Raw genomic sequence first — 246,468 nt, 5'->3', positions numbered from 1 at the left:
AATTTTTTATTTAATATTTTTTATTATTATTTTTTTTTTAATATTTTTTTAAATATTTTTTTTTAATATTAAAAAAGTTAATATTTAAGATTAAATAAAATTAAAAAAATTCATATCTTTTAGAGTTTAATTTTATATTTATTTATTTTTTTGTAAAAATATTTTTTTTTAAATAATAAAATATGTAATATTTAAAATTTAATAAAATTAAAAATTTTATATTTTTTGGACTTTAATTTTTTACTTTAGTTTTTTTAATTTTTTTTTAATTTTTTATTTAATTTTTTTAAATATTGTTTTTTAAACAATGTAATATTTAAAATTAAATTTTTTATATTTTTGATTTTTAATTTTTAAAATCATGTTTGTTCTAGAAATTTTGCTTTGGCGTTCTTGAGCAGTTTTTCTCATGTACAAACAATTCAAACATTCGTTAAAAAAAAAAAATTCATAACACCGTCAGCAAGAAAATTAAAAAAAAATAAATCAATATGTAATTATTGCTAGTTACTGTAGGCTTCATTTTATTTTCAAATTCAATATTTTTTTAAACTTTACAATACGAGGCAATTAAAATCGTCGCGACGTGAGATTATTCGGCCATCAAATTTTTCGCGCAAAAGAGCCATTGTTTCGTTAGCTGTGTGACAACATATCGTCCACATCCATATCTTCTACATCCACCATTGACAGAAAATTAAATTTTAGGAAGCCACCTGGAAGCTCAAGTTTAGCTATAATAGAAATATCCAAAATCACAACCAAAGTCGAAGAAGCTAGTCTGGCCAGACCCGGGTGTCTAACGGAGGGTCAACGACGCATCATCTGCTTTTTCATCCTACTTCCCATTGCCTTCCTTTCCTTGAAGGTGTCGACAATAGGCTTGTATGTAGTTATAAAAACTTAAAGAATACTTATTTAAAACAAATTTCAGCTACATTACAAACGCGAATTTTGACACCTTCACTTTAATGTATCAAAATTTCATGAGCTATAAAACTGTACACTCAACATTTTTCTGCAAATCTGATAGTTCGATATTTTATGAAATTTTTTGTTTTATTTTTTTTTTTTAATTTGTACAAAATTTGAAATTTGGGTTATACGAGTATGTTTTTTATTCAAAAATATTTTTATAAAAGAAAAACAAAAATTTTATTAAAAATTAATAAATAGTCAAAACGTTGCCATATGTCGCGCTGCTATTTTCGTGGAGACAGGTGTTTGTGCATACCTATATACAACCACATACATACACATTAGGCCGGGTCGATTTGTGGGCAGGCAAAAAAATCGCCCATTGCTCTGTGAAAATCATATTCTAGGGATCAAAATAAGAAACTTTGCCGAAGGAACCATACCTCTAAAACGAATTCTGATATCCCCCAATTTGGGTCGAACTTTTTAGTTTCTTTTCTCATGTAAAGGCCAAAAATGGTGATATTTTGAAATGATTGTATGGGGAACCCCCGAGGGGAGTTCCAGGGAGTGTGCCACTGGCATGGGTGGATCGGCCGTCCAAAGTTATTGGGGGTCGGTCATACATTTGGACTCGATTGGAGCACTCTAAATGGGTCAAAGTGGGATTTTTCGTTTGACCCCAATTGGGGGACATCAGAATTCGTTTTAGAGGTATGGTTCCTTCGGCAAAGTTTCTTATTTTGATCCCTAGAATACGATTTTCACAGAGCAATAAGCGATTTTTAAATCGACCCGCCCTAATACACATACATACTTACACATGCTCAGAAGCCCATACTTGCAGTTTAGCGCGTCAAAAACAAACTAACCTCTACCATTTTTGGCTTAAATGTTTTTCGCCAAAAAAACAAACCGTAAACGCTCAAATACGTACATGGCATTATTGGTGTTGTTGTTATACACGTAGCTGAAATCATATGAATCTGGTTGTTGTTATTGTTGTGGACGATGTTGAGAAAAAATTGCAATCGCAATTGCAATTAACACGCGCCGCCCGACGCGCATGCGCCGTTGCCAGCCGCCGCTGGTCGTTTGCCACCTGACAAATCAAAATACAGGAGAAAAAATGTACAAACTAATGAAAATAAAAACTACGAGTAATACCTAAAACTTGTTTCGCACGCTTGGAAGTCGACATCGAAGCTTATGTGGTGGCGTGCGTTGCAAGGTGCTGAACAAAGGCAACAACAGCAACAAAGGTATGAGGCGAAAAATTAGAAAAACACCAAAACAAAAACAAAAATACTTCGGAAAACGTTTAAATGCTTTTTATACGGTAATTATTTTCACATATGGTTGTTGTTTTTCACATGCATCTATATGTATGTATGTATGTGTGTGCATGTATGTAGGAATGCCAAACAACCGTTTTACACTGCAAGTTGCTTTTCCATTTTCGTTTTCGTTCTTTTCTTTTTATATTTTTATTTCCCTTGCACTTGTTGCTTCGCATTCAACAATTGTTGTTGTAATAGCCAACAGCGTATACTCTGCTATAACATTAGTTGTATATTTGTTGCTATTAGTGTAACTGTATTTGCCCCGACATTTATTTTACGCTCGTGCTTGTATTATTTAAAGTTTTTTGTGTATTTTTTTTTTTTTTTTGATTTATTTAATAACTTCCCACTGTGCGCTCAACACAATTATTTTATGAACATAAATGCATACAGGCTGTCAAATAAGTGTTTTTACAAGCGGGATATGTCGTTGTTCACGCTTATTTTTGTAAATAAATTATTGGTTTATTAAAATTTGAATCTAATCTTAGTTTAGTAAAAGAATTCTAAAATGACTAGTAGAGTAGGAGTTAGAATATCCTGTCCAGAGTTAGACATAAGTCGTGATTCAATTATTAAAAGTTTGCTCACTAGTGACATTCGATTTTTGACACTCCCTCACAAAAGGTTGCATTTAAGAAGGTGAACAAAGTGGAACAAATTAAATCCTTTTTGGTAAAAGTGGTAGCAAAAAAGTAGAAACAAACTGCGAACGGCTTCAAAAATAAATTTTAATTAATATTTGAAAGTAAATAATGGTACAAATAGAAGTTATTTGCGGAAATTGCCAAGAAATTATTTCAATTAATCTCAGATTTTATTTTGTGAACTAATTATTAAATTTAAAACCAATCGCGAAATTACGAAGTTTCGCCAATATGAAACTTTTTTGTCAAAAATAAATAGATAATTGGCACGTACAATTCTGTTAGTTGTTTGGCCGAGATCCTCCCCCTATTTGTAGCGCGTGTCTTGATGTTGTTCCACAAATGGAAGACCTTCAGTTTTAAGCCGATTTTTGCAGATGGTTTTTTATGAGGAGCTTTTCCATGCTGGTACTGTGCTTTGCTCAGCCTCCTCTGGACACTTCACCCAAGCATGGTAAAGCGGGCTCATTAGAAACAAGTTCCGTCAATCCCAACTTTTTTATAATGAGGTATGCAATGTTATCGGACAGCTGGTTGTGCGCCACTGGTTGTACCCGCCACTTAAAAATCCCCCCCAATGAAAATACTTAAACAAGATGCCGAAAGACGTGAGTGCGAGGAGCTTGAGATGCTGACCAATAGTAAAAACGCCCGAAAATTCTACCAGAAAGTGCGACGGCTTACAGAAGGTTTCTAGACCGGGGCGTTTCCCTGTACGAACAAAGACGGCGATCTGGTGACTTACGTACAGAGCAATCTTAAATTATGGAGGGAACACTTCTCGAACATGTTAAACAGTGACGGCTGCGCATGTCACAGAGAATGTGAAGATCTCGATACCCCATTCGTCGATGACGGAATTGACGTTCTGCTACCCCACCATGACGAGGTGAGAATAGCGATAACGCGGCTAAAGAACAATAAAGCCGCGGGCGCCGACGGACTGCCGGCTGAGCTATTCAAACATGGCGGCGAGGAGCTGGTAAGGTGCATGCATCAGCTTCTATGCAAAATATGGTCGGATGAAATCTTTTCTGCCTGCCGATTGGAATTTAAGTGTGCTCTGCCCAATCCATAAGAAGGGCGATCCTGCAATCTGTGCCAATTACCGCGGGATTAGTCTTCTAAATATCACCTATAAGGTTCTAGCGAGCGTACTGTGTGACAGGCTGAAGCCCACCGTCAACCAGCTGATTGGACCTTATCAGTGTGGCTTTAGACCTGAAAAGTCTACCATCGACCAAATATTTACAATACGCCAAATCTTGGAAAAGACCCACGAAGGGCACACACACCATCTTATTGTCGATTTCAAAGCTGCATTCGACAGTACGAAAAGGAGTTGCCGATATGCCGCGATGTCTGAATTCGGTATCCCCACAAAACTAATACGGCTATGCAAGATGACGTTGCTCAACACCAGCAGTGTCGTCAGAATTGGGAAGGACCTCTCCGAGCCGTTTGCTACCAAACGAGATTTCAGACAGGGTGACTCGTGTAACCTGATGTTGGAGAGGATCGTACGAGCCGCAGAACTTAATCGCTCAGGCACAATATTTTATAAGAGCGTACAATTGTTGGCGTATGCCGATGATATTGACATCATCGGTCTTAACAACCGCGCTGTTAGTTCTGCCTTCTCCAAACTTGATGAAGAGGCAAAGCGAACGGGTCTGGTGGTGAACGAGGGCAAAACGAAGTACCTCCTGTCAGCAAACAAACAGTCGGCGCACTCGTGTATCGGCACCCACGTCACTGTTTACAGTTATAATTTTGAGGTTGTAAAAGACTTCGTGTATTTAGGAACCAGCATTAACAACGATAACAATGTCAGCCTTGAAATCCAACGTAGAATCTCTCTTGCCAACAAGTGCTACTTTGGACTAAGTAGGCAACTGAGTAGTAAAGTCCTCTCTCGACGAACAAAACTAACACTCTACAAGACTCTCATCATGCCCGTCCTAACGTATGGCGCAGAAGCTTGGACGATGACAACATCCGATCAAGCGATGCTTGGAGTGTTTGAGAGAACGGCGAATATTGCAGGCGATGGAACGATGAGCTGTATGTGCTTTACAACGACATAGACATAGACATAGCGCAGCGAATAAAGATCCAGCGGCTATGTTGGCTGGGTCATGCCGCACAGTGCGGCCGATTCCCAAAAAGCTGGCCAAAAGTCGAAAAAAAAGTTTCTAGATAGAGTTTTTTTGTCTTTGGGTTGGCTACAGTATTGCCTTGAGTAGTGAAAACCGTTCATAGCAACGTCCTGTACCCTAAGTATTCTCTGTATTTTCAGTCGCAACGTGGCCTTCGTTTGAGCATCGTATTACTGTCGATGAATAGTGAAAGTTGTACACATTTGAAAGATTTTGTAATGGAGTAAATTGAACAAACCCAAATGGAATCATCTTCGGAAGGTTAGTAAAATACGAGAAATCTTCAGTACATATCAATACCTCGACACCAAATTTTTAGCTGCAGCAATACGTAGTGTTTGTTTTTCAAACTGTATAATAATACAACGCCGTCATATGCTGCTTTGAAACCTATTAAAGGTTACTCAAAAAAGTAATGGTTACTGAATAAAACAAGATTCAGCTGCTACCACTTGCTACCTTGCGACCCCGAAAACATATAAATTTACATGCATCTTGATTATGTTCTTGAATATACGCTATTTCACGTGAGGGGGTGGCCAATAGGGTTGGAAGGGGGTGGATTTTCAAAATTTTAAGATCAAATTCGTAATCAGCGACCCCGACAACCCCCGAGTAAGAAATTTTGAATCAATTACTTAATTTTTTGAATTTTGGCCAGCTTTTCGGGAATCGGCCGCACTGTGTGCCGTCCGAATGGATACAAACGCTCCGGCTTTGATAGTATTTGATGCGGTACCAGCTGATTGTAGCAGAGGAAGAGGAAGGCCTCCTCTGCGTTGGAAAGATCAGGTGGAGAAGGACTTGGCTTCACTTGGTGTGTCCAATTGGCGCCGGTTAGCACGAGAAAGAAACGACTGGCGCGCTTTGTTAAACTCGGCCAAAATCGCGTAAGCGGTTATCGCGCCAATTAAGAAGAAGAAGAATGTTGTCAGTCGCGTTATTATTATTATTCTCACTGTCGTAACTCTTGGAGAAATGCTAGCTCTTTGCAAAACATGAATTCCGTCTACGGACATAGCGCATCTAACGAAGCTTTGCTCGTTTATTAAAGCTACCGGATGGTTTGAAAATGAACCCATAGGGTAAGGAAAGTTCCAGTGGTATCATAATGGATCTACGAAAGGTCTAAATGTGTCATTGCTACAGCCACCCTAATGAGAAGCAAATAAGAAGTCAAAGCTTGTCAATAAGTACTTCATGTATATAATTGTATGTATGTATGTATGTATGTATGTGTGAATCTATGTATGTATGTGTATGTATGTATTGATGTGCCATACTTATAGTTATTTAACGCACCATACGTGCAACTTTCACAATGACGGGGAAGTAATGCATTTGCACTAACACACTCGCATCTTTTCAATTGAAAGCAAATGCAATTTTTTAAATTGATTTCTGGCAATAACAGTGGACGCGCGAATATTTCACAATGTATGCATATGCGATATCAACCAAATGCCGGTAATCAATATCAACTAGCCGCATTTCCTTTTCGCATGAAAACAAAAGCAAATTCCATGAAAAGCATAAACCAAGCAAATAGATAAACTAAATAATAAATGTAACTCATATCCGCCTAACAAACATTAGCACCAATGCAACTCATTAATTTCCAAGCTGATGCAGCTGGAGGGGTGAAAAATTGGCCACCATGCGGCAAGTGCCTCAATCTCAAGAGAAATGCGTTGCTTTTATGATCGCTCGCACTGGCCGCGCAGAGGATTGAAACCGAAACTTATATGTATGTTGGTGCAGACTATTTTGTATATGGCTGGTTCGTCGGGGTGACCTGATAGGAGCCAAGAAACGAGCGAACGTCGCGCTGACTGACGGACCGATCCAACAATTGAGCCAGCTGCCTGACTGACCGACTAGCTGGTTGGTTGGCAATGAAATGAGTAGCAGGCATGAAACAATACAACAACTACTCGCAATGCATATGTGATGCTGCACAGTGCTTGCTGATTTGCCATGCAACATGTAATAAAATTGTGGTACAATGCAGCAGCGAATAAACAAAATGAACATTTTTACCGCGTACAACAACAAAGATAGTTAAATACACCATGTATGTATCTACATATATTTAAATTGTTTATATGCTTTGATGTACGAGCCTCAATGGCAAGAAGATCCATTGCCATAACGTGGCTAACAGGAGCAACAGCAACAACAGTAACCACACACCAGCCACAGCCACAGCCACAGCCACGGCCACAGTATCAAGAAGCATCAGCAACAGGAAGATCACTTAAGTGGCTGCGTAAGTGTATGCCATATTTAGACACACGCACACACACACATATGCATACATGTATGTGTATGTGTATCCACTTGAAAATAAGTATTAGCCATTAGACCCAGAGCAATTGTAGCGGTTGCGGCTGCGGCAGCTGTTTTGGCACACTGCTTCCTGGTGCCATAACTGTAGCCAATTGGCCGCTGCCGCACAGTGCATCAACGGCCCCCAAAAATCACAAAACCGAAAAATTTTTTGACAAAAAAATATATATGCCAGATTCAAGCAGCAAGCCGTTCCTTCGATGCACAGCGTAGTGGTTCTGCCAATTTTAACGTACGGCACGCCTGGTTTGGTGGGATGCTCTTTGGAAGGGCTGTAGTATCACTAAACTGAATTGTTTTTTGTGGGAATCGCTAAAACTGTTTATGCAATGAATACTCCTCTTATTCTTCTTCCTCAGGCTTTGATTTTTCTTACTCTAAGCTTATAAGGCCCTCACCATGCCCGTCCTAGCGTATGGTGCATGAGCTTGGATGATGGCTACATCTGTTGAGGTGTGCCTTGGAGTGTTTGAGAGAAAGATTCTGTGGAACATTTTTGGACTTTTGCATGTTAGTGACGCCGAGTACCGTAGGCGATGAAGCAATAAGCTGTATGAGCTTTTCGACGACATAGACATAGCGCAGCGAATAAAGATTCAGCGGCTTCGTTGGCTGGGTCTTGTCGTCCGAACGGAAACAAATACTCCGGCTCTGAAAGTATTCGATGCGGTACCTGCTGGTGGGAGCAGATGAAGAGGAAGGCGTTCTCTGCTTTGGAAAGTCAAGAAAAAAACGACTAGCTCGCTTTGTTAAGATTTCTTCTTTGAGGAGCATAGAGCCTCTGCAAATCTTCTTCAACATACGCAACCAAATGCTATTCTCTCTTGTTTTTATGGAAGATTTGCGCCATGCAGTATATATCTTTTCCAGATGTTCTTTGATCAGCCACGGCTTTTGCTTCCCTGAGAATTCCAATCCAAGGTCATTCAGAGTGATGTTGTGGGGCGGTTATCTAAGTGCGTAGCGTAAGATGGGCTCCTCGTTCGTTCGTCCCCAGAGCTCTCCGTCACTTATTACTTTTCACTAGTTGGGCCACAGTATTCTGCATATTATCCTCAAGCATTTGTTGGTAAAGCATTGAAGTTTCTGCGTAATCGTTTTTGAAACAAACCACGTTTCACTTCTGAGCGTTGAATATCCTGAGCTTAGTGTTTTTGGTAATTTGCGAGTTTCCCCAAATGCTCCATAAGCGTCCGAATGCAGCCCTTGCCTTGCTTAATCTGTTGTTGACGTTTTCCTCTGGTCCGACATGCACTGCTGTAGTGCCAGGTAGCAGAAGCATCAACAAACTCCACCTCTTTGTCATCGATCATTACGACGCTTACTTCCAGCCGGATTGTGCGTGCCAGCCTTAGTATGATAGTTTACAATAGTCAACAAATATAAAAGCAAAGTCCAAATCCTCCAGTTCTTCTCCTTCATCTTGATTGGCGCAATAACCGCTTACGCGACTTTGGCCTAGTTTAACAAAGCGCGCCAGTCGTTTCTCGCTCATGCCAACCGGCGCCAGTTGGAAAAATCAAGTGGAGCCAAGTCATTCTCCACCTAGTCTTTGCAAACGTAAATATTTAGGTAAAAATAATGTTTTACCAGTTCACTTTTAATGATTTCATACTTACATTTGCAGTGGATTGTTTTCTGTGTAGAAGTCAAAACAAGTGACGAAAGTCTCTGATTCCCATTCACTTGGGAGTGGCCAGGACGATTCTTCTGCAGATGGTCTAAACTGCTCACAACTTCCGGGCTTCACCCAAGTATCCTCTGCCTAGTTCTAGAAGTGCAAGCTAAAGTGAGAAGGGGAAGCAACCCATACTATCCCATGTTGTGCCCTGGGATTCGGACACGTCCCGTTAAAATCCTCTCCCAATGAAAAAGAAAACAAATCCACCAGTTGCCTGGTGAGAAACCATGCAATGCCTCTGGGGCACGTGGTGAGTTGACACATGACCTCGTCCAGAAGGATAAAAAAGAGCGGTCACCTAATTCCATCGCTAATTCTTTTCTTCTATTTTTTGACCGCAGTTAGATTTGGGACTATAAATTTAAAAGTATAATTGAATAAATGAATTTTTTCGTTGTTTTCGTTCATTTTGACAGGAAAAAAACTTAATTTAACTAAGAAAAAACGTTTGTTAGCATCTCTTCTCTTCTTAATTGGCGCTATAACCGCTTACGCGATTTTGGCCGAGATTACTTTCAAAGCCGGAGCGTTTGTATCCATTCGGACGACATGACCCAGCCAACGAAGCCGCTGGATCTTTATTCGCTGCGCTATGCCTATGTCGTCGTAAAGCTCATACAGCTCATCGTTCCATCGTCTGCGATATTCGCCGTTGCCAACGTGCAAAGGTCCAAAAATCTTACGCAGAATCTTTCTCTCGAACACTCCAAGCGTCGTTTCATCGGATGTTGTCATCGTCCAAGCTTCTGCGCCATACGTTAGGACGGGCATGATGAGAGTCTTGTAGAGTGTTAGTTTTGTTCGTCGAGAGAGGACTTTACTGCTCAATTGCCTACTTAGTCCAAAGAAGCACTTGTTGGCAAGAGAGATTCTACGTTGGATTTCAAGGCTGACATTGTTATCGGTGTTAATGCTGGTTCCTAAATACACGAAGTCTTTTACAACCTCAAAATTATAACTGTCAACAGTGACGTGGGTGCCGATACGCGAGTGCGCCGACTGTTTGTTTGAAGACAGGAGGTACTTCGTTTTGTCCTCGTTCACCACCAAACCCATTCGCTTTGCCTCTTTATCCAGTTTGGAGAAGGCAGAACTAACAGCGCGGTTGTTAGCATCTAACTCATGATATTTTGGGTTCCAGGTAGAGAGTCACCATTGAACGGTATGAATTTCAAGCCGCATAAAGATGTCAAGGGTGGTTAAATTTTAAGAGCCGATGTTGAATGTGAACCACACCTAAACCTCAAGTTTTTTCATTTGATTTGATATTTTTCAATTTCAGACTAACTCAATTTGAAATATAGAAAGATATACAATCAAGCAATGCGTTAAAGGCATTTCAGAATGGTGGCAGAAAATGGCAACAGTGAATGGCCAATTTTCGAAGAAAATCATCTTCAGTGATGAGACTCATTTTCACCTCAGTGGATTCGTCAATAAGCAGAATTGCCGCATTTGGGCGAATGATAATCCAAGAGTGATTGCCAAAAAACCAATGCACCCACAAAGGGTGACTGTTTGGTGCGGCTTATAGGCCGGCGGCATCATTGGGCCCTATTTTTTCCAAAATGAGGCCGGTCAGGCAGTTACTGTGAATAGTGTTCGCTATTGTGAGATGACAACGAACTTTTTATGGCCCGAATTGGAAGACATGGATATGGACGATATGTAGTTTCAACAGGACGGTGCGACTTATCACACAGCTAACGAAACAATGGCTCTTTTGCGTGAAAAATTTGATGGCCGAATAATCTCACGTCGCGGTGATGTCAATTGGCCGCCAAGATCATGTGATTTGACACCGTTGGACTTCTTTCTTTGGAGATTTGAAAGAAAAGGTGTACGTCGATAAGCCAGCAACAATTCAAGATGGATAAAGGATGGATGGCTAAAGGATGAGATAATTCGGCACATTAACGGCATAGAACCTCAACTATTCCTCAGCGTCATCGAAAATTTGGACCATTGGATGGAGGTGTGCCGCCGAGGCCGAGGTAACTGTCATTAAGCAGGGTGTACTATAGGAGGCTGGTTGGACTGATGACGGGCCACTTTCTATGGGCAAAGCACATGGAAAACAAGGGCATCTCAGACAATGCACTCTGCCCATCGTGTGGACAGGAGGGTGAGACGGTGGACCACTTTCTGTGCGTCTGGCCCGCCTTCGCTCGAATCAGGCTTGAGGTCTTTTGCACTGATGTGCTAAGAAGCGACCATCTTGGCTCCTTGGCACCACAAGATCTACTCAGATTTTTTCGGAGGTTGAATAGATTTAAAGAAAATTAAAAAAGGAATCCGATTGCAGTACATTGGATTAAATTGTGTCTGAGTGCTGCACTTGCTAGTCTATCCCGAAAAAAAAAATTAAAAATCTAAGCTCTTCTAATATTTCCGTCACTAGCGTAGGGCGCGTTGCAGTTGTCCAATTGTCACCATATTTCACATTTATTTTTTCTGCATTAAATGTACTGCCCATAAAGAATTATGGGGAAATCGCAATACGTTAACTTTTTTTGACTACAACTCATATAAGTGCGCCCCACTGTACGCCGGCTTGTTCGGTGAGCAGTGTAGGAGTCCTCGGCAATCACTGCCCAGAGGATGCTCCTCAACGACTTCCATGATAAGTAAGCTACTTACCAACTTGCACACACACACACACACACATGCAAAACATGTTTACAAAGCCTACAAAATAAACCGATTACTTTTGTGAAAACAAATTTCCAAACTGATGGAAAGCGAACCGATTACGTACGCGCTACACCAACAACAACCCGGCAGGCAGATTAATGTGGTGTTGGTTGAGAACTTGTTGCCGTTGTTAGCATTGGCAATGATAGTGACTCTGAAAGTGCTGGCAACAACAACATCGGCAAGAGCTGTATCAGCAGCAGCGAAAGCCTTTTAGCGTTTTCAAGTTGATTAATTGTGTTAACGTCATAAACGTGATGATATCGTAATGGCAGCATATTACTCAGCTGTCGCACGCTCATTTCGGCGGTCGGTGCACGTTGGAGAGCAAGTGCTGTTGCTGCATGTAATATTTTATTCTATCCTTCTTGTTTGCTTAATTCATTCTTGGTAACTGTTGTTGTTGGTCGTGGTGTTCGCGTTTTGCATCAGTGAAAAAGCATCGTTGATAAATTAGTTCCATACACAGGGTGGTTCATTAAGCATTTGGAATTTTATTTAACTGCGATTTAAAGAAACTACGCACGAATATTTTTCAATAAGTTTTGACTCGTTCACCAAAAGCTATGCTTGCAGGAACCAATAAATCCTTAAACATTTGCTATTGGCGTGGGGATGAATGAATGAATGAAAATGGAATTTGCACTTCGACCTCAATGTCTTTTGTGTCCTCTACTTATGACAGTAGATCATCCAAACCCGATTCCCTTAGTAAACCTAAGATAGAGCTGGGTTAGGCTGAGCGTATAGGCTTTTCTTCCGGCCGAGATGCTTCAACCTTCTTCCCACTATAGCGTCACATTCGACAATAAGATGAGCTGGAGTTTCTGGAGGCTGGTCGCGTGAACAACAGCATTTAATGGACCATATCCCAATCCTGTGCAGATGACTACGCAGTCTGCAGTGATCTATGATAATGCCCGGGAGCATTCTCAGTTTATCATTAGTTATATGAACCTGCTGTAATTATACACCCCAGTAGAAACTTCACTGAGCATTGCCCCATAACTTGATACCAGCTCACGTCTTTTAGCCTTAGCTCTTCACTTCTTAGCGTTGTGTTGTCCCACAGCAAGGAAGAGCTTGATTTCTATTAATAACGAGGTTATTGACTCTCTAACCAATGTATCCGCTACTTCATTCCTGATTATACCCCTATGTCCTGGAACCATATGAGCCGGATTCGTTTGTACATTTCCAGCGAGTTTAATTTCTCGGTGCGCTTAAGGACGAATAAGGACTAAAACTCAAACAATAACAATGCCTTGAATGCCGCCTGTCTGTCGCTCAGAAAGGCAATTCGCTCGTTTCGGAAGTATTTGACTAAGTTTGTCCCAGCACGTAGACAGAGAGCATATAACCCCGCCTGGAAAATGCTTGGAAAACTACCCATCGGTACAGACCGCTTTGTTTTGGGACCATATATTCCAGCGCCTATGCCTTCTGATGTCTTCGAGCAATCTGTATACTAGTGCAGGGTAAACTCTTCAAGTAAATCCCTCTCTCGACGATTAAAACTAACACTCTACAACCCTCTCGATGCGGTTTCAGCTGGTGGGAGCAGAGGAAAAGAAGGTCTCCTCTACGTTGGAAAGATCAGGTGGAGAAGAACTTGGCTTCACTTGGTGTGTTCAACTGGCGCCGGTTAGCACGAGAAGGAAGCCAACCATGTTCTTGAATGAGATCACTTTTCCTTTACCAAACTCTTTCCCAGTCATATTCAGCAGGGTTCCTGGCGGATTTCTGGATAACTATATACAGCAGTGTGAGCTTGAGTATCATTCCATCGCAGAGGGCAGGTGCGCCACGCAACCGTGATGCACACACATGCTAAGCGCTGAAGGTTAGTCAGTGCTGCCCGCACTGTCAAAAGAGCGGTATTCAATACTCACGTGACCGCTCCATATGTTATCATTGGCCTAATTATTATGATGTACATCCATCTCAGGGTTCTTGGGCTACAACCCCAGGATTTTTCTGCTAAACGTTTGCAAACCATGATAGCCTTCATTGCTTTAGACATGGCTGCATCAGCATGCCTTTTCGAGTTAAGCTTGGCATCCAGAAAAAAAACAAAGTACTTAGCTTTGCAATAATAATGGGGTTGGTCCATGTTGATTTCTCCTAATTCCTGGTAGGGTTCTTTTTCTGGTGAAGGGAATGATGACTGTCTAGAACGGGTTTATATCCAGACCCCAGCACACTATGTCTCCGATAGGTTTAAAGCTCTTTGTATCCTTGGCAGTGGATGCCGTTGCTTGTCAGCAAGTAAAGCAAGTCATCAACTACAAGGTTTTTTAATAAGCGGTGTTATTTTGATATTCAAAGAAAAGTGCAATTTTTTATATAAATGATCGGATGTTTATTTCATTATAAAGAGGAAGGTATGCCGTTAATAGTGGAAAATAACATCAGGCAAATGACCAACACGACCACGCTTACATGACAATATCCTTTTCATGAAATTTTCCATAACCGAATTGCAAAGTGGCTGCCCTATGTCCTCGCTAGCCTCACGAATTCCATCTTTGAGGTCTAGAATCGACTCTGGGCTGTTGGCGTAGACCTTCTCTTTCACATGGCCCCAAAGAAAAAAGTCACAAGGTGTTAAATCACAAGATCTCGGTGGCAAATTATGATCACCTCTTCGAGAGATAACACGGTCCGGAAACTTTTCCCGTAAAAGATATATGGTTTCGTTGCTTGTGTGGCACGTAGCGCCGTCTTGTTGAAAATAAACGTTGTCCAGATCAATACCATCCAATTTCGGTTATAAAAAATCGTTAATCATCTCTCTATAGCGCAATCCATTCACCTGTAACACCTGTTATTGGAAAATCCTTTACTAGGCTACACAGGAGGAATGATAGTACTAATTTGTAGCTCAATAGTGCTGCCCACTCTTGCGATTTCATCTACCCTTGCCTGTAGTAGGGACTCTATCCATTTCCAGATATATCTCTGCACGTTTCTCTTCTCTAGTACGCGACATACTCCCGAGTGAGAAGTGCTGTCGAAAGCTCCCTCGATATCAAAGAAGCCACTGAGTACTGATTCCCTGATTACTCACAGTCAAAAGCTCTTTGGATCTCCAAAGACATTGGCGTGGGTCACAAAAAGGTCGCTCACCATGGATGATAATGTTGAATTCTTTTAGTGCTGCCTGTTTATTTTAAATAAACTGTAAATTTCCCACAAAAAATTGGATTTTCGACCAAAGAACTGTAACCTACAAAAGGAAAAGATTTTTTTGAAAATTGCCGGTGTTTAATTTGAATAAATATAAGTGACAAAATTCAATTAATTTAATTAAAAAAAGCAGTCATTATGAACTGGAATATTTAAATACCTTTTTTTGTTGTCTATCCCTCAAATTTCGTATGATCTGAAACCTTTTTTTAATAAACCTTAAAATCTCGAAGAGTCCTGGAATTTCTAATTTATTTATCTTCGTTTTTGGTTTATTCGAATTGATCGCAATTAAATATATATTAGTAGCAACCATTTGACCATCGGCCATTTTTTTCTTCAAAATTTACTCGAAAAATATCAGGTCAGTCCATAAGTTCGTGTGTATTTTACACATAATTTTACTTTTGTACGATTTTTGCACACAAAAAATTATTCGCGGAGTATAACGGAGCTATTTATATTTTCTTTGATAAATTGTGCATTCAACAAATGATTTTAAACACGGATAGAAGCACGTGTTGTTAAAAAATAAAATGGAATCTTCGAACGCGTATAAGAGGCATATTTTGTATTTTTTTTTTTATAAAAGTGGTAAAAATGCAACAACGCTGCTGCAGAAATAAACACCGTTCACGAAGAGGATACCGTGAGTGTAAGGACTGCGCAAAAGTGGTTTTCAAAATTCGGAAGTGGTAACTGCGACGTGGACGATGCCCCGCGTGCTGGTCGTCCTGAAGTCTTTAACTCCGACGCCTCGCTCGAACTCGTGGAAGCTGAGCCAAATTTGACAGTCGATGTGATAGCTCCGAGGTTAAATTCATGACATGGAACAGTTCACAGGCACCTGGTTCAGTTGGGAAAGGATTCAAAGCTGGGAAAATGGGTTCCGCGTAGATTTTCCGTCGCCAACCTTCAGCAGAGAGTGAATGTGTGTTCTCAGCTGCTGCAACGGCTTGAAAATTAAAGTTTTTTGAACCGTAGCGTTACTGGTGATGAAAAATGGGTTTGTTTCACCACGACCTCATACCGCAATACCTCATATTGCAAGGCAAACAGTAGGCAAGCTGAACAAGCTCGGATGGGAGCTAATGCCGCATCCACCATACTCTCCGGATTTTGCACCTTGTGATTATTACCTTTTCCGTGGACTTCAATCCCATATGAGTAACAAGAACTACTTCTCAAAAGAAGCGTATTTTGGCTCCAAGGACAAACAATTTTTTGAGCAGGGAATTAAAAATTTGCCTAAACGTTGGTAAGACATTGTAAATAATGAAGAAAAATGTATTATTGATTAATAAATACTTTAAACATGTTTTTCATTTATTTTAAAACCACCTTTAAAAAACGCACGAACTTATGGACTGACCTGATATCTCGATATCAGTGTCATAAGTGAATTCTGTACTAATAAAATGTATGTGACATAATCCGCGCCATGGCGGCCGCCGTAGCCGAATGGGTTGGTGCGTGACTACCATTCGGAATTCACAGAGAGAACATAGGTTCGAATCTCGGTGAAACAGCAAAATGAAGAAAACGTTTTTTGTTATAGCGGTCGCCCCTCGGCAGGCAAATGCAAACCACCGAGTGTAATTCTGTCATGAAAAAGCACCCAAAAAGGGTGTATCGACAATTATATAATATATATATAATTCGCGCCATTCATTATCAACTGCCTGCGATTTTTTCATTGCTGACTATGAACGAGAGATATTTTAATTTATGTATTCAAATCTGAAATTTCGAACAAATTATAATTTATTTTATTAGGTAATTTAAGCCAAAAAATTGTAAGCTTGCCTAAAAAACTGTAACTCACTGCTAAAATTATGTATTTGGCAACACTGGCTCCTACTTAGCTTGTGAATTAATATGCAACCCTTGAAATATTTCGTAATTGGGCATCCAATAGTCCTAAGAACCTTTACGTCAACCCACAGTGAGCTAAATTATACTGTCCCACAATTCTCCTATGAGAATTCCAAAAATATTTGTATGAGATAACGTTAAAGACCTTGGACCGTGGTCTGTAGCTATCTCTGCTGAAGGCACAAAATCCACTTTATTCATTTGAAAACAGTCTAAATGTTGCTGAGAAAGTCGCTTTCGATTGTGTTTTTATTCCATTGTTAGCGAATGCGGCATTGATTGTGCGCACAACTTTCTGCAACCCAGTACTTCAGTCAGAATATTGATTACACTGCCCAATGAGATGCTCAGGACATCTACTAAATCTCTTTCAGTCACTTGACGATTTTCAGTTTTTTTACTACGATTTCTTGTGTTTTTGCTGTTTTTGAACTTCCTTGACATGGATCATCATCAATACTTGTACAACTAGGTTTAAATTCAGCAACCCACCTTTCTACTGTACTAATTGATGGTGAAAGGTTCTTTGGTACTTTCAACATTCCTTCATAAATTTCCTTTGCTTTTAAGGCTTCCAAAAAGTAGACGTCAATCACTGCAGAATACATAATTTTTTTTATTGTAGAAAATACTTTGACACGCCGATACTAAATGGCTTGTAAACAATGAATGAATTGACAGATCGAAATGAAACTTCACATACCCTATGATCAAAAAGTGCCGCGAAGGTGATGTTGACTGTTTTCTCTGATTGACAAGACGTAGTGCACCATGAGTACCTTCCATCGGGCCAGACAGTCAATAAAGAATATTATTTATCCATTCTGAAGCGCTTGGGAGATGCTGTCCGTCGAAAACGGCCGGAAATGTCGGCAAACAATTCTTGGATTTTGCATGATGATAACACGCCATCGCACCGATCCCAAATTGTGCTGGATTATTTAACCAAACACCAAGTAAATACCATCGTGCAAGCACCGTATTCACCTGATATGGCCCCGTGCGACTTCTTTTTGTTTCCCAAGTTGCAGTTACCACTTTGTGGAAGGAGATTTCAGACGATAGAGGAGATCAAAGAGAATGCGACGAAGGAGCTGAAGGCCATCCCTTCATCGGCCTACCAGGGTTGCATGGAGGACTGGGTTAAACGTTGGCACATGTGTGTTGTTGCAAACGAGTCATATTTTTAAGGAGATAAAAAAAATTGCCTGAAATTTAGCTCTGTTTTGTTTTATTTAAACACTAGCAAACCCGGCCCCCTTCGCTGGGCACACTAAAATAGAATAGATATGGTTTAGAACAGAAAATATATGATTTTCATATTATTTATTTCTTTATTCTTTATTCAAGCGCTTTGGCATAAGCAATATTTTTTGTTTTTCTATTTGTTTTTGAGTAAATATAAAATATAAATTGAAAATCAGGCAAAAAGAAGATTGTTTTTAAATTTCAAATCAACGCATATGAATAAACAATCGTCTTTTTTCCTGATCATCCATGAATTTTTCGTTTCAATTTATATATTTTACTAAGCATTGGAGCTTTTTTAACTATTATCCATTTATATCTTTCAAAAAAAAAAAACGAAAAAAAATTTTTTTTCCACGAACACATAATTTCATTCGGATTTCACATTAAATTCTCAAATTTCGTAAGAAATTATTCACTGTTCCAAAATCCACTCCAAAAAAATTCACAAACCATTTTTACATGTTGCACTTACGTTTTTTCCTTATGGCATCCAAATCAGAAAGAAATATTGACACATTGTAACTCACACTGTCAATTTGACAGTTCAGTTCCGCCCGCGTTAAAAAAGTAAGCGACATTATGACTGGTTCAAAAGAACGCTGTACCCGTTGCCAGTGCTCCGAATTACAACCAAACTTTACGAAACCCATTTTCAATACTTACTTAACAATGTGTGTAAGTTTGGTTTAATTCGGTGCAAAGACACGGCGGGTCCACGTTTTGGCATATATTTCGATAGGTATGAAAATTACCCCGTATTAAAGCACTTATTAACAGCTTTCATTTGATACCCATATTGTACATACACAACCAAAGGTTACCCGGGTCCACGTTTTGACCTATATCTCGAGACCCCAGTCACGGAGCGGCATGAAAAATAATCTGTACTAAAGCATTCACCAACAGCTTCAATTTGATATCCATATTGTACAAACACATTCTAGGGTCCACGTTTTGGTCTCTATCTCGAGACCCTAGTCACGGAGCGGCATGAAAAATACTCTGGACTAAAGCATTCACCAACAGCTTCAATTTGATACCCATATTGTACATACACATCCAAAGGTTACCCGGGTCCACGTTTTGACCTATATCTCGAGCCCTATTTCCAAAATAAAATATAATCCATGTTACTCGTGGATGATGTAGCTTTCGAATGGTGAAAGAATTTTTAAAATCGGTCCAGTAGTTTTTGAGCCTATTCATTACAACCAAACAAACAAAGTTTTCCTCTTTATAATATTAGTATAGATTCACGCTACTTTCTGATCATAGGGTACGTCCGTGTGAAGAGTGTACCAACATAAAGAAAATTAGGCTAGTAGCAACGCCCTTTCTTATTGAACCGCAAAACTTATTGAACCACCTAGTACATGCATGTATGTAAAATCTATACGCTTACATTGCGCTACTAAAAAGTTTTATATTTTTCACTTTTTTTCAACTTTTTCAATAAAGCTTTATGAAAATCGAATGATAATTCAAAACATGAATTACTTTTTCGTGAGACTTTTCTAAGACCAAATTAGCAAACAACGACTAGTAAGTATAGTAGTATACACACACACACACTCACACATGCATGCACCCACCTTCATGCATATGAACAATCGAAATATTCTGCGAAACATACTTACAAAGTTAAATGCAAACAAGGCAATTCCATGAATTTCATGATTACGAAAGTCAAGTACTGTGTTCTACGCTTGTCAACAATTCTAATCTAACAATAACTACCACAACAACAACAACAACAACAGCAATAACAACAACAATAGTAATACGAACAGTAATAAAAATCAAATAGGAATGGAAATAGAACACATACAGCCACACAATGTCGGTGCAAATATCCAAATTTGTTAGAATGCAATTTTCGTAATTCCCGAAACTCATTTCAATTAAAGTTCTTGGCGAAACAGGAGCTAAGAAAGCCCAACGTATGGCTGTTGGCAAATAAGGCAGAGGTAAAGGCCGCGGTCATCGTGTATGCAATTTGATGTGCCTTGACAATGGCAACAACAACAACAGCAGCAATAACAGCAATCGAAATATGCAATGCCATAACAATGACAACACAACAGCAGCAACAGCAACAGCAACAGCTGCTGCAAGACAGTTACAACTCAGCAATAGGCAAAAACAAATTTAAATAAGACAAACGTCAACCAATTACCGTCAATCGCAGTTCTGTAACGCCACAGCGCTCGATCGTCGACATTTTTTGCACGGCCACAGCAACAGCAACAGCAGCAGCAGCAGCAGAAGCCAACAGCCATCAGCCAGTTGTTTTGCTGCGTCGATGCGTTGCTGCTTTCGCGTTTCAGTTGCAATTGACTTAGGAAGTGACGGTTGCGGGTGCGCATAGGCAGTTACCGGTAGATACTCGTACACGCTGCCATTTGGAATTTGCAATTTGCTAGCCAACTTAAGCAACAAACTCCCTAAGGTCATGAAACTGTTCTTGATAGATATTTCTTCCGCGGTTGCTCGTTTTTCGGTTTTGATTAACTTGGTTTTCATTTTTTTATATTTTTTTCATCTTTTGATGCCACGTTTCACTGTACAGCTTTGAAGTGTAGTGAATAGCGCAGTGTAGAAATACCGAACTACGGGGGTCAGTGTTGCTGTTGTCAAACTAATAATACAAAATGGATTAAACACATATAAGGTTGTCAAAAAAGTCTTGCGGTATTTCCGCAAGCATGTCTTTGCAAGCGCGTCGTTCTAGTTGTATTCGTCGCATCGGTTCACGCTAGAGCTTTTTGGAAAGCTCTTTTCACGTGCTAACACGTGTTTGATTAATTGTTGTTTGCTTTTAGTCGTTCGTGAGTTATAGCGTCGTAAACATGGAGCAAAATAAAGAGAAAATACGGCATATTTTACAGTACTACTACGATAAAGGCAAAAATGCATCTCATGCTGCCAATAAAATTTGTGCAGTTTATGGACCCGATACAGTTTCCATTTCCACCGCACAACGATGGTTTCAACGTTTTCGTTCTGGTGCAGAGGTGATCGAAGATGCGCCACGGTCCGGAAGGCCTGTCGTCGAAAATCACTGAATTGATCGAAAGAGACCGGCATAGTAGCAGCCGTAGCATCGGGCAAGAGCTGGGATTCAAAAAGAAGCTCGATGTATGGGTGCCACACGACTTGACGCAAAAAACATTTTTGCCCGTATGGATGCATGCGAATCGCTTCTGAATCGCAACAAAATCGACCCGTTTTTGAAGCGCAAACGGTCGTGGTCGAAAAGCGGTGAAGCTGCCCAGACGGTGGCCAAGTCTGGATTGACGGCCAGGAAGGTTCTTCTGTGTGTTTGGTGAGATTGGCAGGGAATCATCCACTATGAGCTGCTCCCCTATGGCCAAACGCTCAATTCGGACCTGTACTGCCAACAACTGGACCGCTTGAATGCAGCACTCATGCAGAAGAGGCCATCTTTGATCAACAGAGGCCGAATTGTCTTCCATCAGGACAACGCCAGGCCACACACATCTTTGGTGACGCGCCAGAAGCTCCGGGAGCTCGGATGGGAGGTTCTTTTGCATCCACCGATTAGTCCGGATCTCGCACCAAGTAATTACCACCTATTTCTGTCCATGGCGAACGAGCTTGGTAGTCGGAAGTTGTCCACAAGAGAGTCCTGTGAAAATTGGCTCTCCGAGTTTTTTGACAATAGGGAAGCGAGCTTCTATAAGAGGGGCATTATGAAGTTGGCATCTCGTTGGGAGCTCGTCATCGAACAAAACGGCGCATATTTGACTTAAATCGCATTATTATAACCAATTTTATGAAGAATTGAAAATTCAATAAAAATACCGCAAGACTTTTTTGACAACCTTATAAAATGTGCATAGAGTCATGAGTCGTTATCTGTGGACAGTTATGATTTCGATGTTGTAAAAGACTTCGTTTATTTAGGAACCAGAATTAGCACCGATAACAATGTCAGCCTTGAAATTCAACGTAGAATCTCTCTTGCCAACTAGTGCTACTTTGGACTAAGTAGGCAACTGAGCAGTAAAGTCCTCTCTCGACGAACAAAACTAACATTCTACAAGGCTCTCATCACACACGTCCTAACATATGGCGCAGAAGCTTGGACGATGACAACATCCGATGAAGCGACGCTTGGAGTATTTGAGAGAAATATTCTGCGAAAGATTTTTGGACCTTTGCACGTTGGCGACGGCGAATATCACAGGCGATGGGCTGTATCAGCTTTACGACGGCATAGAAATAGCGCAGCGAATAAAGATTCAGATATTGTATTGGGTGGGTCATGTCATCCGAGTGGATACAAACGCTTCGGTTCTGAAAGTATTCGATGCAGTACCAGCTGGTGGTAGCAGAGGAAGAGGAAGGTCTCCTCTGCGTTGGAAAGATTAGGGGGAGAAGGACTTGGCTTCACTTGGTGTGTCCAACTGGCGCCGGTTGACACGAGAAAGATACGACTGGCGCGCTTTGACTGGCGCTCAACTCGGCCAAAATCGCGTAAGCGGTTATAGCGCCAATTAAGAAGAAGAAGATGGCACATTGCGCGGCTTTTTAGTTCACATTTTATTGAATAATTGACTGATGATCATTTAAGTAAAGGGTGGTTAAATTTCAAGGGCCGATGTTGAATGTAAACTACACCTAAATGTCAACGATACCGTTGGACTTCTTTCTTTGGGGTTATTTGAAAGAAAACGAGTACGTTCATAAGCCAGCAACAATTCAAGAGCTAAAGAATGAGATAATTCGGCACATTAACGGCATAGAACCTCAATTATGCCTCAGCGACATCGAAAATTTGGACCATCGGATGGAGGTGAGCCGCCGAGGCCGCGACGGCTATTTGGCCAATATTTTGTGCTGTACGTAATTGAGCTATACCAATATTATCACAATAAAGAGAAATGACAGTAATTTCCTCAAAAAATTGTATTTATTAAAAATCAATACCGGCCCTTCATACTTAACCACCCTTTACGAGGGGTGCCTTTTATATTTCGGGATTTGGCTACCCTGGTGTTGCAATCTGGCAACTGACAGCTGTATCGCAAAGTTTGACATTTTTTGGTTTTTACGTACTCAGAACGTTTTGAAATACCAGCGCTATTTGTGTTGTTTACAGTAACTTAAAAGATCCATCTCGGTCCAAAAATGGAATTAAATCGTGAACATTTTCGTGCGATTATTTTTTACAACTTTCGACGGGGATTAACTCAGCAACATTGCATGGATGAACTTAATTCATTTTTTGGCGATGAAACTCCATCAAGGACCAGTGTTTATCGATGATATGGTGAATTCAATCGTGGTCGTAGTTCACTCCAAGACGAATTTCGTGAAGGTCGTCCAAAATCAGTTGTTGTTCCGAAAACCATTGATGCTGTGCGCGAACTGATATTGCAAGATCGTCATGTGACCTATCGTGAGATTGAGACAATCTTAGGCATTAGTGGGACCAGCATACATTCAATATTGCATAAACATTTGACTGTCAAAAAAATTTGTTCGCGTTGGATCCCACACAATTTGTCAATCGCTCAAAAAAAGGCTCGTGTCGAATGGACGAAGGAAAGCTCAAAAAATACGATCGCGGGGCTTCGAAACACGTCTATGACATCGCGACAGGTGATGAATCATGGATTTACGCGTATGAGCCCGAAAGTAAACAGCAGTCGACTGGATGGGTGTTTCAAGATGAGCCAAATCCAACAAAAGTTGTTCGCGCACGAAGCACTTCCAAGCAAGTGATCGCCTGTTTTTTCGGAAAAACTGGACATGTCGCAACCGTACCACTAGAACAACGCAGAACAGTAAATTCTGAGTGGTACACAACCATTAGTTTGCCAGTTGTCTTCCAAGAAATTAGGAAAACCAATCGCCAAAGACGGATCACTCTTCACCAGGACAACGCGAGCTCTCACACATCGGCTCAAACAACTGCATTTTTGAGCACCCAAAACATCGAATTAATGGGTCATCCGCCGGATAGTCTTGACTTGGCACCCTATGACAGAATGCATGTTTTGGAGGTACCTCATTCAGAGTGGCAAAAGAGCTTCGACAATTGGTTCAAACGCATGCAAAAGCGTATAGATTTTCATGAAGAATATCTTGAAAAACAATAAAGTGATTTTCGATGATTAAAATTTGTTTTTGTTCTCTAATCCCGACATATAAAAGGCACGTCTCGCATTATTTGAAAATTACGTTCACCGTAATCTGAATGATGATATACGAGTATTTAAAATGTTGCAAATCGTTCGACCTGGTAAAAGAGATCTAGATAGGAAAAGCAGGCAAGCACAGCTTCCAAGAACAAACATTTGCTTACCCTAATGACCATATCTACTTGAAAGCTTATCTGTGCATAGCATATCTGATGCTATCTAAAAGCTGCAAAACTTCTAATTTCGTTTACGCATTTGACGACGGGCATTGGGAAGTTTATACCTTAACTAAATTGACCATGACGAGCTGGGTGTCCACTCACTGCATAGATAGTGGTACATTCATAAGCATACATATGTCCGTATGTATGTTAGTATTGTGTTACAAATACCCTACAGGGAGTGCCGTTGGCTCTGTACTAGTGCCATTTCCCAAAATCAATTATCTACCGATGCATTTCTTGTTTAGTAGTTGTTGAATAAATTCTACAAAATTTGCAGCGCATTTTTCTTAAAATTTTCAAAATCCTCACAAAATCACTCGATTTCACTTTCATCGCCGAAGGTGACCATAATTGATTTTCGATTTCATTATTTTGGGTATCAATACAATTTTACTGAAATCGGTTTTTTTAGAAACCAAGAGTTTTGTAACACTTGGAAAAAAAAATTAGTAATACTTTCTTTAAAATTATATATTGGCCCTGGTTCCACAAATTTTTGTATAGGTATGAAAAATTCACTTTGTTTTGGATTTTAACATTTTTTCATAACAAAAAAATTTGTTAAAGCAAATGGAAAGAAATGTTTTGTTTGCCCTCAAAAAAAAAACTAAACCAATCTATGAATTATAATTTTTGCCTGTATGAGGTGAGTTCAAAATATAAGTTGAATTTTCATTTTTCTTAAAAAAATATTTATTTATTCATCAATTTCTATTTTATCTCCTTCAAAGTAGTCCCCCTCAGATATAATACGCTTGTGCCAGCGTTTTTTCTAATCCTCGGATCAGTTCTTATATGCACTTTCTGGTATTTCCTTGAGCTCTCTCAGCAATTCGGTTTTTATCTTCGCAATCGTCGCAAACCGCCGTCCTTTCATGGGTCTCTTCAATCTTGGGAGCAGGAAAAAGTAGCAAGCGGCCAAATCTGGTGAATACGGTAGATAAGGCATGATAACGATATTGTTTTTGGCTAAATAATCTCTCACTAACAAAGATGCGTGAGCTGGTACATTATCATGATGCAAAAGCCATGCATTTTTTTCCACAACTCTGGGCGTTTTTTTCGTCGTATTGCTTCACGCCAACGGCGCATAACTTCAAGGTAATACTTTTTGTTTACCGTACGACCTTGTGGTAAGAACTCCTGATGCACTACGCTATGGTTATCGAAGAAAATAGTGAGGAAAACCTTGACATTTGATCGAAGTTGGCGTGCTTTCTTTGATCTTGGCTCTCCTGGACTCTTCCATTGGGACGATTGGGCTTTTGTTTCGATGCCATAACCATATACCCAGGATTCGTCAACAGTTATGACCCTTTTTCTCAAAACTATGTTTTTTGATCTGGTGATCACTGTAACTTAAAAACCGCTTCGTAGATTTCAATAAAATTTATACTGCTATTGAAAAACATAAAAAAATCGTGCCTGATCGAAGGATTTTTTTTTCAAAATTTTCGATTTTTTTAAACAATTAATTGTCGGTTTTTTTCTCGAAAATCTGAAATATATTTCCTGGGCCCGCCATATTGTTAATTTTGAAAAAAAGCTTTGATCAGCCACAAAATTATCTAATCATAAAACTAATTTCTCTTGTTCGATTGATTTTAGATGAATTTCCAAGGACTTGTAATGATTACCGCAAGGGACTTCTGGAAAAACAGCGATAACTTTTACAATTATTATTTTTTTTCAATTTTGCTAAAGTCAAGTCGAAAAATGATGTATTAATGCTATGTTTTTAATTTTGTAAAATGAAGCAATTGACTAGCAAAAAAAATTGTTGAAAGTCATCAATTTTTCGGGCCTCTAACTACCCCTAACCCCTTAAGCAAATCTGGCTCATCGTTGACGTCAATCAACAATTCCTGAGTGATGCTCATGCGACGTTGGTTTTGGTCAAAATTCAGCGATTTTGGAGCGAACTTCGCTGCCAAAATTTGCGAAAAGATTGCATGGCATGCGCCAACCGATGTGCCGACATCCGCAGCAACTTCTCTAATTGTGATTTGACGGTTCTGTGCTTTAGTTATTTTTATAATTATATTACAGTTGCAAGTATTTCTATATCTGTCTTCTAACGCAGGATATGTTAATATGTACATCCACATGCATACACATGCATGACTTACAAGCTTACAAAAACATGTGCGAATTTACACAGGCGACTGCTGGGCAAAGTCAGCTGCAGTGTCAATAGCAGTGAGTTGTAAGCCCAACCGTAAAATGTGAAGTAAATAAATAGAGTCCGCGTATAAATAAACAAAGGAAACAAAAACGAAAAATTATCGGTTGTCAATGATTGTTTGGCTTCGAAAAGGTCAGTGCGCGAGAACAACCAAAAACTGTAGTCGTAGCTGCCTGCATTCATATCGCCTGGATGTGCATATGTATGTGCGCTTAATCACCGCTACTACAGCCAAACCAACAAGAAGTTCATGTGAGCATTCGACGCACATGCACAATATTTTCCATTCCACATTTTGAAGCGATTAGCGTAGCAACTGTTGCTGCCAACTTGTTGCAAAGTGCTCGACTCAGAAAACATACGCAAGTATGTACATATACACTTATATGTATGTGTATGCGCATATATATATTTTGTATAGAGCTGGTAGCCGTTCGTCAACATCGCTGACATTGCCTCAACGTCCATTTGTGGAGTGTGTCTCGAATTGGTATCAGTGACGTTGTCATCCTATTATTGTTGTTACTACGAGTACGAGTACAAGTAGTGGCGCGGAAGAAATCGTTGCTGTTAGTGAAGCTGCTGTTGTCATCACACACACAAAATGATATGTGCACTGAGCACCAATCTACTCGTCGTCATTGTTTCGAATTGACTTTGTCAACTCTTCGTTAGACAAACGAACGCACCAACACACATAGCACGCACAGTTGACATTTCCTACATTTGCTGCATTCGTTGCACATGTCTCGCACATTGCCCTTCAATGCGTTGGCAGCTCTCAGAATACGCGATGGCTAACGACCAACAAAAAACTTACAATACTAATTGGAGCAAGAGTTGCCATCGGCAGTTAGGAGACTACTAAATGGAGTCGTAACTTTGTGAATTCGTGCAACGAAGGCTTTCAGATGCGCTTTATATGAAAGAAAATTCTCAACATTGTATGCAAAAAAAATTGTCATAAATCAACGCGATTTTTAAGCGGTTTCAAACTTAAACTTTGTTGTACTAAAATTTAATGGGCTATAAAACTGCATACCCAAATTAGAATTTCCGATTAAAAAATGTAACATATATACGATACATTTTATGTTTGGAACTTGAATTTAAAAGGTTTTTAGAATACAATCAACAATGATTTTATAAAAAATTAACGAAAAAAAACATGAAAAATATTGTAAATATCGTGAAAAGATGAAATGCCTTAGTTATGTAAGCATAAGGGGTTGGGGGTAGCAGAGGCCCGAAAAAGTAATGATTTTCAATAATTTTTGTTTTTGCTAGTCAATTGCTTTATTTTACTAAAAAATAAAAACATAACATTAATACATCGTGTTTCGACTTGTCTTTAGCAAAATTTCAAAAAAAATTAGCATTTGTAAAAGTAATCGCTGTTTGTGTGGAACCTCTCAAAAGTCCCTTGCAGAGATCATCACAAGTACTTGGAGATTCATCTAAAATCAACCGGGCAAGAGAAATTAGTTTTATTAACATAATATTGGCTTGGGGAAAAAGTAATGTCGTATTTTGTCAATTAAGCGCGACATTTAAACATATCTTGCGTTGTACTTATTATGTCGAGTCACACTAAACGGCAATTTGAAGACGACAATCTGTACTACAAGTGTCTCTTTGACAGTGTTGTGATCGTACGTTTCAGTCTTAAGTTATAGCGCGTCAAAGATGGAGTCCACCAAGCAAGAAATTCGTCATATTTTACGTTTTTACTACCTTAGAGGTAAAAATGCAACGAAGGCGGCGGAAAAAATCTGTGAAGTTTATGGACCTGATACTGTAACGATTCGCACAGCACACCGTTGGTTCGATCGATTTCATTCTGATGTAGTAGATGTCGAAGATGCACCCCGTACTGGTAGGCCAATCGTCGTAGAGACTGATAAAATCGTTGAAATTATCCAAAGAGATCGGGATGTGAGCATTCGCTCGATTAGTCAGGAACTAGGTGTGGACCACAAAACCGTTTGGAACCATTTGCAGAAGATTGGATTCCAAAAAAAACTGGATGTTTGGGTGCCACACGTGTTGACGCAAAAAAGTCTCTTCGACCGAATCAACGCTTGCGATTCTATGCTAAAACGGAACGAACTTGACCTATTTTTGAAGCGGATACTGACTGGCAATGAAAAGTGGATCACGTACGACAACGCCAAGCGAAGAAGATCGTGGCCGAGAAGCGACGAGCCGGCCCAAACCATCGCCAAGCCCGGATTGACCGCCAGGAAGGTTTTGCTGTGTGTTAGGTGGGATTGGAAGGGAATTATCCAGTATGAGCTGCTCAACTATGGCCAGGCCCTTAATTCGGCCCTCTACTGTGAACAACTTGACCGTTTGAAGCAGGCGATTGACCAGAAGCGGCCAGAATTGGGCAATAGGAATACTGTTGTGTTCCACCAGGACAACGCTCGTCCTCACACATCTTTGATGACCCGCCAGAAGCTACGGGAGCTTGGATGGGATGTCCTATCGCACCCACCATATAGTCCGGACCTGGCATCAAGTGACTATCATCTCTTCTGGTCCATACAAAACGCCCTTGGTGATACCAAGTTTGCCTCAAAAGAGGCTTGCGAAAACTGGTTGTCTGAGTTTTTTGCAAATAAGGAGGGGGGGTTTTATAAAGGGGGGATAATGAAGTTGCCTTCTTTATGACAACAAGTTTGCGAACAAAACGGGGCATATTTGACTTGAATCGGATAATTCTAAGTACGTTAAATAAAGCGTCAAATTTCGATCACAAATACGACATTTCTTTTCCCCAACCCAATAGATAATCTTGTGCCTGATCGAAGCTTTTGTTTTTCAAAATTAATATAATGGTGGCCTCAGGAAATATTTTTCAGAAAAACAGACAATTAATTGTTTAAAAAAATCGAAATTTTGAAAAAAAATCTTTCGATCAGCACCAATTTTTTATGTTTTTCAAAAGCAGTATACATTTTATTGAAATCTTCCAAGCGGTTTTTAAGTTTGAGTGAACACCAGTTGTTTTGAGAAAAACGCATTTAAAGTTTTGCTATCAATTCCGGAGCGCCCAGCCGGCCTTTGCTAAATGTTGAATAACTTGAAAAGTATTTCTCGGATTCACTTCAAATTTTCACAGAATATTTTTAAAATATTATACTTTGAGAAAATGCAAAACAAATCCAATTTTTTTTTAATTCTGACTACCTCTAACCCCATAAATGCAGTCTCCACACGGCCATCCGCTCGATGGCACTAGGATCCAGTTATTTAGAAAAATCGTTTTATGATTCGACCCAATTGCACGAAATAGGTGACGCCGCTAGAATAGATTAAATTCGAAAACCCAAGGTTCTATTAAATTTTGATTTTGTAAAGGGTGGCTAAGTTTCAAGGGCCGGTGGGGATTTTGAATAAAATACAATTTTTTTAGAAAACTATATCATTTCTCTTTATTATGATAATATTGGTATGGCTTAATTACGTATGGAATAAAATATCAGTCAAATGGCTGCCGCGGCCTCGGCGGGACACCTCCATCCGATGGTCCAAATTCTCGATGACGATGTGCTGAATTATCTCATCCCTTAGCTTTTGAATTGTTGTTGGCTTATCGAAGTACACCTTTTCTTTCAAATAACCCCAAAGAAGTCCAACGGTGTCGTTGACGTTTAGGTATGGTTCACATTCAACATAGGCCCTTGAAATTTATCCGCCCTATATATCAATAATTGAACAGTTTTGCTAATTCGAATAAAAACGAGCCTCACTTCACTTATGAAGTCGAACAGTTTCGGATAGTTGTACGTGGAAGGGAATACCATAGAGTGTATACTAAATACTTATATAAATAAATGGCATGGCCATCCTACCACGCTTTTGAATTTGCGTCCAGTAAACAACTATGACATTTGCGCAGCTGTCACTTTGAGTAAGCGCTTTTTTCGAAAATTCCAAAAACTATCGATATATCCCCATGATTCGCACGGTGTAGTAACCTTATATGTCGCTTGATGCGCTCAAATCCCAATTTCGTAACTTCTTATCAGTGTTCTACCTTCACGAAACATGAAAAACCTACAATACTGTGTTTTGAGTCATTTATCATAACTACTAAACAGTACCAAAGAATTCGTTGCTTTATCTAAATAGTCAAATCTATTAGATTGACCAGAATCACGGTGGCAAAGATGAGCTTACAGAAATTTCGCGCAGACCCAGGAGAATTTATGCAAAAAATAATGCATTATTTTCTTGGTAGATGGCTGTAGTGCTCGATATCTCGTAAAGTATCGAACAAACTCACTGTCAAAGTGACATTTCACATTAAATAAATCGCTTGCTGTTTTTTTATTTGTTCCATTCAATTCTGAGTTACAACATGGAAGTCAACAAAGAGAAAATGCGGTACAGTTTACCATTTTTCTTAGGTAAAGCCGAAAATGCTGGCAAGGCCCCTAAAATTCTAATGGTGTTTATGGTACCGATTCCGTTGAGGCATTTTTGATGTTAAAAAAAATGTCGGTAAAATCACAGAAGTAATCGAAGTTGCAGTTGTACTATAGCATCGACTAGGAGCTAAAGATCGACCATAAAATAGTTTTAAGCCATTTGCACAAAAATGTTAAGCAATGATAATGGATTTCTTTTTCCCCAAACTAATATTTTGTATTCAACAAGAAAATTGGAAAAGCGCAATTTGCGCGAAAGCTTGTAAAAGAAGCTCTTGAAATTAACATTCGAGCGAATCAATGTCAAAATATCCATGTATGATATTTTGGGCAGGTCTTCAATTGTTTTGGAAATCTAAAAATTGCTTCATTTGTAGGCTTAAGTAATATAAAGTGAATAAATTTTGAAAAATATTTAATAATTTTAAGATTAATTCAATGTGGAAAATTTTGGTACAGAGATTTAAAATGAAATATCTAGAGATTATTTTTATTTTTATTTTTTATAATAAAGTACATTTAAAAAAAAAACAAATTTTACCCAAAACTTAAAAAAAATGTTACCCAAAATTTGGATAAAATATTAAAAAAATTTTTCGAAATAAAAATTTTTTTTTTAATAATTAAAATTAAAACTAAAAAAAATACTACCAAAAATTATAATAAAAAATTTAATTTTTGTTTTTTTTTTTTGTTTTAAATTAAAATTTGTTTTTACTTAAAATTAAAATTTAAAAAATGTTATCCAAAATTTTGATAAAAAATTAAATGTTTGTTATTTTGTTAATTAAATTTTTTTTTTAAATACAGTTTTTATTAATTTGTAAAAATAAAATTATTTTTGCATTGATTTTTTTGTTCTAAATTTTTGTAAAATTTTTTTTATCATTTTTGAAATATACCTTCTAAGATTTTTTTCGTATTTTTTCATTAATAAGTCGCCCGTGATTATAATAGGCAATAGTGTGTTTTCTTCTTACGGTAACATTTATGCAAATCGCTAATAATCATTTGTAGATCGTCTAAAGAGCGACGCCACTAAAGGACCACAATTAACTGCACGCAAATGAGTTACGAGCAATTTTTTATTAGTGTACCCATCGCCGACAGCATAAACATGATTGCCATGGTCGCCATGGTCGTCATTATCACAGGCGCCAACAAAACAATAAACAAACCGCCATTTATGTGCATATGCAGATGGGGTGTGGCGGGGAGAAAATTACCTGAAAATTATATAGCAAGAAAAATCCGTTCGAAGAAAAGTTCAGCATCAGAGTGGTTAGGTTTGATGGAATAGGGTGGGCGGGTTCCTTGCACATGAGCGAAAGTTCAACAACAATGCTAAAGATTGTTCCTGTTGAGGAAGAAGATGAAAATATATGTATGTATATCTATAATACAGTCCGGTTCACTTCATTAGAGGCAATAATTTTTATGGGAGAAAATCGATATTAACGCAACCAATCCGGTTTGATTTGATTCTCATAATTCAAGTGAAGACTGTACTTTGCTCGAAAATAAACACCCATCAAAATATTATTCTATCTATATTATTCCATCTATTAGGCAGCAGTAAAACTCAAGCAGCTGTAATACTGGGCTTGATTTATGGGTTCACTTTAATAAAGGCACTAACCAAATAAGAAAAAATATTAATAAATCTAGGAAATTTAGATTTTTTATAAAGAGTTTTCCAATAACAGGTGTTATTTTGAATAGCCCGCTATTTCGGTAGATGTCACTTTTGAAGCTATCATTTTTTCATATTTGACAAGTAGAAACTACACCATTAATAAAAATGGAGCGATACACACGTTTGAACAACTCATTGAAACTATTAAAATTCACTCTAAAAATGGTGGAAATTTGGCAGATTCGGTTCGTAAAACACGAAAATTTTTGGGTCATCGTGAAGCACCTTGTCGGGCCGCAATACAGAAATTGGTAAAAAAATGTCGGATCAAGGGCTCAGAAAATCCAAGAGTTATTGTTGAAAAGCCTCTCTATCCTCAACGTGTGACTGTTTGGAGCGGCAGAGTCATTATACCTTACTTTTTCGAAAATGAAGCTGGAACAGTTACGGTCAATAGATTGCGCTATCGAGAGATGATTAACGATTTTTTATAGCCGGAATTGGATGGTATTGATCTGGACAACGTTTACTTTCAACAAAACGGCGCTACGTGCCACACAAGCAATGAAACCATTGATATTTTACGGGAAAAGACCTCCAATAACACCTCTTATTGGAAAACCCTTTATTAGGACTTTTGACTTCAATGTGAAGCTATTAAAGGCTTTAAAAGCCGATTGACTGTCCAAAAGTATTTAAATTCTTACCTTCTCGTACCCTCTTCTGGATAGAATTTCCACTGCTTCCATTGTAGCGAAGAGCTCCACATCGAAAACTGTGGTATCTGAACCTAGTGTTAGGGATTTGTGAGCTCTAAGCCCCATTATTCCTGCTCCTACTCCTTGGAGTGGTTTACTGCTGATAATCAACAAATTGAACGAACTATTAAGCATCCAGTTAAGGTTCATATTTGGGGCTGCTTCTCCGAAAAAGTATTATGACCGTTAGCTGCGCAGATGTTTGGAATAACTAACCAACCTTGAATTTTACAAGAGGGCAATGCGAAGGTGTGAAGGATGTAAACAGCAAAATGGGATTAATATGTTGGTTTGGCCTTCACAGTTGCCTGATGCCCTATTGGAATTTTCTGGGCAGTAGTTTGGCAAAAATTCAGAGGAAAACAAATATGCATTTGGCAGTGGAGTTATGCAGGCTCATTCGGCAGAGTAATCGACTGATTTGGAGATGATGACCTCCGCAACTTGCATAGAAACTAACGTAAAGTATGATTCGAAGAGGTGAAGCCATTATAGCTAATGGTATTGATCATATGGTGTTGCTTTACCATCCCACTGGTCGGTGTTTACAGCGGAAGCAGCTGCTTTGCTTGAAGCTGTACTTTATGCTACCGACAAAGATGGCAAATTCATCATTTGCAACGATAGTAAATCTGTAATTGGCGCTCTATTGAACTATTCTAACGAAACCACATTAATCGTAGAATTCAAAAGAGTATTATTTTAAATAAGAATGCTATAAGGATCATGTGAGTTCTGGGTCATGCCGGAATATAAGGGAACAAGTGCGCTGTTACCATAGCCAAAGAAGCCGCTCAAGGACCCCCACACTGCAGTGCACATTTTACCATCAAAGATATTCGTTCAATTCAATGGTTTAATTACCAACAGGACTACAAAAAGCACAATCCTACTGACATCAAACCCTTTTATCCGACACACATGTCTTCTCAGAGCCTCAAAACATTTACACGTCTTCAAATCCGTCACACTACAGCCACTCATGTTCACATTTTAAACGGCAAAGCCAAACCAGACTGCCCTTTCTGCAACTCAGACGACTACACAACAACACACATCCTCGATAGCTGCCCAGGATTCGAATACACTAGAACTGCAATTTATACTAACCTTGAACTTTCAAATCGGCAGTCATACCAGCTCGAGAAACTGAGGACGCTAGAAGGAAGCTGAACCAAGTCATGATAAGGACGCAAATATGGCTTGAGGACCACGGCCTGGAACTCGCCAAACATAAAACCGAAGTCATACATATGCCACGAGGTCACATTCCACTCGAGGTGAGCATGCAAATAGGCGACACGTCCTTAGTGACGCAAAAAGTAGTGAAATACTTAGGTATTCAACTTGACTACAGGCTTACTTTCTGGGCCAAGATACGGCATGCGGCTACCAAAGCAGCAAAAGTCACAGGTATGCTAAATACATTAATGGCAAACATCGGTGGGCAGAGCACAGCGCAACAGAAAGCTAATTATGGCGTCCACAAGCTCAATTCTCCTGTACGGCGAAGTATGGGGAATTGAGCTAAACTGCAAAGCCAAAGTTGTCTCCGCCTACCGCACTGTCTCAGGCGCAGCAATTTTCGTGATCAGCGGGCAGATACCCGTCGAACTCATGGTCCGGGATGCGTGGGACTCCAAGAAGAAACACGTCATTACTAGCTTCTCAGAACGGAGATGACAAACCATGCTGCGGTGGCAAATCCGATGGGACACTGAACCGAGTGGCAGATGGACGGCGAAACTTATTCCATCAATTGACAAATGGGTCCAAAGGAACTTCGAAGAAGTCAAATACTTCTTAACTCAGTTCCTCTCGAGCCACGGAGCCACTTCCGGAGATACCTATACCGCATGGGCAAGGTAACCGACTCCAAATGCACTGCGAAGCGCTGAGCGATGACACTGAGCACACGTTTTTTAGTTTTAACAGATGGTCCGCGGAAATAAATGCTTTGAGGGAGCAAATTGGCGACATCGCGCCGAGCAACGTACTCAGCAAAGTACTCGAACGCGAGGACAGCTGGAACGCGGTAAAGAAATACATCGACGACGTACTACGGAAAAAAAGATTGACCTCGTCACAGTGCAACAAAGCGAAGCCGAAAGCTGGCTATAAATATGGTGGACCCAGACGTGGCTGAATACAATTGGTCCTTTATGGATGCCGTTCTGGGCCCTCCCGGAGTAATATCGAAAGCAGTCCTGGGAAGGGTGTCTCCTCAGTAGGAGAGGAGGGTTTGTTTAAGTGGCCACACCACACGACGCAGTAGACGACGGTCGCTGTAAGTGCGAAGGCATTTTGAACCCTACCTCACTTAAGCTACTTATCTATATTATTCTCTATATTAAGATACCATAAGCCGAATGCCCAGGCAGCCAGTGCCTATTTCGTAAGTGTAATAGTTATTAATAATTGTTACTCTTTTAAATAAATAGATAAAAATATAAAAATAAGCTTATGCAATGCAGTTTGTTAGAACCGAATTGGACAACTAGTTTCCAAATTATTGCGGTCACGCTTCTATCAGACAGACTGTATGTCCTAAGTGTGCAAGTGCACTTGTTTACACCAGAATTGTATGCAAATACAAACAACAACTGGAGGCAAACAACAACTCCGGAGACTACTATGAAAATACAACTTGCGCTAAACATTTCCGTTCAAATAACACATTTCTTCTATAAAAACAACAATATTTGCGAAATTGCAGCCATCAGGCAATTGCCATTCAGCCATCGACTATCACTTGTGTCTACGAATTTGTGTTCGAGAATTTCTTGCGTGTATGTTTGAACAGATACTTAGATATAATATATACAGGGTCCGGCACTCGAAGTGTAACCAATTGCAACTGGTTTCAATTCTAGCACCAATTTAAACTTGTAAAGCTTAAGGAGCAAATCCTTAAGGAAAACTATTCAATGTGATAGAGTCCATGTGAGAGAGTCAATTGCTGAAGACTGTGGACTTTCTTCTTATCATCTGTCACAAACAAAATGTCCTCTTCACAAACAAGTAAGACGCAATCTCTTTTTCTATCATGGAGCAGTATATGGATGAGAAGAAGAGGTCCGATGCTCAATTGTTTAAAATGCTGAAAAAAACAGGAAAAAAGAAGAAAGAGCAGAACGGAAAGCTCAGATATAAAGGGAAAAAGTCGCTCTTTTGAAGTCGCTGGTCGATCTCTCAAAAAGTAAATATACTGGGTCCAGCATTCGAAGTGTAACCAACTTCAAACCGCTCGCGCAGTTACAATAGTTGTCTAAATGACAGTCCAGAGTATTGTTTACAAGCGCGCGGAAGCATTTTGCTGAGAGTAAACGCGAAAAAAGAAAATCAGTAATGGATCTCAAGCGCAATAGTGTGATTGCATTATATTTGGCTGGAAAATCACAACCAGCGATTGTTTGTGAGCTCGAGCATCTGAAAGTAAATAGAGTTTTGGTTACTGCACCATTACTCATTACAATGGAACTGGTAGCATCGCGAAACGTCATAGAGAAAGAGAAAGAGAAAGAACTGAAAATATCCGACCGCAGCATCCGCCGCTTACTGAAAAATGATCTCAAAGCCAAGCCTTACAAGACCCAAAACACAAAAGGCGCATGATCTCACACCAAAGCAGCAACAAGTCAGACGTGAGAGTGTGAAGGAATTGCTTCGCTTGTCCGAAAGCGGTCAACTCCAAACATTGTGTTTTCTGACGACAAAATTTTTCAAATTGAGCAATTCGTAAACTCCCAATACGATAGGGCTGATTTGACCGACCGTTCATACAAGAATTTGAGTCATCGATTGGGCACCAGGGGCAGCACCCGCCACAGGTAATGGTTTGGGCCGCTGCAACCGCAGATAGGCGCTCTTCAATCGTTTTCATCGAGCCTGGCGTCAAGGTAAATGCGAAATATTATCGGCAAAGTATTCTGGAGGTTGCTTTGAAGCCGTGGGTAGACTAAGATTTCGTTGGTAGACCACGAACATTTAAACAGATCTCGGCACCGCCTCACAAAGCTCGAGTGAACCAAAAATGGCTAAAAAACAACGTTCCGAACTTCATAACTCCACACCATGGCTCTCAAATTCCCCAGACGCGTATCTGATGAATTATTCTCTTACAGCCATTTTGGAGAACAAGGTCCGAACTAAAAGATTCGCCAGCCTCGAGGCGCTGAAAAAACCATTGTCCTCGAGTGGGCCAAAATACCTGCAAGTCACATTCGGGCTGCTTTCGATTCGTTTCTGGACCGTCTCAAGGCCATAGTCAAGGCAAAAAGTGGTCATATCGAGCAAAAGTAAATTGATTCTTGATTTTGTGTTATTTTCACTTAGCGATTTTTAACTGTCAGGGCTGAAGCAAGCCCTGTTTTTTTATTAATTGGCATATCCTTTAATAAAAAACAAACAAAAGAATCGGACTCTTGAACTAATATTTAAAACGTGCAGCGTAACAAAACAGTGGGTCTTGGGATTTTTTTTTAATAATATTTAAAATCTAATACAGCGCACGCTCGTTAACGTGAACGCTCTAAAGCGTGAACACCCCAAAACGTGAACAGACATTTTTGTGCATTGACTACTCTAAAACGTGAACAAACCCAAAAAGCTCTATAACATGAACAGTAAACGTTACAATTATTTGAATGTAGCTTACATTGATCTCAAGTAATTCTGAAATTGGGAATCCCCTAATTATAAAATAGGCATTTTATTCGTAATTGCATGTAAGGAGTAAAATATTTCAGTCGCGGTTATGGTTTTGCAAAGAGTGTTTCGTCTTACCAGAAAACGGTGAAAATTAGTTCTAAAAACCCCGTGTGCTTGGCATTAAAACAAAAGGCCAAAATTCTCGGCTTTTTAAAAAAAGGCTCATCTTTGACGATTTTAGCAAAAAAAATATAATGTTGATAAATCAACAAATTGTAACATTAAAGCGAAAAACCAAGTGATTTTAAAATGCGTAAGCAACACGTATTGTGGACCTGGAAATAGAAAAACACTGCGTTCTTCAGAGTTGCCCAAAGTGGATAGAACTTTTAGCGTTGGTTTATCCGAATGCGTGATAAAAACTGACCAGTAAGTGTTCTAATCTATGACAAAAATGGACCAGTATCTATCTGCTCCATATAAAAACTCGGATCAATATGACAAATACATAAAGACGCTTAACAATAAATTTATTGCAGCTGGAGATCTCAATGCAAAACACATTGATTGGGGCTCAAGACTCACCAACAAAAAGGGGCGTATTCTTATTAACGCAATTAACAAAAACAATTGCAGATTTATAAGTACCGGAGAACCTACCTATTGGCCAACTGACGTAAAGAAAATTCCAGACTTGATCGATTTCTGCATAACCAAAAACATAAGCCATAACCAATTGACAATTCAGTCGTGCTATGAACTTTCTTCTGACCACTCGCCGATATTACTTGAATATGTAAGTCATATAAAATCTATAGATACATCTTTTCGCATACTTAATGACAGAACCAACTGGGAAAAATTCCGCCACCATATTGACGATCAACTTATACCAAATGTAATATTAAAAACGCCACTTGACATTGAACATGCCATTATCCATTTTAATGACGTAGTACTAGAAGGAGAGATCAGATCAGCACCAAAGCAAGCAAATAGAACAAATACACCAACAACTGACATTACTATTAAAAAGCAAATTATAGAAAAAAGAAAGTTAAGAAAAAGATGGCAAAAAACTAGATCACCTGACGACAAGAGAAAACTAAACTTAGCTACAAAAATTCTTAAGGATACCTTAAATAAGAGAAATAAGAAAGAAATCGAAAACTATTTGAAGAATCTGACTCCCTATCAAGATACAAACTACTCTTTATGGAAATGTACTAAAAAATTAAAAACTCCAATAAAACATCAACCACCACTAAAAAATGATGACAATTCATGGGCTGTTACAAAAGCGGAAAAAGCGAAAACATTGGCAAATTACTTCGAAAAAGTTCTATCAAATGACGAAGAAAAGAAAATCAACAGCCAAAACAACTTCCACTATGATTTTACAAAAATAGAAAGGACGAATACACACGAAATAATAGCTTGCATCAAAAAAGGAATAAAACATAAAAAAGCTCCCGGATATGACATGATAACAGGAAAAGCATTAGCGGAGCTACCAACCAAGGCATTTATGTAAAGGGTGTTTTTTTAGAGGTTAGGTTTTCAAGTTGGCACTACTTTTTTCGTAGATGGTCTTTTTGACAGCTGTCACTTGATTTATGCTCAGTTTGGTTTGCCATTTCATAATGAATATACTTACACCTGATCAAAGTTTGCAAATCGGGCAAATTTATTACGAAAATAATGGTTCGGTTCGAAAAAAAAAAACAAGAAAATTTTTGTTCAGCGATGAAGCTCACTTTTGGTTGAATGGGTATGTCAATAAGAAAAATTGTCGCATTTGGAGTGAACATAATCCACAAGCCATTGCTGAGACGCCGTTACATCCTCAAAAAGTCACTGTTTGGTGTGCTCTATGGGCAGAGGGAATCATTGGTCCATATTTCTTTAAAAATGAAGCCGGCCATAATGTTACAGTCAATGGAGAGCGCTGTAGAGCCATGATTAATGACTTTTTCGTGCCTGTATTGGACGATGTTGATGTGGACGACCTTTGGTTCCAACAAGACGACGCTACATGCCATACAGCCAACGCAAAAATCGATTTATTGAAGGAAACTTTTGGTGAGCGCATTATCTCGCGCCGTGGACCTGTGGCGTGGCCTCCAAGATCGTGCGATATAACACCGCTGGACTATTTCTTGTGTGGCTATGTGAAGTCGCTTGTCTACGCAGATAAGCCCGAGACGATTGACGTCTTGGAAGAGAATATTCGGCGCGTTATTGCTGACATACGGCCCCAATTGCTGCAAAAAGTGGTCGAAAATTGGGCCTCTCGGCTGGAATTTATTCGAGCCAACCGCGGCGGCCACTTGCGCGAAATCATTTTTAAAACATAATGGCAAACCCTTATCTTTATAATAAAGCTAAATTCTTGGCCATAACATTAAATTATATACGTTTTATTTCATCTTGAAAACCTAACCTCTAAAAAAAACACCCTATACTTGCGAAACGTTTTTAATGCAATGTTTCGCTTACAATACTTTCCGAAGCTCTGGAAAGTGGCAAAGATTATTGCATTGCCAAAACCGGGTAAAGATCCAACTACCGTGCCATCATATACAGCAATAAGCTTATTACCGACAATATCTAAAATTGCTGAAAAATTACTGCATGATCGGATAAACCAACTTCTAGACCAAAAACGTATAATACCGGATCATCAATTTGGATTTAGAAAAAAACATTCGACTATTCAACAGATCCATAGAATTACAAATAAAATCCATTTAGACTTTGAAGACAATGGATACTGTGCCGCAGTATTTTTGGACGTAGCTAAAGCGTTTGACAAAGTGTGGCATGAAGGCTTACTCCACAAAATAAAAAGAATGCTACCTTTTGACTACTATCTCATCATAAAAAGCTATCTAATCGACCAAAGCTTCTATATTAAATATGACAATCAATGTTCAGGTATTCATCAAATAACTGCTGGAGTTCCGCAAGGAAGCGTTCTTGGCCCTCTACTATATGTTTTATTCACCGCAGATATACCACCTCTTGACGAAACTAATTCTTCAATTGCTACGTTCGCAGACGATACAATACTATTAGCATCAGACAAAAGCTTAATTATCGCTACTGAAAAACTGCAGCGATACACAAACGCAGTGAAGGAATGGTTTGATAACTGGTGCCTAAAAATAAATGAATACAAAACTGTACAGGTTATATTTAGTAACAAAACAAAATTTACCGCAGCTCCAATTAAAATAAATGATAAAGCAATTAAAATAAAATCAACTACTAAATATCTGAGAATTCACTTGGACTCCAAACTAAATTGGAATCACCACATAAAGCGAAAGGTCAAACAAATAAAAGAAAAATGTGTTATAATGTTGAAAGAAAAGGCAAAAACACTGCATGCAAAATTTAAAGAAAATGAAGCAAACTTCTCCGCTAGTGATGGATGGCTCCAAGGATTCAAGAAGAGGTACGGTATTCGTCTTCTTAAAATTCAGGCGAAAAACTTTCTTCGCAACCTCAGCTAGTAGATCCGTTCAAAGAAAAACTTAAAGCTAAAATGGCTGAATTCGAGTTGAGCAGCGATCAGTTATATAATGCTGATGAATTGGGGTTATTCTAGAGACTTTTGCCAGAGAAAGCGTACGCGTGAAGTTTGGAGAAAAGAGACCCAGGGGTTAAGTCCGAGAAGCAGCGAATGACGTTTTTATGCTGTTCAAACGCCACTGGATGCCACAAGCTTAAGTTTTTGGTAATTGAAAAGGCGAAGAATCAACGCTACTTTAAAGTGTCCCACCGACTATAAGAGCTCGAAATCCGCCTGGATGACGTCGGATATTTTCAACCAATGAAGAGTCATTTGTTCCACAGGTGAATATGCCTTTTAAGTTTTGTCCGATTTTTAAGGTTAACTGGTTTTTTTTAAGGTTACATCGTTTTTAAAGGAGAAAACCTTACCAATTAAAGCTCTCCTCCTAATCGACAACACTCCTTCTCCCCCAAATGAAGCTGAACTGACAACGGAGAATGGGCAAATTTCGGCAATGTTTGTGACACCAAACTTTACTCCCCTCATTCAACCCATGGATCAGAATGCAATAAAAATCACTAAGTTGCATTACAGAAACAGCCTTCTAGCCTCAATAGCAGCTACAAAGTCTGATTTGCTCGAGTCGTTGAAAAAAATTAACTTAAAAGCAGCTACTATAAATCTTTTAGATGCGGCTTGGTTTCCTATTAGAGAAGCAACATTAGCTAAGTGCTGGAACAGTATTTTAAATTTTGCGGTAAACACTGATGATCCCGAAGATAATCGAAGATAATGTTCCGTTGGCGGTTTTAAAAGAAAAATGGGAAGCTGAACTTCGCACCTTGATGAGCAACACCGTCGATCTCCTTAGTAGTTTAAATCCTGAGGCTCGTTCGTGTTCGCAGATATGCTCAAAGATATGTACCTATTTGGGTTATTGAAAAAACTTTTTTTATTAAAAATTTCAGATTGAATTCACGTTACCAGTCATTCATGAATGGAACGAAGATATCGAGGAGGCCAATGCAGATGACGATCATCAACAAGAGAACGAATCCGATGATGACAGCGTATCAGAGCAACTGGAGAAAATTAAGCCGACTGAAGTAGTTGAAATTTTCAAGAAGGCGTTAATATGGGCTGGTCATGAAGACGTCGATCAAAATGATATGAGTGTGCTAAGACGGTTAAGGGAGAAAGCTGTGCTTCAAGTTTGAGAAAAACAGAAGATATTGTACAAAAAAAGATGACTGATTTTTTTTAAATAAAACCATCGTATGACTTAATTTTCAATTAATATGTAACGAAAACTAGAATAAAATATGAATTTAAATGTGAAAAAATATATTTACTTAGTCTTTTTGGGCATTCCAAAACGTGAACACTTTTGTTAACGTGAACTGCCTTGGCTTGAATTAGTTCACGTTATCAAGCGTGCGCTGTATCTCTAAAACGATTAAGTTTTGCGCACTAACTCTGGACCAATTGACTGGACCGCAAATTGCGGCCTATCTATAAATCCTCTGAAGACGGAGGTCGTCTTATTTACGAGGAAATACAAAATACCAAGAGTGTTTCTCCCCTCAATATCGGGCGCTCCGTTGGTGCTCTCTGACAAGGTGAAGTACCTGGGACTCATCCTTGACAGAGGTCTTACATGGAAGCCAAACATTGAGGAGAGAATCAGAAAGACAACAGTCGCCTTGTATGGTTGCAGGGGCGCTATCGGCAAAAGATGGGGCCTCTCGCCTAAAGTCACTTTTTGGCTTTATAACACGATTATAAAACCAATCTTGCTATACGGAGTCCTTGTCTGGTGGAACTCGCTAGAAAGGATGGTATCAGTGAAGAAGCTGGAGAGGGTACAAAGGTCTGCCCTCATTGGAATCAGTGGGGCTCTCCGTACCACTCCTACTCTAGCGCTTAACGCTATGCTGAGATGTGGCGCCCGTGGACATTGTAGGGAAAACAACCGCTGCACGCGCCGCAATCAGATTAAGGTGTTCGGGCCATAGGCTAGACTTAAGTTACGGACACTCTAGCATTCTTAAAAACTTTGAGTTCATCCCTACGGTGCTGGACCACTGTACACCCACGCTAGGTCCGAGCGGACCTTTTTCTACTCACATTCCCTCAAGGGATGAGTGGGCGGGGTGCAACATTCGGCGGCAAGGCATGGCAAACATGTTCACGGATGGCTCGAAGTTGGACGGAAGGGTTGGTTGGGGAGTATTCTATAAGGAGCCTCCCATCAAACTTAAATTTAGGCTCCCGGACCACTGTAGTGTTTTCCAAGCGGAGGTATCCGCAATTAAGGAAGCGGTGGACTGGTTGCTTAATTCGGTAATTACCGTTAAGGAAGTAAATATTTACTCCGATAGCCAATCGGCAATTAGGGCCTTGGGCTCGCTGCTTGTGCGTTCGAGATTAGTCAAGGAATGTCTGGCTTCTCTCTCGATTGCATCCGAATACTTCATCATCAGGCTCATTTGGGTTCCCGGTCACAGCGGCATAGAGGGAAACTGCTGGGCCGATGAGCTGGCTAGACAGGGAAACTTCGGAGACGGTTTCGTCGCGTAATGAGAGAATTGGGGTTCCCCTGAGAACCTGTGGTCTGCTCCTGGAAAGATGGGCCTCGAGTCAACTCAGCGAGCGCTGGGCTAGTGCGCAAACGTGCAAGTTCGCGAGATCCTTCTGGCCACTGGTAGATCGGGGACGCTCAAGGGAACTCCTAAGGCTAACAAAGCCCCAGCTCTCAAAATTGTTGGGCATCCTTACCGGACATTGTCCGTTAGGTGTTCACGCCGTAAGACTTGGGATTACCTCAAGTCCGTTCTGCAGAATTTGTCTGGAGGACGAGGTGGAATCATCTCAACACCTTCTTCTCAGCTGCCCTGCTCTCGACTTAGAAATCTAGGCTCCCACTTTTTCGCTACGCCTGCGGATATAGCCGGCGTAAGTATCATTAATTTGGTGAAGTTCATTAGTAGCTTGTTACGGCTAACTACGAACGCAAATCAACCCCCGTTGGCGCCGTCGTAAAATTTATGGTCATCATCGTATCTAATCCCAAGGCTCCTTCTTCCTTCCCATCTCCTTTCTCCTCCCGCATGTATGGCACCACAACGGACGAATTTCTTAACATTTGTCCAAGTGAGCTCTTTAGCTAGAGCAGCCATTTAACCTAACCTAACCTACGCACTAACTCATATAAGCAAATTAGTCAGAAATTGTCACATTAAGGACATTCCTTAAGTAATTAGGATGACCTTCCCGCTAACCCTATATAAATTCTTGTAATAAGCGAACTCTAACCACATCGCAAACGTGTAAAATGCGTTAGTCCCTAACTATCTTAGAATTTAATGAAGTTTTTTTTTACTTAGAAATACTATGAATTTTCTTTACGTTCACAAAATTTATTTCTTGTGTTAATTTATTTGAATTAAATTGCACCAATTCTTCTTCTTCAGAATTCAGAATAAATTACATCTTCATCGACTTGCCGAACGCCGAATGCAACTGCTGACATTGTAATTTGCTGTGCATAAAGTTTTTTCTATGAAGCTTTTTTGTGCTAGCGCTGCTGTGACCAGAAACCAATTTGACAACTCACTTAACGACCAACCAAAAAGTGTCGGTCAGCAGGAACGCCAGTTCAGGAAGAGTTGGCGAACGCCTAAATATATTTTCCCAACCTCATTCTGAGCGCAATAAATTATCGTAACTTCTTTATTAGCTGCACATCGCCTAGTGAAATATCACAAATTCAGACATTTCACCGCAACAACCCGCAGCTGCTAAGCCAAAAAAAACCAAAAAAAATGCATACAAAAAAAGCCTAAACCAAAATGTGAAATTTTATTATGAGAACAACAAAATCCGAAGAAAAATCGAAAACCCAAAAAAAAAACTTACGGTGAAGATGAAAAAAGTTAAAAATCGCAAATTTCTAGCGGAACAACGATTTGCACTTTGATGGGGGCGACTGTAAGGGAGGGAGGAATGTGTGTAGAAATGCATGAGAGCCCTTGAGCCAAAATATGTGATCTGGTCTGCTATATAAGGAAATATCATTGTGATATATCACAGCCGACACGAGGCACCGCAAATGGAATTTACTGTGGAAAATATTTAAACTTTTTAGACCAATAAAGATTTGTTGTTAGCGGCGATGGTGGTGGTGGTGGTGGTGGTGGTGACTACAGTGACGACTGTGATGTTGATGAAGGCGGTAGAACAAGAAGAAGCACAGAAGATGGCAGCGGATGATGGGTTGTTTGCACGAGCAGAGGCAGAGGAAATTATGGTGGCAGGCACGAGAAGAATTCGCAGCCGCCAGCAAAAGGAATGCAATTTCGGACAAGACACCAACGACAAAGCGACGAATAGCAACGGGAATCAGAAGCAACAATAAGAGAACTAGCAGCAGCAGCAGCAGCAGCAGCACAAAATTAGCGACGGCATTGCAGTAGGAGGAAGAGGTGGAAAATGCATATAACTGCGTAAATGTGTGTGTGTTTATGGGTATGTGTGAGTGTGGCATGCTTTGTTGCGGCTGCTTAAAATTCCGAAACAAATTGCTATGGTCATGGTGCAAGCGCAACGACAACAACAACAACAACAACAACAACAACGAGCACACATACATATAACAATAGCCAATGTAATAAAAATAATGCTGGTAAGAACAACAATCACAACAACAAACGCCAGCAATGGCAAATGGCAACTGTTGCACTTTTGCTCCCTCAGTTGTTGTTATTACTTTTGGCATTGCCCCCACTGCCCCCTTAGCTGTAAAAATTGGTTTTGCTGCTGTTGTTGCTATACGAACTGTTGGCTAGTGTTGTTATGTTCTTGTTCTTGTCCTTGTTGCCGTTTATTTCTAGCCAAGTCATCACAAACATCAATTGACCCTTCGCTATTTGAGAGATCAAGCGTAATAATCGCTGGCATAAAGATTTTTACACTTCGCCTCAGCCGATTCCCAGCATATGTTGCATCTTGGCACATACACACACACATACATACATGCATGCATGCATACATGTACTTATACACACATTTGCACATAAAGCACAGGGATAAGTGCGTTTGTTCTTGTTGATGGAAGCCAAGTGCTACTCTTCGCATACCTAACGGCATTAAGGTTGTCCATCCATTTCGATATTAGAAAATGATTAGCAACAAATTAACAAATTTCAGCAAAATTAAAATATTTTTAAAACGAGTTCTGGGTTTTCTACTGGATTTTGAGCTCTGTTAGCCCAGACTTAGATTTTAATTAGTTTTCATAAAAACTTAAAGGTTGTTTTTTTTGTTGTTAACGTGGTTGAGTATTTCTGTTGCAACAATCCTATTATTATTATTACCTTCTACTCAAATATGAACAAGACGGTATCAATAAAACGGTCCGCGGATGACATATGGCAAAAATAAATTTTTTGTTTTTTGGTAGGACTGTTATAAGCTTACATGGCAAATTTCTGCGTGATATGTCACATAGTTTGTTTTCTGTGCTACTGTAAACAAGTCAAGCTCGAGTGTTTTCTTCGAATTCTCTTTTATGACTTCAAATGTTTTCCACGGAGCGGCAACTTGAGCTTGGGAAACAGAAAAAAGTCACATGGACCCATATCAGGCGAATACGGTGCTTGCGGAACGATATTAACATTATTTTTGTTCAAATAATCGCGAACAAGACGTGATGTATGAGCTGGTGCATTATCGTGATGCAAGAACCATGACTTGTTGTCCCACAATTCCTTCCTTTTAAGACGAATGTTCTCGCGCAAACGCTTTAAAACGTCTAAATAATATTCAGCGTTAACCGATCGGCCTTGCGGAAGGAACTCCGAGTGCACCACACCTTCGTAATCGAAAAAAACAGTCAGCATAACCTTAATTTTTGAGCGACTTTGGCGTGGTTTTTTGGGTTGATGTACGGCCCTCTTTGAACGATTTGTACCACTGGAAAACACGTGCACGCGATAGAGCAGAGTCCCCATAGGTTGTCTGCAACATTTTTAAAGCGTCTGAAGCCGAAATTTTGTTGGAATAACAAAATTTCAAACAAATTCTTTGTTCAACTTGATTTTCCATCGTTAAATTCGAAGAACACACTCGAGCTTGACTTGTTTACAGTAGCACAGAAAACAAACTATGTGACATATCACGCTGAAATTTGCCATGTAAGCTTATAACAGTCCTACCAAAAAACAAAAAAATTTATTTTTGCCATATTTCATCCGCGGACCGTTTTATTGATACCGTCTTGTGCATATTTGAGTAGAAGGTATTAGAATGCCATTACGCACTGCGACCAGAGCGATCTATTGTGAAAGGCCTATTTTTGTAACCCTAGAGCTTTAGGCTTTTTAAAAATTTTAGCACAATTTTGGGTTTGTTGTTCCAAAGATTGCATGGAGATACTACGATACCACCAAGGTGATGAAGTCTCTGTCTGCCCAACGCAGGACATTCACAAAGCACATGTTCTGAGCTTTCAATGTCCGTTTCGCAAAAGCGGCAGACATTGGTCTCGAATAGACCAATATTATTTAGATGATACCTCAGGCTGCAGTAACCTGTAAGATATCCTGATAAAAGACGCAGATCTACTCTGCTCAGTGAGAGTAGCTTGTCAGATATTCCTTTGTTGGGACTTAGAAATAGTTTGGCTTGACGCTGACCGACACAGTTTAGCCAGTGTGCAGCAAATTTCCTTTCTTCCCATTTCCTAAGGAATTTATTAATGTGGCTTTTTGTGAGTCCACAGAAAGGCTCAGGACCAGTAAGTTGCATATTTGCTCCTAGTTTTGCAAGGGCATCAGCCATTTCATTTCCCTCATGTCCTTCTTCATGTCCCGGAATCCAGCCTAGGGTTACTATGTTGAGGTTTCCTAACGTGTTGAGAAGGTTTAGGCAATCAATTACCAATTTAGGCTTTTAGAGCCGCTTGGCTATCTGAAAGTATGTAGATCTCTCCTACGTGAAAGTATATAGGTCTCTCCTCTACCTCTCATTTTCCTGCTAAGGCATTCTCTCACACATATTTCAATGGCATGTATTTCTGCCTGGAATATTGTTGGGTAGAGTCCCATCGGAATCGATTTTTTGAATTTAGGCCCATTGATTCCTGCCCCTGTTCTACCATTGTCCAATTTGGACCCATCAGTAAACCATAGCTGAGAGCCAGGTTTGAAAGTGATAGAATTAGTTCTCCAGTCTGTGCGTTCATGGATTATAACTTGGAAGCTCCTGAAGAGTATTGGTTTGGATGATAGTATATCATCCCTATGACGAATGGGACTATGTAGGAAGTTTTCTAAGATCTTCAAATGCCCTTTCATATCCCCACAATTGTGTTCAGATATACCTTTTAATCTTAAGGCACTCGAGCGATTTCAATCAAGATTGGATTGCAACAATCCTAATTAGCAACTAGCGTCGTTTTACTACCACTGTTCCCGTATGATATCTTCTTTTTTGTCATTGTTTGAGTCAAATCCATTTCGTGAGATCCAAGTATAGCAATCAGTGTAGATTTCAATGTCGAATCTACCAATTAGCTTTCCTTTCTCTACAGGTTTCTACTCACACGTCATCACGATTGCTATCAGAAAGGAGAAAACTTGTTTGCGTAGCATAGACGTCCGTAACACCGTATCTCTCTGAACTTCGGACAGATGCCTCTATACGCAAACTGGGGGTCGAGGGCCGTGCCCGGGCAATCTTTCCAGTAGGCAGGAAGGGAACAACGGGAAAATATGTACCGAAGCTGGCAGCTCTGTCTTCACTGACGGTGAATCAAAATGGAGGCGGTAGTCGGAGGAGGGGTTTTCTCTAAACCAGCCAATTCTATTATCTCATACCTGCCAATTATCTATTTCCTTAAAATTGCTAGTATGTTTGCGATCCTGCACGCATGCAAAATGCTTAGGAAATATGGGGGTGAGGGAGATATTAACATTTTTTGTGATAGCTAAGCCGCGATCAAGGCTCTGACCTTGCCATGCAACAGATCCAAATTATGCAACTCCTGTAAGAAGGAGCTCAAATCTCTTGAATGTGCAAGTAACATTTCCCTGATCTGGATTCTAGGACATAGGAACATAGAGGAAAATGAAATCGCTGTTGAGTTTGCCAGGATGGGGTTGACTGAATTGTTCTCAGAGACCTCCTACCCGGTCATCGGGATCCGCCTGATTGTTGTTAAAATGGAATCGCACAACTTATTTCTCAGTAAACGGCAAAAAAGACGGAGCTACATTTCTTCATGTGCTATTTCGCTCGGCTCAGAAAATCCTGGTGACTCCACGCCATTCAATTTCCAAACTCTTATCTGTGGTCATTGGACCATCGGCTCACACGCGGAGGTTTACCATTTAACCCCCATTGCAGAAGCTGTGGGGTCCTTTCAGAGAAGGAGACTGTTGATCATTTTCTGTGTAAATGTTCGGGTTTGGTAGCTAAACGGTAAAGGTCACTGGATGCTCCTTTCTTCTATAGCTTGGGGCAGTGCTCCAACCAAAATCCGATAAACCTTTTCCGTTGCATCAACACCTCTGATTGGCTATAGATATCTGCCTGTTGGAGGTTTCATAATGGCATCAAAAAGGCGATTTAGTGCTACTTGTGGAGTGCAAGAGTGGTACTTCAACCATTTCACCTACTTACAATAATAGTGCCGATTCTCAAGTAAAGAAATCTTCTTTTCAAATTTATCACTGTCCACAGTAAGGTGGATGCCGAAACGCGTGCGTGATGAGTGCTTGTTTGAGAACAGAAGATACTTCGGCTTGCCAAGGCTTAACTTCAGACAAATTCGTTTCTCTTCTTTTGGTAGCCGGCCTCAACAATATCAATCGTATCATCATCGTCTTTTAAAAAATAATGGCTGAGTAACGCCCGTGCTGCTGATATTCCCCAATATAATATCAGTATTAAAAAAGCTACACAATGAGAAGTCATCCTGTCTGAAACCATGGCTCGAACCCACTTCTACTTGACTTGATAGTAGTACGCAACGTATTTTTACACAGCAGGTTTTGTAGGGATACGAAATTCAAATATCTCGGCATAGGTAGGTAGGTAGGTGAAATGGTTGAAGTAGCAGACTGGCACTCCCCAAATATCACTAAAGCGCCATTTTGATACCATTTTGAGACCTCCACCCAACAGATATCTACAGCCAACCATAGCTGCTGATGTAACAGAGAAGATTGATGGGATTTAGGATGGAGCACTGCCCCAGGCCGTCCAAGAAAGGATGCACCCAGGGATCTTAATCGTCTGGCTGATAAACCCGGACATTTACAGGGAAAATGCTCAATAGGCTCCTTCTCTGAAAAGTTCCCATAGCTTCTGCAATGGGGATTAAAGGGTAAACCCAGCTTTTCTGCGTGAGTGCCGATCCTCCAATAACCAGTAAGCACAGCTACGAGTTTGGAAATTGAATAGCCTGGAGTCCCCACGACTATCTGCTTCCTACGGCTTTGTACAGGAGCCAAAGGATTTTCGAAATGGAGCTCCATCTGTTCTGCGCTTTTCTGAGAAATAAGTTATGCACTTCCCCTTTAACAGCAGTTAAGACGCCGATGACCGGGTGGGAGACCTCTGAGACCAATTCAGCCGACACCTTCCTCACAAGCTTATCACCAATTGCATTTCCCTCTATGTTCCTATATCCTGGAACCGCGATCAGAGAAATATTACTTGCACACCTAACAGATTTAATATCCACCGGACAGCGTCAAACCGGCTTTCCAAATAAGCAAAGTAATGATCTAAGTGTTTCTTCCTTCTTCAGGCTTTTGTGCTTTGGTTTGTAGTAGATTTTCAGGCCTAAAGCCACACTGATAAGTTCCAACCCAATTCATAGATTATGGGGTTTAGGTTTTTGTATCAGTTTTTTTTTTTTGTTTTTTGTTTTTATATAAGTTTTCGCTTAGTTTAGCTAAATATCATCGATTAAATGCTGTTGTATTTTCTCCAATTGAGGACTGTGGACAACATTTTCAGCTAAGAGGGGGACAGATGACACAAAAAGTTCAATAAAGCCATAAATGCAATATCCAGGCAGGTGATTCAACATTCATCAGTGAACAGTTTTTATACAAAAAATTTCAAAAAAATTATTTTCGAAAAATTATATCCTTCAAAACCCGTTTTGCATAATTTCCGAACTTCTGACTCATAAGGGAACTTTTTTAAAAACCTAAAAAAGTAAAAGAAAATAATTTCTCATTCTATAGAGTCGATGGCCTAAGCTGCTTGTACTCTATTTCTTTAGATATTAGGCACTGTATTTAATACTATGTTTAATAATAATAATAATAATAATAAAATTTCTCATTCAAAGTTGGCGCACCCTAATGTGCACGAATATGCATGAATATTTCTTTCGGTCTTAGGTCAGTTCTTCTGCGATTGATTTTCTTTTTTATTTTATTTTTATTCTTTCTTCTTCTTCTTTTTAATTTAACATGCTCGCCTTAGGTCAATATCTTAACATTTACTCGTACAAGTAATGTTTTTTACATTCATAAACTAATGCATGAGTGGATTTGGCATGACGGTATGACGCTCAAACCGTTGTTTTAGTATTTAAGTCACATGGATATTGTCGTCTCGCTGACCTGGACGTTGCTTCAATTTTTGCTGTATTTTTTAATGATTCCAAGCGTTTCATTGGCACTTATTTTAGGTCTATTAGCCATGTGATTCTGATCATTGAGTGGAGTAAAAGTGAGTTATCGAAGGTTGGAACACATTTTACGCTGGATATTTGGAAAATGTTCTTTTTAAAATTGGCTCACGTCTGTATTCCCTGTAACAGTATTTTTCAAAAGTACAAAATATGTAATATTCTACATTTTGTTGTATGAGGGATACCCAAATTTATTTATTTTTTTTTAATGCTAACACATTTTTTAGGAAAATAGTACAAGGTGAAGTCCAAAATAAACCAGACTGGCTTCATAAAAATGTTTTTGATGGCGCCATTTTTTTAATGAGTTAGTGGGTTAGAAGTTACATCCCCAGCTGATTTCTAGTGAAAGCTTGGTGACAATGCCCTGGAGAAGGGCGTGAACATTAAAAAAGTTGACAGGGTCCAAAGACTTGCATCTGTTCTTATAACCGGTGCAATGTCAACCACACCATTGAATGCATTATATGCGACATTAAACTTCCTTCCGGTAGATCTGTAGGCAATATATAACGCACGCAGTGCGGCAATAAGGCTGAACACTCTAAATAAGTGGTCAAACACGGATTATAGGTAGGTAGGTAAGATGGCAAGTAGCACTTACGTGCCGCTTTGATACCATAGAGTGGACCACTACCTGTGAAAGGATTAAGGGAGGAGATAAGACCGTCTACAGCCATCCAGTGCTGTTGATGTAGCGGAGGAGAGAAAAGGGATCTAGGCTGGAGAATTTCGTCAAGTCATCCCCAAAGGGAACGCTCAGGAATCTCAAGCGCCTAGCCGCCAAAGCCGGACATCTGCAGAGAAAGTGTACCACACGGATTATAGTCACGGTAAAATCTTGGCTGGCACTTTGACGCTTCCCGGATTGGTAGACGATGGCATTACATCGTTTAGGACCCTCCTACCCTCAAGGGAAGTGTGGGAACGGGATGATGTGAGACAGAGAGAGTCTACCCATGTATACACAGATGGCTCAAAGCTCGAGGACAGGTTGGGCGGAGGTGTATATTCCGAATATCTGGGGATCTCCTTCAGTTTTTGGCTCCCCGACTACTGTAGTGTCTTTCAGGCTGAACGGATGGTAATAATAAAAGCCGCGACACTGATACAGTGTGATGCGATATCCGGAAATGATATCTACATTTTCACTGATAGCCAGGCGGCGATAAAATCCCTCACAAAACCGTCGACAACCTCCAAGGTAGTCATGAAATGCCGCACATCTCTTAACGAGATGGCTGAGTCATTTCACCTAATGATAGCATGGGTTCGTGGCCATTGCGACATTGAGGGGAACTGCAGAGCCGATGAACTAGCGAAAATCGGTACCAAATTGACTGATGAGTACATAAACAACCATATAGGTATACCCTTGCAAATATGTAGACTACGTATCCGCGAGGAAATTGTAAGAGTAGCGAATGAAAGATGGCGTAAGGACGCCACTTGCAAAATACCAGGTGTATAAGCTTAAATCCGCTGATTGCTCGCAGATGGCGTTAGTGAGCATATCAAGTTACCATAGAAATGCCATATTTTTTTTGCATGTGTTCGACACCTGTTTACATCAATCACTGCACATCATCAGTGATTTCATACAGCAACACACTTTTTTCCTTGCGTAATCATGTCTAATTTTGTGCCAAAAAAAGAGCATATGCGGGAAGCTCTACCTTTTTGCTTTAATTTGAAGAAATCGGCTGCCGAATCGCATCGAATGCTTGTGGAGGCCTATGGTGACAGTGCATTATCGGAAACAACTTGCAGAGACTGGTTTCGTCGGTTCAAAGACGGCCATTTTGACTTGAGTGACAAGAAGCGTGAAAATCGGCCCAGAAAAGTTGAGGACCATGAATTGCAGGCTCTTTTGGATGAGGACGATACCCAATCGCAAAAAATGCTTGCCGAGCAGTTAGGTGTCACTCAACCAGCCATTTCCATGCGTTTACGTGCCATGGGAAAGGTCCTAAAAGTCGGAAAATGGGTACCCCATGAATTGAACGATAGACAGATGGAGCGACGCCAAAACACATGCGAAATCTTGCTGGCTAGGCATAAAAGAAAGTCATTCCTACATCTTGTGGTGACTAGCGATGAAAAGTGGATATACTTTGAGAATCCTAAACGAAAAAAATCATGGGTCGATCCCGGCCAACCATCAACTTCTTCATCAAGACCTAATCGCTTTGGACGTAAGACGATGCTGTGCGTTTGGTGGGATCAGCAGGGTGTCGTTTACTATGAGCTGTTGAAACCTGGTGAAACTGTTAATTCTCATCGCTACCACCAACAACTCATCAAATTGCGCCGTGCTTTGCGTGAAAAAAGGCCTCGTTATGAACAAAGACATGAGAAGCTGATTTTCCTCCACGACAACGCCCCATCGCACACGTCAAGAATGGTCCAAAACTACTTGAAGACAATCAATTGGGAGGTGCTACCTCATCCCGCTTATTCACCAGACCTGGCCCCTTCGGACTATCATCTGTTTCCATCGATGGGTCACGCGCTCGCCGAACAGCACTTCGATTCGTACGAAGACGTCCGGAAATGGCTTGACGAGTGGTTCGCCTCGAAAGATGAAGAATTCTTTTGGCGTGGTATACACAAATTGCCCGAGAGATGGGAAAAATGTATAGCTAGCGAGGGCAAATACTTTGAATAAATTATTTTTTTGCTTTCTATAAAAAGAATGGGTTTTTTTTACTAAAAAACAGCGGATTTAAGCGTATACACCTGGTAGCCCGACAGATGTGGCCGACTCTCAATGCTAAACGCACAGAACTTCTACTAAGAAGAGATAAGCATAGTCTTAACACACTGATTTCAGTTATTACGGGGCACTGCCTAATCGGTAGGCACGCCCAGAGAATGGGTGCGCAAACACCCAACACACTGCAGAAGTGGTCTTGACGAGGAAGAGGAAGAGAAGATCCCGAACCTTCTGGGTCACTGTCCTGCTCTATCCAGACGTAGAATTAGAAGACCTCGGCTCTGTCGAAATTAAGGATCTTGCGAAATTTTTGAATAGCACACATTGGTTTCAGGAGGGATAGGGGCTAGTTCCCCACGCGGCATCACAATGGGCCTAACCTAACCTTGGTGACAATTCGGTTCAGTAGAAGCGAAGTTATTGCGTCGAAGGTGTCAGTATGTTTGTTTCATCGCTACAAAATGAGTTTCGAACAAAGAGCCAATTTTTTTTATATCGGTAAAACGTTTACCGAAACATTTGAATTGATGAAAAAAGTTTATGGCGATGATTGTTTATCTCGTGCCTGAGTTCATGAGTGGTTTACACGTTTCAGAGATGATTGTGAGGACATAAATGACAATGAAGATACATACGGGCCCAAAATCAGTTATCACCGAAAACTCCATCGAAATTGTTCGTAAATTTATGAAAAATAAACCGAAATCTTCGTTGATATTCATGGAATCGGAGTTGAATATTTCCAAAACATCGATTTGTCGCATTTTAACTGATCATTAGGGCTTAGAAAAGGTCTGTGCACGTTTCAAGGTTTTCCGCACAAGTTAACTGAGGACCAAAAATTGTCCGAAATTTAACATTCGAAGGACCTCAATAAAGAAGCGAGAAAAGACGAGAACTTAGTTTACAACCTTGTAACTGGTGATGAAACGTCCTACAGTCCCCTCTGCTTCGTAAACTGCGATCTTGGGTCGGACATGACAGATAGCATCAGTTTTTTCCATCTGCAGCCTCTCTCAGCCTACAAAGCTCGCTTGTGGGTTAGAGTAACCCGTTTGCTAACCGTGGCTTTGGTGGCCAAGAAAGCTGATACAGAAAGCGGTACAGGCAAGTACAGTTCCATGGCGAAATAAACTTTTATGCCGGACCATATAAACTCAAGTAGTGATCTCACAGACGGGGGAATACCCTGGCGTTTTGTGGATTTTCATCCCTCCATTTAAATAATAATATAGTTAAAAAAAATAGAGTACCGTTTTTATGCCATAATGAAGGACACTACCTGCGATTGCAAAACTCAAAGTAAGAAAACCCATCTACAGCCATCCAGTGCTGCCTCGGGCTATCCTCAAAAGGCACACTAAGGAAACTGAAGGGCTAAGCCTCCAAATACGGACACCAGCAAAGAAAGAGTTCAACAGGACTCCCACAGCTTCTGCAATGGGGGTTGTGCGGAAGTCCAATCTGCTCCGCATGATTTCCTATCACCCAGTGACGGGTGAACACCGCTATGAGTTTGGAAATTGAATGGCGGGCGAAGCCTAGCACTTAAGTGCCCTGCTTCTGTGGTACTGACGTCAAAATGTTTTTGAGATAGCAAACGATAAAAAGAACTCCGTCTGTCTTGCGCATTTTAAAGAAAGGAATGGTGCAGTTTCCCTTTAACAACGGTTAAGGGGACACTGATGTCTGAAATGCGGACAACTGCTGGATGGTGTCCTTTCACTCTTGCTGTTCAACTTCTATCTATCGAAGCTCCCCTTACCACTAAAGGGAGCCTCCTTAGTCTCATACGCTGGAGACTGCGCGATAATGGCGTTGGGCAATGATATTGATGGCCTGTAAGCCAAAGTAAACATCTACCTCACCGACCTTTCTCGCTTTTTCACTGCGGGGATCTCCAACTTTCCCCCACAAAGTCCACGGCGACCCTCTTTAGCACCCGGACAAAGGAGGTCAAACTGCAACTCAAGGTAAAAGTCGATGACACACCAATTCCGACTGTTAACAATGCTAGAATTTAGGATGTAACCTTCGACAGTTTGCTCTCCTTCTCTGCGCACACAACCGCTATTGCCACTAAAGTCCAAAGTCGCAACAAGGTCCTCAAATCGCTGGCCGGCAGCAATTGGGGCAAAGATAAAGAAGTATTGCTATCGACATTTGAGGCAATTGTCCGGCCGGTTCTAATCCATATAGCGCCTGTCTGGTCGCTTGGTCGCTAGTGACACGCAGTGGATAAAGCTACAGACATGCCAAAATACTGCCATTCGGACAGCGACCGGTTGCCTCCTGATGTTCCCTATTCAACACCTTCACAATGAGGCACAGATGCTCCCTGTAATGGAGAACAATATGCTGCTCAGCAAGCACCCTTGCAGAGACCTGCATTCTCATGGTAGCCGGTTTTACGTTACCGGAATGACTCGGGTGTTTCCCGACCAAGGGCTGCCGCCCCAGTAAACTAGCCCTGTCTAGTGAACAGTATATCACCCTACCCCTTACGTCACAGGAGCAACTCCTCGTAGCAACCTTGCTCCAAATACTTCTCCTCAGGGCTGGTATTGAATACAACCCTGGGCCAGAGGTATTCTATTGCTGCGTATGCCATAAAAGTCTCCACCCGAACTCCACCTCGGTTGGGTGCAATAAGTGCAACGGGTGGAGCCCTCTTAAGACCTCTTCAGACCTTAAGACTCATAGGGAGGGGTCCACACGGTATGTGGTCTCGTGTTGCTCCCGCTAGCAGGCGTCTGATGCCTAACGGCTACTACTCCCCCTGATAGGCCGACACCACCAACCGCCACCACAACCCATACCTTCACGGTAAGGAGCCTTTCGGGGCAACAAAACTCCCCCGACATAGCCCATCCCCTTCCCTCCTGTTCCAACCCCAGTGCGTGGACAAACCAGCAGCTCTTGGTCCCCCGTACAGTCTGTTCCGTGTGTCAGACCGGAATACCTCGGAACCTGACATCGGTCAAGTACAATTCATGCAATGGCTGGTGCCATTTTCAGAGATGTGCCAGCCTGCGCACCACCCGTGATGGAACAACTGACTACGTTGCCCCCTGCTGAAGAGCTCTGCACCCGCAACCGTCCCCAGTGGTGCGGCCGCCCACCACCATCAGGCCACAACAACTACAGCGGAATGCGCAGCAGACCCAACGTAGGCAACCCTACGCGTCCTTCACCCCCCGAGCTACTACTGCCTTACCAAGAAGCTTTAAGCTGCAATGGACTCACGAGCAAGGGCAGCATGATTCGTAGGCCTACCTTTAGATGAGCCAGACGAAGACGACCGGTGATATATCCTACACTGGCGGGGCTTCTATTACTGTTAAAACAACAACAACAACACCTGCGACATACCAAACATATGCCCGGCATGTGAAGGCACCCCGCATGAGACACTAGCCACCTTCTCACATGCCGCTTAAAACCCACTATCTAACACCCCTCTCCCTCTGGACCCAACTCGTCGAAACAGCAAGTTTCCTAGGCCTACCGTTAGATGAGCCAGACGAAGACGATCGGTGATATACCCTAAACTGACAGGGCTTGTATTACTGGTACAACAACAACAGCAACACCTGCTTGAGCCAGAGCCGCCTCCCAGGCACGTCAGGAGACACCTCCTAAATTACGGCGACGAGATCCAGGACAAAGCGAACAGACATTTACTGGGCCACCCAACAAACGACATTCATTGGGAAACCGTCACCACCTCCCTAAGCTCCCGACTACCAAATGCCGTAATCGGAGTGCAACCACCCCATACAGCAGATGAAGAGCTTCGCTTCCCCGTGAGATCCGCGTAACACTGGCACAATAACTTTTTTAATATTGTAGCAGGTTAAACTCCTGCCTATCCAGAACCGACCCCAACATACCAAACACATGCCCGGCATGTGAAGGCACCCCGCACGACACTAGCCACCTGTCGTTCCCACGGCAGTCGGTTCTACGTAACCGGACCGACGCGGATTTATATCCGGCCAAGGACTGTCACTTCAACAGCATTCCTCGCATATGCACGGGGAATGTTTAAGCTGCTACAACAACAACAACACTAGCCACCTTTTCACATGCCCCTTAAAACCCACTCATCTAACACCCCTCTCCCTCTGGACCCAACCCGTCGAAACAGCGTTTCCTGGGCCTACCTTTAGGTGAGCCTGACGAAGACGATCGATGATATACACTAAACTGACAGGGCTTGTATTACTGCTACCATAACAACAACATGGGGACAACTGAAACCGGTTCTGTCATCTCCTTCCGGGCACATTCATAAATATACAGAAATAACTGTCCATAATTGCGCATACACAATCCTGAAAGTATCACACGGGAGAAATCCGACGACATGAATTAGATTTATTTAAGGTTGCACTTCGCCCTCGTGGTCTTTTGTGTCCTTACTCACACAGACTCAGTTCCCTTATCACACTTAAGATAGAGCTGGGTTGGACATAGCGAAGAAAGGCACCTACTGGCTGCAAATAGCCGAGATGTCTTTACCTTCAAGGAGAGGTGCATCGGAGTGCCCTGGGATTGGTAGCAGAAACGACAAGAATCAGTGGGAAATCAAAGACGTGAATCATGAAACAGCGAATCCGCCTTTATTTGATTCTATCCCGCTTACATTTCACCAGAAACTGGCTTCGTCTGTTATTAGACCATTTTTTTGCCAGCAGCTCTTTAAAAAGGATGATGAAACTTTTTGCGCGAAATACGTTAAGCTTACAAAAAAGTTAACGAGATTTCATCATGCAGGTTGTTGTTGTTGTAGCAGCAAAAACATTCCCCACACATGCACGGGGGGTCCTGCTGAAGTGACAGTCCTTGGCCGGATATATAGTAAATCAGGGTCGTTCCGTTAACGTAGAGCCGACTGTCGGGGGAACTGGTAAAGTCCATTGATGCTGCTAATGACCACTCATAATACAGGGTTTGATTGAAAAGTAATGAGCCTTATTTTTTTAAGCAGTTTTATTAAACCTTTTGGCTTATACAACTAATATTCTTCAAAATAGCACCCTTGAGCCTCAATACATCGCTGGTAGCGGTCCTTCCACTGCAGAAAACATTTTTTAAACTCATCCGCCGGAATCGCGTTCAATTCGGCTGTCACAGTTTTTTAGATCGCCTCGATGGAGTCGAAACACCTCCCCTTCAGCTTTCTTTTCAGGCGCGGGAACAAGAAGAAGTCCGGAGGAGACAGGTCTGGGCTGTAGGGAGGGTGGGGAAGCACCGGAACCCCCATCTTGGCCAATGCAGAGGTGCAGAGGAAGGCGGTGTGCGCCGCCGCATTGTCGTGATGAAGGATCCAATTGTTGACGAAGTCGGGCCGACCCCGAGCGACGCGGTTTTTCAGCCAAAGGAGCACTTCTTTGTAAAATGCCGCGTTTACAGTGCTTCCTGGAGGTACAAACTCCTTGTGGACGATGCCTCGAAATCCCAAAATCCTAACACACTTTTAAAACAGCTTTCACACGCGGAGCGATGTTGACTGCAGCGCCGTTGCCAGCGAACTGGGACCGGTTTCTAGTGGAAGGTCCAACGATCATTTTCCCCCACCAGCCGATTCGGTTGATCGCTTGGCAGACGCTCCGCGCGGGAAGGCTCAATCAAACCCTGTACGACCGCCCCCGCCACTCAGCTTAGTGGAACGTAGCTTAATCATACGAGGTATCCACAATTTCGTTATTAAATAATTTAGGTTTTACGTTGAAATTAATTTATTTAAAATTTCATATGCTTATAGTACATATTTTTGAATAATCCAGTAAAATACAATATAATATGTAATTAAAATCAATTGTACACTTAATTTGTTTTCTTATTTGCAACAAGCTCTCGCTCATTTGTGGTCAAATTTCAAGTTTACGCATAATGCAAGTAATTGCAAGAAGACTGGTTGTTGTTGCAACAGCACGAAGATTCTCCATAAAAGTTTGGGGAGTGCTGCTGGAGTGACAGTTTTTGGACTTTGCTTAGTTATACATGCATATTGCATATGATTTAAGTAAGTTGAAAAGCTGGTGAACGAAGTAAAGCACCCACACCAAAAGATACTATGGCATTTGAGAGCGACACTCTTGGCAGGGCAGCTATTGAAGTGGTTGTACAGATTTCTCAGCAATAGAAAAGTTTCGAAACAGTTTTACTACGACATGACTCATTTTATCTTTGAGACTTAAATTACCTTAAATATATTATTAACCGATAAATACAAATAATAAAGATAAGTATTTGAAATAAAATATATTAGTTTAGGACTGTGTAAAGCGTTAGATCTGCTACTACTAGTCGTTTAGTAAATTATAATATTTGGGTCGATTTATAACTATGTAGACAAATTTTTTAAAACAAAATTTTATGGATGATCTTTCCACGATCTCTCCTCCACGTTGTCAACTCAAAATGCATTGATATTGCGGTAAATATACTATAATGTTGATGAGTGATAAACAAAACCGGGGTTGTTAAATTTGAAACGTGCTATTTCGAATTTCAGCTTTTCAGCCTTGATATCCGCCAGACGTTTGAGCTGGCGCGCAATCTCACGCGCATCGTGTGTTGGAAAACTGTTTAAGCCTACCAGATGGGCTGCAGCATTATGGCTGCTATTGTTACTTGATACCGAGTGGCTTTCCGCCTGCGGCACTGCCGCATTATGTATTGTTATGGTGCGTGGTTGCGATATTGGTGCTTTTTTAACTGAAAAAAAAAATAAAAAGAAGTTAAATTTTAAGAAACACATCAGAGCATAGTCGTTCGTTATGGAACACACCTTCGTAGATAACTTGTTCGGTGGGTGGCTGCGTACGCAATCGTTTTAACGGCATCTCACCGTTGATCAGTTTGGTAACAGTGGTTTGAGGTGGCGGAGCCGCTGTCACCATCGTTTGTACGCCTGTTGCCACAACATTACTGGATGTCGATGACGGTCCCAATGTATGCCGCCGTTGTGTGATGAACTCCAAATGGTCTTGGTTCTGTTCATCGTCTGTGAACTGCGCATTTTCCACCACAATCGTGCGATAAGTTGTGGTTGTGCTGCCAACATTTGCTGAACCCGTATTGGTTGCGACAGATGTTTGCACATTGTTCGATATTGCATGTGCAATAATATCTTCGTTTTCATCATTTTCATCTTGCAGAGCGTCGTCGTCGTCGTCGTCACCACAAATAGCTTCTTCAACGGCAGCTTGCAATTCTTTTTGCAGAGATTCGGATGTACGCTGATGTTCTACTTCATCGTCTGGATCTTCCTTCTCGGATTTAAGTGTTATGCTTACTGGGTCGCATCCAGCGTTTGGTACTTTGCCGAAGAGATCAAGTGCCTTTATTTCTAAAGAGGTTAACGATACATCTTTTTCACCAGAAACGCTTCGTCTGTATTTACAACGGGTTGTATTTTTCCAATCGTTTAGTCGCTACATGAAAACAAAAGAATTTTTAGTAAAATCTCACACGAATTCACCTATGCGTTACCTTGCGCCATTCTTCTGCTGTTAATGTTGGTCCACTGTTACATGTATTCAACTTGTCGGAAAGTTCTTTCCATTTTTTATGCAAATAATTACTTTCAACATCGCGTGGAATGCGTCCAGTTGCAAAAATGGAGTCCTTCTCCATCATGTCCAAGTACATCATATATTGATTTGTGGATGTGCGCTTCTTTCGCCGATCCATCTTTTGGTGTTGCTCAGAACTTTCGGACGCAATTTTTGCTGATTATTTTGCAACTAAACTCTCAAAAATTATAAATATTTTAGTAAATTGCCGCGGAGCGCCAGTATTTCTGTAAACAGTGTTTTCCAAGCATCTGTCAATGGGTTTTCAGTCTTTCGTTAAGTTTGTGTTTAACGACAACGCTTGGTAATGTTACCAGACCACTTGAACAAAACTATTTAGAAGCAAGTGCAGAATTAGCTCCATTTCGCCAAAAATATATTATATCAAAAATCACGTCCAGTAAATATTTTGGGAAATATTTAGTATAATGTATATCGCTTTGAAAAAAAAGGTTAAAAGGGTGGGATAGAGGGGTGTTTCCCCATCTTAAAACTGAAAACCGAACCTGCCGGAGGCTTATAGTTTTTAACGAATTTAATGTTAAAATTCTCTATTTAAGTGAAAAGCTAGTGTTGCCATACACCTGAAATAAAAACGAAGTTCGTATGCAGGGATGTTCAGTGGAAGGTTCATTGTAAAACTGCAGTATTTTTTGCTGTAATTTAAAATTGAAAATATTTTTGAAAATAAAAACATACAACTCATCGAAACTTAAAAACAATGATATTAAGCTTATCACAATAAATAATAAAGTAATTAAAAGCTAAAAATTACGGTTTATAAGTGTATTATATTGCTTCGATCAGTTTCACAAACGGGTCCTCATACATACAACTTTTTTTCGCATGGGCGCCCTACAGTCGCGTTTAAAACAAATAACCCTCATCAATCCAACTCCGGCTACGCAATCCACAGTACTTTTGCGTAGAACTTCTTTTCACGTGGGCTGCCTTCGGCCGCGCTTAAAAAAAATAACCCTCATCAGTACAAATCCGGCTACACAATCCACAGTATTTTTTCGTAGAACTCCTTTCTGTGTTAAAACCATTGAACCCAAAATTAAAACGTCATATGCGTGCATGTAGTAAGGAGGCACAATAGCCCCCATCCCCATCATTCACACTTAACTCAAATACTTAGTATTTGTTTTCATTTGCAGGCATCCGGCAACACCATACTGTTGTCATTCCAATCTCCCTCTTATTCGCGTTTAAAATTGGAAAGTGACTGTATGGACAAATGCTTTTACATTTAATTTTAATAAAAATATTTCGAATATAAGGATAAAAATAAGAGAAAAAAAACGCATGTGAGTGTATATTTGGTGAATTTTAGTGAAGTGTTAAAAAATATATAGTGTAATGTGGCAAATTATAGTGAAGCGGAGAGCCTTTTGAAGGCAAATAATTACGAAATTATTATTTCCCGAATAATTTGGAGTTTCATTAATATAGACATAATAGTTTGCCAAAAATTGCCCAATAGACATTATTCTAAATTCCAACCGATATTTTATGTTGATTATAACGGTACTTAAAACATTGAGCAGATATCAAAGTTTAAACTCAGTTGTACGCATTTAAAAAACTTGTATATTTAAAAACTAATTAATCATTTAAAAAATGAAATCGGAATGGTGTCCATTTGTAATGCATAATCGCGTTCTGTAACACTATCGATTTCGATTTATCGGAAACTACTATATGTTCGAATCCGATAGTTGAGCGTTATTGTAGTGTTGTAATTCGAATTATTGGATATTTTCGTTTGCATAAGTCCGGCGGGGTTTTAGCATTGTACAAAACCACAGGTAAAAACACTCTTATTCTTCCTATTTTTTGACAGGCACCCTGGTGTGAGTTTGATAGGCAGTTAAATGTGTGATGGTGTGAGTGCTCAGTCTGACGGGGCTACCATGTCAAATTACAGTTTTTATGGCAACAAACAAAAGAATACTACAACAACAAAAAATAAACAAAATAATATCTTTGACTTGGAAAATTTACAATAACAAATATTTTTCATACAATTCTTAGCTATAATAATGCTTTTTATTGAGAAATATCTGTATTTTAACGTCATTTTTTAGACTTTTTGGCACGATTTTATGTGAAATCAGATCATTTTTTATGCCCCATTCTCACTCACCAAACGTTTTGAAATCGGTTGATCTCAGTTGTGGGCATTTTTTGACAATCATCTGTAGTGTTTTTACTTATGGATCTGTACAATGGGTATTAGTTAGCGAAATGAGAACGTTCTTTTTTAAATTAAACATTAATTAACAGGAATGAAAAAATACAACATTGCGCCTTCCAAATTTCCTTGACGTCGTATTTTCAAATAAACATACAAAAGGAAGGATAATTACTTGTTTTTTGAAGAGGAAGGGTAGACGAAAGTAATGAAAACTACCAAGCACAAAAAATTGTACCTACCCATAGGCACGGCCTTGCACGGCATTATCGGCAAAAATTCTCGAAAAAATGCATTTAGAGGGGTTTTTGCAATTCGTGCTTTCACAATTCAACAAACGGTCTTCATTAGTTTGTTTAATTTAAAAATCCCAAACATTAAAATTTCAATATTACCAGGCCATTAACTGACTATTCCAAACCTAGCAACTTCTCCTTGTTTTGTTTATTCACAGCACTGATGTCATCGGTTATCGAAATCACGAAAAATACAGTAGCGGTTTTCAGAAGACATCACTTTCTCACAATTCTTTTTTACAAATTATGCAATTTTTTGTGTGAAAGGGATAATCCAAGAATGCATATCAAACCGCAACGTAGTCGGAAACTCTTGGAGCGTAATCCAGACATAGCCAGGGACTATATCAAAGGTTACCACGTAAAAGTAATAGCAAGTGTTGGTTCAGGGAACGTACACAGACGTAAAAGGTTGGAAAAACGTGAAATGTTGCTAAATATAAAAGCTAATATTTGTACAATTCCATTGGACGGGATTGCTTTCTGATTCACTTAAGGGGGGAGCCTGCTTTAGAGGCTTCAAAAAATCGATTTTTTCGTGGATTTTTTTTGGAAGGAAAGAAATATTCGCTTAAGCTCCTAATTTTGCTTTCGACCCCACTTTGACATTGAACCAATTTCTTCCCATGTTGACAGCCTTCGAATGCATTTGAAAAAAAAATAGTCCTTATCACTAAAATTCTGGCTACACTCTCACAGTAATTTTGGGCAGAACTTTTTCTGACAACATCCAAAAGTGTTCTTCGCTAAAATACTGTGAATAGCATAGCTGGAGCTCATCGCCATCTCCCATCGTATTCTATTTATTCAAACTGAAAGGGAGTGGTATCATTGTAAATTAAATATCAAAATGAGCGAATAGTTGTGTGTTTCAGTGTTTATCCAATTATATCTGTACAAAGTAAGTAAAATAAAAAAATCTTTATTTTAAATCAACATTGATCTAATACTTTTAATTAATTACATTAAATTAATATTTACTTAATATCAAAAAAACCGCTCCACAGCCGAGCAACTCAATCAAAAATTTCTTTTGCTGCCTCCCGCACCATTTGGGTCATAGGAAGTATCACCTTTGCTCAAAATATGGGGCGGTTGATTGCATTCGCTACACTATGCAGGCTTCGGCTAATGGATGATTGACTCATAGATATTCCCTATTGCTCAAATACGGGTCATTGATAACATGAAGTTACAAAAAAACGCAGTGCAGCTGGAACCTTGTAATATAAAGGCAGAGCTTAGAATTAAATTAGCTTGAAGATGATAAGATTTATGTACAGTCGAAATCCGTGTTATTCTGGAACCTCTAAAATGACTGTCAATCTGAGAAAATAGGTCCTCAGTCAAGTCAGCAGTTAACTGGATTAATTTCTGAAACTCCTCTCCAGCCAAATAGCCGTTTTATTGTCCATATCCCGTAGCAAACCTCGATCCACCGTTTGAACGCTCATTATCGCCTCTCCACGCGATAAGTCATAAGCTAAATACTAAAAGGAAGTACTCCCGTCTTCCCGTTTTTGTTAACGGAGTTTACAAAATTTAATTTAAACTACTAATTCTTGTTTTCTCGTTTAATTTAACCACAAATAAATTGTTATCGTTTAGTTTGCGATAATCGGCGTGTTAACCAAAATATTTCGATTTTCGTTATGAAATGAGTTCCTGAATAGCAAAATCGTTAAATGCGAACATCGTTAAAATGTGTTAGTGAATCGCACTACTGATTCCAAAACGTACTAACATGGTTGCATAAGAAATCATTAAATTTCATAGAAAATCGTAACAAAAGTCACAAAGTTTACCTAAAAATTCTGATATATCTCAATAAAAAGCATTATTATAGTTAAGAAATATGTTAAAAAAATTTTCCAAGTCAAAAATATTATTTTTTATTTTTTTGTGTTTGTATTTTTGTATTTTTTTGTCAATAGACTTTTTATTTTATCATTAAAAGCAATTGAATGATACAATAACAAATCTAATTTGGCACAGCAACCCCGCCAATGCGCTCAAGTAAAAAAGGCAAGCACTCGCCCCATCACATATTTAACTGACTGTCAAACTGGCATCAAGAAATAATAAACAATAAAGAAAATAATAATTCTGCTTGTATTTTTATACAATGACTTTGTTTATGTGAACGTCTTCACCATAAGTGTCTATATTTATGGTCAGCTGTCGAAGCGACGCCAATGCCAACGCATTGCCAAAGTTGTATGTAGACGGGCTTTATTATTAGGCCTCGTATTTTCGGCAAGCGTTAGCAAGTGGCGAATAGATGAAGCAACTGGTAGAATTGAACATATATGCAAATGCTAGAATAGAGCTGCCTTAAATTACATAGGTATGCTTGTAGGGCAGTGAGTTATACCACTTTATTGAAATATAGCCATATTCGCTAGCGGCGAATCTTATGCGATAGCTTTGTTGTTGCTTTCGCATCTGAACTTTTCTACAAGTAAATCGAGCACAGAGATAGCGAGCGGGGAAGTGGCAAATAGAAGAGGTCTATTACTTTATAAAGCTGAGCTTCTTTTTTCCAAATACTTTTGCGATTCGCGGTTTCATAGAAAAATTATAATTTCAGTTAAGGTTGAAATATAAATTATACCGTTACAAAAAAATTAATCGTCGTGTCGCGTCGCGTATTCCAGTTGATTAACTGTCAAGGTGGATTTAATAAGGTGACAGCATTCACCCAGCTGAATTTTTCGCCGTAGGGATGGCTTACGTCAAAATGATATGCTTTGTTTGTATGTATTGGTATGTTTACATTCGTATGTTTACATTTGCTTGCTGATTTTGACATGATGCTTGCACCAAACGCAACAACAAATACATGTAGGGTTTTACTTATATGTGTTTGCTGTCACCTGTAATAAATTCGCCTTGTTAACTGTCTAGTTTTCTAACTATCAATTGAGCCGTCGTATTGGTTTTGTTTGCAGGGTCGTATTTCGTCAGTGATTCAAATAATTTGCGCTACACAAGTCTGCATGTGCATATCCCGCTTTAGATATGTTTGTATTGCATCAAGCAAACATCAGCTGGTTTTTCACGGCTTGAAAACCACATTCACCCTATTATTGGTTCTCGCCGCAAAGCGAACAAAGCTACACCAGCCACTCGCCTTTTCCAAAGAAACGGATCGACTAAAGTTACAGAATTTTGGAGAGCAGTGGAAAACATTTAAAACATTTAATTGTATATTGATTTCCACCTTTTTAAAAAGTGAAAATGTAAAATTTGTGACTTGAAGATATTTGTGATAAAAGAAAATCGCGCATTTGGCCCACGAACGTTTGGAATATGGTCTTTAGAAAACGTGAAAATTTGCAGCGGATATCAAGATTATACATTTGGTGCAAATGGACGGAGAGTGAGAGAAAAACGCGAAGAAAATACGAATTCAAGCAATAACAAGAAAAGTCAAAGGTATGAGATAAAAATATATTTGAACCCTACAAAACTTTTCGATAACTAATCAAAGATACATGAAAATAATTATTTGAAATTGAATAGATATATCGTATAATTTGGTACGGACATTTTATATAAAATAATAAAAAAATACGGTATACTCAAAATCAGTCATCATAATTGTTATTGTAGCCGATCGTCCAGCGCGACTCTTTCAAGTTCATATACGAGCAAAACTTTTGCATTAAATATTAAAGTAATAAATTTTGTGTAACTTCCGGTAACTATACGGTAAAAATAAGTGTTTTTCAACTAAACTACCAAAGCCTCGATTATCAAGATGTCAACCCCAGCTGTTGCTGAGGGTAGGGCAGTTGGGAGCGATGCAGGAGATAATTATATAAATTTGTCCAACAATGTGCGATTGGTACCAGCTGGTGGTACCATTGCACGCAGTTCAGCTATGTCTACCAGTACTTCCCGCCGCGGCCGCACAAATGCGTCACGAGAACAACAAGGAACAGATGAAACAGACGACAACTTTACTGTTAACCCACAAAATGCGGTCAGCTCAACATCGGGCGCAAATGAAAACATCCCAGACGGTGGTAATGCTGCTTTAGCACCCGTCGAAGACTTCAATTTACAACGAACATTAACTCCCTTGATGCGTATAAAATTATCCGAACTATCGACCAGCAGTAGCGACAGTGAAGGTGATGAAATGCAACAACAGGACCTAGGCGAGGATGGAGCAGCTGGTAATAATGACGCACGGCGTGCAGTATCACCACCACCAAATTGCGCAATTTGTTTGGGTCGGTGTAAAAACAAATGCTTCACAGATTCTTGCATGCATCAGTTCTGTTTCAAGTGCCTCTGTGAATGGAGCAAAGTAAGAAAAGCTTAGATTTATGCCCATCATGTAACTAATCGTGCGCTAATAATATAAATCTTGACCTATAGGTAAAACCAGAGTGCCCGCTTTGTAAGCAGATATTCAAATCTATAATACATAATGTCAAATCGATTGACCAATTTGAGGAGTATCATGTGCAGCCGCCCACCGTGCAAATTCCACATCGTCCCATGGAGGTCACCATACGGAGTTTGCCATACATTTTCGATGCTGTCGTCGTGGAAGGGTATTTTTTACTAATTTTATCACATTTAAATTCAAATTAAGCGCTTAATGCCCGTAAACAAAAATTTCGCAAAATTTCTTCTTAATTGCAAAAAATGATATATTTTTTACATTTAAATTTAATTAGCTGACACATATTTGACCTTACTTCGACGTTTTGTAGTTTCGAATGCAAAACTATTATTTAAATGTGAGGCGTGGGTTTTTTTTATCTTTTCGCCATGTCTTTATATACAAATCAGGATCAATTTGCAGCGGTATTTTAGCCCGTTATTTTCTAAAAAATACAATATGAAACATATATCTCTTTAAAATACAAGAATACATGTTGTGTTGTTGTTGTTGTAGCAGCATAAACATTCCCCGTGCATATGCGAGGAATGCTGCTGAAGTGAGAGTTCTTGGCCGGATATAAATCCGTGTCGTCCGGTTACGTAGAACCGACTATTGTAGTTGTGTTTGCTATAAGTATTTCGGCTGGCCAGATGCAACTTTCTGCATAAAATAGTAGGCGTGGAATAGTCGTACTAAATTTTCAAATCTCACCCCCACTTGAACTGCTAACAGTTCTATTTTTGAAGCTTAAACTTTTGCGAGTCAGTAGGTTATTGGAGCGTAGAATTTACGTAGCATAAAACCGTTGAAATCAATAACAAATCTCATTTGTAAATATGTACTAATCTACAATAGGCATGACTGGGAGTTGCCGCGTCGTCGAAATTCGGTTCATCGTCTCCGTCCCCCTAGCAATGGCATTTTTTATCCTTCTGACGTTTCAAACAATGGGGAACACGGTCTTGGTTCGAACGGCGCCAGGATGTATAATCACCTTGTTTACCAGAATGAACTACTCGACATGTACCGGCAGGAAGCACCAGACGCTATAGCAAGCAGTGGCACGCTGAGTCAACTATGGCGCCGTTTTGTTTACGATCGCCGTCTCTTTGCACTACCAGTTTGTGATATAACCGGACGATTTCGCGAAAGTACAGCCCGGTTCTACAGGTTAGACTTTCAATTCAAGTTTGCTTACTTCATCATTTTATATTAAATACTTTTAAAAATCGTAGGGATAATCCAGCACAAGTACATCGCCTTATGCCATGGATTAATCGCGACATTGTCTGCTTGTTACGCAACACCGAACACGATGTTTCAACGCTATTGGAACGCATTAATGAAAGCCTTCTACAGACAAACATTTTATCGCCTGCATTCCGTCGTCGTCTCCAACCATTTCTTGGAGCGAAGACTTCACATTTCATTCATGAGCTTAACAATTTTGCACGTTCACCCTACGATATGATTGGTTATGATCGAGCTGTTCACTATTTACCCCAAGCACCCGAGGAGATTGTCATAGAGTTCTCATCGTCCGCGTCGTCGGATGAAGAAAACACATCAAACGACAATGAACGGAGAACAAGAAGTCGTAATTCTCGCGCCCGTAGCGATGGAGAATTTCGCGTGTTGTCACGTTCCGGCAATTCGTCCGCAACTGGGTCAGTTGGGGCGTTGCTATCGTTTACTGTTAGCACTACCTCAGAAGGTACCGAAGCACCTGGCGTTACAGTGTCGATTAACGGACGTAGCGGACAATCGGCAGCAATTAATCTCAGTACACATAATCGTGTGAGTGGCGATATTATAGATCTAGACGATTCTGAACTAGCATATGAGGCGGGAACTTCACGAGCAGCAAACGACACTGGGTCGGCAACATCCGTCGCAACGTCCACATCAGTAACCGATGAAACGGCTACTACCAGTGCCACAGCCAGCAGACCAATACCCACCGTTACAGACAATATTGAACTTACATCAAGTAGCAGTGATGAATGCGAGTTTGTATTGGAGCGTAAACCACCGCATCTACGTACACCCGAATTAGTGAGTCTGAATTCGGAAAGTGATTCGGATGTGGTCTTCGTTGAAGAGTCAAAACCACTGCGAAAATCCACATTTATAAGTAGCGCTGACGAAGAAGAAACGGTGCGTGAAAATGCCAATAAGAAATCAACAGCTCAAAATGTTACAACAGCGACAGAAGCAGCTGCGCATACGTCGGTCGATCATGAGGAACTATACAATATTGGTGCTAGTACTTCAACGGGCCTACGTTCGTCCGGTGGTGGGCGCGGCGTAAAAGAAATGTACGAGAGTTCACGTCGCAGCACATCCTCGCGCCGTAAACGCACTTTACGCAGCAGCAGAGCTAGCAATGAGAATCAAGCAAAAACATCAACCACTGTGCACAGGGGCAAACGGATATATGAAAGTAGCTGCACATCCTCAAATTCCGACTCTACGTCCTGCACAAGTGATAGTGACGATGAGGATTTCAGGGCTAAGAGAAAGCGCTCGAAATCAAGGCGTAGCTCCAAAAAGCGGAAACCCAACCGATCTAGGAGGAAAGTGGCGGCACAACAAAACAACAGCAGTGCCAATAGTTGCGGTATTAACAGTACCAGTACCAAGAATTACCGCAAACGAGGAAACAGTTCGCACGCAAAGAAGCAGCAAAGTGAAGATACGAAACGGTTTAAAATGGAAGCCAAGAGTACAGGCTCTGAATATTCGAGCGATGAATGCGAAAATTTGATACAACTGCAGCGTCGCCTGCAAGCGCGCAAAGAACGGGAGGCGGAAAAGCATGATCAAACAATTGACTACCTAATTGATTACGTGCGGGACAATGAGTCGTCCGTTTCGAATACAAACGCCAACAATAGCAGACACCAAATGTTGGCTGGTTCACAGCAATTGACTGCTATGCAAACAGGCAATAATTTGCACGGCATAGAGGCTATACTGAAAAATGAAAATTTCGATAGCGAGTCACAAAATGAGAATAGTGTACACTCGGATTGTGGATTACAGCGTTTAGCTGAGGCAGCGGAAAGTTTAGAGGCCGCCCAAAATGTATGCATCACATCGACCAATGCACGCGAATCAGTCGCTGCTAATATTGCCATCGAGGAGGAGGATAATACGTTTTCGTCTACGGTAACGCAAACAACGACTGCCACCACCGTTACCACAACCCCGGCCAATAATCGCTCAATTTCACGTGCCTCGGCAACAACCAACAATACAAATGACAACGACCAGGAAAACGAAAACGATCACCAACATGACAATGAAAATGAGCATGAAAACTGCAACGATGATAACGACAATTATAACAGTACTGACACTTCGTCAACGTCCTCATATTGTTCGGACACATCGATGTCGTCGCCATCATTGTATTCAGCTTCGAGTGGTGGCGGTGGTGAGGAAGTAGAGCGCGGCGGAAATAATGACACTGAGGGCGATGTGAACTCCTTGGGACTGCAACAGTTGTTGGATGCTGCATCATTGACCGATGGGTGGCTGGTACAACAGATTAGTAATGCCGGGGCGGATAATGAAATAGAAGTGTCCACGGCACAGCATCACGCAAATGACGAGGAGGCGAACGAGAGCAACGATAGGCCAGAGTTGACGCTGCAACGTGTCGACGAGGAAGCAGTCTCATTGCCGGATATTGAAAATGATGTGAATGGCATATTTTTGAATCAGCACGATTCGAGTCTCGTCCTGCCATTCAACTATGAATCCGAGGGCAGCGAAAGCGACACGGAGTGACAAATGCATGAACTGTAATGTTTGCTAAATTTAGATTGATTGCAAGAGAAATAATTAAAATACTTTGTTGTTAACCTGATTAAGTCCAATTGCATGAATTCGATTTGGTTATTTTTCTACAAGTACTTACTATGCTAAAAGAAAAATATAATAGTTTTACCACTAACTGCTGAAAAAAACAAAAACAAAAAAAAAGAATTCCACAATTAATACTTATGCCACACACAAATTGCGATTGTAAATCATAGAATTATAATTTTAATGCTCCATTCTAGTTAAAAATAGTTAAGTAAATGTCTTATGTTTTTAAGCGAGGGAATTTTGCATAGCACCGTTTTTTGTTTTTTTTTTTGTTACGAACTTCTTCAACACTAGAACTTAACGTCGTGCAGGAAGTTACCTCCCACAGTTGGGGGGACGCACCAATGCAGTGCGTTCGTTAGACATCTTTTATATAGACCAGTGCTCCGAAATCATTATTTTTATAAACATTTAATAGTCACATGTTAATAATTAAACAAGAAGTATACTTTGATCCTTGAGATTGTTTGTCAGCTAATCAGCAAAAAGTCAAAAAAAAAAAAAAAAAATTGTAACTCTGAATAAAAATTAAGTGCGTTGTAACTGCTGATATGCATACATACGTACGTATATAGTAAGCAACTACAGCGCTGAATCCTTTAATTTGATAAGAATTTGATTAACGTCTAGGGAATAGGGTCCTAAATCTAATTAATTTTAATTTACTACTTTGGCCCAAGAATATTAAGAATAGGCTTTTGGGTATTTAAAGAGAGTACTGCTATAGGTTCTACTATGCTTTCCTTGAGCAACATTGACATACGTGAAAAGGGAGAATTATTGAAAGTCATTCCAGATACTTATTTATTATTTAAAAAAAAAATTTTTGTTTTTATTTTGTTAATTTTTTTTAAATTGTTTTTTTTGGTTCAATTTTTTTTTTTTTAATTTTTTTTTTTTTATTTTTTTTTTTTTTAATTAACTAATTTAAACAAATTGTTTACCACTTAAAATCTCTGCGAATTATGTGTGAAAATCTTAGCACATTGGTTGGAGCAATTTAAACACAACCGCCATCATGCTCTACCTACATACATACACACACTTACATAAAAACGCATATGAACGCTGTAGTCATACGTATTTAGGGGGGTCTATCTATCGATACACACCCACGCACGCACGCACGCAAGGACAAGTGTAAGGAATCTGTACAAAAGCAATCACACACAAGATATTCTGCATTCATAGGTACACACACACTCACACACACATTCATATATTTAGTTGTAAGACACTTAAGAAGGCAAAGAGAACATTACAATTAGACTCAAGAAATTAAGCTTAGCATATAATTTGACTTCAGTGAAATAATTATTAGATTTTTTTTATTAAGAGTTGCTTATATGTATTATACGTATGTTAATGACCGTAATACTACTACATAAACATACAATACTATGAAAGAATATAGCGTAAACTAGACATACACAAACAAGTATTTCCATCAGCAAGAAACTAGAAAAAAAACAACAAATATTAATTCTCTAAAAAGAACTTTCATCTGTATATTCGATTCGTATGCGTTAATAAATGTAAGAAAATATCAAAAATTATACATTTTTTAATTGATTGCATTAGCAGGTAGCGAAATAATTCGCGGATTTATATGTCAAGCAACGTTTGGAGGTTCAAAGACATGCACCACTTTTGCGAATGCCGACTGGCAGTAGATAAACGCATATTGAGCGATTACCGATTAGCGATGCTATTGTGTGTGCCGATCGCTCGTTCGGTAAACCAGCGGCTGTGAACAGTTTTCAGTCGCAATTTATTAGGCGTTGCAAGTGAATGCACATAGGAAGTAGTAAAGAAATGGAAAAAAGTAAGTAAAAGTAAAATTGTAAAACAATGAAATTAAATGGATTTGTGCATTACAGAACTCAAGTGGTAAGCAATAAAATCAAACAACTTACATGCCTGGTACAGCTACTGCAGGTTCATAAAGACTTGGGGGACAAAGATTTGTGCAAAGACAAAACCAAAAACAAGATGGGACTCCATAGTAACAGAGAGGGGAACAGCTTGGGACCACCAGTGAGATCTCGGGAGCATCGTACACGGCTCTGTGCTGTTGTTTTTGCACCGTCCCATGAGATGTCGGCATCTGCGTTTCCAGGACAGTCGGTTCTATGTTACCGAAACGACCCGGATTTATATCCGGCCAAGGACTGTCACTCCAGCAGCATTCCCCAAATGTAAGTATGGGGAATGTTTATGCTACTACAACAACAACATGTCGGCATCTGCTAGTTCTCCAAGTGTTTTTTAGCCGACCACGACCTCTGCTCCCTTGCGGGTTCCAGTCCAGTGCCATTATCGTGATGCTATCTGGTCTGGTGGTTTTCTCAATGTGTGCCCTATATATCGCCACTTTCTAAGGAGCGGTTCCTCGTTCCTTAATATCCACAGTGCTTCGTTACTGATATTGTTTGGCCAGAATATTCTGCAGATGATGCTTAGGCATTTGTTGATGAAGGACTGTAGCCTCTGTGTGATGGTGTTAGAGACCAGCCATATTTCGCTTTCGTACAACAATACGGACTTCACGCAGGAACGGAATATTCGTAGTTTAGTGAACCTGGAGATTTGTGAACTCTCCCATACTGTATGCATTCGCCCGAATGCCGCCCTTGCTTTGTTTAGTCTACAGTTGACATCTTCATCTGCCCCACCATCTGCCGTGATGATGCAGCTGAGGTAACAGAAGCTTCCGACGAATTTCTCCGGGCATTCGTTAATCAAATCTCATAGCCTTGGTCTTGGCGATGTTGACCTCCAGTCCGACAGTGCGTGCCAGCGCGACTAGTTTGTCCTTGTCGCTTGAACGTCAGAGAGTTTGTGAGAGAGGAGGCAGATGTCATCGGCGAAGTCCCGGTCCTCAAGATGTCTGGTGAAACTCCATACGATGCCTTTTTCGTACACGGTCAGTTGGCTCATGACGTCTTCAAGGACGATGGCGAAGAGAAGGGGCGACAGGGACAACTTTGCCTTATGCCTGCGGTGAAATGGTTAAAGTACGAGGCTGGCATTCCACAAGTAGCACTAAAGCTCTGTTTTGATAGCATTATGAACCTCCAACGGGTAGATTATGTAGATTCTTTATGAGGTCTCCACCGGGCAGATATCACCACCTATTGTAGACGAAGAGCTTCAGCTTCCTCACGAGAGCCAATCAGAGCTGTTGATGTAGAGGGAACGGTGCACTAAATAGGGCCAGATTACAACCTTCCTAAACTCGCAACCCCCGACTGCCGTTATTGGAGTCCAATCACCACGTATTGTAGACGAATAGACTCAGCTTCCTCGCGAGACCTGCGTAACTTTTTACCCAATTCTATTCTGGATATTGTAGCTGGTCAAATTCTTACCTATCCGCAACACACCCCATATACGTCCAGCATGCGACGAAACACCGCACGATACTAACCATCTCTTCACATGCCCTATTAAACCTACTCACCAAACATCCCTGTTCTGCGGGCCCAATCTCCCGAAACAGCACGCTTTCAGGGTCTACCGTAGGTGAGCTAGACGAAGATGACCGGTGAACTTCATCGCACAGACAGGATCAGTAAGCTGCTACAACAGCAACAACATGTAAAGGGAAAAGTTGGGGAAAAGTGGTTAAAGGTGAAATATTCTAATTGAGATTTAAGAGGTTGTGTACAGTTAGAATTTTCAAAAAATCTATTTTTTATTTTTTTTTCTTAATGAACATATATTTAAGAATACACACAGAAAACTTAATATCGTTCTGGTAAATATTTTCGAAGTTACACGCAAATTTGAAAAGGCGTTTCAGAGTGCTTAAAAGTGCTTTTCAAACTTCCAACCCGTTTTTCTCAAAATGGTTTTTTCAAAGTCGGTGACCAACATTACTCGAGAACGGCCAAACCAATTAGTCGCAAATTGTAACACGAACTTCTTAAATATAATTTTTAGTAATTAATCGAAGATTTTTTCTCACCGATAAATATATAATATATTTTTTTTTATAAACAATTTAAGGTCGAAATTTTGGTCAAAAATCGATTTCTTTTTTGAGAAACTGCCATTTTGTCAAAAAAATTTATTTTGCTTGTTCCTTTGATTAATTACTAAATTTAATATTACTTTAACGGAATCTGTTTGGTTTTTTAATTTTAGAGGATCCAGTTCAGAGATATAGTGGTCACCGCAAAACGTCTTTTTTGAGAAAAGCTCCCTGAGATCAGCTGTAGTTCCTTTCTAAATTAATATTTTTACTAATACTAAGTCTTAAAGTACAGTTAAAAGATAGCATAATAAGTGTAGACATTTTTAGACCAATAAATTTAAAAGTTTTCTCAGAAAGAAATCTGGAAAATTCGCTATTTTCGGCCTCCTAACTGCATACAACCCCTTAATAAGTGAAATTATATGGAATTTTTTATACAGGTTTGGAGAGAAAGCCAGACGCAAAAGAAGTTGTCTCAAAACCGCGCCGAACTTCGTGCAACTGGTGGCGGTTTTGCTGTTGTAACATCTCTCGACAAAGCCGTAGGAAGCTTCTTTAAATATGTTTGTGTCGTTTCACCAGGCACCTCGTAACTAACTTCGAAATTTCATCAACTCCGTCAAATTACCAATTTCATCTTCACTCTCATCACTAAAAATATATATATAATATTTTTTTGAAATTAATGAGTGTTTGGCGGGATTTTACATCCACAAAACTTCCGGTATGTAAACACTAAAAGTGCTCTGATCTATCTAAGTTTGCAAAATGAAATTATTTAAAAGGAAAAGTTGCTAACATTACTGGACCTTGTAATTTCAGGATGCGGTTTGTGGCCAATGCATACTTTAATACATTAAATTCGTAACATAAAGCCGATATTGTGAAGAGATTTTCATAGTCCCTTCGTTAAGTTAACATCCATTAAGCCTAAGCCAGATAATGTGATTTCATTCGGTGGAGTCGTCTAGTTAGGCCTGAGGTGTTGAGGAATTGCCTTTCAAACCTGAGTGAGTCGACTTCCGTTTTTTTTTAATTTCTTCAGCTTCCGTAGAGATCTTGAGGTCACGCTGAAGATCTTTATTGCTAAGGTGAGTTAAGAATATTTCGAGCGATTTTATTCTGGAGTCGTTGAAGTATATTTATATTACTTTGACAGGCGCAAACCCATAATTATAGTCCAAGAAGGAAATAGATTGTGAAAATATTTTATGATATATATAAGTTGCAAATTTTAAATGTATAGAGACTAATTTTTTTACCGACGCGTTGTAAGCGAAAAAATGTTTATTTTTTATTGTTTTTAAATACAAACAGTTATGAAAAAGAATTTTACAATTTAAAAAAAGTTGGATATTACACTAAAAGCATGGTAGAATGAATTTTTTCCAAGTTCAGGTGCTTTTTCAAATTCAAAAGTTGGCAACACTGCAAAGAACTGCTGTCAAGGCGAATTCATGTAAATTGACAGCACACCTTGTGACAGCAGGAGTATAAAAACAAAACACATGGAGCTTTGCGCTATTTGAAGCTTTGGAACGCTTAAAGCTCGTACAGCAAAGTTGCCACTTCTTTGGTCCAACCTTCATATATTTTAGTACATTTCGTTTAATTTTCGATAGCTGTCAAGGGTCGTATATGTGTGTATATCGATAATGACCTTATAAAACTCGTCCAAACTTAATTCTCATATTAGCCCCCTCCTCATTTGAGTTCGACTTAAAGGTGTATGTCAAGACTAAATTGTCGCCCGTCCGCCTGATGTTACAAGCTATAACGCTCCTTGTCTATGAGTTTGTTTGATTCCAAAAATTAACAGTCAGCTCTAATTAAATTTTAGTAAAATGTGCGCGGGTATATAAAGTTCCACGCCGTCTGAATTTAGCCTTCCTTACTTGTTGTTGGTGTAGCACTTGTTATGACGTGTATGTTGACCACGCAAACTTTTCTGTCAATACTGACATCACCTGCTTTTTATAAACAAAGAATTAATGAGCCATATTTGGTCAGGAATGGAGCAGGGGCTTGGCAAACCAGTTGTTTCCTTTCTATAATCAAATTGAACACATTTGAAAAGGTACCACAGATAAATATATATGAACGATTACATTTTTCTAAAAATTTGTTTGCTTGCAGGCTTGGGAATAATAAGAAATAAACTGCAAAATTTTTAAAGAAAATTTACTAATTTTGGGATTTATTTAATTTTGAAAATTTTGGTATTGAGTTGTTTAAAATGAATTGTCTTTGGCTCTTTTTAATATTTTATAATTTTTCAATATAAAATATACTTTTTAAACAAATTTTTGTAGAATTGTTTTTGATTTTTTTTGAAAATTGTTTTTTTTTTTCCTTTTTTTTGTTAAAAATTTCTAGAAAAATAATTTTCCAAATGACATAAAAAATTTTCTAGCCCAAAATTTCTTCAACTCAATTTTTTCAAAAGTGACGCTTAGATGACAATAGCGAATAATTCCTAGACGGTATCTTTTTTATGTCATTTTTATTTTTTTTAGATAATGCTATTTATTTTACGCAAAATCATCTTTAAGGTGCTGGCCCAATGCAGGCGTACTGTTCGAGCTCTGCTTGGCTTTGAAAACTTGGGTGACCAGCCAAATGGGCGCTTTGAGGGTTGTCATCACAATCAGACGACTCGTAAAAGTAAAACGGAAACGGAGATTTTTGAATCATGATGTTAACCAGAAGCTGAAAAACACATTGGGAATTTTTCTTTTAGTAGTAAAAATGTACAAGATAAGACTCCAACCACGCCAACGACTAAAGTTCTGGGTGCGCAAATTAAAGGGTCCAGCATACGAAAAGTAGCCAATTAGTTTGGAAAATAACTTTTATTCAATTCAAAGTAAAAAATGTGTGAAAATAATACAAAATTAAGAATCAATTTACTTTTGCTCGATATGACCACCTTTTGCCTTGACTATGGCATTGACACGGTCCAAAAACGAATCAATAGCTGCCCGAATGTGACTTGCAGGTATTCTGACCCACTCGCGCACAATGGGTTTTTTCAGCACCTCGACACTGGTGAATCTTTTAGTTCGGACCTTCTCCTCTACAAAATGGCCCAAAGAGAATAATCCATCGGATTCGCGTCTGGTGAATTTGAGAGCCGCTGTGTGGACGTTATGAAGTTCGAAACGTTGTTTTTTTAGCCATTCTTGGTTCACTCGAGCTTCGGGAGACGAAGCCGAGTCCTGTTGAAACGTCCATGGACTGCCACCAAAATGTTTGTCTGCCCACGGCTTCAAAGCAACCTCCAGAATACTTTCCCGATAATATTTCGCATTTACCTTGACGCCAGGTAATGCTTTTCAATGGCATTTACTAAATTTTCTTCATAGATTTTTTAAATCAAATGTAAATAAACAGCCACTCTAATCTGCCTAAAATTAACAAATGAAGCTAAATCATAGACAAAGTTGTTCAATTCTAAATGTCAAAAGCGCTGCAAATAGAACATTGTGCTATTTGAAACTTCGCCGTACTTCATGCGCTTCAAGCAAAAATGCCATTTGATCTCATTTAATATATTTTAATACTGTTCTATTCATTTTTGACAGTTATCGAGGCTAAGCAAGCAAAGCCAGCCCGCATTGGGCCAGTACCTTTAGTGATGAAGCTCATTTCACACTGGACGGATTTGTCAACAAACAAAATTGTCGCATGTGGAGAGAAGGCAACCCTCGAGTAATTTCAAAAAAATCATTACATCCACTAAAATGTACTGTTTGATGTGGTTTTCTGGCTGATAGAGTTGCTATAGTCTATGGGCATTGCATGAGACAACTGATTGTAGATTTTTGTGGCCTGAGCTTGAAAGAGTAAACATATACAATCTTTGTTTTTAAGGATTTTTGTTTTTAGAATGGAGCCATAAGTCAAACAACTCGGGGAAAACATTTCATTATTTCGATCTAAGTTTCCCGGTCTATTAATTTCACGTAATGGTTGTATAAACTGGTCACCTAGATCATGCGATCTAACTTCAACAGATTACTTTTTGTGGGGGTTTTTTGAAAAGTAAAGCCTATGTGAATAAGCCAACAACGATTCTGGAGCCAAAACACAGCATACGGATCGAGATTGCTGAACTCAATGCGATAGGGTGTGAGCGAGTTCTTCAACATTTCAATTGATGCAATTTTTCACATATAATTATTAAGAATAGAAATAGTGAAACATGGAAATTTGCATATATTTTATTTCAAAACAACAACTAGGTGCGCCTTTTGAAAGACCCTTTATATGCATATATAAATGTTAGAAACAGCCGAAGATATTTCACTTTAAAAGGTTTAGTTAGGTTAGGTTGACCTGGCTGGCACAATAAAAAGCTCTACGAGGTGTGTTCAAAAAGTATCGCGAATTTCGATTTTTTTGTGGCGATATGTTGGTACTCATGTCTCTCACTCATGCCGACGAGTTCTGCCACTTTGAATGTTCCGGCTCGTCTTCGATTTTTACCTATTCAAAAAGATGGATCAAAGAACCTGTATCAAGTTTTGTATGAAAAACGATATTAAGTGCGCGGATGCATTTCGAATATTGACTGTGTCATACGGAGAAGCTACTTTGGACCAAAGCAACGTTTATCGGTACAAAATGTTCTCAGAAGGCCGAGAAGATGTGAACGACGAAAAGCGTGCCGGACGCCTAACCACTTCAACAACAGACGAAAAAATTGATGAAGTGAAGAAAATGGTATTGGCCAATCGTCGAATCACCGTTAGAGAAGTTTCTGAGTATCTAAACATATCGACATATTCGATTTTTTTCAATGATTGGGCATGAGACGGGTCGCCGCAAAATTCGTACCAAAACTGCTCAATTTCGACCAAAAGCAGCATCGCATGAACATTGCTAATGAAATGTTGGACTCTGTCCGCGACGACCCAAATTTGTTCCAGAGGGTCATAACTGATGACGAATCGTGGGTTTATTGTTAGGACGGGGAAACCAAAGCTCAATCATCTCAATGGAAGCTGCCGCACGAGCCAAGACCGAAAAAAGCGCGCGAAGTTCAGTCGAAAGTTTTGCTTACCGTTTTCTTCGATTGCAGGGGCGTTGTGCATCATGAGTTCTTGCCACAGGATAAAACGGTCAATAAGGAATATTACCTGCAAGTTATGCGCGATGGCGCGAAGCAATCCACCAGAAACGCTCGGACTTGTGGAAGAACAAAAAATGGCTCTTGCATCACGATAACGCCCCTGCTCACACATCGTTGCTTGTGCGCGACTTTTTGGCCGAAAACAACACACTAATGATGCCACAGCCACCGTATTCCCCAGATCTGGCCCCCTGTGACTTTTTCTTGTTCACGAAACTGAAGAGGCCCATGAAAGGACGATTGACGATTGATTTTTTTAAGTGCTTCGAAGATTGGAAAAAACGTTGGCACAAGTGCATAATCTCACATGGAGATTACTTTGAAGGGGACAAAATAGATATTAATATATAAATGAATAATTTTTGAAAAAAAAACACAAAATTCGCGATACTTATTGAACACACCTCGTATATCAAAATTTTTAACAGTGAATAAACCTCAATATTATCGAATTTCTTTCAAACTTTTTTCAGTTTATTTCTTATTATAGTAGACTCAGGTCTACAAATAAACTAATTTTCAAAAAAATTTAAGATCACCATGCCCAAAATTCTTGAATCGCTTCACATGCGCTTAAGGGACCCGGTGGTCTAGAAATTTAAAAAAATCGATGTTTTGTTTTTCCGATATTTCGAGAGTTAAGTACCTTAAGAAACTTTCATGCGGAAATTCGCAATATTATAGCTTCTACCTCAACTAGGTAAAGAGCAGTTCGCACGCTCCTGTACCTCAAACTTTAAACTCATTTAGCTCGAAACGACTTTTTTTGTCCTCGTGTTGTCAAAAAAAAAAAAACCTATTCAACCGAATCATCTGAAATATGTCTAATATGTTTTTTACACCATCAATGGCTATCGCCCGTACTAGAATCATAAATCAAAACGGCGCTTTAGTGCTACTTGAGGAGTGCCAGACCGGCACTTTAACCATTTCACCTGCCTACCTAGAATCATATTATTATTTTAATTATTTCGTATTTTCTTGATTAAAAAACTGAAAAAAAACGATTCTTAGAGTGTCAAATTCAAAACCGCACCATTTTTTCAATTTTTTTTTTTATTCTATAGGGTGGTTAAATTTCAAGGGCCGATGTTGAATGTGAACGACACCTAAACGTCAACGGCACCGTTGGACTTCTTTCTTTGTGGTTATTTGAAAGAAAAGGTGTACGTAGATAAGCCAGCAACAATTCAAGAGCTAAAGGATGAGGTAATTCGGCACATTAACGGCATAGAACCTCAATTATGCCTCAGCGTCATCGAAAATTTGGACCATCAGATGGAGGTGTGCCGCCGAGGCCGCGGCGGCCATTTGGCCGATATTTTGTTTCATACGTAATTGAGCCATACCAATATTATCATAATAAAGAGAAATGGCAATAATTTCCTAAAAAAGAATTGTATTTTATTCAAAATCAACACCGGCCCTTAAAACTTAACCACCCTTTAGTACGGTACATACTAGACATACGAAGACCCAAAGTGTGCAACTCCGTCCAGCTCCAATTTTTCGGGAGGGTCAACTTCAGCGCCATTTTCAAAATTATTAAAAAAAAAAAAAATTTGTAAAAGCAGTTAAGTAAAAAGCCTAAAAAATTTAAATATCCTTTTTAATTTTTTTTTATTGTAAAAAAAAAATCCTGAAAATACCTTAAATTTTCGAGCTCTAGACCACCGGGACCCCTCAAACTGAAAAAAGCTCATCGACAATTGCCTATAACCACAAACAATTTTTTTACTCATGTCCGCAACTATTTTCTTAAACGCCTAGAAAACTATGAGCTTATTGCTTCATACAAATTTTAAGCGCAGATGTATACTCGTATGTATGTGTGCGTGTAAAAATAGGGCGCTATTAACGGACAGCTGCAGGTGAATGATTATAATTAAGGTAAATAAGACACATTTTACGAAGGGATAATAAAATTACTTGTTGGTAAAAGTTGAATATCGTAGATAAGAGCACAAAGGATTTGGCTGAGCTGCCATGAGTTGAGTTTAGCACTGAAAAGCGTCTGCCCATTAGCGCTATTAAAATGAGATATAAATAAAAATATAATAAAAAAATGTTTTAATGATCTGGCAATTGATGTGTTTGCTTGCCGTGCCATGCATTCAAATGAGCCTACGCCAGTAGCCAGCGGAAAAAATGTAATGAAGAAAAATCTACATCTGAATCTGTGCATTTTCCAATAGTACTTTGGAAATCTTTTCTTTTTCAGCAAGCTTCAAATTTGTACATCTTGATCAGAAAGCTCTCGGAATATTTTCAGAAAATTCAAAATGCATGTTTATTCCTTAAAAGTGATTTTATCACCTTTAAAGTACTCCCTATCAACTTCAACGCACTTGTGCCAGCGTTTGATCGTACTTGGGTTAGGTATATCTGGCTGATCTGAATAGATCTCACTTAGACCACAAGGATCTGAGTGTTACCACTGCTGTTGGAGTCGTGTTAAACATAGTTCGTGGGACATGTCTTGGCGAGTTTTAATAAACAGTTTAATCTTTTGTCAGCAATATCCTTCAGAGATGAAAAGTGTACCGATCTCAGGCAGTTGTTACGAGTTCTGTTTACAGCAGGACAATGGCAAGGGAGGTCTTCTAACGCACGCCTTTCTTCTTCGCATCAGTTACACGCGTCGTTCTCGACCAATCCCCCTTTAGCTGCGTGTTATGGAGTGAGAGAATGTCCCGTCAGTACTCCAACAAATATTTTATATTGATTCCTTTGGAGTGATAAAATAAAGTTGGTTGTTTTCGTGTTGCATTATTTTGGCAATCCTTTAGGAGGTCGAGGCTTCCCTTATAGATTGTGCATTCAGAGTTAGCTCCTCGTCTAGTTCCGTCTTCAAAATCGGGAATGAGGGATATATATATAGCGTTTGATCCAGCTCTCGAAACATTTCTGGAACTTTATTTTCGGTATTGCCATTAGAGCGCCGTCTTCGATTTTTCATTACTTCCTTTCGAGTGTTAAAACGCGTACAGGGTTTATTATATATATATAATTGGCACATACACCCTTTTTGGGTGTTTGGCCGAGCTCCTCCTCCTATTTGTGGTGCGCGTCTTGACAGTTTCAAGCCGACTCCGAACGGCAGATATTTTTATGAGGAGCTTTTTCATGGCAGAAATACACTCGGAGGTTCGCCATTGCCTGCCGAGGGGCGACCGCTATTAGAAAACACTTTTTTTTCATTTTGGTCTTTCACCAATATTCGAACCTACGTTCTGTCTGTGAATTCTGAATGGTAGTCATGCACCAACCCATTCGGCTACGGTGGCCGTGACTCGATTAAAACAGAAAAAAATCGAAACGAGCCCTATCAGGTGAGTTCAATGGCTGTTGGATGGCATTCGTTTCGTTCTTGGTCACAAATTTGTGCATAGTTATGGCATTGTGCGACAATGCGTTATGATGGTGCAAAATCCAAGAGTTGCTTTCCCACATATTATTTTGTTTTTGGCGAATTTCTTCACGTAGACGTCTCACAATGCCCAAATAATAGTCCTTATTAACTGTCTAATCTTCTAGCCAAAATTCATGGTGTACAATACCGTTATAATCCATAAAAACCATGAGCATTGTGCTCTTTTCTGCCTGGATACGACGTGGTTTTTTTGGTCTTGGTTCATTCGCTCATACGGAGCTCTCCGCTCACTCGTCTGATGTGTGGATTGCGTGTCGTACTCAGAAACCCACATCTCGGAAATATTTATAAAAATTTTAAAATAAATTTATAAAAATTAGAATGAATGTTTCTGACGGATGGTTCATCATTTACCAGAGCCTCACCAGAACCAGTAGATTTTCTTGCAGGGCATATTGTATGAATGTATACTCATATGTATGTATGTATGTGTGGATGTAGTTGGTAGGTCAATATTGCCTACTTACATATAAATAAAATCCAATTTAAAAAAACGCACGATGCGTCACTTTGACGTGCAAGGGTACTTTTTAAGAGGCTTTTGCCGAATGAACTCCTGAAGGTGGTTACCGTTAAGCGTATTGTGAAAAAAACCCTTTTCGTCAAAAAATATATAACAACGCTAAGCTTTTACTACACTGGCAAGCTAAAGAAATTCACAGTGGAAATAGAAAAAAATATTTTTTTGTTTGTAGTTGGTCCGTTTGACTGGAACAAAGAAATATACAAGTAAATAAATATTGGTGTTAAGAGCTTGAGAAATTAAAATGATAATACAAAATAGAAGTATTGTTGGAATGAATTGTTTGTATTATAAGGTCTGTTCATGAAGCAAATAGTTTGTAACTAAGGATGAAAGATGCCCAGGTTTGCTGTTGTTGTTGTAGCAGCATAAACATTCCCCATACTTACATACGGGGAATGCTGCTGAAGTGACAGTCCTTGGCCGGTTAAAAATTCGGGTCGTTTCGGTAACGTAGAACCGACTGTCGTAGAAAGGTTTGCTCGTTAGGTATGGTGAAAAAAAAACTGTTTGGGGGAATTTTGGATTCCACGTCAGTCGTTTTGTGTTCCACAAAATTTGGATTTATCTTAGTTTGTGTTTCACAAATTTTAGCTTTAGCTTAGTGAAATACAAAACGAATGACGTCGGCATATCTGTCAAATTCGCTCAGAGCCGAATAACGACCTGCTGCACCTCTAAAAATCTAAAAATCTTTTCACCATGGTTTGCAACATGGACCCAAAAAACTTGCAAAGGGGACCTGAGGGGAAGTTGCTGGAAGTTTTTAGTGGATACATTTTTACTTGTAAGAATTTGCTAGTGATAAAAACAGCTGATCAGAAAGTAAACATACACAATAATTAAAAGTAAAAAATGCAAATGCTGTAAAAGTGCATAAACGCTTTTTGATAGAAAACTCAGCTCTAGTCGGATATTTATCGAACATAGTTTCGGCATTTTGAAGCAACGTTTTAGGCAGCTGTATTACTGCAAGCTACGAGGGATGGAAAACATTTGCCATTTTGTAAGAGCTTGCAGTGTTTTGCACAATATTGTAAAAGAAGACGATTTGCAGTTGCAGAGAGATCCCTGCAGACACATCTGATGAATTTACAATCCCTAGCGAAATTTCCAGAGGCAATGAAGTGAGGGATCCTATATGCCATGAAATACAAACACGTCGTCAAAATTTATGAATGATAAAATCAAAAATTACGAAAAGCCATTTAACACGAAAAATTTATACATTTTCTACTCTCAGCATCACAATGGACCTGCCGAAGGTCTAAGTGTGTCTTACGACAACCACCCTACCTACCTACTCTCAGCAAATTTGACAATGAGTGACGTCGTATTAGTATCAGTATGTCCAGATTACCATTTTCGTAACTTGATTTAGCAGGTTTTTTTATTTAGTCTCGGAGTTTTAGTTCTTTCTTCATGACATTTTTCTAGCCTGTTCTAATTGAAATGTAATGTTTGTAATTTTGTAAAATATACATTTTTCAAAAATTAGTTCAATAATTCACTCAGTTTTAATTAGCCTTACTTTTTTAAAAAAATCAACAAATCAAAGATGGATTAGCGTTAACACCTGTGAAATTGCTAGGCAAACATGGCCAAGGCTAAATTTACGCCTGTCCAAGGGTATTATAAAACTAAGTAGACTTCAAATTAGGACCTTAGTAGGGGCCCTCACAGGACATTGTCTCATAAGAAATCATGCAAGGGGATTAAGCGTTTATACGCATGATTTCTGTCGTAGCTGCAGAGATGAGGAGGAGCTGGAAACAATTCAACACCTTTTTTGCACATGCCCGGCTCTAGCCAGAAGCAGGAACCGGTTTTTAAAATCCTACTTCTTAACGAATATAGATAATCTATACACTTTAGGTATCAACAAGCTTTTACGCTTTGTCAAAAGCTCAGGATGGTTCAATATGGAGAGGGAAATGCAGCCCAGCCCCCGCGGCTCACAACGGACCCATTTTGTGGTCTAAGTGGCATCGTTGTCTCTATGTGCGATGCGGCTGCCAAACCTAATCTAATTGAAACTACTTTTACTAACATCTGGTTGCATTGCCCGCTATTACAGTTGATGTTGGTGTTCAGCAGTCAAATCTCTCTCTCGCTATTGGCCTGTTGCCTGGCGTCGGATATAAAAACGCACTAAAATGCCCATTTAAAGAAAATAAAATACCAAATATTTATTGAATTACTTAAGAACTTTGTATGCGTGACAAATTTTCTTTAAAATGTGCGTTTTTTGTGTTATGGTTATGTAAAATTTAATTTATGAGTTTTTGTTGAGAGAATCTCTTTTGTTAAGAGTACGACTTTTTTTTTTTTTTTTTTTTTTTTTTTTTTTTTTTTTGGCTGGCGAAAATCCTCCACTGAACCCTCCCCGAGGGTGCCAGCTGGTAATAAGTACCACAGCTTTCCTATTTATAGGAGGTACTTAGCTAAGTTAAGGATACTATGGGTTGGGTTCGATACTCCTCAATAGTACAGCTCTACCCAAAGTACTCTTAACGTGGTCGGGGGTGAAGGGCTGGATTAAGGTGTGATGCGACCCGTGCCGAGAATCTGTCAGGCTTGGGGCCCTTCTAACAAATAACCAAGTCTCGAACGGAGCTTACGGATACCTGGCGCCCTCCGTAATAACTAGCCTTACCCGTGTAGTTCGGAGCTATGCACGGGCGGACATCCTTTCTCCGACACTCGTGGGTCCAAACATGCAAGACGTTTCAAAAACAATTAAAAAAAAGGAGATCGGTCCTCCTTCGAAAAGACCGACAGGAACAAACAGTTCCACAATAAGAGCAACGGTTGCACCGAGCTCACATAGAACTCCATCCATCGGCCAAATAAGTCGATCAAAGCATACAGCGACAACTTCAGCGAAAGCGAGGCCAGCTGCCACACAACCAGAGCTGGACACAGGTCCAAGCACAAGTAGGGGTGCACTAGCCCGGCAATCAACTGTGATTCAGCCCCCAAAAACGGTCCCGACCGGAAGCACAGCTACTGCTAGCTCCGGTACCGAAGGATGGCCGCTTGTGAGGGTGGTAGACCCAGCGAAAGCGAGCTACCAGGATCGCAGAAATGCAGCCAGGCTCCTAAGGAGGGTGCACGAAACTCACCCAAAAGAAGGCGAATTGTCTCAGGAGTTGAAAGAGGCGATTGATAGAGCGAAAGCGATCATTCCTGATTTCAACCCTGACTTCAAACCAACACAGTCGGCTCCAAAACGACAGCGGTCCTTGGAGGAGAATAAGCCAAGTGCAAAAAGGCACAAACCAATGGGCGTGACGCCCAGAAAATCATTTGCGGAGGTTGCAAAAGACCGCTTTATCATAGGGGTCCTGGACCAGAACCATCCTGAAGGTATGATCCCCAAGGCCCAATGGAAATGGGTAGAGGCCGAGCTAACGAAAGTGGCACTGAAGGTCATTCTGGAGAACCCCGGCCCCCCGCCTGCGTGCGAAGACTTAGGCTGGCACCAAGGCCAGATAAAAATAATAGCGTGCGACGATGAGAGATCGGTTCAGCTGTACAAAGAGGCCATCTCCAAAGTTGGAGAAGTGTACCCAAATGCCAAGCTAGTGGTCGTGGACAGGAAGGATATTCCGTCCAGGCCTCGAGCAAGGGTTTGGTTACCTTCAACCGTCGAAGACCCGGTAGAGATTATGAAGCTCATCCGGGTCTGCAATCCAGATATCCCAACGCAGGAGTGGAGATACGTCAAAACCATCACCAACCAAAGCAGCGCGGACGAATCGAAAGAGCAGAAGCGCGCCACCATGCAGGCTCTCCTGCTCCTCACGGAGAACTCAATTGAACCGTTAGCGAAATGCGACGGGCAACTGCGGTACGGTTTTGTGAAGGTGAAACTCCACATTTACAAAACCGACACGGATGCTATTGAGTTCCTCGCCACGAAGGAAAGCGAAAAGCCCATGAGGGAGCTGGAGCCCATGAGTGAAATCGAGCCCATGAGCGAGGACGACCAGCCCACCGAAGAAGAATACGCCTCTTCAGGCTCAGAAATGGGCTTAGGGAGGTTGTACTTCGTACGGGAGGGTAAGTATCCCACACAACAGCGTAAGTATTCCGAAAGGGAACTTTTATGCGAAAGCAAAGAAGACCCAGACGTAACGTTAACAGCTAATGCATCTTCTTCAGATAAACCTACACCATTGTAAAGAAGCCTGCCATGCCCTCCTGGATCGTCTGGCAGAAGATCAGCCGGATGTAGTCCTCATCCAGGAACCCTGGGTACGGAATGGCGAAATCTGCGGTTTGAGGACACCAGGTTATAAAGTATATAAGACTAATTGTGAAGGTACTAAAAGAGCATGCATAATGGCAAAAGTACATCTTAATATCTTTATGATTCATAATTTCAGTAACGCAGATACTACGACGGTTAGCTGGGAAGTGAGCGGAAGCAACACCTGGCTAACCTCGTTCTATTTTGCCGGAGACGACACAGGTCCACTGCCGTCACCGCTAATAAGAAGCCTTGTGGAAGACTGTAAAGCTCACAACCGCAAACTAGTACTAGGAGGTGATGCCAATGCCCACCATACCATATGGGGGAGCTCGGATACAAACGAACGAGGTGAGTCTCTCTTTAATTATATTATATGTAGTAAGCTTTTAGTGTGTAACAAAGGCAACGAACCTACATTTATTACGCGTAATAGACAAGAGGTTCTTGATATTACGCTGGCAAGTCAAACCCTTTACGGAAAGATGACGCAGTGGAGGGTTCTGAATGAACACTCTTACTCCGATCATCGCTACATAGAAATTAAATTTGGGGGAAACAACCCACGGACTCCACCCGCCAATAGGAACTTGAAAAAGACCAACTGGCATATATATAAACGGGAACTTAAGGAAAGACTTCCAAATTCCCAAAATATTACTATTGAAGACAGAGAATCATTGAACGAACACGTACAAACCCTTACGGAGGTCTGTAGAACTGCGCTAAACAAGGCTTGCCCTTTAAGTAGGTATAAGGGGAAGAAAAAGCCGCCCTGGTGGTCAGAAGACCTGTCTACATTAAGAAACGACAGCAGAAAACAGTTTAACAGAGCGAAAGCGACACGGGAGAGTAAAGACTGGGACTGCTACTACAGTAAACTAAAAATTTACAAAAAAGAAGTTAGGAAAGCGAAAAGGTCTGGTTGGAGAAAGTTCTGTGGAGAAATCGAAGGAACCACAGAGGCCTCCAGACTGCGCAAAATCCTCTCAAAAAAACACAATCCCATCGGATACCTCCAAAAACCGGACAGGAGTTGGACTACTTCGAGTGACGAAACGTTGAAGTTGCTAGTGGACACGCACTTTCCCTGCAACGAATCATCTAACGTAGTAATCGACAATGGTACGGAAAGATCAAATTCTGACATTGAAGAAATAATCACTGAAACTAGGATAACCTGGGCAGTGAACACGTTCAAACCATTTAAATCACCGGGCCCAGATGGATTATTCCCGGCCCAAATACAACATTCACTCAACTACATCATGGAGTGGGTGACGGCCATATTTAAGGCCGCTCTGAAACTGAAAAGTGTCCCATCAACATGGAAAGAGGTAAAAGTGGTCTTTATCCCTAAAGCGGGAAAAAGTTCACACACAACACCTAAGGATTTCAGGCCAATAAGCCTATCCTCCTTTCTGCTAAAGACATTAGAAAGAATTCTAGAAGAACACATTAGGGCTAACATCAGCCCTAACAAGCTCAGCATCTCACAACATGCGTACTGTAAAGGGAAATCAACCGAAACAGCACTTAACTCACTTGTTACAGAAATCGAGAAGTCAATGTATAACAAAGAATTCACACTGGTAGCCTTCCTAGATATCGAGGGCGCTTTCAACAACATCCTACCGGATACCATAATAAAGGCACTGACGGATTTCGGGATCTCTGGAGCTCTGGTTGAGTTCATCAAAAACATGCTCTTGAGCAGATTTGTGATCGCAACCCTAGGGGCCACAGAGATCAAGAAAAAAGTTAGCAGAGGAACACCTCAAGGCGGCGTGCTGTCCCCTCTCCTATGGGTGCTGGCACTAAACTCATTGCTAAAGAGCCTAGAGGAGAGAGGACAACACGTAGTAGCATATGCGGACGATGTTGCAATGGTAATAAGGGGGAAATTCCCCAATAAACTCATAGAAATCATGCAAGATTTACTAAATATGGTTGAAAACTGGTCAAAAGCAAATGGGCTAAGTGTCAACCCCAATAAAACTGAACTAATCCTATTTACCAGGAAACACAAAATACCGAATATAACTCCTCCGACTCTAGGAGGTACGGCACTGTCATTTAGTGATGAGGCCCGCTACTTAGGTCTAATACTGGACCGAAAGCTAACATGGAAGGCAAATGTCGAAGATAGAGTAAAAAGGGCGACAATAGCACTATACTCTTGTAAACAGCTGATAGGACTAAGTTGGGGTCTCTCCCCATCTATCGTATATTGGCTTTACACGGCAATTGTCAGACCTATCCTAACATACGGCATATTAGTATGGTGGCCAGCTTTAGATAAATTGTACATCAAAAGAACCATGGCACACGTACAAAGAATGGCCAGTCTTTGCATTTGCGGAGCCCTCAGAACCACACCCACAGATGCACTAAATATCATGCTTAACATTTTACCAATAGAGCAGTACGGTAAGCAAACAGCTGCCAAAGCAACTCTCAGACTAAGAGAAATCGGCCTACTCAGAACGAACCAAAGAGGGCACTCCTCAATTTTAAAACAATTCCCCTGCATTCCCAACACAACGGATTTCTGTAGAACCAAGGACATCAATTTGTATAAATCCTTCGTCACAGTATTTCCTTCCAAAGAGGAATGGGATAACGGGCTCATTGTTAAGATAAATAAAGTAAACATCTACACAGATGGCTCAAAACTGGATAACAAAGTAGGGGGAGGGGTCTACTCCGACAAACTCGGAGTATGCCAATCATTCCGCTTACCTGATCATTGCAGTGTATTTCAGGCGGAAGTCACTGCCATAAAAGAGGGGCTTAAAGAGATAAAAACGAGAGTATTATCCACAAATGAAGTCTTCATTTACTCGGACAGTCAAGCAGCAATAAAAGCGCTGGAATCAAAAACACACTCGTCAAAAACAGTTCTAGAATGTTTTAAACTACTAGACGACGTATCTAAGTGCTACAAGGTGCACCTTATCTGGGTACCGGGCCACAGAGACATTCCAGGAAATTGTAAGGCGGATGAACTTGCAAGAGCCGGTACAACGCTCGATCTCGAACCGGATAAGGAACTGCTACCCATACCTATAGCCACTTGTAAATTACTTATAGACAGGGAAACCATCAAAAAGGTAAATACAATCTGGCAAAACCTCACAACTTGCGAACTAAGCAGACAGACATGGCCGAACTGGAACAGCGGTCGATCGAAGATCTTGCTAAGATTCAACAGGGAATCTATAAGAAAAATGATAGGTGTTTTAACAGGTCATTGTTTAATAGGCAGCCACGCTAGAAGGTTAGGACTACCTTACTTCGATTTCTGTAGAAGCTGTCTAAATACAGAAGAAGAGGAAACAGTCAGACACCTTTTATGTGAGTGTGAAAGCCTAGCTAGGAGAAGGCTGCGCACCCTCGATACAGCATTTTTAACCGATGTAGCGGATATAGCCCATCTAAAGCTAACGAAGCTCTGCTCGTTTATTAAAGCAACCGGATGGTTTGAAAGGGAACACGTAGAGTAAGGATAAGCTCCAGTGGCATCACAATGGACCTGCCGAAGGTCTAAGTGCGTCTTACGACAACCACCCTACCTACCTACCTACGACTTTTTTGCTACATATATTTGAGGTTATGTAACAAGATAAGGTACTCTTTTTTTAAAAATGTCGTTATGGTTTCTTCAGTATTTTCTGGTATTTTGTTGCTTATTTATACTATGAATACACCTCTTGATGCCCTATGTCCCACTAAATATTTAGGACCGGACGAAAGGATTACACCTCTATGGTTTTAATTCGCATTCAGTAAATTCAAACGCTTTTTAAAATGTGTAGAAAGATTTTCAGTCTTAAGAAAAGTTGAGAGAAGAAGATTTAATATTCTAACATAAACTTAAAATAAACAAAATATTTAATTTTCACCTTCAAAATATCAAATTTTATAAGAACCAACAAATTTTGATTAGCACTAAAATCTTCTCAGAGGGACCTTTTTTAATATACTTTTTTTTAATAATAAAGCCTTTTTAACTTGTTTTAACTTACAGTTTCGGCAGCTTCAAGTTAAAAAAAATAAATACCAAACTTAAAAATTTTCGCATTTTGGGTATAAAAAAGCGCTAAATTTATTGCGGTCAGCAAATGGTTGGCAACACTGCACAACTCAGCTAATGCGACGTCACGCACTCTCTGATGCGCGCAATCTTGTTTCTATCATTCTTGCTTCAAATACATATGCACATACATATATGTACACACATACATTTACTTTTTGAGGAAATCGACCAGCGACTTCAAAATAGCGACTTTCTCCCTTTATATCTGGGCTTTCCGTTCTGCTTTTTTTTTCTATTGTTGGAACCAAATGTCATCGATGGTTAGCTGAAAAATTTTTGGAAACAAAAACTCAGTCAGCATGGCTCGATAGCGCTCGCTATTCAACGTAAGGACCGATGATACCGCCAGTGCTCTATGAAATTCACGTAGAGACCTCTTTTATTTTTTCAAGGTAAACTAGAATTTGGCAGGGTTGTTCTGGCGTTAAACGATTCATGGCGACTTGCCAAATCTAGGAATGATAGAATAAGAATTGCGCCTTACTTGTTTGTGAAGAGGTCAGTTTGCTTGTGACAGATGATAAGCAGATAGTCTACAGTCTACAGCAATTGACTCTGCAAATCATCGGATTGATTATTTTCTTCAAGGATTTGGTTCTTCTTCACAAGCTCATGAGCTTTTTTTTTAAACTGGTGCTAGAAGACCATCGGCAACGTCGGAAGCAGCTTGGAATAAAACTTCGGCTACTTGGCCCACAAATCAGAACTTTCGTTGGAGTATAAGCCGCTCATATATAAAGCAATACTGAAACCTATATGGGCATACGGAGTGCAAATCTGGTGCTCAGCTTCAACATCAAATCTTGACAGCATACAGAGGTTCCAGCCAAAATGTTGCGCATGTGTGCCAACGCGCCACGGCTTGCTTGCAATGATATATTCGATCGTGATATTGGAGTGCTATCGGTACAACAAGAAATTGGCAACATCAGCATAAGACATATTGTTTTTTGTTTATTGTAAATAAAAGTCTTCGGTAAAAAGCTACGAACTTATTCCCCAAACTAATATTTTAGACCATGCCGTAGGTTTTTTTAATTGTTTAATTTGTTGGCTTGAGTAAATTGAAAAAAAAAGAAATAAGTATGCGAACAATGTAGATGAGCACTGCCAGATATTCGCCATATATTCGAAAGTTAGCTTAACAAAAGATAAAAACTTAAAAAAAAAAAATACTTTTTTTTTATACTTACATATATATGTATTTTTTATACTTACATATATATGTACATACATACATATGACATAAGCTTTCGTCTCGTTTTCTGCTGAACGTAAGTGTTGGCGAACAACGTAAACGTAGGGAATGCCAATGATAAACAAAATGGTCTGGAGATAACTCGTTCGTCCGGACCTTTCGTCCGCAATAGAGAATAAGGCTGTTAGATCGAATTGCGATTGGACGTTAAACGTAAAACGAGTATACGAGCAGGTATGCTAGCGCTTCGCTGGAGCAGTGTTTTGCATTGATTTTTCACTGATCGCTGCACGTACTTGAATATTACTCGGAAAATAGGTGAATCACACTATGAAACTCTCAGGGATTACTGAACATAGACCAAGCTATTAGAAAAAAAAAAAAATAAAAAATAAAAAAAATAAAAAAAAAAAAAATAAAAAAAAAAAAAATAAAAAAAAAAATAAAATCAATAAATCTGCACACGGTGTGTTTTCAGAATTGCCAACTAAACATTTTCTCCCTAAAATTTTCGATAAAGACACATACAAAACTATTTTCCAACTCCCATTTAGTTTTTTAAGTATATGTATATTCCGCAAAACAAAAAAAAAATAAATAAAACAAAAAAAAATTGTAAAAATATTAAAAAGAAACGAAGATAATTCACTTTACAAAACTCCATACCAGAATTTTCCACACTGAATAAACATTAAAATAAATTTTTTTCAAAAATGTTTGGACTTTACTTTCTATTATACTCACGGCTACAAAAAAAAATTTCAGAAAAATTTACGACATGTCCAAAATACTGATATCACTTGACGTGAAATTGATCAGATAATGAATTTTCCTTCATTCCTGGGCTAAATTTAAATAGAAAAAAAAAGAATTTCGATCGTAAACAATCGATTCTGTTCCCACCGGGATGAATCTTCTTTATATTTTTGCCAAACTGTTACTCTCCAGCTACCTCCCATGTTCTTATGCTTTTTTAAACCCAAAGTGCGAAAACCTCTTAAGTTTGGTGTTTCTTTCTTTTTTGTAATTCAAAGCTACCGAAACTGTAAGTTAAAAAATTGTATTATCAAACAAAAGGATGTTAAAAAAGGGCACTCTGAGAAGATTTTAGTGTTAATGAACGTTTTTTGGTTCTTATAAAATTTGATATTTTCAAAGTGAAAATTTAATTTTTGTTCCTTTTAAGTTTATGTTAGAATATTAAATCTTCTTCTCTCAACTCTTCTTAAGATTGAAAATCTTTCTACACATTTTAAAAAGCGTTTGAATTTACTGAATGCGAATTAAAACCATAGAGGTGTAATCCTTTCGTCCGGCCCTAAATATTTAGTGGGACATAGGGCATCAAGAGGTGTATTCATAGTATAAATAAGCAACAAAATACCAGAAAATACTGAAGAAACCATAACGACAGTTTTAAAAGAAGAGTACCTTATCTTGTTACATAACCTCAAATATATGTAGCAAAAAGTCGTACTCTTAACAAAAGAGATTCTCTCAACAAAAACTCATAAATTAAATTTTACATAACCATAACACAAAAAACGCACATTTTAAAGACAATTTCTCAGGCACACAAAGTTCTTTAAGTAATTCAATAAACATTTGGTATTTTATTTTCTTTAAATCGGCATTTTAGTGCGTTTTCATATCCAAAGCCAGGCAACACTGCCGCAGCCAGAAATAGATTTGACTGCTGAAAGGAGAAGAACACCAACAATAACCGCAATCGCGGGCAATGCGACGAGATGTTAAAAAGAGTAAGGCTAAATAAAACTGAGTGACTTTAAAATTTAACTTCAGATATGCCACCAACCTCCCCTAATGCGACCTTTTCAAGTCTGCTTAAGTTTCCCAAAGTTATAAATAGATGATAAAAAATTGCATAAAACAAAAAAAGAAAAAAACACTTTGAGCCGAATTGATAACCTTCCTTTTCCAAAGATGGTTAAGAAATTTAAACACTTTTACGAGCAACATCTCAAATGCATTGCGTGTACACTTTTGTTGTAATATTTTAAATTGCCCTGCAATAAATTGGATATGAATATAAAATTGTATAATTTCCACAATGAACAGAAGGGATAATTGTATTTACTTCCATAGTAAAATACAAGATTTTCATCCCTTGAATGCCAATTACTTAATTTCTGATTTCGAATTTATTCCTTTGAAGTTGAAAGTGGTCAGAAAGTTTAATGTTCATTTAACTAAGAAGCATTAAGCCAACGTGGACTGAAACGGAATGCTAATGAAGGAAAAATCATAAATTGGAAAAAAGGTTTTGGTTTGGAAAAAATGGGTATTACTCGTCTTGGCACGAAAATTGGTTAAATGCATCAAGGTCTAATAATACAAAGGAATATGAGACATGCTTTGATTTTCACAAATCTCAATCTGGCATATTATCAATCGCATCATACAGCTTATGCTAAGGAGGATCTTAAACAAATTGGGGTATATTAACTAAACTTAATTTAAAAATATTTAAATTTGCAAATTTCGGCTTTATAAATATACTAAAATATGTTGCTTTAAATAACTATGGCTCAGGCAATTAATGACAAGTTTTGATAAATATATATACCTATTTATTTTTTCTTTAATTTTAATAATTGTTTTAGTTAGTAGTTAGTTCCCTCTTTGGTAGCTGCTGGAGTATTCACCTACAGAACCTTCGGTCACAGATCAATAGGAAAATGGAGCTCAGGTTGTAAAGACTATATGACTGCGTACTTTAGTTGGGAAAGAAAGTTTGGCACTACAATTGAAGAGGAGGGATGGCACAAAGGCATGAAGCCTAGCCATGGAACTTTTCACATCTATACAGACGGCTCTAAAGCTTTAGACGGAGTGGAAGTGGGTATTTACTGCTTAAAACTAGGGATAAGGCAGCCTATCAAGCTGCCAGACGACGATAAGGATTGCTCACACGGACAAATGCAGGAAATGCAGAGAGAATGTTGAGCAAACTTTAGAACACTTTCTGTGCGTTTGTCCGGCATTATTAAAAACGCGACTAAGATGCCTGGGAGCCCCACTGTTTGAGGGTCTGGAAGACGTATCAAAAGCGGAGCTCCCAGCTCTACTTAGATTCGCCAAAAGCGCTGACATCCTACATGATGTCTACTTTAGGTATTCATAGAGGTCGGTCTCCATCTGGGATGGCTAGGGACTGAAAGGTCTATGCGTGGCTTGTTGCCAACCAGGCTAACCTAACCTAGTTCTTTTCCAAAAACCATTTAAATTTCAGTTTCAAGCTTTGTGCAAATAAAAAAATCAAAGTTTCGCAGTTCTTAGACAGAATTTTTATATAAATTTCAGGTATGCAGTTTTATAGCCTCTTGAATTTCGTTACAACAAAGTGCAAGTTAGAAGAGGCTCAAAAACTGTTTAGATTTCTTGAAATTTTTTTCGCTAATGATGTTGGGTTTTTTCTTCCATATAGAAAAAATATCGATCGTTATGGTCCTTTTATGGCCTGATTTAAGTGACACAGACTTGGTTTCTACAGGGCGGTGCTACTTGTCACATGCGGATGAAATGGGTATATTGCGCACGAATTTCAACATTTTTTCAAAAGTATATTTTGTCCTAAAAAATTAAAAATTAAAAAATATTAAAAAGTCAGTTCCTTAATGTGAAATTAAAAAATTCCATACCAAAATTTTCAACTTTAAGTGAACTTCAAAATTATTAAATTTTTTTCAACATTTTTCAGTCCTCTTCACAAAGCAATTTTCAGAAAAATGTACCAAAAATAAAATTTTTCGAAAAAAAATGTTTTTAAAAGTATATTTTATCCTAAAAGATTTAAAAAAAAATATAAAAATGTTAAAGAGGACTAAAGGTATTGGACCTAATATTTGAATAAATCTCAAAATAATAAAATTTACTAAAAATACTATTTTTTGAAAAGTTTTTTTTTAATTATGATTTATCCTAAAAATTAAAAAAAGTTTATAAAAATGTTAAAATGACAAGGATGTTTGACAAAATATTTGAATGAAGTTCACTTTTTAATATATTCAAGCCTACAAATAAAGCAATTTTCGGATAAATTTACAAAAAAAAATTTGAAGAAAAAATTTTGAAAAAAAAATTTGGAAAAAAATTTAGAAAGAATTTTGGAAAAAAATTTAGAAAAAATTGTGAAAAAAAATTTAGAAAACATTTTGGAAAAAAATTTGCAATTTTTTTTGGAAAGTATACAATAGTTTATCTTAAGGAATTGAAAAAAGTTTTTAAATAGGTTAAAAATTACCAAAAATATTTGACAAAATGTTTGAATAAATCTTTAATTTATTAACTTTTTTTTTAATATTTTCAGTTCACCTTTGTTACACTCAAGCCTACAAATAAAGCAATCTTCAAAAAAATTTACCAAAAATATTTTTTTTTTTTGAAAATAAAATTTCGAAAAGTATAGTTTATTCCAAAAAACTAAAAAAATTGGATAAAAATGTTAAAAGATCCAACGATATTTGACAAAATATTTGGATAAATCTCAAAATTATTAAATTCTCTGCAAAATTCTTTCAGTTTTCCTCTTATAACCTACAATTAAAGCAGTTTTCAGAAAAAATGTTCCAAAAATAAAATTTTTTGCAAAACGAAAACAAAAAAATTTGTTTGCCCTAAAACTAAAAAAAAAGTTTTTCAATTTAAATTAGAATCAAAAAATTTTCAAAATTTCAAAAAAAGTCAGAAATATTTACTAGAAGTGTCTTTTTTTATATTTTTTTATCTAAAAATTAAAAAATAGTTTGTTAAAATTTCAAAAGGACCAAGAAAATTTTAATAAATCTCAAATTTATTAATTTTTTCCCTAATTTTTTCAGTTCAATTTACCAAAAAAATTAAAAAATAAAAAATCAATTTATAAAAATAAATTTTTTAAGGTTTCACAAGTAATTTGATTAAGTTTATCACAAACCTACAAATAAAGCTGTATCCAGAAAATTTTTTCAAAAATAAATTTTTTCCAAAAAGAATTAAAAAAATTTGGTCGTCGTAAAACCTAATCAATTTTTTTTTTATTTAAAATAGAATAAAAAAATTTCCAAAATTTCAAAAAAATCAGAAATATTTACCAGAAATATTTTTGTTTTAATTTTTTTGTTCTAAAAACTAAAAAAAAGTTTACTGAAATTTTAAAACGGACCAAAAAAATTTGAATAAATCTCAAATTTATTAATTTTGTCCCTAATTTTTTTAGTTTAATTTACCCAAAAAAAATAAATAAATTTATAAAAATATATTTTTTTAAGTTATCACAAGTAATTTGATTAAGTTTATCACAAACCTACAAATAAAGCTGTATCCAGAAAAATGTTTGAAAAATAAATTTTTTCCAAAAAGAATTAAAAAAATTTGGTCGTCGTAAAACCTAAACAATTTTTTTTTAAATTTAAAATAGAATAAAAAAATTTCCAAAATTTCAAAAAAATCAGAAATATTTTTTTTGTTCTAAAAACTAAAAAAAAGTTTGCTGGGATTTTAAAAACGACCAAAAAAATTTTAATTAATCTTATATGATAAACTTAATTAAATTGCTAGGGATACATAAAGAAAATTTATTTTTATAAATTTTTTTTTGGTAAAAATTGGTGAAAAAATTAGGAAAAGTTATAAAAAAAATTTAAAAAAAAAAATTTATAAAAATAAATTTTCTTAAGGTATCACTAGCAATTTAATTAGGTTTATCACAAATAATTATTTTTGTTTTTTTAAATGTTAAAAAAGACGAAAGATATTTCACAAAAAAAAATTAATAAATCTCAAAATTATAAATTTTTTTTCACAATTCTTTCAGTTCACCGCTCATTCTACTCAAGCCTACAAATTAAGCAATTTTCGAAAAATTTACCACACTGTCCAAATCACTTGGCGCACTTGACATGGAATCGCTCTTAAGCAAAAATGTTTTAATCTGCCCCATCTAGAATTGAATCACTATTTTAGCAAACTTCTCCGATTTTCTAAAGGCACCACATCATTCCGTTCAGTGCAACTTATAAAAACGACCTTTCCACTAAAATTCCGTATTCAATCATTTCCTGAGCGACATTAAAATAATTTTATGCTATTTCCGTGCTTCTACAAATAATAAAATTTGTTTGTGGAGCTAACATTTCAAAATGCTCTTCAACTATTCCACGTTTGTTGTAGGTATAGGTGTGGTGGTAGGTACTTTTGTGGTTGAGCGAAGAATTTCGCAACTTTATCTCAATGTCGGTGCAGTACTCGCGATGAAAATGAATTAAAACTTTTTATTACTGCATTCAACTGGTTTATCCGGCTGCCGGTTGCTGATACCCAAACTCAATTCTGCAGCCATCTCAAGTTGGCCAAATAGCTGTAATTTGTTGCAGTTTCAAAGTGCACCGCTCAGATGGAAATTGTTTTTGATGGTGGGTGTACTCGTAGTAACTACGTGTCTATGCTGTAAGAACGATTAAGTTTCGCCCGCTTTAGTAGCTGCGCGACGCTTATGCGCTGTTGTTGATGATGCTTGGAAACTTCTTGCAGGTTGATTTGCAATCGCCACGTAGGACATTGTCTCCATATTCTCACTTTTGTAGTTGCTCCATCTACTGCCTATGGGTGTTAGAAAGGTGTTGCACTCCGTTCGAGTGGGTGGTTATGGGAATGCAATTTCACTTACTGTGCACTTTTATACTTCAACTTTTCGCGTTGTTGAGCAGTTGGCAACAACTTTGATTGATTTTGTGCGAAAATCTGCCACGAAAGAGTTTAAGTGAAGCGGCGCCGTATAACTTTGGTTAGTAACATCGAAAGTGATCAAAAGTATGGTTTAGTTTATCACTTTTTTTAATTTTTTCTGAATGCGGTTTTAGTGGAAAATGTACTAAATATTTATACAATCATCAAATTTAATGTTAATTTTAGTTACACAAAAATAACCTTTTTACTAAATAAATAAAACCAAAAACAAAAAAAAAGTAGATGTGCAAGTAAGTACATAGATAAATATATATTGCTCCTATGATCAACCTGTTGAAATATTGAAACGCACATTTTTGAGCTCGTGAACGGTTTTGTTGATACTTGTTGTATTTATTATTTTTTTTAATTTTTTTTAAATTTATTTTTTAATATTTTTTAAATTTTTTTATAATTTTTTTTATGTTTTTTAATTTCTTTTTAGTTATTTATTTTTTTTTAATTTTATTATTATTATTTTTTAATTTTTTTCAATTTTACTTTTATTGTTTTATTAAGAGGTGTGCAGCGAATTATTATCTTATTTTTGCTATATCCACAAAGAGAATATTAATGTTTTCGGGAGCAAAATTTTGGTGTTGTCATTACCATTTTTTTTGTTTACCACAAGTACGCACGAGTCAATAAATAGTTTTTTTTATCTGAAAGTATGAAAAATCGTTGCTTCTCTTTAAAAATCACCAAACACTTTTAAATACTCTCTAGCAGAGGGTTTTGAGCAAAATAAATATCGAAAACTATTGGGAGGTTGAATTAGTTTTAAAGGTTTTTTTCGAAGATTTGGGGCTTTATTGTGAAAAAACGGTACAAAATATTTTATTCGAAGTATTGACCATCGCTAGCTACAACTTTCGCCCATCTTTCGGGCAATTTCCGGATGCCGTTTCTCCAAAATTCTGGCCGCTGCTTGGCTATCCATGACTCAACCCATATTTTGGTAGCCTCGTACGAGGAGAACCGCTGGTCCGCCAAATCGAGACTCATATGCCGGAACAAATGATAATCGGAGGGAGCTATGTCTGGACTATACGGCGGGTGGGGCAACACTTCCCAGCCAAGCGTTCCAAGGTATTTTTTGACAGGTTGAGCAATATGCGGCCGAGCGTTGTCATGTTGCAAAATAACCTTGTCGTGCCTTTTTACCGTTTCCGGCCGTTTTTCTTTCAATGCCCGGCTTAAACGCATCAATTGCAGTCGGTAACGATCCCCCGTGATTGTTTCGCCCGGTTGGAGCAGCTCAAAATATACGACGCCGACCTGATCCCACCAAATGCAGAGCATGATTTTCTTGCCGTGAATATTCTGCTTGGCCGTCGACGTTGATGCGTGGCCGGGCAAACCCCATGATTTTTTGCGTTTTGGGTTATCGTAGTGGATCCATTTTTCGTCGCCAGTCACCACCCGATGCAAAAAACCCTTCCGATTTTGTCGCTCGATCGGCAATTCGCATGTAAAAAATCGCCGTTCGACGTCGTGCAGCTTCAACTCGTACGGGACCCAATGTCCTTGCTTTTGGATCATTCCCAAACGGTTGATTTATCAACGCCCAATGATTCAGCAAGCTCTTCTTGTGTTTGGCACGAGTCCTCGTTTACCAATTCCCCCAATTCCGCGTCCTCGAACTTTTTGGGCTGGCCAAGACGCTCCTTGTCTTCGGTGTGAAAATCACCACTTTTGAATCGTCGAAATATATAGTATTTTTTATTTAGAACTTTTTATTAAAAAAAAAAATACCAGTCTAACGGTTGGACTTGATAGAAGTGAAACCTTCCGTAAAACAAACTGAGAGAGAATAAGACGAAAGCAGCATTAGGAGCGGGATAATTATAGGTTCATTATAATATTGCTATAAAGTTCATATTTTATTTTCTTCATTTTATCATTATTCATCCTCAATGTTTTCAATTTCAACAAATGATACGAGTGGCTTATGGTAGATAAAATATGATACAAATGCTTTGGTTTCGATGTTGTCAAAAAAAATACCCAAACGGACCGAAGAAACAGACTTACAAATTTCTTCCATTTTCGTCTACTTGTATTCATATAAAAATTTATGTCTCTTCCCACCAAAGCTAAATGTATTAGTATATTTTTTCTTGTATTTATTCAAGGCTGAAATCCAAAAAACTGTTTTCAATAAATAATCAGAAATGTCCTACAATGCAAATTTCAAAAAAAAAAAAAAAATTTTATTTCTTGTGATTCGAACCAAGAATTTTGGATCGGAAGCTCACATTGCTAGCCGCTAGGCAATCGCGCCATACTGTCGGTGTTGGCCTAAAAGTTATTTAGTTCGTCGCTACGTTTATATGTAATTCGTTTCACTTTTTCCCAAATCACTCCCAACGATTCTAAAGAAGTTTTCACTTCAAAAATTAATGTACGAAATATTTATACCGATTCACTTAAACTGACTTTCAGTATCTAAACCAAAAATAGAAAAGCCAAAAAACTGTTTTCAATAAATAATCAGAAATGTCTTACAATGCAAATTCAAAAAAAAAAAATTCCATTTTCGTCTACATGTATTCATATAAAAATTTATGGCTCTTCCCACCAAAGCTAAATGTATTAGTATATTTTTTCTTGTATTTATTCAAGGCTGAAATCCCGGCGGTACTGCAATACCGGGGTCAACCCGTGGCAGAGGCGGAGCAAGCCCATAAAACACTCCGCGCATTTCCAAAAATTAGTTTAACATTTGTTGTCCTCCGATGGAGGATCTATCAGATCTTAAGCTGATAGGAACAGATACCACACTACCTACTTCAATAGATTTTCTAATAAACCTTTTGAGAATTTACACGCTCACAAAAATTAATGTACGAAATATTTATACCGATTCACTTAAACTGACTTTCAGTATCTAAACCAAAAAACTGTTCAATAAATAATCAGAAATGTCCTACAATGCAAATTTCAAAAAAAAAATTCCATTTTCGTCTACATGTATTCATATAAAAATTTATGGCTCTTCCCACCAAAGCTAAATGTATTAGTATATTTTTTCTTGTATTTATTCAAAGCCGAAATCCCGGCGGTACTGCAATACCGGGTCAACCCGTGGCAGAGAAGGAGCAAGCCCCTAAAACACTCCGCCCATTTCCAAAAATCAGTTTAACATTTGTTGTCCTCCGATGGAGGATCTATCAGATGTTAAGCTGATAACCACACTACCTAGTCAATACATTTTAAATAATAAACCTAATAAAACTTTTGAGAATTACACGCTCACAAAAATTATTTATATCAACATATAATATAACGCTTCGTAACTAAATAACTTTTAGGCCAGCGACGACAGCATGGCGCGGTAGCCGAGCGACTAGCAATGTGAGCTTCCGATCCAAAATCCTTGGTTCAAATCACAAGAAAAAATAAAAGTTATTTTTATTTATTTCGTCGCTACTTTTATATCAACATATAATATAACGCTTCGTAGCCAAGTTGGTCGCTTTTTTCGTTTCACTTTTCCTCAAATCACTCCCAACGATTCTAAAGAAGTTTTCACTTCAAAAAGCCAAAATACCCTGTATGCACTACCAAAAATCATACAACTTAACATTCCAGTCTATGTACAAATTTATAAAAAAACTCTATAGGGAAAAAAAGGAAAGGTACTGTACAGTCTGTGTCAAAAAAAAGGAACCGCGATTATTCATGAAGTATAAAAGTATATATACCTGTATACATGAAAGTATATACAAAACTACGAGTCGCAATTACTCAATAAGCCGTGTAGTCTTCATTGTTGTCGAGTATAGCCTGGTAGCTTCTTCATGCTTTGAATCAGCTTTTCTGCGTAGCTCGTCAACAAACAGGACTAGATTTTGCGAACTTGACGCACGAGTTGCTTTAAAACATGGACTGGTTGGCCTTCCGGTAAGATGCGTTTTCATAGTTCCCCACGCAATTTCAATGGGTTAGCGTCTGGGGACTGGGAAGGCCAGTCCAGTACTGTGACGCCATTTTCTTGTTTTGTTGTTTCTCAATGCGTTTTTCTGAGAGTAGTGGTTTTGACGATGAGGGACGGTAGGATATGTTTGCCTCCTTCAGTTATCATTCGATGTTGTTGATACTCACATCTATTCGCTTTTTAGCAAGAATTGTGCGTGCTTGGCGTAGTCGCAAAGAAGGGTCCGCTTAAAAAGTTGGACGATCAAAGTGATCCTGCTTTTTTGTCGTCACTCGCTTCAAGCCGCGCTCGGAAAAGCCATCAACATTTTTGTACACCACATACCGCTGATTCCACATCACAACAAACTTTTTTGATTTTTTAATCACCTTTGCAGCCGCGTTCGAATGCGTTCATAAAAATACCGCTTCAAAACGCTTCGCGTACTTTTCACTCATTTTCGTTTGGTTGTGGATACGGGAAAGTTTCGAACGACACTAACCTGAGTTAGCACTGGCGTCGTAGCCCTTGAGTGGGACACAGCAAAAAGCAGAGCGAATATATCTTGAAGTTACAAGAAAAGAACCTGTTCTTTTCTTCTGACCCAGACTTTAAATAAAAATTTCCAACTTTGTACAAAACTTATAAAAATTCAAAAAAATTTCGTAAAAATGCAAAACTTGTTAGTCAGCATTTCTAATAAAATTGAGTTTTTTTAAATTCTGTACAAAGAGTGAAACTTGTTTATTTATATTTAGGTATCAAAATTAAAATTAAAATTAATCAAAAAATAAAAAAGAAATAAATAAATAATTAGTCAAAATTTTGCAATATGTCGCGGTGCTTTTATTGTAAACACAGCTGCATAAATGTAACGGCCTTCAAAAATGTATATCAATTAAGCCACCGTAAACCACAAACATCTGTGCGCCGAGTCAGCATTTCCTGTTTATTTAGACATTTATTTGATGCTGCTGTGGACGTGACTACCAATAGCAAATGTTGGTGTAATTAAATAAAAGCAACAATTTTTCATGTTTTCTCAACAATCATTCAAACAAATGTAGGCAAATGGGTCACAATTACTACCGCATGAATAAAATTTATATGCGCCATTTGTTGTTGTCCTTTGGATAGAAGGATGTTTGTACGTAAATGTATATTCCCGTGGTTCCTACGTGGAACATAGGGCCTCAAATGGGGTAGAAGGATGCCTGTTGATTAAGGCTGTGTGCTAGGGAGCTAATGAAATGTAGGTGAAGCCTATGTGCGTCAACATACGCAAACGTGTATGTACACATATGACCATGAAAATAGGTACCCCCACTTTCATACGGAAATATGCAAGATTTTTAAATTAATAATAACAGATATTCAATTGTATGTGGTTTAATTTGATAGGTTAATATAAACGAATTTCAATAATAATTCAAATAAAACTCAAACTAGTGACAGTAGGAACAAAAAGGAAAAAAATATTCATGTGGTCATTAAAATAGGTACGAAATAGAAATAGTTACGATTCAGAAAGAGCTTAGAGATTTTATAAAAAATGTTTAAACCATCGCACCTTAATCAATAACCTTGTGTCCTCATGATTGTCCATGACTGTCTGTATTCAATAGAATTGATAGCCCTACGACAGGTTTCTCGGAGTGTGGAATACCATAGTTCTTTTTTTTTTTGTTACTAAATTGTTTGCTATAAACCCTTCTTGATATTGTTTCCTTCCCGATTCGTTTCTTTAAATCTTCTCAAAGGTTTTCCATGGGGCTTAGATCGGGTGACTGGGTTGATCAATCCATAATTTTAACATTATTTTGTAAAAGCCACTCACGTACTAACATTGAGCAGGGTTTTGAGTCATTATCTTGCATAAAAAGCCATCGAAGAGACAAATTTTCCTCAAGAAATCGTAGCATTACTTCTTGAAGTAGTCCTTATAAATGTAAATTTGGAAGGAAATTTGATGTCAAATATCCATTGCCTGAGAGTAAAGGAGGGTAGGAAGAATGGCAGTGTTTTCCAAACAGAAATTTTTGCCATTCTGGAAGTAGCAGAGTTGATAGCTTAGAGGAGATGGAGCGCGAAACAGATTGGAGTCTTAAGTGACAATCAGGCTGCAGTAAAGGCTCCGGAGAACGCAAAGCAAACCTCAAAGATAGTTCAAGAATGGAAGAAGAAGCTTAATTCTGTTGCAAGACAGAATAAGATCGTACTTATATGGGTTCCTGGACACAGGAATATAGAGGAAAATGAAATTTCCGATGAGCTTGGCATTGACAGAATCGGTTTCAGTTGTCCCCTTCTCAGACATCGGTGTCCCCTTGACCGTTGTTAAACTGAAATTGCACAATTTCTTTCTAAAAAAAGCGCAAGACAGATGGAGGTCCGTCTGAAAAACACTAAGGCCTCAATGCAATAGAAACAGAACGCTTAAGCTGATGAGAATTCCCCGCCATTCAATTTCCAAACTCATTGCGGTGTTCACTGGTCACTGAGTGATCGGTACTCATGCCGAGAAGCTGGGAATTCCTTACAACCCGTATTGCAGAAGCTGTGAGGATCTTGCAGAGAAAGATACTGTTGAGCACTTTCTCTGCATATGCCCGGCTCTGGCGGCTAGGCGCTAGAGTTTTTAGCGTGCCCTTTGGGGATGGCTTGAGGAAATTCTCCAGCCTAGACCCCTTTTCTCTCCTCCACAACATCAACAGCACTGGATAGGGCCGGGCATTCCCAGAGGAAGTGGAAGATTGTTTTCTTTTTCTCTGGTTGTTTACAACTGTGACAGTATGTGCTATGAGGGATACCCATTTTGGCGGCCTGTTCTCCAAAAGACCAAAAGCCAGTTATGACTGCCGTTAGTCTCCAGGCGTCCCGTCGTTTTGTTCTTATTAATGCCGACGATTGGTTGAGGTTGTAGGTGGGCCATAACGTTCTGCTGATTTTGCATTTCGTCTGGTCTCTCGATCTTTAATTCGCGATTCGAAGGTATTTTAGGGAAATTGTACTCTTGACTGCACCTAATGGTGTGAATACCGATTATGCAAGAACGTTATTTATGACAGATCCCCAGATCTTGCCAGTTTATCTGCTTCTTCGTTACCTTCAATGTTTCGATGTCCCGGGACCCAGATTAAGGTAAATTTTTGGTTTTCAATCAAGGTGGTAAGGCTATTCCTACTGTGTTTCATCGCTTTAGAGGTTGTTGTAGCCGAACCCAGTGCCTGGATTGCAGCTCGGCTATCCGAAAGAATAGCGATATCGCCCTTAAAAGAGAAACTGCGATTAGTGGCCTACAAGCTTCCCCAATTGCCAATACTTCCACCTGGAAGACACTGAAAGCATTAAGGAGGCGCACAGATCTTTCAATTTTAAGTCTGTCAGAATATATACCAGCTCTGTATAAACTGTAGTGTCGAAGTTGTTTAGTGAGAATTCCTTATTCCATTCTTCCTTAGATGGAAAAAGAGGGGCGAAACTCCTATTGAATGTTACCGGCGGGACGATGTAGTCAGTCCTCACCGAGGTTAACTGAGTTTGTCGCAATAGTAGACTAAGTTTTTTCTTTCCAGCGACCTGCTTCGTTTAACCTAAATGCACTCATGGTTGCCGTCTTCTGATGAGAGAAATTGATATTAATTGTTGGTTATTAAATGAAATTTTTAATTCGCTACTTACTTTACATGCAATATTTTTCACTTAACAATAATTAAATGCACCTATTTAGTGGCGATACAAAATTACACTTTATGAAAATAACCGAATTTGTGCTACCAGTAACGCAACTTAATGTAACGGGTCTTTTAAATGCTCAACGAAGCAGTGATGCCATTTGTAAGAAAAGCGAAATTTCAATAAGAGCTATACACAAGGAAATCGATAAATGAATGCAGCGTACCTATTTTAATGGCCGTATGTGTATATATGTAAATACCCCTGACTCCATCAGCAAGCAAAAAAAAAAAAACAAACAATTTGCTTTGCATTTAAATAAATTTAACCATTAAATAAATAAATTTAACCATTTCGTTCTTAATCACAACAAATATTTTACCTCAATTACATACAAACATTTTAAATTTTTGCAGCAGCCAAAAAATATGATATTTCCATTCATGGCAATCCAGTGTTGCAAGCAACCAAGATTTGACGGGAATTTTGTAGATATGTATGCAGGTACAAATGTACGTTTATTTAGAACTTCAACCTGACCCACCCAAAAATTTCAACATTTCTCCATTTGCAACATTTGTTTTAAGGCACCGTCGGCTGGGCTCAATGTGGCGCCAAATTGAGACATAAATAATTTTTAATGCTCTAAACGTTCGGCGTGTGGAAAGTGTGAAAGTACCAACGATTGTGGCAACAGCGGTAAAATCAACAAAATAAAGGTTACCCAACATATGTGTGTACGTGCATAAGTACGAGTGTGTATGTGTGTATGCATGGGCGCATGTGTTGTAAAGGGCAATACCTGCTTGCTGAGGAAAAAATAGAAACTTTTCGTTTTTTACTTTTTTAATTCTTTTTAAAGGAATGTTAATCCATTTATGCAACAATTTTGCTCCTTTGCAACCGGCTTTTTTCGCTCAACCGCTGGTTGTGGCTCTTGCCTTCGCAGCGCTGACACCAACGTCTACCAACCCTTGGCATAGACTATCGAAAGTTAATAGTCAAAATTGATGGCTTGACTCTTGCCAACTGCGATCCTGTCTAGCTTCGGTAAAAAAAAATCAAAATTCAGTGCCAATATTGTAATTGCTTTTCAGACAGGACACTGTCTCATTGACTCTGGATCGGGAGTGTAATCGGAACAATTATCCTTAGCTTCTTTAGACTTTCAGACCGGTGCAGCGTCCTCCAAGCTGAGATATTTTCATTATAAATAAAGCAGCAAAAACGATAAGATAAGAAATATCCAATAACACAACACTGCACTTTGTGGAGTCCTTGGCCACTCTGAAGTGGAGGGTAATGAAAGAGCGGATGAGTGTGCAAGGAAAGCCGCTAAGCTTAAGCTTCAGTGAGTGATAAAGGATATAAGCTTTCCTCGAAACGAACTGTATACTACGATTTATATAAGTGTAATCGCAGTAACCAATAGAAGGTGGGCTCTGACTACTAACTGCCGAGCCTCCAAAGCGCTCTCCCCAAAACTGAAAAGTAAAAGGACAAAATGCCTGCTTGCATTCAACAGATCAACTACCAGCCTCCTCACAGTTGTTATAACGGATCACTGCACTATTGGTCCCTTAGCCAGTGGAATGGATCTACTTCACAATGACTACTGTAGGAGTTGTGGAGATGAAGAAGAAATGGAGTCGATGCAACACCTCTTCTGTGAATGTCCTGCACCTCAAAGAAACCGTGCCAAATATCTTGGCGATGATTTATTTGAAGACCTGGGGAATTTGCGAAATGTCTCACTCGAGGGACTATAGTGGTTCTTCTTCTTCTTCTTCTTAATTGGCGCAATAACCGTTTACGCGATTTTGGCCGAGTTTAACAAAGCCAGTCGTTCCTTTCTTGTGCTCACCGATGCCAATTGGAGCCAAGTTCTTCTTTCCAACGCAGAAGAAAACTTCCTCTTCCTCGGCTGTCACCAGCTGGTACTGCTTGGAATACTTTCATAGCCGCAGCGTTTGTATCCATTCGGACGACATGACCCAGCCAGCGTAGCCGCTGGATCTTTATTCGCTGCGCTATGTCCACGTCGTCGTAAAGCCCATACAGCTCATCGCTCTATCGTCTGCGATATTCGCCGTCACCAACGTGCAAAAGGTACAAACATCTTCCGCAGAATCTTTTTCTCAAACATTCCAAGCGTCGCTTCATCGGATGTTGTCATCGTCAAAGCTTCTGCGCCATACGTTAGGACGGGTATGATGAGAGCCTTTTAGAGTGTTAGTGCGTTCGTCGAGAGAGGACCTTACTACTCAGTTACCTACTTAGTCCAAAGTAGCACTTGTTGGCAAGAGAGATTCTACGTTGGATTTCAAGGCTGCCATTGTTATAAGTGTTAATGCTGGTTCCTAAATAACAGAAGCTTCTTACAACCTTCAAATTATAACTGTCATCTCAAACAGTGTCGTGGGTGCCGATACGTGAGTGCGCCGACTATTTGTTTGATGACAGGAGGTACTTCGTTTTGTCCTCGTTCACCACCAGACTCATACGCTTTGCCCCTTTATCCAGTTTGGAGAAGGCAGAACTAACAGTGCGGTTGTTAAGGCCGATGAAGTCAATGCCATCGGCATACGCCAACAATTTTACGCTCTTATAAAATATTGTGCTTGAGCGATTAAGTTCTGCGGCTCGTTCGATGCTCTCCAACATCAGGTTAAGAAGTCACCCTGTCTGAAACCACATTTGGTATCAAACGGCTCGGAGAGGTCCTCCCCATTTCTGACGGCGCTGCTGGAGTTGAGCAACGTCATCTTGCAAAGCTGTATTAGTTTTGTGGGGATACCAAATTCAGACATCGAGGCATATAATATAGATAACTCCTTTTCATACTGTCGAATGCAGCTTTGAAGTCGACGAAATGATGGTGTTGGCGATTCTGCTTTCATGGGTCTTTTCCAAGTCTTGGCGTATTGTGAATATCTGGTTGTAGTATTTACCTTAGGTTGGACTGTGGTAGTTACCTTCTTAAAAAGGTCTAAGTGGTTTAAGCAACTTAGTTAGGGGATGTAAATCAAAAGTAGGTATCACAATGGACCTTAAGGTCACCGAGTGTCTTTTCTTAGACAAGCAACCTGCCTCACCTAATTTAAGGCTCGAAGGCGGCCTCCGTAGCTGGATGGGTTGGTAGGTTCGAATCTCGGTGAAACACCAAAATGAAGAAAAAGTTTTTTTCTAATAGCCGTGAAAAAGCTCCTCATAAAAAATATTTGCCGTTCGGAGTTGGCTTGAAACTGTAGGCTCCTCCATTTGTGGATCAACATTAAGACGCACACCACTAATAGGAGGAGGAGTTCGGCCAAACACCCAAAAAGGGTGCGTATATATATATACGAGTATATATAAGGCTCGAAGAGGTGAATCAGTTATAACTTACTGTGTGCTTATGGCGGTCACGCTTCTATTAGAAAGACTGTAAATTTTTGAAGCCTGATTTGTACGCACAAAAATTGTAAGACCCTTTAAGGCATTGGGATAATTGGATTTGTGATGTAGGCTGATAATAATTAGCAGTTTAAATAATCAGCAGACATACTAAGCCAGCGGAGATATATGAGAGAAAATATAGATATCATATAATCGCGCTGCTTAATGGAGGAAATGTGAAAAAAAATTGTGCTCAATATTACAAAAATACCGAAACTTTGATTTTCGGCAACCCTAACATTTTAAGTAACTTTTAGTTATGGATTGAATTCTGCTCATTCTCAACATTCGCCACATTCCCAACTGCGGCGTTCATCAGCGAAGCGTTTATCTGTGGTTTTCTATAAACTTCACGTCTGTCACTAGAGTTCAGTCTCAGTCTCAGTTCATTTCAGTCTCTTACTAATCATAAAATAGCAAGATAAATGTGGTAAATAATCAATGCATAAATAGGTGATTAGACATATGAAGGGCATATAGCGAATTTAAATATTCAAAATTACATTCTTGCCAGTCAGCTGGTCTCCTCATTAACCGACTAATTACTGGGGCTTTGTCACATTAGAAACGCGCCAACAAACACCATTTGCAATACGCATCCCAGTGATTAATTACAACTGATTGAAGGCTGAACAGTTCGACAGATTGGCAGTCAAAAGAAGAGAGACAAATAATAGTTTGGTTGATTGTCAGGCAGAGGACACAGCAAGGACCTAATGACATTCTAAATATGCATGCAAACAGTAATTCATGTCTGACGCGATTGTTGTGCCTCTCTGTGTGGGTGTGTGTGTGTTAGTGTGTGTGTCATTACGCAATGATTGATAACATGTCGATTGAAGTTGGAACAACAAAAAATACGAATGCAATGCAAGACTACAGAGCCCAGAAAGCTCTCATGTGTCGGCAAAGACAAATCGCTAGTCAATAGTGATTTCTTTTTGGTGTTGAGTTTCCTTCGCAATACGTACGTATATGCTTCTGATTGTGTGCCTATATACCTATATACGTAAATATGAATGTATGTATGTGCTTATATATGCAAGTATGTATCAATCGTGGTCTGACATGCGCTCGTTTGAGGTGTGCGCCAGACTGAATTTCGGGTGCAAAGTTAACAAATTGTTTCCGGTAACAATCGAGGTGGTGCTGTCGTAGTAACAGCGGCAGCGACAACAAGACCTTCTGCTACTCAGCAGACAAACACAGATCTGCATACTAATGTGCACCGGTAATTACATATATGACAGTATGAAAGTGTACTCAAGTGAGCATTCCACAATTATGAACGGATATCCGGTGATGCCAAAATATCCGTTAGTATAGTTGTTCGGAATTTGACAACTGGGCACTCACGCGTTTAATGCTGTATGTGTAGGTTGGAGAGGAAAGGATACCAGAGGATTATGCTGGATTAAATTAGTCGTCCTAGTCAGACATGCACTTTGATATACAAAAAAAAAAAAAATTAAAATAAAAAAAATAAAAAAATCTAAAAACAAAAATTTAAAATAAGCCAAAAAATTAAAAAATAAAAAAAAAATTAAAAATTAAAAAAAAAATATATATACAATTTAGAGAGGCCAAGAAGTTCGCCATACGAAGTGGTTGGTGGCCGAGCTGAGTTTGTTTTACTTAAAACTACTTGGTAACTTAATGAAACTTTAAAGTCTTATTTTCAGTCAATGTAGTCCAATAAGACTTGTTACAGTGCCGATTAAACAAATCAAACAGAAAAGAAAAATCTGCAATGGAGAAAATTTTCACTAATAAAGGAAAAGCCGCGGAGTTATGTATTTATTTAATTGGTGGTTAAATTTCAAGGGCCGATGATAAATGTGAACCACATCTAAACGTCAAGTTTTTTTCTGCATTCCATTTAACATTTCTCAATGTCCAGACTAACTCAATTTGAACCATGGAAAGATACATAATCGAGCAACGCGTTAAATTTATTCAGGCTTATTATGAAAACGGGCGTTCAAATCAAAATGCATATCGCGCACTTCGCGACTCAGTGATGAGGCACATTTTCACCTCAGTGGATTCGTCAATAAGCAGAATTGCCGCATTTGGGCGAATGATAACCCAAGAGTGATTGCCGAAAAACCAATGCGCCCACAAAGAGTGACTGTTTGGTGCGGTTTATGGGCCGGCGGCATCATTGGACCGAATTTTTTTCAAAATGAGGCCGATCAGGCAGTTACTGTGAATAGTGTTCGCTATCGTGAGATGTTAACAAACTTTTTATGGCCCGAATCGGAAGATATGGATGTGGACGATATGTGGTTTCAACAGGACGGTGCCACTTGTCACTCAGCCAAAGAAACAATGGCTCTTTTGCGCGAAAAATTTGATGGCTGAATAATCTCACGTCGCGGCGATGTAAATTGGCCGCCAATATCATGTGATTTGACACCGTTGGACTTCCTTCTTTGGGGTTATTTGAAAGAAAAGGTGTACGTCGATAAGCCAGTAACAATTCAAGAGCTACAGGATGAGATAATTGGGCACATTAACGGCATAGAACCTCAATTATGCCTCAGCGTCATCGAAAATTTGGACCATCGGATGGAGGTGTGCCGCCGAGGCCGCGGCGGCTATTTAGCCGATATTTGGTTCCATACTTAATTGAGCTATACCAATATTATCATAATAAAGAGAAATGACAATAATTTCCTAAAAAAATGAATTTTATTCAAAATCAACACCGGCCCTTGAAACTTAATCACCCTTTACTTATTTATTTTAATCTAATCTACAGTACAAATTACCTTACAGAGTAGAGACAAATGTAAAAAAAAGCAAGCCAAATTTGGCAACTATTAGGTGCGCAACTAAGTTCCCGCTGTTTGTCAATAGATGCCGCCAGCAGTGTGTGCTAGTCGATTCTAACATAACCTAAACGTCATATACCAAGCTTAGTCATATGGTAAACTAACTGCTTCGACACATTAGTGATTTTGTTTTGGTATCGCATACTTTTGGTTTTGTGAAAATATCTGATTTCGTGCCAAATAATCGTCATTTGCGGGAAGTGTTGATTTTCCTCTTTCATTCGAAAAAAACGGCGGAAACGGCGGCTGAAGCGCATCGAGAACCAAACAGTTTATGGAGATGCTGTTTTAAGTGAAACAACGAGAGAAGCCAAGATTGGTTCCGTCGCTTCAAAGACGGTGCTTTTAATGTTGACGACCGTCCGCGTGAAGGAAGCCCGAAAACCTTCGAAGACGTTGATTCCAAGCGATTGCATGCTTTAGGAATGTTTCAAAAACAGGGGACTTGCGTTCCTTATGAGTCAAAATCAAGGGATGTTGAACATCGTTTTTTCAACGTTTCGCCTGTGAACAACTACCCCAGCGGCAAAAAAGGAAGGGTTTTCTTCATTGCATCAATACATGAATAGACTGGCAGATTTGATTGGTAGACGTATTCATGGTGGAGATTTAAATGGTGCCATTTCTCACATATACGGAGACCCATCTTTTGAATGAAAATAGTGAAAAAATTCCTTCTCTTACGGTAAATGTGTTCTACTTTGTGTTTATTTTTTTTTTGTAGAAAATGAATGAAGCCAGAAATCTGTGCGGTTATTCATTGAAATGAAAAAAATGAAAATCGATTTTTTCAGACGATATATCCCTTTTAACACCCTTTAACGCATTAACAAAAAAAAAAATAATTAAAACAAAAATTAAATAACCATAAAAAAATCCACCTAATTCACGCACAACACTACAGATTCCTACTTAGTTCTTGATTACTGCTTACCAGATGAAAATTCAAATTAAATAAAAAAATTAGAAAACTACTAAATTGCCCAATATAGCAGTTAAAATCATAAAAATCATCTTACTTTCCAAAATAGAGTACATTTGAAACTTTTACACTTAGAACCATTCGTTGTTCGGCTGTTATTAAGAAAGAAAAGGTAGTTGAATGAAAAATTGAATGCTTTGAAATTTCCTCGCCAATAAACTACATACACACTTATATTCGATGTTTCTTCATCCCATTAACACCCACCAAATTTTTCAGCAGTTGAAACATTCAAAGCATATACGAATATTCACACAGTCGGCTGTGTGGTGCGGGGGCGTATGAGTAATTCACAACACTGCAAAGGCTGCTGTTTATAGATTATTATGCCAATATGTTTATTCACATGTATATATGCGCCCATGATTAGAAAGTGAGAGGAATTCATATAAGTTGGCTCATGTGAGGAAATTTCTATATTAATAGTGGGTGCTTTTTTTGAATTGTATACAACTTTATTCTTTAAATAACGCAAAGTAATCAGTGCAATTCTCAGTACAGTGGATCGGTTAGCTTGCAAATGCATTATGCATTCTCTTGTTTGGCTAACACGGGGCACGCTTAATCTGATTGATCGAAGATTGTACGACTTTTCTAGCATAACTATTCTTATGTCACTAGTAACGCGTCGACTGTTGGACTCCAAGTCGTCAACGCTGGCTTATCAGTATGGAGAGGTAACGTGAAGTACCTGCTCAAATAACGACCGTTAGGAGCTTAAATCATATTAACGAGGAAGATTATTTATTTAGATGATACAGGCTGTGCCCCTTTCGTTTTGAGTTATTCGAATTTTCGAACCACAATATTCAGAGCAATAAATCTGGCAAATATCTAAGCTACTTATCCTTGAAGAAATTGTAAAGAAAGCAAACGAAAGATGGTGTAATGAAACCACCAGCAAAATCTCCATAAGTTCTTTTTATTTATGAGAATTTCGATTTTTTTTGTGATACAGGGTGCATATGCATGTAGAGGGGCAAATATTTTCATATACCCTTCTGTAGGCGGCTGCCGTCGCCGAATCGGTTGGGGTGCGTGACTACCAGGTTCGGAAATGCACAGTTTCTCAACCTCAGGCACGAAACACCATTTGATGGAAAAAGTGTTTTCTAACGGCGGTTATTCTTGGGACGCAATGGCGAGTGTATTTCTGTCATGAAATATAATAGTAGCTCATAAAAAACCATCTGCCGTTTGGAGTCGGCTTAAAACTTTAGATCCCTCAATTTGTGGAATATATCAAGTCTCACGCCACAAATAGGAGGAAGAGTTCGGCGAAACACCCAAAATGGGTTATATATATATTATGTAGCATCTGGGCTGAAAAGTCCCGGTCCTAACAAAGAAAACATGTTTTTGTTTGTTCAAACGCTGCTTTATTCATCAGCTTAACTTTTATCAAAAGCAACGCAATCATTCCAGTGCCGCTCTAACATTTCAGTACAACTTTTGTAGAACGATTCATCTTTTATCCCCAAATAGGCCTCCGTTTCAGCGATAACCTCTTCATTCGAGCAAAATTTCTTACCGGCGAGCATTTTTTTTAGATCTGCGAACAGCCAGTAGTCGCTGGGTGTCAAATCTGGCGAATAAGGTGAATGTGTGCAAATCGAAGTCCAATTCATGTAGCTTTGCCATGGTTTTGATTAACTTGCGACATGGTGCATTCTCTTGTCTTTGGTCAACATGGAGTACGTGGGTGCCACACTTTGAACAGAGTTTTCTCATAGACAACTGCTCATGCAATATAAAGCCAACACTGTTTTTTCTTTTGATATCTTTACGATGCTAGGTAGCCCATTACCCTTTTCAAGCCAGAGCTTCGCTTGCTCGGTATTTCTGCCCATCAAGAGGCCGTGTAAAATAAAAACTCAACAGTTTTTTTGATCCATAGTTTTAAAAATAACAAAAGGAACGCCACCCTTAGCGCAATAACTCACAAACTAATGAAGAGAATATTATGAAATTTTAACAACTGTCTTTTTAATGTTAATATTAACTGAAAAAGAGGTGAATGCAATAAAACTAGTGCCATGTATGTGTGACGGGCTTAGACTTTTCAGCCCATGCGCTACGGTAGATACCTATGAAATGAGACTTTCACCTACTAGTCCACAGATGTCGCTAGGAGTATTTTTAAACCTTCCCAAATGTCTTGTTTTTTTTCGTCTGCCATCTGTCAACAATATTCCATTCATTGTTTGTTACGTTTCATACAACAATGCATTTTTGTCGCTCTTAAAAATGTCGAATTTCGTGCCTTCAAACTACGATTTGCGGACTTTGTTGATTTTCTGTTATCAATTGAAGAAAAACGCTTCTCAAGCTCATTAAATGCTTATAGAAGCTTATGGTGGACATACTCTAAGTAGAACACAGTGCTTCAGGTGGTTTGAGAAATTCCGAAGTGGTGATTTCAGAGTGGCGAACGAGGACCGTGGCCGGCCACCGAAAAAGTTTGAGGACGCCGAAATGCAAGCATTTTCGGATGAAAATGATGGTCAAACGCCAGAAATGATGGCAGAGCAGTTGGGAGTGACCCAGAAAATCTTTTCCAAACGTTTGGAAGACATGGGCATGATTTTAAATGTGGGAAGATGGGTGCCGTATGAAGTGACTGATAGGCAATAAGAGAACCGAAAAACTACTTCTGAAATGCTGCTTTCCCGGTTCAAAAGGAAGTCTTTTTTGCATCGAATCGTTACGGGAGATGAAAAATGTGTGTATATCTACAATCTCAAGCGTAAACGATCGTATGGTCCGCCCGGCCACAAGCCAAAAACCTCGTCCAAACCAAATCGCTTAGGCCGCAAGGCAATGCTGTGTGTTTTCTGGCATCAGCGTGGTATGATTTGGTACGAGCTATTAAAACCAGGTGAAACAGTTGACGGTGCACGCTACCAACGAAAATTTGGCCGATTTAAACAGCGCTCTACACCGAAAACGCCCAGAATATGACGATGGGCGTCACAAAATAATTTTTCTTGATGACAATGCACCGCCACACCGAACAAGAGCGACCCGGGAATTGGTGGAGACGTACGATTGGACACCGCTGGTGCATGGTGCATGCGGCTTACTCACCAAACTTGACACCTTCCGATTATCATTTGTTTGCATCGATGGGCCACGCACTTTCCGAGCAGCGCTCAATTGTCACGAAGAAGCCAAAAAATGGCTCAATGATTGGCTTGCGGCCAAAGACGGCCAATTTTTTTGGCGCGGCATCCACAAATTGCCTGAGAGATGGGGAAAATGTCTCGCTAGCGATGGCTATTATTTTGAAGATTAAATTTGTAACCATTTTTTGTTAATAAACGAGTGAAATTGAAAAAAAAGTCTCATTTCATAGGTATCTACCTTATGTAGTGAAGCCCCCTTTTAGGCTGACACTCATCGATAGTTAACTTTTGTTCGCCAAAAAGAATTGTCCGCTTAAGTGTGAATAATTTGTTTCGATGCCCAAGATTTGGCTAAGAAAAAATGTGCGCCCAAGGGAAGTGCCCATCTAATGCAGGTGTCCGCTGAGGGAGGTTGCACTGTACTTATATGTATATATATATATAAGGTGGCGCTAAAGTAATCCTCCTATCAGAAAATGCTATACATTTTGCGATTGGCCCCTAATGTCAGTTCTGTTTTGACATTTGTGTAGTAAACACATACGAAATACACGTTAATAAACAATGTTACGCTACACTGCTCCAGAACGCGGAATATTGCTGACTATTTATTTGACCAATAATCGGTCGGTGACTTTGAAACAACGTGAATTTCGTCGCAGATTTCCTCGCCGTCCAACGCCTACTGGTGAAACATTGCGACGTTTAGCCGCTCGCCTCGAAGAGACTGGCACAACACGGAGTAGCCGTTCTGCAGAGAATATTGCTGCTGTAGCCGAGGATGTCATGGAAGCGCCGTCGACATCGACCAGACGACGTGCCACGCAAATGGGTATCAGTCGAGGGTCTTTACAGCGAATTTTGGTACAAGATTTGAAGATGTTTCCATACAAAGTCCAGACGGTGCATCAGCTGTTAGCTGCTGATCGCCAATCGCGTCTAACATACGCTCAAGCCATCATTAATCACCACCAAGAGGAAGATGATTTTTCATCAAATATAATCATGAGTGATGAGGCCCATTTCCATCTTAGCGGGTACGTAAATAAGCAAAATTTACGCTTCTGGGGCACTGAAAATCCGCGTGTAACCCACAAAGAGCCATTACACCTGCTCAAAGTCGCTGTATGGTGTGCTGTTTTCGCTGGAGGACTCATTCTTTGAAGACGCCGCGGGCCAAACGGTTACTGTGAATGGTGAGCGCTACAGAGCAATGATCAACGAGTTATTTTTGCCGCAACTTGATGTATTGGGATTGGAAAACATGTGGTTCCAACGGGACGGTGCAACGGCACACACTGCACGTGCCACAATCGATATGCTGAAGGCTGCATTTCCCGGGCGCCTAATCTCCCGTTTTGGCGATTTGCTCTGGTCAGCAAGATCGCCTGATTTGACCGCTCCAGACTTCTTTTTGGGGGGTTCCGGTGCTTCCCCTCCCTCCCTACAGCCCAGACCTGTCGCGTCCGGACTTCTTGTTCCCGCGCCTGAAAAGAAAGCTGAAGGGGAGGCGTTTCGACTCCATCGAGGCGATCCAAAAAACTGTGACAGCCGAATTGAACGCGATTCCGGCGGACGAGTTTAAAAAATGTTTCCTGCAGTGGAAGAACCGCTACCAGCGGTATATTGACGCTCAAGGGTCCTATTTTGAAGAATATTAGTTGTATAAGCCAAAAGGTTTAATAAAACTGCTTATAAAAATAAGGCTCATTACTTTTCAATCAAACCCTGTACCTCATAGTTAGACCAGTGATGGTAAATGATTTTTGAAAAATCCCTACACATCCCAAAAAAATTCCCTAGTTTTTCCTACGCTTCCCTATTTTTTCAGAATCCGGCACGATTACTTTTAAGATTGGGATAAAATGGTCCACCACTTGCAGGGCGACATTATGCTCAGCGAAAAAAATGCTAAATCTTATTTCGAAATTTCTGGAACCGATACTTGAATTTTTCTCCTGGTATTCCTCCGAAGAGTCAATCGAAGAGGAGGAGCTCATTTCTGTAAAATATATAAATTTTAAATATAAAAAAAGCTAAAACTAAAAAAAAAGAAATGCGGGACAACTAAAAATTTTCGCGCAAAGAAAAGATCGCGTTAGCGTTAACGAAGAAAAAATGGCAATGTTGCCGTATTAACGCTTTAAAAGTATGCTGCCATAAGGAAAAAAATACTGGCATGAAATCTTACTGCGGCTTTTTATTTTAAATGAACTTTTTTAATATTTCCCGCTATTGTAAAATTTTTTCTGTCCTTTTTGAAAATTCCCTACATTTACAAAATTTAAAAAAATCTGTCCTTCTTTTTCGACAAATATCCCTACATTTAGGGATTTTTCCCTAGATTTACCATCACTGAGTTAGACTCCTCTGTTTTCAAAAATACGAAATAGAATTTTCATAAGCACATTGGCGTATATTTTTCTGAGCCATCATTATACAATACTTACCTTCATTCAGCTGTTCATTTTATTTTTGTTATTTTGCTGTGACAAATATTTTGTATTAAAAATGAAAAATTAATCAGAAAAAAATTATAATAATTAATATACCTACACACACACACGCGTGTATTTCCATACCACAAGTGTATACTTTGCTGTTAGGCCGCTCAAAATGTGTACTCATACACCTACACCCACATACATAAATACATACATACACGTACATATATGTAGCCACATTCAAAGATGCCAGCCGAGCGAGCTTTATGCGCTACACTTCCACATAATTTTGGGGTGTCCAAATTTTCTGAAGAGCTGTTTTCCTTCTGTGATATTTTTTCATTGCTAGTGTACGAGCAGCCGCGTTTGGCTGCGCGACGAAAGTTCGCACTCTGGTGATCGTTTCAAAGATAAATTCGGGCGAAGTGAAAGCAAGAAATAAATTAGAAATTTCAGAATACTTCTGATCCCGGGTCCTCAGCGCGTGTGCGTTACAACATAGGCGGTACGTGACGTGGCGGTAGTTTTTCGAATACGAATACATTAAAGCGCCTACATTCATTCTTTAACGTATAAAATTGATTAGTTTTTTTTACTGAAGTGTGAAAATATTTTAATTGAATTGTTTAGCTGGAGCAAATCACACGCAAAAGTGAAAATCTCATCCATTCCTCTGCCAGTCGAAAAACGCATTTAACGAATGCGTTGTGACGCCAGTGAGAGTAACCGGTTAAAAACTTCTACGGATCATACAGCAGACATACAAAAGTAAGCCACTCAGCACGAATCCTGCTATTAAAGGAATCTTAAATGTTTAAATGCTTTAGCGAGCGTATGAAAGTACAACAAAAGCAGAAGAAATTCTCAACTTAATGATTATGTAAAAGTGCGCAGCGAGACTTTTTAATTCACGCCCACTATGCACAAAAAAAAAAGAAACAAAAAAAAAAGAAAAAATAAATAAAAAAAATAAAAAATATACGAACAAACTTAAATTACGCCAAATAAATTGTTTTTACGCTCTTCGAGCAGCAGCAAATTTTTCCATCAATATCGTCTGGCAATTATGCTGTTATTTATTTTATATTTTACTATAGCAGCATAACACCAAAACTACCAGAAATACACACAAACATATACTACATATATGTACGGTAAATATGTATTAGAAGCATGTGAGCGGAAAAATCAAATTAAGTGTTGCTCACTTTTTACCACGCGAATCCTTCAACTTGGAATACGTACAGTGTGTGAAGCAAAATTCAAATGGTCGCACAAAACGAACAAGAAGAAGAAGAAGAACGCAAGTAATTTTAGCACAACGCTTTTTTTGTGTATATTTTCGGTGCTGCTTCACACATTTTTTACACATTAGTGTCTTGTGTGGTTATTTATAGGTTTTCCGAAATGCTAGCAAAAAGCAAGAATACGAATTAAAAGCAAATGAATAAATGAGTAAGGCAGGGGTGCAAATTGTGTACGAATGTCATAGAAGATTTTTCTCACATAAAATGGGTGTCGCTGTAAAATTGTGCGATTTAGTTGCCGTCATGGCGCATAAAGTGAAGATAAAGACGACTATAAAGCAAATAGTAGAATAGCCTAATTAGTATTGGTATTAACCGTGCCAAGGACGTTCGAATCTTGGTGAAAGACCAAAAAAAAAGAAGTTTTCTAATAAAAGAAGAACAAGTTTTTTCTAATAGCAGTCCCCCCTCGGCAGGCAATGGCAAATCTCCGATTGTATTTCTGCCATGAAAAAACTCCTCATAAAAATATCTGCCGTTCGGAGTCGGCTTGAAACTGTAGGCCCCTCCAATTGTGGAACAGCATCAAGACGCACACCACAAATAGCAGGAGGAGCTCGGTCAAACAGCTAGAAGGGGTGTACGCGTCTATTATATATATGTATATGTAGGTATATACATACCTATGAAATGCGACTTTTTTTTCAATTTCAAACGTTGAAACGTTATTTGAATTAACAAAAAATGGTTACAAATTTAATCTTCAAAATAATAGCCATCGCTAGCGACACATTTTTCCCATCTCTCAGGCAATTTGTAGATGCCGCGCCAAAAAAATTGGCCGTCTTTGGCCGCAAACCAATCATCGAGCCATTTTTTGGCTTCTTCGTGAGAATTGAAGCGCTGCTCGGAAAGTGCGTGGCCCATCGATGCAAACAAATGATAATCGGAAGGCGCCAAGTCTGTTGAGTAAGCCGCATGCACCAGCGGTTCCCAATCGTACGTCTCCACCAATTCCCGGGTCGCTCTTGTTCGATGTGGCGGTGCATTGTCATCAAGAAAAATTACTTTGGGACGCCGATCGGCATATTTTGGGCGTTTTCGGTGTATAGCGCTGTTCAAATCGGCCAATTGTCGTTGGTAGCGTGCACCGTCAACTGTTTCACCTGGTTTTAATAGCTCGTACCAAATCATACCACGCTGATCCCAGAGAACACACAGAATTGCCTTGCGGCCGAAGCGCTTTGGTTTGGCCGTTGTTTTTGGCTTGTGGCCGGGCGGACCATACGATCGCTTACGCTTGGGATTGGAGAAATACATCCACTTTTCATCACCCGCAACGATTCGATGCAAAAAAGACTGCGTTTTGAACCGGGAAAGCAGCATTTCACAAGTGGTTTTTCGGTTCTCTTGCTGCCTTTCAGTCAGTTCATGCGGCACTTTCCGACCTTTAAAAGCGAGAAGCGTTTTTATTCAATTGATAACAGAAAATCAACGACGTCCGCTAATCGTAGTTTGAAGGCGCGAAATTCGACATTTTTAAGAGCCACAAAAATGCATTGTTGTATGAAACGTAACAAACAATGAACTGAATATTGCTGACAGATGACAAACGAAAAAAACAAGACATTTGGGAAGGTTTAAAAATACTCCTAGCGACATCTATGGATTAATAGCTGAAAGTCTCATTGCATAGGTAGCGGTCGCCCCTCGGCAGGCAATGGCAAACCTTCGAGTGTATTCTTGTCATTAAAAAGTTGCTCTTAAAAAATAAATATCGGAGTCGGCTTGAAACTGTAGCTCTCTCCATTTGTGGACGACGCACACCACAAATAGGTAGAGGAGCCCGACCAAACACCCAGAAAGGATGTACGCGCCAATTATATATGTACATATGTATATACAGGGTGTTATGAAGTGTTACCTATTCAAAACACCATAACTTTTTTGTGTGAAATTAGTTTTTATTGATTTCAAAGACAAAATTTTTCAAAAATGATTACAATTTTAACATATATTCACTTTCAAACGGTCAAACAGCCTTCAAACGGTCAAAAAATGAGTTGCGTGCTGCACGAATGTGATCTTGAGGTATTTTGGCCCATTCTCGTATAATCGCGTTTTTCAGCGCATCCATACTGGCATATTTTTTAGTCCTCACCTTGCTCTCCAAAATGGACCAGATGGAATAGTCCATCGGATTTGTGTCTGGCGAATTCGAAAGCCATTGTGTGGACGAAATGAAGTGTGGAACATGATTTTTTAACTATTCATGGTTCACACGAGCTTTATGAGACGGTGCCGAGTCCTGTTGGAACGTCCATGGTCTACGACCGAAATTTTTGCGTGCCCACGGCTCTAAAGCAGCTTCTAAAACATTTTCCCGATAATAAGTCGCATTGACTTTGACACCAGGCTCGATACAAACGATTGGAGAGCGTCCATCAGCGGTCACTGCGGCCCAAACCATTACTTGCGATGGGAAATTGCTTCGAGTGGCCATACGTAGGCTCAAATTCTCGTATAAGCGTTCGGTCAAGTAAACACGATCGTTTTGAGTGTTTATGAACTGCTCAATTGGGAAATTTTTTTCATCAGAAAACACAATGTTAGGAAATTCGCCACGTTCATGCAAGCGCAACAACCCCTTTGCTCTTTCGCACCGAACTTTTTTTGCTGTGGTGAAAGGTCGTGTGCTTTTGGGAACTTGTAAGCCTTGACATTGAGCTCATTTTTCAATATGCGTCGAATGCTGTCTTGCGATATTTTCAGTTCTTTGGCCATTTTTCTTCCACTTCGACGTGGATTTCGTTCAAGTCGAGCCTTCACTTTCCGAACCATTTCTGGCGTTGTTGCGGTTTTTTTTTTTGCAGTTTTGATCCACCTCCATAGCGTTTTGCAGTGCTACCAGTATTATTGTAACGTTTTATAGTGCGATACACAAACATTTTATTCACTTTGAGGTGACTGAGCTCTCGAACAATGGCTGGTTGTGATTTTCCAGCCAAATATAAAGCAATCACGCTATTACGTTTGAATTCCATCACAGAAAAAAAAAAAATCAACAAAACTGAGACGCAAATGCTTTTGATGGCTAATAAACAATATATTGAACTGTCATTAGAACAATTTTGACGTTGATGTCATGAGCTGTTTTAAAGGTACAAGCAGTGTGAAGTTGGCAAGCACTTCATATCGTTCACCCTGTAATTGTTAGGAACTATATTTTATGGAAATAAATAAACGAATTTACACAAAAAATTAATACCATAACCAAAATACTTGGATTTCTAAGTCTCTAAGTCATATGTTGAACACTGCTGTGGAAGACCTGGTGAAGTTATTATAATTGCAGATACTGAATGCTTTAAGATTGCGGACTATAATCAAATCAGTGCTAACAAAACGCGCCTTCACTTTTGACTTGAGCGCGCCACATCTGTGACGGCAGTCACTTCTATCTGCCTTTGTATGTCTGTTCATAAATTTCATATGTCAAAAATTAAGTTTCCTGATATCAGACGATGAGAAATCATAGTTAAAATATTATTTAAAAATTAACACGAAACGTCATTTGGCGGCCGGAAATTCTATAAAAACAGACTCAGAGCAAACTGCAGAAGCTGAGTATATCAAGTGGAAACCGCACTGTCGAAATGTTTTGCTTGCTTTATTTTGCATTTACTTATTTAATACCTGTTGCAATTTCGAGTATTTCTCTATGTCAGGAATGGGGCACAAAGACCATGAGGTCGAAGTGCAAGCCTCCAGTAAATCTACAACTAAAAGTCATTAATGACGTAGCTTCCAATGTGCGCCTGCCAAAAATTTGCATGAAATATTTCTCGTGCTGTGTTGCTAAACACCACTGACTGTTATAATTTTCTACATTCGATAGCGATATTTTCATAATGAAGAATTGTGAATATGTGTGCGTAAAATTGTTATTATACATACATAACCTAAGCAACTATCTATCGAAGAGTGTCTTGTGGTAATCTACGTGGGACGACACATTTTCCGTTAAGTTTATGTTTCGTTATTTTTAGTAATTGCCACGCTGAACTTGATTCATAAGTCGTGCTATTTCTTCTTTCTTTCCTATATAAATCTAATTTCGTCATATAATGACTCACAGGCGTATTTTTGGGAGAATATTTTTAAAATAATCATTGCTATAATAATTTTTTAAACAACTTCGGGAATGGTTTTCAAAGTTTTCAGTATTCTCCCTTCCATCGGATATTCCTCGATTCTTTTTCAACGGCACACAAACGCTAGCACATCAACATTTTGACAAGTTTTTACAATTTTTTTTTTATTTTATGAATTTTCATTATTTTTGTTTAAAAATACAATTTGTTGTTTGGAAAAACTGATAAATCCAATTTTCAAATTATGTACAAAAATCAGAAAAATTCCATTAACTTACAACTTTTCCAATTTCACGGTTTTTAGTTAGAAAAATGTCATGCTTTTGTTATATGCAGAAAATGCACAGCATCGGCAGGGGAAAAATTTATAAAAAATCAATGTGAAATTTTAGCAACTTCACATTTGCATGGACTATAGAACTGTGTACACAAAATTTTTCTGGAAATTCTCAATTTTCGAAAAATTTGAAACTGCGTTATATGATTTTTGTTGTAGTATGATATTTTTATAAAAAATATGGTGGTATGTTCATAGATTTGCAGCGAAGTGTAATTTTTTTATATATAATAGTAATAACCAAATAGCACAGGAATACTGGGTTGCCCATATTCGACGGACCCATGTGTTTTTTTTTTTAAATCAAAGAAAAACGCAATTTTTTTGATGCTGACGATAATAATCATTTTATTTGGTTCAAGTAGATTTGTTGACATCACTTTTTGAATATGATATCTCTCAAATGGCCGCCTTGAGCCTGCACGGCGTGTTGTGCCCGTTTTGTAGCATTTTCCATAGGTCTAGCTAACATTTCGGCTGGAATAGTGGCTATTTCCTCACGGATGTTGTTCTTGAGCTCTTCTATGGTCTTTGGCTTATCAATATAAACCTTTGATTTTAAATATCCTCACAAGAAGAAGTCAGGTGGCGTGAAATCGGGCGAACGCGGTGCCCAGTCAAAATCGCCCTTTTTCGACATCAAACGACGAGGAAACAATTTCTTCAAAAAATCGATTGTGGTACGAGCTGTGTGTGGTGGAGCGCCGTCTTGTTGAAACCAGAACTGCCTCATACGCTTTCGACGAATAATTGGCATCACAATTTTCTTCTTTTCTTCTGCTTCTTCTTCTTTTCCCAATTGACTTATTTTGTTGAATGTAAATTTCAACAATTTGGGAGCGCTCGCGTGGCATGTACTGTTCCATGGTAAAAATCTGCTTGGACTGACGCTTCCAACGCGGTATGTCATTAAGCGATCTGACGTCTCTGCAAAGAGATACAGGGTTGCCAGATGGGTCCGTCGAATATGGGCAACCCTGTATATATTTCTTTAAAGATAAAAGAAAAGATTTTTTTAGTAGATTGAAAAATTTAAGCATTAAACATTTTTTGTTTTTCATTACACATTTCAAAATTCAAGCAAAGCCGCTATTTAAATATTCTATTTTATGTAATAAAAACCACATAGCGCTGGAATATAATATATATTTCTTTAAAGCTAAACTTTTTTATAAAATTTGTTTTTTTTTTATAAAATATTTTAGAGTTTCAGCAAAGCAACTAACAATTTTTTTTTAATTAAAGATTTTAAAATTCAAGCAAAAAACTGAAAATTGCATTACTCATTATGTTTGATTTTCCTTTTAATGGCAAAGAATTGTTTTTGTTTTTTGAAGTCAATTGGAAGTGCATAGATTTTAATCCACGGGCACGAAATACAAACTCATAGAAAGAGTTTTTTCTAATAGTGGTCGTTCCTCGGCAGGCAATGGAAGATCTCCGAGTGTAGATATTGCATTGGGGAATAAGTTCGTAGCGTTTTTACCGAAGACTTTTATTTAAACAAAAATACAAAATACAAAAAATAATAATTATATGAATACGTTAATCAATTATATATTCGCCGTTGCTGCTTACAACCTCTTCCCACCTCTCAACCATTTTGTTGATGCCGTTCAGTCAAAAATCGTCTGGTCTGGCGTCAAAGAAGTTTTTGAGCCAGTTTTTAAACGTGCGGACCTCTTTGTTATCGAAGGTAACACCCTTCATATGGTTTGACAGGGAACGGAAGAGATTGTAATCGGACGGTGCAAGCTCCGGAGAAGACGGCGGATGCTGAAGGACCGCCCATTCGAACTCTTGGAGTGCGGTTTTGACGATTTGTGCAACATGGGGCCTGGTATTGTCGTAAAGGACTATGGTTTGACCATGTCGATGAGGTCTTTTCAGTCGAACAGCCTCACTCACGCGATGTAACTGGGGAATGTAGTGCTTCTTGATGACCATGGCACTCTTTTCGCGCATTTCCCAGTGCAACATGCCCTCCCAATCCCACCAAACACATATCATGATCTTCATTGGTTGAAGATCCGATTTGACTCTCGGCTTTAACATATCTCCTGGATCCATCCACTCCATTCCTTGCTTCATATTGATTTAAAGACACCATTTCTCATCTCCCGTGACGATTCGATACAAAGGCCGAGTGTTGCTCAATGGCGGGCGATGCTGAGTAGCAATTTGAAGGCGACTTTCCTTGTTTTTTCGTGAGGCACCCAAGGTCTCAGGCTCCCAATTTTTCGGTAAATCTCATTGAATGAAAGTGACTGAGAATCGCCTTATGATCGCAGTTCATTTTTTCCGCCAATTCACAACTGGTTGGGCAACCGTTCTTCCGCTCCTTCAAAAGTAATTTGAGACGATCGAATTTAGAAGGCCTTCCGCTGCGGGGCGTGCCATCGACGTCGCAGTCGCTTTTTTTGAACTTTGCAAACCATTGCCGTGCTGTAGAATCATCTATCACTCCTTCTCCAAACACGTCGCATATGTTCTGGGCTGCTTTGGCGGCTTTTTGACCTCGTTGAAAAGAAAGGAAGAGCAGATGTCGAAAATGTTGATTTTTGCCTCCTGGGTGTATTCCATTTCTAAGCCTCAAAACTAATAAAAATAAATAACTTAAAAGTTCAATTAATATAGTTTTGTATGTCAGAAAGATTTCTATCGAATGAATACTTACACCTTGCCAAACAGCAAACAAATCGTTGTAAAAGAAAAGAAATTATAAAAACGCTATGAACTTATTCCCCTACCTAAGATACTCGTATTTGTATCAACTGATGCTTCCAAGTCTTGTTATCTGATTGAGTGACGTGGTTGTTATACCAAGGTATATCTAGGGAAGTTTTGAGAGAATTCAGTCCATAGCAGTCCTGCGTCTATTGTATTTGGGTCAAAGGGTGTTCGCAATGGAGTTCCATCTCTTCTGTGCTTTCCTGAGAAATAGGTTGTGCACTTCTTTTTTAACAATAGTCAGCGGGATGCCGATAACCGGGTAAGATGCCTCTGAGAATAATTCTTTCGATCCCTTCCTGGCAAGCTCATCAGCAATTTCATTTCCTTCTATGTTCCGGTGACCTGGAACCGAGATCAGAGAAATGTTACCTGCAAACAAAAGAGATTCGATCTCCTTACAGAAGTTCACCAGCTTGGATCTTCACCATGGCGTCGTCAGAGCCTTGATCGCGACTTTACTATCGGATAAAATTTTATAATCTCCCTCACTCCCACGTTCCCGAAGCATTTTGCATGTCTGCAAGATCGCAAAGACGTCTGTCTGAAAAAATAGCAGTATTTGACAGTTTTTAGGAAATAGTTAAATTGGCTGATTTAGAGAAAACCCCTGCTCCGACTCCTGATTCCATCTTGGAGCTGTCAGTGCGAACAGAGGTATCAGATTCGGTGCAGCTTTTCCCCTCGTTCCAATCCTTCCTCCATACATAGAAAGATTGCCTGGTACGACCCTCAAACTCCAGTTTGCGGATAGAAAGATCAGGCGGGGAAGGACTTCGCTTCACTTGGTGTGCCCAACTGGCGCCGGTTAGCACGAGAAAGTAACGACTGGCGCGCTTTGTTAAACTCGGCCAAAATCGCGTAAGCATTATCGCGCCAATTAAGAAGAAGAATAAGGATAGAAAGATCTGCCCGAAGTTCAGAGAAATACTTTGTTAGCTGCCTAAAATGCTGAAACACATAAAATATTTGAAAAAGGATATAACAGTGCTCTTGTATACAATTTCACGAGTGACACAATCGACTTCAATCGCGTGGCGACACGCTTAGAGGTGCACAAATACCGGATCGTTCATAGAGTAGATTGCCCCAGGACACATCGCAAAAGCGCGTGATTTCATTAAAAAAATGTTATACTTTTTATTGTGATGACTTAGTAGTGGATTTCGAGGAAGTTCACATAAAATAATTTGCTATATGAAGTGCGAGGAAAGGACGAAAAAAGATTGCAAAACGCATTGAGCTGTGCCGTAAAGATACAATGCCGATTGTAAATAATTTTTTAACTATTCTAGCGACTCTTTCCATAAGAACTTGCGAGATTGAAAGATGACTTTCATTACCTCGTCGACTCCAAACGCATTTAAGAAGTACGATAGCACAGGAGACGTTCAAAGGGTCAGCACATCTTTCTATGTTAAAAGCCTTGTTTTATATGTTTGATAGAATTTCAGAAAAATTTGCCGGCAACAAGCGAAGAGTTGAAATCAAATTAGTTTTTTTTTAATTTTCAACCGACTAAATGTCTTTACTTCTTCGATTCAGATTTGGTAAGAAGCTCTGGTAAGTAAAAGAGTTGGTCAACCAGGAAAGGAGTGAGAGAAAGAGATAGGGTAGCTGAAGAAAGTGATAGAGAGAAAGATATAGAATAGAATAGAGACAGAAGTTGAGATAGCTAGTCCCGTGAGAATTTTCCAGATTCTTTGGCAAATCTGAAAATATCCTCAAGCTCGAGAGAATGAATTATACTCATTCCCATGACATTGGAAACCATAATTCGTAGCCGTGCTCTAGCAAAGGCAGGACACACAGAGAAAATACTCAGTGCTATGCGCCTTCTCTAAGCAAGACAGGCTATTCGGGTTCTCAATTATTCCAATGGGGGTCATATGTATGCTGACCCCATGGGTTGTGTTATGTAATAATACCGACATCTACCCAACGGGTTTTCTACCAAGTTTTGGAAGAATATCGGACAGCTTTCTGTTCGTGCTTGTCACAAAACACTTTGGAGTTCTGCAGCGTTCTAGACCGGACCATCGCTCTTTATGTAAATTGCAAACATAATCGCTGATGAGCTTCATGATTCCTGCAGAACTGATTCGGATTATTGGTTCTGGCAACTGCGTGGTGACTGTTGATCCACACTTGGCCAACTCATCGGCAATTTCATTCCCTTGAACCTCGCAGTGTCCTGGAGCCCATATAAGTACACTTTTATTCCGCTCTGCAACAGAATTCAGCTTCCTCGTGCATTCTTGAACAATCTTTGTGGTTTGCTTTGCGTTCTCCGGATCCTTTAGTGCAGCCTAACTGCCACTAAAGACTCCAATCTGTGGCCCGCTCCATCTTCTCTCTCAATTATCAAATCTGCTACTTTCAGATTACAAAAAAAAAAACAGTTGCTATTCGTCCCATAGCGTAATGAGGGAGTCCTCCCTCTCGTTTAAGCACCATCCGGTGTTTCTTGGACCCATCAGTAAAGAAAATATCTGAAAAATTTCTTTGAATGAGATGTGAATTAAATTTGTGTTTATTAAAAAAAATTCTTATTTGAAAATTAAATTTTTTGGTAAATGATTAATTTAATTTTTTTAGAACGTTTTTCTTAGTTTCTTCCCTGTGCACATATATAGCTATGTATTATAAGAAAACCTACTAACATTTCCTTTTTTCATATATTTATATTTATGTATCATTTATTTTATTTATATTTATGACAGGATTTGATATAAGCGCCCATTCGACAAAAAAATCCTGGCTACGCGCCTGAAAAGTTTATATAATATTTCCTCTGATAATTGCAGAAAAAAATATAACCTGGCTGTTTTATTTGCAAAAATTTTAGCGTATTTTTGTTTAGGAATACAGGGTGCTTATTTATGTATCCGTACATGTAAAAAAGCCCATATCTGAGCCATCACTTGCTCGTATTTTTTATGTTTAATATGTATGAACTCTTAATGCGTTCATAAATATTGTAAAATCTCGCAGCCCTTGATAAAATATTACTGGATTTTGGTTAATCTATGATTTATGTATGTGCCTTAAAGCGATTTATTACCTTAGTTCGATATATTAAATATTTGTATGCATATTCTTTTCTCTCCATTCATTTTTTACACTCCAAGTTGCTCAGGTTTAAAGTTGTGTTGTAACTTCTTTTTGCAACCTGAATATTAACTGCATTAAAGAGTTGATTGTTGTGCTTAAAATTATAAACCCTTTTTTAGCAGCAGTTTTCCCACAAACAATTTCCAAAAAATCTTCTGCTGGGTTAATGCAAAAATATTTTATGTATATCGCTCAATTTTGTTTAAGCAAACTTTGCCTACTTTTAGGCGCAACAATAACGATTCACTGGGTAAATAAATGTGGAATGTGGCTGGATGGCAAATTAAATAGTTGTTGCTATAGTTGACTCAGAAAACTGAAACAACTGAATGTTGAGAAGTCTTAAGCTCTTAGGTTGAGCATTTTATGTTAAATTCGTGCATCATTAACACAATTTTTGCTATGGAAATATTCGTTTCATACAAATTTTTAAATATAATAAAGAAAATCCATATAATACGAATTAAATTTTTAATGCCGGATGTTGCGTATTTTGCGTGGTGGCACTTATATGCGAATACATACATACACCTGCGTGCAAAATAATAGCAGCGCGACATATTGCAATATTTTGAATATTTATTTACATTTTGTTTAATTTTCTGTATTTTGTTAGTAAATAAAAAATTATTTACAGGACTACAATAAAAAACATATAATTTAAGGCATACAACTTTGCAAAAAATTAAAAAAAAATTTAAAAACCTTCTATTAAAATTTGAAACTATTTAATCATTGCACGAAATTAAAAAAAAAAAACTTAAATAAACTTTGATTAAAATTTCAAACTTTTTAATTAGAATAAAACGAATTTTTAGCAGAAAAAGGGAGATTTAGAATAAAAGGAATTTTTAGCAGAAAAAAAAAAGATTTAGAATAAAATGAATTTTTAGAAAAAAAGACGATTTAGAATAAAAAGAAATTTTAGCAGAAAAAAGGAGATTTAGAATAAAAAGAATTTTTAAAAGAAAAAAGAAGTTTTTGAATAAAAAAGTGCAAATTAGTGAAAGCTCAAAAATCGCAACGATTTTTGAAAACTTACTTTTTGCTGGTATTCTCTTTTATTTCGAACATTCGTTGTATGGAATCAAACCAAAAAACAAACAAAACAAATCACAAAAAAAAATATATGTATATCAGAAAAAAAAATATATCAAAAAAAAAAGAAAAATAAACATCAGCACAAAAAAAAAAATAAAAAATCAACGCAAATTTTTAGCCACTTAAACTGGCGCAATATTGTAACAATATTGAATGCATTGCATCAGTGGCGCCAGCAAGAGGAAGCAGAAAATCGCGGTGATGGCGCAGACACGCCAAATTTAGCGAAGTCCCTCAACCATCTGTGTGATCCTTCTGCCAGAAAAATTTGACACACAGATGGCGCTTCAAGCAGTAAGAAGGCGTTATTCCTAAGCAATGACAGGGGGGCATTCCCACTGGACTAGACTGGTAGCGGCAGGCTAATCACCTACCCTATCAGAAAGCAAAGATTAACGAAACCAACGCAAGACTGAGTCTTGCTCCCGAGTGGAGTGAATAAAGAAAAAACTGAAAAAATTGAATGCATTGCAAAACTGCGTTTCTGGAATTTTCCCAGAAATTCTGAACAAAAAGTTCAAAATTTTGTTGCATTTTTTTTTAATTTTTTATTTAGTTTGTACTTTTGTGTTATGTTACTTTGTTGTAGTAAAAACTATAATTTGATGAAAAAAACAGTAAATAAGAAAAAAGTTAAAAAAATAAAAAAAAAAAATAAAATAAAAATAATATGTAAATAAAAAAAATTAAAAACCAAAAATTTTTTTTTTTATTAAGTTAAAAATTAAAACTTTTTAATGTTTATATAATTTGTAACTTTGTGTTATTTTACTTTGTTGTAGTATAAACTATATTTTAATGAAAAAAAAAACAATAAATAAGCAAAAAAATTTAAAAAATTACATAAAAATAATAAATAAACAAAAAATTAAAAACAAAAAAAAAATAAAAATAATAAATAAAAAAAATTAAAAACTAAAATTTTTTTTAATTAAGTAAAAAATTAAAATTTTTTAATTTCAAACTTTTTAATTAAAACTTTTTTATTTTTTATATAGTTTGAAACTTTGTGTTATTTTACTTTGTTGTAGTATAAACTAATATACATTTTGATGAAAAAAAAAACAATAAATAAGAAATAAATTTAAAAAATTACATAAAAATCTTAATTAAAAAAAATTAAAAACAAAAAAAAAATAAAAATAAAAATAATAAATAAAAAAAATTAAAAACTAAAAAATTTTTTTTTAATCAAGGAAAAAATTAAAACTTTTTAATTTCAAACTTTTTATTATAATTAAAACTTTTTAATTTTTTATATAGTTTGAAACTTTGTGTTATGCTACTTTGTTGTAGTATAAACTATGTTTTGATGAAAAAAAAACAATAAATAAGAAAAAAATTTTAAAAATTACATAAAAATAATAATTAAAAAAAGTTTAAAACAAAAAAAAAATAAAAATAATAAAAAAAAAAAATTAAAAACTAAAAATTTTTTTTAATTAAGTAAAAAATTAAAACTTTTTAATTTTTTATATAGTTTGAAACTTTGTGTTATGTTACTTTATTGTAGTATAAACTAAATTTTGATGAAAAAAAAACCATAAATAAGAAAAAAATTTAAGAAAATAAAAAATAATAATAATTAAAAAAAAATTAGAAACTAAAAAAATAAAATAAAATTAATAAACAAAAAAAATTAAAACTAAAAAAAATTAAAAAAAAAGTTAAAAAAATAAAAAAAAAATAATTATAATTAAAACAAATATATACAAACTATAAAAATAAAATAAAAATAATAAATAAAAAAATTAAAAACTAAAAAAATTTTTGTTTAAAAACTAAGTGAAAAATTAAAAAAAAATATTAAGTGAAAATTAAAATAAAATTATTTAAGAATGTATAAATAGTAATAATATTGCATTGTTGTTATTGTAGCAGCAAAACATTGCCCATGCACATACGGGAAGTGCTGCTGGAGTGATATTCCTTAGCCAAATATAAATCCAGTAAATCCAGGTCGTTCCGTTCCTCGTAGGTTTTGCGCTGCTATTACTGTGAACTCAGCTGTATATATATATACATATATACTTATTATATATATTGTGCATATTTATATATATTATATTTATTTACATTATCTTTTGAATTGTTCAATTTCTCACATCTCATTTCCCTTTTCACACGCAACTCGCTTTGATTTTTGGCTCCCACGCGTTTTTGGTTTCTACTTCACTGAAAATAATTTCTTTGGTTTCTTCCTCCTTCTATTCTTCTTTTCATTACATGGACGTGTTCGAGTATTTACGTCATTTTGTTTATAATAAAAATAAATGCGTTGCAAATTTTATTTTTTCCGCATTTATTTGACCGCTTCAGACTGTTTTGATTTTCTTCATCTCTTCCTTTTTAATTTTATTAAGTAGAAATCATTGCGCCTCGGTTCAATATTTATATCATCGACTGTGTGCGCAATGGATATAAGAAAATTTCTAAATATAATTTGGACAGTAATTCATTTAATTTTCCTACTGCGAATATTTCGCTACATTTTGTGCTGTACAAAAAATGTTCCTAAATAATTTGTGTAAAGTGAAATCTTTACTAGCGCTTCAGTCTATGCTGCTGCGAGAGCCTCTTAAAAGAAATTCTTATTTTGCAAAATTTTAGCTCACTAATAGCATTTAATTTCTGTTTTTTTTTGTTTTTTGAATATTTATACCTCATTCGCTTAGGAAATTTGTTTTGTGCATTTTTGATCTTTTAATTTCCATAAAAAACAAAAACAGAATATTTTATTCTTAAATTTTTGTTCATATTTCGGTTTCATATTTGTATGTTTGTGTTTGTGTATAGGTACTAAAGTATGTATGTATGTGCGAATGCATATATAATATATGATTTGATTTTCAACTCAATATTTTGTAGAAATTCGTAATGGCCTGTGTTTCTGCAAATATTTTAAGTAAAATTTCTTTGTTATTAAGTTGCCATTAAATGCTGCATTGCTGTGTTGCTAGGCCAAAGCGCGTGCCTTTGAAGTGTCTTTGTTGTCCTCACAAAGACTGCGTAAAAGAAGAAATTGCGATTTTATTTTAGACATACATAGAAATTACCTGCATTTTAAAGATGCATTGCATAGTGAAAGAGTTTGTTATGAGTATTTTAATAAAATTTGAAAATAATTTTGTATTATCGCTTTTGCTCTTGTCACTTCGGCACAATTCCTGCAGTTGAATTTAAACAAATTTTTCAATGAATTAATGAATTTTTCAGCATAGCTCGAAGACATTTTTTACAAAATATGTTTTTCGATTTTAATCTTCAAGTATTTTTATAGTTACAAAAATTTTATACCATACATTTCTCAGTATACTCCTAAAAGTTTCAAGATCTAGTGAGCGCATAAGAGAACCCATAAGAACCCACAGTGGTGCCCATATTTTTTATTATAATAGCTGATTACTATGGTTACGGTTATGGCTATGGTGCGGCATCCCTAATTGGAGCAAAACTACAAATATAATATAACTCAACAATGGGAAATCCCAATATGAAACTTTCAGGTATTACTGAGCATAATAAAAAAAAAAATAAGAAAACAATCCGAGACGGGTGATTTTCAAATTTAACAAGAAAATAGATTTATTAAAAATTTTGATCGGCAAATTTTTTTTTTAAATCTTCTCAAAAAAACAAAAAAATAAAATAAATTTTGAACAGAATTTATTTCACTTCTTGAGGGACCCAGTTTTTCAAAAATGGCAAAAAAAAATTTTTTTTCTTAAGAGAACAAAAAAATTTTGTTGGAAAAAAGCATGTTATATTCTAAAAACTTCTAACAAAATTTTCAACCTAAAAATTTTGAGCAAAAAATAATCTTTTGAAAATAAGTACGTTGTACTCTAACAAATGCAGAAAAATATTCGAAGAAGAACGGGATGCACCTATTTCATCTTTTGAGGGGAGACAGTTTTTCAAAAAAGACAAAAAAAAACTATTATATAGAAGCGACTGTATCTCACTTTATGAGGGGCGCAGATTTTTATAAATGGTAAAAAAACAATTTCCCAAAAGTTTTGAACAAAAAAAAATTGTTTGGGAAGCACAAATTTTTATTCTAAAAAAATGCAAAAAAAAAATTTGACTTTCTAAGGTGAGGCAGTTTCTCAAAAATGATAAATACAAATTTTTGCTTAAAAGTTTCAGACAAAAAAAATCGTTTTTTGAAAAAACAAACATACTTATTTTTTACTAAAAATGTTTAGCCTTAAAAAAATTGTATTCTAAAATATTCCAAAAATTTTTATATATTTTATATTTAACTTTTTGAGGTTGACATTTTTTCAAAACTGAGAGAAAAAAAATATTTTTTTCCTAAAAATGTTGAGTAAAAAAAATCTTAATAGATATACTATGCTTTATTTAAAAAAATGTACAAAAATCTTCCACTATTTTTATACAATTCACTCTCTATCTGAAAATAGGCAGTTTATCAAAAAAGACAAAAAAAATATTTTTTGCTAACAACTTTTAACACAAAAAAAAATTTTTTTGGAAAAAAACATTTTTCAAAACTGATAAAGAATGTTTTTTCCTAAAAATTTTGAGCAAAAAAAAAATTTTTTTTTGGAGAAAGTATTAAATATACAACAAGAAATTCTAAGTATTGTAAAAAAAATTGTTTTTGAAAAAAGTATTAAAAATTCGACAAGAAAATCTAAATAAAATTAAATTTAAATTTATAATATATTTCATATTTAAAGTTTGGTAGAGAACAATTTTTCAAAACTGATAAAAACAATATTTTGTCCAACAAATTTTGAGCAAGAAAAATTTTATTGGAAAAAATATGTTTTATTCTAAAAAATTAAAAAAAAATTCTAAAAGCCGCGTATATTTCACTTCAACAAACTCAATAGTAAAATTCGCAACAGAAAAAAATCAAAATTAAATTTTCAGAAAATTTTTCATTTTAAAATTTTTCGAAACTGACAAAAATAATATTTTTCACTAAAAGTGTTGAGTAAAATTTTTTTTTCTGAAAATAATAAATTAGTTTTATTCAAAAAAAAGCAAAAAAAAATTCAAGAAGAACCGAATATATTTCACTTATAGAACTCAAAACTTAAATTCGCAACAGAGAATAAATTTCAAAATTATAATTTTTTTTTTTCAAAATTCAATTTTCAGAAAATTTTTTTTATTATTTTATTATCTGTACATAATTCCCGTAAGTCGAATAGGCACCAAAATAATTTCTCACTCATAAACTTACTTAAATTTTCAGAAAATTGTTCATTTTAAAATTTTTCGAAACTGACAAAAATAATATTTTTCACTAAAAGTGTTGAGTAAAATTTTTTTTTTCTGAAAATAATAAATTAGTTTTATTCAAAAAAAAGCAAAAAAAAAAATTCAAGAAGAACCGAATATATTTCACTTATAGAACTCAAAACTTAAATTCGCAACAGAGAATAAATTTCAAAATTATAATTTTTTTTTTCAAAATTCAATTTTCAGAAAATTTTTTGAAACTTAAAAAAATCTAATAATATTTTTTCTTAAACACTTTTTTTCTCAAAATTTCTACAAAAAATTTTCCGGAAATAAGAATATGTTTCATTCAAAAAAATGCAAAAAAAATATATATTTGAAAAAGAACCGAATATAGGTATTTAAGTTTAAGAAACTCAATATGTACTTAAATCCTCAACAGTGAATAAATTTCAAAATTATAATTTTGTTTCAAAATTAAGTTTTCAGAAAATTGTTCATTTAAAATTTTTCGAAACTGAAAAAAATAATATTTTTTCCTAAAAACTTTGGAAAAAAAATGTTTGAAAAAGAACCGAATATATTACACTTTAAAAAACTCTATACTAGAATTTGCAGTAATGAATAAATTCCAAAATTATAAATTATTTTTCATAATTTTTCTTTTTACACTCAAGCCTGCATAAATCAATTTTCAGAAAATTTACGACAAGGTCCACAGCAATTGGATCACTTGACATGGTATCACGCACATGCAAAATCGAGAGTATTCAGACTCTTAGAGAAAAAAAACGAACTTTTGGTACAAAAATAGAAAAAAACCAAAATTATAACCTGGAGAGGCTTCAATGCATCATTAAAATTTGCCGTTGGTGGCATAAACGACCTGCTGTTCCAACACACTTCGAATAGCAAATAATTACATCGTATTTTTTATTACTAATTCATGCTGTATTACGAGTTTTCGAATATTAATTATAGTTACTGTGGAATGAAATGCATTTCCTGTTGATTGCCAATTGTTGGTTTCGTCAAATGAATTTTAATTAAGTTAAAGTGTAAAAATGATTCCATTATCGGTTTGCGGCGCATGCAATGGTTTTAATTGCATTTCAGATATAAAAATATTTATTAAACATATGCACATAAAAACACAAAATACGCAATACAAAAACATAAAGCGAAAGGCGAGTGTTGGATGTCCGAATGAAGGACGAAATCACTTGGACATCAGCAAAAAAGCCAAGGAAATGATGAGACAATATACAGATATGACTATGAGCTCGCGTGTGTTATTGTATGGGGCGTGTGAATTGCTGTAAAATGAATGCATATGTATGTATGTATAAACACTCTTCCAGTTAATTGTATGCACGCATATTTTTTATGACACACACACACACGCATATCCATCTGCATATGTTGGCCTGTAGGCACTTACAGCTGTCGCTTTAAATTAATTATCAGACATCTTTTCCGACCATGGCCACGACCAACTGAGCGCGGTGGGTGCATTTAACTTTCAATTAAATCACGATTCTTCTTTTCTGTCATTTTCACGCGGTTTCGATAACGCAGCCCCATACTCACTAACATAATGAGTTGTAAATGTCGACTTAAGGCGTATGCGGTTAATTGGAAAAAGGAATAAGATCAAATAAAATAAACGATTATAAATCGGTTAAGAAGATAGAAGACAGCCAATCAATGTAGAGTTGTAGACATAAAAATCCCGTGCGGTAGTATGGTTTTGTTTAAAAGGTTATTGGATCTGACCACAATAAAAATGAGTGGATGGGGTAATTTCTTCCATGAATTAGGACTAAATTCAATATGAGATTTTTCAAAGAATAAAGTGTCCGTGCATTGGGGAAAGTTAGTTTAGGATTTTGTGGCAGTCGGCTTCGGATGGTTCGTTGTGGTACCACTGTGTAACACGGGAACCTTACTGTTTATTTTTCATAGAAACATTTAGACTCTCTTATGAAGCATAGGATAGGTTTTATCCCAACACCGGATGACTCCGTAGAAGAGTCAAAATGGTATTTTCCTAACAATATTGCTCTACTCCTAGCTAAGGTTGGACAACTACAGAGGAAGTGATCTACTGTTTATTCTTCTTCCTCGTCTCTACAACTTCTGCAGTATTCATGAGAAAATACTCCTAGCCTAGAAAAGTGCCTACTTAACAGCCAATGACCGGGTACACCAGCCACGATTTTCGAGATATTCTCTCTTGTAAGGATAAGAAATTCTCTGACCTCTTCTTATCTATTTGCGGCCAAATTAGCCTGGTTGAAATACAACCTTTTCTTCATGACCTATTGGTCTCCTGAATATTATTATTTCTTATCCTTAATATACAAGTTGCCATAGGAATTCCAATATTGCCTCTATTTTCAAGCAGTGGCCTTGCAATTTCCTTTTATATCTATATGTAGCGGAACCCATATAAGGCTGACTTTGAAGACGGTGCTAATATCATTTAGAGCTGCCAGTCATTCCTGAGCAACTTTTTATCTGAGTACTTATAACTGCCTCCGTTGATTTTATGGCCGCCTGGCTGTAGGAGCAGATATTCATCGTAGTTCTTGTTACGGTGTGTGTGTTAAGGTACGCAGTTACCTCCTTTATGGCTAAGTCCGGAAGTAGGACAGATACTTCTAATCCTAATGCTTTTGAAAAAACTCCATAAATAAATAAATAAATAATTGGCGCCTACACTTCTGTTAGAGGTTTGGCCGAGCGCCTCCTCCAATTTGTGGCGTGCGTCTTGATGTTGTTCCACAAATGGAGGGACTTACAGTTTCAAGCCGATTCCGAACGGCAGATATTTTTATGAGGAGCTTTTTCAAGGCAGAAATACACTCAGAGTATTGTCATTGCATACTGAGGTGGTAACCGATAGTAGAAAAAACGTTCTCTGAATTCCGAATGGTAGTCACACACCAACCCCTTCGGCTACAGCGACCGCCAACTCTCTCTTTTGACAAGAACTCCATAGCCTACTTTATTTTCTAGCTTCAATCCATTCGAGTAGACATTTATTTCCCCCCTTCTCCATGGTCTTTGAGTTTGCCAGTTTCTTCTTGACGTGATATTAGTATTGAAGAGCCTGTCAAAGGTGGGTTTAGGGAAAGAGTAGTTGATTTCTTGATTATAACTACTCATAGTATGTCGTACAGAATCGTGGCCGCACCAACGGGTTTTCCATGGTACAAACTGCGCAGGCGGTAGAAGGTACATTCTTAAAAGGTCTCGCATTTAGGTTAAAAAGACTAAGCTAAGACTTAGACACGAAAATTTAAGCTAATAGCGTAGGCAGAAAAATCAGCACTGAAATATTTAATATCTCTAAGTGCTTTGTGAGCATGCAAATCGCGTGATTCCAGAAAAGTAGAAAGTTTTATATTCCAAAGATTGTTTAAAAACAAAGGTACGAAAACAGGCAAGGATTCAGAAGTAAAAGCATTAAGAGGCTGCATATTTCACTCTAACTTTTTTAACAAATGAGCGTCGAGGCGTACAGTGTGTTCTCAGCAAGGATGCGCTGAAGACGGTGAAAATTGAAATTTGAAAAGGGAGCACCAGAAGATTTGGTGGCTCCTAAAGCACTCAGGCTAAAAAGCCCATTGTATTTAAAGCTCTGGAAAGGGGGTAGATAGTCAAGGAGGGAAGGAGAAAAGTATCAGAGAAAGAGGTAGAAAAGAATATGGACAGAGATAGAGACAGTTAGTCCTGTGAGAACGAACGAACACGTAGCCATGCTCTAGCAAAGGCAGGACACTCACAGAGAAAGTGGTCAGTGTTATCCGTCTCCTCCAAGCATGACAGGCCCACTGGGTCCTCAATGATTCCAATGGTGGTCATATGCTGACCCCATGGGTTGTGTCCTGTACTGATACGACCATCAACCGAATGTCTTTCCTTCCAAGTTTTAGTAGAAAGTTTGGCAGTTTTCTGTTCGAACTTGTCACAAAACCCTTTGCAGTTCTTTGCAGCGTTCTAGACTGGGCCATCGCAAGACGGTGACTTGGCAGTATAAAACACCGCCAGACAAAGTCCATATGCGCTCGGAATGTATGTAGATATTGACGAACCAAAGCTGTGTCAATGTGAATCATATAATTCGGAGTATTTGGCGGCAAAAGAACTATTTTTTTCATAAAGAAACGCAGAAGTCTCTCAACTGAATCGACACCCCAAACTTGCGTTCCATAAAACATGATCGACCTGGAGCACACATCATAAATTTTTAGTTTATTTTTATTCTTATATTACTATGTTATATTTAAGCCAAGTTGCATTGATAACGATTTTAGAATCAGCAGGGGAGTTTGTATATATACAGCATTCCCAGATATTTATATTCCTTAACAATCCCGATATTCTCGTTGCCAAACGTCCAATTATAAGAGAAAGGAACTCTACTGCGCTCTCTAAACACCTTACATTTCGACTTGGTCAAATTTTCTTTAATGCCTCTTTGAATACTATAATCGCGGATTGCATCGATCATATCCTGCCATTCATTCGGAAACTCGGCAAACAGCTCTAAATCATCTGCGTACATTAACTCTTTGGAGTATTTCGATGTTGCCCCTATGGATGTCCATTTTGGTTTTAAGATAGTTGGGTAGAGTAAGAGCTTGCCTTTGAGAGAAACATGAGAATTTCAATGTAGTAATAAGTGGAGGTTTCGGGGTTTAATTCCAAGTGCTTTGCGTTCGCTGAAAATCTCAGTTTTTCATGTCTGCTGTCCAAGCGCATGCCAAGATACTATATTTCGTAACATTATTTTTGGGAATGATTACATTATTGAGTTTAATGGGTGGGTGTTTGAGTGTAAAGGAGCAGATTCTGTTTCGATAGCTTTAATTTTCCAATCTTTCAAGTCCTTTCTAGAGTTTGAGGGAAGCCACTTCGGGGTGGGAGTCTATAGCGAGTAGGGTAATGTTATCTGCAAAAGTTCCGACGATAGTTTCCTCTGTGATTGGTCGATGTTGAGTGTAAAGCAAGTAAAGTACTGGACCCATTATACTGCCTTGGGGTACGCCAGCTAAAGTTTCAGAAAAATTAAAAATTTTTTAAGTTTTATTTTCTAAAGTGACAATTTTTTCATTGAGATAATATGCACTTAATAATACTTTAGTGCCCACATAGCTGAGAAAGTAACTTAAGCCATGTCGAAAAATGAGCGATGCAAAACCCAAAAAAAAAAAAAAGGAAAAGTAAGCAAATGCAATCCCCTATGCATCAGTGGTCTGAATGAGTAGACTCTCTCTCGTGGGAGTCAGGAGAATCTTATCGAGATCACAACGCATTGTGGCCATCTGTTGCACCGGAGTTTTTCCGACTACTTCAAACCCGGCATTCAATGCTCTGATTGGTTTACCACCACTTGATGCTTTCATCCAAGGAGAGGCCTTGAGGGCCTTCTGCAGGCTGAAACACAATGGGAACTGGTGCGGCCCCTGTCTGGCATTGGAAAACAGAGGAGGCATGGACTTCGATCCAACGATTCTCTCCATGCCCCTTGACTCCATGCCATCAAGAGTCGTACTTGAAAAGAGATACAGTGTAGTGCTGCCAGAGGCTCAGTTATGGTCAAATTCTGAAAATGAGCCCGGCAAACACTGTTTCCGCATTTTCACGGATTGCTCCAGGACCGAGCATAGCTGCGGCTCTGGGGTCTACGTGGAATCCAGCAGGACAAAACTGCACTTTGCTCTTGGAATGCATGCATCTGTGTTTCAAGCGGAGGTGTATGCAGTTCAAGAAGCGATGATCTTTGTTGTAGAAAACCGATGGAGAGGCAGATCACTATGTGTCTGTAGCGACAGCCAAGCTGCGCTCATGGCCTTAGACAGCCCCCCAACCACATCAGGGGTGGTCGAGTGCTGTAAATCATGGAAAGGGTGGGCATCTCAGACAGTGTACTCTGCCTAGCTTGTGAAGAGGAGGATGAGACGGTGGACCGCTTCCTGTGCGTCTGCCCGCAGGGTAGATTTAAAGAAAATTAAAAGGGAGTCCAAGTGTAGTACAATAGACTTAATTAATGTCTGAGTGCTGCACTTGCTAGATGTCCCGACAAAAAAGAAAAGAAAAAAAAAGCAAATGCATAAATTTTGTTGTTGAAAGAAGAAGTCTGTGTCAAAAAAAAGGGAATCGCGATTGTTCATGAAGTATAAAAGATATATGTATACTTAAAATTTTTTTACATGAAAGTATATACAAAACTCCGAGTCGCAATTACTCAATAAGCCGTGTAGTCTTCATCGTTGTCGTGTATAGCCTGGCAGCTGCTTCATGCTTTGAACGAACTTTTCTGCATAGCTCGTCGACAAAGAGGACTAGATTTTACGAGCTTGACGCACGAGTTGCTTTAAAACATGGACAGGTTGGCCTTCCGGCAAGATCCGTTTTCATAGTTCCTCACACATTTTCAATGGCGTCTAGTTTTGATGTGTCTCAATGTGTTTTCCTGAGTGCAATGGTTTTGATGATGTGGGACAGTAGAATATGCTTGACTCCTTCAGTTGACGTTCGATGGTGTTGATACTCACATCTATTCCCTTTTTAGCAAGAATTGTGAGTGCTTGGCGCAAAGAGTAGCCGTAGTCCGCTTAACAAGTTATCCTGATTTTTTTTGTCGACACTCGCTTCAAGCCGCCCTCGGAAGAGTCATCTCATACCGCTGATTCCACGTAACAACAAACTTTTTTGATTTTTAATCACTTTTGCTGCCGCGGCGTAAGATAATTTCGGCCTTTTCGAATGCATGCAGAAAAATACCGCCTCGAAACGCTTCGCGTACTTCTCACTCATTTTTTTTTGGTTGCGCTTACGGCAAAGTTTCGAACGACACTAATCTGAGTTAGCACTGGCTAATCTTGAGTGGGACTACTACGCAGCAAAAAGCAGAACGAAATATATCTCGAAGTGACAAGAAAAAAAAAACGGTTCTTTTCTTCTGACACAGACTGCAATTGTGCATAATTACTAAAAAGTTAAAGTCAATGACGCTTTTTTTTTATAAAAATGGATTTCTCTGCCTCCATTTTAAAAATTATCAATCCCGAGAATTTCGGGACTCTTTGCCTACAGTCGAATTTGACAAATAACTGTTTGCCTACAGTCCTTAATTTTTCGGGACCATTTTCGGGATCTCGAGACTGCCAATCCTATTACACACTAACGAGTTGCATGTCTTCTCTGTACTAGTATAAGTATACTATATATAGAGACGTTACCAGAAATGTTCAGTTCTTTGTTATTCGCTTTTTTGCTTTCTGCAGAATCCGTCTGACCAGTCTTCTTTGTTCCTTTTCGACATGTGTATTGGACTTTTGCGTAGCATGTAAATGGCTATTTGTGAACTAAACGTTGTACAAATGTTTAAAAATAAAACAAAAGTTCTACTCGTGTTCAGCCGAGAACTCGTGAGTAAGTTTATGAGTGAGAAATTATTTTGGTGCCTATTCGACTCACAGGAATTATGTACAGATAATAAAATAATAAAAATATTGACGCAGTTACAACAGTGCGGAGCGGTCGTAGATGACTTAAATTGTGTTTGTTTTGTATTTTTTTTTTGGATTTTTTTTTTTGTATTTTGTTTTTTTGTTTCGTTAATTTTTGCGCACTTTGCAAAGGGTTATTTTAAGCGTGATTTAAGTCGCCCGCAAAAGCATTCATTCGCACGTGATGCTGAGAAGAAGAAGAAATGTGCATGCCCATATGTGAGGGGTTACAGATATATGTAATATATGTATATATATTCATTCAAATTTCCACACTGTCCAATGTTGAATAGAAGGATGCGCCTTTTGCATGAAAAGTGGGTCACTAAGTTTGTTTCTTGTTTCTTAATATATTTATTTCTTCCCAATGGATTTTCCTTCACTTTTGTCTTCATTTATTTTGTTTCGACATTTTTCGGCACAAGGGCGCTGGACTCAATTCAAATGGGACGAAGGTAGGCGGGTACGAACAGTTTTCAACTGTACGATGCGGGCAAAAATTGACAGCTGCCTGACGGTTAATGCATTGCCACACTCCTCATGTCGTACTTTTATACTCGCATACATAATTTTTTGTATTGTTTCCTATACTCCTCATGTCGTACTTTTCGTATATATACATTTATTTATTTTTTTTTAATATTTCCTATATTGAGTTTTTGTTGAATTTCTTGTCGGTGCGCTAAGATTTGCGTGGGCCTTCGACGTGCGCAAAAGCTGACAATTTTATCGCACTGCGTGGGTACACTTTGACAACTTTTTACTTTACGCAGACTTGCGTGCACTACATAAATAAATATGAAAATTTCCACCAATCGCATTTAAACAAGTTTAACATTTTTTAAAATGATATTCTATGGTTTTCAAGCCTTATGCTGGGTGTTGTGTTCCTTGAGGAATTGGCGAAAAAAGTTTGTTAAATATAAAAATTTCATGAAATTGGATATGGATAGGGATATGACTTCTCGCTAACACTCTTATATGTTTAACCCTGGAATGTCATGCTTATTTTTTGTGCACCAACGTCATCCTTCGTCATTCATTCATGCTGAAAGGATACTGCAAGGTGAACGATATGAAGTGCTTGCCCACTTCACACTGCTTGTATCTGTAAAACAGCTCATGACATAAACGTCAAAATTGTTCTAATGACAGTTCAATATATTGTTTATAAGCCATCAAAAGCATTTGCGTCTCAGTTTTGTTGAATTTTTATTTTTCTGTGATGGAATTCAAACGTAATAGTGTGATTGCGTTATATTTGGCTGGAAAATCACAACCAGCAATTGTTCGTGAGCTCAGTCACCTCAAGTGAATAAAATGTTTGTGTATCGCACTATAAAACGTTACAATAATACTGGTAGCATTGCAAAACGCTATGGAGGTGGACCACAAAAAAACGCAACAACGCCAGAAATGATTCGGAAAGTGAAGGCTCGACTTGAACGAAATCCACGTCGAAGTGGAAGAAAAATGGGCAAAGAACTGAAAATATCGCAAGACAGCATTCGACGCATATTGAAAAATGAGCTCAAGGTCAAGGCTTACAAGTTCCAAAAAACATACGATCTTTCATCCCAGCAAAAAAAAGTTCGGTGCGAAAGAGCAAAGGAGTTGTTGCGCTTGCACGAACGTGGCGAATTTCCTAACATTGTGTTTTCTGATGAAAAAAATTTCCCAATTGAGCAGTTCATAAACACTCAAAACGATCGTGTTTACTTGACCAAACGCTCATACGACAATTTGAGCCTACGTATGGCCACTCGAAGCAATTTCCCATCGCAAGTAATGGTTTTGGGCCGCAGTGACCGCTGATGGACGCTCTCCAATCGTTTTTATCGAGCGGGAAAATGTTTTAGAAGCTGCTTTAGAGCCGTGGACGCGCAACGCAAATATTTCGGTCCTAGACCATGGACGTTCCAACAGGACTCGGCACCGTTTCATAAAGCTCGTGTGAACCAAGAATGGTTAAAAAATCATGTTCCACACTTCATTTCGTCCACACAATGGCTTTCGTATTCGCCAGACGCAAATTCGATGGGCTATTCCATCTGGTCCATTTTGGAGAGGAAGGTGAGGACTAAAAAATATGCCAGTATGGATGCGCTGAAAAACGCGATTATACGAGAATGGGCCAAAATACCTCAAGATCACATTCGTGCAGCATGCAACTCATTTTTTGACCGTTTGAAGGCTATAGTCAAGGCAAAAGGTGGTCATATCGAGTTAAACTGAATATATGTTAAAATCGTAATCATTTTTGAACAAGTTTGTCTTTGAAATCAATATAAACTAATTTCGCACAAAAAAGTTATGGTGTTTTGAATAGGTAACACTTCATATCGTTCACCCTGTATGCGTTGACATGTCCACAATGGATTTTATTTTTATGTTTAATTAATTTTTAATATCCACAAAAATTAGAGCAAAACAAAAAATGAAAACTTGAGAAAACTTGAAAATATGAACGCACATCGAAAGATGACGGTCTAGGGTTACGAATTACAATAACCAGCAGCATTTTATGCGTCTCACAGAACTAAGACACGCCTGTTCTATGCGGCCTCCAAAAAACAAATGATATGAATATAAAGAATAAAGCTAAGAAGGAGAATATATAGAATAAAGGATATGAAAAGTACTTGCGGACTAACAAAAGTTCGGTAAATTGAACTGAAAAAAAACATTTTATTTTTAATTTTTTTTTCTCACATAATCACCATTAATTTCAATAAATTTTTTTAATTTTTGAGTCTACTGTTGGATTTTTCGAAAGTATAGTATCTTAAGAATACACCGTGAAATTTTCATGTGGAAATTCCCAATATTATAGTTTCTGCAGCCCATTAACTAGGTAGACAGCGGTCCACGTACTCCTGCACCTCAAACTTTAAACTCGTTTTTCTCAAAACTACTTTTTTCGGCACGGTGCGTATGATAGCTCATACAGTTTTTACTATTTTTTGATGCAGTTTTTGAAAGTATTTTCTCTATAGTCCGCATTTTTGATATTTTTATTAAAAATTTTTATAAACATAATAAAAGTGAGACATTTATGACGTAAAATGCATACTTTTTTGCAACATTTTTCGAAATTCAAAATTTCGCTCGCCAGACTATAACTACAACTTTATTTTACAAGAATTTTTTACTTTTTTACAGACCATGGAACAACTTTTTTTCATTGTACTTTGGGTCACGTGGTTTTTTATATTATATACTAATTTTTGTAAAGAAAAATTAAAATACATTTTTCTATTAAGTTTAAATACTAATAAGCAATTTAAAATTTTTTATATTTATTTTTATTATAATCTCTTCTAAAAACAGTTTTTCTAGCGCATTTTTTGCGCTGCTGGACGTATGTAATCCCTTAAGTTCAGCATTACCCGCTTTTTTATCTCTTCATTGCTGTCCAACACTTTTCCTATGAAAATATGGCGATGGACGAATTTCTTCACTGTCAAAACGCGCAATGAAGTTACTTCTCATTTCAGCAGTGTGAGCTGGCGCATTCGACCAGATATTCACAATACGACAAGCCTAGGAAATAAATTGAAACACACCACCTTATTCTCGATTTTAATGCTGCATTCGACAGTACGAAAAGGAGTTGCCTGTAAGCCACGATGTCTGTTGACAGGCTGCGCACTGTTGACAGTTATGATTTCGAGGTTAGAAAATTGGATGAAAAATCGTCTATATTGGCATAAAAATGGCCAAATATTATTTCGCTCTGATTACAAAACAAAACTTTTAATGTGTGTTATCTTACTCATAAAAGCCATGAGCCAGAACTGAAAACTTATTTAGCTATTAAAATCTTTTAAAAGGTCTCAAATACAATCTGCTGACTTTGCGCTGACAGCGCTGACCAGCATCGAGCTTCTAATGTCTAAAAGCCGTTCAAATGTTTTTACAAGGAAGGACGACAGACTGATTGGCCTAAAGCCCTTCGCTGATTCATGTCCCCTTCTGCCTACCTTTGCTATGAAGACGACTCTACCAGGTTTCCCGCTATTCGGAATATAATCTAGGTTTAGACACGCTTTGAAAATTTCCACTAGGAATGGTAGAATATACTTAGGAGTTTCCTGTAACATCTTGGGAAAAATCCCATCAGGGCCTGGAGATTTGAAAGGTGAAAATGATTTGATTGCCCATACAACCTTCTCTTTTGTGACTATTACATCGGCAAAATGTTGTGGGTTATAGCGGCTCCGCAGGATTCTCCCAACAGAAGCCTCGTAGAACCTCTGGTAGATTCGACAGAAGAACAGAAATCTCTCCAGCTCTCTTTCTTGGCGGCGCTAGTTGCTTTCTTGTACTGTCTTCGACTTTCTCTGTACAGTTGGCAATTACCTGTTGAGTAGCTGAGATTAAAATTTGATCTGGCTTCTTCCCTTAATTTCGAGAGATCATTGCTCCACCAGGGAGAATACGATTTTTTGCTATGCTTAAAATTAGACACGTTTTTCTGTGTACCCTACTGAATGTCTTCTCCAATGTTGTAACCCTACTCTCAAGGTTTTCCGTGAGAGTGATTTGGCTGATCGGAATTCTCCCCAACCTACTATTCACTACATTTTTCAGATCCAGTCAGAGGGTCAAGCTGCGATCCGAGAAAGAATTTTTGTTGGAGACCCTCAATTTGTCTACCCTTACTGAATAGTTTTCGGACAGTAAAGTAACATCAATCACTTCCGCCCATACCCTAAAATACTCCGTCCATCGCTTACGATACTCACCGTCGCCAGCGTGAAACCGGGCAAGGGACACCTCATCGGATATTGTCATCGTCCAAGCTTCTGCGCCATACGTTATATAGAGTCTTAGTTATGTTCGTCGAGAGAGGACTTTACTACTCCGTTGCCTACTTAGTCCGAAGTAGCACTTGTTGGTAGAAGAGATTATTCGCTGGATTTCAAGGCTGCCATTGTTATCGGTTTTAATGCTGGTTTCTAGATAAATCTAGTCCTCTTATAACCTCGAAATCATAAGTGTGAATAGTGACGTGGGTGCCGATACGCGAGTGCGCCTACTGATTGACTGATGACATGAGGTACCTCATTTTGTTCACTACAAGACCTATTAGCTTTGCTTCTTCATCCAGTTTGGAAGAGGATGAACTAACAGCGTGGTTATTAAGACCGATGATGTCAAAATCGCCAGCAATTGGCACTCGTATTCGGCTGCTGTAGCCGAATGGGTTAGTGCGTGACTACCATACGAATCTCGGTGAAAGGCCAAAATGAAGGAAAAATGTCCCTCCATTTGTAGAACAACATCAAGACGCACACCACAAATAGGTGGAGGAGCTCGGCCAAACACCTAAAAAGGGTGTGCGCACCAATTAAATATATAAAAAATTGTGCCTGAATGATTAAGTTCTGCGACTCGTACGATCTTTTGCAGCATCTGATTAAAGAAGTCACACGACAGCGAGTCACCCGGTCTGAAACCTCGTTTGATATCAAACGGCTCGTAGGGGGCACATCCTAACATCACCATTTGAATCACCGGGTCCAGATGGATTATTCCCGGCCCAAATACAACATTCGCTCAATTACATTATCGAGTGGTTAACGGCTATATTCAAGGCTGCTCTGAAACTTAAAAGTGTCCCATCAGTATGGAAAGAAGTAAAAGTTGTCTTTATTCCTAAATCAGGAAAAAGTTCACGCACAACACCCAAGGATTTTAGGCCAATTAGCCTATCGTCTTTTTGCTAAAAACATTAGAATGAATAATAGAAGAGCACATTAAAGCTAACATCAACTCTAACAAGTTTAGTATCTCACAAAGTGCGTACTGTAAAGGGAAATCTACTGAAACAGCACTTAACTCACTTGTTACAGAAATCGAGAAGTCAATTGATAATGAAGAATTCACACTGGCAGCCTTCCTTGATATCGAGGGCGCGTTCAACAATATGCTACCGGATACCAAAATAAAGGCAATGACTGATTTCTGGATCTCCGGGGCTCTGGTTGAGTTCATCAAAAACATGCTCTTGAGCAGATTTGCGATCGCAATCCTCGGGACCTCAAAGATCAGCAAAAAAGTTAGTAGAGGAATACCTCAAGGCGGTGTGCTGTCCCCTCTCCTCTGCCTGCTGGCATTAAACTTCTTGCTAAGAGCCTTGAGGAGAGAGGACAACACGTCGTAGCATATGCGGATGAGGTTGCAATGGTAGTAAGAGGGAAATTTCCCAACACACTTAGAGAAGTCATGCAAGATTTACTAAACATGGTTGAAAACTGGTCAAAAGCAAATAGGCAACCCCAATAAAACTGAACTCATCCTATTTACCAGCAAACATAAAATTCCAAATATAACTCCCCCCGACTCGAGGTGGAACGACGCTCTCATTCAGTGATGAGGGCCGCTACTTAGGTCTAATACTAGATAGAAAACTAATAGTAAGTTTCCACCGCAGCCGCTAGCGTGTTCTCTGCCGCTATCGTGTTCTTAGCGCAAACACGAAACAAAACTCCTGTCAAATCCCATACAAAATTAAAACACAACTCCATACCTAAACTCACTTTCAAAGCGTGTTTTGTGGGTTTGCGTCTAATTTAAAGCGTGTTTTGTTGGGTTTGCGTCTAATTTAATTATTAAGTGGTGGCAATGTTGCTCATTTTCCTCATTTTTTATTGCATTCGTAGCCGAGTGGGTTGGTGCGTGATCACCATTCGGAATTCACAGAGAGGTCGTTGGTTCGAATCTCGGTGAAAGCAAAATTAATGAAAACATTTTTCTAATAGCGGTCGCCCCTCGGCAGGCAATGGCAAACCTCCGAGTGTATTTCTGCCATGAAAAAAATCTGCTCATAAACATATCATAAAACAAAATGAAATAAATGCATAAAAAAAAAAAAAAAAAAAAATTTTCTTGTGATTCGAACCAAGGATTTCGGATCGGAAGCCCACATTGCTAGCCGCTGGGCTATCGCGCTGTGCTGTCGCCGCAAAATAATGTGTCATAAATCTGTTTACCATACCAAAGACCATACACTTTGCAAACACATTTCGGTGGAAACAGTTGACAGTTCTCATAAACACAACTCCTGCAAACACGGTGTTTGCTTTTGGTGGAAACGGGGGCTAAGATGGAAGTCAAATGTCGAAAATAGAGTAAAAAGAGCGGCAATAGCACTCTACTCTTGTAAACAGCTAATAGGACTAAGTTGGGGTCTTTCCCCATCTATGGTATATTGGCTTTACACCAATCCTAACATACGGTATACTAGTATGGTGGCCGGCTTTAGATAAGTTATATACCAAAAAAACCATGGTACATGTACAAAGAATAACCAGTCTTCGCATCTGCGGGGCCCTTAGGACTACACCCACAGAGGCACTATACATTATGCTTAACCTACTACCAATAGAGATTAAGAGAAATCGGTCTACTCAGAATAAACCAGAGAGGGCACTCTTCAATTTTAGAAAAATTCCCCTGCATTCATGTTACAACGGATTTCTGTAAATCCAAGGATATCAACTTAAATAAATTCTTCGATAAACTCGGAGTTAGCCAATCATTTGGCCTACCTGATCATTGCAGTGTATTTCAAGCGAAAGTCACTGCCATAAAGGAGGGACTTACGGTATAAAAACGAGAGTAAATGAAGTCTTCATATACTTGGACAGTCAAGCAGCAATAAAAGCGCTAGAATCTAAAACACACTCGTCAAAAACAGTCTTAGAATATTACAAACTTCTAAATGACGTATCAAAATACTACAAAGTACACCTTATTTGGGTGCCCGGCCACAGTAATATATAGTAGCACGGAACTGCAAGTCAGATGAACTTGCTCGAACCGGTACAACGCTTAATCTCCAAGTGGATAAGACGCTGATACCCATGCCTATAGCCACTTGTAAACTACTTATAGGTAGGGAAACCATCAAAAAGGAAAACACAAGCTGGCAAAACCTCACAACATGCGAACTAAGCAGGCAGGCATGACCGAAATGGAACAGCGGTCGATCGAAAATATTGTTAAGATTTAACAGAGAAGATATAAGAAAAATGATAGGGGTATTAGCTGGTCATTGTCTGATAGGCCGCCACGCTAGAAGGTTATGACTCCCGTGCTTCGATTTCTGTAGAATCTGTCTTAATACAAAAGAAGAGGAAACAGTCAGACACCTTTCATGTGAGTGTGAAAGCTTAGCTATAAGGAGGCCCTCCACTCTTGATACGGCATTTTTAACTGATGTAGCGGACGAAGCTTTGCTCGTTTATTAAAGCTACTGGATGGTTTGAAAATGAACCCATAAGGTAATAAGTTCCAGTGGTATTACAATGGACCTGCGAAAGGTCTAAGTGTGTCGCTATGACAACCACCCAACCTACCTACCTCCGTATTGTTAATATTCTACAAACACTGAGGCAAAATATTGCAGTCGACGATATGTTTCACTGCTCTATAAAACTTGATTATAAAGCAAAAACTATTTTAAATGAATGCAAAGTAAATGTTTCAATAATTTGTTTTTTTCTTTTATAAACCTTTACAGTATAAGGAGTTAACGAATAGAACAGGGCCCCGTAACGGGTGCCTCGGATATACAGCTCTAAGCAGCAGACCCAACACAGGCAACCGAAGAACTACTCCGGAAGGAACTAGTTTTATACATTCGACTGCTCAGACAAAGAAACGGTAAGTTTCACATTTTTATACATATTTACAAATAAGAATTTATTTACATGTATAAAGGGTGGTTAATTTAGAGATATCGGATTTTAAATTGAAATAAAACAACGAGAATGCAAATCTTTATTATTTTTATGAAGAACCATTCATGACATTTATTTTTCAAAGACAATCACTTTCAAATGTTGGCCACAACTGTACAGGGTTGCCCATATTCGACGGACCCAACGGATTGTGATGACACTTTGGGCCTATTCCAATCAACGAGGCTTGTCCGCAGGCAACAATCTTTGCGTCAATTGAATCTTATACGGGAATAAATGCAAATCAATGCGGATAATTCGTTGTAAAGTGGTCCGAGCAATGCCCAGCTGCTGAGAACGGGGATTTTGCGATGTCCTTGGCGACGCCTTGGTCGGTTTTGATTTGGCCTCTTTGGATTAGAAAGAGCATCACCAGACGAACACCTTTCGTACAAACGTTTATGGTGTTCTTGGAAGGCGCACTTTTCAGATTATTTAATTTTTTATACGTTGAGTTTTCACAATTGACTTCATTTGTTGAATGTAAATTTTAACAACTTGGGAGCACTTGCGTGGCGTGTACTCTTCCATGGTAAAAATCTACTTGGACTGACGCTTCCAACGCGGTATGTCATTGAGCGATCTGAGATCTCTGTCAAAAGATACAGGGTTGTCAGATGGGTCCGTCGAATATTGGCAACCCTGTACATCCGTAAACACTAGTTTTGATTGACTCGCTGGAAAACTTCGACCGGTATCTCGTGAATAACTTTGGTAATGTTGGCTTCCAATGCCTCAATCGAAGCTGGTTTATCCACAAAGCAATAAAAGAATGGAATGTATGGGAAATACATAAAAGTAGTGCAAATTAAAAAAAAAAAAACTCAATAAATTTTTAACAAAATTGTATGGTTTTTCTTCAGAATTTTGTAAGAAATTCTGTGTGTGCAGTTTTATAGCCTATTGAATTTTAGTAGCACAACGTAGCCACGTAGCTAAAAAATCGCGATGAATTTTGATCATTTTTTTGCTGACGGTGTTCGGTGTTTCCTTCAATACAAAAATAAATATCACGCATGACTGCAATGAAAACTTTTGCTTCTTTACTTTGGCTTCGTTAAACAGACTTTTAAGATGGGAAGTTGGTTGACCTTCTGCAGCCAAACTTGGTTCCGGTGCTGTCGGCCATGCCACCAAGCTAGCAAAGGAGGGCGAGGCATTTCCTTTTCGCTGATGATAAGGTAATACCGTCTTTTACTCGCTCGACAGAGCCTCGTTGGCGAATGAAAGAGGAGCCACCAAGTTTTTACATTGGGTGAGGCTGTCAATTGAAAAGGAGTGACAATATATTGCGCATCACTTTCCCATTGGCACCCCATCGGTTTTCATATATTGCTTTTTTAATTTGGTTTTGGTTAATCGGAGTTTTAAGATGGATAGGCGATTGGGCTTCCCCGAGGCGATTGGCCTTCCCTTCCATACGAGCTTGGTTCCGAGGCTGCCGGCTGCAATTATTGCATGAGCGTTTGCCGCTGGTTGTTTAGTGGCATCGGCTTACATTAACTGCTTGAACGTGAGGACAGTAGCTGTCAGCTGCCTGCTGCCCAATTCCGTGAATGATTTTTCATTTGTTACGTTTGACTTTGAATGCTATTGGTGCTACTATTGCTGTTTGAAATGTTCTTGTTGTTATGTGTTAACCTATATACTATTATAAAGGGTGGTTAACTTTCAAGGGCCGGTGTTGATTTGAAATAAAATACAATTTTTTTAAGAAATTATTTTCATTTCGCTTTAAAATGATAATATTAGTATGGCTCAATTACGCATAAAACAAAGTATTGGACAAATGACCGCCGCGGCCTCGGCGACACACCTCCATCTGATGGTCCAAATTTTCGATGACGCTGAGGCATAATTGAGGTTCTATGCTATTAATGGGCCGAATTATCTCATCCTTTAGCTCGTAAATTGTTGCTGCCTTATTGCCGTACACCTTTTCTTTCAAATAACCCCAAAGAAAGAAGTCCAACGGTTTCGTTGACGTTTAGGTGTGGTTCACAATCAACATCGGCCCTTGAAATTTAACCACCCTTTACTTAAGCCTAGGGCCAAGGCGAATATATGGAAGGTGGTGTTGGTGAATCAGCCGATTTGTTTTTTTTTCTTTCGCCGTGTCCATGTGACTGTCAGCACAGAATAAAACCAAGGCGAATTCATTCTTTGTTTTCTCCCAAGGCGAATATATTAAAGGGGGTGTTAGTAAATCAGCTGATTTGTTTCTTTCTTTCGCCGTGTCCTTGCGGCTGTCAGCACAGAATAAAACCAAGGCGAATTCATTCTTTGTTTTCTACTTTGCTTTGACAATCAAGCGTACAAAATATTGTTGTTGGCATAGTGGCACCCCCTTTAATGCATGCGCCTTGAAATAGGCTGTACTGTATAAGTATAAACTCGCTACATTCGTGTTTCGAATATTATTTCAAATATTTGCCTTGTCTGCTTTGAATTGGAAGTTTGAAAAAATATTTTCACCAAATATCATTGTTGCTCTTTTCAAACCATATTTTATATAAAGATTTTTCGAAAAGCGAATTGTAAGCAATGCCTGAAATTGAGAACGATAAAGGGGCAAATCCATTTGATATTCTTCGTGCAGCCGCAGGAATTGACGACTTGCCCTCGTTTTTTCGCAGCGAAAAAATGTCACTTTGTCAAATGCTTTTGCATCGCGAGTTGGCCTTTGATTGCCTGTACAGTCTGGGCATGGAGGGAAAAGTGCAATTTATTAACCATCCTGATGGTTACTATGTGGCGTGCATGAACTTTGTCAGTGAAGTGCAGCATTGTAATGAAGTCTTAGTAATATTGAAGGAACTACAAGCGGAAATCGATGATTGTCAACTGACTACCGTCTACTATCCGAACGTGGACATCGATGAGATACCAGTGGAGAGTGACTTATCACACATTGATGATCAGTTGCAGGAAATACAGACTGAGCTGACTGCTGTATTGTCGGAGAAGGAAGAACTGGAGCAGAAGCAACAAATCATGAAGGAACAACTTTTTGTGCTCTCGCGTGCCGAGGCGTTCTTTATGGGTACCAACAACCGTGAGGCTGTCATGGCTTGGACCAATAGCATGATAATGACTGTTCTACATGACCGACTACAAGCCACCACACGCGACAACCAGGTGCATCTGGGATTCTACACTGGCACTATACTGGTCGAAAAATTTCATGCCTTCGAACGGGTCTGCTGGCGTATCTGCCGCGGCAATTTTTATATACGACGCGCCGAAATTCCATACGTGTCCGCAGATTCAACACAGGCACATCAAAGTGGGCGAAAATTTGCTTTTGTAATTTTATTCGTTGGCGATTTGTTGCGTGCGAAAATCTTCAAATTGTGCCAGTCCTTCTCAGTACAATTGCATGACTATCCGCAATCGGCTGATGATCGTCTGGAGTATCGCAGACGAATTGCTTTGGAATTGGCCGACGTCGAGTTAGTATTGGAACAAATAGAGGCACAGCGTCGTAGAATACTCAACATGGCTGCAGTGGAACTATGTATTTGGCGTTCAAAAGTTACTAAAAGTCTAATGATTTACAATGCCATGAACAAAATGGCGAATATACATCAATTGGAAAATGAAAAGTATTTGGTGGCGGAGTGCTGGATACCTTCGATTAGTATTTCGCAAACTCGTACAACTTTATTTGAAGCCGCTTTACGTTCGTCGAATGGCGCCACAACTTTTCCCCCCATCATCACCGAACAGAAATTCAAGTCACGTGCACGCGAACCACCTACCTACTTTGAATTGAACAAGTTTACGAGGGGCTTTCAAAGTCTCGTAGACGCCTACGGCATAGCTTCGTATAAGGAACTGAATCCATCGCCTTATGTTATCATCACCTTCCCCTTTTTGTTTTCCATCATGTTCGGCGATGTGGGCCATGGTATGATAATGATGCTATTCGCTGCGTGGATGTGCCTTAAGGAGAAAAAACTTGAAGATAATCTGAAAAATGACAGAAATCCCAATGAAGTTTTCGGTTTGATCTTCGCCGGTCGTTATGTCGTATTGCTAATGGGTATTTTCTCCATCTACACCGGCTTTATTTACAACGATGTATTCTCCAAATCCTTGAATATATTTGGCTCGCATTGGAAGGTTAACTACACGACTAGTGTGGCAATGAGCAATCGCTATCTACAGCTGGACCCGGGAAAGTCCGAGAATTATCTTGGCACGCCGTATATATTTGGTATGGATCCAATATGGCATGTATCAGGTTCGCATGCTATTACCACCTTCAACTCGCTAAAAATGAAAATAGCCATTATATTGGGAGTGATCCATATGATCTTCGGGCTGAGCTTATCGGCGTGGAATAGTAGGTATTTCAAAAATTCGGTGGACTTATATTTTGTCTTTGTGCCGCAGATAGTTTTCTTGTGTTGTCTCTTTCTTTACCTAATAATTTTGATATTCATAAAATGGAGTATATTTGGCGGCCACTATGGCACTCCCTACAATAGTGCATGCGCTCCTTCAATATTAATTATGTTCATCAACATGATGCTCTTCAAAGACGGCACGAAGGATGTGAAAGTTGGTTGCGAAATGGAAATGTTTACATTTCAAAATGGCTTGCAATATATTTTAATTTTTCTGGCATTTTGTGCGATTCCGGTATTGCTGCTTGGCAAACCAATACAATTACAATATGAACAGAAGCGCAACAAAGCCATTAAGGATAATGAAAGGAAGCATAAGGTGAATCAAGCAACGATGTCTACCGTACGCAAAACCCTACAAATTTACAGTGTGGAGCATATTAAGGGCTCAGCTTCAAATGCATTTCAAGACTTAGAAGAGGAGACTGTGGATATGACCGAAGTTTGGATACATCAGGGCATACATTGTATCGAAAGTGTTTTGGGCTCCGTTTCGCATACGGCCTCATATTTGCGTCTATGGGCGTTGTCACTGGCGCACAATCAATTGTCTTCGGTGCTCTGGACGATGGTGCTGCGAATTCCACTTACAGGACAACATGGCTTCATGGGCAGTATTATGCTATATGCAGTATTCTGGCTATGGACCGCTCTAACTATAGCTATTCTTGTGGTAATGGAAGGCTTATCGGCATTCCTGCACACGTTGCGTTTGCACTGGGTTGAGTTTCAATCGAAATTTTATATGGGCGCGGGTGAGAAGTTTATGCCATTTTCTTTTCCAATTACTAGAAAATATGAATGAACATTTGAATATGAATGAGTAGAACGGGTTTCTTATGGATTACAGGTTGGCTGATTTGATTTGATTTTACTAAATAATTAAAAAAAAAATTTGGACATATTTTGCCCCAGGGCATACTTTTTTATGTGTGTTGTAAAGTTTATTTTGAATAAAATTTGAAGTATTTTTATGGTCGCTTTTCTGACATTTTGTAAATATTTTCTAATTATTTTGCTCTCGCAAACGGGTTCTGGAGCTCAGTTAGTCTTCAGGTCGTCATCAAATACTTAATTTTAAAAAAGTACATAAATAATAAAATTTGTAAGCGAAACTAAAAAACTAAAAAAAGAGGAATAACAAAAGCAAAATACTCCACGATTTTCCAATTTTTCCAATTCGTTGCCACGACAGTCGACTCTACGTAACCCGGATTTATATCTGGCCAAGAACTGTCATCTCAGCAGCATTACCCGTAAATGTATGGGGAATATTAATGGGGCTACAACAACAACAACAACTATTTTCCAATACGATATCTTGTATTTTTTCTACGATTTCTGGTGTTGTTGCTGTTTTGGGCGTCCTTGACGTGGATCGTCTTGAAGGCTTGCACGGCCAGGCTTCAATTCAGCAACCCAGCTTTCTACTGTACTAATTGTTGGCAAAAAGGCCTTATAAACTTTCAACATTCTTTGTTAAATCTTCTTTGCTTTAAAACCTTCTTTAAAAAATAAAAATTCTATCACTGCACGATACCTGATTTTTCCCGTTGAAGAAAATACTATGACACGTCGATATTAAATGGCTCGTAAGCCAAGAATGAATTCACAGATTGAAATGAAACTTCACTTACGTTCATATGGAGAATGTACCAATACAACAAAAAAAAAATTTAAATTAAAAATTAGGCTGGTAGCAACGCTCTTACTTGTCAAACCGCAAAACTTATTGAGCAACCTAGTAATAAAAGAAAAACTCACATTTGTGAAGAAAAAATTTTTTTATAATTTTTTCGTTATAATTCGCGTTTTAAGCCCAAAATAAAAAAAAATATTTTTGGATAGTTTCAATGTTTTTGTCGTACTTAGTTGAGTATTATAGAGACAACACATATTGACAAGTTTTGACTATTTACATATTTAGTTTTCAATTATAAAATATTTATAATATAAGTTTTAATTTTTATTTAAAATAACATTTTTCCATCAAATAATTTTTATCAAAATTTCAAGCTTTTCAAATTTTTTAACAGAATTTTCGAATTTGAGACACAATTTTATGGCGCATCAGATTTAGTACAACAAAGTGCAAATTTGAAGTCGGTAAAAATGGTTGTAGATTTTTTTTTAATTTTTAGCCCCGACAATGTTTCATATTTTCGCCGTATGAAAAAAATATTCAACGAGCATTTCGAACCTGCATTTTATTATACAAAAATTGATTGAGATTTCTCCAAATATTCTGATTAATAATTTCGGAATTTTCATGAAAATTCGTCGTATTTGGTTTCTTGACAAATATTTGACTTCGCGTGAGTGTTCCGGACTGCATCAGTGTAGCGAGATCGTGAGACAGCGAGAAATGACAGTTAACACTAATTGTAGTTCGAGACTAAATTAAATACCAAAACTTTTTGAAATCGCATTCATAAATAAAATCTAAAATAGAGTTTTAGTAAAGTTACCACTGGCATTTTTTTGATTGAACTATGCCCGAACTTTAAGTAAAACGGCAAATTAATTTTCTGTGTTTTTTAAGTTAATTGTTTTATGGCGAATATAATTTCCCGCATGACTTTTCTTCCACTCTGGCTTTCTCCTTAAACTTCGCTACTCAGTGTCTCTCCTCTGCATATTTTAGTACTGTTCAGGTTGGAGTGAATACAGAATACACAACGTCGTTCTCTTTCTTGCTTAGTCAGTTGTTACACCACATAGAGAGAGTATTCTCTCACGGGTGTCGCAAACTTGTAGACTATCATTCTTGAGTACTGCTATCTTTAAAATAAAGTATTCTCCTCGAACTGGCGTTGATGCGTTGTCAGTTGTTGTAATTTTTTTCTTTGCTAGTTTAATTAATGACGCCGGTCTTTAAGGGGTTAGGGGTAGTCAGAGGCCCGAAAAAATTATGATTTTCACGAATTTTTTTTTGCTACTTAATTAATTTATTTAACAAAAATAAAAACATAGCATAAAAACATCATGTTTTAACTTGACTTCACCAAAATTTCAAAAAAAAAAATTAATAATTGCAAAAGTTATCGCTGTTTGTGTGAAGCCCGTTTCTCCAGAAGTCCTTTGCGGTGAACATCACAAGTCCTTGCAGATTCATCTAAAACCAATCGGACAAGAAAAATTAGTTTTATTAATAGATAATCTTGTGCCTGATTGAAGCTTTTTTTTTTTTTCAAAATGAACAAAATGGCGGCCTCAGAAAATTTTTTCCAGATTTTAGAAAAAAAAACCAACAGTTAATTAAAAAAAAAAATCGAAATTTTTGAAAAAAAAATCCTTCGATCAGGCACAAGTTTTTTATGTTTTTCAAAAGCTGTATACATTTTATTGAAATCTACGTAGCGGTTTTTAAGTTACAGTGTTCACCAGTTTGAAAAACATAGTTTTGAGAAAAACGCATTTAAAGTTTTGCTATCGGCTCCGGAGCGGCCGAGCGCCCTTTGTTAATTGTTGAATAACTTGAAAAGTATTTGTCGGATTCACTTCAAATTTTTACACAATATTTTTAAAACATTATACTTTAAGAAAATGCAAAAAAAAAATCGATTTTTTGAAAATTCTGACTACCCCTAACCCCTTAAAACGGCAGAGCTTACTCCTAAGAAGCTGTCAAGCGGAAGGGGCGAAGGAAAGTCTGTTCCACTATTTATGTGAATGTCCGGGACTAGCCAGGGCACGACTCCGATCCTTCGGTAAGCCTTTCTTACAGCAAATTAAAGAAATCTCAGACATAGAGATAAAGGATTTGCTGCTATACTGGACCTCACTAAATGGATCTGACTTGGAAACAAAAAAAAAAAAAAAACAAAAAAAATAACATCATCTTCACACGAGATAGTGGTAATAAAACGGTGCTGGCCACTAATTAGGAGTATTTTCAGCTCAGAAATGTTCAACCACCTCAACAACAACAACAACAACAACTCCAAAGCTTTCGTCTGTTTTCGGTCATTCAGCCAATGTTAATTGAATCATTAAATTGAATAATTAGAATTCATAGGCTTAAGTAAATAAATAAATAATTAACTAACTTTTTTAGCAAAAGTTTTTATTTCTATTTATTAGATAATTATTTCTTTAGAATTTGCTCTGAAATAAAAAGTAGGGTTAGGTTAAGTTATGGTGGTAGTCGCTCCGTATGACCAACTTACTTAGACCTCACAGGTCCTTTGTGATACCACCGTGCGACACGCAAACCTTGTTTATTTACTTTCATGAAACCATTTTGAGGCTCTTATGAAGCGCAGGATTGGTCTAATCCCCGCGCAAGATAGTTCTCTAGCGTTAGTGTCGCTACTCCCACACAGGGTGTTATGTGCATTTGCGTCGCAGGAGACAACCAAATGTTTCTTCTTCAGAGCTGCCTCTTTCACGGGCACCCGAAACTCTTCCGGCGGGGCGTCTTTTTCGTGGGCCATATAGGCGGAGGCTAGCCAAAAGCCGGTTTTCCCAAGCTCGGTGCTTGCCGCCACCAAGTGGCCGCTACTGAGCTGTGTTTTGTACGGCAATTAGGTTGAAGCCCTTCACTCCGAGTGGCTCTTGAATGAGGGCTACGTCAAGTCCACCGGCAGCCAAGCGGACGGAAAGCTGCGCGGACGCAAGTTTAAAGTGGTGCAGATTAATTTGGATCAGCTTCATGTGAATCTATCCGTTTCGTCTCCACCATCGTGACATCAACGTCCTCCTCCGAGATCTTCCCACCCTCAGTGTCAGCGAGGAGATCCTCTGCGTTGAAAAGCGGCCCCACACCGGTCTGCCTCTCGGAATCGGTTGAGCTCTGGCTGCAGACCAACCCTTCTTCCGTATCACTACGCAAGCCGGGTTTGTCACCCTCCTCATCTGAGACCAAAGCCGGTTCGTCGCTGCGATAGATCCGAATGGTTGCGTCAACAAATCCGAACCTTACAACATTATTTTTTTGCGCCAGTGGGGCAAGCGATTCTCCATTGAGGATGAGCATCACCTGTCTTCTTCCCTCTATTGGCTCTTCTACTTTCCCTACCTTCCAGTTGTGAGTTGGCAGGTCGCTATTACATGTTTTGAACATTTGCTCGATTTTGTTCGGCTCTGCCGGCATGGCCGGCATCCAAACCCGAGCTCGAGATCTGCTTGGAATTTCTTCCTTAATGACCGCTTCGAGTTTGGCTCGCGGCCAAACCTTTCCTACACTGGCTACGGCCAACCTGTAGAGCGTGGCTGACCTAGAAATAAAAAGTAGCTTCTCCAAGAGGACTTCACGGATTTATTAAGTAGGTGAAGATGGCTGACGCAGGGTGAAAATGAAACATCGTACGTCACCTTCATATAATTATAGCTTCATGGCGCATACTACAACCGAATCGAAATACAGCGCAAAGTTTAAAATTTTCAAAAATTAAACAAATTTTCATCAAACTAAAAATTAAAAATTTGAAAATTTCAACAAATTTTCATCAAAATTTCAAAATTTTACTTAAGAACTTTTAACTTCAAATTCTAGTCGAAATTCCCATTCCTAATCTACCATCAAATCAATATAAAACTCAAAGTTTAAAATTTTCAAAAATTAAAAAAGTTTCATCAAATAAAAAATTTAACAAATGTTCATCAAAATTAAATTTTGAAAAATTAAACAAATTTTCATCAAAATTTCAAACTTTTTGTTTAGAACTTCTAGCAAAATTCTAGTTGAAATTCCCATTCTTGATCTATACTACGACCATATCGATGTACAGCTCAGAGTTTAAAATTTTCAAAAATTCAAAAAATTTTCATTAAATTAAAATTTTGAAAAATTGAATAAATTTTCATGAAAATTTCAAACTTTTTATTTAGAATTTTTAACTTCAAAACTCTTGTCGAAATTCCCATTTCTAATCCATAGAACAATCAAATCGATATAAAACTCAAACTTTAAAGTTTACAAAAATTAAAAAAAAAATCATCAAAAATTAAAAATTAAAATTTTGAAAATTTTTACTCATTTTCATCAAAAGTTCAAATCTTTTATTTAGTAGTTCCAGAAAAATTCTAGTCGAAATTCCCATTCCTAATCTATGCTACAATCAAATCGATATAAAGCTCAAAGTAAATAAATTTTCATCAAATTAAAAATTAAATTTAACAAATTTTAATAAAAATTTCAAACTTTTTATTTAGAATTTTTCACTTCAAAATCCCAGCCGAAATTCCTATTTCCAATTCATTCCGCAACCAAATCGATATAAAACTCAAAGTTTAAAGTTTACATAAATTAAAAAAAATTTCATCAATCTCAAAATTAAAATTTTGAAAAATTGAACAAATTTTCATCAAAATTTCAAACATTTTATTTAGAATTTTTAACTTCAAAATTCTTGTCGAAATTCCCATTCCTAATCTATACTACGACCAAATGGATATACAACTCAGAGTTTAAAATTTTCAAAAATGCAAAAAATTTTCATTAAATTAAAATTTTAGAATATTGAACAAATTTTCACCGAAATTTCAAACGTTAAATTTAGAATTTTTAACTTCCAAATTCTTGTCGAAATTCCCATTCGTAATCCATAGAACAATCAAATCGAAATAAAACTCAAATTTTAAAATTTATAAAAACTCAAACAAATTTCATCAATCTAAAAATTGAAATTTTGAAAAATTCAACAAATTTTCATAAAAATTGCAAACTTTTTACTTAGAATTTCAAAAGAATTCTATTCGAAAATCCCCCTCTTATGGATATAAAACTCAAAGTAAAAATATTCCCTTCAAATTAAAAATTAAAACTTTGAAAATTTCAACCCATTTTCATCAAAAATTCCAACTTTTTATTTAGAATTTCTAGCAAAATTCTAGTAAAAATTTTCATTCAATTTTGAGAATGTAATGTAAAAAAAGATGTACCGATTACAAAAGTACAATAGATGAAAACGGGAAATAGACGATTACAAGCTGAGAAGACATTGAAAAATTTAGAATCTATTCGCATTCAAAAAATATATATTTAAATAAATAAAATAAAGAGGAAGAGAGAACACGCAAAGAAAAACTAAAACTATTTACGTCAGCAATACTCGTAGCTTGCCGGTTTCGGCAAATTTTATTTTTAAGTATACACACTTATTTGTATATGTACATACGTATGTCTGTATGTATATACACAAATTAACGAGCAGCACCATGTGCGGATGTACAAATCAATGATTTACTTGAAGGCGCACACACGCACATATAACTAAAAATGCTCATGGCTATATGTGAATGCGTACATGCATATGTGTGTGTGTAACCCTTTGGTGAAATGGAAATCCCTCAGGGTGAAAACGCAAACCCGTGCACAACAGCCTACTGGGATTTTATAATTTTTGTTTTTGTTTTTATTATTATTTTCACATAAAGGGAATTCATTTGAAAGTGAATCGAAGCAGATATTTAGACATCTAAGCAAATACCAAAAATGTTCAGAATTTTGACTTTTCGTCTGTCTGACCAAAAACTAACTCGACTAAAAATTTAAATATCTCAACGAAACCTGGGTAAACATATTTTCTTTGGTCTAAGGCAGTCCGGTAATGAAAGAAAAGGACTTCTAAACACGTCATCCCATTAATAACGAAAATCTTCGAATTAATATACATAAAATTTAGATAAATTAATAGATAAATAAAAAAACTGTTAGTTACTGACATTGGGATGATATAAAGTAATATATATGTATGTTTTTTTCCGCAGAGAACTTAAAATCGAAAATGTCAGAAACATCATCCAAGGTGCCGTCACACCAGTTGTATGCGGGTATGCTCCCACTAACACTACAGCATTCCTCCCCTCTCAGCTGATTTCACCCTGGGACTGCTAAAAGCATTTCATCAAGGCGTAGCAGTGTTTGTGTCTTTCAGACACACGTTGTACTTGCGCCTAGGTTGCTCTCCTAACTGCGTAACCCCCATACTCCATCAATAGCCTCCCTTACTTCCTGACCAATGGGGCATCGGAAAGTTTCAATATCGTTGCTCGATATCGATTTGTCGCCTCTTTGGGTTCGACCTGCGGCTTACCCTAGGCATTCGTACTTGTCGTCTGTTATCCCTACAAGTGATCGGCTTCAAATCGGGTTCTTTGGATGACGCGTCTGTTGGATGTTCCATCTCGCGCGCATTCGCCTCGCTTCCGCTTTGTGCTTTCATTCTTTGTTATGGAGTTTTATTACAATTCTTTCTGCAAATTTTTTTACTGCTTCCCATTTCTCTTTCTAGTCCAGCATTTATTTGCGGTATCAGGTTGTCTGGTGACGGGCACAACGTCGAGGACATTTGCGAGCTCGGAACGCATTTCGAAAAATCTGGCGCAGTGAAATATCAGGTGTTCTGCACTCTCATCTTCGATGTGACACTCAGGGCAGGTCGAAGTAACTGCTATATTAAAATGGTGCTGGTACGCAAGAACGCCACCATGTCCTCTGAGAATCTGTATTAAATACGACGGGGAGTTCAATAAGTACCCGTCTTAGAAATGAAGACACCATTTAAAAAAAAATTCTATTTTTCAACGTAGTTCCTTTTTAGAAAGATACACTTCTCCCAATGCCTTTTTAACCCTTCCAAAAAATAGGAACAAATAGGATTTGTCGAACTCTCCAAAACACGCCTCTGTCTCGGCGATGACTACTTCGTTTGAACTAAACTTTTTTCTCGTGAGCCATTTCTTCATGTTAGGGAACAAGAAAAAGTCGCAGAGAGCCAGATCGGGTAAATTCAACTCCGGTTGAATATGTTGGTGCATTAGCGTAGTGAAACAGGACCTTCTTTTTCCCCAAATATGGCCGTGTCTCCTTAAATTTTTTTTTGAAAGCGGTCCAATAACTCTCTGTAGGATTGTCCAGTGATCGTTCGCATTCCAAAAACTGGTCGCCATGACCTTTCCGGCCGATGCGACTGTCTTCACCTTCTTTGGATCAGATTCACCGGAAGAAATCCATTATTTTGATTGTCGTTTAGTTTCTGGTATGTAATGATGAATCCAGGTTTCATCAGCGATGACAACTCAATGCAAAAGATCATTCAGATCTCGTTTGAATTGCTCCAAACACTGCTTCGGAGTTAACAGTCGCATCCGCTTGTTGTCCATCGCGAGCAATCACGGCACTCAGCGGGCCGACAATTTTTTCGTCGCCAGCTTATCAGGTAAAATATGAATGACCATTCTGGTCAACACACCTATGGCCTCTGTTACTTCGCGCACTTTCGTTCGTCGATCAGCGAGAATCATGTCGTGGACTTTTTGAATGATTTCCTCGGTAGCCACGTCTACCGGGCGTCCTGGTTGCTCCTCATCAAAAACTGATATTCTTCTGTGGTCATAGACGGCGAAGAGTTCCTATAGACAGTATACAGCTTTGCTTTTATCTCCTCGCATTATTTCCCATCCAAAAACAAAAAGCCAATTACTGAACGATGCTGCCCTTTTTCCATCTTAATTTGTTTTGTCCTCGTTTGATAGATGACCGCATACGATGCTAATACCAACTTACCTCAGGAGCGCCCTCTGCCATCAAACACGGATACTTATTGAACTGGCCTCGTAAAAGAAACAAATAGAAATCTTGGGATTAGTTTATAATTTGGAGTTTAGTAATTTGTGTGATTCTCCTTTGATTATAACTTGTCGAAGTCCTCAAGGTATCGATTTGATTAAGTTTTTTTTATAATATAAGGTTGTCAAAAAAGTCTTGCGGTATTTCCGCAAGCTTGTCTTTGCAAGCGCGTAGTTCTAGTTGTATTCGTCGCATCGGTTCACGCTAGAGCTTTTTGGAAAGCTCTTTTCACGTGCTAATACGTGTTTGATTAATTGTTGTTTGCTTTTAGTCGTTCGTGAGTCATAGCGTCGCAAACATGGAGCAAAATAAAGAGAAAATACGGCATATTTTACAGTACTACTACGATAAAGGCAAAAATGCATCTCATGCTGCCAATAAAATTTGTGCAGTTTATGGGCCCGATACAGTTTCCATTTCCACCGCACAACGATGGTTTCAACGTTTTCGTTCTGGTGCAGAGGTGATCGAATATGCGCCACGGTCCGGAAGGCGTGTCGTCGAAAATTGCGATAAAATCGCTGAATTGATCGAAAGAGACCGGCATAGTAGCAGCCGTAGCATCGGCTAAGAGCTGGGCATGAGTCATCAAACCGTCATAAACCATTTGAAGAAGCTTGGATTCAAAAAGAAGCTCGATGTATGGGTGGCACACGACTTGACGCAAAAAAACATTTTTGCCCGTATGGATGCATGCGAATCGCTTCTGAATCGCAACAAAATCGACCCGTTTTTGAAGCGGATGGTGACTGGCGATGAAAAGTGGGTCACTTACGACAACGTGAAGCGCAAACGGTCGTGGTCGAAAAGCAGTGAAGCTGCCCAGACGGTGGCCAAGCCTGGATTGACGACCAGGAAGGTTCTTCTGTGTGTTTGGTGGGATTGGCAGGAAATCATCCACTATGAGCTGCTCCCCTATGGCCAAACGCTCAATTCGGACCTGTACTGCCAGCAACTGGACCGCTTGAATGCAGCACTCATGCAGAAGAGGTCATCTTTGATCAACAGAGGCCGAATTGTCTTCCATCAGGACAACGCCAGGCCACACACATCTTTGGTGACGCGCCAGAAGATCCGGGAGCTCGGATGGGAGGTTCTTTTGCATCCACCGTATAGTCCGGATCTCGCACCAAGTGATTACCACCTATTTCTGTCCATGGCGAACGCGCTTGGTAGCCGGAAGTTGTCCACAAGAGAGTCCTGTGAAAATTGGCTCTCCGAGTTTTTTGACAATAGGGAAGCGAGCATCTATAAGAGGGGCATTATGACGTTGGCATCTCGTTGGGAACTCGTCATCGAACAAAACGGCGCATATTTGACTTAAATCGCATTATTATAACCAATTTTATGAACAATTGAAAATTCAATAAAAATACCGCAAGACTTTTTTGACAACCTTATATTTTCATAAATTAAATTAGTAATCGCATTTCTAAGGCTTTTAGCGCTATCAAACTGTCTTTCATTTGCGAAAACGATTGAGAAAGTATTGCCCATGCATTTTCGATTGGCTTCAGGTCAAGGCTGCAGGCAGACCATTCTAAAATTGGTATTTTTTTTGCTGTCAAAAACTATTTTGTTACATTTGAGGCATGAACGGCTGCGTTGTTATGCTGGAAAATCCACTCCTTATCGAAATTGTCATAAAAAAAGTGCATATAGCGTAGTACACATAACAGAAGTGAAACTTTAAAGTCAGACAAAGAAAGAGGGAGAGAGCCGAGAGAGAATGATAGAGAGAGAGAGACAAAGAATGTCTTTTCCACGACAGTCGGTTCTACGTGACCGAAACGACCCGGATTTATATCCGGCCAAGGACTGTCACTCCAGCAGCATTCACCGTATGTAAGTATGGGGAATGTTTATGCTGCTACAACAACAACAACAAAGAATATATATCTAAATAAATTCACAACATTTGCAGAGAATACAAATAGGCAAAATTTACAAAAAACGGAGAAGGGTTGACTGGTGTAGGTGAACGCCGGACGCAAACCGTGGCTACAACGCGCATTACTCCGAGCGGAAATAAGCGCCAAAAAGTAGGCACCAAAAACAAACGCCAAAAAAATTGCGACCCAAAAATGCCCGAAACAGTAGGCACCAAAGAAATAAAACGCCAAAAAGTAGGCACCAAAAATATATTTCCTACAAGTTTGCACCAACAAATAAGCGCCAAAAGTAGGCAGTGTTATATCTCACTACAAATTAGCAGCTTTAAGGAAAAACTCAGGAAAATTAGCCTAAAGTGTATCTAAGATGTATATAAGGTTTAGCTCTCTCTCTCTCCTTTTCCTCTACGTTATATTTTTTTTCTCTCCCCCGGAACGAAAATGCCCGAAACGTAGCATGGCCTTGAAATTTGACTCTCCATTCTCGCTCGTCCATTGACGCCTAAGAAGTTTCACTTCAAAAAGTAGGAGAAATTCATATACTTGACACTATTCATTTTTGTGGATGTGACACCAATGGCTGCCTAAACCATGACAGAGATTCATCAAGCAAATACAGTTGCAAACCATCTGGTCTATTCAGATTGAATTTTTTCTCATCGGAAAAAAGTACTTTTCCTATTCATCCTCACAAAATTGGTATTTTTCTGCAAATCTCAATTTGGCCTGCTTGTGTCGTGTGGTTAGCTAAGGTTTAGATACTCGTTCTACATATTTCAGATTAGAATGCGGTTTCAAAACTCGTTGCATACGATGAATAGTAACTTCCACATAAAAATTGTTTTTAATTTCAGCAGATCTAATTTATTTATTTATTTCCGAATCAGCCGAACTTTCAAACAGCCCCTTTTACGAATATTCGTTCCCGAACATTGAAATGAGGCAACTACACGATCACCCTAGTACATGGTTTTTAATATGTATCTACATATGTAATTGATCATACACATTCATAGACCAGACCGCACCTATTTATATCCGCCTAATGGCAAATGATCACATTGCCTGTAGTTTGTTGTCGCTTCAGTGTAACACCCAGTACTTTACACCAACAAATCACTGTTGGTGCGCGCAATCGAACGCCAGTTTATACGAGTACACAAATGGGTGTGTGTGTATAGGTATATGAGTTTACATATATTCACATAAGGAAATATATCCCGCAATCAGTCACATTGTCTGCAAACTATTGCGCAACTAGTCCACTTTGGATCTGTATTAGCTTCGCACAGTCCCTAGCCAAAAGTGCTTCTATGTACAAGTTAACTTGTTGAGGCTACTGCTCAGGCAATCATACCACTCTGCATATATTTTGTACCAGTTTTGTGATCCGAATGCATTCATTTCGGTGGGAAATATTAAAACCTCGGCTCGCAGTATTGCTGTAAATGCTGATGGAGTGTGTCTATATGGCATTGACCTAATTATTTAGATTTGCTTGAAGTTTGCACTTCGACCTCTTGATCTTTTGTGCTCTCTACTCATCACAGTACCGCATTTAGACCCAGTTCCCTTATTAAACCTAAATATTTATGTACTAGTGATTCAAACATTGCAGCCAATATGGCAAAACGGAGGATACCATTGAATTTTGAAGATCCTAATTCAGTAAGATCAATTATCAAAACTTTTGCAAAAAAAAAAAATTGGAAATCCGAAAATCGGTGGAATTGAATATTCCAAAATTCAAGATTCACACATATGGAGATCCAATTTTGACACACTCTTCTTCACGCTGTATTTTCGCAAAAACTTTTTTTGTTTTGGTTTTTTAACTTCTTTTACATACAAAAATGAAAAAATTTTTTTTTTAATTTTAATGATTTAAAAAATGGGCTGTAGACGCTATAGTATTGGGAATTTCCGCATGAAAATTTCACAGTACATATATTCTTAAGGTTTAGTACCTCGAAATATCGAAAAAACCAAAAATCAATTTTTTGAAATTTCTAGACCACCGGGTCCCCTTAAGTTTTAGCCATCTTACCATATCATGTGGTTTAATTCAGTTAAGTTGTCCGGTTAAGCCTGAGGTGTTGAAGAGTTTGCTAGCCTCCTCATTCACATGCCTTTGAAGCTTGATGGAGTAGGCTTCTGCTTGTTTTCTAATTTCTTCAGCGATCGTAGGGCTCTTGAGGTCACGATGAATATCCGAACCAAGGTGAGTGGAGAATATCTCCAAGGATTTTATTCTGGAGCCATTGAATTATATTAATATTACTTTGACTGGCGCAACCCCATAGTTGCGCGCCATAAGGCCACAAAGGTTTTATCATTTTTTTATATACTTATAGTTATTTTCTTATATATATATATATGGATAGCTTTGATTTTCGTCCAATACTCCATTACACCATTAGCCATTTCATTTTCTTTATCGTCAGATGGATTATACCAAGGTATTTTGCAGTGTTTGCATGTGGTATTGCGGCACCCAGCAGTGTTATTGGGTAATGAGTCACTTTGTTATTGGTGAAGTTTATATGAACTGACTTGATGACATGTCGCATATTGACTTCCGAGTGCTCAATTGTTTCTGATTTGATGGCGAGAAAATAGTCTAAGGGAGTCAAATTTCGTGAACGAGGGTACCAGCAATTGCACTGGTTCATAAAGCGCACCAAGAAGTGACTGTTCCTGGATGTAATGATGTTTTAACAGTGGCTTATCGATTAGCATCGCGAGCTTAAAGTTGTTTTTCAAAATAAATCTGAAGAAATTTGCAAATGCTTGTTTGGCGGGAACGGTTTGTTAAGCCCAACAAACTTTAAAACAAGGGAGAACTATCAAACCAGCAAATTTAAAGTTCTTCGCCTCTAAACAAGCACCTTTTGGAATACGTAAACCAAAAACTACCCCCTTAAGTCTACTAAAAATATATGTCGAGTATTTAAGGCACTTTTCTGGTCCAGAGACGTGAAAATTGAAGGCGTTAAAAATTGAAGAAAAACAATCGGTATCAATTGAAAATCGTTAGATCAATTCTTTATTTACAAAAAAAAATTTTTTTAATGGAGATAATAAAAAAAAAATAAGTTGAGTTAAGTTAAGTTAAGTTAAGTTAAGTTAAGTTAAGTTAAGTTAAGTTAAGTTAAGTTAAGTTAAGTTAAGTTAAGTTAAGTTAAGTTAAGTTAAGTTAAGTTAAGTTAAGTTAAGTTAAGTTAAGTTAAGTTAAGTTAAGTTAAGTTAAGTTAAGTTAAGTTAAGTTAAGTTAAGTTAAGTTAAGTTAAGTTAAGTTAAGTTAAGTTAAGTTAAGTTAAGTTAAGTTAAGTTAAGTTAAGTTAAGTTAAGTTAAGTTAAGTTAAGTTAAGTTAAGTTAAGTTAAGTTAAGTTAAGTTAAGTTAAGTTAAGTTAAGTTAAGTTAAGTTAAGTTAAGTTAAGTTAAGTTAAGTTAAGTTAAGTTAAGTTAAGTTAAGTTAATTTAAGTTAAGTTAAGTTAATTTAAGTTAAGTTAAGTTAAGTTAAGTTAAGTTAAGTTAAGTTAAGTTAAGTTAAGTTAAGTTAAGTTAAGTTAAGTTAAGTTAAGTTAAGTTAAGTTAAGTTAAGTTAAGTTAAGTTAAGTTAAGTTAAGTTAAGTTAAGTTAAGTTAAGTTAAGTTAAGTTAAGTTAAGTTAAGTTAAGTTAAGTTAAGTTAAGTTAAGTTAAGTTAAGTTAAGTTAAGTTAAGTTAAGTTAAGTTAAGTTAAGTTAAGTTAAGTTAAGTTAAGTTAAGTTAAGTTAAATATTTTATCTGTTTATTGGAAAAACAAAACAAACGAGTTTTTCACGTTCTCGCTCTTAAAAAAATAGAAAAATTTATTACAAAATTATAGTTCTGCTACCCGCGAGAGCCACAAGTCTACTCAATAACATATTAAAAATTCAAATCAATGGTACTTTTTGAGAAATTACCAACGCCAACTCGGAAAAAATAGCTTCTTAGTTATGCTCTTCTTCTAGGTTAATGCTCTTATACCTGGGCGTCGTACTCCAAACCGGCCTCGTTTTAAAGAACTGTAACGTCTAAACTACAACGAATTTTAATATAAAAATTTTGCAAGTATATTTTTGAAAGTATAAACTATCATAACATTCAAAAAAAACAAAATTTATTATATTTTTTCGAAATTCTAGACCAGAAAGGTGCCTTAAAGTTCGGTTCCCCTTAAACCTAGAGCTTTCTTTACTTGTTTTGAATATAAATAAATAAATATAAAATGTTTTAAACATAAAGTAACTTGAATTATAAATTCTCAATTTTGATTCGACGCAGCAGCTTTCAATATAAGCATCAACTTCAACTTCCCTCAAAGTGATCAACTACCTTTGGGCGCCTTGCCAACTACTTCTTTCACTCCATTTAGTTCCACGTACACACTTACACTTAGTAACAGCCACACAATTCGCAATATAGAATTATGCGTTTTAAGAGATTGCTCCCGTTTTCACAGCTGGGTACTTGGAGAGCTACACGTCAAATGCGTAGTTGGGAGCGTGAGTGTGTGAGAGAGCGTGTAAATTCGATTTTAGTTTAATAAAATTTGCTAATATGCGTAAGCACTGTACTTTATATACATATATACTTCCCCATACATATATAACATACAACCCACCCGAGCTCTCAGCTACGGTGCAATTAAGAAAATAATTCGCTAGATTATTTCTTTATGCAGAGAAAAGATGTGTGGAATGGAAAGATTAACTTTTGTTGCTTGCATTACTAAGTTAGAAGAGAAACAATGAGTGACAATGAAAGCTTCCGGAACTTTGTTACAAAATTGTCAGGGTACCAGTAATGAAGTGACAAGTTCGCAACACGCAGAAAACAAATAGAGGATTAGTTCCCTTATTGGCAAGGCCAAAATACTACTTAGCATCTTTCTGGCTTTGGACAATTGATGGTCAATGGAAATATGTCTAATTGGTGATTGAAAAATAAACAAATTTTTCAGATTAGGGGGCTTGGAAGTTTGTCTTTGTCGCGAGAGATGATGAAGCTATTGGTATAATATAATATAATAATAATTTTTAATAAAAAATGTGAATTAAGATTGGGGTAACCAACACCAAAGACATATTTTTCGTTCAATTAATAGTTCATTAAGGCCTTCAAAGAGCTCCATTTGGGGCTCATATGGCCCATGTCAAATGATCCAGATATTTTTGATATTGTCGTACATTTTTCTGAAAATTGGTTTATTTGCAGGCTTTACTTTTAATAAGAACTAAACTGGAAGAATTTAAAAAAAGAGTAATTTTGTGATGCATTCAGTGTTGAAAATTTTGTTATCGAGTTTTTCAAAGCAAAACATCTTCGGTTATTTTTTACTGTTTTTAATTATATTATTATATTTTTTTTTTACTTTTTCAGAGTAAAACATAGTTTACAACAAAATTCTAAACAAAAAATACATTTTTTTTTTAAATTTTGGAAAAATTTTTGTTTTTGTCATTTTTGTAAGACTCAATTATCTTAAATTCTATATATAATATGTAAATTTTTCACATATGAGCAGTCATGCAAGTAGTTTGGATATATACGCAAATTTTTCCGAAAATCGTTTTGTGTGTATAATAAGAAGTACTATAAACTGGAAAAATTTAAAAAAAAATTTAAATTTTGAGATAAACGATAATTAAAAATTGAAAAAATTTGGTAGTTTTTTAAAGTGAAATAATGCATTTTTTAACATTTTAATGCTTTTACTTTTGTAGCATAAAATATACTTAAAGTTTTTTTTTCGATTTGATTATTATACATTGTTAAGAAAAATATTTCGGTTAAACATTTTCGGAAATTAAAAAAAAAATTTAAAAAAAAATTTTTTTATTAAAACTTTTTGGGAAAGTTTTTGTCAAACATTTTCGGAAATTAAAAAAAAAATTTTTTTTCGATAATTTTGTTTTTCAAACAATTTTTTTTGGTAAATATAGTTAAAAACAAATATAAATATACAACAAATATAAAATATATGTAGTTAAAAACAATTTTTTTTTGGGAAAAAAATTATGTTTGCAAAAATTTAATTTTTAAAATAAAATATATATAAAAAAACACTCACATGTTTTTGAAAAACACTCCGTAATTTGGGAGAAAAAATGAAAAAACATAAATTTTTAAATTTTGAGAAGTATTGAAAAACTCAGTGGTTTTTAAAATGTTAAAAAATGTATTATTTCATTTTAAAAACTACTGAAATTTTCAACACTCTCAAAGTTTTAAATTTTTGTTTTTTTAATTTTTTCTCCCAAAATTAGGGAGCATTTCTCAAAAATGGCAAAAACATAACGTTTAACCGCAAAATTTTATTTTCTTTCAAAAATAATTCCTAAAAAAAATTTTTTCAACTATATTTTTTCCTGAAAAAAATTTTTAAAGCACATTTTATTCTCAAAAAATAAAAAATAAAAATTAATGAATAAAAAAAAAAATTTTAAACAAATTTTGTCCTATAGAAGTAAACACGAAAACTATATTTTTTGCTAAAAATATTTTTTAAAGAATATTTTATTCTCAAAAGTAAAAAAAAAACATTAAAGCATAAAATAAATTTTTTTAAACATATTTTATCCTAAAAAAGTAAAAAAAAATTAATGAAGGCAAAAACATAAAATGTTCCGAAAACGTTTAACAAAAAAAATTTGTTTTTTCCTAAAAAATATTTTCCAAAAAAAAAAAAAATGTAAACTATATTTTATACCAAACATTTTTTTATTAAAACACATTTTGCTCCCAAAACGTAAAAAAATGAATGAATAAAAAAAAATGTTTAAACAAATTTTATATATTACTAAAAAAGTAAAAACAAAAACTATGTTTTTTTAACTTTATTTTTTTTTTCGTAAAAATATGTTTTTAAAGCAGAAAAAAAGAAATTGTTTTTAAAGAATATTTTATCCTAAAAAAATTTTTTTTCAAACCCATTTTATTTCCAAAAAGTAAAAAAAAATTGTTTTTAAACAAATTTTATCCTAAAAAAGTAAAAACCAAAACTAATTTTTTTTAACTATATTTTTTTCGTAAAAAAATGCTTTTAAAATATATTTTATTCTATAAAAGTAAAAAAAATTAATGAATGAAAAAAAAAATTGTTTTAAGAAATATTTTATACTAAAAAATTTTAATGCCGAAAAAAAATTTTAGCTTTAATATTTTATTAAACATAAAAAAAATATAGCATTAAAATTTTTTTAAAGCATAATTTTTTTATTTTCAACATTGATTATAACTATATTTTTTCCTAAAAAAATGTTTTTAAAGCATATTTTATTCTCAAAAGCAAAAAAAGAAAAATTTTCAATCATTAATTTTTTTCTAATTTTTTTCACTTATTAATTTTTTTTTTAAAGAATATTTTATTCTAAAATGTTTTAATGCTAACAAACTATTTTATTTTTCAACATTGATAGCTATTTTTTTAAAGCATAATTTTTTTATGTTTCGACATTGATTATAACTATATTTTTACCTAAAAAAAATTTTTTTAAAGCATATTTTATTCTCAAAAGTAAAAAAAAAATGTTTGTCATTAATTCATTTTTTTTAATTCTTTTCATTCGTTAATTTTTTTTAACAATATTTTATACTAAAAAATTTTAATGGTAACAAATTATTTTGTTTTTCAACATTTATTAAAATTATTAATGTTTTTTTTAGATTTTTGCACTTTACTTCTCATTATTCACACAAACCAATTTTCAGAAAAATGTACGTAAATATCAAAAAAACTTGTTTGACTTCACAGGGAATCGCTCATATGCAGATCTCTCATTCTCGACGGATGTTAAATTCGAGCTTCTCATCCAAATGAAGTTTTGCGCCTTCAACTTGTCTATCCCACAAATGGATGGCCCTACAACTTCAGGCCACGTCCACTTTTTCGTGGGATAAATGCAGGCGGATGTTAGCCATTGTGTGATGAGGGGCGTTAACGCTCTATTAATTTGGGGTTTATGTGCGCCCACCGCCCACTTTGTGTATTTTAACCAAATTTTATTCACAAAGTTTGTTTAGTACTAAAATGTTAGGCTATCATATAATTTATTTATTTATTCACCTATTTTTAAAATCCAATTATCCAAGTATTACAAACCATACCCGATTCCATTAACAGCCACACCCTTAACTTGCTATCAGTTAAAGTTCCTTCAGTTAAACACTATTTAACACAAAGTAAAGACCTGACTGCTTGTAAAGATTTTGTTTATTCTCACTGGGGGACAGTTCTGCCATGAATCTGTTCCTGAAATACGCACAAGCAGCGGCATGTGTATGTAATACTAAACACTTACAACCATGCACATACATGCACACACACATATATACATGTACATACGTATATTTAGATCATGTACCTTCTAGATTCATTATGTACACACGCAGTTGATGTTTCATTAATTTTCCTTGATTTTCAATTTCCTCATTTGCTTTTCACGTCGTCTTCTCGGACTTTTCTCATTTTCAGAAGATATTTTTGTAGCGCCGCATAGCAGATGCGCTTAAGATTTTTTCAAATTTTCAAACCAGTTCATTTGATGCTTTAAATTGAAACAGTTCGCGCGCGTGCGGATGTTTGCGAATAAAGTCTTATTATAAATATCAAATATTTTTTTGATTGTTCAAACCTAAAAAAAAAATAAATCGCATATTTTACTCTTATTGCATTTTATTTGTGGAATACATAAAAATGCATTCGTAGAAACGTGAAACGAAAATCCGTCGACTTTAAACCGTTAAGTGTTGGAATCAAAAAGCTTTAAAATGTTGTGATACCTCATTAAAGAAAAAGAAAAAAAAAATGAAAACGAAAATTAGTTGAAAAAAATTTGAAAAACTATTGCCTTTAACGAAAAAAAAACAAAAAAAAGTAATATAAATTTACACAAGTAACTCTTTAGAAAGTGCGTTCAAAACGCATACATTTTTGTGATTTAGTATTAAAAGTTTTCAAAAATATTGAAAATATTACCGTAGTGGTAATTCAAAATTCTAGTCGTTGAGAGAAAAAAAAAAAAAATAGAAACCGCAAAGCGTTCAAAAAACAAAACAAAAAAAAGAATAGAAAGTGCACAGTGTGCAGCAGATTTTTGATGTGGGCACCAAAATTGGTGAGTTGGTTGCACCGGCCCGTGGCGCCACTAAAATATCATATAAATGTGTATGAATTTGATTTGCAGAAATCGGCTGCAGCTGCTGGGTGCTATCGGACCTGTTTGCTTAGAAATGCGTGCCAAAAATATTTTTGTAGTTATTAGTGTCAAATTCCTGCTCTTAATGCAGTTATTTGCAGAGCGCAGTGAAATGCACAAAATTCCTTTGCACTGAAACGCAAATGGAATGGGACAGAGGATAGAAGTTGAAATCTAATTTGCCAAAGCAATGAATGGAATTTGGAATTTAAAAGCTTATTGCATAAAATGTGATAAGTAAAAAGTCGACTTTTTTTTACCAAAATATATCCACACATACATACTGGTATGTGTGTGTGTGAATGCACATTTTCAGTGTTTCTTTGAGTGGTTAAAAGAGTAAGAATTTACAGCGAACTAAAAGTTGCTGGCTACGTTTTTATTAGCTTTAGAGATGAGCGAGATTTATATAACTACTTCGAAAGGGTCAAGAATAGGCGGCTGCGCGTGATGGTGTGCGTTGAAACTACATTGCCGAAATGTAAAGTAAGAAAGGGGGTTCCCTTATTCGGAAAAAAGTGTGAACACTTTAATTTTTTAATAAGAATACATCGCGCGTTTGCCGGAAGCTGTTTTCGATCTGATATTCCTTCACCAAAATATCAAATATTTTCAAAAACCAAAATGCACACCTGTGTTCACAATAATAGCAGAGCGATATAGTGTGACTTTTTCTTTAAATCGAATACATTTTTTAATATTAATAATAAAAAAATAGTAATTAATAAAAATAAATTATTTAAAAAAAAATATGTATTTATTTACATTTTTTAATAATAAATAATAATAATTCATTATTAATACAATTAAAGCTTAAAACTTTTTTAAAAATTTTCTTCTTCTTTATTTGCAATTCGTTAGCGAATGTAAGCGATCATGTATAAAATATAATGTAACTATAAAATTTTATGCATACAAAATTAAATGAATACAATAAAACTTAACAAATATGCTCACAAAAATAAAAACATTTTTATCAATTTTTTGGTCCTATTTGAAAAAGCGTCTCTGTTTCGGGCTCCAAAAGATGACCGATATTTTAGACTCCGATCCATTGACGTATATTTCGCAGCCAGGATAATTTTTTTCTTCCGATGCCTCGTCTTTCTTCAATTTTTCCTTGCAGTATACTTATATGACCCAGGTAGGCTGTTTTTCTGCGTTTAATGTACCGTAGAAGCTCTCTTTTACTATTTACTCTTCGAAGCACTTCAGAGCTTGAGACACGGTCGGTCCACGGAATTTTAAGTATTCTTCTTAGTATCCACATTTCGAATGCTTCTATGCGATTTATATCAGAAACTTTCATCGTCCAAGTTTCCATGCTATACAACAAAACTGACATAACATCTAAAAAAACGTATTTTTAAGTTTAAATTAAAATTATGGTTTTTTAGAACGCTGCTGTATTTATAGAAAGCTCTAGCCATTTCTATGCGGCATTTAATTTCCATTGAATCATCGCATGTATCATTAATATATCGGCCAAGGTACTTAAATTCATTAACCCGTTCAATCGGCATGTTATTACTTGTCAGTGTGAGATTATTTTAGACATGCTTACGACTGATTGACATACATTTTTTCTTATTGACATTGATTTTCCAACCATATATTTGGCTTTGTTTTGTCACACTATCGACCAGTCGTTGGAGTCCTTCCATGCTGTCCGATATTAAAGTTGTGTCATCAGCGTATCTTATGTTGTTTATATATACGCCATTAACTTTAATTTTATCAATTTCTAATCATAATTTCAAACATTTTAGCTGGAATTTCTAGAAAAATTCCAAGTACACAGTTGTGTAGCCTCTTAAATTCTGGTGTAAAAATTATGCCAGTTTCAAATGGCTGAAAAATCTCATTGATTTTTAACATTTTCTTTTTGCTGCCCGTCTTGTGCATTTTCTCCACGTTAATTAAATTTCGAGTATTCGTTATATGGAAGCAAATGGTATATACAAAACAAAAAAAAAAAACAAAAACAAAAATCAAAAATCAGCGCCACTTGAGCCACTTTAAACTGGCATAATTTTATACCAAATTCCAATCCTAGTTGCGTGAAATTTTGATGATTTTTTTTAATTTGTACAAACTGGAAATTGCGAAATACAACTTTTGTTGTATATTCTTACAAAAAAAATTAAAAAGAAATTAAAAAAAAATTTTTTAAAATTAAAAAAAAACATTAAAAAACAAAATTAAAAAACAATTAAAAAATAAAGTCAAAACTATCCAATATTTTTTATATAATATTTTTATACAATTTATTTGTTTTTTTTTATATGTTTACAAAAAAAAAATTAAACACAAATTTTCACAAAGTTCGAAACTGTGTCTATATTGTTTTTGTTGTAAAATGGACTACATTTTTATAAAAAAAAAATTTTCCAAAAAAAATTAAAAAACAATTAAAAACCAAAAAAAAAATATTTTTAATATATTTTTTGTTTTTAATCAGTAATCCAAACTATCCAATATTTTTTATTTTATATTTGTATACAATTTTTTTGCTTTTTAATTTAAGCAGTATCTAATATGTCATGCTACTATTAATGTGAAAATTGGTGTAGAGAGAAAATTAGTTTATATTTTCACAAAAGAAACAAATTAAACAGAATTTTTCACAAAGTTCGAAACTGTATATAATAGCTTTGGTTGTAAAATGGACTATATTCTTATAAAAAAAGAAAAAAATAAATGAAATAAATAAATAAAAAATTAAATAATAAACAAAAAAAAAACAAAATTTAAAAATGAAACTTAAAAAAAAATGAAAGAAAAAAATTTTTTACAAAAAATTAAAAGGTTAAAAAAGAATTATTATTTTTATTTAATCAGTAGTCAAAACCATCCAATATGTCGCACTGCTATTATTATGAACACTGGTGTACACAGAAAATTATTGTATATTTTTATAAAAACAAATTAAGCACAATTTTTTACAAAGTTCGAAGCTGTGGGTAATATAGCTTGTGTTGTAACATTAACAACAAAACTGAGATAAAAAAATAAAAAAAAAATTGTTTTTAACTATACCAGAGAGAGAAAAGTATAGAGAAAATAATAAAAAATAATATTTTTTGTTTTTTTTTTTTTGTTTTTTAAATTAATCAGCAGTCAAAACTATCCAATACGTCACGCTGCTATTATTGTGTACACTGGTGTTTATAAAAAATAATTTCACATTTTTATAAAAAAAAATTAAACACAATATTTTACAAAGTTCGAAAGTGTAATATAGTTTTTGGTGGGAAATGGACGATATTTTTATAAAAAAAAAATAAAATAAAATAAAAAAATTAAAAAAAATGGTTTTAGCTATACCAGAGAGAGAAAAGTATAGAGAAAAATATTTTATATTTTTATAAAAAAATATATTGTTTTTTTTTTTAAATTTAATCAGTGGTCTAAACTATCCAAATCGTCAAGGTGCAATTATTATGAAGACTGGTGTATAGAGAAAACTATTTTATATTTTTATAAAAAAAACTAGCGAAAATAAATATTTAAAAAAATAAATATAATCAGCAGTCAAAACTATCCATTATGTCGCGCTGCTATTATTGCGAACACTGGTGTACTACATATAGAGCAAATTATTTTAAAGTTTCAATTTCATAAGTAAAAATAAATACACATTTTCTTCTGATGGAATACCGTATGAATTTTTTGCATACATATCATCAAAGAGTTTGCGGTCAGTTCAGCAAATTCCATTATTTTTTCTTTCCTGAAATTTGAAATTACAGCAAACGAGGTCGAAGTTAAGCGATTTTCTGGGCACAAGAGTCTCTAAAGTCCCTGACATCTGCTAGTAAGTTAGGTAGGTGATAGCAGTATCCACTATGAGACACACTCAGGCTATAGCCTATTCGGATACAGCGAGGCTTGCCCTCATTTCCCGAAAACCAATGTGACTGTTTCAAATACTTTAGAAGATTCCCGATTGCCGCAGTGTCAAGATCCTCAAACTCATTAAAAAAATGTCTACCTAAAATGGTGAATTTTCGTCTGGATAGAGTAGGACAGGGTCACAGAAGATGTAAAGTGGTATTTTCCCTTTTATCATCTAAGCAGTTTCTGCAAGAGTCATGCGTGTACACGTCTAGCTGCTGAGCTCGTCTGCCTATAAGACAGTGCTCCGTTATGACAGAATTCAGTGTGCTAAGGCTATGCTTATTTTGGCTTAGCAGCGATGCTGCGCGTCTAGCATTTTGAGTCGGTCACAATTGCCGGACGATTCTTCAGATGGGTGCGTTATGCCATCTGCTAGTAATAAAGGAAGAATTTGAAATTATAAGCAACGTTGATTGAAAGATGTTTTACTCGTATAAGATAACACAAAATGAATGGTTTGTATAGAAGCCCTAAATTTGAACTAAAATTCTGTTGGTTGCGAAATGTTAAGATGGTAGTGCGGCATTTTCAAGGTTCAATATGTACATCTGTGTTCAAAATAATAGAAATGTGATATATTTGACGATTCAGTTTTGTTATTTAATTTTAACTAAATTTTAATAAAAGTGAAGTTCACACTACAGCCAACATCATATAAATCAAAGTTTCAAACTTTGTGCAAAATGTAAAAAAAAAGCAAAATTCTTTTTTCCATATAAAAATGGTTTCGAAGCGGAAAAAGCCAAAAAAAAATAATAAAAAAAAATAATAATAAAAAAAATATAATAATAAAAAAAAAACTATAAAACTTCAATGGAAATGCGCGGTAGCGTCAAGCTTGCACTTTGTTACACCAAACTTCAATGCGCCATAGCGTTGCAGACTCAAAATGTTTCTAAAATTCTGTTTAGAAATTGTGAAGGTTAGGTTAGGTTTGGCAGCCGCAAGGCACATAGAGACAACGATGCCGCTTAGACCACGAAATGGGTGCGCTGTGAGCCGCGGGAGCTGGGCTACATTTCCCTCTCCATATTGAACCATCCTGAGCTTTTGACAAAGCGCAAAAGGTTGTTGATACCTAAAGTGTATAGATTATCTATATTCGTTAAGAAGTAGGATTTTAAAAACCGGTTCCTGCTTCTGGCTAGAGCCGGGCATGTGCAAAAAAGATGTTGAATTGTTTCCAACTCCTCCTCATTTCTGCACCTACGACAGAAATCATGCGTATAAACGCTTAATCTCCTTGCATGATTTCTTATGAGACAATGTCCTGTGAGGGCCCCTACTAAGGTCCTAATTTGAAGTCTACTTAGTTTTATAATACTCTTGGACAGGCGTAAATTTAGCCTTGGCCATGTTTGCCTATTCCATCTTTGATTTGCAGAACTGATTAGTGCGTCCTTAATGAGAAGCTTACAAGTTGATGATTTTGATGAAAATTTGTTGCATTTTTTTAAATTGTGCACAAAATTGGTAACTTAAATTTAGATGATTTTCGCTGTAGAATGCACTGCATTTTATAAATAATTTGCTAAAATTAAAATTTAAAAAAATATATAAAAAAAACAGTCAGAACTTCCAAATATATCTCGCTTCTATTATTTTAAGCAAAGCTGTGTGTATGTGTATGTATTTATTTATTACCCATTGTGATGCAATCGAAAACATCGTGGGCCACGAAAAAAATCTGTTCATAAATTTCATGTTGTACATCCTTTGAGCTCTGTGTAGACAAGAAAATGTTTAAAGTAAAATTTGCTTTAGTATCAGTTTGACAACGAATCAACGAAATCAACCTCAAGTGTTGTTGTATGCTAGTATTTTAGTCGTATATATTTTGCTAATTTCCTAGAGCAGACGTCAATGCGAAAGCTTCCGGTCACTGCCATATTGTTCTCTGTCATTGTTAAAAATACTCTGCACACACATATACATATACATATACCACATATAAGTAGAAATTAATCTCTCCGATGTTTACACTCATTTGTGTTGGTTTTGTTCACAGTTTTTCCATGCTACTATGCATTGCTATTTGGTGTGATTGCTTGAATAGTTGTAATGAAATATTTTGCAAAAACAATTGTTTTTTAATTAAAAGTAAATGTCATTGTCATCGAGATTCAAAGTGCGTAAAAAGACGTTATAGTTCCTAGCTGATAAATAAGAATTTCACGATACAGAAGCGATGTAAGGGATACTTAGAGAGAGAGAGAGTGAGAGTGTGAGCGTGTGGTGGAGAGAAAGAGCAAGAAGGAGAAGGCGATAAGATAGAGGCGAATATATATATAGACTAAGGAAAAATAAAAATTTAAATAAAAACAAAAACAAAATGATTACAGAGTAAATGTATTTTAACATACTGCACTTATACACGTATGTATGCATGCATATACATACTTAGCTGTGCATGTAATGTACGAATATCATCGACATTGTACGCCTTTTGTGCCTAGCTGAATGTGTTGCTAATTGAGATAAGTAAAATTTAGATTTAGATTTTACATGCTAATTATTTGTATTGCTTTTCATTCACCTTCAATTTCAAGGGCTACTTTGAGTTTTTAGCTTTCCGGCATTTCGTTTTCATACAAAAGTGTAATTAGAAAATCTTGAAATTGTTTAAATTTTATAAGCTGAAAAAATTTATCTTATTAAATACTAGAATGGTTGATCGTAGTTTGGTTGATATGCATGTATGTATGTGTATGTAGTATATGTCTTCGCATTACTAAATTTTCTGTGGCCTTAAAGAGTGGATGAATGCGACCGTGACTACCATTCAGTGGAGCCCGTGTTCTTAACCCATTGTGATCAGCAAACAAAAAATGATAAGAGAGATTTTCTCTAATAGCGATTGGCGCTCGATTGGCAATGGCAAATCTCCGACTGTATTTCTGCCATGAAAAAACTCCTCATACCACCTCAAAACTAACCATCTCCTAGCTGGAGGCGGCATTAAACTGCAGGTCACTTCATTTGGGGAAGAACAGCAAGATGCACACTACCACCTGTAGCCGGAAAAGCTCGGCCAAACAACTAACAAAGGATGCCGAAAGGTCATAGAAAATTCCACCAACAAGAATTGAAGTAAGCACTCATGCGAGGGACATTTGGAAATAATATTTTTCTTTCATAAAATGAACAGCGTCTTCTACATATGACAACAAATAGATAATGAATTCTCATTTAAAATATGTGCTTAAGTTGAATTTAAAAAAGAAATTTTAGCTTGAAAGACTCTGGATGTATACGATGTATAAATGAGCGACTCCATGTCAAGCGATCCAACTATTTTGGACATTGTCGGCAATCGTTTTAAAAATTAGTTTGCAGAGATTACTCATCATAGTCTCAGATATTAATGAAAATATAAGAATAGAAATCTAACAGAGGCATTTCATCAAAAATTAAAAATAATTTTTTCCCCAAAAATGTCAAACCAAAAAACTAAATTTTATTAAAAAAAAAATGGTATTAATAAAACTTGTATTAAAATAAAATATACCCTAAAAAAAAAATTAAAAAAGTGATTTATAAAAGTATTAAATATAACTCAAGATATTTCACCTTAAAAACTCTGTACCGCAGTTTTCAGAATTCAATTTTCAAATTTCACAAATGTTTGTGCCACTTGTAGAATGCCAGTTCTTCAAGCATTTCACCTGCCTACCTATCTAAATCCTAAAATGATAAAAAAAACTAAAAACAAATATTTTAAAACTCTAAGTAAATCCTTATGCCGAATATTGAATCTTCTGTCCTCAGAACTTGCTGGATATACTCGTAGATTGCTAGTTGTTGTTGTCATACGCTTGAGAGAAGCATGCCAAATGGTTTATGAAACCTTTGTACACTACAATTATTTATCAGCGTTGTTCATTATTTGGACTAAAAACCATCATCAACAGATAGAAGAGGGGCAATTATCACACTTCAGCCATTTCTACCGCTGTTACTTTGAGAATTTACCTACATACCAAATTAGTGAAAAAAAAAATCTTAAAACTCACACAACTCTATTAATTTAAATTCAATTACAGTCAAATATAGCTCATTCGACGCAAAATTAAATTTACTATAACAGTAGTGTACTAAAACAAATCGTCAATAACGGATAATATCGTAAAAATTATGTCAAAGTTGAAAAAATAGAGAAAAATTAAAAAAAATTCCAAATACTTCCGTCTACAGTCTCGTCAGTTGTCATTTCAGAAAAATTGTCAACACACTGTCAAAAAGGTTTGTTTTTGTTCTTTCGAACCAAAAAAACAAATTCGAAATCGAATGGAAATTGACGAAGTTAGGAGTGATTGTTCACATCAACCTACTGAAAAACGGTTTTATGGCCATAAAATGAGATTTTGGGGGTATATTGGGGTATATATTTTCTTAGTTTTCCTATACCAACAAGTTGTACTAGGTCTCCATAAAAGTATAATATCACTGTCGCACAGTGTAATACAAGACTGAAATATTGTTGGAATGCATTTTTCTTTAATATAATCTAAATTAATAAATAATAAATTAATTAAAATAGTTGCGGCTTAGCCCTATTCATAGTAATTTAGCTAATTTGCATGTATTTCTTTTTATTTCAGTGAAAAATGGAGCAATTTGAGCAACTATTGACCTGTTGTGTGTGCCTTGATCGGTATCGCATACCAAAATTGTTGCCATGCCAGCACTCATTCTGCATGGAGCCGTGTATGGAAGGGCTTGTGGACTATGTTCGACGTCAGGTAGGCATTAATATAGAGTGTACACTCGCGGACACCTAAGGGACTGAAAAATTTGATCCCTTATAAGAAAAGTACAAAAATAATTAATAATATGTTATGATAGAGCTGACCGCTCAAGAGAAAAAATATAAAAAAATGCTTAAGAATTTGTGGCTTTATTTAAGCCACAGAATAGCCGCGGGACAGCAGGCAACGGGTTGACGGGTGGTGATCAAATCTGGTCGTTTCAATACAATTGCGACGGGCCGGTTTTCAGCTCACATTTCGTGGTTACAATAAAATTAATTTTGTAGTAAAATCTTTTCGTTTTCCATAAATATATTTGCCGCCTGGTAGTGGCATGCTAATCACCTACCCTGTCAGAAATCAAATAGATCAACGTAACCAATGCAAGACAAATGTCTTGTCGAAGACCTATGCTCCCGAGAGGAGGAAACAAGAAAAAAAAAAAAATAAAAAAAAAAAAAAAAAATATTTGCGAAGCAACTCCTTTTCTAATTTATTTTGCATTCATTTGCAGGGTTTCTTGTGAAAATTGAATATTATTTGCTTGTTGTTGCTCGTAAACAAATAAATTATCATTAAGTAATCAGAAAAGCAACCCTGAGTCTTAACCACTCGGAGAAAATAGAACTCTATATAGACTCTAATATTTAAAAATAATCGACGGCAAGAAGTCAGTCCACGCCTGCAATTCTGTGTAATTTCATGCTATTAAATGTGTTCTGATTTTGACAGCGGGTACCCGTTACCCTCTGTCCGCTGCAATTCTGTACGGTCGGAAGGTATTTGCTGTAAGAGTTGCCAGTCTACTAAAAGTTTTTCGTATTTTTTTTTAGTCCATATTGGTTGGTTGATTGTTTGCAGTGCTTTTCATGTGATTACTCCCGAGTTAATTAGTGCGTAAACTGGTAGGGTATCATCCATAGTCTAATTAGTTAGCCTTAGTCTAATTAGTCAAAACAAGTTTTCCAATACACCTGATTCTGAGAAATTTTGAACAGTTTTTTCAGCATCCCAAATGGCACCAAATTTACGGAAAAGTGAGTTTTTCCAATAGAAATTCTATTGAAATTGTCAGTGCACAGTAAAGTGGGTAGTTGTTAAATAAATAAATTATTTATAAAAAATATAAATTAAAAAAAAAATGATGTTTAACCATTTTGGTCGAAGCAGGAGAAGGTAGCATTGTTTTTGGCTCATCTTAATACTCGTACGTCCGTATGTGTCCCCACGTCTGTTGAGTTACATTTGTTCTAAAGTTTTATGTAACTTCTGGCATTTGAAGGGACTAGAAAAATATGCATTCAAGATGCCATGAAACCGTTGACATTAAAGGCTTCATGGTTTTTATAGATGCTGACAAGAAAGTTTTTTTATTTAGTGTTTAAAAAAAGAATATTCAAAAATTTAATTAAAAATTAATAATCTTACGAATTTCGGTAGCTGAATTAGAAATGTTGAGTGCCTGAAGAGAATTGTCTGAAGAGAGCAGCATTTGTGAACTGCGTAAATATTGGATTGCTCTAAATTCTTTCCTCTACGACATACAAAATCTATCTAAAGGGTGGTCAAGTTTTAAGGGCCGATGTTGATTTTGAATAAAATACAATTTTTTTAAGAAATTATTGTCATTTCTCTTTATTATGATAATATTGGTATGGCTCAATTACGTATAGAACAAAATATCGGCTAAATGGCCGTCGCGGCCTCGGCGGCACACCTCCATCCGATGGACCAAATTTTCGATGACGCTGAGGCATAGTTGAGGTTCTATGTCGTTAATGTATCGAATTATCTCATCCTTTAGCTCTTGAATTGATGCTGGCTTATCGACGTTTTCAAAGAAAGAAGTCCAACGGTGTCGTTGATGTTTAGGTGTGGTTCACATTCAACATCGGCCCTTGAAATCCAATTTTCAAGTATTATATTGTAAAAAAAAATTAAAAAAAAAAATTTAAATTATTCTGCAGACTTTTCATATCAATTCAACGGATTTTAATAGAGCGTCTAGAAAGATATTTGTTATACAGTTTTATAGCTTATTAAATTTTACTACGTTAAGGTTTGAAGGTGCTAGGTAGTCTTGTTGATTTTTTATTATTATTTTTTTTTGTTGATGGTGTTGTGAATTTTCTACAAATAAAAATAATGTCTTGCATGTATCGGGAGTCTGCTCGATTTGTAGTAAATATTTAGTTACAATATACAGTCTGTAACATAAGAGCGTGGTCACTGTTACACGTAGATAAAAAATCAGAGCTTCATGCTTTTTGTAAAAAGTCAGCTGTCTGCCAAATTTAGTCTTCAATTGAGTGGTTTTTCGAAATGAGTGCTATTTATGCTTCTCGCTTTGAGGCAATTTTTCTATGTTTGCATGAAAAAGGACAAAGAAATATATGGGAAAATCGAAGCAGTTCGTTAGCAAGTGGATAAATCGCTATAAAAAGGTCGGTGATGTTGATGATTTTCCTGATCGCGGAAGTACAAGCAAAGTCTAAAAAAAAGATGAAAAAAAGATTCTCGCATTGTTCTCGAAAGATCCAACTTGGACTTTACGTGTAGCTGCTGTGAAATTGAAAGCAAAAGGTGTTGACATATCTTACGGAACGATTCGCAGGCACTTGCTTGCCAATAAACTGAAATATCGCAGTACTTTGGAAAAACCAATGTTGAGTGTAAAAAACTCTTTGAAAAACGAGTGGAATGGGCGAAGGAAAACTTAGAGCAATTGGATCAACGTAATTTTTTCTGATGAATCCTTCTTCTGGGAATTTCCGAGCATCAAACACGCCTGGATAACTTCCACCAGTAGGATGCTTCAACGGACTGTTAAACACCCCGTCAAGGACCATGTTTGGGGGGGCTTCTCAAACAAAGGTTTCGGTACTTTGTTCTTATTTACCGAGAATTTAAATGCCGAAAAGATGAATAAAATATATCAAAAGGCTTTGCTACCATCTGCTAAGCAATGGTATATCAAGAAAAATGAAAGCTGGGTCCTTCAAGAGGACAATGATTCGAAACATCGGAGTCGAGCGTGTAGCGAGTGGAAGGCGCAAAGCGGAGTTGTCACTTTAGATTGGCCATCTCAGTTACTGGATGCAAATACCAAAGAAAATGTGTGGGCTCTGATGAAAATGCAGTTTCGCAGATGCATGACATGTAATTTAGATCAACTTTCTCGGCAAATTCGGAAAATGTGGAGGTCTTTTCCGGTAGAATATGCAGAAAAACGAGTGGAAAGTATGCCCCGACGGTGCCAGAGGTTGTAAAAGACTTCATTTATTTAGGAACTAGCATTAACACCGATAACAATGTCAGCATTGCAATCCATCCATTGCCAACAAGTGCTACTTTGGACTAAGTAGGCAACTGAGCAGTAAAGTCCTCTCTTGACGAACAAAACTCACATGGCGCAGAAGCTTGGACGATGACAACATTCGATGAAGCGACGCTTGGAGTGTTTGAGAGAAAGATTCTGCGGAAGATTTTTGGACCTTTACGATGACATAGACATAGCGCAGCGAATAAAGATCCAGCGGCTACGTTGGCTGGGTCATGTCGTCCGAATGGATACAAACGCTCCGGCTTTGAAAGTATTCGATGCGGTACCAGGTGGTGGTAGCAGAGGAAGAAGAAGGCCTCCTCTGCGTTGGAAAGATCAGGTGGAGCAGGACTTGGCTTCACTTGGTGTGTCCAATTGACGCCGGTAAGCACGAGAAAGAAACGACTGGCACGCTTTGTTAAACTCGGCCAAAATCGCGTAAGCGGTTATCGCGCCAATTAAGAAGAGGGGAGAAGACCACGCTCTTATGTAACAGACTTTACACAAATAATTTATCTATCCCTTGACTGAGTGTCTACACAGATGGATTAATAATAATAATAAAAAATCTTTCATATAATTTTTAGGTAAAATGTCCCGAGTGCCGTGCAGAACATCGCATCCCATACAATGGAGTACAGGCCTTTCCAACGAATGTTACATTGCAGCGATTCCTTGAGCTACACATCGAAATAACTGGTGAACTGCCAGATCCCACATCAGGTGCGTAGTATCATTTTTGTATTAAGTGAGCAAAGATATTTCTTATACACTGAGTTGAAAAACTATGTATAGCTCAGGGACCTAAGGACAAGTTTTGCCCATTTATTTGTTTCTTATTTAATTTTTATACTTAACTCTACTTTTGTAGGGCAAATCATGGAGCGATGCGGTGTGTGTTCAGAGAAGTCGTACCTGTCGTACTGTGCACATTGCGAGAAGAAAATCTGTGAAGACTGCAAGAGCGCGCACATGGATATATTGCGTCGTGAGATTACCCGATTCAATTCACAAGTGAGTGCACTATTTCTAGATGTACAGACACTGAGCAGATAACAGACTATACTTAACTTATTTCCTTCCTCCATCCACAGATTCGTCGTAGTTTACATCGCTTGCAGGACATACTCGCGATAATTGAGAAAAACACTACTAGCCTGCAAACCAATTGCGTTGGTGTGAGCGAAGAGATCGATGAGATCTATAGACGCATCACGAAAGCGATTAAAGATCGCACCGATCAATTAAGGGGCGAAGTCGATCGCTATCTGACCATCGAAATGCGTAACTTAACAACGCTAAAAGAAAATCTCGATCACGAGATCCAGAATATTACAAGCAATTGCGATGTGGTCGATAAGTATATGAACGAGACGGTCGAATGGGATGATTGTGAATTGATGGATACGAAAGAGATCTTCCTTAAGACGGTTGAGTTCCTACGTCACTTTGAGTACGAGAATGCAGATTATACACGCCGTGTGCGCTTCCTTGTGTCCTTAGATCCAAATCAGCTGGTAATGAATTTGGCCACTTTTGGTGATTTGAATATAGCACCGCACACTCAAACCGGCGGATCTTTGAGCAGTTCACATTTGGCGCCACCCTCTGCCTTACAACCAGGTCTGATGCGTTCGAAGAGTGATCATCGCCTTGCTACACAGTTTCGTCAGCAAGAGGATCGTGTAGGCTATAATGATGAGCCAGTTTTGGGTGGACGCAAATTCGGTGAACGACCAGTGCGCGCCAACAACGAACGTTACGGTGACGGTAACAATAATCGCTATGGCCGAGGTGCCGATTACGACTACGAGAATGATTACGAAAACGATCAGCCAACATCCCGCACAGGAAAGTCCTCACGCTTCCGTTCCCGTTTCGTGCGCTCTCATCAAAATGATGATTCCGATAGTGAACAACAGCAAACACAGCGTCAGCAGGAGTTAGAGAAAAAGAAAGATCGCGTGCTAAGCGGCGAGGATGCATCACGTGGACAACTTAGTGGCATTATTCGTCTGAGTGATTGTGCGCGTGTCATACAACGATTGGCGGACATCGGTAAGGAGAAGAAGGAGAAGAAAACGGATACTGCAGCGCAGGCAGCTGTACAGGCGGCCATTCAAGCGCAAAAAGCATCAATGCAACGGCCGAAACAGCAAGCGCCAGCCGCACAAAGACAGGTATCCGAGGACGATGAGATTAGTCGCATTAAGCGTCAGAACAAGAATGCTCCTAGTGGCGCTGCAACGGCGGCGACGGCCGTCAGTACTGGCAGCACCACTGCGCAATCGTCCGAAACTGAGCGACCAGCTGCCGATCGTGTCGCTGCACTCAAGCGGGCTGGAGTAGCACCAGGAACCAGCGAAGAGAGCGACAGCTCCAACCATGCTTCACCAGTGCGTAGGACGCCACCGCCAAGGGCCGAGGTAAGTGTGAATGAGACAAATGAAGAAGAAGAACAGCCAAGCGGTAGCTGTACAAATAGGTTGGTAGGGGCTGGAGTGGGGGTTGTACAGCAGGAAGTTGAAGACACAGAAGAAGAGGAAGAAGAAACAGAAGAGGAAGAAACCGAAAGTGAAGAGGAGATAGAAGCCAACCCGTTGGATGGGCGTGAAGTTGGAGAGCAGAGGGAGAAGGAAAGCGATCGATTAGAGCATGTGGAAGAAAGTCAGGAGGATCAGAAGAAGGATGATGAAGAAGAAGATGAGGATGAAGAAGAGGAAGAGGAAGATAGTGATGATGAGGAAGAAGATGATGAAGAAGAGGTGGGGGCAGAGGGAGAGCAAAATCCTCAAATGGACGACGCTACACCAGAAGTGATAGCAAACGAAGAAGCTGCAGAGGAGACAAATGAAAGTGAAGATGGGGAATATGAATCTGCAGTCGATGAGGATGAAACAGAGCAAAGTAACGTAACTGCAGAAATAGAACATAGAGCAGAAATAGTAGTTGAAGATAAGTCAGAAGATAAGATTGACGTAGTGAAAGACAGCGCGAACGCTGAGACAGTACAAGCCACAAAAGAGCAACAACAAGACGGCACAATAAGAATTGAAAGGGGAAATAACGAAGAGGGTAGCGAAAAATCAGCAGAAGATGAAGAAGAAGTGACTGAGAGCGAAACCGAGACCGAGACAGAAACTGAAACTGAGACGGAAACGGAAACGGAAACAGAGGCGTCGGAAGAGACGGAGGAAGAAGAAAGTGCTGGTGATATTAATTGATTGTTTTTTTTTTTGGTATTTAGGTTATAAAGCAGGGAAATATACACAAATACAAGTAGTTGAAATAAAAAAGTGCAATGCTGGGCGTGAAAAATTGTATGCAATTAAGGGCCAGAACATAAATATACCAGCTTACAGGTATTTGGCTGAGTCAGATGTACGTTTTCACAGCCAAGTCAGAATATTTATTTAATCTCATTTAATAGACCATTTGAACTTGCGTAACTTCCTGCTGTCACTCTAACATACCCCCTACCTTTTAAATCTCTCACACGTGTACTGCCTCCAATTTTTTGTTTAAGCCAATTCTACAATAATTTTTGCATAATACGTGTTTAAAGAGTGATTACCATCTACTTAAACCAACAAACCCGTTTGCCTCTTCTTTGTGTTCATTCACACTTTCCATACCCTAATTTTAATTGCACCTTAATCTAATTTGTTTATTTAAAGAAAAAAAATTTGCACTAAATTTATTTTGTATGTGTTTTTGGTATAACTGTACTATTCTGCTTCTTGTTGTTTAATACTCTGACATACATATATATATATTTTTAAATTAATGCAGTGGCACACAAACTAATTACTTGGACTTTAGCTATCAAGAAAAAAATTCATAGCTCAAGCACGCGCTCCAATTAATAATTTTAACACGAATTCATCCAAAGCACTCGTCTCAAGCAAGAGTGAGTTTACAAAGATAACCCATGAAATTACGCTCGCCATAACTAAGCTTTAGTGGTTTATACAAACGGCAAAAAAGGTTCTGGTGACAGCACTTCAAGGCCGAATCAGCGGCCAGCCGGTTGCTAAAACTTTTAAGTTCTCACTCCGTACGGTCTACTCTTTCAGTTTACTCGCACAGTACCAGAATTTCGCGCTTTGATCAGTCCGCGACGGCGTGTAAGCCGGTAAGCTCACTCCGAAGGACCAACTAAATAATTAGTTTGTGTGCCTGCAAAAAGTGGACATCAGAAATACATACAATATATTTTGTAATTATCATATTCTAAACTCTGGTGCACATATTAATATAGATACAACTACCACTTAGTAAATTCAACATCTCTTACCTTTTCGCTGTTGATATGCATGTAAATCATATTTCAAATATCTTTGCAAAAAGTTCACAAGAAAATCAAACGAAAAAAAATTTATATTTTTAAAGAATAAATCTCGAGTATATATTGCAATATAGACCGCAAATTACAACAAAAAAATCTACTGTTTTATTTGTGTTCGTAGTGAATTTGTATATTTCTGTAAATAACACGTAAAAGCGATTTCGTGCGTGTATGCGATTGGCAGTTGAAAACGATTTGGTAGCGATGTTAATTTACTTTACTTAATTTACTTTTCATTGAACTCACTGCTTCCTATAAAGTGGATTAGGAAAAGTCCTCTTTTATGCTTTTTAACTAAATATTAAATTAGTACTGGCCTCACAGCGGATTGAATGACTTTCTGATGTCCTTTTTCGAGTTTAGTTCGTTTGCTTTCACCATGCGTTCCCATACATTGATCATCCAATAAATACATCAAATAACCCTCACCATACAATTTGAAATGCCTTTGTTATGCTGTTACCATTTTCTGATCCTCGCTACTACACATTCAAATCTCATCACGCATTCATTGAAATAAAGTGGAGCTTAGTGATATAACATAATACGATGCGATGTATGATACGATATGATATGACATCACATGATATGCCATGGTAGGATACGATATCATATGATGTGATATGTTGATATATGGTATGAAATGTCATGAGCTAATGTAATATGCTATGATATGATGGAATATGGCATCATATGATGATCGTATGATATGATTTAATATGACATCAAATGATATGGCTTGCTATAATACGATATCATAAGATATGATATGATGTAACATCGCATGTTTTGACATCGTGTAATATAATATCATACGATATGATATGATGATATATGATATGGTATCGAAATGATGTGATATGATATGTTATGATATGATAAATAACGACGTAATATGATGATCGTATGATACCATATGATATCCAACGATGTGGTATGCTAGGATACGATATAATATGATATCAAAAGTGATATTGTATGCTATGACATGATGTAATATCATATGTTATGATGTGATATCGTAAGCTATGACATGATGTAATATCATATGTTATAATGTGATATCGTAAGCTATGACATGATGTAATATCATATAATATGATATGATGAAATATGATATGGTATCGACATGATGTGATGTGATATGCTATGAAATGATAATATATGTCAACATCTGATGATCGTATGATATGATGTGATACCATATGGAGTGATACCATAAGTTAATACAGGATGTTATGCGATATTATAAAGGGTAATCAATTTAGAGGTATCGGATTGAAATAAAACATCGAACAATCCCTTTTAAATGTTGGCCACAAATGCGGGGTAATTCCGCCATCCGTAAACACCAATTTTGAATGAATCGCTGTGGGGCTTCGGGTCGGTATCTCGTGAATAATTTCAGTAATGTTGGCTTCCAATGCTTCAAACGAAGCTGGTTTATACCCCTTAAATAAAAGTTAAGAGATGTGAAATCACACGATTTTGGTGAAAATTGCAATGGTCGGGGACGTGAGATAAGTTGCTCACCGAAACGACGACTTACTGCGTCCAGTGTTTCGCAGGCTCCATGGGAAGTAGCACCGTCTTGTTGGAAGCAAATTTTGGACAGATCCCGGGCTTCAATTTCCAGCATCAAAAAGGTGATTATCATAGCGCGATAGCGTTCGCCATTCATTGTTACATTGGCGCCAGCCTCGTCTATGAAGAAATGGCGATGACTTCTCCCGCCCATAGGCCGCACAAAACGGCCGTTCTTGAATAGTTTCGGGTTGCTCTTCAGCCCAAATAAGGCGATTGTACTTATTGAAGTGGCTATTAAGCCAAAAATGGGCCTCATCGCGGAACAAAATGCAGCTCCAAAGGCGCACCTCATATAATCTTTACAGAGCGTCGATTTTCGTAATACAAACGTACGATTTGTAAACGTTGTTGAGGCTTAATTCTTTCCACGATGAATTGTCAATTAAAATTCAAATCAATTAACTGAAAAAATTATGTATTTAGTTTTACAGTTGTCACGCGTGATCCGTCAAAAATTCCTATTGGAAAAAATACCTCCAACCTGATCACTCTTTATAAAATTATAAGACATCATATGTTTGTCATATAATGGCATCATAGGATATGATATGCCATCATACGATATGACGTCTTGTGATATATCATCATATGTTATGATGTGATATCGTGAGATATGATATGATGTAATATCATATGATATGATGTAATACCCTATGATGTGATATAATATGACCCAAACCGTTTAGTTCGTTCTCACATTCCCAGTTCTCACCTTCCTCGTCTAAGCTACACAAAATTCCATTTTCATCAAACCATTTATGCCCAGCCGAGCAAAAAAATATACATATCTCCGTTTGACTTGTTTGATTTTTTTTCCAAATCTTATCTATATGCCACTTTCACTTCTTTCTCTCCTATCATTTCACTCTACATATACACTTAATCGCGCATCGTTCTTTCTGCCGATCTCGCACTCTCTCTTTCGTTCGCTGTCGCTTATATTCATCTCGTCCATCATCGCCATCCAATCATTGCAAATCGTCATTTAATGCACGTTATTATCAACAATTATTTTCACATTGCCTGTCGCAATTGCCGCAAATTGTTGCGGTGGCAGCAGCAGACGCCACCACCGCTCGAATCGCCGCTGCAATCGATACGGCGTAAGCCCAACAGCGGCGATAGTTCTGACGCTGATGAATCTATTACTGATGGCATTCACACAACTTCAACTCCACCCACTTCTTCTTCCATTCAACAGTCTAAGGCGCCCGTCTCAGCACAAGTTGCCGCCGTCAAGAAGACCACCCGTTCGGGTAGTAGTGATTCGACTGCGTCGACGGAGAGTTCCACCAGTTCAGCTGCTGCCGCAGTACCGAGCAGCTCTCGCGTTCGTGAGAGTCCGGCACGTTCACGTGCTGTACCAGCTAACAGCGGCGCCACCGCCACTATCAGCACGCCGACAACTGAGAAGAAACCGTTTGTTAGTCGCTTTTTGCCACAACATAGCAACCCCACTACCAACACGGACAAAAAGAAGGCTGAAAGTGAGTCAAGTAGTGAAGAGGAAACCTCCACAGAGGAATCCGAAGATGAGGTGGACAACAAACCGAAATCAACCGCATTAACTGGTTCAAGTTTGGCAGCAAAGAGCTCCGTGGGCAGCAGTGCACTTTCGACGGCCGGTACAGGCAGCTCGAGTGGTGCTTCATCTTATCGCGATCGCTTGGAAGCTCGTCGTAATTCGCGTGATGATGCCTCTTCGCGTACATCATCGAGCTACGCGACACCGTCCAGCAGCGGTACAAGCGGCTATGGTTCTTCATCTCGTCAACGCGCCGTGCCGGCTCCACATCACTCCCACGACACAGACGATCGCTATGGCAGTGGCAGTGCCGCCTCAGGCAGCAGGTACTTTAATGTTTGCACTCAAAATTGATCTAAGATTTGCTTGAGATTTTTTTTTTTAATTTTGACTGATTGGCAATCATTTGGGTTGTTTTTTTGTTTTTCGTGTTCAATTTTTGCGCTTACTCGACTAACCAATGCGTTTATCTTCTTGTTAACCTATGTTTTATAACTGTGTTGCCACTTATCGACGACTTAATTCTAATAAGAAAATACTAACCGGAGAATATAGGAGCAATAAATATCTATAAAATGCAAATTGAAAATGTTACTACACTACAGAAAAACTGCTTACACGCACATTTACATACAAAAATAGACACCCTCTTCTACTTGGTATACAATTTTTCCTCCACGTTTAAGAAATTTGTCTCAAAAGCAGGGGTATAGTGTTGCTTCAGTGATAAAATACCAACTTCTTTAGGCCAATTAACTCTTTTTTTTATGTTTAAGATTTGTAATTTCCACTGCAACAAATAAAAAAAGCTGAAAGGCTGCAGAGTACACTCGGAAAATTTTGCCTATTACTATTGCCGAGACTGTGCGCAAAGTATTCAAATCCACTTAGCAGTAGCATCCCGTATTTCCAGAAGTACGGAGAACTCGCTCTGCAAGTGTTGCATGGACTCTCTACTTCCCCTACCTCTACAGCTCCTCTCTCTTCACTCAGTTTTCAGATTACATAAATATATTACTGAGTTTTATGCTCATTAGACGTTACTATTCGTATATGATTATGTACAGTGGCGGTCAAAACAATGACAGCGCAACTCATTGCAAGACTTAGACTATTTAATTTTTATTTTTTATTTAATTTTTTCTATATTGCTGTAAAAATATATTTTACATAAAAAAAATCGGAATAATTTTTTTATTTTTTTATTTTGCTGTAAAAATATATTTTACAAAAAAAAAAATCGGAATCATTTTTTAATTTTTTTTTTATTTTGCTGTAAAAATATATTTTAAATAACAAAATCGGAATAATTTTTTTATTTTTTATGTAATTTTTTTTTTTTTATTTTGCTGTGAAAATATATTTTACATAAAAAAAATCGGAATCATTTTTCTACTTTTTATTTTTTATTTTTTATTTAATTTTTTTATTTTGCTGTAAAAATATAATTTAAAAAAAAAATCGGAATCATTTTTTTATTTTATTTTTTTTTTTTATTTTGCTGTAAAAATATATTTAAAATAAAAAAATCGGATTCATTTTTTTATTTTTTATTTAATTTTCTTTTTATTTTGCAGTAAAAATAATATATATTTTACATAAAAAAATAGGAATCATTTTTCTATTTTTTACTTATTTTTTGTTATTTTGCTGTAAAAATATGTTTTATGTAAAAAAAATCGGATTAATTTTTAAGTTTTTTATTTTTTACTTCGTAATAACCGTAAATCGTAATCATTTTTCTATTTTTTATTTTTTATTTAATTTTTTTATTTTGCTGTAAAAATATATTTTAAATAAAAAAATCAGAATCATTTTTTTGATTTTTTATTTAATTTTTTTTTATTTTGCTGTAAAAATATATTTTACATAAAAAATAGGAATCATTTTTCTATTTTTTACTTATTTTTTGTTATTTTGCTGTAAAAATATATTTTATGTAAAAAAAAATCGGATTAATTTTTAAGTTTTTTATTTTTTACTTAATTTTTCTTTTTATTTTGCTGTAAAAATATATTTTAGATAAAAGAAATCGGAATAATTTTTTTTTTGTTTTGCTGTAAAAATATATTTTACATAAAAAAAATCGGAATAATTTTTCTATTTTTTACATATTTTTTTTATTTTGCTGTAAAAATATACTTTAAATAAAAAAAATCGGATTAATTTTTTTTTATTCTGCTGTAAAAATATATTTTACATGAAAAAAATTGGAATAATTGTTTTATTTATTTTTTAATATTTTTTATTTTGCTGTAAAAATATATTTTACATAAAAAAAATCGGAATCATTTTTTACATGGAAGAAAATGCGCAATATCGTTGAAAAAAAATTCCCAAAAATTAGTGGGAATGAAAATTCAATGAACTACAAAACGGCACACCTGGAATTTTATTAAAATTCTGACTAAAAAATTTTAACTTGTAATGCAAATTTTTTGAGTTTTTTAAGTATTTTATAAATTTTAAACTCTGCACTAAATGACTTTTATTATACATATTATAGTATGAGCTGCATTTTCTATAAAAAAAGTAAAAAAAAAAATTTCAAAAATAAATTAATATGTAAACTGGGCAATAAGTCGCGCTCTATTATTTTGACTACCTCTGTATTTAAGTTAATATAATATAACAAATTAAATAATTGATATAAAAAAATTATATAATTAAAATTAAACCTTTAAGTGAGCTGAGAACTATCATTAATCCTTCTCGAGATTCAGAAAGTTCAATTTTGTGTTTTGAAATTATGTTTTGTTGTACAACAGGAATTAACACTTACCAAAATATCAAATACAGCCTTAATTTCCTCTTATAGTCTTCCACTTTAGAAAATTCCCGCGTCCTTAGTTAATTCCTTGCGTTGTATTTTTACGTGCACTCCACTTACTACACCCACATGCTGAGTGGTCCAAATATAAGTATTTCTTTAAAAGTGGCATAAAATGAATAAAATTTAATTTCTTTCGGTATTTCATGACTTTCTAACAAATCATTCCAAAGCATAACAACAAACATTTCCGGTATTTTTGGCACTCGACACCTAAAGTTTTATGTCGACTCCGAACGCCAAATGGTTTTTATGAGGAACTTTTTTATAGCAAAAGCACACACGGAGTTTTGCCACTGCCTGCCGATAGCTGACCGTCATGAGAAAAACTTTCAATCGTTTGCTGTTTCTTGCCTTGCTGCCTGCAGTGGATTTCATACCCGGGTAAATCTCAACCGAAAGGTACTTGAATTACACCTCATAAAGAGTTTTAACGGCGTTAAGCGCAGTTTCGAGGCGCTGAATCGACTTAACTAAGATGACTGAAAAACCGATTACCGAACTCAGTGTACAATGGATTGATTGTTTGAAGGTTTGTTAGTTCGCAAGAAGTGTATGAGATGTTGAATTTTTGTCGTCGATGGTGAGCCGCTGCTTCTGGATTGGGTTGCGCATACTCGGTCATAGCAACCCATGGAAGTCGTGATTAGCACGTCAGACACACGAAATATTGGGACAAACATCATGAGCGGAGGGCGCTTCATTTAGAACCAAAGTTTTTCAAAAAGAAAAACACACAGCACTCATTTTGCACCGAACTGGCAACCATTGTAGTTGAAAAACGGCACCAGCTTTCAACAAAATTCAACAGCGTAAGTGAAAATTCTCTCACAAAGAGCAGAACACAACGCAAGTTTTGGCATCACTTGCAAAAAGAGGGAGAACAAGACATATCAGCTGAGATTATTTAAAAATTTTCTGTGCTATCCAAATAAACGTCTCTTGCATCGAACTGTCACTTTCTTCTTGTACTACTTCTTGATTGGTGCGATAACCGCTTACGCGATTTTGGCCGAGTTTAACAAAGCGCGCCAGTCGTTTCTTTCTCGTGCTAACTGGCGCCAGTTGGGCAGACCAAGTGAAGCCAAGTTCTTCTCCAACGCAGAGGAGGACTTTCTTTTTCTCTGTCACCATCAGCTGGTACCGGATCGAATACTTTCAGAGACGGTGCCAGTTGGACATACCAAGTGAGTCCAAGTCCTTCTGATTTTTCCAACACAGAGGAAGCCTTCCTATTCCTCTGCTTACACCAGCTGATACCGCATCGAATACTTTCAGAGTCGGAGTGTTTGTTTCCATTCGGACGATATGACCCAGCCAACGAAGCCGCTGGATCTTTATTCGCTGCACTAACTGCCTTTGTCGTTGTAAAGCTTATACATCTCATCGTTCCACGGCCTGCGATATTCGCCGTCACCAACGTGCAAAGGCCCAAACATCTGCCGCAAAATCCTTCTCTCAAACAGTCCAAGTGACGCTTCATCGGATATTGTCATCGACCAAGTTTCTGCGCCATACCTTAGAACGGGCATGATGAGAGCGTTGAAGAAAGGTCGCTTTGCTCACTCAATTTATGAGTGATGGATAATTTGTGCTGGCTAAAATTTCTCGGGCAGAAAATGAACGCTCCGCTCACTCAATTTTTGAGTGATAAATAATATTTGGACCCCAAATAGTAGGCACCAAGGCAATACAACGCCAAGCAAAAATATATTTCCTACAAGTATTCACCAACAAACAAGCGCCAAAAAGTAGGCAGTGTTATTTCTTACTAGAAATTAGCAATCACAAGGAAAAACTCAGGAAAAATAGCCTAAAGTGTATCTAAAATATATAAAAGGTATAGCTCTCGCTCTCCTTTTCCTCTAAGTTATATCTTTTTTCTCTCTCGCGGAACGAAAATGCCCAAAGCGTTGCATTATCTTGAAATTCTCTCTCTCCATTCTCGCTCATCCATCGAAGCCTAAGAAGTTTCACTTCAAAATAAAAAAAAAAATTAAAAAAAATACTGCAGCTGTTCACAATTGTCGAATATGTTTGCCGTACGACGCCAGTTGCAAATATTAGACTGATTAATTTTGCGCCATCTTGTTTTACAAATTTTTGTGCTATCGAACATGACTTATGCCACTGGCTGACAGCCAAAATTTTAAGCGGGAGAAAGTGTTAATTGTCAAAATAATCTATCATAAAAAATATACTTGCATTTGGACCACCCGGTACATGTAAATGTATGCATTTTTCTACAAACAAGTTAAGCATTCTTATCACTCTTCAATATGTCAAATGTCTATGTGTTGTATTCTCGTTCTTTTGTTTGTTGTAGCTTTGTACATCTGCGCGATATCGGACTAAACATTTTGGCACTTTTCTTCATAATTCGCGTCATTTTTCGAATAATTCACAAGTTTTTATTTACAACAAAGGACGAGAGCTTATTGAAATAGTCTATGCGCATTTGAAGAATTTCAATAAAAAAAAAAAAAAATTATATATATCTTTACACACATAATAATAATAAAAAAATGTTATAAAAAACTAAAATTGTGAATATGTTGATCATGTCATTTTTGAAATTGTTTTTGTATAACTGCCGTTTTTGTAAAATAAATATTTATCATTTGCCTAAGCGAATCTCTTTCAAATAATCAACAAATTATATCAATTCAACTCCTTGAACATATCCATATCCATTAAACCGCAGTCAGCATTCTCCCGCTAAGCCGCTTTCAATTCGATCAAAGTATCTAATCGTTATACTACATACATACATACATGCATACATACTTAAATAAAAATGAAACCAAAGCAAGCGATAATTAATTAAAAACCAAAAATCTGTTTCAAAAATCTTTCGAAAAGTTTTTAATTAATTATTTTCGTTTTCTTCTTTCTTTCTTCGCTCTACACAATGCCATTGTGTCTTTGTGTGTTTTTTGTGTCTTTGTAGTACGAGTATGCCCACATTTAGTTTACAGTATATCAGTAGACCCCGGACACGTTACCGAAAGCGGATTGCGGATGCTATACGAGATATCAGTTGAAAAATACAACGCACGCGCACACAAACTCATTCGAGCCATTTAGAAAAATTTTCATCCTTAATAAGAATTATTTTTGAAATTACTTACTTACATATGTACATAATCCTCTGTTGATTTGTTCGTTGCTAATAATGAGTTTTATCGCTGAACTGCATAGTTTATTGCCGAAATTGTTTTTATTAACCTGTGATGATACGTAGTTTTTCTAACAAAGTAAATTTTAATGTGATTTTTGTTTTTAATTAAATGTCTGAATAGTGCAAAGTGACTTTTTGTACAAAATACCTGACGAGTTAGAAAAGTCGAAAGATATAGAAAATTTAGAAATTGTTAAACGTTTTTCATTTAGCTCAAAATATGAAATTATTGTAACTACTAATAAGTTAACTAAATTTATTTATTAAACAGAAATATTTTCTTTCAATATAGAGAAGAGTTTAAAAACTAAAAAAACATCTTTAATTTTTTCACAATTGTTTTATACATCACACGAAATTATTATAAAAGCATAGAGGCGCATATTGAAAAGTCTTGAGTATTTACTTGTTTCGTAATTGAAAGAAAAACATTTTCTAGCAGCGATCGCTTCTCGGCAGGCAATGGCAAACTTCTGAGTGTTTTTCTGCCATGAAAAAGCTCCTCATAAAAATATCTGCCGTTCGGAGTCGGCGTAAAACTGTAGGCACCTCCATTTGTGGAAAACATCAAGACGCACGCCATAAATAGGAGGATGAGTTGTGGTAAACACACAAAAATGGTGTAAGCGCCATTTATATATGTACAATGTGGCGCAAAATTAATCATCCAAATTTATAATCTAAATAACTTTTTGACTTGAATGAAGGAAATCTTTATTTTAAATGATGGAAATCTTTATTTTGAACTTTAAAGTGGCGCAAAATTAATCATTCAATTTCAGTTTTATATAATAATTTGACTCAGCAAAAAAAAATATAAGACTTTGAATAATGGAAATCTTTATTTTGACCTTTATGATGGCGCAAAATTAATTATCCACTTTGAGTTTTTAAATAACTTTTTGACTAAAATAAAAAAAAAGATTTTGTATAATGGAATTCTTTATTTTGGCTTTTAAGGTGGTGCAAAATTAATCATCCAATTTCATGTTTTATATAATATTTTGACTAAACAAAAAAAAATACAAGGTTTTGAATAATGGAAATCTTTATTTTGACTTTTAAGGTGGCACAAAATTAATCATCCAATTTTAATTTTTAAATAACTTTTTAGAAAATCAAAAAAAAAAGGTTTTGAAGAATGGAAATCTTTATTGGCGCAAAATTAATCAACCACTTTGAATTTTTAAATAACTTTTTGACTAAAATAAAAAAAATATAGGTATATAATGGAAATCTTATTGTTTTTACCTTTAGGGTCATCCAAATTTCATTTCTTAATAACTTTTAGAATATATAAAAAAATATATTTTTAAAACCTTTATTTTGGAAACCTTTGACCTTTAAAGTGGCGCAAAATTAATCATCCACTTTTAATTCTTAAATAACTTTAGAAAAACAAAAAAAAAAATGTTTGAATAATGGAAAACTTTATTTTGACCTTTAACGCGGCGCAAAATTAATCATCCACTTTTTAGTTTTAAATAACTTTTTGAATAAATAAAAAAAACAAATTTTTGTACAATGGAAATCTTCATTTTAAGCTTTGTGGTGAAATTCAGAATGAAAGTGTTGTTGAAATAAAGCAACCGTAGCATTTATACGTGCGTTTTGATTTGAGGACATATAAAGGTAACATAACCTGACAATGGTTATGGGCTCAGCAGGCTTCCACTGCGCCACTCTGCTTCAAATATCGTAACACGTGCTTCGCGGCTTTAAAATGCTCTTCATGTGGATGATTATTAAATTGTGATAATTTAGATACAACATGGGCGATATCTGGCCTAGATATTACCGCCAGCTACATCAACCCTCCGATTAAACTTTGGTATCGCATCGCGTGAATATCGTGACACTGCTTCTCACACTTCTTGAGTACCGTGCCATCAACACAAGGTGTAGTTGCCGACTTGATTCACATAATGTTCTTGATGAATTGATATTGCGCCAGTAAATGCATCTCTCTCTATTTCCATACCTAAATAAAACGATACCGGCCCTTCAACAAACTCATTTAGCTGCTTTAAAATAATTTTCGTCTGCCCTGCATTAGAGCAAGCTAACAGCATATCATCCAAGTACAAACCAATAAGACTCATAGAACCATACATCCTCTTAAAATATACACAACTATCCGCTTCACATCTTTTGAAGCCCACAGTCGTGAGGATTTCGGAGATATGTTTGTTCCACTCGCGGCCTGCCTGTTTGAGACCATAAATGGGTTTCATTAATTTGCACACTATGTTAGGATATCTCGAGCTTTCAAACGCTATGGTTGTCTCGGTGAAATCAATGTTGCGCCTTTGGGAGCACCCCTGCGCTACCAATCTCGCTTGGTACTTCTAATCGAAATTTCCGACAAAATATGGGTACACAATTTGTTTCTTCAATTCGTTTCTTATTTAATTTACAATAGCACTTTTTTTATGAAAATGTAATTCATTGTTCTACAAAAATTATACAAATTATACCGCTCTTAAGTGGACTCCTTTCATAAGCGGGACCCTTTTTCAGGTTATAACACAAATCCTTAAGAAATAAAAAAAATTTTCCTTTCGAACGGAAGATTTTTTTTAATTTTTTTCATTCCATAACACGTTAACCCCCCATGGGGGGGACCCACAACATATTATTAACATTTTTCACACTTTTCTCATAAGTGGACACCTTCCATAACCGTGTCCTTTTTTCAGTCCCTTAGGTGTCCCTATAAGCTTCAAACTCAAAACAAAAAAAATAAACAACAATCAAAAAATTTTCATCAAACTTTCACACTTCTTAATAAACATTTTTAAAAAGATTTTGAGTATGCAGTTTTAAATTTTAGTCAAAGTGCAAGTTTGAAGTTACACAAAATTTTCGTTGATTTTCGATAATTTTTTTCTCTAACCATGTTTCGCATTTTCGCCGTCTAAAACAAATTTAAAAAAAATGATGATATGAGAAAATGCAAAACACCTTCACCATTTTTGGTATGATAAAAAAAAATATTTTTGAAATCTTTATTTTGACCTTTAAAGTGGTCTTTTTGACTAAATAAGAAAAAAAATTGAATAATGGAAATCTTTATTGTGAACTTTAAGGTGGCGCATAATTAATCATCCAATTTCAATTTTTAAATAACTTTTTGACTAAGCAAGAAAAAAATACAAGATTTTGAATAATGGAAATTTTTAGTTTGACCTTTTTGACTAAAATAAAAAAAAATTATATAATGGAAATCTTATTTTTTTACCTTTAGGCTGGCGCAAAATTAATCATCCACTTTTAATTTTTAAATAAATTTTCTACTAATTAAAAAACAGATTTTGAAAAATGGAAATCTTTATTGTGACCTTTAAGGTGGCGTAAAATTAATCATCCACTTTTAATTTTTAAATAACTTTTTGACTAAATAAAAAAAAATATTTTTAAAATCTTTATTTTGATCTTTAAAGTGGCACAAAAATTTATCTTTCACTTTTAGTTTTTAAATAACTTTTTGACTCAAATAAAAAAATTATATAATGGAAATCTTTTTTTTTACCTTTAGTGTGGCGCAAAATTAATCATCTACTTTTAAGTTTTAAATAACTTTTTGACTAAATAAAAAACAATATTTTTGAATAATGGAAATCTTTATTTTAACCTGTAGGGCGGCGCAAAATTAGTCATCCAATATTAATTTTTAAATAACTTTTTGACTAAATAACAACAAAATTTTGAGTAATAAAAATCTTTATTTTGACCTTTAAAGTGGCACAAATTTAATCATCAACTTTTAATTTTTAAATAACTTTTTAGAAAAACAAAAAAAAAAAGATTTTGAATAATGGAAAACTTAATTTGGACCTTTAGGGCGGCGCAAAATTAATCGTCCCATTTTAATTTTTCATTAACTTTTTGAATAAATAAAAAAAAAAAATTATAATGGAAATCTCCATTTTGAGTACATTTTCGCACATTTCTCTCAAAAAAGAGCACAAAGGAGTATATCGCCTATTTTTTGAGCAATAATCTTTTAACCCCTCTTTCGTCCGAGCAAGGTGGCACCAAATGAATCACCTTATCTTAAGATTTATATACTTCAATTCATCCCAACTAATTTTCAGGTTTTATTGTTTCTATAATAGAAGGATATCTTTGTACTCGGAAAAGCTTCGCAATTATTACCTACTTAGTTATGCTCCGCAATTACCACGAAATATATTTGCTAAGGCCTCGCAACCGTTTTGACGTTTTTCCTCACTATTGCTAATCCTCTAACTTATACTTTATGTATGTGCACACATCCTTACCTCCAGCCACATTTACGCATGTATTTGTATGTATGTACACAGGTAGCACAAAATACTTAGGCTTCGGTCACGTTTCTGCACAAATATTATTCGTTTATTAGTAGGCTTTGATGGTAATTGTCACGGTATTAAGTAAATTTTGCCAAAGTCTAAGCAAACCAATTAAAGTGCAAAAAAGCAGCAAAGAAATAAAAAACTTGAGAAAAAAAAATATTCAATTCAACTGCGAGCTTATTCAATTAGTTCTTTATACGAATACAAACTAACTTTTTTTGTTTGTTTGTTTGCCTCGCTTTTCTAAGCAAATTTCTCCTTAGCCTTTGGCTTAAGTCGTCACGAAAAAAAAAAAATGGCCTACACAAACAACGATTAACATTTTCTCCAACTTTTGACACAAATAGAACGTGCTAAAGTGTGAAATTTCCGTACGGCATACAAAATAGAATAACTTGTTTGTAGAAGACTAACACACCCAAATGCAAACACGCACACACACGCACTCACATACTACACTCATATACGGTATGCGTTAATATGTTTGTACTATACATAGTTTGTTGAAATGAGATTTTGCCACTTAGCAGGAATGCTGCTTGCTTTGCTATTACAACTAAATCAAATTTATTTATTTCAAAAGACGTGAATAATATTTCGAAACATTCAAATGTAAAAATGCTTACAAATTTGCAGTTATAAAACTTTTGATATATTAACTAAAATTGGGTAATACAAGGTGACGCAAAATTCATCATCCTATCAGGAGATTTAAAATTTTGGTTAAATATGGTTTCAATCATATTTCACACTTCTGAACAACACATCTGCAGTGTGCAAAAATACCAGCAATGAAGCGCGTGACGATCAAAATAAAGTTACTCAAGGTCATAATTTTTGATTTAGTAAAAAAGTTATTAAAAAAAAATTGGATGATTAATTTTGAATAATGGAAATCTTTATTGTGACTTTAAAGGTGGCACAAAATTAATCATCCACTTTTAATTGTGACATAATTTTTTGACTAAACAAGAAAAGGATTTCGAATAATGGAAATCTTGTTTGTGATATTTAAGGTGGCGCAAAATTAATGATTCAGTTTAAATTTTAAATAACTTTTTGACTAAATAAAAATATATTTCTGAAATCTTTATTTGGACCTTTAAAATGGCGCAAAATTAATCATCCAATTTCGAATATTAAATAATATTTTCACTAAAAAAAAAAAAGATTGGAATAATGGAAAATTTTATTTTGACCTTTAAGGTGGCGCAAAATTAATCATCCACTTTTAAGTTTTAAATAACTTTTTGACTAAATAAAAGAAAAACATTTTTGAATAATGGAAATCTTGTTTTTTACCTTCAAATTGGCACACAATTAATCATCCAATTTTAAATTTTTAACTTTTAATCATCATTTTTGATTTATATTAGTAAAAAAGTTATTAGAAAAAAAATTGAATGATTAATTTTGCGCCACATTATAAAACGTATTTCGGTAATAAAATGCCGATACGTTAGTTAAACTCCAAACAGGAGGAAGTAATAAAGGTGAATTAAGGGGTAACACCACTGTACACGCGTAAAATAAACACGATTTTTAAAGAATTTTTTTGTATAGAAGGAAAGGGAAAACAATCACTCTGATTTTGGGAAGTTATTACTTATATACTAAAATACAAAACTACAAAGTTTGATCGAAAAATTTTACAAAATGGCGGCATTGGAGACATTTTTGTAATGTGGTTTCTCTTGAAGGAGCTCCGCGGCACGCAGCACAGAGGGTGCAAATTTTAATCTGGAACAAAGAAACATTTTTTTTCTTAATCTAGATAAGAATAGCTAGAGAAACACGTAGGGGATTTAAAAAATATTTATTTTTGTGGAATTAGCAAGCATTTGAAGGAAAAAACTCTATTTTGGACTAAAAAAACGGCACTTAAATAATTATAACAATCGTTTAAATTAATCTATCGAAAATCCCCTACGCTCTTCTCTTAAGAAGGTTATTATACAGACGTAGTGAAAAACCTGATTAAAAATATTTAAAATTGTTTGAGTTATGCTGCGTGCCAATTTCAGAAAACGTGTTTTCAACAGCTTTGAATTTTTTTTCGCTTTATTTCAATGTTGAAATTTGTTTTTCTTGTTCACTCCTCTCGGGAGCATAGGGCCTCGACAAGACTCAGTCTTGCGTTGGTTTCGTTAATCTATTTTGATTTCTGACAGGGTAACATAGTAATAATTATCGTTATAAAGGGTGATCAATTTAGAGGTATCGAATTTTAAATTGAAATCAAATAGCGAAAATTCAAATTGATTGGGCAATCTTTACTATTTTTGTGTAGAACCATTCATGACATTTCTTTTTTGGAGGTAAGCCCTTTCAAATGTTGGCCCAAACTGCGCCGTAATTCCGTCATCCGTAAACACAAATTTTGAATGACTCGCTGGAAGACTTCGGTGGGTGTCTCGTGAATAACTTTAGTAATGTTGGCTTCCAGAGCCTCAATCGAAGCTGGGATATTTGAAACACAGATGCATGCATTCCAAGAGCAAAGTGCAGTTTTGTCCTGCTGGATTCCACGTAGACCCCATAGACGGAGTCATGCTCGGTCGTGGAGCCATCCGCGAAAATGCCGGGCTCATTTTCTGAGTTTGACCACAACTGAGCTTCTGGCAGCGCTACACTGTATATCCTTTTCTGCTATTAGTTGCGTTAGTTTTGCTATATAATAATTCATAATTATACAGGGTGGCGCAAAATTAATCACCCTATCGGATTTTATTTAAGATTTATTATTTTTGCAAATGGCGTCGTACGTCAATCATATTTGACACTTGTGAATTAGACAGTTGTTGCATACAAAAATACAAAAAAAAACAAACAATGGCGCGTAAGGGAGAAAATGAAGATTTCCATCAATCAAAATCATTTTTTATTTATTTAGCACACAAGTTATTCAAAAGCGAAATTGCATGACTAATCTTGCGTGGGATTAAAAGAAAACGGCTCAAATTCTATTGCTAAATGCCTGTATATTATAGTTGAATTATCTCTATATAACAAAAAATATTAATACACCAACTAACACCAACTTCTATGTATGCCTATCTGAATACTCAATTTATTTGTTTTTTCACTACTTTTCAACTTTTTTTAACTATTTTCCATATTAAATCATTTCATCTGCAAATTGTATGTTTTTTTTTTGTCGATGAACAAAATACTTAGTATGTAAAATCGGCGAGATTTTCATTTTAATTTATGCTCGGCAAAGAATTTCAATAAATTTCACAATTCAAAAACAGTCAATTTTAATTAATCGCAACGAATCGAAAAATGAAACGAATCAATTAAAACGAAATTTTCCAGCTACACAAGCCGCTTTCTAAACAAAAGCAAGAGCAGCGCAATTGTATCGCAACCATCGCTCTCCACGCCCACCGCCTCCTTCGATGAGGATGCCAACGGCACTGGTGACGATTCGGACTCACGCTATGGCACCGGACGCTCGCGCTATTTGGCAATGAAGGAGCGGCGCAGCCGTTTGGCGCGCAGTCGCTCCTCGCATGCGATCGGCAATGATGACGACGATTTGGATGAGCCGGTATCGCCCACAACGGCATCGCCATCTGCTTACTTGGCTTCAAGGTGCGAGAAAAAAAAACTAAATACATTTTTTTTGAAAACAGAATATAACATATTTATAAAAACAAAATGCAGGAAAAAAGAAAAAAAACAAAAAAAAAAGTAAAAATATTTTGCATATTTATGTATGGTAATTTCATAAAATTCAAAAGTAAACAATTATTAAAAATTATGCAAAACTAAAGTAGCCAATTTTTACGAAATTCAAAAATTAAATGGCGCAGTGTAAATATTTTAGTATCAATTTTGGTTCTGGGCTCAAGTGCTCGCGCTTTTTAAATGTGTTTGTTGCGCGTTATGCTCTCTCTTTCTAATTTATTTTTGTTGTTTCTCATTTACTGTACTATTGCATACATACATACATACATATACTATATATCGCTCATATTTTTTTTTTGGTTTTTTTTTTTTTTGGTTCAGTGCTCATCGCTCACTACCCTTTCTTTCATATGTTTCTGTTTTTTGTTGTTTTTGTTGAAAAATCAAACTAAAGCAACCAAACCAACTTTTTTGTTGAATTCGCACTAATTTAAAACTTAATTTGTTCTTTCTTAATTGTGCTGTAATTGGTTATAAATATACACTTTTTTACGTTAGTTGTTGCCAACGTTTTTTTAAATTAACACGAGCAAACAATTAACGAGCAATTATAATAAGTTAGAAGAAGAAATATTATTTGTGGAAAACCTTTTAATATTTTTTAGCAAAATAAAAACAAAAGTAAATAAAGTATAAATTAATTTCCATCTTAAAGTCGGCTAAACAGTTTTTAAAATCTTTGATATGAAAAAAAAAAACAAAATATCTCTCATGAGAGTAATTAATGTACGATATATTTTTTTCGAAGCCAGAACAGTTGAAATGAAAAGAGGCAGTTGGATGCAATTAGCACTGAAAACATAAAATTGATATAATGAGTCTTTTGCCTTCAAGAATAATGAAGTTAGAAGTCATTGGCTGCTGAGTGTTGAGCAAGAAATTGTCCTAAGAGCATTTTGATATTTGGGGTCCGAAAATCTGTCTTACATTGAAAATCACCTTCATTGCCGTACTGTTTACCGATGTAGCAAATCGTGAAGCAGTTTAAAGTCTCCATCATCTTGACCATTTTTGCAAAGAGAACTTGTCGGCATAAACTATTGGCATAAGTAAATTGGAAAGATTAAACATTTTTTTTATAAAACTTAAATTTATTAAATGTCGAAAATTCTGGAATGAAGTTTGTTAAAGTGAAATATCTTCGATTCTTTTAAATATATTAATATATTTTTTTAAGTAAAATATTTAAAAAAATATAAAATATTAAGAAATCAAAAAAATTTCAATTAATTTTTTTTATTAAATGATTTGGAAAATATAATAAATAAAATAAAAGAAATGTTTTATAAAATTTTAATTTATGAAATGTTAAAAATTCTTGTATAAGGTTTTTTCAAGCGAAATATCTCCGAATCCTTTAAATATATTAACACATTTTTTTCCTAATTTCTTTGGGTAAAGTGTTTAAAAAAATTTAAAAAATTACAAAAAAAAAAAGAAATGTATAAAATTGGAACTTATTAAATATTGAAAATTTTGGTATACAGTTTTTTAAAGTGAAATATTTTCTTATTTCCTTTTAATATATTAACAAATTTTCTTCTTAGTTTTTTTGGGTAAAAAATTAAAAAAAAGTATAAAATATTAAAAAAAAATTTCAATGAATTTTTTTTCTTTAATTTTTTGTGTAAAAAAAAAATAAGTGAAACAATTTAAAATTTCTTTTTATAAAATTTAAATTTAAATATAACTTTAAATATATTAACACATTTTTTTCTTAATTATTTTGGGAAAAGTTTTAAAAAAAACTTACAAAATTATAAAAAAAGTTTTAAATTTTAAACTTATTAAATATTGAAAGCTTTGGCATAAAGTTTTTTAAAGGGAAATATTTTCGATGCTTTTTTATGTATTAAAAAATTTTTTTCTTGAATTTTTTGAGTAAAATATTAAAAAAAAAAAATAATAAAATATTAAGAAATCAAAAAAATTTCAATTAATTTTATTTCTTAAATTTTTTTGGTAATAAATAATAAAAAATAAGAAATTAAATATTAATTAATTCATTTTTTTCTTAATTTCTTTGGGTAATGTTAAAAAAATTTACAAAAAAAAATTATAAAAATGAAACTTATTAAATGTTCAAAATTTTGGAAAATTTGGGATAAGTTTTATCTTTTGGAAAAAATTAAATTTTTGTGAAATTTGAAATAAATTTTACTTTTTAGAATAAATTTTATTTTTTGGAAGAATGTTTTTTTTGGAGAAAATTAAATTTTGAAAAAAAAAAATCCGTTCGAGGAATTCATAGAGTTCCTCTAATTCTTTCGTATCCTTGGAAAAAATTAAATTTTTTCTTACAAATTTCTGGGAATGATTTTTTTGTTATTTATGAGAAACACCCCTCTTAAAGACTGTTTTCTTATTTTTCGTATCATCAATGAAAAAATAAGAAAAAAATCTGCGTGGGGCTGTTTTTCAAAAATTAAATTCAAAACAAAAGAAAAAAAATCGTTCCCCCAATCGTTTTGAGCGAAAAATAAAATTTATTTTAAAAAGGTCTTTTTTTTAATTGTTTTTGTTAAATATATTCTAAAAAGCTAAATATTTTTTTTAAAGTATGCCGCCAAATTGTTTGAATTTTTTTTTGTAAGCATATTACATCCCAAAAAATTCCAAAGTCTTTTTTGTTTAAGTGTACCATAGTATATCCTAGCGGACTCACAACGAACCCATCTCGTCGTCTAAGTGGCATCGTTGTCTCTATGTGTGATGCGGCTGCCAAACCTAGTATATCCTAAAAATTACAAAAAACAATTTTTTGGGAGAAATTACAAAAAAAAAAAAATAAAAAAAATAAATTGAAATATGTTAATGGTTGAAAATTTTGGCATAAAATTTTGTGAAAAACTTTAATTTTTTCCTTAAAAATTTAAATTAAAAAAATGTTTTTTTTTTAGTTATGGAAAACAGCTTCTTTAAGATTGAAAGAGATAATATAAAAAAGTATGCGTGGGGGTGTTTTCCAAAAATGACACGAAAAATTTATTAAAAACAAATTTTTTCAAAACAAAACTTTGTGTAGGTATATTAACTCCTAAGAAATTCAAACTTATTATATCAAATATATCGAAAATTTTTATTGTAATTATTCCAGTTTAAAATTTAAATTTTTTTAAGTATACCTATTATATCTTAAAAATTAGAAAAAAATATGATCTTTGGAAAAAATTAAACGAAAATTATAAAATTGAAATTTATTAAAGGTTGGGATAAAGCGTTTTGGAAAAAATTTAATTTTTTCTTAAAAAATTCTGGGAATAATTATTTTTTGGCAATTGAAGAACAGCCTCCTCAAAGATTGGTTTCATAGTTTTTATGGCATCAATGAAAAAATAAGAAAAATATCTGAGTGGAGGTGATTTTCAAAAATGGCAAAAAAGTAGTGTTCCCGGAAATTTTGAACGAAAAAAAATAGTTTTTTTTTAATTTAATTTTTAATTTTTGGTTTTTTATTTTTCATTTTTTTTTTTTTTTTTTAAATTGCCTTCCAATTTTATTATATTCTTAAAAATAATTTGTTTAAGTGTATTATATACTAAAAAATTATTATTTTTTTTAATATTAAAAATAATCGATAATATTTCATTAAAAAAAATTTATATGTTAAAAATAATCGAAGATATTCCACTTTAAAGAGTTCCCTACCAAATATAATAAATCTCAAATTTCATTTCTAATTTTTTTCTTAAATTTTTTCGGTCTTCTTTTTTTATATTCTCGAGCCTGCAAATAAATAAACCCCAAAAATTTAAGACAATGCCAAAACACTTGAATCGTTTGACACGGAATCACTGGTAGTAACCTTTTTTATTCATGAGATCGAAGCTACGACTATAAAAAGCAACTTCACCTTTTTTTTTCTTAATATTCTGACCCAAGTTTCTAACAGTTTTCATAAACTGAGACAAATGAAAACTATGCTTAAGTTCTAATACTTTATTATTTTTCAATCAGATTAGCCCAAAAAATTGTTTACTATGATATATATAAGCAATTTGGTAAAACCAATGATGATTCCATTTAATTCAATTATTTTCATTTTCGTTAAATTCCCATTAAAAAGAGCCTCACAACCAAGATAGGACTTTTTTCTATTACAATTCCGCTAACATCAAATCTTCTAGGTCAATGCGTAGTTTAAATTTTCGTTCCACTAAGGAACATTTCCTATAATGCGCTTGCTAAACATAAGGTAACTGGTAACGTAAACATCTTAGAATGGAGAAGAAGCTTGCGAAGGCTAAAGATGTAAAGGTTTTATGGCCACACAGATGCCATCCAAATCAGCCTTTTCTTTTCAGCTCTCATTCATTTTCGGGTTTGGTCTTTTTTAAAGTCACTTTCAGCTCAGCCAGCCATATAAATTTGAAAAGAAGGACAAATATTTTCGTACTTTCATAAAAGCACAACATTCAATGATTTCGTAAATTCATAGAATTTTCAATAAAATATTACAATGAAAGTTTTAGACAATCGAAACTGCGAAACCCAGCTCTTAGTACTTAAAATAATTTTTGTTTTTTAGCGTATTTCACATTTTAAACTTCTATTCATTGACGGCAAAACAGTAAATCCTAATTACATTTTCTTCAAATCCATCCGTCTAACGATTGCGCTTTAATAAATTTTTTCTAATTCCACGCTTTCTCTTCTCTCCACATCTCTACAGATACGCCGGTTATGGCGGCTCGGATTTGGCTCGTAGTCGCTCTTCGCATGCATTGAAATCGCGTGACAATTCACCGGCCACCGATCGAAGCACCGCATCAGCACGCAGCGGTATTGTCAGCGCCGCCGGCTCCAGCACGTCCGCCGCAGCGGACAGCAAAGACGGCGAGGCGTTGAGCTCCTGGGCGCGGTACTTAAAGAACAAGTATGGCAACAAGACTGCCAAAGACACTCCGTCTAGTAGCGGTAGTGGCGCCTCAGCTCTGGCATCGTCCTCGCATGGCCATGGCACTGGCGTCGGCAGCAGCGGCAGTAGCAATGCCAGTCGTAGTCATGCCAGTGACGTGTCGCGTCGCTTGAGTTTAGGGCTGCCGTTGCGGCAGGCCAACGAGCTGGGCTCATCCGATGATGACGGTTCAAAAAACGGGGTAGGCTCCCCTACCTCCCCTACGGTAACAGCAGCAGCAGCCGGTATAACCGGAGTGGCAGGTACTACCCTTAAGGAATTGTACTTGCGCAAACGGCAGCAGCTGTTCCAATTGGGGGGACGGGGGAGCGAGCCCGGATCCTTCACGTGGCCACGCGGCGTAGCAGTCGGCCCGGATAATAGTTTCATCGTCGCCGATTCGTCAAATCATCGTGTACAGGTGTTCGACTCGAACGGTATCTTTGTTAAATCTTTCGGAGAATTTGGCTTACGTGCGGGCGAGTTCGATTGCTTGGCTGGTGTGGCGATCAATCGCATTGGACAATACATAATCGCAGACAGGTGAGTGACATGACACTGGAATGGGTGGTGAGACTGCCCGCCCATAGGTAATGTAAATATTAAGTTGCAAAGGGGACTGTTTGTACGCGTATTAACTCCGTCAAAGAAACTTTTTAATTAACTGCAACAAATGGCAAATAGAAATCGCTACCATGTGCACGCATTCGCAAGTACCTACAATTGCTGTGCGGATGGTCTGCATCCTACGTGAGGGAGGATGTTTTGTTTGCTCGCTTGTGCATCAGTGAGGTTTCGGATGAGAACGTTAAGCGGATAAAGGACGCGTTATAAAGCAAATGCCACTGGCTGTCACGTAAGTTACAGTTGACGGCTGGCTTAGTGGCAGCCAACATCTCACTTTTCGCCGCTTAATCCGGCATAATAATGACAAAATTAATTTCCATTCAGCCAATATTTACGCCGGAAATGAGGAAAACTTTCGGTTCCCACATTTATTTTTGCGTTCGAGTATTGTGACGATAGCAATTCAGGGCAATTGTTTTCAACATAATTAAAAGTCAGCCTCAGTGCTAATGGATTCAACAGCAGGAGGTGCGTAATTGAATTTGTTATTTGTTCGGTGAGTGGTTGGAAATGAAGAAGTTGAGCCGATTAAAAGCAAACATGCTTGAATTATGTACCGAAATCACTTGTGGAGGTACCAATTGAGTTTTATGCAAATAATGCATGAGATGGAATGGAAATGTGTGATTGTGCCAAAAAAATATGTGTCATATGAAAAACGATTTTCACATAGAAATTCCATAGAGAGTTTCATGGTTGATGGAGAAAAAATATAATAAAATGTTTAGAGGTTACTTTTACAAATTGGCAAGACTGCTGCTTCTTCTCTTCTTGATTGACGCGATAACTGCCCTGATTTTAACAAAGCTTTTATTCTCTTTCTAACCGGCGCCAGTTGGAAATACCCAGTAAAGCCAAGTCTTTCTCTACCGGATCTTTCCTGCGCAGAGGAGGTCTTCTTCTTCCTCTCCTACCACCAGCTGGTACCGCATCGAATACTTTCAGAGCCGGAGCGTTTGCATCCATTCGGACGACATGACCCAGCCGACGCAGCCGCTGGATCCTTATTCGCTGCGCTATGTCTATGTCGTCGTAAAGCTCATACAGCTCATTGTTTCATCGCCTACGAAACTCGCAATCGCTAACGGGCAAAGTTCCAAAACCTTACGTAGAATCTTTCCCTCAAACTCTTAACTATTCAAGGGTCGATTGTTGCTCTCGTCCAAGCTTCTGCACTATATGACAGGATGGGTATGATGAGATCCTTGTGGAGCACTAGTTTTGTTCGTCGAGAGAGGACTTTACTACTCAATTGCCTACTTAGTCCAAAGTAATCCTTGTTGGCAAGATAGATTCTTCATTTGATTTAAAGGCTGCCATTGTTAACCAAGTTAAAGCTGGTATTTTTTAAATAAATGACGTTTCTTATAACCCGTCGTGTCAAACAGTGACGTGGGTGCCGATATGCGAGTGCGCCGACTATTTTTTTGCTGACAGGAGGTACTTCGTTTTGTCCTCATTCACCAGCAGACCCATTTGCTTTGCTTCTGAAGTTCTTCAGTTTGGAAAAGCCAGACGGTTTTATATTTAAGACTGCTTGCTAATAACAGCAATTTTGGCAGGTGCCAGCTGATTTGTGCACTAGAAATTCACTTCGAAAGGGGAAGCGATCAATAGCGAGCATCCACAAGAATCAAGCGGAACTATTGAAAAACAAATCTAAAGAAAAACAAGTAAAGAACCGGTCCGGAAAGAAATTTATATATACATATGTTTATATGAATAATTGGCTCGTACATTATATTTGGCTGTTTGGCCGAGCTCCTCCTCCTATTTGTGGTACGCGTCGTCTTGATGTTGTTCCACAAATGGAGGGACCTACTGTTTCAAGTTGACTTCGAATGGCAGATATTTTTTATGAGGAGCTTTTTTATGGCAGAAATACACTCGGACGTTTGCCATTGCTTGCCGAGGGGCGACCGCTATTAGAAAAATGTTTTTCTTAATTTTGGTGTTCACCGAGATTCGAACCTACGTTCTCTCTGTGAATCCCGAATGGTAGTCACGCACCAACTCATTCGGATACGACGGCCGCTCACATAACTTTGTATATTTGGAAAATTTAATTTGGGCTGACAGTCAGCTTTTAGAATCAAACGAACTCGTGTACAAGGCGGGTTCCAGCTTTGTAACATCAGTGGCATTACTTGTATTGTATTTGTTTATTGGGTTCATCATTTGTATCAAATTTGAGTAATTTTGAAAAAAATTTATTTTATTTTGTTTGCTTTGGAAATTAATTTTGCTGACCCACTTTGCCCACTTTCAATACCAAAAAGCTTTGCACAAAGAGTAATATGTATTTTGTTGTTGTTTTTTTTTTTTTTTTGAGGTGGCACAAAGCATTGAAAGCCGGTGAGATTTTTCTTTGGACTCCCCCACTAAAAATCCACCTCTCTCCTCCTCCCTCTCGCCGCGTAACAACCGTCAAGTAACACTTCACGGGAGGAGGAGCGCTCTAATGCCTATTCATGAAGACCTGTGCTGTTGTTCAACGCGACGCAGTTTTGTGATAATACTTTTTGCCATATTACAGGCAACGGATAAGTTATCTTCCGAGACAAGCATTCTATCCACTAGGTTAAAAACCGTTATTAGCTTCTTCACCTTAATGTTTAACTCCGCCCTTTCCTACTCAAATCGAGGAGAGACAAACAAAACATGTTCTGCTGTTCAAAGCACCAAGGTCCAGTCAGTATTTGGGTCAGATAAAAGTCGAACTGTCCATGTTTTCGGTTAACCCATTTGGAGATTATGGCGATCAAGCGTTACATCTAGCGTCTGTTGAGGGACGAAATTAATTTTTCGTGCCACGTGCTCATACTAAGCTTTCTTGCTTCCTTGCGTATTGTCAGTCATTTGCTATTAAGTAGATTTGGAGTAGTCGTGCACTAACCATAATGACTTCTTCTGATACAGTGCGAATCGCCAGAATACTCTGAGGGCAGTGAATCCGTACATTGATTCCATAAACTTTACATATGAGATGTAGTGGCTTCCGCTAATTCTGGAGCTGCATGCAGCAAAATCGATAAAACGGCGGTATTAAGTAATCGGCTGCGGGTTCGCCTAGGACCTTTGGGGTTCATCATTATGCCTGTTAGCGCCGTCACTGCTTCTGAAGAGAAGTAGCATGTTCTCCATGCTTCACTGAAATATTTTATACTTATATTAATTTTTACTTGAGTTATCATGCGCACGGAGAACCTTTAAGGACCTCAATGTGAATGACGAAAATCTTTCTCAAACCTCGTTGCAAGGAATTCGGGAAAACCACGAAATGTTGGGGTGGGTGTCGGATCAAAAATGCGTCTGTGGGAGAAGTATTTGAATTGATTGAAGTCTACGCTTTTTTCAGGCTTCAAATTGCCTTTCGTAAGCTGCTTTTAGAATAACCTTCAGCTTCTTCTACGAACTCACCTTCAACGTCTTAATCGTCTTAAAACCGGGAAAAAGTCACACTGAGTCAAGTCCGATGAATACGGCGCCTGCTGACTGGTATTAATAGCAGTGACTGGTAATAGTGATGTGTAAGCCAGTGCATTATTGTTGGGAAGCAAGCCCAGTTGTTCCTTCACAATTGCGTGGTGCATGGATTTTCAATTTTTTTCTGGGCAAAATTGTGATAGTTGTTATTGTCTAATTGAGGCCTGCTACGTTTAATGGGGTCGCTCGTTTTACCAAATTGGCTTCGGTTATCGAGATTGCGGTATTTGAAAATGGATCTACGGCCACTGAAAGCTCATTCAGAAACAACCTTTTAGATCATTTGCTTTGCAAAATTTTAGCAGAATATGAGCTATAAAAATGATAGAGTTATTCACAAAAAAGAAGAAAAATATATAATAAAAATGAAAAAAATGCAATTAAAAAAAAAATTTTTTTTAAATAAAAATTTAATTTAAAAAAATTTTTAAATAAAAAAAATTTAATTAAAAGAATTAAAAAAAAAAAAATTAAAAAAATTAACTAAAACAAATTTGTAAAAAAAGAATTGTAAAAGAAAAAAATTTTAATGCAGGGCCTTAGATCTGTTTATAAAGTGAGTTGATCTTGATGTTTTCGGAATCAGGGAGTTATCCACAAAAAATATCAAAAAAAAAATTTTAACAGAAACCAAAAATTATTTAATAATTAAAAAAACTTTTAAATAAAAAAAATTTAAATAAAAAAAGTTTAAGAAAAAAATCAATAATAAATGAAATAAAACAAATTTGTAAAAAAAATTGTAAAACAAAAAAAATTTGTTACAAAAAAATTTTAATGCAGGGCGATTCACCCTTTTTAATGAAAGCTCATTCAGAAACAGCCTTAGATCTGTTTATAAAGTGAGTCGATCTTGATGTTTTCGGAAATAAGTGAGATTATAATAAAAAAACACAATGCTGTGCAAAATTTTAGCAGAATATCTATCAAAATGAATGAGTTCTCCACAAAAGAGATGAAATGAAATATTTTTACTAAAAAAAATTTTAAATAAAAGACAAATAAAAAAATATTAAAAATTTAAATAAAAACTAAATTTTAAATAAAAAATATTTGGAAAAAAATTTACGTATAAAAATGTTCATGAAAAAAAAAAATTAAAAAACAAAAATTTACTATATTGGACATTTATTCTGCCTCGCATATTTTAGAAACATTATGACTTAAATGGCTTTTGGGATCAAAATCTGTGGTGTCCATTTGTTTCTAAATTATTAAAAGAAAAATTAAAAACAAACGATAAAAAAAAAATTGTTTCTAAATTATTAAAAAAATTTTAAATAAGAAAGATATTAAAAAGAAAAAAAAATGTTAAAAAAATGTATATTTAAAAAACAATTTATATAAAAAAAAGTTTTGTAAAAACAATTGTAAAAAAAAAATTTATATAAAAAAAAATTATATGAAAAAAAGGTTTATAAAAAAAATTTGCATAAAAAAAGTTTTCCTGAAGAACAAATTTGTAAAACAATATTAAAAATAAAAATAAATGGAATAATAATAAAAAATTTTAAAAATATTAAATCTTTAATTAAAAACATGTTTAAAGTTTTAAGTTTTTAAAATTCCTAAAATAAAAAAAAAATTTTAATATTACAAATTCTAAAAGTTTTAAATTTACACATTTATAAAATTTAAAAAAAAATTTGTGAAAAAATATTTAAAAAAAAATTTTGAATATATTGGATTTTTTTTTGCGTCATATATTATAGAAATATTATGACTTAAATGGTTTTTGGGATCAAAATCTGTGTTGTCCATTTGATTCTAAAACTTTTATATAACAACAAAATTTATGTAAAAAAAAATTTACATAAAAAAAGTTTTCCTCAAAAACGAATTTGTAAAAAAATGCTTAAAAAAATTAATAAAACAATAATAAAAAATTCTAAAAATATTACATATTTAAAATCTTAAGCTTTTAAAATTCATAAAATTAAAAACAAAAAGCATTTTTGAAAATATCATAAATTCTAAAAGTTTTAAGTTTACACATTTATAAGATTAAAAAAAAATTAAAAACAAAAATTTGTAAAAAAATAAAAAAAAAAATTCTAAAAAAATATTAAAAAAAAAATTGTGTAAAAATTTTTTTTTTTGAAAATATAGGAATTTTGTTTTGCATCGTATATTATATATACAATATGACTTAAATGGTATTTGGTATCAATCTCTTTGATGTCCAGTTGTTTCTAAATGATCTCCCAGCGGTCCCAAGGGCATTTTCATATACCACCTACAGCAAAATACCCAACATGCACTTGATTTTTCTAATTCTAAAAAATTTTATAATTTTTCAGTTTTTATCTAAAATTTTTTTCCACCCTTTTTATAGATATAATCATCGCATACAAGTACTCGACCCACAAGGACGCTTTTTGCGCGCATTTGGCTCTCAAGGCATGACCGATGGCAAATTTAATTATCCTTGGGGCATAGCAACCGATTCATTGGGTTTCATTTACGTTTGTGACAAAGAAAATCATCGAGTGCAGGTGAGTCCAAATAAAAAATACTTCAATAACGTACTTATTTAGGATAATGGGTGTCCCATTAAGATGGTTAAGTTTTCGCTACGATAATCCAATAATTTTTTCTTGAATTGAAAGAAAGTTTTTGGCGTCCTTTCCATGAGATTAAATCGGCGCTATGCCAAAATGTTTTCGAAGTGCTGGTTGCACTGCGTGAAATTGAATGAATGGTGCTAAGGTTACCACATACTGACAAGTTTAACTATTTAAAAAAAAAAAGTTAAATATAGTTTATTCCATAATAAAACCATATTAATTAAAATTCAGACTTGGCACAGGATTTATAAAAAGTAGACAAATTTTTATTAAAAAAAAAAATTGTGTACGTAATTTTATAGCTCATAAAATTTTAGAATAACATTGTGTAATTTTAAAGTGGTTAAATATTCGAGTTGAGTTTTGACAAGTTTTTCTGTTGCCGATGTTATGCATTTTCTTCCATATAAAAATGCTCTTAGGGCATTGCAGACTGTGCAGTCATCCGTACATGATTGGGGTACAGTCCACTTACTCTTATTGAACCCAAGGAAGCTCCAATGCACCTTCTCCTTGAATGCAGCGCTATAACGGGGCACATAAGCTCAGTTCAACCAGGCTCTATGTTAAGTCTAATAAGGGAACTGCGTGAGGTCGAAGTGCAAACCTCCAATAAATCTAAATCTAATATAAAAAGAAGAAAAAAAATTATTAAAAATCAACGAGAATTTTGAGTCACGTCAATTTTACTTTTGAATTAACTAGAACTGCAAACCCAACAATTTTCTAAAAATTCTTAATAAAAAGTGTGACATTTTGAGGGAAATTGAATTGAATTATGTCTTATTTATTTATTATTTTTATTTGGATTTATTGAAGTGAAACTGCTTAGACGTCGATTCACAAGCGAGAATGGAAAGTAAAATTTCAAGGCCATGCAACGTTTTAGGCATTTTCGTTCTGCGAGAGAGAAAAAAGATATAACGTAGACGAAAAGGAGAGAGAGAGCTATAACTCATATAAAGGGCGGTTAAGTTTCAAGGGCCGGTGTTGATTTTGAATAAAGTACACATTTTTTAGGAAATTATTGTAATTTCTCCTCATTATGATAATACTGGTATGGCTCAATTACGTGTAAAACAAAATATTGACCAAATGGCCGCCGCGGGCTCGGCGACACACCTCCATCCGTTGGTCCAAATTTTCGATAACGCTGAGGCATAACTGAGGTTCTATGTCGTTAATGTGCCGAATTATCTCATCCTTTAGCTTTTGAATTGTTGCTGGCTTACTGAAGTACACGTTTGCTTTCAAATAACCCCAAAGAAAGAAGGCCTAGTGAGAAATAACACTGCCTATTTTTTGGCGCTTGTTTGTTGGTGCATACTTGTAGGAAATATTATTTTTGGTGCCTACTTTTTGTCCTTATATTTCCTTGGTGCCTACTGTTTGGGGCCGTTTTTGGTCCCAAGTTTTTGGCATTTTTTTTGGTGCGTACTTTTTGATGCTTATTTCCGTTTCCTGGCTAGTGCTTGTGCGTACTATAAAGTGCTATCCATTCCGGCGTCGGATTTATTGGTATTGCCTTGCGGTAATTTGTGTCGTTGCTGCGGTCCTGGAATCGCTGCGTTTGTGCGGGTGATAAACGCTCGGAGTAGTGCGCGTTGTTGCCATGGTTTGTGTCCGGCATTTACCTACATCGGTCGACCCCTCTCCATTTTTGGAAATTTTATCTATTTGTATTCTCTACAAATGTTGTGAATTTATTTCGATATATATTCTTTCTCTCTCGGGTTTCTCCCTCTTTCTTTGTCTGCCTTGAAAGTTTCACTTCTGCTATGTGTACTACGCTACACGCACTTTTTTTATTATAGGATGAAATATAACTGGAAATAAATAAAACAAGATTTATATTAATTAAGGAAAAAAACCCGCAAAGCTTGTCAATATGTGGTGACCTCTTCATTCATGTCACTAATTATTATTGCCACATTATTTATTTCGTCACGAGACGTCCATTTATCGCATTTTGTGCTCTATTCGTTTCAAATAAACATCGCATTTTTCAAATGCCTAACTAAAGGACCATATTGGGACACCCTTTATATACCTATTTTTGCTTAGGCAGAAATTCACTACACTTCTTAATCGAATCTATTCTTATCACATGGGCAAATACGAGACACCTTAGATTTGCATATATCAAATGTATGTGCGATTAAACTATATTCGTGAATTCGTTTGAATACCTACAACAAAAACTGCATTGTGAATATGTAAATATTTGCAATTAATCATTACAACTGTCTTCTTGTCGCACAATCCTTTTGCTGTTGCTTTCGTTTATCTGCTTGAAACGGCAATTCCCCGTTACTTGGCAACCCATTCAATGTCATTTCAATCGCTGCCAATCAATCCTTTCAACAGTGAAATGAATAAAGTGGAAGTTTATTTAGTGGGCTGACGGCTACAGAGAGCTGTAGCAACAGCAATAATGAAAATTACGCCAACAACAACAGCAAAGAATGAATCTGTGATATTTGTATTTTCCGTTTCACAGAAGATTTCCACACATACATAAGTCTGCTTGCATGCATGCCTACAATCTTGCCAATGCAAATGTCCTCCATGCGCACTTACACGTACACCCACACAAGCTGATAATCTCTTTGCAAAATCTAAAGCCTATCTAAATTTCGATTATCATCATACACACGGTTTTCATATCTAGTTATCGGTATCGTCTAGTTACATCTGAATCATATTCGTACATATATTTTTATCCTTACAGGTTTTTCAATCCGATGGCACTTTTGTTGGTAAATTTGGCAAACTGGGACCGTTGGAAGGAGAACTTGAACACCCACACTACATCGCTGTTTCGAATACGAATCGTGTTATTGTATCCGATTCCAATAATCACCGAATTCAGGTGAGAGAATGTCTTAAAAATATTTGACTAACAGAGTTGATGTCATTTTATCCGACCAATGCCCCTCAAAAGGGGGAAAAATATCATGCGATGGGGCGGTTTTAATGAACTTTCGCATACAGGTTTTTTTGAGGCCGATTATTACAAATATTTGTGCTAGTCTTTTAAAATTCAAAATGGCAGATGCAATATGGCGGACGCTTTTTACAGATAATCAGGTCCTTATGTTTAGAAGGATACCTTAAGTCGGATCGTAGAAGCAGCACTTGCAGTAAAACGCAGTTGGGTTGCTTTACTTCAAATATTTATTCGTATACTTCGCATATTTAATTAAAAAAAAACTCCATGCGAAAGAATATTGCATTATAATTATTCTTCCGACTCCGAAGACCAATCAGAAAATGAATTGGTGGTTTTTAGCTTACATAGAAAGAGGACAAAAAATCAAATGCGTATAAAAAATTAAAAAAACTTAAAAATGAAAGAAAAACAAATAAAACAATAACAAAAAAGTTTGAAAATATTAAATCTTAAATTCAAACAATTTTTAAAGTTTTTAGTTTTTTAAATTCATAAAATTAAAAAAAAAACGTTTTTGAACATAAAAAAAGTTCTAAAAGTTTTAAGTTTTTAAATTTATAAAAAAACAAAAAAAGCCGAAAGCCTCCGATGCTAGCGCTGCACTACTTTCAGTTTGTATAATAATTTTATTGTTATGTAAACCTTTATAAAATAAAATTAAAAAAAATGAAATAAAAATTTTTTGAAAAAAAATTTAAATCTAAAATGTTTTAAATAAAGTAAAATGAATAATATAATACGAAATAAAACAATAATAAAAAACTAAATAATATTAAATTGTAAATTTAAAAAAATATTTAAAAAATAAAAAATTTAAAATTTAAAAAATGTTTAAAATAAAATAAAAATAAGAAATAAAACAATAATAAAAAACTAAAAAATATTAAAAATTAAATTAAAAAAAAATATTTAAAAAATAAAAAATTTTAAATTTAAAAAATGTTTAAAATAAAATAAAAATAAGAAATAAAAGTATAATAAAAAACTAAAATATATTAAATTTTTAATAGAGAAGAGGAAAAATATTTGAAAAAATAAAACCAATAAACAAAAAATGTGAAAAAATCAAACATTTTATTTTTTCAGATATTTTTTTTAATGTTTTTATTCTTTCAATTATTTTAAAATTTTTTACTTTTAGATATTAAATTTTTAATAGAGAAGAGGAAAAATATTTGAAAAAATAAAACGAATAAAAAAAATGTGAAAAAATTATTATAAAATATTTTACTTTTAGAAATATTTTTTTTATTGTTTTTCCTTTTTCTCTTTTTTATTTAAAATTTCATATTTTTTAGTTTTTTATTATTGTTTCATTTCGTATTATATTTCGTATTCTTTTTATTTTATTGTTAACATTTTATAATTTAATATAATTTTAGTTTTTCAAATATTTCAAATTTAATTTTTTTTTTACTTTTTCACATATTATTTTTTATTTTAAATTTTAAAATTTTTTATTTTTTCAAAAAAAAATTTATTTAAAGTTTTCTATTATTTAGTTTTTTATTATTGTTTTATTCCTTATTTTTATTTTATTTTATTTTAAACATTGTTTTTATAAATTTAAAATTTAGAAATTAAATTTTTTTTCCACGGTCTTTTCTAAATCATAGAATTAGAAAAAAAATGTTTTCTTAAATTTTTTAAATTTAAAATCTAAAATTATTCATTATTGTTTTCCATGCTATTTTTAATATTTTAAACATTTTGTTTTAATATTTTTAAAAATTAAAATTAACCATTTAAATTCATGAAAATGTTAAGTGCTTAAAATATATATTATATAAATAAAAATGCTTAAAATAAATTAATCAGCTAATTTTCTTAAATCAATTTACAGATTTTCGACGTCAACGGAAAAGTTCTAAAAACCATCGGTACAGAGGGTTCTGATGACGGACAGCTAAAGTTCCCACGGTGAGAAAAAAAAGAAATAAAAAATATTGCTAAGTTGTTTTAAAATATTCGTTTTTGCAAAATCTGTATTGCTAAAAACTTTGGAGAAACAAGGTGGCGCAAAATTAAGCACCCATCCGCTGCTTTAAAGTCATTGAACTTTAGTCGACTGCTCACTTTGTGACTTGACATCGAAGTGATTCGGCAAACAATTTTTTTTTAATTTCATTTAATTATCGCAACTAAACTTAGCCTATAGTTACCTTGTATCTGATCTCTATTACTAATCTATTAGCGTGTTTTAAGTAGAATCTACTCCTAAATATTTTATGAATAAATTATTGTATTTCTTATTTATTTTACAGGGGCATCGCTGTGGATGATCAGGGTTATATAATAATCGCCGATGCGGGTAATAATCGCATACAGATTTTTAGTCCTGACGGCACATTCTTAAGGGCCTTCGGTTCATGGGGTTCTGGTCGTTCAGAATTCAAAGGACTCGAGGGTGTTGGTGTCATGTCGAATGGAAATATTTTGGTGTGCGATCGTGAGAATCACCGCGTACAAGTCTTCTAAATTACTTAACACTAGAAAAAAAGTACTAAACAGATTAATAATTGCAATTAAACACACACACACTTACATATATTTGTAACCAATATAATCACATGCACATATATGTATATGTACAAGATGTATACGAGAGTATGTAGATGGATGGAGGAAATACAATAATTTCATGCCAAGCAAGTTTTGTTCTGTTATAGCCTACTCAAAGTGTGTTTGTTCTACTTTGTTTATTACTACATACATATACATATACTTACGTATATTTTTAAAAAAGATTTTTTTTTGTAATTTATTTTTTTTAATTTACTTGTTTTCAATAATCATTTGTACGTGCTTCAATTGAATATTGCTTCAGAGGATAATGTAGTTTTTGGTTTTATAAATTTTTCGCTTAAAGTTAACAATCGTCGTTTTTATAAATGCACATATTTGCGCTTACAAATTTGTAGTTTGATGATAAAAAGTATAATAAAATTGGAAATTGTTTTGATTATGGCAGAAAAATGGATTTTTAATTTTGTAATTTTTTTCGTCAAATTATTATGTGTATAATAATTATTGTGTTTAAGAGCTAAAGGTAGTAGTCCAGTGTAACGACCGAAATTTCGACGTTTTTTTATGAATCTTTTTTAAAAAGAAAATAAAATGTGATCGTTTTAAAGTTTTTACATGTTTTTATTGGTGTTTTGAAGTATATAAAAACATTTTTTTAAAGTTAATTTTATATTAATTTGTTTAAAATTTTTGACGTCAAAGTGGAGTCCTTAAAAAAAGATGAGTTGGTTCGGGGAAACACACAGCCTTCCAAAGTCCTATCTGAAATAAAAAATTCAAAGAGATTATTATTCTGTAGACTTTATTTTAGGTCCCGAACCTAAAATATACTTAAAAATAAAAAAAAAAAAAAATGGCGGACTTGTGAAAAAAGTTCTCGAAATCTATTTGTTTTCTTCATAAATTGTTTAAATTAAATGGTTTATAATTAAAAAATTAAATGTTTTAAAGGTCCGGGATCTAGATATGTGTGTCTAGAATAACGGGTTAAATTTTTAGCCAAATCGGTTGAATAATTTTGAGTCAGTGATTTCTCGAAATTTCGAAAACATGATGTTGAGCAAAACGCGTTTAAAGTTTCGACAACAGCTGCTGCTGGCGTGTCACACGCTTTCATACACACTACGGCGCGCTCTCCTGTTTTAGCTATAACTTTAAAGATAATTAAAATTTCTGTCTGAAATTTTTATAGTATATTTTTAAGATGTTTTTCTTCCGAAAAATGTAAAAAAAAATTCGATTTTTTGAACCCGTCACACCGGGTGCAAGAGTCCTCGACTTTAAATTTTAAATTTTAGTGCACCAGTCCGTTCTTCAAAAATTGGTTTGATAGCTGAGTAAGTAAGTCAAATACATTTTTTTGTACTCCTGTAGTATTTTCTATTCTCAATTATGTTGCTTTGCAGTGCTCTGTGCTTGAAACGGCATCGACGTTAAAAAAAAAAAAAAAATCACGACCATGTAATTTTTATTTTGTACTAAGAACTCCAAGTGTTTTGTTCTTGTATAACACACGCTGCTGCGTCTGTGTGTTTGTGCCTGTTTATTTTTAATGCAGCAGTCTACTAGCAAAGCATTGATGTTATTTCAGCTATAAAAAACTGTTATGTAAGTGCGAATATATTAGAAACGATAGAGACACTGCGCGTTGCTGTTGTAAGTTGTTGGAATTCTTATACTAAAATTGCTCTATCAATATTTGCATTAAATCCATTACCTTCGCATACTTCCGGTTACTTAATCTAATAAAATGCGGCATTTTAATATTTTTTTAAATATGAAAACACGGGCTGCGGTGCAATTCTCTGTATATTTTTTTTTTACATTACAGTGAAATGAGTGGACGCTTTTTTGTATTATAGCATATGTTGAGAAATGAAATAAAACAAAATAAATAATTTTTCAGCATACCCTGTTTTCCCATTTTCGCAAATATTGTGAAATATACAACCTTTTACAAAAAAATCGTCTCCGCATCAAAGAAGGTGTGATCGATTGTAGTTGATATTTGCAGGGCTTCGCAATACATTTAACATAAATGTACATTTATTGTACAAAATAAATGAGTCTTTGAACAAAGTAAAATATATCTACTTCTTTTAATTACACAGGTTATGCTTTTGTGCTGTTGTACCCTTCAAATATATATTATAAATTTATTGTTGTATAACCTTTCGAATCATTTGTGTTTCAAATCAATTGCCTTGCAAGTTATGAGCGCAATGAACTATAATAGCAAACATGCATCTCTCTGTAATGCACTCTGGTGAGGTGCGCTCTCGCTCTTTGTTTACAAGCGCTTTCGCTTATAAGTAGATTCTCAGTTAGGGTTGTGCAGTCATAGAGTTTTATGTGTGAGTGGCTTGTAGTGCCAAATGAATGAACTATTGCAGCAGTTTAATGCATGCATATTCATGCCTAACATGAGTAGGCACTTCGGTACTCTACCACTGAATCGGCCTCAACGATATTTATACGAATAAACGGTCATAGGATATTTTACTGTTGTTCACAAAGAGCGACAAATTTTGTGTGTATAATATTTCCTAATACAAAATTTTCGCACTCTCGTCGAACTGCTAACTATGTATGTATTTGATATGCTTTAATTTTTATTGGGCACAGGGCAAACTTCAAATGCAAGAAGTAATTGAAAAGATAAAGAAAATCTACAACAACGCACGCTGGGTACGATTTGTAAATCTTAAACGATCGATCTAAAGGCATATTTAATATTTTTATGTACGATACTTGAATTGAGAACGTTCTTCGTATACATATGTAAGTATTTACACACACATAGATTGATTTCAAAGCCACACATTTGAGATTTGACACACTCATCTACAAACTAATCTCATGCTCAGCTTATTTTGATAGCAAGATTTATGCTAAGCTGCTTATGAGGGAATCCACAGTGAAAATTCTTTGCTTCATTAGTACTTTGGAGCAAATCTTGGCACAAGTAAAAAAAATTTTTGAGCTAAACATACAACTTCCCAGATTATCCAAATGAAAATTCATCTACTAAAAGTTGGTGATGAAATTATCGCTATGAAAACGATTGTGCCACGTAGACAGGGCAAATTACACAAACACAAAAAGCGATTTAAGCTTTCAATTTCTTGCGAAATACCTTAGCTGTTACGAGATACTATAATTGTGATGCGAGTTGAGGAAAGCCATTAGAATAAATTCACATTTTCACATTTTCGTTGCATTTAACACACAGATTTATGTAAATATTTCGTTTCAATTACTTCATTTCAGCAACACGACAAGCAATTTAATGTCACCCTTCACCCTTCACTCTGCACCCTTCATTCAAGTGCTTAGCCCAGTGAGTGAGCTGGGGAAAAGGCAACCGTTGTTTATGCGTAGGTGTGTGGGAATTTGTGTTTGGTATTGCTAGTTGTTTAGTATGTGTAGAAGTATTCTGTGTGTGTAGGTGTAACAAAATACTGTTTTGTTTTTCCTTTCTATTTTCATGTGCAATTTCGGGCATTTGTCTTGTGCTTTTGCAGTGGTTTTGTGGTGACACACACACACACGCACACACACACACAATTATTCACTTATACAGGTTCATTGTGCTACCAGCTTTTGTGGCTGGAATGTGCATTTAATGTTAACAATGTATGCGCAATCTGGCGACCGCGCATTTACACCTAAAAGTATGCAATTGCAAATATTTTTCTTATTATAATTTCGCTGGCGTTAAGAGTAAAAGTTGCCACATTGCAATGAAAAATTTGCAATTTGACATTCTAAGCGACAAAGTTACAAGTGCTGGGGAAAAGAAAAAAAAACGATTTAAGGGGGGGGGGTAACGTTAATTCATGGAAAAAAAGGCACATTTTTATGATTTTTTTTTGATGACACAGTTAAAATTTATTCGTCAAATCTTTTACTACATAAAACTATAGCATTTGAAGTATATTTTGTGAAATTTTCATCCAAAAATATTTAAAAAGACGGCAATGGCAGAAATTATTCGGACGCATCTCAAAAAAAAGTAGTTTTGCGGTGCCCCTCATAACTCGGTGTTAAATCATCTGAAATCAAAAAACCAAAGTTATTTCGTTAGATAATCGTTTTCTCCGGGTAACGCCGAGAGCGTTTTTTGAAATTAAAAATTTTTCGATTTTTGGGAACACGTTAAAGTCAAAAACACGATTTTCGCGTAAAAAATCGGTGAATTAGTTACCGTAAAAACAAAAGTATCAACAAATTCGAAAAAAACTCTTCGGCGTTACCTTGTAAAACATCTACAGAAAAAGTGTTCAAAATTTCAAAAGGATCGGTGCAGTAGTTTCAAAGTTATGAGGGGCACCGACTTTGAAAACGTAAGTTGTGGGAACAACGCTTTAAAGTACAAATGGCGCGCGGTTGAGCCAGGTAGGTAGCAACACTTACATGGCTGTATCTTTGTAAGTTTTGCTCCGATTCATCTAAAATTTTCACAGAATATTCTTGAAAGGTTCTTCATTTAAAAAACCAAATAAAAAAAAATGCACAAAAAAAAATTTAAAAACGTTACCCCCCCTTAATGATGCAAAGTCATTTGAATTTCCAAATTTTTCGGTGTAAGAGTTTAAACGAAAATTTGCCTAGGATTCAAAGCAATATATATATAATATATTAACAACAACAACAGCAAGCACCACTGTTGTTGTTGTTGTTGTTAATATATTAGTGGTGCTTGCTGTTGTTGTTGCAGCAGTACCTTTGTCAGTGTAGTGTAATCACCGGTCGTCTTCGTCTAGCTCATCTAACAATTGGCCCAGGAAACTTGCTGTTTTGACAGGTTGGGAGAGTGGTGCTAGATGAGTGGGCTTGATGGGGCATGTGAAAAGGTGGTTAGTGTCGTGCGGCGTGCCTTAACATGCCGGACATGTAGGAGTTTAATCTGCTACAATATCCAGAACGTAATTGTGCCAAGGTTACGCGGGACTCTCGGGGAAGTCGGAGCTCTTCGTCTGCGATTGGTGGTGGTTGGACTCCGATAACGGCATTCGGGGTCGGGAGGTTAAGAAGGTGGTGAGAGTCTCCCGATGAATGTCGTTTATGGCCTGTCTGTACACTGTCCGAACCAGTAATTGTCTGTTTGTTTTGTCTGAGACCTCGTCCGCGTAGTTGAGGAAATGCCTCCTGATGTGCCTGGGAGGTGGCTCAGGCTCAAGCAGGTGTTTGCATGGGTGAGGCTAGCGGTAACCCCCGAGTAGAAACTTCTTACTGAGCTGTTTTTTATGCTCCTTAACAGGCAGCATTTGGACCTCATTATGTAGATGATGTACAGGTGACATCAGAAGGCATCCTGTCACGGTGCTTAAAGCAGCGTTTTGGCAGGTCTGAAGCTTCGTCCACTGCGAATCACTGCTTCCAGGCGGCAGGCGCAGCATAGTTTAGAACCGGTTGGCCTATTACTTTAAAAGTCGACAGCAACATTTCCTTGTCTTTGCCCCAAGTGCTGCCGGCGAGCGACTTGAGAACCTTGTTGCGATTCTGTACTTTAGTTGCAATAGCGGTTGTATGCGCTGAGAAGGAGAGCAAGCTATCAAAGGTAACTCCCAAAATTTTGGGATTGTTAACCATCGGAATTTGTATATCATCGACTTTCACCTTGAGTTGTAGCTTGACCTCCTTTGTCCAGGTGGTGAATAGGGTCGCCGTGGATTTAGTGGGAGAGAGTTGTGAATTCCTCGCATTGGAGAAGCGAGAAAGGCTGGCGAGGTAGTCGTTTACCTTGGAGCATAGGCCATCAATTTCATTGCCCGACGCCATTATCGTGCAGTCGTCGGCGTATGAGACCATGGAGACTCCCTCTGGTGGCTGGGGGAGTTTCGAGATATAGAAGTTGAAAAGCAAGGGTGAAAGGACACCACCCCGCGGTACATCTTTCTTACATTCCCATGGCAGCCGGTTATACGTTACTGGAATGACTCGGGTTTTTCCCGACCAAGGGCTGCCGCCCCAGTAAACTTGCCCTGTCTAGTGTACCGTATCCCAACAGCGGTGCTCGCTCACCCCTCTATCATTAGCTGACATGACCTGAGCAGCGCAAGAATATTTCTCTTAGCTGTATTTAAAGATAAAAAAACAAAACTTTGCAAAACACCGAGGATGATGTTTTTTTTGGTTTTATATTCAATAAAATGAAAGATCTCAGAGTAGATCAGTAGGTGAAATGGTTGAAATACCACTCAGGCACCCCCAAGCAGCACACAGCGTTGTTTTGATGTCATTTTGAGAGACTTCCAACAGGCAGATATCTACAGCTAGCCATAGCAGATGATGTAAACGGAGAAGGTTGATGGGTTTTAGGTTGGCACACCGCCCCAGGCTGTCGAAGAAAGGAGCACCCAGTAACCTTAATCGTCTAGCTGCCAAACTAGGACGTTTACAGAAAGAATGTTTAACACTTTCCTTCTATGAAAGGTCACCACTACTTCCACAATGGGAATTAAATGATAAGCCCAGCTATTCTGCGTGTGTGCCCATCATCCAATGACCGGTAAATACAGCTACGAGTTTGGAAATTGAATGGCGTGGGGTTCCCAGGACTTTTCCGGAATAAATATTATTGCATTTTTTTGTAATATTATTTTGTAAATTTGTTTTATGTTAAATGGTGGGGTGAAACATCACGTAAATATTTAATATTTAATAATAATAATAATTTAATTAGGAAGTAACAGCAATCAAAGAAGCAGTTGATTGGTTGTTTATTGTGCAACTAAAGGGTCCGGCACTCGAAGAGTAACCAATTAAAGAGGCCATAAATTTAGTTTAGAAAATTACTTTTATTCAATTCAAAGTAAAAAATGTGTAAAAATAATACAAAATTAAGAATCAATTTGCTTTTGCTCGATATGACCACATTTTGCCTTGACTATGGCCTTGAGACGGTCCAGAAACGAATCGCAAGCTGCCCAAATGTGACTTTCATGTATTTTGGCCCACTTGCGGACAATGGCTTTTTTCAGCGCCTCGGGGCTGGCCAATCTCTTAGTTCGGACCTTACTCTCCATGCTGGCCTAAAGAGAATAATCCATCGGATTCGCGTATGGTTAATTTGTGGACGTTAATAAGTTCGGAACATTGTCTTTTAGCCATTCTTGGTTCACTCGAGCTTTGTGAGACGGTGTCGAGTCCTGTTAAGACGTCCATGGTCTGCCACTGAAATGTTTGTCGCATTTACCTTGACGCCAGGCTCGATAAAAACGATTGGAGAGCGCCCATCTGCTATTACAGCGGCTCAAACCATTACCTGTGGCGGGTGCTGCCTCCTTGTGTCCAATCGATGGCTCAAATTCTTGTACTGACAGATGGTTAAAGAAACCCTATCGTTTTGGGAGTTTACGAATTGCTCAATATGAAAAATTTTCTCGTCAGAAAACACAATATTCGGAAATTTACTGCTTTCGGCCAAGTGAAGCAACTCGTCGCTCTCTCACGTCTGATTTGTTGCTGCTTTGGTGTGAGATCATGCGCCTTTTGAATCTTGTAAGGCTTGACTTTGAGATCATTTTTCAGTATGCGGCGGATGCTATGGTCTGATATTTTCAGTTCTTTCGCCATTTGATTGGCACTTCGTCGGAGATTTCGCCCAAGTTGCTTCTTCACTTTTTGAACTACTGGAAAGATGGGGCTTGCGTCAACTCAGCCAGCGCAAACGTGCAAAGTGACGAGATCCTTCTGGCTACGGAAAAATCGAAGGCGCTCGAGAGAGCTTCTAAGGTAAACAAAACCTCAGATTTTGAATTTTGTGGGTGCCTTTTTTTGTTTAAGGGATTTAAAGTCAAAATGTCAGAAGCATCACCATAGGCGCCGTCGCACCAGTGGTATGTGAGACATGCTCCCACTAACACTATAACAATCCTCCTTCTCGGCTGTATTGCACCCTGGGACCGTGGTACCATTTGCCGCGTTTATGTCTATTGACACAATAGATACTTGCGTCTCGGTTCCTCTCACATGGGCGTATGGAGATTGTACGCCGTCGATAGTATTCATGGCTTCTACGTCATAAGTAGTTCTGCAGCAAATGGATCATCGGGAAAAAGCTCATAAGTATTACCGACATGTCGTGGCCTGATACGTTCGTGAGCATTTGGCTCGGGCATCTATGATTTGTTGTCAATTCGTAGGCAGTGCACCTCTAAGCGAAAGCTGCTGTTGATTTCTTCTAAAATTTCTAACTGTATTCCAGCAAGTAATCGATGCGATCATCTTTGTCTTGCTCAGCAGGGCACAATTGTTCACTCAGAAGTGCTTCGAGCATTAAATGTTTGTCTCTAAGACGATCGCAGTAGAACAATACGTGTTCCGTACTTACAATCACGTTGTTGCAGTTTGGGAAGAACGAGGTGTCCTCCAGATTGAACAGATGGAGGTACTCAAAAAAAAAAAAAAAAAAACAACAACGGTGGAGTGAGATAGTAGTCAACGTCCCGTATTTCCTGTTCACACATTGAATAATAATTGAGTTAAGCCAATGAGTCCAGTGTAGGTTAGTTCAAGAATCTCATCTGCTTTGCCATTCTTCTATCTTTTTCTTCTAATGATGGCTTAGCTTCTCGCCTGCCTTAGAGACGGCTAAATTCCTTTGCCTGAATGTCCGCTGGTAGTTTGCCCGCGATAACTGCTGGGGCGTCTCTTGAGACCGTTCTGTATCCTCTAGTTCCCTTATTGTCCTTATTACCTGTGTTGCGTATTGTACGCTGGATGTTTTGGCTCCGGCAGCCTAAAAGACTACGAAATCTACAACCGTCGATAAGAGACGTATTTTGCTGCCTTACAGCCCGTCAATATGAGGCACCGTTCGTGTTAGCGCTCCATTGCTGACATCAGCTCGAATCGTGTCAATTATCACGCCAAGATTCTTAATATACTCCTTAGGGAGTATTTCATGCGTGCCGAAAAATAGTTTTATTTCCTCTTTTTTTCTCCGTGTGCTAATAAGTACTATCTCGGCTTTTTTGGGTGCCCTTGTACGACATTTTCTACTAAGTAAGTCGAGAGATGTCCGGAGAATGAGTTGGAATCATCTCAGCTCCTTCTCCTTAGCTGTTTTGCTCTCGCGAGGTACATGATTTCTATTTCTTTTCTACGTCTGTTGATATGGTAGACGAAAATGTTGATTACTTGACGAATTCCATTAGTAACATGAAGCGATTAACACAGCCGTGATATAGACATCGTTCGGTTGCCCTGCTAATGAAACCAACGCCATTGCGGGGGAATTTCATCACCACTAAGATTAAGAGAACTGTGATACTAAAGCATACACCTGGATTATACGATTTTTACTAGGGAATGTGCTAACTACCCGGCTAGCAGATGTTCTCGTGAGTGCCAAGGTTGACATCTTCACCAGCCAATAAAAAGACTAATTCAGCATAGCCACATCGACTTCGGCTGCATTTTAATGGAGAGCAAATTCATTGTTGGACTTAGGGTTTTAGAAAGGCTGCGCTGGTATTTACTTTCGCTCATACTGCTGGACGAGCGTCTCGCCATAAACCTCAATAAAAGAAAAGTTTTCAATATTTGGCTCTGTTTGGCCTACAACCCATTTATGAGCGCTGCTTTCGCCAAGAGAGTTTCGAGCTTGGCGATATCTATGCCGAGGTGGGAAATGTAGACATCTTTTATCTTTTATCCAGTCAGTGAACTGAAGCTGACAGTCTACAGATCCAAAAATATGCACCAAGTTACCTCAGTCACCCTTCTGATCGGAAAAGCTAAAACAAACTAGATCGATTTGGGATAAATGGAGGATACGCTTCAGAGATTAAGAATTATGTACGATCATGGGACTTAACCTCGCCTCGGATCACTATCCAACTGTGCAGATAAAAATACTCGCCCAACATCGCAAGGCTCTGAAAGTATTCGACGCAGTACCAGCTGTTGGTAGTAGAGGTAGAGAAAAGCTCAAGATCCTTCTATGCGTGGGAAAGATCAAGTAGAGGAGGACCTTGAAGCCTCACTTCGTGTGTCCAACTGGCGTCAAGCGAAAGCAACGACTAGTGTGCTTTGTTAAACTTGACCAAAATCGCTTAAGCAGTTATCGCGCCAATCAAGAAGAAGAAGAACATCAAAAGACAAGCTACAATCGCAAGTGAGAGACAGCAGATTCACACCTCAACAGTCGTTATAACAAATCTCTACAGGCAAAGGCGTAACATTTCGATTGTGCAACAAAAAGCCCGACTGCTCAATTGCCTCCCCCGCGTTATCTGGTTGAAGAATTATTTTCAAGTGTATTCAAGCCCTTCTGCACGAAGTCATCTCATGAAAGTCCTCTGCCACCATCAGCAGGTGGCACAATGAAGACTTTCATACCTGTAGCTTTTTTATTCCTTCATATGACATTGGTTAGTCGGCAGAGCCGCTGAATATTTAGTCGTTATTCTGCATTTTTGACTCTTTACAGTTCATTTTGTGAATGGCTTAATCGTCTGCGACATTTGCCGTCGCCAACGCGCCAATCCGCTTCGCAATCTTTTCTCGAAGAATTCAAGAGTCGCTTTATCAAATATTACTAATGCCCATACTTTTGCGCCATAAAATAAGACGGAAATTATGATAAGCTTTTAGGTGCTGGTACGAGTAATAAAAAGTTCACCGACTGCTCAATTGCCTCCTTCGCGCAAGCAACATTTGTTGGCAAGAGTGAGAAACCATTTAGTTTTAAATTCGCAACTTAATTTTTGTATTTTATTAAAGTTTAGTTATAATCAAACTGGTCGTAAAAATTACTTTTCTTCAGCTTTAATTTTCACTCACCAAAATGCATGGCAGATGTTTGTAAATAATCCGACACAAATGAGAAAACACTTACCTTCTCGCCAAACATAAGGATTCGTTGAGTCGAATACAAAATTGCTTTGCAATAAAATATTATTTATTGATTTTGACGTTCTCTGGTTGGTGCTTTTCCATTTATCGTTCGCAGAGGATTTCGTTGTACCTAAGTATTACTTTTGTATTATATAAAACGAGCATTGACACGGCCATTTTTGCTGCGTTGCTGGTTTCAGCTACTTGTTGTTGCTTGTTTTGTGGGTTTTAATGTCGGTGGCGAAATTGTTGATGCTGAGTACTCGTTATTTGAGATGTGGCAAAGTATTTGGTTGTTCACTTCGATTGTTGTAACTGATACGAATTTCGATCTGAGTTCATTAGCTGCATTCGCAGCAGCTTCGTTGCTGATGGGCACCAGAAGTGGCCGATATTTGTTGGGTTGAGTGCAATAAAATGAGAATTGCAAGTTGGCCATTTTATTTAGTTTCTATTAGTGGTGGCAGAAGCAGCGACAGGAACGTTTCAAATAAAATATCTAAAATAATTTTCGATTGTAAATGAGAAAAAGTACCACAGCGGTTAGCCAAGGTGGGTCGTGGGCGCAATGAGAAAAAGGGAAAGAACGCGTGCAGTGACCGCAATGGTGGGAGTGTACAAAGCTTGCTGCTACGTGTGCAATATCTACATTAGGGTGGATCGGTTTTGTGCGGTGAAATGCAAAATTTGAATTTGAGCGTTTATTTAAGCATTACTGCTATGAGAAAGTAATTAACGAATAAGGCTGTGCAACAAAATTAAAATAATTTTAGTTCCTAAGGTCTCGTCGAATTTTTTTTATACCTTATGGAAAAAAGGAAATACCTGAATGGTGAATATACGTCTGGATAGAGCAGGTCAATGACGCAAAAAGTGCGAGATCGTCTCTTCGTCTTTCTCATTTCGGCAGATTCTGCAGAAATCGTGTGCCTGAGCGTGTGATTCTTTGGGCGTGTCTTGCCTTTTATAACGGAAATCAGTGTGCTAAGACTGTGCTTATTTTGGTTTAGCAGAGATTCTGTGCATTTAGCATTGAGAGTCGGTCACATTTCCTGCCATTTTTCATTCGTTGCTTTCAACATTTCCTCCAAGGTAAGTATCTAACATATTTGTAAGACTATGCCTATGGCATAGTCTGTGCACTAGGCCGGGTCGATTTGTGGGGAGGCAAAAATATCGCCCATTGCTCTGTGAAAATCATATTCTAAGGATCAAAATAAGAAACTTTGCCGAAGGAACCATACCTCTAAAACGAATTCTGATGTCCCCCAATTTGGGTCGAACTTTTTAGTTTCTTTTCTCATGTAAAGGCCAAAAATGGTGATATTTTGAAATGATTGTATGGGGAACCCCCCAGGGGAGTTCCAGGGGGTGTGCCACTGGCATGGGTGGATCGGCCGTCCAAAGTTATTGGGGGTCGGTCATACATTTGGACTCGATTGGAGCACTCTAAATGGGTCAAAGTGGGATTTTTCGTTCGACCCAAATTGGGGGACATCAGAATTCGTTTTATAGGTATGGTTCCTTCGGCAAAGTTTCTTATTTTGATCCCTAGAATACGATTTTCACAGAGCAATGAGCGATTTTTAAATCGACCCGCCCTACTGTGCACTCATCAGTCAAATTGGTGCCGGGTGTCGCTCATTCATCGCCCCTGCAGTTACCCTCAAAACAGGAACCCATGTTACCTTTAGGTGAAGTGACTCATTCATAAGAGATGTGCGGCATTTCTTGACTACCTTGGAGGTTGTCGACTGCTTTGAGAGAGATTTTAGCGCCGGCTGACTATCAATGAAAATGCAGATATCATCTCCAGATATCGCATCACAATGTACCAGGGTCACGACTTTCATTATGACCATTATTTCTGCCAGGAATACACTTCAATAGTCGGGGAGCCGAGAACTGAAGTAGATCCCCAGAGGTTCGGAATATATGCCTCCGCCCACCTTACACCGATAGGCTCGCCCTGTATTACATCATCCCATACCCACTCTTCTCTTGAGGGTAGGAGGGTTGTGTACAACGGCAAGTGTAGACCGGATTGTAAAGTCCACCAGTATGCAAAGCCCCGCTGCCGGTTAGGATTCTACCGTGACCGTAGTCCGTGTTTGATTACTTACTTAAAAGGTCCAACCTTACTGCCTGTGCGACAATATATATTGCCTGTAGACCTACCGGAAGGATCGCATGTCGCATTTGATGGTGTGCTTGACTTTGCACCAGTGATGAGAACAGACTGGAGTATTTGAGCTTTGTCAACGCTTTTAATGTTTTATTTGCCATAACATATCAGAAAAATATTACGAGACCCCGGCGGCTACAAATGTGTTCTAAGGCTCCAAGTTGAAGCAAAAAGTCGCAGCAAAGATTTCTCCATTCGGGCTGGTTGTATGAAAAAGCTTTCACTTTACTCCAGCTCAGCTTCAGTGAGCGGATTTCCAGTTCTAGATGTTGATTCCAGGTATTTGCGGGATCATAAGGGTTCCAGTAAACGTCAGTACTTGTTAGGTCTCCGCTTCCTCTGCGCAAGACATTACAAATCCAGTCCCGTTTTCTTTTTAATATCTTAAGAC

At 36.9% G+C, this 246,468-nt stretch overlaps 4 protein-coding genes and 2 pseudogenes across 10 annotated transcripts; 3 read left to right on the top strand and 3 right to left on the bottom strand.

The window, feature by feature from the left end:
* Positions 1–60,867: 60,867 nt before the first annotated feature.
* Positions 60,868–62,951, bottom strand: LOC129245906 (uncharacterized). Its single transcript, XM_054884344.1, has 3 exons — positions 62,619–62,951; positions 61,915–62,560; positions 60,868–61,841 (listed from the first exon to the last, which is right to left on the bottom strand). Exons 1-3 carry the CDS (start codon positions 62,817–62,819, stop codon positions 61,570–61,572), a joined length of 1,119 nt encoding a protein of 372 aa, XP_054740319.1. The 5' UTR covers positions 62,820–62,951; the 3' UTR covers positions 60,868–61,569.
* A 5,363-nt stretch (positions 62,952–68,314) lies between these two features.
* On the top strand, positions 68,315–73,470 carry LOC129244446 (E3 ubiquitin-protein ligase Topors). Of its 2 annotated transcripts, none has more exons than XM_054882079.1 (5): positions 68,315–68,632; positions 68,810–69,512; positions 69,584–69,762; positions 70,452–70,766; positions 70,832–73,470. In XM_054882079.1, exons 2-5 carry the CDS (start codon positions 68,958–68,960, stop codon positions 73,389–73,391), a joined length of 3,609 nt encoding a protein of 1,202 aa, XP_054738054.1. In that variant the 5' UTR covers positions 68,315–68,632; positions 68,810–68,957; the 3' UTR covers positions 73,392–73,470. The 2 variants fall into 2 exon arrangements, with proteins under 2 accessions (XP_054738054.1, XP_054738053.1); XM_054882078.1 differs by having other exon boundaries at positions 68,720–69,512.
* Positions 73,471–105,436: 31,966 nt separating this feature from the next.
* Positions 105,437–105,622, bottom strand: LOC129246513 (U2 spliceosomal RNA; annotated as a pseudogene).
* A 237-nt stretch (positions 105,623–105,859) lies between these two features.
* Positions 105,860–106,043, bottom strand: LOC129246531 (U2 spliceosomal RNA; annotated as a pseudogene).
* Positions 106,044–123,598: 17,555 nt separating this feature from the next.
* LOC129246254 (RING finger protein nhl-1) lies at positions 123,599–233,654 on the top strand. 6 transcript variants are annotated; one of them, XM_054884920.1, is made up of 14 exons: positions 123,599–123,744; positions 123,870–124,007; positions 157,193–157,335; positions 191,019–191,159; positions 195,075–195,210; positions 195,359–195,501; positions 195,582–196,913; positions 201,624–202,273; positions 215,614–215,892; positions 220,661–221,428; positions 227,334–227,493; positions 230,297–230,437; positions 232,362–232,438; positions 232,783–233,654. In XM_054884920.1, exons 4-14 carry the CDS (start codon positions 191,025–191,027, stop codon positions 232,994–232,996), a joined length of 4,035 nt encoding a protein of 1,344 aa, XP_054740895.1. In that variant the 5' UTR covers positions 123,599–123,744; positions 123,870–124,007; positions 157,193–157,335; positions 191,019–191,024; the 3' UTR covers positions 232,997–233,654. The 6 variants fall into 6 exon arrangements, with proteins under 6 accessions (XP_054740895.1, XP_054740897.1, XP_054740899.1 ...); XM_054884922.1 differs by having other exon boundaries at positions 123,599–124,007; positions 195,582–196,883; XM_054884924.1 differs by lacking the exon at positions 215,614–215,892 and having other exon boundaries at positions 123,599–124,007; positions 195,582–196,883.
* On the top strand, positions 159,862–162,824 carry LOC129246255 (V-type proton ATPase 116 kDa subunit a 1). Its single transcript, XM_054884926.1, has one exon. It carries the CDS (start codon positions 159,957–159,959, stop codon positions 162,627–162,629), a length of 2,673 nt encoding a protein of 890 aa, XP_054740901.1. The 5' UTR covers positions 159,862–159,956; the 3' UTR covers positions 162,630–162,824.
* Positions 233,655–246,468: the final 12,814 nt, after the last annotated feature.

The sequence above is a fragment of the Anastrepha obliqua genome, chromosome 4, assembly GCF_027943255.1.
Source record: "Anastrepha obliqua isolate idAnaObli1 chromosome 4, idAnaObli1_1.0, whole genome shotgun sequence".
Lineage (NCBI taxonomy): Eukaryota > Metazoa > Arthropoda > Insecta > Diptera > Tephritidae > Anastrepha > Anastrepha obliqua.
Note: the sequence above shows the minus strand (reverse complement) of the source record. Positions and strands in the feature narration are given on the sequence as shown.

Bases quoted from the DNA above. Each gene is read 5' to 3' on its own strand.
- LOC129246255 (XM_054884926.1), top strand. From the start codon at position 159,957: ATGCCTGAAATTGAGAACGATAAAGGGGCAAATCCATTTGATATTCTT.
- LOC129245906 (XM_054884344.1), bottom strand. From the start codon at position 62,819: ATGGATCGGCGAAAGAAGCGCACATCCACAAATCAATATATGATGTAC. The intron at 62,561-62,618 runs GTAACGCATAGG...GTTTTCATGTAG, and splicing joins CAGCAGAAGAATGGCGCAAG to CGACTAAACGATTGGAAAAA. The intron at 61,842-61,914 runs GTGTGTTCCATA...TTTTTTTTTCAG, and splicing joins CGAACAAGTTATCTACGAAG to TTAAAAAAGCACCAATATCG.
- LOC129244446 (XM_054882079.1), top strand. From the start codon at position 68,958: ATGTCAACCCCAGCTGTTGCTGAGGGTAGGGCAGTTGGGAGCGATGCA. The intron at 69,513-69,583 runs GTAAGAAAAGCT...CTTGACCTATAG, and splicing joins GCCTCTGTGAATGGAGCAAA to GTAAAACCAGAGTGCCCGCT. The intron at 69,763-70,451 runs GTATTTTTTACT...AATCTACAATAG, and splicing joins GATGCTGTCGTCGTGGAAGG to GCATGACTGGGAGTTGCCGC.
- LOC129246254 (XM_054884920.1), top strand. From the start codon at position 191,025: ATGGAGCAATTTGAGCAACTATTGACCTGTTGTGTGTGCCTTGATCGG. The intron at 202,274-215,613 runs GTACTTTAATGT...GAAATTTTCCAG, and splicing joins AGTGCCGCCTCAGGCAGCAG to CTACACAAGCCGCTTTCTAA. The intron at 221,429-227,333 runs GTGAGTGACATG...CCCTTTTTATAG, and splicing joins CAATACATAATCGCAGACAG to ATATAATCATCGCATACAAG.